Here is a 265000-nt window from a genome sequence, read left to right as displayed (position 1 = left end):
TAGTATTATTTTGATTAATTTGAGCTAGAAACAACATTTTCTGTTGAAAACTGCTAATTATATGATGAAGTGTCTTAAATAAAAAATTAAGAGATAAATGCTGTGAAGACTGAAACACGTGATCCACTGTCTCTGCCCACTAATCTATTCATGAAAGATTCACAAAACCTAAACATTCTGATTCAAATCCGTGTCCGTTAGTTGCACCTTTTACAGAACAGTTTAGCAGTCTCTCCGTTCTACAGAGAATGTTTTTAAAAGCACATTTTTTTTCCTAAATCGTCACTTTGTTAACTGCATGATTAAACATTGTTCTTTTTACTGTAGAAAATCAAATGGTGTCATCCAGTGTTTATATCCCTATATTTAGTAACCATTTATTTTATGGAAAAGTAAATTTTTTTTAAGTCAACCACCCTAAAATAAACATAGAATATGAAAAATACATAACGGGTAACATGTATAATATGGTCCTTTGTTGCATTTCGGTTTTCGGTGTGTTCTGGTGGCATTTACCAGATAAAGGTGTACAGATAGATCTAAGAGGTCGGGGATAAGAGGCTTAAAGGTTAATAAATATTTAAAATATAATATTTAAAATAAAGTACAATGAGCAAGGTTATTATATTGAAAAATAGAGACTAAAGCACTAAAGTAAGAGATATGTAAAAAAGACAAAAAAACATTTAGTTACAAAATATGGACTATCTAAAACATGATGATATAATGGTAAATACTTATCTGGATGCTATTGTAGTACTTGGTATAGTCTGTCGATATATATGATGGCAAAATTAATGATGTGACACACCTGAAACAGTCATTGCAGGCCAATATTGTACCCTTGTTTTAAACATTACATCTCTTTTGCAAAAGAAGAAAAAAAATCCTGTGTTTTTAAGACGGGTTGGTGCTTGGTCCTGCCTGCCCCCGGGATGGATTACTCAGTTTACCATAATCTGGGAAAGAATATACAATAATGGCTTCTTCACCATATAGGTATCCAACATGAAGGGCTCGCAGATGCTATGTGGGATCCAGATAGCAGATCTCCCAAAAGAGATACCTGCAAAGCTTTTGTGTCTCTAGCGAGTAGGACCCCCTTGCCCATCCAATCCTTCTTCCTTACCTCTCTCCCCCCCCCCCCCCCCCGCCCCCACCTTTTCCTTTGTCCTTTTAAAGCTAAACTACTTTTTGCTGTTGGAGAAGGTGATGCCTGGCTGGACTGATAATGCAGTCTCCTGTCGTATGGCTGTGACATCTCCCCCAGTTAAAGAGACAACTGAGCTCTCTCAGTACCCACGCTGTTGCAAGTTCAATAGGGGCGCCGGTAGTGATGAGTTACAGAAATCACAATGTTCCTGCAGAATGGACTGTGATTGCAATTGGGTAACCCTCCTTGTTTCTCAAGGGGAAGGTTAACAGCAGGATTTGGATTGTCTTTAAGGGGTTGATGAACTTACCGTGCTTCATACACTATCTATCGTGAGTATTTTGTTTGTTTACAGACCTCCAGTTGGCCTTGCGGGCTAAAGCCGGCTATCGAGGAGGCAAAGAGTAAACTTTTTGTCCACATCCGTTTTTGCGCACAGTTTAGTGGTTGTGGTCAATTCCCTAGGCTAGAAATCCTATGGCCTGCTTTAATATGGCCCAGCTGAGGTCTGGTGAAAGGAGGGTGTGCCTGGGATAACGTCTCTGTCTTTTTTCTAGCGCTGCTGGGACATCGCCCTGGGGCCCCTGAAACAGATCCCCATGAACCTATTCATCATGTACATGGCAGGCAACACCATCTCCATCTTCCCCATCATGATGGTCTGCATGATGGCCTGGAGGCCGATCCAAGCGCTCATGGCTGTGTCGGCAAGTGAGTATCCCGGCCTCTTTCTGTTTGAGTGATACAGCCCTGCAGAGTGCCGAAAACAGAGCCCTTCAACTTAACCTGTGGTAGCCAATGCTATGCTAGTGTTAGAACACGCACAGCTCTGCCAGTGCATCTGATTCCTGACATGTCCCATCATTTACTGCTCTCTTCTTGTGACATCCAGGCTGCTCTGCTGATCCACTGTACTGCTAACCTCCATCCCTCGGCTACTCCTGTACAGAGGTCTACACTCCATTGCCAAGGCACATCAACCCTGATCTACAGGTCTCCACGGTATATCAGAACTGGATCCCACACAGAGCTTGGCTGATGCACTTTAGCGCCAATGCACAGCACTCCGTTGGCAATGAAGCAAGAGGAGGCACAGCGCCAGTGGCTGTTTAAAGTATCCCAGCCATGCAGCACTCTGTGCTATTACAGCCCTTAGCTATCACAGTACCCATCTATACTGACTGCAGCCCCTCCTCCTACTCCGTTCTTTGGCTCCGACAACTCCCCTTTGTCCTCTTCTATAGCAATTCTTCCTGCTCCGTTTCTTGGCTTTGTCTGCACCTCTTTCCATCTCTTCTGCACTTTCTGCTATTCCGTTCCAGGACCCTGACAATGCTTCTCCATACTTCCTGCAGGACCACCAGCTATTCCAGCCCTGAGCTGTGACAGCCATTCCTGCTACTCTGGTTCAGGGCTCTGACAGTACCACTCAATGCCGTACTGTCCCTCGGTTTTATCCAGTTCTGGGCTCTGCTGCTACCCCTCTGTCCTTCTTTGCAGTACGTTTCCTATTTCGTTCTGAACTCTGACAGTATCCACCTGTCCTGCCCTACAGAGCCTCATACTAGCACAGTGCAGGGCTGTGAGAGTACCCGATCTTGCTCTCCAGTGCCTCCTTCTGTTCGTCCGTCCTTGATCTGTCCAGCCTTTCAGTAGTTGATCTTATTCCAATATTGGGTACATCTGGTTTAATCCAAGGCCATGACATTGTCTCTCTAGTTTCTCATTTTAGAGTTCGTTAACTCAGTTTCTCTTTTTCCAGCCTTCAAGATGCTGGAGAGTTCGAACCAGAAGTTCCTGCAGGGCCTGGTGTATCTTATTGGAAATCTCCTGGGACTGGCACTGGCTGTGTATAAGTGTCAGTCCATGGGACTGCTGCCAACACACGCCTCTGACTGGCTAGCCTTCATTGAGCCCCCTGAGGTAAGTAGGATGAGCCTCATGCTGCTATCTCTTCCCTTGTTTCTTAAACACCTGGTCTTCCATCCCCTGATCAGTGGTCACTGGCAACCTGAAGGATCTGTCTGCGTGACAGAAATGTAAGAAACCCAAAGGAGCCTCGACAGTGACGGCTCATTCCTGTTACAGAGAGTGCTGCCGGGCCATCTGTTATCTGTGCGGTCTCCTGGTAGTGGAATTCAGACAGGAATTCTCATATTGGCTTCTGTAAAATGTGCTCTAAACGTGCTAGAGCAATCTGCCTAGAAAAGAGTCTCAGATCTTCCTAGCCCGAACTGGCACAGATCCCAGAAGTTGGAAACCTAGTTAGAGGTCTTGTAAGAAAGGTTGGGAAACAGCACCCTAGCTGTTCTATACTGTTGTTACTGCTGTGAAATTCGCGAATAATTCACCTATCCGTTAAATGTGTTCAAATGTTCCTGCCTGGTAAGCTCTGATAAAATCAGCATTTTTTAATATAGCTCTATGCTTCCAGTTTGATGCTAAATGTGTAAATAGCTAACAAAAATACATACATTAGTCTAAGTCCGTTGCAAACATAATTACAGCCAAACAGTCAAAGTGATATAGTCCAAATATTTATATAAATTACACCCTCAGCAGTTAGGGGAGGATGGAAAGATGTTTGATCCATGTGGTCAGTGCTGCCTTACATAGGAGATCTGACGGCTGCAGGCATGCAGATGAGTTCAGTCATCTGTTTTGTGAGCCAGTGGCGTTGTTTACATATGGCACGTGATACATAGTGCGGCAGAAAGTTTTATAACACTTTCCATGTAATGACTCAAAATATACGACATTCCTTATCAGATGAGCTTGCGCACTTCTGTAACCTTCCACAGGAAGGTTAAAAAAGAGGAACAGTTTGAGGAAGATAGTCTGGCTGCATCTTTGCACCCTTACCAACATTCTGTGAACAAAAACACAAATGATTTTTGCCATTTCTAAATTCGTTTAAAGAAGGAAAACACTAGCTTAGTGAATAGATAGATACCTGAGACATGTACATGTGCTTCATAGCTGTCAAGTGGCCCTATGTCAAGCGTGCACCTTCAGCAAGCGCTTTTTTTAAGCCAACAGCATTTCGCATTCAGGAAGTAGTAATTTTGGCTTTAAAGTATAAAGAAGAATATTAGACGGTCCAGCTTGCAAAGTGTTATAAGCTGAAAATAAACTAGCTGAGCAATCTATTTTCAAATGACTTGGAATGACCTGGCAGTTACACCAAGCAGGCACTTAGGACAGGTAGAAGAAATAACCTTGGGCACACATTCCAGCATATGAATACGAAATACAAGGGTACAGCTACATTCTGCTGGTTCCCTCAGTTGTGGGAGATAGCAGGGATTGGAATTTAATAAATATCTGTTTGTCAAATGGACAACATGGTTTAGACATCTGCCTGTCCCATTTCGTGAGGTGACGAGCTATGGCAGCATTCCTATTATATCAGAGTGCTTCTAATAGTTCCTCTGACTATGCCAGGGCTCATATTACGTCACAGGTTGGATTCTAGCAAGGCTCCGATTATACTACCTTTCTGATTATACAGGCCACCGAACATACCAGTGACCTATTTGTGTTAAAATTTGAATATTCACAGACTTGCAGTATAGGCCAGTGTTTTGATAATGGTAGGGTCTAAATATGCCAGCATTTTCATTAAGTGGGAATTCTAATTACAGCTGAGATCTGTTTATACCATTGTTTGAATTGAACTTATTCACTCTTACTTTAGTTCTGGGGAACCGTCTTGTAAATTGCTCTTGCAAATTTACTAAGAAGCATGTACTCATTTTCACAAAATGTTACTGTAAGTAAACCCAGATCATACTGATGGTCCACCGCCTTGGATGCCAGCTGAGGATCAAAGAGTCCACCTGCAGTCTGTCCTTCTCTACACACTGAAGACAATGAAGTCAATCCACTCAGGGGCCCCCACGGACCCCTGCCCCCACCACATCTTCAACAGAGCCGCCAACACCATCGCACCCATGCTCCGCCAAATCATCAACCGCTCCCTGGCGACCGCCTCGTTCCCCGACGACTGGAAACACGCCGAGGTCAACCCCCTCCTAAAGAAATCCTCAGCGGACCCCACCGACCTCAAAAACTACAGACCCATCTCCCTGCTCCCGTTCCCAGCGAAAGTCATCGAGAAAGCCATCAACAGCCAACTCGCCACATTCATTGAAGAACACAACATCCTCGACTCCTCCCAATCCGGCTTCAGAAAAAACCACAGTACGGAAACCGCCCTCCTTGCCGCAACAGACGACATCCGCACCTTACTGGACAAAGGAGAAACAGTAGCCCTCATCCTCCTCGACCTATCAGCGGCGTTCGACACAGTCTCCCACCGCACCCTAATACGCAGACTCTACGATGCAGGAATCCAGGACAAGGCCCTCGACTGGATCTGCTCCTTCCTCTCCGGCAGGACGCAGCGGGCTCGGACCCCACACCGATCACTTGCGGAGTCCCCCAGGGCTCCTCCCTCAGCCCGACGCTCTTCAACGTCTACATGGCTCCACTTGCCCCCATCGTCAGGACCTACGGACTCAACATCGTGTCATATGCAGACGACACCCAGCTCATCCTCTCCCTATCCAACGAGCCCAACACCGCCAGACGCAACTTTCGAGAAGGCATGGAAGCCGTCGCCAAATGGATGAAAAACAGCTGCCTTCAACTAAACACCAACAAAACAGAAGTACTCATCATGGGCCCAAACCCGGACGCCTGGAGCGACACCTGGTGGCCCACCGCCCTCGGAAACCCGCCAACCCCCACAGACCACGCACGCAACCTGGGAATCATCCTGGACTCCGAGCTCAAAATGGACCGCCAGATCAACTCTGTCTCATCTTCCTGCTTCCACACCCTCCGCCTCCTTCGTAAGACCTTCAAATGGATCCCCCTCGAACACCGAAAGACAGTCACTCACGCCCTGGTCACCAGCAGACTCGACTACGGCAACGCACTCTACGCCGGAATAAACAAAAACCTCATCCGCAAGCTACAGAACATCCAGAACGCCGCCGCAAGACTGGTCCTCAACCTGCCAAAACACTGCCACATCTCCCAGCACCTGCGCACACTCCACTGGCTCCCCGTCAAGGCGAGAATCACCTTTAAGATGCTCACCCACGCACACAAGGCCCTCCACGGCACCGGACCAGCATACCTGAACAGCCAACTCAAATTCCACGCACCCCAAAGGACCCTACGATCAGCCCAGCTTTCCTACGCCGTGGTCCCCCGCACCAGAAAGACCAGATCGGGAGGCCGCTCCTTCTCCTTCCTCGCGGCCAAAGCATGGAACGCCCTTCCGCTCCACCTCAGGCAGACAACAGCGCTCCCCATCTTCGCAAGAAACCTCAAAACCTGGCTCTTTGACAGACCCCCCCCTCCTTGATGGAATGGAACCTGCACCCCTCCACCCCCCCACCCCTAGCGCCTTGAGACCCTTACGGGTGAGTAGTCGCGCTTTAACAAACTCCTGATTGATTGATTGACATTGTATAATTCTTGATCCTATCACGGTAACTCACTGTGCCTCAGTTCTCCTGTTTGCCATAACTAAGCGCAAACCAAGTGCTGTATCAATGACCGGGCATTTGCATTACACACATTAGTTAACTCTGCAAGGTTGTGTCCCACTCAAAATATTATGGGCCCAATTCTCAAAGCTATTGATGCATGCAAGTTTGGCTTCCATGAGTAAAAGTTGTTTTGATCTCATAAGAGGTTTTTCACATGAGCAAATGTGCAAATGTTTGCTAGGAGTATGCCTGGAAATTTGCAGCTGTGGCATATTGCCATTTCTATTTCTGAAAACTCATGTGAATTCTTGAAAGTTATAAATCTGCATTAACGCAAGGTCTCAGGGTTGAGTCATGTAGTGTGTTGTGATTTTCTGTAGAAATCGGGCCATTAAAGTATCTTTTTTTATGGATTGACCGTAATGCTTTTTTTTTACAAATTCTCCATCAAACGTTTTATTTAATGCTTTAGAGAAATGGTAGTAAAATTCGCCCTTAAAAATCCCTCAATAGTTTAACAAAATGGTTTCTAAACCTTTGTTGACTTTTTTTCAAGTTACAAATATTTTGTAGTACATTATATTTTGTCAAATTGCGCAATAATTTCTGCAAACCGGGCTACAACTTTTGTCCATATTGTTTTCAAGTGGCACATATGTTCGTGGCATATTTTATTTTAAAAGCAAATAATGAAAATTTTCCTCACTTTTGTGAAGAAAAGTTTTGTTTCCATTAACAGATAGATGCAAGGACTATGCTTTTTTTTTTTTTTACAATGTTTATTGGATAGAATTAAAAATGTAAAAGTATATGCACAATTTTTATAACCACAGGGTCATGTGTTTTCTGTACAGTAATTGATCCTGAAATAGCAACAGACGACCATGAACAGGCTAAAGCAACTCAATTTACCATTAGTGCTTGTTCTACCCCTCTTGTGCCCTGCCAATCCAACCAATGCACCTCAGTTACTTTATTACTACACGTAACTCCAGAACTTATCTGCCTCGTTTCCAACTTTCCATAATTTAGATGCTAAATTTAAACGTGGGCCATTAAACGCAGCCAGGAAACTAAAATGCGTTACTCTCTGCACCACTTTAAGTAGGTACGGTCACCAAAGCTCCAAAAATCTACACCACACCTCCATAAATTAAGGTGAACTGTCATTTAATTTGTATATTAAATATTGAAAGTTTACCAGTTTATGCATTTCTTCCAGCCAGTTATCATATATGTAAAGAACTCGGGACTTCCAGAGATGTATGATGCTCATTTCTAGTCACAGATATGCCCATAGCTGTCCAAATCAATTGTCACGGGTGGAAAATCCAACATGTCGTGCAGAATTGTGATCCTTCATTCAGTGATATTTGTATGTCACTTACATATTTTCTCTCGCTAGTTCCTATCCCACCTTCGTTTTATCTTTGAACATTCTTATAGTATGTGCACAATATCGCCTTCCTTTTTCATTTTTTTTCCGTATGTTATTTGAAAGCCTTTCAGTGCCACCTCTGTGGAATTTTGTAGTAAGAGAATTTCAGCCAAGCCTCTCTTAGCAGTTTATCATGATCAGTCATGAACTCTGACCAGTCTACATCGAATTGGGACTCCAGTATACCCGAGGAAATCCCTTCTTCTTCTTGGTTTATTTTTAACAACAGATAAAACAAACCATGAAATAATTAACCATACTATATTTTCCTTAACCAGTTGGGAAAACTGGTAGTTTTTAACAAACAATACTATTGTGTTACGTCCATGTAGAGCCTTCTTCACATCCTCAACTCGCTTCTTTCTTCGTGCAGCATCCACCTTACCAGCGAAATCCTCAAAATGTGTTTGTGCTTGACTCCTACACAATAATAACAACTCTTGAAATTAAAGTCCACTTAGAATGTAACAATAAAATACCAGAAAAGCATCTTAAAAAGCAGTAAGAAAATCATTAATTAACACCTTACTGTTGGAAATGGCCCTTTTTGCAGGGTTATCCCCAAACTTTTTGCTTTCTTCCTCCCTTGTTTTTCCTGACCTGTGGTTGTTGGCTATAGGACTCTGGGCCCTTTACCACTGCTGATCAGTACTAAAGTGAATATACTCCCCCTGTAAATTGGTATTGTGGTTGGTTGTCCAGGATTTGGCATATTTGTTTTGGTTATCCAGGATTGGCATATTTGTTTTACTAGTAGGTCCCTAGTAAAGTCCACTGAGTGTGCCAGTGAAGTACTGGGTTTTTCGGAATCCAGCAGTGCCAGGGAACACACCCAAAGACTTTGAGTTCCCCTGTTTCAGACTACAGAAACACAGAGTCTTCTTGGTGAAGTCAATGATCTTATTTATTGGCTGCAGCCAGTAACAGGTATCCTAGAAGTACAACACGGTGTATGTTCTCAGGAGACTGCTCAATCTTACAAAGCCAACCTTCTCTTCTTATACAAAATATTATGCTTTAGGCAAACATTCCTTATTTTACAGTTGACCATTCACATATTTTCATTACAAAGGAAAAGCAGAGTCATGATGACAAGCCCATATTTCAGTTTGTTCAACCCATAATCAATTATCCGGCAAGGCCCAGTATTTCCATCAGATATCGACGGACCCTCAATAAAAACGGGAACCTCCTCATCGTAAAGCAAGTCATAAAGAAAGAAACAGAGACAGGTGTGTGTGAGATTAGGCAAGGTTCGTGTGCGATGAAAGGTTTATGACATGATGCGCTTCGATGCTAATCTCATTCGGCCACTGGGAAAGGAACTGGCCGAACGGGTTTGGCTTCAGGCAATGGACTCAGCTCGCCCAGGTCACAGAGGAGTAAACAAAGGTATACGTGTCCTTCTGACTCGATTTCGCTTTAATTATTGAGCCTAGGTGAGGGCAATCACAAAATGGCTGCTGTTCACAAAATGGAACCCGAGGGTTCAGGACGGAAACTCTGATTTCAGGGTGACTTCGTCACTCGAATGTGACGGAAATGCTCGTACATAATATCCCAATCATTACCGGTCTTCCGATACCAAAATCGTCATAATACGACGATGTTTATAACACGGGTCCAAAATCTTCAGTACCACAGACCATCCTTTTGCCTTTCCGTAGGCAATAACCTATACTCACCCTAATCTGAGTCCAGGTCTATATTCATAAAGTCATTGAGATGTTGCTGTAGCATCATCCTATCACTTAGCTCATTTCTTGATACAGGTTTCCTTACACAAAATGTAGCACAGAGGCCACATATTGCAGGAGCACACTGGACACACTGACAGAACAGGAAAAGAATGGCTAAGATCATCCCAATGACCATCAGAATCTTCCATCCCCAGGCAGATATCAGTTCCCAGAACCACCCCATCAACGACCAATCTCCTTTCTCCATGTGGATATATTCAGAGATTTTATGCAATTTGGAAATGGCCTGGTAAACTGTCGGAGCGTTATCGGGGATGAAAATACAACAACTTGATTGGATCACTTTACATACCCCACCTCGGTCTGCAAGTATGACGTCTAACGTGACCCTATTCTGAAGAGTCATAAGGCGATCCGACTGGAGCTCAGCCGTCAAATTACTAAGGGCACCGGCAGTTTCAATCACAGTAGACCATGTATAGGCTCTATCATGGCAGATAAAATAGGTACCCTTAGCTGCTAGAAACGGAGGGGAAGTCTGAGACGCAAAAACGTATGTTTCAGTGCAGATACTTTTCCCTAACTGAGCTCTGGGATTCTTGCCATTTCCTTGCAGACATAGGTGACCCTGATGGGGTACGATCCAAATCGAGGAGGATCTCTTTACTCTCTGGTTCTCACTCAGAGTAACTCCATATTTTGTTACATTCCATCTATCGTAAGCTCGCAACTCATCTCTAGGAATCATTCTATACGAGTCAATTGTTCTGCTCATATTTGTGATTCCTACTACTAATGCCTTGTTACTCAAGTTACTTCTTGTGGAACGTGGAGGATATGGTTCGATGGCATATATGAACATCGTCTGAAACGCCCACAAAGAAACATTGTAGCTAAATGGCAAGACCAAGTATGGGATACCCTTATCTGTTGTATGTGGCATAAGACTACACACCCAACAATTAGTCGTATTCACTACTAATTGGTGTTGGTGTAAAAGCTGGATGAAGGAGTTATTGATAAACTCTAATCTTCTAGTAGACTCGTGCTCAGGCAGAGGATGAAAAGAATGCGAAAAACCAGTAGGAGGAGGTATGGGCTGTGTAGTGGGTGCAAAGGTCACTTGAAAAGAGAATAAAACATATCCTATTAAAAACATCATTACACTAAACAACATAAAAATGCATAATATCAAAAATCTCTTCTTTGTCATCAATGTACGCATTCTGGCTTTAAAGTTCAATTGTTTGGCAGGTCTCTCTATCTTGAAAAACTCCATCCTCTCTAAATTGCTGCCCGCGGCGGTAGGGTGTTCTATGCTTAAAGAATGCTTCTGTTAGTCCAGGGCAACTCCCTTAGACCAACCAGAACTGTCGACCTAACGTCTTCAGCTGCACTCCAAAGACTTTAATCAACCGCGACCCTAGCAGCGGAACCCGGATGGCGGTTCGAAAAACAAAAATAAGCAAGTTCCTCAGACGAGAGAGCTGCACATTCAAAAATAAGGAAAAAAATACATTTTTATTTGTCCATAGTTCTCGGTCTCAAAATTATAGCGGCTTCTTCCAGATACTGTCTGGTTCTGAAATAAAAGTTCAGGCTCTGTAGTGTTCAATCGAATTGATGGTGGCACAGCTTCATGCAAGATATTGTCGCTTTCTTGTTCAGAAATTGTTCCTTTTACACGTGCATCGCTAAAAGGCAGAAGACGAGGCACAGTCTCAGTTTCAGAGTCAGCGATACCCTCCTGGACCCTATGGTCATACGGAAGAGGCAGTGGGACCCTCTTACAATGTACGCTGTGGATCCAATGCTTTTTCCCTTCTACTCGAACAGCTGATCTCGTTGAGAGAAGGACAAGGTGAGGTCCGGTCCAACGGGGCTGGTCATTCTTTGTCCGCTGGAAGTTCCGGTCAGCACCCACGATCCTGGATCGATAGGATGTCCTGGAGCGTCAGAGACCGAAGGTAGGGTATCGTGAACCTGTTGGTGTAAAACACGCAATTTAGCCGTCAATTCATACAGATAATCAAGCAGTACAGGGTGTTCGAGTTCACTATATTTTCTCGGCCTTGGCACTCCCCATATGTTGGCCGGACGGCCAAACACAATTTTATAGGGACTAAGTCCCACTCTCGAGTGAACAGTCATTCTTGTTGATAGGAGTGCTAAAGGCAGAGCGTCAGGCCATTTAAGACCAGAACTCGCTTGGATCTTGGCCAACTTCAATTTTAACATGCCATTATAGCACTCTACTAGTCCAGCTGATTGGGGGTGATTTGCAGCGTGGAACTTATGTTGAATGCCTAGGCCCTCACATACTTTCTTCATCACTTGACCCACAAATTCACTCCCATTATCACTCCAGACCATCCTCGGCATTCCAAATCTAGGGAAGAATTCCTTTGACAAGGGCTTTAGCTGTAGATAAGGCAGTATTGTCTCTTAAGGGTTATGCTTCTACCCATCTTGAAAAGGCGCAAACAACAACGAGTACGTATTTTAAATTGTTGCACCTTTCCATGTGGATGAAATCTAGCTGCAAAACCTCGAACGGATACGTTGGAGGAGCAAAATGACCAGCTGGAGTTGGAGTTCCCCTACCAGGATTGAATTTCAGACACACCATACAATTCTTCACCAAGTTCTCTGCGCACTTTGGAATTCCCGCATTCTGCCAAACCGGAGCCAACTGCTTACAAATCCCTTTCACACTAATATGTGCCATTCCATGAGCCATTGTCACCACTGCAAGCACATATGCATCGGGTAACAATATCTCTGATGCTCTGACAAATCAATCCAACAACCATTCGAATCCAATCTACCCTTACTTTCTCTCCATTCATTCAACTCTTTCTCTGTAGCTTCAGCTTGAATGGTCTTCACACTCTCAATTGTATCTTCACACATTCCAACGTCACCAATCCATCTTGCAGGGCCTGCAACATACATTCGGCTCATCATATTTCTCGCAGTTTCTTTCGCAACTTCATCCGCAAACGCATTTCCGCGACCAACATCATCCGTAACCTTTTTATGGGCACTACATTTCACAATCGCTACTTGCAACGGCAGGGTAAGAGATTCAAGAAGTTCATTCACTAAATGTCCATGCTGGATCTTTGTCCCATGCGAAGTCAGGAACCCACGTTCACGCCACAAACGTCCAAAGCTATGAGCCAGTCAGTATATATATTCACTCGTTTTCCTTTCGACAACACGCACGCTCTCGTAATTGCAATCAATTCTGCTGCTTGTGCTGAATTATGTGGGATACGTTCAGTTTCAACAATCGTATACAAAGTCGTAACAGCATATGCCGCAGTCGTATCACCATTCGGCAACTTAAAGCACGAACCATCAACCCACAAAGTACCATCACATTCAGGAAGAGGAGTGTCCCTAAGATCTACTCTCCCTCTCGTCTCTTCTTCAGTTCTCAGAAAACAGTCATGCTGTTCTTCGCTATCTGTCTCTGCCGTAATTGGCAACAACGTGGCTGGATTCAACGTGTTGCATCGTTTAATGTGCACATGACTCGCTAACAACGTCAGCTCATAACCTGACAACCGAGCACTAGTTAAATGATGTGTCTTCGTACGGTTCAACAAGGTATCCACTGCATGTGGAACCATGACAACTAACGTGTTATCCATAACCAAACCAGCAGACTGTCGAATTGAAACAGCCGCTGCCGCCGTAGCTCTCAAGCAGCTCGGCAACGCTCTAGCTACAGGGTCTAAAGTCGACGAAAAATACGCACATGGACGTTGCTTATCGCCAAACTGCTGAGTCAAAACTGACAATGCACATCCTTCTTTCTCGTGAACGTACAATGTACCCAACACAGGAGCCGAACACAATGCATTGCGTAATTCAGAAAAGCTTTTCCGACATTCATCAGTCCAAGGAATAGTATTTGGAGTATCCTTAACAGTGAGAGCTATCAAAGGCTTCGCTAACAAGGAAAAATTAGGGATCCACTGTCTACAGTACGACGTAATACCCAAAAACTCACGTACTTCTCTCTGTGTCGTAGGCACACTCATTTTCGCAATAGCTTGAATTCTTTCTGGGGTCAGTTTCCTTCCCTCCTTCAATAAGAGGTGACCTAAGTAGGTTACTTCTTGTCGACAAAATTGCAACTTGGAGAGAGAAACTTTATGATGACAATCCGCAAATGACGTAGTAACGACAAAGTGGCTTCCCTACAAATCTCCTCAGTATCAGCGGCAACTTGCAAATCATCAACGTATTGAATTATGGCTGCACCATCGGGTAATATCAACAGATCAAGTTGTGTCTTCAAGGCTTCACTATAGATCGATGGACTCTCACAATAGCCTTGAGGAGCGCGTTTAAAGCGAAAACTGCGACCTCCTAAAGAGAATCCAAAAATGTCCCTACTCTCCATGGCAATCGGGATGCTGAAGAAAGCATTCTTCAAGTCAACCACCGAAAACCAGGTGGCAGTAGCCGGAATCAAAGTCAATAAAGCTGTAATGTCAGGCACAACTGGAAATTGTGGAACAACGATCTTGTTCACTTCGCGAAGATCGATGACAAACCTATACACAGGAGGCTGTGAAGAATCAGTTCTCTTCAAGACAGGCAGAACAGGGCTATTGCACACATTACCTCTCGTTTCCTCAATGACACTCTTTTCAATCAGATCATAAATAATCGCTTAAAGTGCACGCTCACCATCACTCAAGATGTGATATTGTGGAATGCGCGGTAACTTAGCATTCGCTTTCAAAGTCACGACGTATGGGGGAATGTCCAATAGACCCACATCATTCGGACCAGTAGCCCACAATGAATCTGGTAAGAGAGACAATTCAGATGGAAGACTATCTTTTGACACGTACATCGGAGAAATCACACTCTTACCCAAAGTAAGATGTACTCCTGTTGGAGAACAATACAATGTTGTATACAATCTTTTCAACAAATCCAATCCCAACAAATTCTCATTACAACCTGTAGTCAAAATGAGGGGTGCTTCAAACGTACGAGGACCAACCGAAAGAGACAACGGAGCAGAAATCGGATTCGTAACGGGGGCGCCAGAAAAACCTACAGAGACGTTATCTAAGCCAGACAAAGGTGCGACAGGGAGTTTAGAATGCATAATAGAACTCTTTGTAGCACCAGGATCCAACAGAAAAGGCTCTGACACACCTGATGCAATCACTTCAACATAAGGTCCACTCTGATCTACTGGAACTGAAACAACTCCCTCTCTTTGTCCATGGCTGTCCTAACAATCATTACCATTAGCTTTGTCACCTTCAACATAGTAATCATCCACGTAGTACTGTGCTGTCCTACCAGTCTAACTCTGCTGCTGATCAAAACTATTCATCGAGTTCTGCGGAGGCAAAGAACGTACATTCTGTCCACGACCTCTACCTCTAGGCACTTGTTTAGCACCTCTACCTCTCACACCAGAAGCACCATTCGTGCGTTGTAACAGAACCGGACAACTATTCTTGTAGTGACCCTCTACTTTGCAATACGCACACTGATTAGGCCCATACGGAAAACGCTATTGAGAAGACTCGTTTCCTTGCGAGTTCCTCGAATACTGCTGAGATTGCTGATAATCGCGCTGACTATTAGCACGGGGTGGATAAGCTTGTTGCAGAAGAACTTTAGTCTTCAATTCCTTAGTCTTCTTAGCCACTTTCTCTAACTCATCTTTGGGCCTATTTTCATAGTACTGAGTGTAGCTAAAATCTGCGCTGACGTGAAAACAGCCCAAGCACTTTCAGAATCCTTCAACTTATTGTACAATTCAGGAAGCAAATTATGCACAAATTTATCAACGAACAATCTCTGGCCACCTTCCGTAGCCATATCCTGACCACTATGATCGACAAAGGTCTCTTCGAACCTCGTGAAAAAGTCAGACACCGTTTCATCTTTCTTCTGCTTACATGCAGACAACTTGTCCCAATTGACACGCAATTCGGGCATTAAGGTCTTCATATACGTAATAATTTTATCAGGGAGTTCAGTGATCAAATCCTCAGGCTTAGCACCGCCTACTTGTCTATTGTCAGCGTCTCTAGGATTAACCCATGTCTCACCTAATTCATCTGCATGATCTGTATGACGAATCTTACTCCAGATAGGTTGTGGAACCACATTACCAAACAACATATTGATGTCTGCCAAATTCATAATACACAAACTCACAGTCTGAGTCAACTCTTTATAATACCCTGCTGGATTTTTGCATGGATCAGGCAAAGACTGCTTAATAGCTAAAACTTCAGCACGTTTCCATGGAACATGTACCCAGACACGCTGAAAATGAGCCGGTACAGGTGGCGGAACATTACCTGGACCAGCAGCCACTGCTTCTTTCCACACTGGGGGAACTTCTCTCATCGGATATTGTCGTGCCTTTCTTCCAATCGAAGAATCAGGCCCAAACAATTTTTGAGAAGGGGACTCACTCCTAAATGATAACAACGTTGCTACCGCTTTCTCAACATCAGATGGACTCACAATCGTTCCCTTCGCAAATTCGGAACGTATGCTATACAACTTGTCAGGAGCTTGTCCTACTTCCTCATCCCATTTCTCAACAAGAAAAGCACACATCGTATCGAAAACGTACTGTTGCTTCGGTGCTTCCCATTGAAGGAAAACATGCATAACACCCTCAAGATCATATCGCGTATCGTACATAATCCATTTACGCGCCATGTGATCCAAAATCGTACGCTCATCCATATTCGGCAACTGACTACGTGACTGTCTACGCTCAGTAACAGGGGACATACCCAACTGTCCCAACAAAGGAGAAAAGAAACCAGTCACTGCAGTAGTCATTCGTTGTCTAGCAGAAGGAGAAGGTGAAAGAATAAGAGAAGACGAAACAGTAGCAGAAGAATTCAAAGTCAGAATGGAGGGAACATCAAGAACAGGCATAGAAGTAGCAGACGAAGAAAAAGGCAAAGGTGGCGGCCCCTGAGGAGGCTGCGCCAAAGGAGTAGCAACCAACAGAAAAGGAGCTGGCTGTGGTGGAATCACAGGAGGCACAACAACTGGGGGTTGTGCAATAACAACTGGTGGCGGTGGTGCCGTAGCACTCTGTGCATAAGGGGGTGGCGAACTCAAGAGATGTGACATTAAAGGATCTTTCTCAAAATCTTTCCTTTCTTCCAATTCTTTACGTGGCAAAACTGGGTAGCATCTATCTACCGCTAACTTCTTCACCCTAAGCATCTGTTCGCTTTCCTGCTCTTCCTCATTATCCCTAAATGCAACAGCAGCTTGTACCATTGACATTCCTCGTTCTCGCTTGTTTTTCTTCGCTAATTTCATTTCTCTCTGTTTGGCTTCTTTGCACCATATGCGAAAAGAGTCAAACATTGCTGGCCGGGCTTTCTTCTTAAAAAGTTTAACCTCCAGATTATCCAAAACCTCAGTGTGGAAACTACCATATTGAGGCCATTTTAAAACACCATCTTTCCTGGTGTATCGGATCCATACTTCATTATATGCGATAGGGCCTACGCCATGCTTCACATAAAGTTCATAGGTTGGAGTTCCAATCGGAGGAACCGGGCACGAGTCCTCTAATCGGGAATCCTTATTACAACTAAGACAAAACAAATTTCCAAGTCTGCTAAAACCAGGCATCTTCGCTCTCTAGTCTAGCTTCAAACTTCAAAGGATTATCGAATACGATAGTCTCGTGAATACACGAGTCCCTCAGCTTTGGGACTTGCAAGTTCCAAATCTAAGCAATCCTTAAGGGACACCAAAAACTAAGAACCAAACTAAGGACTAGGAGACGCTCCACTTATACTTAACTGAGTTATCGAAGATCAATGACGTCACCAGAAGACTAGTCTATCGTTTCGCTCTACCGATCATCAAGGGTCCAAAACAGGGCGATAGTCAGGGCAGCAGTCCTTCGTAGCCATCGGGAAGCGGGGAACCTCGCAGCAAAGACTTTCGGACCACGTCGACATACAGGGGTCGATGAAGTGGCTGGCCTTCCTCCAGAATTTTCACACGAAGCTCCTCACGAACCTCTGGCTTGGACCGGTACCGCTGAAATCGCCCCACATTGGGCGCCAACTGAAGTACTGGGTTTTTCGGAACCCAGCGGTGCCAGGGAACACACCCAAAGACTTTGAGTTCCCCTGTTTCAGACTACAGAAACACAGAGTCTTCTTGGTGAAGTCAAGGATTGTATTTATTGGCTGCAGCCAGTAACAGGTATCCTAGAAGTACAACACGGTGTATGTTCTCAGGAGACTGCTCAATCTTACAAAGCCAACCTTCTCTTCCTATACAAAATATTATGCTTTAGGCAAACATTCCTTATTTTACAGTTGACCATTCACATATTTTCATTACAAAGGAAAAGCAGAGTCATGATGACAAGCCCATATTTCAGTTTGTTCAACCCATAATCAATTATCCGGCAAGGCCCAGTATTTCCATCAGATATCGACGGACCCTCAATAAAAACGGGAAACTCCTCATCGTAAAGTAAGTCATAAAGAAAGAAACAGAGACAGGTGTGTGTGAGAGATTAGGCAAGGTTCGTGATGAAAGGTTTATGACATGATGCGCTTCGATGCTAATCTCATTCGGCCACTGGGAAAGGAACTGGATTGAACAGGTTTGGCTTCAGGCAATGGACTCAGCTCGCCCAGGTCACAGAGGAGTCAACGAAGGTATACGTGTCCTTCTGACTCGATTTCGCTTTAATCATTGAGCCTAGGTGAGGGCAATCAGAAAATGGCTGCCGTTCACAAAATGGAACCCGAGGGTTCAGGACGGAAACTCTGATTTCAGGGTGACTTCGTCACTCAAATGTGACGGAAATGCTTGTACATAATATCCCAATCATTACCAGTCTGCCGATACCAAAATCGTCATAATACGACGATGTTTATAACACGGGTCCAAAATCTTCAGTGGTAATTTAAATGTTACTAGTGGGCCAGCAGCACTGATTGTGCCACCCACATTAGTAGCCCTAAAATGGTGTCTGAGGCCTGCCACTGCAGTGCCTGTGGTCTGTTGCTAACTGCCATGTTGTCCTGGCCAGTGTACACACTAGCCAGGCCTGACCCTACACTTTTCTTACACAATGGACATCCTTATGGCAGGCCCAAGGTACCCCCCTGGGCAGGGTGCAGTGTATGTGAAAGGTAGGACATGTCCTAGTGTGGGTAACATGTTCTGATAGTGAAATATTGCCAATTTCGTTTTTCATAATTGAAAGGCCATCTTGCCTATAGGATAGAATGGGGAATGCTGTGTCCCCTGTGCACCTGCATATCTCCCCATAGGAGCAAAATGGGAAGCTGAAGTCTGGTATCTCTGAACTCCGAGTTTGATAACTCATCCTTTAGGAAAGATGTTTTTTAAATTCCGTGTTTGAAAATAGCACTTTTAGAAAGTGCCTATTTTCCTGTTCAACCTTTCTGTGTGACTCTGCCTGTTTGTGTATTAACTGTCTGGTTTGTGAGTGACAGGGGCTGGGGGTCTCTCCAGGGGACTGGGTGAGTCCGCACCAGGCTGAATAGACCAATCTGCATGTAGAGTGGTGGGGAGGAGTAGCACCTGGGTCTGAATAGGGCTGTGCCTGCCTCCCACAATACTGTCTCCACCTCTTGTGGTGCGTGCGTCTGATGGCCCTGGCCCACAATCACAAAGGAAGAAGGCATGCCCTGGCAAAGGGTACCTAGAACTGGTTTGGACTGGATCCTGGACTCCTCACACATGTAAGAACAAAGACTTTTGGGGTATAAAAGTAAGAGCTGAATCCCCAGTAAAATCAGACTACTTTTTGCCAATAAGAGGAACCCCTGCCAAAGAAGATCAGCTGAAGTAACTGGAAAGGAAGACTGCCCTTGCTATGTGTTGTGGGGCTGACCTACAATTTGCTGTTACTGCTAAGGAAGGGGACAGGGGACATTACTGTGCCCCCCCCCCCCCCACCTGCTTGAAGGAAGGATTTTGCTGTGTGCTGTGTCCAGGAATAAGTGTCTCCAAGGGCCAAGAAGAGCTGACCTCCTGTTAAAACTCAGGAACACAAAAGTTTACCCAAGACTCTACTATCAAGAAGGATTCTCCACCAAAGAAGATCAGCTGAAGAAACTGTGGAAAAAGGACTGCCCTTGCTGTGTGATCTGGGGCTGACTTGCAGTTTGCTGTGACTCATAAGGAAGAGAACTGAAGAACTTTGCTGTGTTCCCCACCTGACTACAGAAAGGATGTTGTTGTGTGCTGTGTCCTACCTATCTCCAAGGGCCTGAGAAGAGCTGGCCTCCGGTTGGGAACGCAGAGATAACAAGGTTCCCAAAACGATCTTTAATAACAATCTGAGTAAGTGCTTTGGCGAACAGCCGGTCCCTGTTGCCGTTTGGTGCCTCGGTGTGCAGTCGACATACAAAGAAAACTGCCTGTGACAGGAAACACGCACTGAGGGCCAGTATCTTTTCACCACCGACTCCGATCATCAAGCGTGCTGTTTTTCCCCTTTTTAGCCTTCACTGCCGCACCTTGAGCTGAGCGCCCGAGGCCGGGTTCACTGAGGAAAAAGGAGCCGCTAGACCGGTTCACCCCTGCTGGCCCAGAGTCCGCTAACGTCATTGCCATGCCGCTCTAAGATTGGTCTCAGCCTTCAGGGATTCCCGCCTCTTCATTACTGTGCTGCGCTGATATTGGTCTCAGCCTTCAGAGATACCCGCCTCGTCATTGCCGTGCCGCACTGCTATTGGTCCCAGCCTCGAGGGCTTCCCCACGCTTGTTCCAGGAAGCCGAGCTAGCCGGGGGCCGGAGAGCATCATAAAGAAAGAACATGCCTCGCTGCAGAAACTCGCTGAACCACACAGACTACCCAACCCCGTGTCTGCCAGGCTAATAGCTCCGATCCCAGAGCGGAGCTTGCGCCCAACGCAGCCGCGTTAGGCTCTCTAGCTCAGCACTAGTTACTTACGCAGCAGAGACCACGGTAACAGGCAGCGTCCTGCTTACCTTGGAGTAAGGGGCTGTGGGGGCCATATTAAAGATCAGAATCCTGTTGTTGGTACAGAGGGCAGCATTTCAAATACCAGCTGCGTTAACAGAACACCCGTGTCTCCTTTAAAAACTGAACTGCTGAGTACCCACTTTTGGGACTAAAACAAAGACACCTTTCTATAGGTTGAGGAATTTAGGTCTGTGCATTTTTGGATGTTTTTTATCTGACCTAAGCTATATAAAGATATTTACATTTTTTTTTTTACAACCTGTGTGGTGTACACTTGTGGTGTTTCACTGTGTTACTGTGTGTGTTAGTGCAAATACTTTACACATTGCCTTGGGGATAAGCCTGTATGCTTGTGCCAAGCTACCAAGGGAGTGAGCAGGGGTTATCAACAGTGTGTACCCCCTTACCCTGACTAGAAGTAAGGGTCCCTATTTGGACGAAGGTACTTGCCTATGCCAACTAGAGACCCCCAGATCTAACACTTACTTACTCTTAACAAACTTCATGGGTGGTTATGCAGCAGGCGACATTTTTTTCAAGATTTTGGTTGATGCGATAACACCTCGCCACTATTTCCTTAATAGAATTGTAACTTTCCTTCAAAGGAGCTAGGCATTGTTTTATTCTATGTCTGGATCAGAGGGGAGGATTATGCTAGTTAAAAGCTTATTCACCACTAAAGAGGCTATTTCACCCACAGCTTAAAATATAACCTTTTAAAGAATGACCAGTCATTTGCATTCATTATATTTACCAGGCATATCTCTAGACAGAACATATTAGAACCCATAATACCTGGCCAAGTGTGCCACAACTGAAACATTGTGTATTACGCAACTTACTCACTGTGAGAAGTTGGCCTAGTATATGCTGTCCACTAATTAAAGTGGGCACCTTGCACCAGTCCAAACGACCCTTATTGATGATTAGGTCAAAGGCAACCTTGACAGAAAGCTGTCCTAGTGGTAGCTGTGGAGAGAAGCTTTCAGGCTAAGTCTCGAAATAATGTAAAGCTGCTTGTTTTACCAGATTAGGACCGCCTGAATAACCAAATCAAAGGAGAACCACACAAGAGGTATATAAAATATATGTATTTATTACTAAACACTCTCTACTAACCTCTTTATGAGATTAGAGCACAAAGCACACAATATTAAATCACTCGAACAACCGTAAATAGCACAATACACAGTGGGCCCCAGGGGAAGACCAAACCATATACTAAGAAAGTGGTATAACAGCAACGACTTAACTAGACACAGTACCTAGTGCACGTAGAACCGCTGGGACCCCAAGGAACCACCCAAGTAGTGACACAGGGAACCCATGGAGGACGAGTGCAGTGTGAGAACACATACGCGAGCTCCGTACAACTCTGAGGGAAAGTCGTAGTTGGAAAATTAGAGATCACGGACACTTCTGAGAGGACTTTAAGCAAACCGTGTGGAACATAGAAGGTTTTAAGTCCAGCACCCTTGTGAGTACCGGAGTACCCGTGTTACCTATCCCAGGGGAGCCGGGTGCATAGGTGTTAAGTGATGTCGGAAACCTTTGTCGTTTTCAATGGCGTGACTCAAAGAAGTGCTGCTGCCGGGAAGATGAAAAGTTTCGGGAGGAATCCAAGCCTGGATCCGAGGTGAGAAGAACCTGAAAGCAGAGGGGACAGAGTCTGGGCCACTTCAGGGTGACCAGGGGCTCGGTAGACGAATGCCCACCGATGTTGGGTGCTTCAGGTGAGATGACGGGGAGGTTGACTCTGCAGCCACGGGGACCAGGAGACGTCCACGGTGACCAACGTCCGGAGGTGAGCTATCCCATGAAGGATGTCGAGTGCTGAGGGGTCAGTGTCCGGATTGAACACCAACAAGCCTTGGCAAATGCAACCCACGTGGACAGAGGAAAGCGGGTCCGATGTGGACCAGCAAGGTCCAGGAGACTCTCCAAACTATGGGGAGTCAGGGCACGTCTGGAGCAACCAGGGAAACCCAATAGCAATCAAAGTTACCTTCACAGGGACCCACAGGCCAACGGACCAGGGATCGCGAAGGGACCTCGAGCAGAATCCAGCCCACGGAAAACTCGTGGAGTGTGGGCCAGAAATCTTCAGTGCAATTACTACTCGGGTCAGGTCTACAAGTAGCCCAAAGCACAGCCTCAGGGATTGCCAAAAAGCATATGCTGCTGCAAAAGTCCTGTTCTTTATACCCAAGAAAGGGGTGGGACAAACTCTGGGGACCTATCTATGGGAGGATCAGGATACCCATGTCCTTTGTCCAGTTTCTCACCAGAGCAGGAGCCAATGGCTCCTGCAACTGATTTGAACTGGACTATGCACAGGGACACCAAATGTGCCCCCAGTGCAGACTTCAAACACTCTCAGAGGGCACCCACCCAGCCCCAAAACACTAAATCATGTCTGGGAGGTGGTCACACCTCCCTGTGACAGAAAGCCTATTGTCAAGCCTTCTCCTGCTCGAGTTTGACTCAGTAGCAGGAGGGCAGACTCATGTCTGTGGCTGGCAGCATCCATTTCGTGATGGCCAGGTCGAGAAAGCTGGTACCCGGTGTACCAGTGTCGCATATGACCCTTTTGGAGGGTGGACTCATACCTCCCCGCCAGTTACTGGCTGGAGGTATGATTCCAAGGTGTTTGACACCAAACACAACATGTATCCAAGCAGCCGTTTTAAAGTTAGCATTTACCGCAAGGGTATAATGCAATTAAATATATATTGTTGGCTGCATCACAAACAACCCCGGAAAACAGCTTCCGAAGGGTGCAGAGTACCTCTGCTCATGCATGGGCACCGTCTCACAATAAACCCAACACTCTGCCATCAGGATTGATAAGGCCTGCCATAGGGGTGACTGATAGGTTTATATGTGCAGTGATTTAGGATAGCTATAGTGAACCTATATCTAAGTAAGGGGTGCATGCACCACCTTACATAGGTTTATATGTGCAGTGATTTAGGATAGATAAAGTGAACCTATATCTAAGTAAGGGGTGCATGCACCACCTTACACAGGCTGCAGTAGCAGACCTGTGGTGTCCGTTTGAATGGTCTCTCAGGGTGGCACAACACATGCTGCAGTTCCTGGGAGGCCTCTGGGGTACCCATGCTCTGGGTACATAGTATACCATATACTAGGTACTGATAAGGGTACCCCAGAGTCCAATCCTGAGTGTACCTAAAGTACATGCAATCAATTAGAGGAGGAAGCAGCTAGGCTGGGATCCTGGATAGCAGGATCCCAGCCAGTCTATGTCGAAAGCAGTTAAACATCAGCAAAAAGTGGGGGTAACTAGCAGATCATACTCTCCTACACTCACTGTACTATGGTCCATGAAGGAACTACAGAAAAGGGTTTCCTGAGTGAGGTCAAGAACTGACTGACACTAGGGGAAAAAGGTTTCTTTGTCAGGCTGTTAAATTATTTGATACATTTAACCATGCAAGGCTTGGAGTCTCTAAAGGCTGCATATGATACCACCTTAGTGTTGGTTTTTGTCCATTTGTTGATCGTGAAGGTAACTCCATCGAGGGTGAACATCCAACCGGAGATGTTCAGGGTTCCTCACATCTGATACCCATGTGCAAGACATTAATTATAATACTGGTCTATTTCCCCGATTGTTCTTTTCTGGTCAGGAATTTGTTCTTATAGTAAAACAGCAGTAAATCCAACACCCTATTTGCATCCCAATACAGAGTATCGGGGATCCAAAGGATTAAAGAGGCAGATGCCTCTCAGTAACTTGGTACCATTGTGTGCTCACCTATAGGTACTCAATCACCAGCACCTGCCCTACTGAATGGAAAGCGTGTACTAACCTGTAAGCTTGACCTTTCATGGCCCAATCTGACAAAAAAAATTAAGACCTGGACAACCTCAGACCGCTCTAGAATCTATGATTAGGTCTGGGGTCAACCTCAAGATTGCTTTTTCTTTCCACTCTACCATATAATTCAGTATAGTTAAGCCACCATTGAATTTCTTCTCTGGTGTCATCGGCTAGGGGATTCTAATGGTTACTTCTAACCACAGATTTACACCGTATGCATTTCCCCAGCCACTAGACTGAATCAGGAAAACTTTAAAGCAATGCTCCTGCGTGCTAGCAGATGACACCGTGAGACTCCTCTCTTCTTCTCTCATCAAAGAGATTGTTCTCTCCCCCCCAAAAAAAAGAAACACTCCAGTGTACAATGGACGTCTATTCCAAAAACAACAGGAGTTAAGCTTTGTGAGGACTGTTGCAAAACAATGTCTGACAGATCCCCACAAGGTGTGCCTCTGATGCTTAGGTTCTTCGCATGTGATGTAGGAACCCAGCTGAACCCTAACGCCATCCAAGAGCGTGAGGCAAAGCTCTATGTGGCCAAACACCAGAAGGCTCTGCGCCGATCCTGCTCTAGATCGAAGTCAAAAGCAAAAACCCATTCCTGTTCCCAAAGTAGTTTCTGGGGCAGTCCTCCTCCTGGTCAAAATCTTCAGGTATATCGAAGAAGCCCAAGTGGGACTCGGCTCCTGTCCACCATTCTCATTTTCCAGAGAAGGGTCGAGGCTGTCGGCGTGCCTCCAGGTACGGCTCCCGTTCCACAGAGGAGCCAGTTCCGTCCCTTGTCCTGATGCACCACAAGTTCCCAGGTCAATCGGTGAAGTTGCAGCAGCTAGAGGCCTTTCCAGAGGCATCTTTGGCACTGTTCCAGCTCTCTCTTGCGCACCATCGGGCCCCAACGATGCGCAGCAATTCCTACTCCGGTTACCAAAGGCAGGTTTGCCCTCGCCATTGTGTTGGACCCTAGAACCCTATTAGGATTCTATGCTAGTTAAAAATCTGTGCCGGTTCCTTGACCGTTGATGCTGGCGGACGACACACAAACCATTATGGTGTTCGACTCCCAGCCGGCGTCCTCACACCCTCAACCAAGGCCATATCAAGCTCTTGATGTGCTGCAGCCCCTACTGAATCCATGTGATTCAAGCATGATTCCACTGCTGCCTGCAGACAATGCACCAGCTTTGTTGGCTCGGACTCTAACCAGAACCAGCCTTATGGAGACAAAGTTTGGGATGGAGAAGAGTTTGCCTCACCCTATCATGATAACCGGCATATGGACCTACAGGATGGCAATGGGCTAAACACTTATTCTGGGTGGGTTCTCCCCTTCCCCCAACATTTGCAATAGTGATGAGAGCTGCTGAGGTCCTTGATCTAGACTTCCGTACAAGGTGTCCAACAGTTAAAAGTTTGGGAGAACAGGCGTCCACCAGTACAGTGAACTCTTAACACCTTTCCAACCACACTCCCTGAAAGGATGTCAAACATAGTAGACCCATTCAGAAAGCGCATGTTCTCCCCTGCCAGCCTCTCTGTGAGGTTGATCAACAGACTGTTTGCTAGTTCACTACACCGACGCACTGTGGGACATGGTGAGTGAGATCCTACCTGCAGTCCCAGAAGACCTGTGAGCTTTTTTTTTAGCCGAGATGGTCGGGATGTTGCCAGATATGTCATCCACTCAGCCTAGATACCACGAACTGTCTGGGTAAGGCTATAAGAACCCAGCGTGGTGCTTCGATGCAATGCCTGGAAGATGTCCACTGGCTTTTTGGGAGACATCCAAGTGGCATTGATGGATGTGGCTTCTGACTGTTTCCACATGTTTAGTGAAAAGGCGGATTCAATACTGGAGCGTTTAGAAGCAAGCAGGCCACAACACGCACAGTGGGCCTTTTAGCTCCCATTGGGCAATCCCCCCAACAATTTAGTCCTTTTCAGTGATACGAATGGGACCTGATTTATCTGCAATGTCATACCCACAATCCGCATAACAGAACTTCTCTAGAGGTAAAGGCCTTGGGCCCCATAGACCACAAGCTGGTTGTCAGGAGCAGCGCTCATTCCAAACTTCGGTTCCACCAGCCACAACCTCCCAGCCTCTTTGGCCACACTTTTTGGTGCAGAACACTCTGTAAGAGGCAGCCACTTTCTGCAGGGGTGGTAACTCGTTACATCCAACATATGGCTCATGCAGATTGTAAAGTGGGGCCACGCCTGGCATTCCTTTTCAACCCACCACACTTGCCCCCTACATCTGACCACTTATTAGAGGACAATATGTACGTTTTTTATTCCAGGAAGTGCAGGCTGTTTTGGCCAAAGGAGTCATAGAGGGGGTGTTGACCTTGGAAGCAGGGACTGGGAGCTATTCCTACTACTTCCTTGTTCCGAAGAAGGATGGAGGGCCTAGAGATGCACCCTCTCAATGCCATCTTGCGCAAGGACAAAAATAAAATGCTCACCCTGGCGAAGGTTCCCTGTGCCATTGGTCCTGGAGACTGGATGGTAGCGTAATACCCCCAGTACACTGATTTTCACATCCCCATCTGCAGGTCCAAAGACTCTCTCTGCGGTTCAAGATAGGCCACGAACACTTTCAGTTTGAGCTCACCAGTGCCCCCCAGGTTTGACAAAGGTGATGGTGGTGTTCACTGCCTATCTTTGGAGGTCCGCTGTAGCAGTCTTCCCCTACCCTTATTGACTGGCTGCTGAAGGTGGGCTTGTCACAGTTGGTCATGGACCACCTCCAGACAATGGCGAACCTCTTCACTTGGAGTCATCAATCAACCTACTGAAGTTGCAGCTGGCTCGCAGAGACTCCCCTTCATCAGAGTCCTCTTTCCTCCAGACCAACGAGTATAGGACATTCGGGCTATGAGCCAGATGTTTAAACCTCTGTTCTGAGTCTCAGTGAGGGTGGCTTTCAAGCTTCTTGACCTACAAGCTTCCTGAATCCTGCTTGCCAACCGTACCAAATGGCCCTTGCATGCTTTGCAGTGGGACCTGAAATCTCTGTGGGACCAGCACCAAGGCAACCAGTCCAATTCCAACTGGACACTGAAAAGAATCTGCAGTGGAGACTGCTTGACCTCAGTTGGACCAGCAGCCGGCCTTGGTGAAGGTCAGGGGACTCTGGTCTCTGGCAGAGACCCACCTCCAAATCAGTTTGTTGAAGTTGTGGCCAATTCTCTTGGCGTTTAAGTTATTCCTGTGCTCTATTGAGGGACAGCTGATGGAGTTTATCATGGACAACACCATTGCATTGTGGTACTACAACATGTAGGGCTGGTGCATCCTTGGACTTGTCAATCACCTAAATGGCTTGGGGATTTACCTGGCCAGTCTTTAAACACAAGGTGGACGAACTCAGCAGACCTCGCCTAGTAGATCACGTATGGCATTTACATCCAGAGGTGGCACAGGGCATCTTCTGACGGTGGGAAGAATCCTGACTCTTATCTCTTTGCTAGAGCTGAGAATGCGCAATGTCGGCACATTTGTGTGCTGAAGTTCCTCAAGAAGTCTTTCTGTCGGAGACGCATACCATCCAGAGTGGAGTATGGGACTTCTGCATACCTTCCCCCTGCTACCTGATCCCTGGAAAAAGCTTGTATTAGACCCATCCTAAAGAAGCCTTCCCTTTATCCATTCGAAGTAAAGAACTACCGTCCGATTTCTTGTCTGCCCTTAGCGGCAAAACTTTGGAAAAAGCCATTAAATCCGATCTAACAGGCTATCTTATACCAATCACTGTCTAGATTCCACCCAACATGGTTTTCGATCACGCCACTCTACGGAGTTAGCGCTAAACATGGCCTCTGAGGAAATCTGTTTGCTAATTGATGGTGGTGGCAGAGCCGTCCTTATCTTACTTGACCTATCAGACGCGTTTGATACGGTAAATCACACTGTACTTACGCAACGGCTGCCGGCAATAGAAATCAAGGACACTGTGTTAACCCTCCTCACTTCATTCCTGACAGCCAGAGAACAGAGGGTGTGCTGGGTCAACGTCAAATCTGATAGATTCTCTCTCCCTTGTGGAGTTCCCTAAGGTTCAGCACTGTCGCCAACCCTATTTAATATTTATGTGACGCCTCTGGCTAAACTAATTAGAGCCCAGGGTTTTTCGCTAGTATCGTATGCCGACGATACACAAATTGTCATTTCCATCTCCTCACACTTGGATACGGTGGCGGGTATATTTCACACTGTCTTGGGCACATCATAGAATGGATGCACAAGAACTATTTTAAAATAAATACGGATAAGACAGAGGTTATGGAATTTGGAAATGGACCTCCTATTTGCAATCAATCATGGTGGCCGGCACTGGCAGGAGCCTGTCCGGTCCCAGTGGAAAAAAGGAGGAATTTAGGATTTCTGTGTGATGTTCATGCTAAACTTCGCAAGGCAGATTAACTAGGTGACGTCTTCGTGCTTCTTTCTTATAAAAATGTTGCATAAAATCTTGCCATTTACTCCCTTAGACCTGAGGAAAACGGTTGTGGTCGCCCTAATTCTTTCTCGAATTGACTATAGCCACACTCTGTATTTAGGCATTGATAAACTTCAACTGTCAAAACTGCAATGTTTGCAAAATGCTGCAGCACGAACTTTGCCCAATATCATATTTCTAGTGTTATTAGGAATCTCCACTGGATTCCAGTTAGGCAGCGAACAGAGTTTAAGGTACTATGCCTGGTGCACAAAGCCCTCTATGGGGAGGGCCAATGGACTTTCAGAAACTATTTCAATGGTACATCCACCTCCTAAATCTCAGATCGGCCAATAAAGCTTTGGTTCGGGTACCTAAAGTCAATAAGGCAAGAGGGGGAGGCAGATGTTTCTCATATCGAGCATCGAAGCTCTGGAATGAGTTACCAGACAATATTAGTCTTCAATCCTCTAGACACCAGTTTAGGATATTGGTTAAAACTTGGCTTTTCCACTCTCAGGAATGACTAGGCGTCTCTTGGTTCACTGCTCTTCTTTGCAACTTCAGCGACAAGACGCCTCGGCATTCATGCACTCTTCAAGCTCCTTACTTACTTACCTCTACTGTCCCAAGTTCTGAAGAAGATCGAGGCCCACGTCATTCTAGTGGCTCCGGATTAGGTACAGGAACTTGAACTTCTGAGCTTGAGCAGCTATTTTCCGATCAGGTTACCACTTCAGGAGGTTCTCCTGTTTCAGCAGCAGAGTCTTGCACCCGAGCCTGTGCAAACTGCACTTCCTTGCGTGGTGATTGAGTGGCAACAGTTGATCCCCCTTTGATTTTCCGCCTATGGTCGTTGGTTTAATTTTGGTTTAAGTTTCCTTCAACTAAATCTGCTTATGCAGGGCGTTGGGACAAATTTGTGTGCAGTGTCTGCCAGTTGGACACACTGGTGTTAAGTACTCCAGATACATTCTTGCCGAAAGTGGCGATACCTTTTCATGTTGGACAAGCCATCACACATCCAACTTTGTTTGGTCTGCCTCATTCCTCAGAAGAGGAAGAAAGACTTCATCATTTAGACCCATGAGGGCATTCAGTTTTTAAAATCGCACCAAAGAACATTGAGAGGACAATCGACTTTTTGTGGGGCTCTTTGGCGCGAAGAAGGGCAAGGTGGTGCAGAAACGGACCATCCGTCAATGGATAGTCCTCTGAGTTAGAATCTACTATGCATTGCCTGGAAGCGGGCTCTAGAATGTCTACTCCACCAGTGCCAATCCTGTATATTTGCCAATTATCTAAAATATCAAGAGCAACCCATATGTCTATGCAAACTGAGTATCACATATTAACTTGTGATAAGTGTTCACATGGAACTCATTTAAGAAACCAGTTTCATATTATCGCAGACTAATTCCGTGAGATTTAGATAAGGAGAAAAAGACTCAAAGTAAAAATAACATATCTGTTGTAAATTAATGCATACACAACTTTCGTAGCCCAATTATTGTCATTAACTCAATTCAGCCGAACGGAGTAATTTGCAGCATCCTTCAGGTCTAGGTGCATCGTCTGTCCAGTCCTTCTGAAAAGGATGTTCCTTAACAAGCGATTTCCTTCGATGTTGAAATGGCAGAACCCTAGGTACTAATTGAAGTCCAGAGGCTTATCACAGGCCTTTGCTCCTGTCCTTGTTTTCCACAAGAAAAATGTTACACATGAAGCCTTTTGGATGAGCTACTGAGTGGGAGATGCATCTTTACCCTTCCAGGACCGCCAGCTCCTAATCTGTTAGTTGTGGTTGAGGGGATTAAAGCATTATTTGTCTCATGTCGCATACAAACTCTGCTAACCTCTTGCCTTCTCTTAAAAAGAAAAAAAACTATAAGGCTTACTATGGTGACTGCTAAAGAAGTTGCTTGCCTCTCTGAATACCCTCTAGTTCTGTGTGTTCTCCACACTCTTGAGGGAAACCATCTTCCAATGTGGGTCTAGTCCTGCCATTGCCCTCTTCTATAAGCTTGTCCCTTCTCTGCACCTTGGTATGTTGGGGGGCCAGTCGAACACCCTGTGTTTTGACATCCCCCTCCAGAGTCCTCATTCTACCCCTAACCCCCCAAGAACCTTGAGGCCAAAGATTGGATTAATAGAGGCTTGTGCTTTGTCTAGCAAGGTGTAAATCGATCCGAACATCCACAATTCTTACAGGAATGGCTCTCCTAAAAATGCCTCTTGGGCCACTGGCCAGCTTGAGATGTGGCAATGTACTGTAGGTTCAGTTCGACCTTGATGAGTAGAGAGACTTACACTTCTTGGTTGTGAAGCTACAGTTTGCCTTGCCCGGGTAGGTAATGGTTCTCTTGGCCCATCTTGACAGGATCTCTGGGGAGATCAGTGTCCCAAAGTCCTTGGCCTCCACGGTCATGTCCAGTTTCTTGGTCAACAAGTTTGCCTTGGCAAGAGCACTGGGAACTGACAATGCTCTTCTTCAGATACTTGACAAATTCAGCTAGAAACATCACCTGCCAATTGTCACATTTGGCCGTCATCACCACCTTTATGTTATGTTATTTTATATGTTTTTTAAAGCGCACAGCTGCCCCAGCAAAGAGGCGTCCCGGCGCTAACAGATCTAACTGGAACAAAACTCCCCAAAGGGCTCACCAGACAACAACCAGGGCTATACTGAAGGGAAGAAGAGGGTTTTAATTGCTTTCCTAAAAACGAACACGTCTTCCATTCCCTGGATATGGGCCGGCAAGGAATTCCATAACTTGGCCGTCATGTATCTAAATGAGCGGCCACCGATGCGGCTGAGTTTGACCCATGGTACCGTCACCAGATGTTGTCCAAGTGAACGTAGGTTTCGGTGAGGGATATATGGTGTCAGAAGGGTGCATAGAAGTTCTGGGCTTCCAAGTTTGACAATCTTAAACCCCAGACACAGAGCCTTAAACTGAATCTGGGCAGAAATTGGAAGCCAATGTAATCCCTTGATGGTAGATCGGGCCGAGCATCGGCGGGGGAGCCCCACCAGCATCCTAGCTGCCAGATTCTGGACTTGTTGGAGTCGTTGAGTCTCAGCTTTGTTGGCCCCTAGGAGTAACACACTAGCGTAGTCCAATCGAGACAGGATAGTAGATTGAACAATGAGCTGTGGCACTGATGGTTCAAAGAACTTCAGAAGAGGGTTAAGCCCTTTTAACAAGCCCATACATATGGCAGCCACTCGCTTAGTGTGGGTCTGAAAGCTAAGCGAAGAGTCCATCCAAACTCCTAGGTTTTTCGCTAAGGTCTTAGGTATAGGCATAGTCCCTAGGGAGTCCGGACACCAATGCGCATTCCAAAGGGTGGTATCTTTCCCAAACAGCAGGACCTCAGTCTTGGTCGCATTAAGCTGAAGACAGTTATCTGCCATCCATTGGGCCACAGCTGTCAGTCCGTCTCTGAACCTAGTAGCCGATGTAGATGGCCCCTCAGCTAGAGTGATAACAAGCTGGGTATCGTCGGCATATGATACCATCGTTAGGTCCCAGTTCTTTGCTACAGCCGACAGTGGCTGAACATATAGGTTGAACAGAGACAGGCCTAATGCAGAGCCTTGCGGAACTCCCTGGCCTATAGGATGAATTTGAGAGAGAAAAGGCGGTGCCGATACCCGAAAGGATCTGCCCCTCAGAAATGACCTAAACCATTCCAAAGCATTACCTGTCACAGCTGAGCTTGGGCATTCCCCCCTCAGGCGACCACAAACTGTTCTGTTCAGGGGCCTCCTCAGGTATCGCACAGCATAAATAGCCTTTGGGTCCAGCATGTCAGGTGGTTGCTTAGCACTGGGTTCACCTTCCAGCTTATGTGGCTAATGGTCAAGCGTTGGTCACCATGACCTACTTTCATGCATTTCTTGGTCGAAGGCCCTTTGGAAATAATCTATGCGAGTCCCATCATATGAATAAAAGGTAGTAGGGCTGATTTCAGGGCAACCTTGTAGCTGCTCAATGATGACTCTCACTGGATGTCCAGGTTTGCAAGGCAGAATTTTGGACTGTACCAGGTAGGTCTTTCTGAGCATATCGAAGGCATATCCGTTGTGCTCCTTCCATTTTCGTTTGGCTTTTGCCTTGGTGGAAGTCTGAACCTGCAGCCCCTGAGATTCTGCAGTTCCCAAACTGAGTCATATGTCTACTGAAGTGGTTTTGGGTGGTAAACTGTTGGTAACAGTAGTTGCTTTCCAGGAGCCGTTAGGACATCACTCACTACTCTCTTTACTGCCTCTGAGAGACCCTCATTCCTTGGTATGAGTTCCTCCATACCCTTCTCAGACAACATACCAGTCTCTCTCTGCATGTTGGCACAGTGTGTGTGCGCCTCTTAAATGATAATTTATTGCTGTCTTTGCTGTAGTGTGTGTATGTAATATGTATATGTCAACATGTCCAGATCATCTCTTGTTTGTGAGCCAAGAAAGTCTCCTTCCTTACTCACCGGCTTCACACATTTAAGCTTGTTTCACAAAATATTTTTAATATTATTGTTCCAGTCTCTACCATGGTGATGACAGAAGATGTGCTGGGGAGGTTCCTTGCAAATGCTTCAGTCAGTGGTGACGTCTCATGGTTTGAGTGATGTGGGCCCAAATAGATGTCATACCCACTCAGGGTAAAGCTCTGTCATTATGTCACTAACGCCTTCAATCTCGAACTCCATCCTGATGGAGAGATATTGATTTTAATGTATTGGAGTATTGTCTTAACAAACTGGGTAAAGTGAGTCCCCAGATTCCCCCTAAAGAAGCACAGCCAATCTGGCTCTGCATTTTATTGTTACGTATCAGCATTTCAACTTGAAGGCAAGAAAACTCAGCAGGCATCTCATAGCAGAGAATAAATGGGTTGTAACAGACGATGTCTTGGCAAACTCCAGATTCCGACAGGTTGACAACAGAAGGGAACACCAAATTCTGAAATGTCTTGACGATGTCTGGTGAGAAAAATAAATAGGGAAAATGCTAATAATTCACAGCTCCATAGAGCTCCATCGTACTTGTAAAACTGGGATGTAAGCAGGCTTTAGCCTGAAGAACAGTGAACAAGAAACCGCTAAGCGAATTAACACCAGAACTACTGGAGCTGATTTTTCAAGAGATTGAGTGGAAAATATTTTGGGATGCCCGTGCTTCCCACAGGGTGGTCAGTCGACCTCAGGAATATCTTGGAGAGCTAATTGTCCAAAATAGTTGTATTGACTTTTTAGAGTTTCATTTGCTTAACCTTTTTCTTTTGAAGTGTCTTGGACTAACAGAACTTTTCATCGTTTTTAGGTCGAGCATTCGAGACCTCTTGTATACTTTAGTATACCTCTTGCTTACTTGAATGTGGACACGAGTCGGACGCGCGCTTTTTCAGTGTCAGATTTGTCCTTGTGAGCGCGCTTTTGCTGCTGGCTGTTTGCTGTGAATGTCGGAATATGACGCGCGCCTTGGTATTGGGTCGCGCCCGTCAGAATCCGACTCTACCATGCTCTGTAGGTTTCAGTTTCGTTTTGACCATCTGCACGACGCGACGCGACCGGTCACATAGTTAGTACCCAGCACTTTCCTTTAGTTGCTGGCGAGGATGCAGTGTCGTGAGACTTGCCGATACTCTCTGAGAATATCGTGATTCTCTCCGCCGAAAACAGCAGGCCACACTCTGTTCCTGGAAGTTTCTTTGGGAAAACGGAGGTGCGCAGGGCCGGGAGGCTCCCTTCTAGACCTCATTCGGGACAATGCACTCCGGTAAGCGTTCCATGAGCACACACAGGCCACAGCCGCTTTTTCAGTACGGCGGGCTGTGTCTAATAATGTTGGCGGTGCAAACAAGTGGTCGGGGCATGGCCTTTGTCCTGGGGGCTGCTCCAGGAGGCGTCGGGCTCGCTTTTCCCCGCTGAAGGGAGAGAGGGGCATGCAGTGTCTTATTTAGCTCCTTCAGGACACTGCTGGCGGACGCTCCTCGCAGGGCACCGAGAGAAAGTGCACAAGTGGCGGGGTTTGCAGTTAGCAATTTTTCGGCAGCGCTTGGGGTGTCACGGGTAGGTTGCTGCGGGGGCATGTGCAGAGGGACAGCCGCAGGGCTTTACCGCTGGACGTTAAAGTCTTTGTCCGGTTGTCTTCCGCCCCGACTCCCCCTAATCGTGCTGGCAGCAGGTGTGATACAGGGTGACTCTGGCTCGCAGATAGCAGCAGGGTGGCTTGTCGACCTTGAAGTTCCCGGGGCTGCTGCTTTGCATGCGTACCGCACAGGCCTTCCTAGCGCTGCGGGCTGTACTCTGCTTTTCCGGCGCTAGATGCATAGGTGCAGAAGTGTGTTCCACATATGCCACTGCAGTAAAGATAACAATGTTTGCTACGAGCCTAATTTGCACTTTATTATCCCGTCGCTGTCTCCTTTCCCAACACTTCCAGAAACTATTCAAACTTATCATACTCGCCCAGACTGCTTGGCTCCCATCTTTTTCTGATAAAAAAAAGCGTGAATACATTACAATTAGCTTTAAGGCAATTTTACCCTTTATGATAATCTAAAACATCTTTCGACAAAATGGAGTTGCTTTGGTTTTTTTTGCTTGCTTTGGTGCATTTAATAAATGTATTTATTTTAAAAATATGTTTACAATTTGCTGTTATGGAAATTGAAGTAGAGGATGTGGCATAATAGCTAAAGCCGCTGACTTTAGTGCTGGGGAACAAAGTCCGCATTTCGGGGTCAGCTCAACATCTTGTTTTTAAATGGCTACTGCATCATGACGTACACGTCATCACACTGGTGTCACTGGAGCGTCTTGACCGATACATGCACATGTGAGATGCTAACGCCAGATACATGCGAGATGGGCATGTGCTTATTTTCTTTGTTTTTTGGGCGTTTTTTGGAAATGCCTCTCGTCATTGGAAAACAAGCACTTTTTTTATTTTTGCTCATTCACAACAACATAGGCGAAACAATTGACCTAGCTAGAGATCGAGTTGTGCCTTTGGCTAAACCTATTGCACTTGACAATTATTCATATTACTGCTGCCAAGAAGGACCACGTGAAGTGTGATAAGTTCAGCCAGTTCAGCCCTTTTTTTATACAACAGCTCTTTGCATGCTGCGATTTATTAACCTATACTTACGCTGCTAACAGTGAAACTAAAAGTCCCAGCATGCAGTGTGCTTTTGGCTGTAAAGCTAGACCTGGCTGAGACCTCATATGTGATATTGGGCAACATTGTAGCTGTGTTGACCTCAGAATCAAGGTGACGCATACAGTGTTAGTATGCAGATTACAACATATGAACACAAATTTTGCTTTATTGCCAAATTTAAGCACCCACAACTTCATCTTTGACTCTTCAATCTGGGTCACCCTCACACCCCCTCACCCTCACATCCCCTCATCCTCACCCTCACACACCCTCGCATCCCCTCATCCACCTCACCCCCTCAACCTCACACCCCCTCAACCTCACACCCCTCAACCTCTCACCCTCACACCCCCTCACCTACCCTCATCCTCAAACCCCCTCACACCCCCTCACACACACCCTCACCCTCACCCTCTCTCACCCTCACACACTCTCACCCCCTCTCACCCTCACACCCCTCGCACACCCTCTCAGCCCCCTCGCCCACTCTCTCACCCTCACTTACCCTCTCACCCTCACTTACCCTCTCACCCTCACTTACCCTCTCATCCTCACACACCCTCTCACCCTCACACCCCCTCACCTACCCTCATCCTCAAACCCCCTCACACCCCCTCACACACACCCTCACCCTCTCTCACCCTCACACACTCTCACCCCCTCTCACCCTCACACCCCTCGCACACCCCTCACCCTCACACACCCTCTCAGCCCCCTCGCCCACTCTCTCAGCCCCCTCGCCCACTCTCTCACCCTCACTTACCCTCTCACCCTCACTTACCCTCTCACCCTCACCCTCTCATCCTCACACACCCTCTCACCCTCACACACCCTCTTACCCTTACACACCCTCTTACCCTCACACACCCTCTTACCCTCACACACCCTCTTACCCTCACACACCCTCTTACCCTCACACACCCCCCTCACCCTCACACAGCCCCTCACCCTCACACATCCCCTCACACACCCAGCTCACCCTCACTTTCACCCTCACACACCCTCCTACCCTCACACACCCTCTCACCTGCACACACACCCCTCACTCTCACACACCCCCTCACCCTCACACAGCCCCTCATCCTCACCCTCACACCCCCTCAGCCTCACATCCCTTCACCTACCCTCACACCCCCTCACCCCTCTCACCCCCTCACTCACACCCCCTCACCCCCCTCACCCTCAGACCCCCACACCCTCACAGACCCCCACGCACCCCTCAGACCCCCTCACCCTCACACACCCCCCTCACCCATCCCCACAACCCACACCCCCTCACCCTCACACGCCCTCACCCTCACACCCCCTCATCCTCCCTCACACCCTCAGACCCCCTCACCCTCACACACCCCCTCACCCACCCTTTCACCCTCACCCTCACACAACCCCTCACCCTCCCCTTCACCCTCACTCTCACACACACCCTCACTCTCGCTCACACCCCTCACCCTCACACCCCCTCACCCTCACCCACTCACACCCCCTCACCCTCACCCTTGCACGCCCTCACCCTCACACGCCCTCACTCTCACCCTTGCACGCCCTCACTCGCACACCCTCGCTCTCACACACCCTCGCTCTCACACACCCTCGCTCTCACACACCCTCGCTCTCACACACCCTCGCTCTCACACACCCTCGCTCTCACACACCCTCGCTCTCACACACCCTCGCTCTCACACACCCTCGCTCTCACACACCCTCGCTCTCAAACACCCTCACTCACACACCCTCACTCACACGCACATACCTCTACCACTCTACCGCCCTCACTCTACCACTCTACCGCCCTCACTCTACCGCCCTCACTCTACCACTCTACCGCCCTCACTCACTCTACCGCCCTCACTCACTCTACCGCCCTCACTCACTCTACCGCCCTCACTCTACCGCCCTCACTCACTCGATCTATCTATCTATCGCCCTCCCTCGATCTATCGCCCTCCCTCGCTCTATCTATCGCCCTCCCTCACTCGATCTATCGCCCTCCCTCGATCTATCTATCGCCCTCCCTCGATCTATCTATCGCCCTCCCTCACTCGATCTATCTATCGCCCTCCCTCACTCGATCTATCTATCGCCCTCCCTCACTCGATCTATCTATCGCCCTCCCTCACTCGATCTATCTATCGCCCTCCCTCACTCGATCTATCGCCCTCCCTCACTCGATCTATCTATCGCCCTCCCTCTATATCGATAGTCCTCACCCCCTCTATCTATCGCCCTCACTCACTCTATCTAGCGCACCACCACAGCATCATTCAGGGATACCACAGCATCACTCAGGGGCACCACAACATCAATATGCGCTACCACAGCATCACTGAACGCCACAGCATCACTCGTCGCCACCACAGTATCAATTTGTGCAACCATTCAACATCAACTGGTTCAAATATGTTCTCTCAATGTTTCAAGCTTTATTACAAATGTCACAAAGATGTTATTATTTCACTTCTGTTCTTGGATTTTCATCACAATAAAATACACTGAACATAATCCTCACAAAAGTTATTTACAAAAGTTTAAGCTATTGCCATTATAAATTACAATAACTTTTATTTTAGTATTATGTATTTAAAAAAATTAAAAGCCATTGTTATTTGTAATAACAATGCATCTAAGTCACGTAAGTACAAAACATGGTGCATTACAAATGCTATAGGTGTCACATTTGCAAAAGATAAAAGTACTGGCATTGTAAATGACAAAGCTATTAATTTCGCTATTTTCAAAACCAACACATAAATAAAAGATTTGTCATTTACAAGACCAATAGCTCAAACTTTCATAATGCGAGACCTATTGCATTGCAAATGCTTGTTGTAGATTGGTGTAATCCTGCTTACATTCTTTGTCTTTGTCCTACGTTTATGACACTATGAAAGATGTACCTTGGAAATGTCTATGGCATGCTAATTAAAACATTTCATTGGTTGGGTGATATACCAAAACATGTTATTCACTGTGCACATTTCGAATGATGTTACTGATGAATACAATAAACAGTAAATTAAGTTTGAGGAAATAATCGATGGACGTGTTAATATCATGAAATCAAAAGTTTGGTTTAAATTCTTTTATCTTTAGCTGGGCGTCATGTACGCAGTCAATAGCTATGCCTGTATGTTCATGCATTACTACTTATAAAAGGCCATCAGCTCATTCTACCAGGGGAAGGCAGTCGTTGTGCCTCTCATCAGAAATACTGATTCCGGAGATTTGATATTAGTTCCCTAGGCGTTATGCCATAGGTTGACTCCGCAACGGGTACCTTTATAGGTCGGATAACCTTGCACAATTTACTTGCGTATTTTTCTTCTGCATGCCGGACTATGCTTCTGGTGTCTTGACTGGGAGGAGCTTGCTATTCTATTGACCTGTGTGTCATATGGACAAGAAAGAAAAGTAATTTTGAAATCTGTGTTCTGTGTGTTAGGCATTTTCTATGAATTCATAGCCTTCACAACCTCCAACATTTAGGCTAGGGTAACCACCCCACTCGAGGGGATTACAAACACGGTCTCCAGGCCTGAACGTTTGACCTACAAATCGTCGTTCAGGTGTTAGTCTAATTTTAATGGAAACAAAACACGACCTAAATACCCAGAATGCCTTAGATTGTCACTCAAAAGTCATGAACTTGAAACAGTGTCCGTAGTAGCCTGCAGGGAAGTGATCACCCTACTTTAAGCCCAGGTGCTTAAGAATGTGCAGAATATGCATTCCCATGATGTTCAACTAGGATTACAAGTTAGTAATGTTTCCTACTGGTGATTTCGTAGGGGGCCAGCTGAATGAAGTAATTTGATTTACACGAGGTGAACATTGCTCTGCCCCTCTTCAGAAGTGAATACTCGGTGTAGCATCGAGGTTGGTCCACTCGCACCCTTTAATCACTGAGATTAGCTCATTAGTGTGGAGACACTTGTCTCTGAACAACAGACTCCATGATACCTCGGCATAGGCACTGCTGTCGTGAAACATCAACATCACAGCAGTTCAGCTACCTAGTGTGACGAGCTTGAAGGCAGGCAAACTCAGCAGACATGTTAAAGGGAAGTAGTATTTTCTGACCAACCGTGTCAGGTGTCATGGTGAAACCCACCAGCCAGAAGCAATATTTGTTACTAAGGAAAAGGATGTTAACCGTTCGAACTATTCCTTGAATTAGTAACATAATGCCTTTTGATTGGGTAATTATATATGTAGATCAGGTTGCTAGTTACAGGTTAAGCATGTGGGAAGTTGAGGGATTAAAGTGAGATCATTCTGTTAAGCTACGGGGTGGAAACGTCTTTTGGAATATTTTCCTTTGCTTGAGTGTTGCAATGTGGAGGAAGGAGGTTAGGACGTTAACTGGATTGCATTTCCCAGTGATTTTGAAGTTAATGTAATCTTGTGGGAATAGGACGAAAACAATGGTTATAGGGAGTATTGAGAAGAGACTGTTGTGAGGCCTACTAATGTTCAGGGCAAGGGTGCAAGAAGGATAAGCTGATTACTTGCAGTGTTTGCTCATTTGTTAAATGGGATAGGTTTCTATTTTGGAGAGTTGGTTTAATTGTGGATGCATACACACACATGGTCTCTGTGAGTGTTAAGACTAGATAGCAGTCTGACACTAAGTGGTGGGAAGCCTTGTGGTAGACTACTTTGTACTTGATGGTGTATGTTTATTTGTCCTTCTGAATAAACACCTGTTCATCTCCACTACAAGTTTCCAATCTCCCTTAGATTGAACATTTGAGCAATAAATATGCCATTGTATCATAATGCCCAGTTACATCAGAGGGGTGTTTCACAAGTGGTTGTTGTTTGGCCAGTCAGAGGCACTGACAATTTATACAGTAGAACAGAGCTCTAAAGTTATATAGGCAAAACCCAAGGTCTCATCCTCGCGCCAGTTCCACTTGATAATGCAGATCATCATGCATTTCACTAACTGGTGTTCTCTTAATTTTGTTTCAGCGAATGGAGTACAGTGGTGGAGGAGTAATCCTGTGAACGGAGCATGTTTAAATTATGAAAACCGGTACATCATTTTCGTTCACTTGACATTGTTATTCAAAACAGAAACACTGCCCTTCTTCCCAGGTTAACCTCATTCCACTTCTGAGCTCCTATTTAATTTCGCCGCTCCAGATTATCATGGTGGAGGTCGATTGCTCTTTCTCCAAGAATGACTGTTGGACTTGCCTTCGCTGCATCGCTGTTCATCGGATTAGTAGATTTCATTTCTCTTTGAGATAAATGCCTTCAGCAAAACAAGTTGAAAATAAAGATCTGTTTGTAATATTTTATTTTGTGTGTAATTTCCTTTCCATATTTAATATTTATGCAGTGATTTTCCACAGTGCATGTGTTTAATTTGTCCAGAGAGAAAGAACCTGTGCTTTATCTAGTCTGCCTCCACCATATAGTGTCACAGACCAAGAAAAGGACGACTATTCTTACGGTTCTATCATCAATGATTGGTGTAAAATGCAAACGGAACTGATTCCTGGTCGATTGTCAGTCCTATCTACATTGTCTTAAACACTGGATTAACTTGTGGAACACGTTGTTAGTCTGTGCTATGTGATAGAAGATGCACCAGAAAAGATTTGTGGTCCATCTATTCTTATTCTTTTCCTGCTTGTGCATATTGAAAACTAACATGATCTGGGCAGGTGGGTAGAGTGGTCAAACACGTGACTGTCAATCATACTATCAAAAGATTGTGTGGTCTGCAAAATTGTAAAAGACATAAGAAGCTCATGGTGCCTCCTTGACAAGGTGTAAAAACAATAGAAGAGACTCCAGGGTCCTCCATGTTCTTCCTTTTGATACCTTGGCATGTAGTCAGGTGTAGGCTTAATGACCTACAAAACTCGTCGGTATCTGTCAAACTCTGGGAGTTCCAGATCCATTACTGCATGTAACTATGTAACCACCGAACAATAAAACGGCCAAAGGCAGGGTTCTGCTGGAGAGAAGTCTTCAGTAATAGTATTTAATTTGCCTGAAGTTAGTCAGGAAGTCGCCACTCTTCTGAGAGTTCTAACTCCCCCATGGCTAGGTGCCATGGGGCTATGACACACCTAAAAGTAGTTTGTCATGATTAGTGTGCCCCTCAAACTTTCGGGCTAACTTTGAATCTCAGTGCCTAGTTGAGTTCAGGCCAGCTGCCACAGTACTGGGAGTATGCTGAACCTTTTGCAATATATATCTTCTGGTCACATTTTACTCAGAGGTCTGCACAACTGTGTAAAGGAAAGTGAGGATCAGTATTCTTGGCTGTCTACCTTTTGAGAATTAACGGCTGTACCCCAGAACCAAGGAAAAAACTTTGCTTCTACATCTGAAGAATACTAGTTCTGCCTTCCATGTAGGAACCTCCTTATTTAAGCCAGAACCCAAGTCCAGCAATTCAGAGTGCTGCTGTGAGGCCGGAATAATGACCTGAGTGGAATCCTGCAACCCACTGCATGTGGTCTCCCTTGTTTGTGGCACCTCTGAATTTTGCAGCTTATTTTGATAACTATCAATTTGCATTAGAAGCACTGCCCTTTTCATTTCATCTGGGTCACTTTTATACCATTTGGTAGTTGATTATATTCTTAGATTTTTGCCTCCTAAGCCAGTGCTGTGCCAGTTTAAATATTTAGAGTCCATGATACAATGTTGTAGAAGGGGACAAGCAAGATCTCTGGATTAGTGCTGATAAAAGGCTAATTTCAGAAGGTGAAGACCAATATTGTAGGAGATGTAAAAATTAAACCGGCCGTAGAAATTATAACACACAAGAATATAACGCAACAAACCAAAGGAGAAAATACACAGCTGTTCATGGTTAAAGTTTAGGCCCAAATCTTGCACTAGCATGAGTAAGCTGAAAAGTTCACTTGTGGATATAATGGTATAGGTAACTTGAAAGGGTTTCAGTTAGAGGCCAACTAGTGTTTATTAAGGTTGAAAGCATTTATGATTGTGACACACAAGCCCACCGGCACGCACTTCATGCCTCCAGATCGTGGCCTGATTAGACAGTGGGTTCAGGAAAACGAATTAGCCCAGAGCACACGGAGGTCTAAGGTGCCTGATTATACCAAGGGTGCAGTAAATAGCGGCCTTTGCATTGCCAAGAAGAGGCGTGTCTCCATTTATTTTTGAGGTTTGTGTCACCCTACAACCAGCGTTTTTGTATGTTTTTTATCTAATCACTTAACCTGCTTTGCTGTAGTAGGTTTTCTCACTTAACCTGTGAAACTAAAAATGCAAATCCCAGACCAAGGGAATTTATTGATAATATACACTTTTCTAAATATTTTGTGAGTACAAGTATTTAATGATTTTGTGTTTTGAGATTCTTTGAGCTTATGTATTGGCGGATTTCAGATGATAAATCTGCAACCTTCAAAATGTCCTCAAGACGAGACCCCATAAGAAAGGCCTCAGATGCCATAGCACCTCTTGCAGAATGCGCCCCATAAACAGTAATATCTATGCCCGCTTCAGCCATCACCCATTTGACCCAACGCGCTAGAGTGGCCGCTGAGACTGTGTGAAATTGTTTATAGATAGCTAAGAGTAATGGTCCTAGAGGATCAGACCTGTGAGACAAAGTACGTTCCTCATACACTTTTAAACATTTTAACAAACACAACTTTTCATTATGAGGAAAAGCAGGATACTAAATCGAATGAGACATCGTTTTTGTCCTTCTAGAGATGATACAAGACACGCCTTGGGGAGAAAAAACTCTTTGACAAATCTAAAACATGCACATCAGACACTCTGCGACAGGAAATAAGACACAACAACATAGTGAGTTTTGCTGATAATTGTTTTACCGGCAAACCTTTATTGTCTGGCCAGGCTTCTAACAAATAAAGAACTTTAGAGACATCCCATAAAGTAGTATATCTGGGACATGGTGGCCGCGCTACTCTGATACCTTTTAACAACTTACACACCAACGGGTGTACTCCCACTGGCTTTCCATCAATGTAGTTATGTCATGCCAATAAGGCCGACCTGAAATTATTGACTGATCTGTAAGACGGACCTGACTCAGCACATTCAGACAACATTTTTTAGAATTTCCTTCAAATCAGATCTCATGGGATCCACCTGTCATTGAAGGCACCAACCCAACCATCGCTTCCATGATGCAGAATATCGCTTGCGGGTGGATGAAACCCAAGCTTGCTGTATAAACTCGGCAGCCGGCGATGAAAGGCCCTCAATTCGTTTGTGTTTCAGGAGGGCGTCCAAACCATGAGGGATAACTGATTCTGAAGGACAAGAGGATGCATGGATCTCACTGGTCCTGGAGTAGCATCGGAAACACTGGCAGGTGAAACGGCAAATCCATTGACAATTCCAATAGTGTTGGAAACCATGATTGTGTCTTCCATAACGGTGTGACTACCACAAATGATGTCTCCTGCCAACGGACTTGAGCCGGCACCCTCGGAATTCAGGCGAGGGTGGGGGGAACCCATAATTCCTATGAGACCCTCAATGCTGGAGAAACGCATGTGTTCCCACAGCTATCGGATCCGGTCTCCAGCTGTAAAAGCGGGGAATCGGAGTACTGAGCCGAGAGGCAAAGAGATCTATCATGCAAGGGCCTTGAATACCCATGATCTCTAGAAAAAGCGAGGGATGGAGCCTCCAGTAGCTGAAATCTTTCAGAAACCTGGAATTCCAGTCCGCTATCTGATTGTGCTTGCAGGGAATGAATTCTGCTATTATGCTGATCTTCTGCGCCAGGCAAAAATGCAAAAACTCTCTCGCAATATTTGCCAATAGCCGGGATTTCGTCCTTCCGAGGCGATTTATGTATCGAACCGCCGATACATTGTCCATCCTGAGGAGGATGCAACAATTGCTCTTCAGAGGGGGGATCGACTTTATGGCAAACGAGCCGGCTAACAACTCTAGACAAAAGATGTGTAACTATAGTTCTTCTGCGGACCAACGCCCGCCTGTGGCAAAGTTTCCACATCTTGCTCCCCAACCCCATTGGCTGGCGTCAGACTCTATGATAACATCAGGAGATGTTCCGAAAATGGCCATGCCATTCCACGCTTCCATATGATCTAACCACCAATGAAGCTTCTCTTGAGCATCTGAAGACTGAGGAATCATACGATCGTACGAATACCTCTTCTGAAGATACTGAATCTTGAGGCGTGGCAACGCCCTGTAATGTAGAGGTCTCGGGAAGATAGCCTGAATCGAGGAAGCCAGAAGGCCCACAATCATCACCAAGAACCTCAGAGACCCTCTGGTTTCGACAGGGTCGAACGTATCTTTTTTATGGATTTTATCTTGGTCATCGGAAGAAGTAACTGAGCGTTCACTGAATCTATTTGGAACCCCAGAAAGTCCTCCTGTTGCGATGGAATAATCATAGATTTTTTTTAGATTTATCCCAAACCCCAACTCTTGCAACAGAAAGGTTGTCCAGCGTAAAAAAGTGAGCAGAAGTTTTTGATCTTGGGCGAGAAGCAGCATGTCGTCGATATGCGATCATGCGAACGCCCATCTCTCGCAGGCGAGTGACAACAGGTTTCAGCAGTTTGGTAAACACCCAAGGGGCCGAGGACAGGCCAAAGGGAAGGGACAAGTATAATTACCATTGCCCTTTCCATGAGAACTGGAGAAACTTCTGATGGGAAGGGCAAATCGGAACTGTTAGGGAAGCGTCCTTTAGATCCAATCGGACCCTCCAATCCTTTTCCAATAATAGATCTCTAAGAAGATGGATGCCTTCCATCTTTAAGTGTCTGTACACGGCAAAAGGATTGAACTCCCTGAGTTTTAGGACTAATCTCTGCCCTTCACCCTTCTTTTGCACCAAGAAGACATTGCTGCAAAACCCACCAGGAATGATGGGTCCGACAGCAATAGCTCGCTATGCCAAAAGCTCTCAAAGTTCTGAGTCGATAAAAACTTGCACTTGTAGAGAATAAAGGAGAGGGGAGAGGGAAGAGGGGGGACTGGCTGAAAAGTGGTCTCCAATAACTATTAGATAACCCTGGACCATGTGTATTATCCACACATCCGTGGTGATCTTTGCCCAAATGTCCACAAAATGCAATGGTCTGCCCCCTAGAGGAATCATCAGAAAGATCGGAGAAATTAACTGAGGATTGGGCATCATAGTTCCTGAAGCATCTGTTGATGCCCCCGTTATACCGGCCATGGAAGCCTCGGGATCTCGAGGGGTAAAAGCCTGCTTGATCCGGTTCCTTGGTATAGCTTCTACGTTGAGGGGCGAAGCCCCGGTGAGGACTTGGATTGTTGTAGCTGCTGGCCGAGCGTCCCCCGCCACAACCGACCCTGCCAGAGAGGGGATGGGACACCCTCTTGAGTGATGATTGCGACTTGTCCAAAGATGCAAACCTGTTGACAAATTTTGCAGGTCGGTCGGGAGCAAAAGACTGGTGCAGTGGGGCCACAAAAAGGTACCAAAAGCCCTTGAAAAATAGGACTAATGGAGGGTGTGTAAACCCTGCCTGCATAGTCAAGCAAGAGGTTCCAAAAATTAGCTCCTGCTAATGCAGGTTATTAAGGGGTTAAAGTTCTGCCAAAACGCAGAGAAAACTCAATCAAAAGCTTAGCTGAGGCCTGGTACAAACTCCAAGTACTGCCTGATGCTTATTCCCACAGTTGTGCAGCCCGGGGTGAGGCGTCTTCCAGCGCGGTCGAGGAAGGACTGAAGCACGTGCACAGACGCGTGCAGGCGCCTGAGACACACGCAAACAGCCCGATCGAGCTTCAGCTTGCGCCTCGCTCCCTGAGGGGGTGCCAGTCCCAGCCAGAGACGCGCACCTACACGGGCAGAACTCTCAATGCGAGTATAAGGAAACCATGAAATAGCCACAATTTGAAAACAAGAAAACCAACAATAAAAGGCACAATTGGCAACGCAACAATCGCTGAGGGGAAAACGGCAGAAAAAACGTGCGCGGTAAACACGGCGCGGCAATGGTATGCAGATAAATACCTTCATAAACATAAAATACAGATTAATGTACCATAAGTAAATATTCGACAAACATAGGTCAAGCATGAGCAAAATAATGAGGCACTTATCTTGACTGTGGAGCAGTAAAGAAAGAGGTCAAGATGGTGCCTCGTTATTTTGTATGTTAACCTCATGTGCGATTGTTTAATGAAGGAGGCGTGGTTCAAAGCCTCATGGGATATGTAATATTTTCCAGTGTTTACGGTTTTCTCATTTGCTGATGTTTGAGTTGTAAAGAAATTGAGAAGCCTAATCTGAACCTCCGGTCCTGCCATAGAATATGCACTTTTCCCCACAGCGCAGGATGCGCCTGGATGAAGACTGGGCCCGTCTTAGCTTATCATAGACTGGAAAGGACCAGGCTGGCTTCACCCCCCCCTTCATCTACACCCTGAACATTTTGAGTATTTATAGTTTTTGTTCAAAGGCTATCATCGGGAAGAGAAAAGCCACATCAAATAGGCTGGGTAAGAAATACACTGGGACTCCAAATATTGTGTAATTTCTAACAGATGCCATGGGGGACATAATAAAAAAACAGTAATGCGGAAGTAAGATTGAAGAAGGCTAAACGACCCACCAGAAAGACTACTTTAAGGGCCTCAAGCCCCAATTTATGTGTGCTGAAGGGCTCCCTTATAATGGAGGAGGGTCTGTCCTCAGATAACAAAAGTCTTCCTCCGGCAAAAAAGCCAAAAGGCCCTACTCAGAGGTCAGACGTTAACCTAAAGTGGTCAAGTATTGTGAGCCTAGTGTTTTTACCCAAGAAATCTCCCAGAGTTGAAGCATCACTCTCTGGCTCGAGAAGTGTGGGACATAGGTAACCACACACAGGTTACATGTCCTACACCCACTGGAGCACAGGTTGAGGGAGGATGCCTGTAGTAGACCGAAGTCCCCAATATTTACATTTACCCCCCTCCCCCCTCCCCCCTCCCCCCCCCCCCCACTGCACACCCTATTTGATAATCTTGAAAAGGGTTCCCCGTTTAAACAAAGGGTCCAGATGAAGGAAGGGTTGAGTTATTAAATCAGGTGAGATATTGGCTCAGCTCCAGGGTTGGCAGGTGTCAGTATATAATAAAAGGTATCAACATGGTCAGTTGCATCCAATGGGTAGGGAAGGGTCCAAAAATAAATTGCATTGTTAACTATTGCTCAAGGTGCACAACCTACTCACATCTTCACATTAGCAAAGGGGGTACAATCTCTAGTTCCATTGGTGTTCTTTTGTAGTCTCACTGCCTGTGCCATTGCAAGAGAATGGTAATTGTATTGCCTCACAACTCATTTACTTTGCTATCCCCAGCTTCTACCCCAACACATATATAGAGAAGACTACTTATGTCACAACATGTCATTTTCTTTGTCAGCCCCTGTCTTTGCTCAAGCACAAGGTGTGAATGGTAATACCACAAACTGTTTTTCTCCCGAGTACATTAGACGGCCAGGAGTGACCGCACCCGCCCAGGGGTTAACCCGGCTTGGGTGAACCTGATTTGAAGACTGTCAAAACACACTTTTAGGGGAGAGGAAAACGCTAAATAATAAAAGAGCAAGAGGAAGGTACTATATTATTGTGTGTTTACAGCAGACACGGGGTACCTCCCCATTTCACTTAGAAGGCTATAGCACTTTATGTACCCTAGCTTAGGCATCTAAGAAGGGGAGGGCAAAGGGGGATCTGGCTATCCTCGTTTCTTCCAGTAAAAAGGGAATGTAAAATATAAGTCCCGAAAGTTAACTCACTATCAACTATTGAGTTATGAACCCAGATTGGGTGATTTGTTTTTATTCTTTCATTTTTTTAACAACATTTACGATTTATCTTCTATTTAAATGTTTTTAGAATTAGAAAGTGACCTTGACTACTATTTACATTTCTGCAGAAAGACCCCTTTGTAGGTCTCGTGCCTAGCGTTGCAGTAGGTGAATAACGGGGTTTTGAAGCTGACCTAGGAATCGCACACGCTCATGCGTGTGCTTTTCCTTTTGTAGCCCGCTATTGGCCTTTGTGTGTGTCTTTTTTAGAAAAGACAGCATGCAATTGGCCAAAGGCGGGCGCATTGCTCCGTCCACGGCCTATTAGTGTCTGTTACGAGCACCGGCCGCCACGTGCTTTCAATTATCATGCCCAGACACGGGCGCGATAATTGAAAGCACATGTCTCGCTGTGGCGCACGCGCGCACCACTCGCGGACGTATTTGTTTTACAATAGCGATCGCTTTCACTGCCGTTTGTTGTGTTGTTAATTATTTGGGCTGGAATGGCGTTCTAGAGGCCTAGTTCCCTAGAGTAAGTGTTAAGTAACAACACAAGCCCCCAATCCTCAGGGGGAAAAACTGACTAGTCTAAGGAGTCACGCATGCTCTTTGGAAACCTGGCAGCCATGACTTTCTGCACTCGTAATTACTTTTGTGAATCTACTCATGCGTGTTTATGGGGTACTAGGAGGTTTGCACTGAATGACCGTACTGAGGAATAAATGTGCTGGGTGTCTGTTCTAGGATTGATACCCAGCTATGAGTGCTAGGAGGCGCTTCACCCTTGAAGTCATAGGTACGTATATGGTGGTCAGGTTCTATAGATTCTGGTCAAGAGTTAATCATGAATAAATTTTCAAAATAATTATTTGAACGAAGATTTTCCAATATGTAGTACACAAAAGCATTTATTTCAACATTACTGTGACATTGTGATTCACACTAATGAAATGAAAACCACAAGCAATAAAGAAAAATACCAATTACTTCATTGGATCAAGTGAGGACAGCAGGACATAAGTCTCAGATATTTTCTTATAAGGCAATGTTCTTGTGGAAACAATTCTTAAGATTATAATACACGTTAAATATTTACAAAATGCGCTCGAAGTAACAAGGAAAAGGAGATAGTTAAGTGGGTTGGGTGTGATTGGGTGGAGGTGAGGACTGGGTAAAGGGTGTTGTGACCTTAATACAATCACAGTGGTTTCAAGTGCAACCTTTACAGACTAATATAGTTCATTAGTTCCGTTCTATTCTTTAACATAGGATCCGTATTACTCGGTGGGTTGCTTCCTATGTTAAGAAAGTACTGAGCAATCCGGTCTACGTTTCGACCCCCTGGGTTAAGGGTTGAGTGAAGCCTCAAGCTGGGGTCTTCTTCAGGACAAAGAGGTGCAGGAGCGCCTAAAAAATATGTTTGTAATGAGGACTATATCAAAAATGTACTTAGATAAGGTACTGTGTTACTACAAAGGGCTCAATTGGAAAGTGGGCTTCTTACTTCATGTAGGGCCGTCCAGTGGCCTATTGAAGATGGACCTGCGTCGGTTCCATAGTGTTGTAAGAAAGCCTGAAAGTGTATTAAAAATGAAAATTGAGGTACTGGGTTACTTAGGATGAAACTGTGAGCATGCGTGCTCGAAGAGATAACATCCGGGGACACTTACTAGGGCATCAAAGGTTATCCAATCAACTGGTTCATAGTCTCAGGTCTGGGTGCGTCTGGATAATATGGGTCAATCTGGAGATTAAAAGAAAATGGTTGTGTAGGTATTAACCTGTCTTAATACATGGAGGGGTAGTCTGACCGTAGTCGATATTTAAAACCCTTATTAAAAAACAATTAAACATCTTAATGTGAAAAGATGTCGTTTTTAACAGGACCTAGTTAAACTAAGACTCCCCACATATCGGCATAATAATAATGATTTGTGCGTTAAAAAACGCAAAGCACAGTCTAGTCGAATATTACACCTTTCTAAAAGAATGCAGTTCGACATACTTATTGCGGGTAAATTGTCAAAACACAGTATGGCTAAAGATACATATCGGATCGGCTTGTGTGTCAAGCAGGGTGTAATCCGAGCGTGAAAAATACCTTGTTTCAAAGTAAAGCACAACGGGTCCTCTGGACTCAATCCAACTCAGTGCTTGTCTCAGCGCTGCCCGATCGCGAGTGAACCGCGAGGTGCAGGCGCTGAATACTTCCTGGAGGCTCGGCGAAACCCACCAATCAGGTGGCAGCGAGAGCCTTCTAGCGAGGGAGTGTCTCAAAAGTTCGAGATCGGAAGGGTTGGGCGGTCTCCTTCGCATCAAGGCACCATGCCGGCGCGAGTGCGTTTTTCAGGCAGATTATATTCAGGAATTTCAACCCTTATTTGACGAAGGGGGTAAAGCGTCCAGCGCTTGTTAAATTCCTATATGTGACTACATGCCTAAGGAGTGGATGCTGTTCTCATATAAGATTACTACCCAAACATGGTTATCATTAGTCTAAGGTTGGATTAACTGAGTATGTAGTGCATATATAATCGTTAAACACTCTCTGTAACATGCAGACATGAGTTAAAAAGCTGTACAGTAGAATATAATAGACATATGATAACTCTCACACAAAAATGTTGTAACTTGAGCATTAAGTAGCTGTATGGTCTACATAGTCTCATCAGTGTATATTCAGTATTACATCATGCAGAAGCCTTAGGAGTGTTATGAGAAAACAATATACATGTTCACATAATGAATCAGGATCATATGGCTATTCACAGTCAATCAAAGCCATTTGGGAGAATGTTGCATCAGTTTCATTTAGTCCATTTCGTACAGAGTCAAATCGCTGCATCCATTTACATTCTCTTACATTTAAGACAGAGTCTAAGTCCCCACCCCTGGGTCCAAGCGTGATTTTTTCTATAACCACCCATTTGAGAGATTCAGGTGTGTGGTTTTGTGACTGAAAGTGTTCCACTAGGGGCGCCCCTACAGTTTGACATCTTATTCTGCTGCAGTGTTGTAGTATCCTGTTTTTAATCTTCTGCTTGGTTTGGCCAATGTAAATAAGGCCACATGGACACAGAATGGCATATATCACACTGTTACTATTGCAGTTCGTCAATGTTTTCAAATCAATGGTAATGTTGTTGTGGGTAATGCTCTTAGTTTCAATGCATAATGCACATGCCTTGCAGTTACTGCATTTATAATTCCCAATGATGTTGGGGAGATTCCACATTGATTGTATGGTAGGGGCTGATGGGGTGTCTAACAAAGAGCGAACCACCACGTCTCTGATACTTTTGGCCTTTTTGAATGCATGCATGGGTGGTTCTGGGACTTCAATCACGTCTGATATAATACTCCAATGGTTGTTGATTATCTTGCGGATCTGATTGCTTTTGCTACAAAAGGTTGTGACACAGATCATTCTGTTGGCTGAGGTCTGGCGATTTCTTGGTACAAGTAATGCCTCTCTATTGTTAAACCAAGCTCTTTTGCGTGCTCTTTTGACCAATCTTTTGGGGTATCCTCTTTCCAGCAATCTGCAGATCAGTTCGTCTGATTCGGCAAAATAATCCTCCTTTAAGGTGCAGTTCCGCCTGATGCGGAGGAATTGCCCAAAGGGCAAATTATCACGGAGGGCCCGAGTATGGTGGCTCGTATACCTGAGTAAGGTGTTCCTCTCGCTGGGTTTCCTGTACAGAGTGGTGTTCAGTATACCCTCTCGTTCTTTAATCGTAATGTCTAGAAAGTCAATATATTCATTACTGTACTTTGAGGTGAATTTAATGTCTTCCGATTGGGTGTTTAGCCATTGAGTGAATGCATCCAGGTCTTGATCCCGTCCCGTCCAGATCATAAAGATGTCATCTATGTATCTGTGGTATTCAGATATACTGCTGACAAAGGGATTGTTAGGTGATAAGATGGTGTGCTGTTCAAAATCACTCATATAGAGGATCGCCAGATCAGGAGCAAAGGCTGCCCCCATGGCTACCCCCTTCCTTTGCATGTAAAATTTGTTTTGAAAAATGAAAAAGTTTTTTGTCATTGCAATCTCCAGGAGGTCTACCAGGAATTCAGTGGGTACCCCCACAGGTTGAGGTCTAGTGGCTAAGGCTCTTTGTATAGTTGTTAGAGCTGGTGCCTGAGGGATACTTGTGTATAGGGACACGATATCCAGTGTTACAAGTAGTTGGTTATTTTTGTCAAAGGATTTTTGGTCAACTAGATTGATTACCTGCATGGTGTCCCTCAGGTAGGTCGGTGTCGCTTCAGCTAAGGGTTTCAGAAAACTGTCCACATATTTACAAAGAGGTTCCAGGAGGGAGCCACACCCAGATATTATGGGCCTTCCTGGTGGTTTGTTGGGGTTCTTGTGGACCTTAGGTAAAGTATAAATCGTGGGGATCCGTGGTTGATCCACATTAAGGTAAGTGTATTCTTTGTCTGTCAGGAAACCGACTTCCCTCCCTTTTTGGGTAAGCGTCCTGATTAGGTTTCTGATTTCCGGGGTGGGGTTGGTTCTAAGTGGTTGATAACTGACTCCATCATTCAGCTGGGACTCGATCTCTTGTTTGTAGTCATTGACATCCATGATGACTATGGCTGCCCCTTTGTCAGCGGGTTTGATCACTAAAGTCTTGTTCTTCTTTAGGCCATCAAGGGCGGTTCGTTCATTCTTAGTGATGTTTTGTTTCACATATTGTTTTTTCTTGCAAAGCTCGAGTACATCTTTCATAACCAGGCTTTCATAGGTTAGAATCCGATGGTTGACCATAGCGGTGTGGGGAGTGAAGGTTGATGGTGGTCGTAGATTAGTGAACGCTCTGGATGTATTTGGAGCTTTGTGTTGGAAAAAGTTTTTTAAACGGATCTTACGAAAGAACTTAGTCAGCTCAGTCTTGATGTTGAACAGATTCAAATGAGATGTCGGCACGAATGACAGACCCTTACTGAGAACCTGGATTTCATCCTTTGTCAGCATTTGGTTGGATAGATTCATGATTGGGTTGTCTCTGTTTACCAGCGGTAGGCTTTCCTTCTGGTGTTGATCTCTCCATGGTTGTCTTGCTGGAATCGTACTTGCTTGTTGGTGTAGCCTTGCTGGCGCGAGTTGTCCCAGTTCTGCGTGTTCTGTCCCCTGGTAGGTCGTCTGTTCCAGTTTCCGCCCCGTCCTCGGGGGGGTCTCCAAGTGCTGTCCTCTAAAAAAGGTTGCTGTTGTCTGTTCTGAGGGTCTTGTGGAGGTTGGTACCATTCTTCTTGATTGTGGTAGCCACCGCTTATCCCGGCTCCTTCGTTATCACTGCTACCACTGTAAGACGAATCTGAGAAGTTTGTGTATCTCCTCCCTCCTCGTTGTCCACCTCTATAGCCACCTCTGCCCCTATTGAAGAAGCGTCCCTGGTTGTCTTGCTTGAAATAGTCTTCGGCTAGGTAAGGGTATGTTCTCTTTTTATTATAGTACTGAATGTCTTTGGCCAACTTTTCAAGTTTTTTGTTTTGTGACTCTACGTCAAAATCCTTGAGGGTTTTATTCAGACGTTCTAGAGTGTCCTTTGCAGTAGAGAAAGCTGAATGGCTGGTGATCTCAGCTCTCAAATCAGTTATTTCTTTAGTCAGCTGTTCCACCTGGTCCCTTGCAGTTTCCACCCCAAGGACCATCCAGTGGCGAGAACAGTTATTCGCCACAAAACTGAATCCTTCCTTAAATTTGGGATTGTCCACGAATATCGCCGGTTTGTTCCGGACCTGTAGACCTGTTGGTATTACGTTTGCTCGCAGGTAGCCGGTTAGGAGATGGCCATGTAGTTTAGTGCGTACTAGTTTTTTCTCCAGGCGCTCAAGTTTGTTAATTTTCTCATTAAGTGAGAAATCGACTGTGGTGGTGTTAGTTGAAAGGAAAACAGACCCAGTGTCACCCCCAATGAGATCTCTAATGTGGTCTTCACTGTAAGAGAGGGTCTCTGATTCCAACATGGTATTGCCCTCAATACGAATCTAAAGCGTTAAATGCAATTACTCAAACGGAAATATACATAAAGTTATATTACAACCCTCGCAAGATAGGCTCTTGCACATAGAGTAGTGAGTTTACAATGGGGTATACCCTAAGAACTCTCTGACCTGGGTCAGTTAACATAGGTACGTATATGGTGGTCAGGTTCTATAGATTCTGGTCAAGAGTTAATCATGAATAAATTTTCAAAAGAATTATTTGAACGAAGATTTTCCAATATGTAGTACACAAAAGCATTTATTTCAACATTACTGTGACATTGTGATTCACACTAATGAAATGAAAACCACAAGCAATAAAGAAAAATACCAATTACTTCATTGGATCAAGTGAGGACAGCAGGACATAAGTCTCAGATATTTTCTTATAAGGCAATGTTCTTGTGGAAACAATTCTTAAGATTATAATACACGTTAAATATTTACAAAATGCACTCGAAGTGACAAGGAAAAGGAGATAGTTAAGTGGGTTGGGTGTGATTGGGTGGAGGTGAGGACTGGGTAAAGGGTGTTGTGACCTTAATACAATCACAGTGGTTTCAAGTGCAACCTTTACAGACTAATATAGTTCATTAGTTCCGTTCTATTCTTTAACATAGGATCCGTATTACTCGGTGGGTTGCTTCCTATGTTAAGAAAGTACTGAGCAATCCGGTCTACGTTTCGACCCCCTGGGTTAAGGGTTGAGTGAAGCCTCAAGCTGGGGTCTTCTTCAGGACAAAGAGGTGCAGGAGCGCCTAAAAAATGATATGTTTGTAATGAGGACTATATCAAAAATGTACTTAGATAAGGTACTGTGTTACTACAAAGGGCTCAATTGGAAAGTGGGCTTCTTACTTCATGTAGGGCCGTCCAGTGGCCTATTGAAGATGGACCTGCGTCGGTTCCATAGTGTTGTAAGAAAGCCTGAAAGTGTATTAAAAATGAAAATTGAGGTACTGGGTTACTTCGGATGAAACTGTGAGCATGCGTGCTCGAAGAGATAACATCCGGTGACACTTACTAGGGCATCAAAGGTTATCCAATCAACTGGTTCATAGTCTCAGGTCTGGGTGCGTCTGGATAATATGGGTCAATCTGGAGATTAAAAGAAAATGGTTGTGTAGGTATTAACCTGTCTTAATACATGGAGGGGTAGTCTGACCGTAGTCGATATTTAAAACCCTTATTAAAAAACAATTAAACATCTTAATGTGAAAAGATGTCGTTTTTAACAGGACCTAGTTAAACTAAGACTCCCCACATATCGGCATAATAATAATGATTTGTGCGTTAAAAAACGCAAAGCACAGTCTAGTCGAATACTACACCTTTCTAAAAGAATGCAGTTCGACATACTTATTGCGGGTAAATTGTCAAAACACAGTATGGCTAAAGATACATATCGGATCGGCTTGTGTGTCAAGCAGGGTGTAATCCGAGCGTGAAAAATACCTTGTTTCAAAGTAAAGCACAACGGGTCCTCTGGACTCAATCCAACTCAGTGCTTGTCTCAGCGCTGCCCGATCGCGAGTGAACCGCGAGGTGCAGGCGCTGAATACTTCCTGAAGGCTCGGCGAAACCACCAATCAGGTGGCAGCGAGAGCCTTCTAGCGAGGGAGTGTCTCAAAAGTTCGAGATCGGAAGGGTTGGGCGGTCTCCTTCGCATCAAGGCACCATGCCGGCGCGAGTGCGTTTTTCAGGCAGATTATATTCAGGAATTTCAACCCTTATTTGACGAAGGGGGTAAAGCGTCCAGCGCTTGTTAAATTCCTATATGTGACTACATGCCTAAGGAGTGGATGCTGTTCTCATATAAGATTACTACCCAAACATGGTTATCATTAGTCTAAGGTTGGATTAACTGAGTATGTAGTGCATATATAATCGTTAAACACTCTCTGTAACATGCAGACATGAGTTAAAAAGCTGTACAGTAGAATATAATAGACATATGATAACTCTCACACAAAAATTTTGTAACTTGAGCATTAAGTAGCTGTATGGTCTACATAGTCTCATCAGTGTATATTCAGTATTACATCATGCAGAAGCCTTAGGAGTGTTATGAGAAAACAATATACATGTTTACATAATGAATCAGGATCATATGGCTATTCACAGTCAATCAAAGCCATTTGGGAGAATGTTGCATCAGTTTCATTTAGTCCATTTCGTACAGAGTCAAATCGCTGCATCCTGAATATAATCTGCCTGAAAAACGCACTCGCGCCGGCATGGTGCCTTGATGCGAAGGAGACCGCCCAACCCTTCCGATCTCGAACTTTTGAGACACTCCCTCGCTAGAAGGCTCTCGCTGCCACCTGATTGGTGGGTTTCGCCGAGCCTCCAGGAAGTATTCAGCGCCTGCACCTCGCGGTTCACTCGCGATCGGGCAGCGCTGAGACGAGCACTGAGTTGGATTGAGTCCAGAGGACCCGTTGTGCTTTACTTTGAAACAAGGTATTTTTCACGCTCGGATTACACCCTGCTTGACACACAAGCCGATCCGATATGTATCTTTAGCCATACTGTGTTTTGACAATTAACCCGCTATAAGTATGTCGAACTGCATTCTTTTAGAAAGGTGTAGTATTCGACTAGACTGTGCTTTGCGTTTTTTAACACACATCATTATTATTATGCCGATATGTGGGGAGTCTTAGTTTAACTAGGTCCTGTTAAAAACGACATCTTTTCACATTAAGATGTTTAATTGTTTTTTAATAAGGGTTTTAAATATCGACTACGGTCAGACTACCCCTCCATGTATTAAGACAGGTTAATACCTACACAACCATTTTCTTTTAATCTCCAGATTGACCCATATTATCCAGACGCACCCAGACCTGAGACTATGAACCAGTTGATTGGATAACCTTTGATGCCCTAGTAAGTGTCCCCGGATGTTATCTCTTCGAGCACGCATGCTCACAGTTTCATCCTAAGTAACCCAGTACCTCAATTTTCATTTTTAATACACTTTCAGGCTTTCTTACAACACTATGGAACCGACGCAGGTCCATCTTCAATAGGCCACTGGACGGCCCTACATGAAGTAAGAAGCCCACTTTCCAATTGAGCCCTTTGTAGTAACACAGTACCTTATCTAAGTACATTTTTGATATAGTCCTCATTACAAACATATCATTTTTTAGGCGCTCCTGCACCTCTTTGTCCTGAAGAAGACCCCAGCTTGAGGCTTCACTCAACCCTTAACCCAGGGGGTCGAAACGTAGACCGGATTGCTCAGTACTTTCTTAACATAGGAAGCAACCCACCGAGTAATACGGATCCTATGTTAAAGAATAGAACGGAACTAATGAACTATATTAGTCTGTAAAGGTTGCACTTGAAACCACTGTGATTGTATTAAGGTCACAACACCCTTTACCCAGTCCTCACCTCCACCCAATCACACCCAACCCACTTAACTATCTCCTTTTCCTTGTCACTTCGAGCGCATTTTGTAAATATTTAACGTGTATTATAATCTTAAGAATTGTTTCCACAAGAACATTGCCTTATAAGAAAATATCTGAGACTTATGTCCTGCTGTCCTCACTTGATCCAATGAAGTAATTGGTATTTTTCTTTATTGCTTGTGGTTTTCATTTCATTAGTGTGAATCACAATGTCACAGTAATGTTGAAATAAATGCTTTTGTGTACTACATATTGGAAAATCTTCGTTCAAATAATTCTTTTGAAAATTTATTCATGATTAACTCTTGACCAGAATCTATAGAACCTGACCACCATATACGTACCTATGTTAACTGACCCAGGTCAGAGAGTTCTTAGGGTATACCCCATTGTAAACTCACCCTTGAAGTCGTCAGCCAGCCCAGTGTGTTCTGGAAATTGTAGTCATAGAGGCTGCCATTTAACTAAATAACTAACACACCTGCTGACTGTATAATATTAGTGGAGTGATCTAATGATGCGTGTCAAAAAAGCCCAGGGCTGGAGAAAGGTAGACTATTCCGTAGCACAGTGAGTGGGGGTCTGGGGCACACGGGGGATGCTGGGTTTGGAGACACAAAATACGAGTACTGGCTGCGGTGTGGAGACAGTAGTACTTTGGGGACAGACTGGGCGCCATAAACAAATTATAGGAGCGGGTACACCCTGTTTGGCACCAACTTCAAACCGAGCCCTACTCCCTTGTAAGTGGTTCGATAAAATTCCGATTCGTGTGGTGCGGCTGGGTGAGTCCTGCCCCGAGCAAACACCCCACCCTGTACTCTGCAGCCGGCGCATGCCACTGCCCACCTCACACAGAGGTTGCCACTGTCCCCCTTAGCCAACGTCTGCCACTGCCCACCTCATACAGAGGTTGCCACTGTCCTCCATAGCTGGCGCTTGACATTGTCGCACTAGTGCGTGATTCTGCCAACCACTGTCAGAGACCGTCCTCAAACGTCAGCATGCAGCACTGCCCTCTAGCGCCAACCGCTAACTCTGCACATCGACATGAGCACCCAACAGCACCGACCAGTGCGTCTAACTGCCCACCGGATAGAGTGGCTCGCACTCCCCTGAAGAGCTGGTCCTCGATACTGCCCACCAGCGCCTGACTCTGTCCTACCAGCCAGCACCTGATACTGCCCCCCAGCGCTTGACTGCCCTGCTATGTGAGTGCCTCCCTCTGCCTGGGGTGTAAAATGCAGGGGCTTCAGATAAGACGTAATCATAAATTGGTGACGCAGCTGCGCTGGAGCTAAACCGCTTGGGAGAACCACTCATGCGCTATTCGCATATTCCGCTCCAGGTATGGGCCGAGTAATGCTGCTTGTGACGTGGGTTAAAGTCAACATGGCAAGCACCAGAAATCACTGGCTCAAATAAGCACTGCCTAAACTACATATACATATGTGAGGAGAGTAACGCCTTTTGCACTGTGATAATGTGAGAATGTGCTCTACATAAAGTACTATTGAGCTTCCGTTATTCTCAATGGTGGTGGGCCAGCTGTGCGAGTTTGGGGCACAGGGCCTAGCCGCAGAGCAACCACTGCTGCACCCAGGTGGTTGGCATGGTTAGGTATCATAATAAAATCTCAGTTTATGTTAGAAAATCCTTAGAAATTAATTGAAAAAGAAACAAAGGTTAATGGGATGTTATGGCTGGGTATGTTAATATTATCTTACTTTATATAAAAAGCTGAAAAAAATGAAAGCAATGTTATAGTTAGGTGAAAATGTCGGTTAAAACATAACATTTTAAACTTTAAAAAAACCTGAAATTCAACAGTTATAGTGAAGTTAATTGTGATGTACTCTCTAAGCATGCAGTGATGTCATCATTGAGGTCACTTTAGTTGCCATCGGTGATGTTATCAATAATGTCATAGAACATGTCAAGAGTGTTTAAATATACATGGTTATTAAAAGACTATGATGCACCCAATTGCATGTGATAAAGAAATGATGTAGCCGTCCAACTGTAGTAGCCTTTTACAGTTGAGCTCTGATGTCACAAGTTCTGCTGCCAAAGCCAGAAACCAAGGGGAAAGGCATTGCAGGGACCTTAATTTAAAAAAAGAAACTTACTTTTTACTTCTGCTCTGTTTTTCTAGATAAATAATGTTAAGCAGAAAGGGGGTATTTTTGGCAACAGGTTTACTTTTTTATGCCTAAGGTAATTATAAGGAAGGATAAAATCACTGCATCTTTCTACACACTTTGAGCCACAGTGTTTCATTTCTTCAAATTTGACATATTAAAGTGATTCTAATATCTTTTTTCAACAAATATCTAACTGCTTTTGGTGTGTTTCATTTTGCTCTAGAGGTTCTAATTGTAGTCTTCATGTTTACACGTATCCTATCAAGGTCAAGTTCACATGAAAGAGCAACACACCAAGGAATTAAGCGTTTGATGGGAAGAGATACAGGTCTCGCATTACTGAATGTTTGAGCTATTGGTGTTGCATTATTATTAGCAATGCCAATAGCTCAAACTTTAATAATGTGAGACCTATTGCATTGCAAATGCTTGTTTTGTTTGGATTTGTGATTTCAATTTCCAATGTTGTAACTTGAAGGATAGTGTAGTGTGGGGAGCGTTTAATTTTACAGGTGAGGATTTGCCACACTTTTCCCATGCAGAGTATGGTGAGGCCCTTAACATTTTTAAATATGATTTCCTTTTTGCTTCAGACTATATGACAACCCCAGGGGCACTGTGTCCCACTTATGTTAGGACTGGATGCTGTAGTACTATTTATTTCAGTATGATTTCACATAATCTGGCTCCTTTTATAAGGGATCTTTCATCTTGCTTAAGTTATCACAACTCTCTAATAGTAGACCTTGTTTTACCTTTTGAGAAGGATGGGCCAACGTTGTTGGACCACGGGTTAAACTTAGGAAAAAAGAATAGAACCAATGTTGAATAGGATACATTTTAAGATACATATATGCATGGTTTCCCCGTTTGTGTAACACGGCGCACCGTTAAATAGGTGCGCAGTGCGTAAACAGGGAACGTGCACCCTATTGCAGTGAATGCGCTGCCCCCAGAGTAGCTCTGAATTTCTGCTGCCCTGGGAGCAGTGCATTCAAGTGAAATACAGAGTGGGCGCTTCAAAGCAGCTCAGTTTTCACTGTGTAGGTAGCAACCCACTTGCACCTCAAACAAAGATTAGAGATCCCTTTGCAGGTGGGTGCAGTGAGTGTCTACACCTGCCTGCAAAGGAATGTCTTTGCACCTGTGTCCAAAATATGGCACAGGCGCAGAGGCAAAGAGATTCCCTCATTTGGATTGCGTCACGCCCCCATGAAAATGAGGGAACACCCACTTAATATAGCACTGGTGCTACATGTGCGCCAGCCTCATCTGTATTACAGAAGGTGCTATACAAGCGCCTGCAGCCCTTTCAGTAATACCAAAGTGCCCCAGAGGCGCACAAAGCGGGTGCACACACATGCCTGTTACACTCGGGCACTTTCTGTAATACAGCCCCCGGTGTCTTAAGCAAACAGAAACCTAAGTAGATATTTGCTTAGATGAATATGCTCCTGGAAATATAGCTCTGCAGCCATTTACTACTCTGTCCTCTTCAATACAGGTAGGTTTAAAGATCCATCTAAGGCCTTCAAATAGCTCTGGATAGTTTGACAGAGCCAGTAGTAAAGTTCTCACGTTTGCTCTCAAATCCTGTCCAAATCGGGAAGGAAGTGTGGGAGGCAATATTAGTAGTTAGTAAACTATCTGATAAGGCTGCATTTTGGAAAGTTGTCAATGCTTCTTACTATTACACACAAGGCTGACAATAGAGACGGTGGTCCCCACTGAAGAATAGACCCCACACTTTGCTGCAATTTTCTCTTCGGACAGGGGTATTGGGCTACAGTATGAGGACTAAAATATGTCAAAGTCTAAAGGTTTTGAAGAGGGTGTTTTTACATTCGAGCTAAGGGAAGTCATTATACGCTCGATAGCAGTCATAAAAGTAAAGCCCCAGGATCGGATGGAGTCCCACTGGACCTCTTTTTAGATAATATTGATTCATGGGCCACATTGCTCTCTAAATGCTGTAGCAAGGGTAAGCCCTCCCAGTTCCTGGAAAAAGTCTATCATTGTGCCCATTTTTAGGTCTCGGCTAAAGACGCGCGGAAGCGCGTCTCCGCCGAGATCTTTTGTCAGGGACTGTGCTTCCCAGGAGACGGCCTCGGCCACGCGCATTGCCTCTTCAAGGAGGTGATTTCCGCTGGCCACGCGCTCGCGAACGCGCTCAGCTGCTGTCTCCTGGGAAGCAGCAACACCACACACGCATGCGCATACACACACACAAGCACCCATGCACGCACATACATACATACAGAGACACCCCCCCCTCACACACACACACACGCGCGCGTGCACACACACACAAGTGCACCGAGGCCCCCCCTCCCCCGCCGTCATCGTCGCACACATACATACACACACGAGCATACACACACACACACACGTGCACCAAGCCCCCCTCCCAGCCTTTTGGAACTTACCTGGCCAATGTCGGGGACTCTGCCCAACCTCCTGCTGGCGCGGCCCCGGGACTCTACACCGCTCACAGGAGCCCCGGGCCGCGAGACGCATCGACTCCGCCTGCCTCCTCTTCCGGTCTGGACGTGGACCCGCCCCCATCACAGGCGACCGTGCCTGACTTCCGGGGCGGCCGCGGCGGGCTTCCGGGGGGCATTTTTTTTACCATATGTCTGGGTGAGAGTTGGAGCCTGTGCATTATTAACTCAGTCACTGGATGCAGTATTGTGCATTATTGATTAGTTTTACCTTTCTTATTGATTGAGTATTTTTGGTCAAAAGTGCATGTTATCTTTGTGTTTGGTTTTAGCTCTGACGTGAAGAAGGGCACAGTGACCCGAATGGCATTCTTCACTTTCGATCACGCAAATGTACTGGAAAACCAATGGGAGGATGAATGGCATTTGTTAAAATGAGCACGACATGAATAAACATGCCACGTGAATGGCAATCATCGAGGTAGTCTACATGTATTCACAAGCAGCTGTTAAATGACTGTTGAGTTCTTTTCAACCGAGATAGAAAGATGGTGCACACATGCAGCTGTTTGCATAATCACAGGGTGACAGTGCACCGCGCTATTTATCTCTGGCTCATTTTTCAGAAAGGTACAAAGAAAGTCTTCCATCATCTAAAGGAGCATTTGTCCCTCTTGCAAAACATCTGGAGCAGCTGATCCATGTTACACTGTAATGTCCTCAAAAGAATGCCATATCTATGTTTCATAAGGATTGAAAGCACACGCTTCTGTCGTCTGGAGGGAACCTCCCATAAGATAGCATGGGATTCTGGCCTGACAAGCTTAATCTCTCGGTCATCATCTGAAGGTGACACAGTAATGCCTGGACCAAACCCATATCTGTTGAAAGAACTCGTGCTCTCAGCAATGGTGTTTTAAAGATGACACTGTACACTGAGTGCAGAGTAGTGAGTGCAGAGTAGTGAGTAGTGAGTGCAGAGTAGTGAGTGCAGAGTAGTGAGTGCAGAGTAGTGAGTGCAGAGTAGTGAGTGCAGAGTAGTGAGTAGTGAGTGCAGAGTAGTGAGTGCAGAGTAGTGAGTAGTGAGTGCAGAGTAGTGAGTAGTGAGTGCAGAGTAGTGAGTGCAGAGTAGTGAGTGCAGAGCAGTGAGTGCAGAGCAGTGAGTGCAGAGCAGTGAGTGCAGAGCAGTGAGTGCAGGTGCAGAGTGGTGTGTGCTGTTGAGTGCAGAGTGCTGTGTATTGGCAATGTAAATGACAATGCCATTTATTTATGATTTAAAGAAAAAAAAAGAAATGTCATGAGCAATGCCAATAGCTCTACCTTTAATGATGCCGAGACCATTGCATTGCAAATGCTTGTTAAGAAGGGCAACAAATCTGACCCCTCTTGTTACAGGCCAATCTCTTTATTGGACTCTACTCTCAAGGTGGCTGGAAAGGTTCTTTTAACGTGACTGAAAGAGTGAGCAGAGACCAATCAGATTGTGGGTGATGCCCAGTATGGTTTCAGGAGAGCGCATGGCACAGTTGAACATTGCTTAAATCTTGCCCTTCTCATTAGTAAGTATACCCAGGCAAACTAGCGGTCCCTTCACATGTCACTCATGGACCTCTCTTACGCATTTGACTGAGTCAGTCACTCTGCCCTGTGGGATCTCATAATTGATCTAGGAGTTGATATGTATATTATCAAGTTTTTAGGACTATTTTATACTAATACTGTGGTGTCAGTACGTTATGGACGACTTGGAGAGTATTTTAATGTAGATAGAGGTGTAAGGCAGGCTGAATATTTGTGCCCTTCCTTTTTACCCTTTATGTGAACACCATAGATAATTTTGTGGTCGACAAGGCAATCTATTTGCCCGATATAGGGACATGACCTGTTCTAATCTGATTATACGTAGATGATGCGTGCAAATGACCCGGGCAGGAACCACGTTGCAATGTCTTCTTGGTAATTTTATTTAATTCATGGAAAAAATGGGGCTAAAAGTCAATAAAGGGAAATCTTTTCTAATGGTTGTGGGCCAGGCCAAATTAAAGGCACAACCTTTTTTTAGGTCTTGTCAGAACATCGACCGGTCTCTTTGAGACATGCTGTATTGAGGATATGGGCTTTAAGTGCCGCCCATGTTTTTATTTGGCTCCATTGACTTTTTTGGAAATGCTTTTTCGTAATGACTTCTTCCTCGTAGCTCAAGTTGCAGACACAACAGCCCCTTCCCTCCCCCCCAACCGCGCTTCCCCTCTTGCCCTTTCTTCGGACTGCGGCTGTTTTCTCCTCCCTCCTGTTCCTTATTTATTTCATAAGGCCGCTGTCTTTATTTTGCTATTTATTTGCTTTTGCAGCATTCGAGGCAAGCCACGCTTTAGCTTCACATGTTTAAAGATGAAACGCACTGTGCCGCGAATGATAGAAAAAAATATAGAAAACAGAGGCGGGCGGCCGCCATGGTTAAAGGTAAAGCCGGCAAAGTTGTAAAAGTGCCCGCCTGCCTTTTTTTCTGTTTACTTGTCTATCATTTACGGCACACCTTATTTTTAAATGTGTGAAGCTAAAGTGTGGCGTGCCAGTAATGCTACAAAAGTAAATCAATAGAAAAAGGCACAGCCCATCTGCATTTGTGGCATGCGGTGCTTTATCATTAAATGTGTGAAGCTAAAACATGGGGTGATGCAAATGCTGATTAAATAAGACTAGTGCTGTATCTTTCCCAAAACAAAATTTTTTAAAGAACAAGTTACTTACCTTCGGTAACGATATATCTGTAAGAAACAGTAGTTAGTATTAGATTCCTTACCTTAGAATATCCCCAGGTGTCAGACTGGATCTGGAAATTTTTGCGTAGCAGTACCCTTACTCGTCGGTAGGCGTCGTCTGCGGCTCCGCATCCGTCGTCGGCATTGTGGGCGCCGTGATGACGTCGTCTGAGTACTTAGACGCCTCCTCAGTGTGCTGATGTCAGTTCCTATGCAATTAGAAAACAATGTCCTGAAAGGTAAAAGTCAATAGCCAATTATTCATAGCATGCACATAGCATTACTTGGGTGGACAAGAAGGAGATAACTCATAATTTTTGTCAAAAGGTACTTATTCAGCTTTATGTGGAAACATTCATTTCAATGTTAGATACATACAGTTAGAAAACAGCACTGCTTAGAATGTATTGACAACCACATGGGACTTGGTGCAACAAACGTGAATAAATAGTGCAGGTGGCGACGCCAGTGAAAGAAAACAGTGTAGTCGGCGCACTGTGCAAATGGTGCAAGCTATTTACAGTGGGTGGCTAGAATGGCGCATGTGACACTGTGATATTTCACTTGCGTCGCCACCTGCACTATTTATTCACGTTTGTTGCACCAAGTCCCATGTGGTTGTCAATACATTCTATGCAGTGCTGTTTTCTAACTGTATGTATCCGACCTTGAAATTAATGTTTCCACATAAAGCTGAATAAGTACCTTTTGACAAAAATTATGAGTTATCTCCTTCTGGTCCACCCAAGTAATGCTATGTGCATGCTATGAATAATTGGCTATTGACTTTTACCTTTCAGGACATTGTTTTCTAATTGCACCTTATCGACCCGGTCCTGACTTGGTCTATGGGTTATACTCCTGTCTTGTTTGAAAGATGTCAATTCTTAGACACAGCTTTTCCGCGCCAGAAACGCAGAGCCATGTTAAAAACCAACACTGATGCCATTGAAACTAGGGCCCTGAAAGGGGATGACCTTAATCCTAGATATCGGTTTGCAGAACGGGGATTGGGTGGGGCGGTAAGGAATCGAATACTAACTACTGTTTCTTACAGATATATCGTTACCGAAGGTAAGTAACTTGTTTATCTGAAAGAAACAGGTTAGTATTAAATTCCTTACCTTAGAATAGATACCCCAGGAATACCAACCCCGGTGGTGGGTCTGCGAACCAATATTCACACCAGTAAGTCCTGGAGGACGGAACGGCCAAAGAAGCCATCCCTCCGGACTTGGCTGTCCAGGCAGTAGTGTCTTGCAAACGTGTGCAGCGATTCCCACGTAGCTGCCTGACAGATGTCCTGCAAGGGGACTCCCCGGCCTGGGCAGTGGTAGCCGCCGTGGCCCGAGTGGAATGGGCCCTCAGCCCAACAGGAGGCTCCTTCTTTGCCAAGGAGTAACAAGCCTTGATACACAAGACGACCCACAAGAGATGGTCCGCTTGTGCACCGCCCGTCCCTTCTTAGCGCCCACGTAACCAACAAAGAGTTGGCCATCCACCCAGAACTGGCGAGTGCGATCCAGATAAAACGAGAGCGCACGTTTTGGGTCCAGGCGGTGGAGCCGCTCTTCCTCCTTTGAGGGATGCAGAGGCGGAAAGAAGGTGGGCAAGGTGATAGACTGCCCGATGTGGAAGGCCGTGACAACCTTGGGCAGGAAAGAGGGTCTAGTCCGCAACACAACCTTGTCCGGATGGACAGAAAGGAAAGGAGGTTTGGATAAAAGAGCCTGGAGCTCACTCACTCACTCTCCTAGCAGAGGTGATGGCAACCAGGAAAGCAGTCTTCAGAGTAAGAAGGCGGAGAGGACAGTTGTGAAGTGGCTCAAAGGGAGCGCACATCAGATAGGTAAGAACCAGGTTTAAGTCCCACTGAGGCATCACAAATGGAACAGGGGGGAAACGTGTGTGTGATGCCTTTCAGAAAAGGAGTTACAATAGGGGACTTGAACAAAGATGGTTTATCAGGCAGCCTTAGAAAGGGTGAAAGGGCAGAAAGGTAGCCCTTGATAGTGCCCAGAGCAGAGCCCTGCTGGGCAAGAGAAAGAAGGAAGAGAAGAACCTCAGAAAGAGGGGCAGAGAGGGGAGCCAGAGCCTTTGCTGTGCACCATGCCACAAATCTATTCCACCTGCAGGTGTATACCGACTTTGTGGAGGGATGCCTGGCTGCCAGAATGACATTACAGACTTCAGGAGGCAAGTCAAATGGCCTCAACTGTCGCCGCTCAATCTCCAAGCATGGAGGTGGAGACTGGACAGGTTCGGGTGGTGGACCGTCCACTGCTGCTGCGACAGAAGGTCCTCCTGAAGAAGCAGACAAACCGGGGGAAATCGACTGACATACCGAGTAGCTCGGGATACCAGTACCTTAGTGCCCAGTACGGAGCCACAAGGATGACTGGGGCACGGTCGCGTTTGATCTTCTTCAGCACTCTGGGCAGAACTGGTATAGGCGGAAAGGCGTACAACAGACCGCAACTCCACTCACTACGAAAAGCGTCTCCGAGCGAGTCCCGCCTTTGAAATTCCAGCGCTCAGAACTGATGACATTGCGAGTTCTCTTCTGTGGCGTATATATCTAACCAAGGCTCTCCCCACTGTAGAAAGAGACCTTGCGCCACGTCCAAATTCAGACGCCATTCGTGATCCATCATGCACCGGCGGCTGAGTTCGTCCGCCCTGGTGTTCACAGAACCTGCCTGGTGTTGAACCACCAGGGTCATGCCCTGATGCTCCAGCCACTGCCAGAGGCGCAGCGCCTCCTGGCAGAGGGTCCACGACCCCACCCCGCCCTGTTTGTTGCAGTACCACATGGCGGTGGTGTTGTCCGTGAACACCTGCACTACACTACCCTGGACAGAGGGGAGGAATGCCTTCAGTACTAGACTAATCGCCCGCAGCTCCAAAAGATTGATATGGAGCCGGGACTCGGCCGGAGACCAGAGGCCTCTGATCTCCGCCTCTCCCATGTGGCCTCCCCAGCCCTGGAGGGACGCGTCCGTCACAACTACGTGCTCCGGTTGGGGAAGGGAGAGGGATCTGCCGCTGACCCAATCGTGGTCCGTGAGCCACCACTGCAGCTGTCTCGCAGTGCCCTCCGAGATCAGGACATGGTCGGACAGGTTGACCTGATGCTGGGCCACTGAAACTTCAGGTCCCACTGCAGAGCCCGCATCTGCCATCGGGCGTGATGCACCAGAAGGATGCAGGAGGCCATCAGCCCCAGAAGCCGCAACGTCAACCTGACCGAGATTCGGGATAAAGGCTGAAAGATCGGAATCAGAGCCTGAATATCCCGAACCATCTGTTCGGGAGGATTGACCAGAAACTGCGCCGAGTCGAGAACTGCTCGGATGAAGAGGAGCTTCTTGGAGGGGCACAGGTGTGACTTCAGCACATTGATGGAGAAACCCAGCAGGCGCTGGTGGTCTGCCTTCTTCTGGAGGTGGCTGATGACTGTCTGGGGCGAGCCCGCCTTCAACAACCAGTCGTCGAGGTAGGGGAATACTGAAATGCCTAACCTGCGCAGATGAGCTGCGACCACCGCCATCATCTTCCTGAACACCCGTGGGGCGCTGGTAAAGCCAAAGGGGAGCAGGGTAAACTAAAAGTGCTTGTGGCCTACCGTGAACCGCAGGTAGCGCCGGTGGGCCGGCAGGACAGGGATGTGGAAATAAGCGTCCTGCAAGTCCAACGCTACCATCCAGTCTCAAGGGTCCAGGGCAGCTAAGACCTGAGCCAAAGTCAGCATTTTGAACTTCTCCTTCAGGAGGAAGCCGTTGACGTTCCGATCCAAGAAAGGGCGTAGGCCCCCTTTGCCCTTCTTGGGTATCAGAAAGTAGTGGGAGTAGCAACCACACCCTACTTCTGGCCCAGGAACGAGCTCGATGGCCCCTTGGCCAAGAGGGCCGTAACTTCCTCCTGCAGAAGTCGCAAGTGATCCCCCCCGACACGCAGTGGTATTGCGGTGGCATGGCTGGAGGGGTCGCCTCGAAGGGAAGGGAGTAGCCCCTTCGGACAATTTGCAGCACCCACGTGTCCGATGTGACAGTGTGCCAGTGGAGGAGGTGATGGCGAACCCTACCCCCCACTGGCGTCACATGGGCCTGAAAGCACGGACTAGGAGGGTTTTGAGGCGGATGCAGCAGGAGTAGGTGTGGACTGGCCTCGCCGTTGTCCCAGACTGCTGCCACTGCAGTTTCCAAGGCCGCCACCGCATTGGAAATTAGTCTGCGGTGCATGGCTGGCAGCACGTGTGGGGGCACCCCTTCCTTGGCCACGAAAGGAGCGAAAGGCACCCGTTTGCTGGCGTGGGGCCGAGAGGCCCAAGGACTTGGCCGTAGCCCTGGAACCCTTAAAGCGCTCAAGCGTATGGTCTGCCTTGTCGCCAAAAAGGCGACGGCCATCAAACGGCATGTCCATGAGAGTATTCTGGAAATCGGCCGAAAAGTTGTCGGACCTCAACCAGGCGTGGCGACGAATTGCCACCGTTGTTGCTATCGCTCTGCCCAGTGAGTCGGTGGTATCCAGCCCTCACCGGATGGAAAAGCGTGCTGCATCTCGACCCTCCGCAAGGGCTTGGGTGAGTTTAGCCTTGACCTCCGCCGGGCAGTGTGGCAGCACGTTCGCTACCGTGTCCCACAGAGAGTGGGTGTAGCGGCCCAAGAGGCATGCAGTGTTGGAAGACCGCTGTCCCAAACTCAGGGAGGAGAATACCTTCTTGCCGTATTGCTCATACCTCTTGGATTCCCGATCGGGTGGAGCCGACGGGAATGCAGTCTGGGAGTTGGAGGCCTAGATGACCAGGCTCTCTGGGTGGGATGGGTGGACAGGAAACAAGGGTCCCCCGGGGCCTGGCGGTGGCGTCTTGCCACGTTCCTATCTACAGGCGGACCTGTAGCGGACCTGGACCAAGTGCCCAAAAGAACGTCAGACAAGGCCTCATTAAACGGCAGCAGAGGCTCGGCCGAGCTTGACTGCGGTTTAAGGACCTCAGTGAGGAGGTTAGTCCTCACAGCCGCGACAGGGAGCTCAAGGCCCTGGCCGCCCGCGTCATCACCACACTGTAGGTTGCCCCCTCCTCCGTAGCCACGGTAGGGGGTAAGACAAAACCAGTGTCTGGCGAAGTGTCCAGACCACTGGCATCCCCAAGTTCACCTGTCCAGTCCTGCTGGGACTGACACTCACGTGTCAGAGGGTCCTCAGACCCCTCCCAATACTCCTCATCACCCAAGTCCTGAAAATCAGGGTTGTCAAAGGATGGGGCTGGTTCATTGAAGTAAAACTCTCCAAGCGGCGCCGTTCTGACGTCTGAACCGGATCGAGGGAGGCATCGGGGACAGCGTCGCCCGAAGGCGGCGCTGGAGGTGACACCCTAGGGACCGGCGCCGGTGACGTCGTTAGGTCAACCGGCGACGACCCGGAAGCGGAGCCAGCGGGGCCATGCGGCACCGGGCCCGAAGGTGTCGGCGGCAAAGCACCCGACCCGCTAGGGCCCCCAGACGGGTCAGCTGGGCCCGAAGGCACCGCGGAGCCTGTCAGAGGAGAGAGGGACCTCATAGCTATGAGGAAGCGCTCGATCTCCTCCGGCGTCGCTTGCTGCCCAGGGACCGGAGGTTATGGGGCAGGCCGCGACTCCGATGGAGCCGCGTCGGCGGTGTCACCCGAACCCCGGGCCGCGTCAGACGAGCGTCGGGGGGAGTCGGAAGAGCGATGACGTCTCTTCGACTTCTTGTGCTTACCTGACGACTTTGAGCCTGAAGAGTGGTGTAGACTCCCGGAGCTATGATGGCTCCGACCCCGCGACCGGTCCTTCGACCTCCGTCCGGACCGGGATCTCTCGCGGCGCGGGGCCAACTGCCGGAGCGTGAGCCTCTTGCGGGACCGCTCCCGCCTAGCTTTCGAGTCAGGGCTCGGCAGTCAGGGCAGGCCTTGTCGTCGTGGTCAACGCTGAGACAGTGAAGGCACCGGCAGCGAGGGTCGGTTACCGACATCAGTCAGTCGCAGTCCTCACAGGGCTTAAAACCTAGCATCCCTACCGGCACCGTTCGGAGCCGAAGACCCGAAAATGATCAAAAGGGATCGTAAAAAAATGTAGTCAAAAAGTGACTAAGGAACCTCTTTTTCCGGATCTGCGCTGCTGGCGCGGAAAAAAAGAAGAACTGACGTCAGCACGCGGAGGCGGCGTCGTTGTACTCCGATGACGTCATCACGGCGCCGACGACTGACGCGGAGCCGCAGACGACGCCTACCGACGCGCAAGGGTACTGCTACGCAAACATTTCCGGATCCAGTCTGACGCCTGGGGATATTCTAAGGTAAGGAATCTAATGCTAACCTTCTTTCAGATAAAACAATTTTCCCTTTCTGTGATTACTGTCTGCCTGTGGTTATTACAGTTTAAAATTTTAGTTTTAGCCTGCCTTTGATTGCATATTTTATCACCTGTTTGTGCATTAAACTTGTGGTTTTCCCTGCCCATGATTGCTTCCATTTAACGTGTTGAATTGTGGGATTTGCAGACCAAACTCTGTAGTTTATCCCTCTCATTCCTGGTGACAGTTCAGTTTTCCTTCCAAATTTCTCCTTTGCTCTGTGCGAAGACCTGTATGTTAAAACAGTGCACCCCCAGTCACCATTTTGTGTTCACAAGCCAGTGAAACCAGCCGCCCCCCGGCCCACTTCCCCCCCACCAACAGGGATATTCTACATCAGAGGGTGCTTCTGTGAGCTCTTTAAACTGTGTGTACTAGGGATGGTGCACTTCGTTTTTTGGCCAGGAGAGGGAGTAAAGTTTTATTCTAACAGTATTGTTAGATTTCAAGTTAGTGAGGCCTTTACCTGCATAAGTCCAAAGTGTGGATTGAGCCTGTCTGTCTCCTAGGAGATTCTGAACAGGAGAAGCAGCTTCCAACTCCCTGGCCAGCAAACCTTGTCTGAGGTCGCTAGGACCTTATATGGTCTGCTAGTGGTTGGTACATATGTACACTGATTGGTGGTTGTATCTGGTGTTTCTATTGGATTGGGGTTAGTGTCCTCATTGTTCAGGTATTTGAGGGTTCTGATTGGTTTCTGGATCTGTGATTCAATCAATGTAGGGTTGCGACTAGGGCTAGGGTTAGGATGTCTATTGGAAGTAGGGACTAGGGGCCTCCTGTGCCATTGGTTGCTTGGACTTGAGTTGGGACTACTGGTAGAGCTAGGGCCTCTATTGGACGTAGAGATCAGGGGTTTTTTTTAACTGATTGGGTGCTTGGACTAGGGCTAAGATTGGCTGTAATGTCCTGGTCTCCTATTGGTTCTAAATTTTAGGGCTAGTGTTGTGATTGGATAGTGTTAGAGCTAGGGTTCCCATAGGCTGAAGGGGGTCACCTGATTACTAGGGCTATAAAAGGTCAGGGTTAGGGCGTCTCAGCCCGGGCGGAGAGGACAAGGGCTGTTGCCTGTTTGAGCCTGTTAAGGGCGGAGAGGACAAGGGCTGTTCCCTGATGAGCCTGTTAGAGACTGGCTAGGGCCAGAAATGATGCCCATTAACCCATTCAGCAATACCCAGCCCACGCCATCCACAAACTTATGGATCTATATATTTATCACTTTCTTCTAATTTAGCATTTCCAATGCACTAGCCTATACTTTGCTCAATATATCTTCTAGCCCAACCTCCTGACTCATCTCAAACATCTTTCTACTACTCTTTCCAATGCACTACCCTATCTCTCATCCTATATATCTATCAATATATCCTCTACATCCACTCTCATCCCAAACCCCATACCACTACTATGATCCACAAAAGAACCCTTTCTAGACACTCTACTCTACCCCTCCTTGCATCATCTGACACCTCTTTACTATACCGATCCCCTATAACAAACCTTTCTAAACTCTTCCCTCTGACTCCTCCCCTCCAAAACTCCTTTTTACTCCTCCAAAAGCCTCCTCCACTGCAAAAGAAACAAACCTCTTTCACTCTTTTATCCCTCCACTATCCTTTTCAATCAAAATTAACAGACTAACATGTTCACTTCTCAAATTCCATATTCAACTATAATAATTCACCAATAATCCTTTATGGGTTCCGGAGTGGCGTGCTACTAGCCAGAAAAGCACTTTAACACCCATCAAGGGTAACAAGTGCTAGATGAATGCAAACCTTTTGTCCCCTTTTATACCTCCGCTATCCTTCTCACTCCAAATAACTGACTAATATCCACCACTGAAATTACTTCATATTTCACCATATTAATTCACCACTAATCCTTTATGGGCGTCCTGAATAGTGTGCGTCAACACCCCATCAGGGGTAACCAGCACTATATAAATACAAACCTTTTTTCGTCTTCTATCTTTCTGCTATCATTCCAAATCCAAATAACTGACTAACCTATCCACCACTTAAAATGTACTTGCATGTTTCACTATACTAATTCAACACTAATCCTCTATGGGTCCCGGAGTAGCGTTCTACTCGCAGAAATAGTGCTTTGACGCCTCATCAGGGGTAGTAAGTGCTATATAAATGCAATTACAATACAATACAATTCAATTTGTGGCACGCTGCCCTATAGCTTCACACGTTTAAAGCTTAAGTCCGGTGTGCCGCAAATGCTACAAAAATAAATAAATAGACCAGAAATGCGGGCAGGTGCTGCTTTTCTTTTCGATAATTTTTTACTTTTGTTGAATTTACGGCACGCTGAGCTTTAACTTTGTATGTTTAAAGCTAAAGCGTGCCATGCTGTGAAAGCTAGAAAAGCAAATAGAAAACAAATCCAGGTGGCCGCCATGTTTGACCACACCCACAGCACCTGCTATGTGTGTTAAACTACAGCATCCTGTACAATGCACACGGCCACAGCATCTAGCATCTGTGTTAAACTACAGCATTCTGCACAATGAATACAGCCACAGCACCAGGTATGTGTGTAAAACGACAGCGTGAGTTAAGCTCAGTCTCATTTTAAATAACTTCCGCTTCTTGGACTTCTATGATAAGGTGTCCAAGGTCTCAATGATGAGTGTAGTACCACAGGCTGTTACTAGGTGTCCCTGTGGAGTTGCAAAGGGACCTTTATTAGCCACATAAGGTACTAGACGCTTAATGCAATCATAAAGAGAAAAATTGCAGTTGAGCATATTTTTCCATTTGTATTTATTGGAAGTGAGATTTGTGTTAGCTTATGTTTTAACAAGCATTTGCAATGCAATAGGTCTCGCATTAGGAAAGTTTGAGCTATTGGTATTGTAAATGACACATTTTTTATTTATGTGTTCGTTTTGAAAATAGCGAAATTAATTGCTTTGTAATTTACAATGCCAATAGTTTTAATTTTCGCAAATGTGACACCTATAGCATTTGTAATGCAATATGTTGTATTTAAGTGACTTGGATGCATTGATATTACAAAGCAATGGCTTTTTAAAAATAATTAATACTTAAATAAAAGTTATCGTAATTTATAATGGCAATAGCTTAAACGTTTGTAAGTAAATTTTGTGAAGATTATGTTCAGTGTATTTTATTGTGACGATAATCCAAGAACAGAAGTGAAATATTAACATCTTTTTGTGACATTTCAAAGTCAAAAACCACTTATTTCGATTTTTTTAAAATCATAAAAGCATGCTACAATCAAAAAGGGCATTTCAATTACATAAAAAATTCATACAATAAAATGTCATGATTTGTATAAAGATTAAAAATATATAAATATTAATAAAAGGAATTAATCATATCTAAAAAACAGTTTGTCGCCCACACAGATCCCAATGCAACATTTTCAATCTCCTCCTCCTAATCCTGACAGCTGCAACAAAGTAATTAGCCACACTAAACATAACCAAGGGAGATTCTAGCATTTGAAGATACAAAAGAGCTGGTTTTGCCTGTAAAAAAGCTTTACCTTTAAGCAAAGGGACAAATACTTCGTTCTTGGAGAATTGTAAAATGGACAAAACAACGTAAGGTGCATATTGTCTTGTAATGAAAATTTATCACATTTGCACACAGGTGCATCCTCAGGCTTATACCAACCATTGCTATCCCAGAGGACCGTGTAAATTTGGTTAAATCGAAATTTAACCAGGAGCCACCTGTGAAAAGGGATGTTTACTACAGAAAGGTACGGTTGAATAGCTAAACAGGTGATCGTCATGTAATGGGCTCTGACCGAGGGCTTGATTAGTTGGTTTGACTCCCGATCCAAACCCTTCAGTTTAGGGAAGTTATGCTTGACCCAATCTAGATCTACTTTTTTTTAGTCCCGAGGGGCATGAAAATATCTCAGGGCGCCCTAGTTCTATTGAGCACTTGTTAATATATGACAGCCAGTCAATATCTTTAAATTTATCAAGTTTTAAACAATCCATCAATATTTTATGGTTCAGGCTTAGGTTATTATTATTCCAAACCCTAATCCATAAAAGAATAGGTGCCATGGACAGGATATCAGTAATGTACCCCAATACAAGCTCCTGATGGACTGAAAAAGTGGCTGTCGATTGAGGGAGCCCTAACATAGACCGGAGAAACTTATTTTCCTACCTTTGTATGGTATCACTTTTAGCATAACCCCACAGGCCCGCTCCATACCTTGCTATTGCAAGTGTTTTTGCCTCATACAAGGCTATTAATGCACCGCTCGGTTTCCCTCCAAGTCTCCTCGCAAAGCTTAAATTTGCATTTGCCGAGCTCCTCACTGCTTTAGTTTTGGCTATTATTTGTGGAGTCCAACTCCCCTTGTTATCAAATATTACTCCAAGATATGTAAAAACTTTGACGTTCGTGATTGCTTTACCGTTACAAAAAAAGGGTTTAGTATTATTTTTAACAGCCCCAATTGTCATAACGTGTGATTTTGAGTTATTCACCACTAGGTCAAGTGAGGACATAAAATCACTAAATGTGTTTAATAGTCTTTGGAGACCTAAATGTGTCCGGGCTATTAATGCAGCGTCGTCCGCATACAGGAGAACAGGAATAGGAGTATCTCCTGCACGCGGGATGTCCAAGGATGCAGTTAAAAGTTTTTTCTCCAGAGAATTTATATATAAAGTGAACAGCATGGGGGCAAGGCTGCAGCCTTGGCGCACACCCCTGCCAGATTTAAACCATGTTGTTCGATTACCTTCTTGATTCATTCAAATAGATGCCTTTAGATCTTTGTGGAGTTCAGCTAGAAAATGGACAAGAGGTGGGTCAAGGCCCCATTTTAACAGCATGGACCATAGCCGAGACCTGTTAACCAGGTCAAACGCTGTAGATAGGTCCATGAAGGCCACAAAAATTGACCCCTTAGAGGCCCTTGTATATTTCGAAATAATCAAGTGTAAATTTAAACATTGATCCTCCGTGCCTCTTCCTGATCGAAACCCATACTGGGCATTGGACAAGATATCATTGTCCAGCGTCCACTTATTAATTCTAGCAAGCAGCACTTTGCCCAGGACCTTCATAGAAGAATCCAACAAGGATATAGGGCGGTAGCATTTGGGGTCACACCTTTGCCCTTTTTTAAAAATAGGCACAAGGATTGAGCATAGCCAGGTTTTAGGGAAACCCCATACAAGTACACAATTAAAAACATTCGCAAGTATTATTGCCCACATCTTTGAATATGATTTATAAAGATCCAGTGGCACCCCATCTGGACCCGGGGCTTTATTCCCAGCAGAACCTTTTATCGCTACCTCAACTTCAGATACACTAAACTCTATTTTGGGTAGCATATCAGTGGGGCAAGGCATATGAAATGTCTCAAATACCTCATTACTCCCATAGATAACAGAAAAGTGTTTAAGCCAGTGTGCTTCAGGGATATTTACTTCAAGATCTGTATTTCGTGTTTGGGCAAATAAAGGGTTATTAATTATTGACCAGAATTTAGAACTTTGTTTGAGAGTGGCAGATTCCATTAATGAGTCCCAGGCTTCCTCTTTTATAACCTTTTTCCGTAATTTCACCACCTCAGCATAGTTCTTCCTAAATTGGACAACCAGTGACTTGCCTCTAGGAATGTGTTTGAGCGCTCTCAGCAATGCAGAATGAGCTTTAGAACATGCATGATCAAACCAACCATGGACTGGGGCCGGTCCCCTCCTTGGGCTAACTGTGAGCTCATCAGCCACTCTAGAGCAGATAGCCTCAAAGGTGGCAACTACCCCCCCCCCCCCAAACCTCTGCTCCCCCCCCCCCAACCTCTGTGCCCCCCCCCCCCCCCTGTCTGGATCCCTGCATGTATCAAGTTCTACTGCCAATTCATGTTCAATCAAACCTAGAAAGTCCTCAGGGCTCACTCTACACCATTTTAGTCGCCTCCCTTGAGGAGACAAAGAGACCCATCCAAAACAAGCGTCACCGGGTTATGATCACTAAACCCACTTAATATGGCATTGTAAAAAATTACATAATGAAGAAGACCTGGGGACATAAATATAAAATCAATGATGGACTCACTTCCCCTTGCATTATATGTGACCACACGCTCACTTGGGTCAGAAAACCCTGCTTCGTATAAATCATTGGAGGATAACAAATCTTCCATAGCTGAACCCTTTATACTGTGCTCAAAATGTGGCAGAGTCGTGTGATCAGGACAATCAACATCCTCAATCTGGCAATTTAACCCACACAAATGAACTTTAAAATCTCCCATTAATATGAATTGTACAAAAGTGGTTTGCTTTGACACATAATCAATTAAAAAAGAAGATAACCCTTCTAGAACAATATTTGGAGCACCCCCCTGCATTGAGTTATAACAATTTATAATTACCATCTTGTTTTTATCTGGTAGGAGGATTTCCAACAAATGAAAATAGTGTGAAGACCTGGGGATTTCCTTAACACTACCAGCTACATTTACAGACACTAGGAGCATCAGACCCCCTTTATCCCTTCCCACCAGGGAACTCTGGGCTTTAACAAAGAATGATGTGTAGCCATCCAGCCAAAAAGTGTTGTCCCTGGACCAAGTTTCTTGTAAGGCCACTATATCGTACTCTTTAAGCGTTTTTAATCAAATAGGGTCTTACTGCTTCGAACGTAAGCCCGCAATATTCCAGGACAATAGCTTATGGTTTTCCCGGCCAATTTCTGTTGGGCCATCACAAACTATAGATGATATGTTAGAAGGGGACATAGTAATAGCATTATCGTGGTCATAAACTTTTTGTCTCATTTTAGCATGCACTAGTCAGTCCGTGTCTACTTGATTAGCGAGTGCCGCAAATCTATTAGACAAAATTAAGTCATCTCTGGGCATGAACCTAGGAGTATTAACTATACCGCCTCCACCCCTACATTGCTGGGTAACCCATTGATAAGTTTGTAGAGGGGGATTTGCCCTACCTTCTTCCCATGAGTTTTTATTATGAAACAGCCTAGTTTTATCGCCACCAAATAACATGTGTACAGGCGGATAAAAAAATCCCAGGGGCATGGCGCGAAAGCCCCTACCTACTGGGTCCAGGGGGGGAGGCATCCCAGAAGAGGCGGTTGGTTGTATTACGTGATTTAAAGTTGACTATTACACAGTCGCCTATCACACATTTCTTTGTATGACCCACCCAATTAACCCTTCTGCCCGTCAGTATATTATCTGCAATATTACCTTCGCCCGAACAGTTAGCATTGCACCATTTTTTTATGTTACTAAGCAAGGTTTCATGTGATTCTACCTCCCCGTCAGCTAACTTAGGCACATTTACCAGTATTGCTACAAAAGGTGTTGCCTCTGGTGGTAAATTAACTGGGGGTACCGACCGCCCCCCCTGTAAGCCTTGGGCCCTTTCTGATGATGTAGAACTAGGCATAGTTTGCAAAATAGGTGTGGGTATACTCTTATCAACTTTTCCTTTATTAGGCGCAAGGTTACCAGTGACCGTGTTAGCCAAGGGACCGCCAGCCTTAGGTGCAGGTACCTGTAAAGTTGGTGTACACATCACAGTTTGTATGGGAGGCATAGGGACCTGTGAAGTTAAAAAGTCATTTATACGATCACATTTTGCCAAAAGGCCCTTAACACAGTCCTTCAAAGTCTCAGTTATGTCTTTGGCAATCTGAATTAGAGCGGATTCCAGTCTGTCAGAAAAAAGTTTTTCTAGTAATGATGAAATGCCCTCCTCTGTGATGTAAGTGGCAGGTTGACCCCCAATCTGGCCAGACGTATCAGGCAAAATGGGTTTCTTGGCTGGCCTCTTTCCATATTTTTTAGATGGTTTAGTAAGTGCTTTCCTTGATATACTCTCCTTAACACCAGAAACAATAGGTGTGGGAGGTATCACCGTTTCTGGCAGTTCCGGGATAGGAAGTACAGTAGGGGTCTGCGGCATGGTTGGTCTACATGTCTCAATAATGACCCTCGGTTCCAACGGGATACAATTGATGGGAGAATTATTAGTTGTGCCTAGGCCCTCTTGAGTACCTTCAAGGCCCAGCTCCCGCTCAGTGACCGCAATCTGAGAAGAGAGTTCATCCACTTTCGTGGTCAGAAATGTTATAATACTGGTAGTATATTTTGGAACTTTAGCTTTCACTTCCCCCACCGCAGACGTGTGACATTTGTAATGAAGCTTGAAACATTGAGAGAACATATTTGAACCAGTTGTTGTTGAATGTTTGCACAGATTGATGCTGTGGTGGTGACGAGTGATACTGTGGTGAGGGCGATAGAGTGAGTGAGGGCGAGTGAGGGCGATAGATAGATAGATAGTGGGGACACGGCCAGTCTGAGGATGAAGTGTGAAGGGGTTATGAGGAAAAGGGGGACACGTCAGGGGAAAGGGAAATGGAAAAATAGGAATGACCAGCAGGATAGAGGAGGGATGATGAAGAGGCAAAAATGGATGAGACAGCCTGAAAGGAGAAGGAAACCAGCCTGACCTAGAAAGGGCCAGATTAAAATAAATGTCCAACAGCGTTCCATATTCTTCAGATCCCTTCAGCATTTTGAGCCCCAGTTTAGCATCATATGAATACTGCAACACATTTCACAGATGTACCCGTTTCCAGAAGAAACCGGACCACTAGGGGTGAGTTCTCTGTACCATGCATGCTACAGATCAGGGCTAAACACCCAGCACATGTGTACAAATTGACGGTTACATACTCACTTTCAACATATTTATTCTTGTATTTTATTCATGACTATCAAAAAAACACCCTGTCGCCTCGAACGGTAGCAGGGGTTCTGTGCACTAAAACTCCAGCAGTTGTACGAAAAAGCGTTACATTTGACCACAAATTAAAGTGCAATAAAATTATAATCAAAAGATTAGAAGCAAAATGCAATACAAAAGCCCTAAAAATATTGCTTCGAAAATGTTTGACAAATAGTTGTTACCGGTTAACAAAATTTGAGATGTTCTAGGTCGGAGATTAACAGATAAGGAGAAATACACTGCTAGAAGCCTAGGTCTGGGGATTTCTAATTTAGGCAGCGTCTGACTGCGAGCCAACCTAGACGGATCCTTTGGACAGGTAGTTTTGGGGATAAACAAGCAAGTGGTTTTTGTGGGTAAGCACCTTTATGTTATCCATGTACATTTAAATTGGGAAAGGAAGTGCAAAGGCAATGGCGAACAATAATTAAAAAAGAGTGTTGAGATTAAATCTGTGGAGAGCAACAGGGTAAAAAACGGTTTCTGAGGCTAGAGGGGGGAGACAAAAGGGCCTACAAAAAGTGCATTGGGATTTTTCTAGCTAAGAAATAACTGCAGCTGAGACAGCATAAAGTTATTTGTGAAAAGAAAAGGCGCGATACTTGCAGTGTTCTGCAGTTCCCAAGTTCAGATCCCGCCAAGGGGGCCGCAGGCCTCCATCCTTCCAGGGTCGGTAAATTGAATACCATTGTAGTGAGTAAAAGTAGCACCTGTCTTAAACAGCGCATCGAAACGACCGAAGTGTCTAACAAAGCACTATCTAACAAAACAAGGATGGGATTGTTTTTACTACAGAAAAATGTGCAAGTGAAGAGGCAGGAATGTGAGAGTAGAAGCATGGGAAGAGGGGTGAGAGAACAGAGGCAGCAGTAAAAAAGAACTAGCCATGTCTTCATCTTCTTGTTCTTGTTCTGCATGAAATTAAAACTACAATCTCAGTACAAGGGAGAGGGGGGGAGAGGGAGGACGGGGGCAAGGCCAGGATGGCTAAAAATATCAGACGCCATTTGAACGAGCTCCGACTGAGCCTCATAAAGCCATAAATATCCTGCTGTGAACTCAAGCCTAAAATGACTGCCTCCCCATACTGTGTTTGAGGCAAAGCTGTGGCGGCTCCCTGGGGTTCGAGGGTGGCTAGGAGTACGAAAAGTGGCAAATGACGGAGACTATGAAATGTGGGCCTACCTGTGTTCCTGTGCTCGAACGGCTGCCTTTCCTGAGGCGACCTGGCCAGGGAAGCGACAACGGCGACAGCTGGCGGACATGCTAGGGCCCTGTTGGCATATTTCGGTGGAGTTGCTGTGCTCGCCTCCTGGAGTTGCTGACGCAGAGGTATGTGGCCCCTGCCCGAGAATCCTGAAGGTGAGACATGGCGTTTCCTCCTGACCCATGGCAAGACGACGGATGACTGAGGTGGCGCTGACCGGAGACTGTGCGGCCGATCCCCCTTGCGGGGGTTGTGCCTCTGATAGAATCCACCCCTCCCAGCCCCCCCCCCCCGGCGGGTGCACGACAGAGAGCAGCAGACGCCGGCTCTGCAACGCTGCTGGCCTGCGGAAAGACTCAGCGGCTGCCTTCCGGCGATAGAAGGTGGTGCACCTGGCCCAGGAGACATGAGGTGAGCGGGGAAGACCGCAAGTGCTGGACTTTACACTGGGCCCGACCGGTGTGGGTGCAGCGGGGTCACCACACTCTGAGGCACGCCGGAGAGCTAGAAAAAAAATGTGCTTTACAAAGAAGGACTGACTTTCAGGGATTTTAATCATTTATATCAATTATGAAGCTATCTTGCAATTGAGTTACAGATGGTCCGTGCCGAGACTGTCCTTCTTTAAACGAGCCAGCGCTGAAGGGTGCTCAGCCAATGGCGCGCTAGCAGGGCAGAGCCCTGGAGGCTGACGAAGGGCAGGGGCTACGAATTCTGCGCAGCCGCCGTCCTGCCCTGCCCGTGCACCGCAGCTGCCGTTCCCGCAGAAAGTTACCAGGCTGCAAGTTGTCAGCCTGTCCCTGGTCTGGAGCCCCTGGCCGCGTCGCCCCCCCATCCATCGGGAGCAGAGGACCCGGAGCTCCATGAATCATTGTCCCCAACAGCAGCGGTGAGGAGCGTGTGTGTGCCTGCGCGCGTGAGTGTGTGTGCATGCGGAGTGTGCCTGCATGCGTGAGTGTGCCTGTTGCACCCATGCATGTGTGCATGTGTGTGTGTGTGTGTGTAAGCGTGAGTGTGGCTGTGTGTGTGTGTGTGTCCATTTACTTGCCGATTAGTACAAAAAGACAAGGGTAAGCATTTCATTTCTAATTCAGCGCGTTGAGCGAAAGCGAAAGCACGCCCACACAGCAACCAGCCAGCGCGCTCCCGAGGACAAATCCGAGTCGGAAAAAGCACGCGTCCGACTTGTGTCCACATTCCCAAAACAGGGCGACTATAGTTGTCGAGCTAGAAAGCAGTGCTTCGCACTGCTTTTGTCTAGGCTCGACCTAAAAATGTACCATTATTGTTTATTTAGCTTTATTTCACAAACAAAAATGTATAAACAACAATGGTGCAATTTTAAAATGCAAGCTAACAAAAATCTCCCTTTCAATAAATACAAATGCAAACGTATGCTCAGTTGCAATCTTTCTCTTTATGATTGGATTATGTGGGAAGTACCTTATGTGACTAATATAGGCCCCTTTACAACTTCACAGAGACACCTAGTAACAGCTTGTAGTACTGCACCCTTTCCTTGCTTTGTCAAATTTCTTTTATTACTTATGCTACTGCTGGGATATTTTTTAACATAGAAAAATATAACAAACATTAGCATTTGCAACACCAATAACTCTAAGTTTCACTAATGTGAGACCTATTGCAATGCAAATGGTTCTCTTAGAGAATGTGAAATTCAACAGGACAAATGTTTTTTCCTGTTATGTTATGTTATGTTATGTATCGCGCACTGTCACCAAAGGTTTCCTGGCGCTCTTTATAACAGGATGGAAAATGAAGAGTTGAAACTGACCAGGTTAGCCTAGGGAGGGGAAGAGGAATGTCTTAAGCAGTTTTCTGAAGATAGAAAGGGAAGTGCTTGACTTGATGAAAAGAGGGAGGGAATTCCAAAGGCTAGGGGCCAAATGAGAGAAGCGGCGGCCGCCTTACTTCTTGGTTTTAACTTTGGGAGCAACAAGCATGTGAAGGTGAGCGGAACGGAGGTTACGTGACGGGCGATGTGAAGTAATTAAAGATTGCAAAAATGCAGGACTGGTGCAGTGCTGGGCTTTGTAAGTGAGACAGGCTACCTTAAAGGCTGTCCTTGGTCCCATCGGCAACCAGTGAAGTCGATGCAGCAGGGGTTTTGCCGATTGCCATTTAGGGATTTTATAAATGAGACGGGCCGCCTGGTTCTGAACCACCTGGAGACGATACAGCAGGGACTCAGGGAGGCCATAGTAGATGGAATTGGAAAAGTCCAGGCGGGAGAGAACCAAAGAGATGACAACCTGAGTTAGAGCAGGAGGTGGTAAAAGATGGCTAACTTTGCGGATCTTTCTCAGCTGATACATACAGGACGAGATGACAGCGCCCACTTGGGCTTTCAAGGAGAGCTCTGCATCAATGATCACACCCAGACTTTTCACTGATTTGACCGAAGGTGGCCAAATTCAGTGGGCCAGAACTGTGGACCCCAGGGAGCAGAACTGGAGCCGGGAAGGAGCAGCTCGGTTTTTCCTGGATTCAACTTTGATTCTCATTCATCCAATGTAGGATGTGAATCATAGCGGTGCGAAAGGTGTTGACAGCATTGGAAGAGTTGAGGGGAAAAATTATCTGCAGATCATCTGCATAATTATATACCGTGATGTCCCAGTTCTTAAGTGAATGGATAAGTGGGCGAAGGTAGAGATTAAATAATAATGGCGAGATGGAAGAGCCTTGGGGTACTCCACAAGACGTGGAGGTTTTTGCTGCGGTGTACGGGCCCAGGCGCACAGCCTGAGTACGTCCAGTTAGGAATGACGCGATCCATTTGAGGGCAGTACCCTGGATGCCTGCCTGGCCGACACGGTGGAGAAGGATGTTGTGGTCCACCGTGTCGCATGCGGCAGACAAATCCAGGAGTACGAGGACTTGAGGGATGCCCGCATCTGCATTTCTCCTCAGTGTATCCAAGACCGCGAGGATAACAGCCTCAGTTGAATGGGCGGGTCTAAAGCCGGCCTGGTTGGGCTCCAGGTAGCCAGACGTCTCAATGAAATTAGAGAGACAACGAGTGACATATGCTTCTGTAAGTTTAGAAAAGTAGGGAAGGAGAGAAATGGGGCGAAAATTCGAGAGATCGCCGGGATCAGCTCCAGGTTTCTTGAGAAGGGGCACTAAGATGGCATTTTTAAAAGAGTTAGGAACAATGCCGCTCCCCAGAGAACCATTCAGTAGGGAAAGAATGTCATCCGGTAATTTAAGGCAGATATCCCGCAGTACTGATAGCGGACAGCAGTCGTTGGGGGAACCCGACTGGACCCGGGTAGCGAGGCCCGCTAAGGAAGTAGGATCAAGGGCGGGAAAGGTCGTGAAGGTCAGGGGATTATCGGAGGAAGGTTCCTAGATGTATGACTGAGGACAGGAAGGGATAGAGTTTTTTATTTTTATAATCTTTTCAACAAAAAAGTGGTTTAGAGCGTCGCATGTCTCTTGGGAGGGGGTCTGAGCTGGGAGGGTTCTGTCATCCGTGGTAAGTTCATTCATGACCCTAAAGACTTCCTTGGATTTATTGACCGCTGACGAGAGTCTGTTGGAAAAGTGGTCTGACTTAGCTAAGATGATGGCAGCTTTGTATTCTCTCCGCACCAAGATATAGAGCAGCCTAGCTGAATCGGAATAGGTGCGCCTCCAGATCCGTTCCTGCTGGCGCACTTTCAATTTGAGTTGCTTAAGATCATTTGTGAACCATCTATGAGACGAATGATGCCGTGTGCAGGGAAATTTCGTAAGTGGAGCGAATTGATCACTGGCCAACTTTAACCAGGTGCTAATGTCTCTATCCAGTGAGTTAATGTCAGAAGGGTCAGTGAGGTTCGTATGTGGACGGGTATCAGCCAAAGCCGTAAGGAACCCCTGGGAGTCAAGTGCGCTCCACTTCCGGGCGAGGCCACCAGCCATAAGAGGGGCGGGGGTTGTGCCAGCGACTGTGATGATGGTATCGACTAGAAAGTGGTCCGACCAGACACAAGGGGAGACGACTGGCTCGGACAGTGTTATGTTGTAGGTCCAGATCTGGTCGAGAATATGACCCTTGATGTGGGTAGGGTGAGATACCTGTTGAATCAGGTTCAAACTGTGGAGTGAATCAAAGAACTCCGTAGCAGAGGAACCGGCCTTAGGATCGTTGTACCAGTAATTGAAGTCACCGAAAAGGGCGAGGCTGGCATGGTGTGTCAATAGGGCAGACAAATGTTCACTCAGAAAAGTGGAAAAAGATGTCATAGGGTGTAGTGGACGATATAGAAGCAGGAGCGTGAGGGCACCCATGTTGGTTTCGAGATTGAGGAGCAGGTTATCCACCTCAGGTATAGGAAGGGAAGATGAAGAAAAAGAGTAGAGACGTTTGGAAATGATAGCCGCTACCCCACCCCCAGGACGATCTCCCGGGCGGTCAGCGTGGAGGATGTAATAGTCGGGAGGGAGGGCCGCCAAAATGTCTGGGAGAGACTCGGAGGTGAGCCAGGTTTCTGTTAACAGAAGTATATCTGGTTTATTGGTAGACAGAAGAATAAAAAGCTCATCATGATGCCTTACTAAAGAGCGTGTATTCAGATATGTTACCTTGATGGTCTGGTTGCTCGTAATGGAGGGAGCAGGCACGTTACAATTGCTGAGGTCAGGGGTAGCTGAGCGTTTAAGACACAGAGAATCTATACGCCTAACGGCAATGGGACATAATGGAAGGGGGGAATATTGTAACTGTCTTAGTGATTGTGGCGTATATGTGATAGAATGGGCAGCGCGACTGGCCCCTGGGCCCGGTCTAGCGCGGACGGGCGCAGACGGGCTGGTCTTAGGCGCGTCTTCGGCGCGCGTCCGCTGCGCATCCTGGCAGGTGAGGGCTAAATAGTCTCTAACCCGGAAGTCGGGGAGAGCTAGAGTGCGTCCCCAACCAGCCCTAAGATGGCGGCTGCAGCTGGTGGGCGGCTAGAGTACCCTGTTTCCCTCTGCACTAACGGAACATCCCGCGGCGGATAGGGAATAGGGGAAAGAGTGAGTGCAAGTGTCAGCAGGTAACAATCCTAAAATCACAATTTAGCTATACACTTTTAAAAAACGTCAAGTCACGAGAATAAAACAGAACAAATGTGACAGAGCGTAAATGGTGTGCGCTACAATTTTAAAATAAATAAAGTCCTCTGTGCTGAGCTAACTGGTGCAGATCTTCAATACAAGTGTTATCCCCGAGCCGAGGGCTCGTTCTGCCTAAATAGCCTCTAACCCGGAAGTCGGGGAGAGCTAGAGCGCGTCCCCAACCAGCCCTAAGATGTCGGCTGCAGCTGGTGGGCGGCTAGAGTACCCTGTTTCCCTCTGCACTAACGGAACATCCCGCGGCGGATAGGGAATAGGGGAAAGAGTGAGTGCAAGTGTCAGCAGGTAACAATCCTAAAATCACAATTTAGCTATACACTTTTAAAAAACGTCAAGTCACGAGAATAAAACAGAACAAATGTGACAGAGCGTAAATGGTGTGCGCTACAATTTTAAAATAAATAAAGTCCTCTGTGCTGAGCTAACTGGTGCAGATCTTCAATACAAGGTGTTTTATTTAACTCCTCCAACAACTGGATTAGCTAGGCTACTAACAAGGCTCTATGTTTTGAAAAATCTTTGGCAGCGAAATTTAGATTCGTGACCAAATTAGGCAGCAAGCCCGTCAGAGAAATGCTTGACATCTACAGGAGCAAGCACTGGTCAGGTGTGTGGGAATTGGACTGCTTCAGAGAGTTGAAAATATGTTTCTGAAAAACGTGCTAGCAGTCCTGAAGAGTTGTGTAATCCCTCAACTGGATTACAACTCCTATAGCGCGGGGATGCCCTTGGGTCACCAGGCGCTTTACAAATCGTTATTAAATTAAATTGAGTTGGGGTTGCCCTTTATCGAGGTTCTGATTTCTATTGCTCATTTAGCATGCAGTGTGGACTAAGCCAGCAGCCAAGTTAAATAGAGAATTAATTCGGGAATGTTTAAAGCTGGATGGGGTGAAGTATATTTCATGGTTGACCCACATCAAGGATATTCGTATCAAGCGAGGCAGGGGGCAATTCTTTCATGACCCATCAACATTGTCTAGTATATGCAGAAAGGATTTTTAAAAAGTTATTTTTGGAGTCATGCGTGGCTGACCGTGCCACTGCTGAATCTAAGAAACAGTGTTAGAGTACAATTGTATTTTGACCTAACAAGGTTGGCAGCCATATTGAAGCCAAGTAACCAACACATACCATCACTTTCTCGTGACCAGATTTCGATTCAAAACAGTTCACTTGTTGGGGCCTTTAGGGCCCATGACGGTAAAATGTTACATACACCAACATGCCCACATGCTGATTTTTCTGAGCACTGTACCCTACACCTGTTGTTTATCTGCAGATTTGATATGCCCCCAGAAGACATTTTATAGTTCCCCTATAAAAAGATTTGAACTTTAAACTATACCATATCCCATACAACTGCACTCACATTTTATGTGCTTTTCTATAGCCAACTTTTTAATTCAGGTGTTAAAGTTAAAGAAATGTTTGTCCCAGGAGATTCTCAATATATAAAAATGTCCCATCTTTAAATGGATCACATTATTTATATAAAGTTGTGTAATTGGCTCATTCTGTTTCTTAACCAGATACATCACATTTCTGCACTAACAGCTGTGAAGGGGTAAACATGTTTAAATAGATGGTTTATAAGTACTCCGACTTCAACGTATAACCAAAGTTTAATTATATAGATCTGAATAGGGGGTCTCCAGTTTCGGCATAGAGTGTAGCGGACCGATTTTTAAGTTTTTGCTCTAGACAGAGACTGAGGTGGTACCTATCTCTAGTCACTTGAATATGGCCTTTCTATGTGCCCCAGTGATACAGGATTGCGTTTCCTCCTTACAAACAATTGAGACTAACCTTCTGTATTATGCACTTTATATAGGCAGTCACATTTAGTCTCCTATTGCTATACGAAATTGTGTCTACATGATTATCGTTTTTAGATTTAATTCTGTGTTAACTTGCATTTTCAAAATGTTTTTGAACATTTTTAATTGTAGTAAGGCACTTGTTTGTGACTTTTGGGCTTGGATGTTTGTTTTATTTATGTGCTTTTACAACCTGCCATTACAACCATACATTAACATAGTTCAGTCCTTTTGCCTGTGTTTCATATCTAAGAATTAGTCATTACAGATTACAGAGTATTCATACATTTCAGAGATATATAACACCTAGTCTTATCGCCACTGTCTAGTCTACCTCTGTGTAGGCATTACTCCCCCCCCCCCTCCCAACGTGCATCCAACAACCTCCCCTCCCCCACGCTGCTGCTGCCTATATTATCACATTACATCTTTCTGGCTTGCACTGTGGTCCCGTATCATCATACTAGCCTAATGACATCTCTAAAATGAACCGAAGTATCTGACTCAATCTGGAACAGAATCCAGGCAATATAATTCACTTGATGTTCACTCCACTCCAATCCCATCTAATTCCTCCAGTTTTACACCCTCCCTGTCAGGCTGTCAACATGCCTCACTACTCTGGGCCACATGCACTCCTCAGAGTGTACACAACCCCTTAATGTATTCATTACACACCTACTCATTTGAAACAAAGACATTGGACACAGGTACTCTCTGATGCCAAAAAGTGCATTCAAATATATGAGTGGCACACACCAACATTAAATAAATCTCCGGTCTGTTCACTGCCAACATGAATTTATACACACATAAATAAAAGGACATTTTGTGCCAGAGGGCATGTGCAAAGTAGATATCAAATGAATAAATGACAATTTTTAAAAATACAATATTTCTCACACATACACATATTCACTGAAGAAAAACAGGTTAAAGTAACGTTATAGTTAGGTGTAATAAAAAGAAGTTTATAAAAAAAACAATATATAGAGATTTTCTGAAAAAAAAGGTTAAAGTAACGTTATAATTAGGTGAAATTTCTCTTCTCTCTTGTTCTAGATACAGGATAGAAGAGAAATCCACCTCTGGCCCTTTCTTCTGCCTGGTGTTCTCCTGAGTTTGGGCTCACCTCCCGTGTGTTAGCAGAGGTCAGCGGGGTTAACGTCTGTTGAGCGGTAGCCACCGACAGGGCCCAGTCCTCAGAAGTCCCTGGAGGACCCTTTCTCTTCCATGGTGCCTCCCTGCACCACTAGTCCTCAAGAGGTGAATCAACTATCAAGTACCCCAGACAGGGTTTGAGTCTTTGTCAGGATCCTGCAGAGTTTTTTAAGTGAACTGGAAGGTTCCAAAAGGCAGGCACCTCTGTCCAATCTGAAGATACAACATCATCAATTCACCTCTGTCTCAACCCTCCTGTACAGAACATTGGGAAATTCCAAAATGCCGACTTGAAGCGGTCTCTCGAAAGAACTCTCTGACAGCCCCAACCATGCCCCTCACTGCCACAGCTCTCTGGTCCCTCCCCTCCAAAATGTCATAGGACAGCTCCTAGGAGATCTGGCTACCGTATCAGGATGAGCCCTCCAAGGCCTAGCGCAGTATGAAACGTTCATCAGCATTCTGCCATTACCCCTGTCTTTACAATGCCTTCTACCAGGCCCAGGCCTAATCCTAACAAATCACCCTTCCGTGTGGAGCAGCGTCATTAACTTGGACCAGCAGGGGAATTAAAAATCAGAACTCTAATTAGGGAGTTGGCTTAGAGAGTTATGAAAAACCTATAGTTCCAGATATGATGGAAACAATATCACATTTACATTTCTGATGCTTGTTCACCCAAATATTGGTCCATTGCACTATCTCTAGGAATCCGAGGGGAAAGCGTACTTTAGTGCAATTTCACCCATAATGTATAATGCAGTAAGCACTCAGTATTTGTAAGCACCTCAGCCTTACACTATGAATGCTCATTCGAATTTTAAGGCCAACACCAGGTCAGCACCAATCCTTGAAGGCTCCCCCCGCCTCAGGCTACTTGTGTGCAGATACCAGGGTGAGCTAGTCAGTAGTCCCACTTGCTGACATGCAGTCATCCCAGTGTCTCATTCTCCTGCTAAGCAGCAGTCTTGTTTTAAAAGGCATACAGTGTCGGCTAGCACTCTCAGTCCATTTTAAGAGAGTTTACAGAGTCTTGATTTCCAGTATTTGGACTCTTAGTAAAGGTCCAAATACAGGATAATTTACATGCAAAAGTACTCCGGTTTTTAAATAGGTCAGAACCCCTTTTCCTACAGCACCCATGTGTTATTCAGACTCCTGATGACAATTTAGTTTACAGACACACATATTAACTCTCTACTTACTCTGGGCAACAATGTGCCATACATACTTACACGCACTGTATGCAATTATTTACCTGCCTGTCACTCTAGTTCTCCAACATTGGTATCTTTTATATAGTCACATGCTTGAATCATTCAGTCATTAGGCTGGGAAGACCCAGTACCTTAAAATAGTGTTAAACAGTGTGAAAACATATATAGCATACAGCAGTGCTGCCCAAACTGCGGGTGGTGACCCACTGGTGGCCTGTGAGTCAATTTTTGGTGGGTCACGAAAGTCCATGCAATAAATAAAGAGGCTGTTAAATTTTGTATTTATCATGTTCCGTTTGCTGCGCTTCAAAGACAGAGGTCAAATGTAGACTATGATTTCTGCTACTAATTTTTTAACACAGAGACTAGTGTTTACGCACCCCCATCACTTCGCAGTCAGAGAAACGAAAATAAAGTGAATTATGGGACAATCCTGATGGCGTATGTGAACAGTGAAAGAAAAAATGAAGGATGTCCATATTTCCTAACACAACAAAGTGTAAAAAAAAAACTGTAACTGAACTGTACACACATAGCAGTTACGAAAGCACAATGAAGCACTTGTGTTGTAATTCTGAAGTGTGATGGATTTAAGCAGGATCAGAACAAATCAACACACTTTACATGATGATGCAAATACATATTCACCAAAAAAAGGATTTCTACGGATTATCATTTGTGTGCAATATCGTTTTACCTATAAAACTGTATGTCTGTGCAATTTAGAGAATATTTCAATGGAAAATATGCAGTCTGCAAATACCAATGTGCTACCACACAATTCCACATAGCCTGCCTCATGATCAATAAAGCTAGGTGGGTCGCGAAAGTTTGTCGTACTAAAAAGTAGGTTGTAGTTTTAAAATGTCTGGGAACCATTGGTATACAGTGTGAAATGGCCATAGGGCTGGAAAAAAAACAGTCCGTTTAAAAGCACCCCCCCCCCCCCACCCCCCTCATTTGAAAGAATCTAAACTTCTGTTGTGCTAAGGCAAAGCGTCCACTACAAAGAAGACTGAGGACTCCTTCTACTGAGAGCATGGCATCTAATGCGGCACTCTACTCTAGGGCATTTGTGTAACCACATGAATTATAATAATCCATGTACCATCCATACACCTCTGTACTCCCAGTTTGCAGAGGAAACAGCCTTTACAATGAGATTTTTACCACATTGTGCCTTTACCACACATGTATTTACCATGTATATCAATGTAAATAGTTAAGGCATCAATGTTGATAATCAACAAAAGGATACATGACAATCAATCAACTAGGACCAAAAAATTAATTGAATGCAAAAAACTATTATGTTTTATTAATAGTCAATTCAATAATAAAGAAATTCAATCATACAGTTCTAGTCATGTATATGCCTTTTCCAAGCATTTAAAGTAAGTTGGGAATCTCACACCACAAATATTTTTTTTAATAGGTATATATATATATATATATATATATATATATATATATATATATATATATATATATATATATATATATATATATATATATATATATATATATATAATGCACAGTAATGGCATTCATTGTAAAAGCATAGGCGTTCTAAAAAAATGCGGGGTAAAATGTGTTGTAAAGGCTTGTAAAGTATTTCCCTGCGTTGTTCCATCATATAACCGTTTGTAGATGCCTTTCATAAAAATTCCCAGTATCCCCGCCTTCTGCATGCGAATTAAAGCACACACTTCGCCACTGCTTTCCAGACGCAATCCTTGATGAGCTGTCTGTCACATGCACAGGGCCGTTTTCTGCACCGGTCAGTGGAGGATGCTTCTTTCAAATAACTCAATGACCAATGTTTTAATAAAAACGATTTATTAATTTTCCAGTTACACAATGACGTTGATGTACACAAAGAATATTGCTGGTCTGTAAAAATATCACAGTCCTAAAATAAATAACCCACCTGAATAAACTGGGAGGGAAAAGCATCATTGTTTTAGTCATATTTAAAATGCGTTCCCTTCCGTATCAATGTTTTTACAACATTTTTCCCATCACAGTCCCACCTGACCCCCAATAAACAAACTTAAACAGGGACGCAGAAATATTAGCATATGCCCCTATCGAGAAGAAATGATCCCTCGAACATGATAGCAAATATTGTACACACACAAACATTCAGACACCTAACGAAAATGTTCAGTGTTCCTTCTGCAAACCATGGGTAGCGGGTACCCTTCAACTGCCATATCACAGGGTTCATCAGCTGGGTGATTTAATATAAAGGAACCATCTGATAAAATACCTCTTCAGCGGGCACAAGGCTTTGTCCTTACAGAACAAAGGACACCTTTCCAGAGGAATAAAACATTTAAAGCCTGAAGGCCTTATCTTCAGAAGTTAAAATGCAGGGTTTTCTAAGGATGTAAGGCTTCGTATGCAAAGCGCAGAAGAGCTACCGGTCACAGTCTAAAACCCCTATCTTGCCAGGTAAAAGGCCAGTTCATTCGGAGGGCAGATAGCCTGGTCTTCAGAAGCTAAATGGTTTAGCCTACAAGGGCAGAAGGCCTTGCCATCAGGAGACAAAAGATCTCATCATCAAAAGACTCTTCTTTTTAGAGGACAGCAAATTTGGTCTTCAGAAGAAAGAAAGCCTGTTCTTTAAAATGCATCAGGATTTCAAGACTAATGTTCAGATCAATGCCTCACTTTCAGAAAACCAGTTAGGCAAAAAATCTAAATGTGGTACTTGCATTGCATAATGCCTTACATACAGCAGAGAGAATGCCGGTGAAAAGAGATAGTCTTCAAGAGATCATGACCTTGTCACCAGTTGGCATGGTCAACAGTGGATGAAAGCCTAGAAAGCAAAAGGTCCTTTTCTTTAAAGGAGAAAATACATGATCTTCAGAGGAGACTACATACTGGCCTTCAGAGGACTGAAAGCTTGTCCTTCAGAGGGCACGCAGTATATTGTTTAGAGGACAGAGGTCCTAGAAAATACAGAATATACCCATCAATTTTACAAGGTTAGGGCTGACTAAAAAGAACTACAAAAAAAGTGTACTGAATGGGACAACTACAAAGGTCGCAACCCCCACTGTTAAGTTACACAAAACAACTCAATTGTTTTTATTAAAAATTTTAATTGACATCTAGTTTGCTGAAATTGCTCTAAAAGGATATTACAATTGTTCAAAAGAACATTACAGGGCAATATTAAAAGAAGCTCAGAGCATTTGGTTTGAGCATGGTCTTTGTTTACAAAGGGCTTATTTAAGGCAGGTAGTGGGAAAAGGAGAAAGGACCTGGGTGGTGTTTCCTTTTTAATTTTCCCCATGCATCTGTGCAAATGAGGAAGATCCTAAAGGGAGGCACCACAGTGTGAAATTAGATGAGAGAGCCTAAGAACCTTGAAGTGTGAAAGTAAGAATCCAAAGTAAAGAAATCATTTTGAAAGTAGCAGAAATGTTAAGAAAGTAAATGAGGCATTAATTTAGCATAGATGTACAGGAAAATAAACACTAACAGAGACTAAGGAATTGAAAGGAACTTGGAAAGTATGAGAAGTAAAATAAGAAATGACTGATATGCAAAATTAAAAATTACAGAAAGAAATAAAATGTGAAATAATTTAACAAAGAAAAATCAAATCCAAATGAAAGCTATAAGTTAAAAATTAGCCAAGTGATTCCAAAGTGAAGGAATAAAATATAAGACAAATAAGAATCTCATAGGAACAGACACATACTTGACTTTGAACTCACTGATAAGTTTTAAAATCTCTTGGCTTAATTTTCTTTCACTAAGAAATATGTTGATATTCATAGTTTCCTATAATTCTTAGGTGACACTAAATAGAGGAATTGAATTTCTGTTCCAGTCAGATGAACTTCAGTTCACACTCACTCTGAAGCACAATGAATCAACTTGGATAGTGGGAGCAAGATCTTGTACTGATATCCTCTGTGCTCCATAATGGACATTAGCTCACAGTAACAGAGTGTCAAAGAAATCTAGAACATCTGCCCCTGTAGAATATCCATTAGCCTGATGGCTACCTCTTACAAGGGGGATGCACATCTTGGTCTTGACACCTAGTATGCCTCATGGAATGGATATGCTAATCATCTGCCATCTTGAGCCATGGCATAGAAATTTTTCAAGGATCTCTGTTCGCCTATGGACTGGACATCAACCTACACACCTGCTGACTACAAATAACAGAGACTTCCTAGACAAATCTGCCATGGCTCTCTGGAATGAGCAGCGGGTCATGCTTCTTGCCCTGTGGTTATGAGGGATACATTCTAAGCATCTTACATGCATATACATACATACATACAAACATACATCTCACATTCGACTATAGGGATCCTAAAGTGGTAGATGGTGGAAAGCCAGACTAATCCTCACAGCTTTCAGCAAGTCATTAACAATGAACACCAGCTGAGGTCCAGTCTACAATGCACAACCATGATGGAATTTCACTGCAGATATAGAGGCACAGCAAAACACTGAATTGGTTATTTCATAATAAGATCGCCAGATCCATTTGATGGTGTCCTCCAAGATGGAGTTAGTGGTCTCACATCAGTACAAAGTTGGCATATCCTACCACATCATTACAAAGTTGGCATATCCTACCACATCATTACAAAGTTGGCATATCCTACCACATCATTACAAAGTTGGCAGATCCTACAGGCAATCATAAAAACTAAGGTTCTATTTTTACAGACTCTAGATAATGCCCGATAGGGGTTTCCCACAAGACGGTAGTGCTGATAGAATGAATTGCTCTCCCAGTATACACTTCCTCGGACAGGTAAAGGAAACCAAATATCGCTCTTCTAAACACTGAAATGGCAAAATGGTTTAGGAATGTTTTTCATCTTCAGTGCCCTTATTGCACCTTTATCATACTATGTTTTTGGTGCCAGGCAGCTTTAGGGATGAGGAAAAAGTCCATCATCAGAGGGGAAACACATATGTTTATCAAACTGTGCAAATTAAAATATATATGTATATATTTGTTAAGGGACTGTAAGGTAACCTTCAGGGCGATAACCTGGTACTTTGTTTCAATTATTATAATCCTCTTGAGAAAACACCCTACCTACTTCAGCAGCATGTTGGGCTCAAAGCTCCACACTCACCTTTCAAAGACATGCCTTTTAAACTACAAACGTTGGCAGCTAAAAGATAGCGGTATAGGGCATGTAGATTTCTTTATCAAACTATCCAGAAATAAATACATTTTTATTGAATAGTGATACTTGTGCAGCAAAGAACAATGGCCACAAGTGTTGCTATTAGGCTCTTCCTAAACACCGTCAGCCCCTGTGTCTTCAGTCAATTCAGCAAAGGCCATTGAACTTTATTACTCTTAAGTTCTCAGGTTGAATATTACTGATCTTAAGGTGCAGTTTTCCACAACGTCCATGTTTTGTTTTCTTCTCCCCCAAGCAGTTCCCTCCCATTGCTAGTAGAAAAGTCAAAGAACCTGCCATCCCCCAACAAACAGGTAGCATTCAAATAAAAATGTAAAATTACAAATTTATACCCAGGAGAATCATAACCAATGTTCACAAGACTTTGAATTCAGGTTTGGGAGGTATCAATGACCCCAATCAGCTGAATGTCTTTCCCTTTGTAACAATGACCTCATCTGCTCTCGAGTTGTAGGTTGCTGATCAATGGGTCTGGGTAACCCAGCAGTGCATCCGGAGGAAGTACAGCTTCCATTGTGGAAACAAATAGCCACTCATCAGCAAAAAAAGGTAAAAAATAAAAATGATAAAGGCGATACTGTCCTTCATCAGCAAAACGGTCCTAAAACTATGTTTTCCATTGGCGATGAGGGCTATTCTCCATAACATAAAATTGTCTCTATGGCCCCAATTCAGTCGCACCACAGAAGTTTGATGTAACTGGTAAGAGCTGGTATTTCATTTGATGAAAGTAGAGAAACATCAAAGGGGAGACGCGCCTGTTGGCTGGTGTGCAGTGACCAACATGCAGGTCCCCAGAAAATGTATTCCTGGAAGTGAACATCTTTCTTATTAGCAGTTTGTAAGGCGTTTGCACTGAGAGCGCACATAAGTCTAACAGCAGCAGAGAATGGCCTCTGTAATCCTCCTGGCATTTTGATGTCCAGTTATGGGGATCTTTGATGATAAACAACTGAAATAGGAAATACTAGATTATGAGTAAATAGTTATGACCTCTGTGCCACCCCCGCGGACCAAAAGGACTCTCTCCAGACCTTCCGTAAGAACCTCCAAGAACTCCATATCTGACAAAGTAGGTGGTTAAGGATAAAAAGTAGATGCAGTAAGTACATTTGTGCCTAATGTAACATTTGCAAGTGCTGTTTATAATGGAACTAACATTCTCAATTACTCACCCTTCCACCACTCCAAACCCCACATTATCAGGCAGCGCAGCTTACAAAAAAAAAGAAAAAAAGTACTGTAGTGATGACAGCGTGTTAGACCTGACATCCTTGGCGTGGTTTTTCCCCCATCTTTTTGCCTCTGACTCATGTATTTTTGATGCTGTGCTGTATTTCGTTTTTGCTGGTTTAGATGCTTTGGACCCTCTGCCACTGCTGATCAGTGTCAGAGAGGGTAAGTGCTCCCTCTGTAAATTGTCATATTGATTGGGTATACCTGATTGGCATATTTGTATCACCATGAAGTCCCTAGTAAAGTGCACTGTGTGTGCCAGGGCTGGTGATGACAGATGCTACTAGTGGGCCTGCAGCGCAGATTGCGCCACCCACATGAGTAGCCCTAAAAAGATGTCTCAGGCCTGCCAGCGCAGGGCCTGTGTGCAGTCAGTGGACTGCCATGTCCGCCTGGCCAGTGTCCCCACTGGCTGGGCCTAACCCTTCCCTGTCTGTGCACACCAGTCACCCCTATGGAAGGCTCAAGGTACCCCCCTGGGCAGGGTGCAGTGCATGGATAAGGTAGAGTATGTACTAGTGCAGGTAACATGCTCTGGTAGTGAGCAGCAGCCATTTTGTGTGCTCACTGCTGTAAGGCTATCTTGCTTTATAGAGTAACATGGGGGAGGCTGGTCCCATTGGATCCCAGCCTATCTTCCCATAGGAACAAGATGGGACATAAGTGAATGATATCCCTGAACTCAGAATTTAATAACACATCTTTTAGTAAAGGTTGTTTTTAAATTCTGTGTTTGAGAATGGTACTTTTAGAAAGTGGCTGTTCTCTTGTCTAAACCTTTCTGTGTGCCTGGGACTGTTTGTGGATTGACTGTCTGGGTTGAGGATGACAGGGTCTGCAGAGCCCCCAGGGGGTTATCTGAGCCAGCCCGTGGATGAAAGGCAGCATCTGCTGCCAGGGAAGTGGGAGGAGATAGCATCTGATAGTGAAGGGCTGTGCATGCCTAACCTCAAAGCTGGCTCCACCTCCTGCTGGGCGACTGTCACCTCTGTCCCTGGGAATGGGAGGAAGAAGGAAACCAGAAACACCCCAGACCCCCAGCAACCCCCAGAACTGGTTTGGACCGGGCCCCCTTTGCACAAAGACTTCAAAAGACTTCAAAGGACTTCAAAGCCTTTTTGGGGTATAAGAGAAGGACCCCGGACTACAGAAAAGCAGATTCTACAATCAAGAGGAACCTCTGCCAGAAGAAGGACTGCTGAAGGAGCTGATGGAAGATTGCCTTGCTGTGTGCTTTAAGGGCTGACCTATCCTGCTATCCAACTGAAGGAGAGGAGAAGAAAGGGACTTTGCTGTGAGCTGTGACCCTGCCTGCATGAAACTGCTAAGACTTTGCTGTGTGCTGTGTCTGCAACCTGAATCTCCAAGGGCCTGAGAAGAGCTGGCTCCCTGTCTGCAACCCAGGAACATAAAGGTTGCCCCAGGCTACAAAAATCTGCTGTGCCCCCCTGAAGCTGCTGTGTGGCGAAGAGATCGTGAAACCGTGTGGTTTGCCTGCTTAGCGCACTGGCTGCTCTCTACTGCTTGAGAGTGCCGCGCTGACCCAGCCTGCTACGTGGCCAAGATCGACGTGTTCATCGACACGTGTGTGGGGCAGAACGGAGACCTGTGAGCCTCTCCAGCGCAAGGAGCGCTGTAAAACAATTGCTGGCCGTGTCACCGTCGCAGCCCGGGGTCAGTAACCCCCGTGGAAGTGCCCCGCATCTCTCCGGCGTTTGCGTGTGGAAAAACGAGCCCGCCGCGCTCTGATTGGGCGAGAGAGCCGAGCCCCCTCACCAGAGTCGCGACGGGATTGGCTGTTGCAGCGGAGCGTCATCAGCGAGGCCGCGCTGCTATTGGTTGGTGGCCTCGCGCTCAGAGGGGCTCGTCGTAAACGCCGCGACGGGATTGGCTGCCTCGACTGAAGCTGCCGAGGAGCCGAGGAAGCGCTGAGATCACCGCTGGGACCGGGGAAGATTGACCTGACCTCGCCGAGGGATTATTCTGCGTGCTCCAGCCCCCGGCCTGTCGTCTCTGCTCCCCGCTGCTCCTTGAAGGACGGAGAGCGGGCGGAGAGCATCCGGACACCGGCCGGGCTGGAGCGCGAGTGAGCGCTCGCCCGCGAGGTACGCCTGGGCGCCTGGAAGGATACCGACCACGAGGAAGGGAGTCCCCCTCCCAACGGCATTCCGGTGAAGCGCGCTGGAAGCGCGCAGGGTCCTTGACGCTAGGGGCCGGGTCCTGTGGCATTTTACAATGCTGGCATTGTTTTGACTGCTCGTTTTAAGAGCGTTTTAATCGTAAATCAGTGGCATATCTTTTTGCCAATTGAAGAGACTGAAAACATTTGTTTACATGAGAACTTCCTGAAATTAAGTACCACCAATTAAGATTAAGTGCATCATTTCTATACTAAAGTGATTATCCTGCAACTGCCTTATTTACATTGCTGCAACCAGATAAAGTTATATATATTTTTATAAAATATACTTACCTGTGTGGTCTCAGTTTGTGGTGGATTGGGGATTATTGTTGTGTTAAGTGCAAATATTATACACATTGCCTTGGGGATAAGCCTGCCTGCTCGCGCCAAGCTACCTAGAGGAGAGCGGAGGTTATCTACTGTGTGTATTCCTTCACCCTGACTAGTAGCAAGGGTCCCTACGTGGTCTAAGGTACTTATCTCTGCCAACTAGAGACCCCCAGATCTAACACAGCGCATATCCAAAATTGAAGGTCTCCTCCAATACAACACATACAACTTAAGTCTTTATACTCCAAGATGTAAATGGAAAGTCACCCATGAGGCTTCAGTAGTGAAAAATATCATTTACTTTCCTCTTAGTCTTCACTCTCCAGTTTTGTGTTACAGGTAGGTTTGACATATAAAATAAGCATTGCGAACAGGGGTGGAAGCCATGGAGTAATGAATGCTGACATGCAATGTTATCACTGACGTTGACGTCATGATGTCTCCGTTCCGTCCATTCCCCTGCCAATAACCGCCATAACAAAACTTCAACCCAATAGCCATCGGAGAACCACTCATGTGCGTGCCTTGCTTTCAAGTCGAGATATTGATGTTTGGAAAACGCGTATTGGCCTCCAAGACCGGATTACCTCTTAAAGCCTGGTTGTTGGCCCTTACTTGGCAATAAATTTGCCCCAAAACATACAGACATCTTTTATGTCGGTTCGCAACTGAGTGTAATCACAAGATATCTGATGTAATTTGCATTCTGAGTGTTTTTCTTTCTTTACCCTTCAAGAAACCAACAAAAAGAGGTATGTTAGCCTTTGGATTTCTCTACCAGGTAGCAGAGAGCCTGCCTCTGGTCAAATCTGTGACACTTTTCCTCCTCCATCACAGTGTGAGGTGGAGTAAAAAGGCTGCCAACAACCTCAATACGTGAAAGTGTGAAACAGCTTTAGGCAAGAACTTAGATCAGACGTATTACATCATCTTATATGGTAGAACCAGATTAAAGGGTTGATTTTAAGACATCACCTGCAACTCACATATTCTCCAGGAAAATGCAATAATTCACCAGAGTTCAAAGGAATACAATTCTATAGAGATCTCCCTTTTACACAGAATAAACAAAGGAGACTGATGCGAGCAGGAACCGGAGCGACGCCAAGCCCCAATAAAATTCCAGAAGAAAATGTGAACCTAAATCAAGGTCTAACGGAAGCCGTCTAAATTTGAAAGAGGAATCTTTGCAAAAGCACAATGAATGTCCTTTAATTTAAAAAAGAACAAGAATTATAACCAGTCAGGGTCCTGAGGAGAATCCAAAAGGAAAAAGAGGCTCGAAACGCATCGAAGGACAAACTTGGGGATTGTCTTCATTGTGTTTAAGTTGTACAGTAGACATGCAAAAAAGACTAAGTCTACTGTAACACAACTGGCTTAGAACACCCAAGGAATACTAGTAGCAAGAGGGTTTTCATAAATAATCATATCAACTACTACCTCTGCATTTTGTTCATTATCAAACTGGTCACATGAGTATGTGTCAATACATGTCACTATGGTATAAGTAATGTCAGAGTTTTGCAAAGTGTTGTATAGTGTAAAAAAGTGTATTTTTGAAAATCTCAATGTGGTTTAACAGATATGTTTAGATGTAAAAAAATTGCATAAAGGATCACAAAATAAGTTGTGAATAAACACACAGGTCAAGAAATGCATTTACTAGTCTGGGAGCAAAGTGTTCTTTGAATAATTACATCTAGGGTAATCTTTTTACTATGTGTTTTAAGGAGGCCCAACCCAGATGTTCCATTGGGCCCAATCCCCAGATATGTAACATGAATAAAGAAAAAACAATATATTACAGACAATATACGGAACTCATAATAGGTTGATGGGAAGAAAGAGGTAGCTCACTTTTACGGAAAAGATGTCTTAGAACCACTTGCCTACTGCTACATCGCCTTGAGGAATTGAATCCAGGCAGTAGTGTTGCGTAAAGGTATGCATATTCTTCCAGGTAGCTGTTCTGCAAATATCCTGGTTCCCTATATAATAATTGCTGAACAGCCTTTGACAGCGGAGTCCAAGCACTATGTCTGACGCCCGGGGGAGCTGCTTAATTCTGCTATTGAGGAGATCGGCCATGGTTCTTCCTTGACCGTCACCTACCCAGCTGGACTTTCCCGCCCCGTTTCCTTGTCTCGCCCCCCCCCCCCATCATATTTCTGTAATCCTGCTTTTTCCTTGCCTCATCATATTTCTGTAATTTCTGATTTTTCCTAGTCTCCTTTCGATCCATCTGTTCCCACTTAGCACTCTTTCTTTCTTTGGTCTTACTTCCTTGGCTCCTATCCCCTCTCACCTGAATCTTTCCCCTTGCCCGCTAGACCGCCTAGCCCCTATCCCTTTGTGCCCTTTGACTAAGCACTCATTCTCCCCTTGTTAGGGAGAGATCCAATATTTACACTCTGGAGTCTCAGCGAACCCGCTGAGAGAGTCCATAGCACCTTGGGAGCCACTCACAGTTGAGGTATGGTATGGCATCCCTTGCCAAAGCACTCCATCTCCCCTTTTTGCGGAAAGATCCAGTATGTAGGCCTTGGAGTCTCAGAGACCCCTCAGAGAGACCACTGCATTTAGGGAGCCTCTCGCTACAGAGATGGGGAAATGATACCACTTCCCCTAGGATCACAGCTTCCTGGACTTTGGACGCAGCTCTGAATGGTTTGTGACCACGTCACCCTCCCCCTCCTCTTTCCATGCTATGTCTCTCACCCTCCCCTCCTCCATTCTCTGTCTACTTCCCCTGTTCTCACCTTCCCCCTCCCCCAAATCTCTTCCCTGGCCTGTTATGTCCTTTTAGTCGGTTGCGACTTTATTTGTCACTATGTTGCCAGGCTCAAATAACTGAATAATCTTTGTAACGATGTAACCTGCAATTATGATCTGTTACTCATGTAACCTCAAAGAAGAACAAGGAGAACCCTACTCACATAGGAACCAGGGCATTAAATTATATCATGAAACAACAGCTCCTGTGGTATGGTACTATATAATATATTATTCAATGTATAGCTTAATAGCAGATTCTAAAGACACAAGAGGGCTGGCAGGGATGTCAAAAAGAAATACACCAACAATTTGAGACAATTCTCAATACTCAATAATATTAATAATCAATTATTTTAAGAGACCCGTATTCCTGAGGGTCGAAACGCCGTTGACGCCGCAAGGAATTGAACCAACAATTAGTGCCTAGGATTATGTATAGACACTAAAATAATTGATTATTAATATTTTGGTAATTTTCCTTCTTATTTGTTATTCTATGAGAAACCATTGTTCCTGTATTTAATGTATGTTGTTTGTATAGTTATTTTTTGGTTTCACATGTACACTTGGGACACTGTGCACCTCCTTTTTCTTGTGTTCGCATGATTATGTGACAAACTGAATACATTTGCATAATTTTGCAACTAATGTTTTGAAGTATATAAACAGTATTGAGAATTGTCTTAAATTGTTGGTGTATTTCTTTTGTCATCCCTGCCAGCCCTCTTGTGTCTTTAGAATCTGCTATTAAGCTATACATTGAATAATATATTATATAGTACCATACCACAGCAGCCGTTGTTTCATGATATAACTGTTACTCATGTAAAGCGCTCTGATACCTCTGGGTGTAGCCAGCACTATATAAAACCTTTTAGATAAATAAATACAATCCTGGAGAGCCGGCAGACCTGTAAACAGCGCCGTTGAGGTTGAAATAGTCCTTGTAGAGTGAGCATGCACAGAAGTATGTAACAGTTGTCCTGCTGCTTGGTGACAGAAGAGAAATGCATCAGATATCCATCTAGCTATGCACTGTTTGGAAAAAGGTTGCCCCTTTCGTGGTGCACTGTAAGCGACAATTGGTTAGACTTAAAAAAGCTCTGGTTCCTGTCTATGTAGAACTTGATGAACCTCTTGATGTCCAAGAGTGAAAAGCCCTTTCAATCGGTGTTAAAGGGTTTGGAAAGAAAGTCTTCAAAATCAGCGGCTCATTGAGGAGGAAGTCCGAAGGGACTTTAGGTATAAACAATGGGGTTGTACGTAGGATTATCCTGTCCGCTCTAAATTGTAGAAAGGGTTCTTGAATAGTGAGGGCTTGGATCTCACTGTGTTGTATGGCGTTCTAGGATCCGAGCAAATTTTCCCCGATTTATGCCCTTATATAGGCACAATTCACATTGCCCTAATATAGGCATATACATTATACCCATATTTAGACATAGCCCATGCAGTCCAAATACAGGCATGGCTACTTCTACCCGTACCAAAACGTCACAACAATTTCTTGGAAAATCGGCCTAAGCAGTCAGGGACCTCCCCTTGCTTGAATAGTGATTTGTTCAAGAACTCATGGAGTTTACAAAGAACTACCATTCCCTTGGGGTTCTTTACTGACGTTATTATACCCAACTTTACGTCAAACTAGGTACCTTCAAGGTATAAATATGCCTCCACTTGCTCTAGCAAGACACGGTGGTTCAGAGCAGTTCGACTATCTACTTGCCCGACGCAGCTCGCTACAGCAAGTGCCGAAGGAAGCCGACCCTCCAGCTGACCCACTGATCGAGAAGCTGTCCTTTCTCTCACTGAGAATCCAGCTCCAGTGTTTCCAAGCGCCCCTCACGGGGGTTTGGGAAATTGAGTTCTGAGACAGAGATGCCAGACCTCCTTCATTCTAAACTAAGGTATGGAGCTGATTAGACCCTAAGAGAAATCTTGGATAGATTCTTGGCAAAGAAACTAAACCTATGCTACACCACACTTACTTCTTCCCTAGTTTTAAGACTTAGGTTAGGTACGTTGTGGTAGGCGTATTTTAGAAGCACCAGTTGAGTACTTTTAGCCTTCGTTATTTATGTATTTATTTATCTATGGTTTAGAAACCATACAATGCTTTTACAGTATTATTTTATAATACTCTTCTCGCTGTACGCATTATACTTTGCAGCCTGCATTACGATTGTAGCAGTTCACTTTACTTGTATGAGAAAGAAGACTGCTCAATAAATCTTTTTAATGAAAACGCCTGCCTCTCTATTTTCTCTGCACCTCTGATGAAATGAAGCATGCACGATTGACTGAGTAAAATATCTATCTATTGTTTCCACGACTCTGAAGATACGTTTATTCTGGGGGAAACAAAGTTGTCATGTTTATGTGGTTGTCAGAAACTAATCCCTTCTTGTGTATTCGAGAACGTTTCTAGTGACCTCTGAGCTAGCTGGCCCCCACAATTAAGTTTAATATATTCGATAGAGACCTTGTCGACATAAGTCCTACGTCACATCTATAGGATATATTATTCCAATGCGCAGAGCCTGTTGGGAATATAGGAACTACACTACAACTGACCCATCTGGCAGACATCCGGGCCTTAAGGAGGGCAACCTTCCAGGACAGATAGTTTAAACTCGCTCTGTGAATGGGCTCATGAGCTGTGATAAAACCGTGTTTAGATGCCAAGATGACTGGAGGCAAGATCCTAAATAAGCCTTTGAGAAACTGTTTGATTATTCTGGAGGATGATAATAATAAAGGTGACCTGGGTGATCGTTTGAATTGAGAAATGGCCGCGCGGTGAACTCTGGTGGATGCATGAGCTAAACCTGAATGTGCCAATTATAATAAGTATGGTTACATCTGTTCAGGTGACTAGGACAGTGGGTGTATCCTCTCCTGTTGACACTATAAACAAAATCGCTTCCACTTGTGAAAATAAGTTTTGTTAATACTGTCTGCTATGGCCGTGGAAAGTATCTCAATACATTCTGGATGGATGGTCAGATGGGCGAATTCATTGTGCTCCGGAGCCATGCCGATAAGTGAAGAGACTCAGGATCTGGTTGCAGGACTTGACCCTCGCTTATTGTTGGGAGATAAGGTGAGACTCTCAATCGGATGTGAGATTTCTCCAACAGCAGGAGGAGTTCTGCAGCTCCAATGTGGCGAGGCCACATTGGGGCTATCAGTATCAACATGCAAAGTTCTATCTTCATCTTTGTGAGAACCTTTGGAATCAGGGGAATGGGCGAAAAGGTGCAAGCAAAGATTCTAGACCGTGCCATAGAAAATGCATTCCCCCACAATTCCGGATGGTGAAGCCAGCTTGCAAAGAATCAGCATTTGGTGTTCTGTGGGTTCGAGAAGCGGTTGAGACTGGGTTTTCCCCACTGTGAGAATATGTGGTTGACTTCTTCTTGATCTAGTTCCCACTCATGGCAAGATGACCTCAATCTGCTGAGAGTGCCTGCCATCTCATTTGCTTTCCTGGGATATGCTCTGCTCTTTCAGATGGCCCAATTCCAGATGACTTGTGACTTTTGAGAGAGGAGAAGTGATCTCACACCCCCTTGTTTGTTTATGTAGTGTATTGTATTGTTGTTGTATTGTCCGTTCTTATGAGAACTTATGTTTTCTTTATCTTGGGGAGGAAAGCTTGCAAGGCCAGATGTACTGCCTTGAGCTCGAGCAGACTGATGTGAAAACGCTGATGAGGCTTCTGCCACTTGCTGCTGACCTATAGGTCTTGAAAGTATGCTCCGGTCCCTTCAAGGAAGCACCGGTGGTAATGACCAACAGAGAGGATTGAGCTAGGAATGAAAAACCGTCTGAGAGTTGTCTGCTGTGCCCACCAAGCTAGGGCTTTGGCCATGGCTTGAATGACTTTGATAAGATTGTCTAACAAACCTGTCGCTTGTACCCATTGGAGGTCTAGTTTTTCCAGGAGGGGTTGCATCCTTAGCCGGCAGAACGGAACTAGAGGAATGCCTGATGACATCATCCCTAATATTGACTTGTAGACGAGTACTGAAAGAGACTCTTTTTTTCTGAATGGACTTTGCTAATGTTGTTAGCTTTACATTTGTTTCTTATGTGGGGCAGGCTTTTTTGGTTACAGCCTTAATGTTGATCCCAATAAGTTTATAGTTCTTGATGGTTGTGGGCTTGACTTTGTCCAATTCAGAGTGAGACTTAGCTCGATGAACAGACCTATGCAAGCATTTGTTGATTTGTGTGCTGCTTGACTGGAATGGGCATTGAAGAGCCAGTCATCCAAATATGGGAACACCTGGTGTTTGTGTTTCCTTAGGAAAGCTGCTACCGGAGTGAGCCACTGTAAATATACTGGGGGCTGATTTCAGACCAAAAGGAAAAACCTTAAACTGGTAGTGGCTGACAGCTACTGTGAACCTTCGGAATTTACTGTGGGAAAGAAGGATGGAGACGTGAAAATATGCATCCTGCAGGTCGAGAGTTGTTTAGAGGTAAGAGAATGTTTTGTTATGTTACCATGCAGAATGATTGTTTTTTGAGATATTCTTAACACGTTTTGCGAATCAGGAAGAAACAGGAATAGAATCCCTTACCTAGTTGGGAAAGAGACCACCTCTATTGCTCCCTTCCGAAAGATGGTCTTGACCTCCAATTTAAGCAGTTGTAGATGTTTGGGAATGGAAGAGTGCAGTGGTTTCTGAACGAATTCTAGGGTGTGACCGAATTGTACAAGGTCTAGGATCCATTGGTCCGATGTTACCTCTTGACAATGTTGGATGACCTGGGATATTCTTCTAGTCTGAATACTGAGGAGATAGGAATAGCCGGAGCCTGTGACAGGTCATTGGGGGAGGCCAGCGTCCTTTACCTGACGTGTTGCTATTCCTCTAGGTGCAGGTCTGCTGTAGGACGCTTGAGGTGGTTGTCTGTGGGAATAAAGCAGTGGAAACTGCTGGGAGGTAGATGTGTAGGAGGAATATCAGTATTGGTGATAACCAATGTTCCCTCTAATTGTTTTCCTCTGTGTGCGGCAGTTTAGGGTCTCTGTGCGCTGCAGCCATGGCTATGTGCGCCAGAAACCAGACTACGCGTGTGTGCAGCGCCAAATATCCCTCCAAACTTTTGTTGAAAATACTGTGCTTTTCAACACCCACGGCGCCACATTAAGGGTCTTAAGACAGATTTGCAATTTGGATACACAGAGGCTTATGCTTGTTTAAATCCGCTGAGTGACGTTAACCATGGTTATGGAATGAGGCTATGTCATCTAGAAGTGCGTTCACACTTTGGTTTTCTTTCGAGGCAGCTATCATTTTGCCCGGCTGTTGCTCCGCTGCTTTTATACGTCGGTTACGTCTTTCTGGGTCCCTTGATTTCTGACCGTGCACCGGCGCTGAAATGTTGCTCATGCACATTCGGTATAGCTGCGGTTTCTCTCCGTTGTCGCCTCCTTTGAAACAACAGCTGTCGCCAAAGCAGGGATGAGAAATCCCAGCCTGTGGTTGGCTAGGGCGGTGGGTGGCGCATGAAGTGAAGGCCGAGAGAGAGGAGTTACAGTGTCACTGGTCCGATCACAAGGAGCTGGTGTTGGTGGATATCTATGGCCTGCCAGCTGCTGTGAGGCATACTGTGGGAGGGGTGGCACCATGCCACCAGAGCTCAGCTACTACTGACAACGGCGCAGTTCCTCTTCGTCCCACCTTCACCCTCCACCCTCGGTTCTCTTTTTGGCACTTAATCCCTAATCGGCCTGCCTCCGCCCTGGCTTCTGTCTCATGGTCACCTGTCCCACAATTCTCTCTGATGCCCAACCTCTTCTGGTGTGCTAATAATAATAGCAGGAACAATAATGTGTTTTTGTATAGCCCTTTATATACCACGCCTCATTTATAAGGACTGGAAATAGGAAGCAATATTATACAATCATATAAACTCCAAATGCATGTGGCTGTGGGCAGTGAGCATTTTTTTTAACTTCGGGGTGATGCATGGCTACATTGTTCCAGGCCCTCCGTGCCCCATCATCACAGCTATTCCAAGATATCAGCATACTCTTTCTTTCACATAAAGAAAACTCTGACATTCTAAAAGTATTACTTCTTGTAGGTGTGCAAATTTCTGAATATTAAAACAGATATTATATACAGTATTTTATATCAGAGAGACCCCCCTGGGGCCAAATTCTGAAACATTTTCAGGCCCACAGGAGTACAGGGGCCGCATTGACTCCCGCAAGACTCCAGCAGGATGGGAAAAACATTATAAAACAAGAATTTGCAGTGCAATAGGTCACACATTTACGACGAGTTTGAGCTACTGGTATTGTAAATGACAATGCCTTTTATTTATGTGTTGACTTTTTCTTCAGGCATTTGCCAGTTGTCTGGTGCTCATTGGATGCTCTCTATCTATTCTCTTACTGAATACCAGGTCAGCGGTCAAGCACCATCATGAGCTCTTTGTCTTGCTCGATTCTGAGAAGCCTGACCTACTGCTCCTGACCGAAACCTGGTTCTGCGACTCTTCCCTTCCCGTTCTCTTGGCTACCCTCCCCTCTTCCTACGTGGCCTTACGCGCCGATCGTCCGGCAGGTAGGGTTGGCGGTGGAGTGGTGATGATCGCTCGGTCGGAACTAAATTTTCAAACCATCCCCTCTCCCCCCATTCCTTCCACCGAATTCCTTACAGTTCGCTCCCTCGCCTTCTCCCCCCCCATTACCTGTCTCCTAATGTACCGTCCTCCCCAGTCTTTGCCTCTGTTCTTGCCGGCTTTCCAAGACCTACTGGCCAACATGGTGGTCAACTACGCATCAGTCCTGGTACTTGGGGATTTCAATTACTGGCCCTCGGACCCATCTGAGTGCACAGCCTCAAAAGAATTCACTGAGTCCCTCTCATCTTTAAATTTTATGTCGCACATCTCTGTCCCCACTCACTCTCATGGTCACATACTTGACCAGGTCTGGTCCCTTAATCTCTCAGTCTCCCCGGTGACGGTTTCCCCCTGCCCTTGGTCCGATCACGCCCTTATTTCTTTCTCCATCTCTCTCTACCAGGTACCCAAAGTCCCCCACGCCAAAAATACCTGGGCGCGGAATTGGAACAGAGTCGACTTTCCCACCCTGACGTCTCACCTGCAGAACTCTTCCCCGTCCCTTTCCGGCCTTCCGTCCGACTCTCAAGCCAACACTATTAACACCTGGCTGGCTAGAGGTTGCGACTCAGTGGCTCCCCTGCGTCGCATCTCCGTTCGGCGACCCAAGGAATCTAATAGGTGGTTTAATGACCACCTAAAAGAACTAAAATTGGCCACCCGACAGGCAGAAAGGCACTGGAGGAAAAATTACTGTCCCTCACTAAAAACTCTCTACCTGTCATCACTCGCCGACTACAAGACCGCAATCCTCGCCGCCAAATCCTCTTACTTCTCAACAAAAATAATGTCTGCCGAAAATAAACCTAGGGAGATCTTCGGCATCGTGCAGGACTTGGCCTACTCCGATAGGGCTTCACCTCAGATCCCCCCATCTCAGCCTCTTTGCAACCAACTAAATACCTACTTTCTTGACAAGATCACTACCATCAAGGCCAACATCCCCCCCCCTCGTCTGCCTTTGTTGACCCTTCTCCTCCTGCTATTCAAAACCTTCTCACCGCCATCCCTCCCCTCACTGAAGAAGCATTTCTGGAGATGATCCCCAGAGTGAAATCAGGTTCTCCGGCAGATATCTGTCCAGCGCGTATCCTCCAACAAATTTACTCCTCTTGTCCTGAACCCCCTATTGCCTTCCTTAACAGCTCCCTAGCGCAGAGAGTAGTGACCCCTATGCTCAAATCAGCCACCATAGTGCCCATTCTAAAGAAGCCTGGCGCTGACCCATCCATCTCAGCCAACTACCGCCCCATTTCCCTGCTGCCCTACCTGGGCAAGGTGCTGGAGCGCCATGTCACCGCAGTTCTCAGCACCCACGTAGAGGCCAATGGGGCACTGGCTTCCCGCCAGGCAGGCTTTCGACCGAGGCACTCGACAGAATCAGTCGTGGTATCAGTCCTGGACAACCTCAGGAAGGGTATGGATCACAACAAACACCAGGCGCTGGTACTCCTCGATCTCTCCGCCGCATTTGACACGGTAGACCATACCATCCTATTGTCCCGTGTCAAGGCGGCTGGAATTGAGGGTTCCGCCCTGGTGTGGCTTTCCTCCTTCCTGAGGGACCGCACCCAGGCGGTCCGGCTAGGTGACTTCACAACCACCCCACTCCCCATCACGTGCGGTGTCCCCCAGGGTTCTTCCTTGTCTCCCCTACTATTTAATCTTTACATCTTTCCCCTCATCTTCGCTCTTCAGCAGCTGGAGGTCACCGTGTTTAACTACGCAGATGACCTCCAGCTCATCTTTGATCTATCCTCTTCCCCCCTCTCTGTCTCCAGTTTTCAGCACACCATGACATTCATCAGGGACTGGATGAACCACAACCATCTTAAGTTGAACCCGGACAAGACCGAGTTGGTTCTTACCGGTGGTTCTTCCAGTCCCTGGAACTCCCTCTTCTGGCCCCAAACCCTCGGTCCCGCCCCCACCCCCTCAACCACGGTGAAAACACTGGGGGTTAAAATGAATAATCAGCTCACCCTTCACTCTCAAATCAGCTCTGTAGTTTCCTCCTGCTTCCTTACCCTTCGAACCATCCGCACTGTCGCCCGTTTCTTCACCCCCCAGGCACTCAAAATGATCATGGCCGCTCTCGTGATATCACGGCTGGACTATGCCAACGCCGTCTATAATGGCATACCAGCATACAGCCTAAGGAGGCTACAGCTGGTTCAAAACCAAGCTGCCCGGCTGGTTTTTGGTCTCCCACGCTTTCACCATTCCACACCCCTCCTCAGGGAGCTTCATTGGCTACCTGTCAAGGAACGTTCTCGGTTCAAAACCGCCTGTATGGTTTTCCAGGCCCGTCAAGGCACCGCCCCTGCCTTCATCTCTTCACTTATAAAAGAATACGTTCCCCCAAGAGAACTTCGATCCTCCACCAAGTCCCTTCTTCAAATCCCACGCTTCAGACGCAAAAAGTGGGGTGGGTCCAACTTTTCCACCTTGGCCCCCACTCTCTGGAACTCCCTCCCTGACCACCTTCGTGCTTCCACCCATTACGTATCCTTCCGCAAGGAATTGAAAACGTTTCTTTTTAAACAGGCTTTCCCTGTGTAACCCTCCCTTCCCGGCTCTATTACCGGCTCTCACTTTTGTCTCTGGAGCCAATACCCTCCACTAGCGCCAAGAAACCGTCAGGTGCACGCCGCGCTCTACAAATGTTTTAAATTAGAAATTAGAAATTAGGTGTGTATTCAAGCTGGTATGCTAATAAGAAAGATAACACGGGCATCTGGGTACTGGAAGGTGTCCCGCTAATTGCACAGTGTGTGATATGGCTTCTGTCTCAGTGATCGCGGCAAGGCTATGGCTACCTGTGAGTGGGGGAACTCACTGTCCATCCTTAAAAACAATGGAGGCGGGCTGGGGCCACCGGGCGGTAAACTCATATTCCAGTGGCCCACAGTGGTTCGTGCCCTGATCTTGCCAGTGCCTGCAGCCTCCTGGGTGGCCTTGGCAGAGTCTGTATCGCTGCCGCCAATGGCAATGGATAGGCATAACCACCGCAATCGGACTCCCATCTGCAGCTGAAATATGTTAAATTTACCAGCCTGTGTCTCGCACCACGCGATCAGGTGCTAGCTGGTAGTAATGCTCAGGTGTAATAGGTGGCCGGACCGGCGCCGTGTGAGGTATCTAACTGCATGTTTCATGTTGTAGGGCCTCTCTGACATAGGTTCCCTCTTGGGCCGGGTCACTCACGTGACATCAGAGAGAGTCCCAGACCCTATGTTTTCCTGATTTTTATGGGAAGGAGGGGCCCACGACAAAGGCTGGCAATCTGTGTTTGGCAAAGGCTGGTAGCAAAAGCCTCCAAACAACAGTACAACCAAAAAAAACAGCTCCTAGGCTAATGTACAGAGTCTTGATTTAATATATTGCAAATGAGATTTCTGATATTGGTATGACTCCAAGTGTATGACTTAGACATGAGTAGCACGCAGTCTTTGAAAGTAGGCGCTTGGGTACCCCACATTGGGGGGGTGAGGGTGACTACGTGCTATACAAATACTACAGTGCAATGCGAAATCCCATATGCAAATGGCATAATTATTTTTAGAATTTAACATCTTCTGATTGCATGCTCTCAAAAGGCCTCCTCTGTATTCCTAAAACTATGCATCCCTATAGCTTTTACCGAGGGGCAGCGGTAGTATGTCACATCCTGCTGGCTGACACTGCCAGAGCGGGTGGTTTGGTTGCGAGAATCATGCTGCAGCTCGGTCTACAATGCTACTGTTTCCATATGACCAGCCTGTCCACCAGTGCTCTCCTTTATTTATGATCAGCGGCATTCAATTATAATTTCCGAGCCGGCAGAGGACAGCCAGCAACCTGGACCAAAGTCTAAGACCAAGGCAGATTTCCGCAGGGTGTGTGGCTTGCGGCCTGAGTACACAGCTGCATTGTTGCAGTGTGACTCGCTGACGGGCCAATCTGACTAAAGATCCGTAAGTAGACAGTGTTTTTACCAGTTGCCAGCCCTGAGTTTTTGTAATTGTTAATACAAATGTACTGAGAGGGCAGTGTCTGGAATCTGAGGTCCTTGTGCTGGTGCTGGGTCCCTTACCATCATCTTTGCCTGCAGTGTCGGCCCGGATCCAACAGCAGCTCCAGAGCTGAGCCGGAGGTCACTGTCAGAAGCGCCTGTAGCTCAGTGTCAGGCTGCCTGCAGCAGCTGATGTGATCTGGTGCCTGCTGCTGGGCAGGTAGGGGCACCGCTCACCGATTGGGGTCGGCCACCCAGCTCAGGTAATGATGTTTATTGGGATTGAGGCTCCTAAACTAGTCTTTACATAATGAAATACAGCCCTTTATCTGTGCGTGCCTCAGCCTCACTCTCCTTTGTAATTTCTAATATTTTAATGTTTCCCCGTGTCTTCATTGCTTGATTTTCCTCACGAGAAATTGTCAGTCATAGTCCTTGAAATGTCACTCATAATTGCACTGAAATTATGAAACTGTCACACATGGGAATCTTAAACCTTGGCAGCTATGCCCCTCCCGCTCCGGCCTCTCTTCCCCTGCTCGGATCCGCCGCCCTCTTCCTCTCCGAGCCTCTGTCTGACAGGCGCCTGCTCCCTTTCTCTTCAGCGTCTGTATTCATATTAATTGCAGCGCACACGGAATGCAATTAATATGAATACTACCTCAATGGCCCTCAATCAGCCCCGCATCTGTGCACTGTTAAGAAAAGAAAAAACAGTGTTGAACATCGCGTGTGCTAAAGCACACGTCGTGTTTGAAACTCAGTTTTTCTTTTCTTAACAGTGCACAGATGCGGGGCTGATTGAGGGCCATTGAGGTAGTATTCATATTAATTGCATTCCGTGTGCGCTGCAATTAATATGAACACTAACTCAATGGCCCTCAATCAGCCCCGCAGCGGTGCACTGACAGGAAAGGAATCGTGCAAGTGCTAGGGCCATTTGCACGTGAACGCGAACAGAAAATGACGGGTTTTCGCGCCGCTCGCACGTTAATAGCGGCGGCGCGAACAGTCTCAGAATGTGCGCGCTAAATAATGAGCACTGCGTGCTTGGGGTGCCTTCAATGCGCGCGAGCGCAGGCGCGCAGGTTATTGGGAACAGTGGTGATAACCTACGCTATATGATGCCATACCTCTTCCTCTGGCCCCACGAAAGAGCATCTTGAACTCAAGAGTCCTCTGCAATTTAGCCGTCTCTGTGTCAGTCTTTATTACGTGGAGGGGGAAACAACCTTTACAATGCTGTCATTACATCGCAACATCCTTTACATCGCATGTCATTACAACGCAGCCTTTACATTGCATGTCACTACAACGCATGTCATTACAATGCATGTTACAACACAGGCATTACATCACAAGTCATTACAACGCATACCATTACAACGCATAGTACCCTAACACTAACCGACACTTATCCTACTGTTGCAGTCTGCCCTCCTTGTACAGAGGCGCTGAGATCGGAATTGAGGAGTTCTTTGATCTTCGTTGGGCTGCCTGTGTAATTACTGAGACTGGCTTTGGATGGCCAGTTAGACAAGCCAGGGCATCCTCTTGGGCTTTATATTTCTTGTCAATGCGTGGAAGAACCGCCATGACTGTGGCTGGATTTTTCATTATTTCTAAGCCCTCTTCCCAAATATAGCTGGCAATAGAAAGGCTCCTTCAAATCATACAAAATTGGCCGTCTGCTTGTTGGGAATAGGGAGTGCGAATCTTTTAGCTGTCCCTTTTTAACACATTATGAAAACTCCCAATATTTTCAGCTGGCGAGCCCATTCAGGTGGGTGATGGAGATGATGGCATAGGGATAAGGTACTCATCCCATTCTGTGTGGGCGTTGCAAAGCTCTACTTCCTCTCGCTCATCTTCAGCGGTATCTAGATCATGGAGTATGGCTGTCTGTGCTGTATGCTTTACTGAGATAGGCAATGTTGTAGTTCTTTGTACTGGAGTGGATGGTTGAGCAGCGCGTGATCTGGTAGGGGTGGATGCCTGTGGCATATTAGTTGTTGTATTTGGAAATAGCTTCTTATAGTCTGAAAGTAAGAACTTCAAGTCAGAAACCAGAGAGCCAGGTAGAAAAACCATGTCCTCCTGGAAGGCTGCTGATACTGGTCATGGGAAGAAAAATAGTGCTGTTTATATCCTTCATCGCAGGCCTCCTGTTCTTCTTGGCATTTTACATGCAACTCAGAGGGACTGCTTGTGACCCCATAGGGCCAGTCATCATCCGAGTTTCCAGCCTCCAAGAGATGAGCTTTAATTAGAATTGTGACTTTCCTTGGAGAGATGTTTTCTGGGGTTAAAACCTGGTTCTTTGATGTTTTGCCATTTTTTCTATTGTTGGTGGTGTCACTAACATCTTATTTGCTGTTGGCGGTGAAGTCATCGCTGGTATCACAGTCATCGGCAGGGTTATCATAGTTGGCAGAGGAGCTGTGTACAGTGTCGTCGACAATGAGATCAGGGAAATCTTCAGCATGGACAGTCTAATCATACATAGATGCAGTCGACAACAATGTCGTCATCAAGAAGGAGAAAGTGGTGGACAACGTAGTTATTGTAGTTGTCGCCGTCAATGATGATACTGGTTTAGTCATCAGCGTTTAATCCGCGAGCCCCAATTCTGCAATGCTATCATAGACACAGTGTACCCTAGTTCTAAAGAGTTCGGATTGTTATTGGCAAGGATAGCTACAAGTAACCATCAAGTCTAACGTTGAGAGCTCACGCCCGATCTTCAGTACAGACCACAGACCATCTCTCATGGACACATGCTTTATACCCATATATCTCCCCACATCAGCGATGTAGCCTACTGAACTGACAGATAGGATGTACACTGGGATGTGGCTATAACTGTCGCAATGACATGCCACCAGCATGATGTTTAATTCCTGTGATTGCTGATTTATGTGTACTGTATTTTTACAATCAAATGCTAATAAAAAAGGTTTTTCAAAAAAATATGTTTTAGTCGTCAGCGCTTGCTGAAGATCTGCCGGAAGGCAGAGCTGAAAAAGGCTTTTTGAATGAGTGACTGGTCCTAGGAGGTGGACTAGGCGGCTCGGAGGATGACCTTTTGACCTTTTCCGAAAAGGCAGAAGGTTCTTTTCTCTCCTTTTTGAAGACAACTTAGATTTGTGAGGAGATTTTGAAGGACTGTGGCCTTTGCAAGACCCATGAGCAGTCTTTTTTGAGGAGGGTCGGGAATGGGGTGATCTCGCCTTCAATCTTCAAGAGGACGAAGAGTCCTCACTAGCAGATTCCGAAACTGCCTCTTTTCTCGTTTATATATATATATATATAGTGTGACCCTTGGGTCATCTCTTGAAAGGCGTCCGTTCCATAACCTTGAGAGAGTCGTCATTTTCTGAAGGGAGGCTGGAGCATGCAGTGGCCCAAAGTGCCCAGAGGGCCCTGAGGCCTAGACACTGGTGGATGAAGGAACGGCAGATGGAATAGATGTGCAAGTAGAGAATGAGCATCAAGGATGGAAGTCAGCAGACTTAAGGCAATGATAGGAACCAACAAACTCGTTGAGACCGGCAGCTCACTGGACCACGTTCAAATCAGATGGCGGACAAAAGCAATCTAACAATGGAGTAGGTGACTGATGTTAAAAGTGCACGTGGCCCTATTTGTTTGCTCCAATGATACCCTAACAGCAAGTCATCTGGATTTACTTTGGCACTACTTTGTGCCCACTGCATGGAGAAAGGTTTGCAGGCACATTTTGATATTTCAGTAAGCAGTAAGCAGAGAATCTGTGTGAAGGGTAACAATCAAAACCGGTCATTTCAGTATGGGTGGTGGAATTCTGGAAATTTTCCTGTGTATCTAGCACTCCAATTTGTTTTCTTATGAGTTTACTTTGTTCTAGAAAGTAAAACAAACCATTATGGATTTTACTGGGGCGACTGGCAGACAGAATCCAAAAGAAATAAAGTGAATGAAAGAATTAACTAATCTGAAAACTGGAATAAAAACCTGAAAAAGGATACAATTCTCATCACCGTCGGGGTTCTTGGGAGGCCCAGGCATATTCAGCAGGACCAGTTTGGCGTCGTGCGACTTATTGACAATAACTTCATTCAATTTGACCGCAGTGTGCATGCGCCTCACATTTGACTGGTCTCTGAACACGAGACGGAGAAATAAAGGACAGGTTAGGTTATACAACTTGAAATATACATTACCACATCTGTGCAAATTCACTTGTACAATGAATTTGATGAATTTCATTCTTTGCTACTGCATCAAGACCCTACTGTAACAGAATAATTTTTTGTGGGGCACAACAGAGCCTGCTCTAACTCTCCATTTTAGCTTCACCTTTTAGCATGACATCTTTTTCTGATGGTGACTTTTTACATGTTTTACACTTATACTATAATGTACTGAGAAGCTATTCTACATTTAGTTTGTGGTGTACTAAGCATTATTATCATGTTGTTCGTACACTCTGCCAAGGCTAGGCACATGGAACGTGATGCCCTTGTATTTGTTTTGCGGGTTGGAGACAGCTCTAACGAACAAGTTACTTACCTTCGGTAACGCTTTTTCTGGTAGATACAGTATCTACCTGTGGATTCCTCACCTTGTGAATATCCCCCTGCGTCAGCAAACGTTCGGAAAACTCTTTTGTAGCACGCCGGCGTGGACAAGTCACAGGAGCACGGCATCGCGCGCGACTCCGGCTGACGTCACAGACTCCTTATTAGACCTACGTCGGCGTGATGACATCAGTTCCGCCCTTTTTTCTGTGCCTTCGAGGCACCCGGACGGACCAATGACAGCAGATATACATACATACAGTGTACATACAATTCAAAACTGCACACACAGTGCGTAGCAAAGGTATTAAAAACCCAATATATACATCAAAATACATAAACTCAGGTATAACAGAGTGGACAACGGGGAGGCGGGTGGGTCAGTGAGGAATCCACAGGCAGATACTGTATCAATCAGAAAAAGCGTTACCGAAGGTAAGTAACTTGTTCTTCTGATAGATACATCTGCCAGTGGATTCCTCACCTTGTGAATAGAGTCCCACAGCAGTCCCCAAGCCCGGAGGAGGGTGTCCACTCTCTTATACCAAGAAATCTTGAAGGACAGAGCGCGCAAAGTGGCCGTCCCGCCTCACCTCGGTATCCAAGCAGTAATGCTTTGCGAAAGTGTGGAGGGAGCCCCAAGTTGCGACTCTGCAAATATCCTCAACAGGTACACCCCTAGATAAAGCAGAAGTAGCAGACTTTGCTCTAGTAGAGTGAGCTCCTATACCCTCAGGAGGGTCCTTACACGCCAGGGAGTAGCAGATCTTGATGCATAATATTATCCATCTTGATAGAGTGCGCTTGTGCACAGATCTTCCTTTCCTGCAGCCAGCAAATCCAACGAACAGCTGGTCATCCAACCTGAACTCCCTTGTCCTGTCCAGGTAGAAGCTCACCGCCCTCTTAGGGTCCAAGCGATGAAGCCTCTCCTCCTCCTTGGAACGGTGAGGGGGAGGATAAATGGTAGGGGGGGTAATGGACTGTCCTAAATTGAACAGAGTAATCACCTTAGGCAGAAAAGCAGCCCTGGTCCTAAGAACCATTCTATCAGCATGAATGGTCAAGAACGGGGGCTTTGAGCTAAGAGCTTGAAGCTCACTTACCCTCCTTGCCGAGGTAATTGCGACTAGGAAGACCGTTTTAAAAGATAACAGTCTCCACGGACATGAGTGTAAAAGTTCAAAAGGAGAACCCATCAAGAATTTAAGAACAAGATTCAAGTCCCATTGAGGTACAATAAAAGGTGTAGGAGGAAATTTATTGGTAAGGCCCTTAATGAAACGTAAAACAATTGGAGATTTAAACAAAGAGGGCTGGTCCGGCAAATAAAGGAAAGCCGATAAGGCTGACAAATAACCTTTAATAGTTGCCACTGCAAAACCCTGCTGGGCCACGAAAAGTGCAAATTGTAGAATATTGGACAAACGAGCCCTTAAAGGGTCAACGGACTTCTCCCCACACCAATCAACAAATTTAGACCACTTATAAGAATAGATGGACTTGGTGGAATCACGCCTGGCTGATAAGATGACATCCACCACATCGTGAGGAAGAGAAAATGAACTCAGGTTGCCCCGTTCAATCTCCAGGCATGAAGGTGTAAGGTCTGGAGGTGGGGGTGCCCCTCCATCTGGGAGAGGAGGTCTGCCCTGTGAGGGAGACGGAGCGGTGAGCATGAGGAGAGGTGGAGAAGATCTGTGTACCACACCCTTCTTGGCTAATCCGGGGCGATCAATATAACTTGGGCCCGGTCTTGGCGAATTTTCCTCAGAACCCGAGGAATTAAGGGTATGGGAGGAAACGCGTAAAGGAGTTGCGAGTACTACTCAACTGAAACGCGTCACCCAGAGCTCCTTGCATCGGAAACTGGAGGCTGCAGAATGACGGCCGGGGAGCATTCTCGTGAGTGGCAAACAGGTCCACCTGAGGAGTGGTCGGCCGAGAACTGCCGACTGAGACTGTCTGCACGTACGTTCAGAACCCCGGCCAGATGACTTGCCATCAGACAAATCTGATGATCCTGAACCCAGGACCAGAGACGCAGAGCCTCTCTGCAGAGACACCACGACCCTACTCCTCCTTGCTTGTTGACATACCACATCGCGGTGGTGTTGTCCGTCAGGACTTGAACCGACCAACCGCGAAGGGAAGGGAGGAAGGCCTTGAGTGCCAAACGTATGGCCCGCAATTCCAGAAGGTTGATGTGAAGCAACCTTTCCTCTGGAGACCAAAGACCCTTGACCTCCAGGTCCCCCAGATGAGCTCCCCACCCTAGAGTGGATGCATCCGTTATCACTGTGGCCACCGCTGGAGGAAGTTGGAAAGGCTTTCCTTGAGACAGATTGCCTTCCACGCCCCACCAGGACAGATCCGCCGCAGTCTCTCTGGAGATCCTCACTGACTCCCTGAGATCTCCGTTGTGCTGATACCACTGCCTGCGGAGGCACCACTGGAGTGCCCTCATGTGCCAGCGTGCATGGTTGACCAACAGAATGCAAGAAGCCATCAGACCGAGCAGACGAAGGACCTTCAGGCCTGGAACAACCGCTCCATAGTGAAATAAAGGTATCATTTCCTGTATGTCGCGAATCCTTTGAGGAGGAGGGAATGCACAACACACAGTAGTGTCCAGTACCGCACCTATGAACAGGTTGCACTGGGAGGGCAACAGGTGAGATTTGGGTACATTTATCGAAAAACCCAACCAGTGCAACAACTGAGTTGTCTCTTGCAAATGATGGAGCACCTTCTCCGGCGACTCTGCTTTGATCAGCCAGTCGTCCAGATAGGGGAACACTGGAATCCCCGACCTTCTGAGATGCGCTGCCACCACAGCCATCACCTTGGTGAAGACTCGAGGAGCAGTAGTAAGTCCAAACAGAAGGACCGCAAACTGGTAATGCTGCGATCCCACCGGTAAACGGAGATACTTCCTGTGCAACTTCAGGATCGGAATGTGAAAATACGCATCCTGCAAGTCGATCGACACCATCCAGTCTTCTTCCATCAGCGCCTGAAGAACCTGCGCAAGAGTGAGCATCTTGAACCTCTCCTGTTTGAGATAGAGGTTCAAAACCCTGAGGTCCAGGAGTCTGCCATCCTTCTTGGGGATCAGGAAATACCGGGAGTAGCATCCCTGACCCCTTTCCTGCTACGGAACCACCTCTATCGCACCCTTTCTGAAAAGTGCCAGGACTTCTTCCTGCAAGAGAAGCAGGTGGTCCTCCGAAAAATAACCCTGGCAAGGAGGGTAATTGGGGGGAAATTCCCGAAAGTGAAGAGCATACCCATTCTCTACGAGATTGAGAACCCAAAGATCTGATGTAACCGATTCCCAATCTCGTAGAAAATTGGTAAGCGGACCCCCTACAGGACCCGCATGATGGTGGATCTAGGGCTGCTTTGCTGTTGTAGGTGGGGGGTGGGTATTAGAGGAGGAAGCTGAGGAAGAGGAGGTTTGACGACCACGGGCACGACCACTTTGTCTACCTCTATAGGACTTGTACAAAAGATTCTGCTGCTGTTGGCTCTGCTTATAGGCACGAAAAGTGGACCTTCCAAAACCCCAGCATTTATTGGTGGAAGAGCCTCTAATCTGTAAGCCCAAAGACCTTGCAGTCGCCCTGCTATCTTTGAACCTTTCTAAGGCAGAGTCGGCCTTCTTTCCAAAAAGGCCAGTGCCATCAAAAGGCAAATCCAAAAGAGCAGCCTGGACATCAGCTGAGAGATCTCGGACGATTTTAACCAAGCGGCCCTTCTAGTGGCGACTGAAGAACCCATTATCCTAGCCACATAGTCCGCCATATCCATGCCACTCTGAATCACCTGGCGAGCCGCAGCCTGAGTGTCAGAAACCACCTCATTGAAGTGCTTTCTATCCTCCTCCGGAAGCTTAGATGATAACTGCTTTACTGTGTCCATCAAAGCATGTACATATCTGCCCAGCAGACAAGTAGCATTTGTCGATTTCAGGGCCATGCTACTTGATGAGAACATCTTCTTTGCATTCTCATCCAACCTCTGAGTCCTTATCCCCTGGAACCGGGGGAAAGGCACCTGGCGACCTCTTTGAACAAGCCGCCTGAAAAAACAGACTCTCTGGCGAAGGATGAGATGTCAAGAACTCAGTTTCACCAGGTGCCACCCTATAATGTCTCCCCACTGTTCTAGACACCGCAGGAGCAGTCAGAGGCTTTTTCAAAGCTTCCAATATTGGCTCAGTAAGAGGCTCAGTGAACGGAAGAGTCGGCTCAACAACAGATGAAGGTGAATGTAGAACCTTAGTAAGGATGTTAGATTTAAACTCTACCGAAGGCAAAGTTAAGTTCAACAGATCTGCAGCCTTTTTAATAACAACGGTGTAAGGAGCCGCATTTTTAGAGGGTGCATCAGAAACTGCAGGCAATCCCCATTCAGGAGAAAATTCCAAATCACTTGCACTATGCAGATCCTCAAAATAATCTTCCTGATCCTGAAGTTCGCCTTCTTCTACTTCTAGATCCTTATATTCCTTCTCTTCCATGAGACGCTGAGCTTTACGTCTCGACCACTCCAACCAAACCGAAGTCGTCTGATCCGGTAACGACTCCGATGGCGCGAGGGCCGGCGTCTAGTGAGGAGCTGGACCAGCCTGAGGATGGGAAGCTGGAACCAGCGTCTAATCTCGATTCCGATCCCGAGATCGCTCCGGAGCTGGCGAAGCCGTGTGCGGAGTCGATGACCTCGGCGGCGCCGAACCAAGCCAAGGTGGATATGGCGTCGGCATAAATGGCAGGAAAGGTGCCGGAGCATAAGCTTGAGGGACACCCAAGTTGTACGACAATAGACCCATGGGACCAGCCGGCGCACCAGTGGGGTACATTGCTCTCGCATATACGCCATACAAAGCGTTCAGGAAATGCGAGGGGTCCTGTCCAGGTCCAGGAAACGGAGGGTACGTACCCACTGGCTGCTCCAGAGGAGGCTGCACTGGAATCGTATCTTCATGACCCTCCTGTTCCTCTGGATGATGCACCGGAGTCGCCGAAGCCTAAGGATCCTCAGTCTTCTTCCTCATGCTCAGAAGACTGACACGGATCCAGAGACTGATTTGGTTCCAGAGATGGCCCTCGGAACTGAAAGGGCGAGTCTTCACCTTCAGGCTCACGAGATGGTGATGGAGACAAAAAGTCTTTATGATGCTTACGAGATGAAGACCTCGTCTACGAATCTGACTCCTTGCCGGAAAGATGTCTCGAGCTATGCTTCTTCCTCTTATGTTTTTTCTTTGAGGAACCCGAAGCATGACCCGAAGCCGACTTCGACGCCGACTCCGATCGGGACCTCGACCTTGAGCATCTGGATCTTGACCTCGATGACCTCTTGGCATCCTTTCCCTTTACCTTGACCAGAAGAAGTTTAGCCTCTCGTTCACGCAGAGCCTTCGGGTTCATTTTGGAACAGGATCGACAGCCTCCGACATCATGGTCCGAGCCCAGACACCACAAGCAATCACTATGAGGATCGGTTATAGACATCGTATGGCACACGATCCGCACTGCTTAAAGCCTGTCTTCTTCGACGACATCTCCGGCGAAGAACAACAGCTCGAAAAGGATAGGGAAACACACAAATAGCGACAAAGTTACTATCCGCAACTCAAGAGATCCCAAGAAACTGTTAGCGCGACGACTGGGGAAAAAAGGGAACTGATGACATCACGCCGACGTAGGTCTAATAAAGAGTCGGTGATGTCAGCCGGAGTCGCGCATGAAGCTGTGCTCCTGTGACGTCGTCCACGCCGGCGTGCTACAAAAGAATTTTCCGAACGTTTGCTGACACGGGGATATTCACAAGGTGAGGAATCCACTGGCAGATGTATCTATCAGAAACTCCATACACAGAATCGTATCAGCTCTGCCCCTTTGACACAGTGAAATTCGAACAGTGACTATAATATGTAAAACAGCTTCTGTAGCACATTTTGCAGAGCAGCACCTCTGCTGAGATTGTCCTGGAAAGCGACGCACTGTGGCTGAGATGCAGTCCTGCTGGCCCTGGCCTCTATTCTGCAAAGGACAAAATTATGTTCTACATAGGCTTAGTTGGCTACCTGATGCATCACACTAGAGAATGGGGGCTAGGCTATCCCAAGGGATCTGGCTGCGGGCACTCTCGCTATGCTCCAGTTAGTATAGGCAGTGTTAGGTAGGAGTATAATCTTATAATCATATCATCACATGATAATGTTATCATGGTTGAACTGTTGATTTTTTTCACTATTCTTGTATTGCTGCTTACAATGCTTTGCTTCTCCTGCCTAATAATTGTAGCACACTCTTTTTATACAAGAATACGATATTTCAATAAATGGTTGAAAAGCCAATTCGTATGTTTTGAAAAAAAAAATGTTTTTTTCTTAAATTGCATAACAGTCCAGGATTATATGAGACATTATACAGACGTATACAAATCGACTAAGAATACTGTGCGTATCTGCGATGTGTTACAGGAGTATAATTACAATACACGGTAATGCATACATGCACCAATTCGTATCTTTCTTGTGTTTACCTTGGGCATGCAAAAGTAAACAACGAAAAGGTAGAACTGTTTTGACAATTTCCCTGGGGAATAAGGAGTAGTCATGTTTGAGGTTGCTGATACCATCTGGTACCCTAGTACGGTTAGGTGTTCAGATAGCTAAGAATTAATCAAACATTTCCTATGTGTGAAGCGAATATCCATATTCTGATGTTCAGGTTGTTCAGATACACAATCTTATTTAATTAAAAGGAACTGTACAACAAATTGCACTGTTGTGTACTATGTGTAGCTCGCTGTGTCCACACATCACCCCAAGTCTCTCTACTTTGTATACGCAAACTATGCTTCTTCTATCTCTTCCCTATGTCTCAAAGAGTAGTATACCTGGCAAGGGCTATTAGTTTTCGGTTAACACAGCAATACAGGAAATTGTCTACCTCGAAATGGATTGGTCCATAATTGACAAAGCTGTTTGGACTTTCTATAGTTTGTGTTCTTGAATTAAAGAACAAGTTACTTACTGTCTGTAATGCCTTAGCTGCAGATTCCTCACCTTTGCATTTTCCCCATGCGTCAAACTGGACCTTGAAAATGTTCTTACACAGTACTCCTATCACTGATTAGCAGCGCACGGTGTCCGCACGAAAAGTCACTTGTGCAATACCCATATAGGTGCCCACCCCAGCACGCTAAAATCAGTTCCTTTTTGCGACTTTTAACGCCAGAAACGCAAAGCCACGAAGAACACTGACCAATGGTGTGGAAAACAAGGGATTTGAAAGGGGAATAATCCTGACCCTAGAATCAGCTCACAGACTGGGGAGGATGGGTGGGGCTACAAAGAAAGTGTGGCTAGATGTAGAGTCTACCAGATAAGGCGTTACCGAAGTTAAGTAACTTGTTCATCTGATCGAGACTTCTAGCAGCAGATTCCTCACTTGGAATAGGTGCCCAAGCAATACCACCCCAGAGGTGGGTTTGTGAAATAGATTTTAGATTTAAAAGTTTTGATGACCGAACGGGCAAGGTGCCCATCCGGACGGACCCGATTGTCCAGGCAGTAGTGTTTGATGGACATGTACAACGAGGTCCACGTTGCTGCCTGGCAGATGTACAGGACTGGAACTCCACATGTTAACTTAGTGGTTGTAGCTTTTGCTCTAGTGCAATGAGCTTGCAACCCCTCAGGGGGTTGAGTTTTAGCCAATGTGTTGCAGAGCTTAATGCCGAACATGACTCAACGAGATATGGTCCATTTCTGCATGTCCATTTCCTTCTTCGCTCTGACATATCCCAACAAAGAGTTGGTCATCCACCTGGACATCTTTTGTGCGTTCAAGATAGAAAAACAACGCTCTTTTTGGGTCCAGATGGTGAAGTGGCTCCTCTTCTTTGGAGGGATGTGGAGAGGGTAAAAAAGTAGGCAAGGTGATGGATTGGTTTAAATGAAATAGATTTTTTTTAAAAATATTTTTGAGAGAGACCCCTTAAAACCAGGGGAATAGGGTACTGTTACACAGTGTAGTCACGTTTTCCCTTGGCTAAGTTCAATAGATACTGAAGCCCAAATACTAGTCTTGGACACAAGCAAGTAGGAGTTCAATCATAAGCATGGCAACATTCTTTGTATAAAAGTATATAGTATTTATATTAAACAATGATCAATTCAGGGCCACATGGACAAACACTTCATAAAAATAGAGTTAAAGAGGACTCTATGCATAAATTATAAAAACATCACCACATAATTGTATTAAAAATCATGAATGAAACATGTATGAACAACATTAATCAAACAATTTATCAAAGGAAGACCTGCTCAAGTTCAATAAAGACATAAAGAAAAGATATTTGGGGGAGAGAAACAAAACAAACACAGACATTCACAATTTGTCATTTAATATTGCACATTAAATGTCCGCATTTGACTCAAACCCAGACCCGGCTTGTTCTCGATGTTCTTGGGGCAAGTTCGGTAGTTTAATTGTGCACTAGTATGCGTCGACGCGTTTCGATGGTCTTTTTAGATGAATGCCATCTTTATCAAGACTTGTAAATCTTGTTTATTGCTCTCCTACAATGGCACTGGATGGTTGCCTTTGTACATAGATCCTTAAATCATATTTCTTGTGAGTTTTGCAGCTTTTAGCATCTTATTTTGATGGATAGTACTGGTAGATGGACTTGGTCTGAAAATTATATCTCCTTCGATATTTATCGACAGCCAAATATTCTTGGTCTTGAATCAGGAGATATGGAGGCATAAATACGGTAACACCTCAATTGTTGTTGTCCTAAGCTTGGTACTTCCGTTCCTCTCTGCTTGCTGTTCGCTGTATCGTAGGGTTCCCCCTCTTACTTAATGTCCTATTTGTAACAGGTAAAGAGTCTTGGGATCGGGTGGTTTTAACAGTGAAGGGCGCCGTGTTCCCTCGCCGGGTTTCACGGACGTTCCTGTCGCTCTGTTTCTCCTTGCGTCCCACCCGTCCGTATCACGTCCGTCCTGCTCGCAGTCTTCCGAGAAAGTACTGATTTTAAATGAAATAGAGTAACTACTTTCAGTAGAAAAAAGGCCCTAGTGCGCAGAACAGGTTTGTTTGGATAGATGCTCAGATATGGAGGCTTTGATGGTAAAGCCTGAAATTCACTGACCCTCCGGGCTGATGTTATTGCCACAAGGAAGGTCATTTTGATGGTAGGAAGTGTGACTGTGAGGGGACAATTATTTAGCGCGCACATGAGAAAAGTGAGCACAAGGTTACGGTCAGACTGAGGAATGATGAAGGGTGAAGGAGGAAACATGTGTTGTAACCCTTTCAAGAATCTGTTAACAACAGGGAATTTGAAGAGGGTTGGCTGATCAGGCAGCAACGGGAAGGCTGAAATAGCAGAGAGATAGCCCTTAAGAGTGCCCAGAGCAGAGCCTTGATGGGCGAGAGAGAGAGAGAATAAAGAGTAGGACCTGCGCGAGGGGAGCAGAAAGGGTATCAATCTGTTTCTCTGCACACCATGCCACAAATATGTTCCAACTGCAGGTGTATACAGTCTTGGCAGAGGGACACCTGGCTTCCAAGATAAAGTTACAGACTTCAGGTGTACGGTCCAAAGCTGTCAAATGTTGCCGCTCAATCTTCACGCATTCAGGCGGAGCGCTGGCAGGTTCAGGTGGAGAACCCTCCCCTGCTGATACGACACAAGATCCTCCCAATGGGGCAGCCTGATCGGAGGACTGATGGCCATGCACCACAGCTCAGGATACTGCACTCTCCTAGCCCAGTCCGAAGCTACAAGGATGACATGGGCGGTGTTGTTTCCATCTTCTAGAGAACTCTGCAGTGGTATGTGCGGAAAAGCGTACAGGAGGCCTGAGCTTCATTTGAGACAAAAAGGCATCTCCGAGCAAGAGGCGCCTTGGAAACTCGAGTGCGCCGAACTGCAGACATTGCACGTTATCTGCGGTGGCAAACTGATCTAACTAAGGCTCTCCCCACTGCTGAAATAGACCTTGCACCACCTCTGAATGGAGACACCATTCGTGATCCACTAGGCATCTTTGGCTGAATTTATCTGCGTTCAGAGAACCCCGCAGGTGTTGAATCACCAGGGCCTCTTGATAAAGGGTCCACGCCCCACCGCTTTTATTGTTGGAGTACCACATGGAGGTGGTGTTGTCCGTGCACACCTGTACTAGCCTTCCCATGATGGAGGGTAAAAAGGCTTTCAATGCCAGCCGGATTGCCTGACGCTCCAGAAGGTTGATGTGGAGCTCGGATTCCACCGGGGACCAGAGGCATCTGATCTCCACCTCTTCCAGATGGCTGCCCCATCCTAGGACTGTCACTACTGTTAGATCTAGTTCGGGAAGGGAGACCCAATCATTGTTTGTTACTCACCACTGAAGGTCTTTTGCAGTTCCCTTCGAGATCTGGACCATTTTGGAGATATTCCCCTGCTGCTGCTCCCACTGGGACTTCAGGTTCCACTGTAGAGCTGGCATGTGCCAGCAGGCATATGTCACAAGCAGGATACAGTTGGCCATGAGGTCCAGCAGCCTCAAAGTCTGTCTCACCAAAATCCAGCATAGGGGTTGAAACATTGGTATCATAGCCTGAATATCCTCTACTTGTCATTTGGGAGGATAAGCCCAAACTGCTCTGTGTCTACAACATCTCTGATGAAAGGGAGCGTCTGAGAGGGAGCCAGGTGTGACTTCAGCATGTTGATAGTGAACTCCAGCAAGTGCAGGAGGTCAGCTGTAGCCTGGAGGTGGGAGACAACAGCCTGGGGCAAGCCTGCCTTCAACAGCCAGTCGTCGAGCTAGGAGAAGACTAGCACCCCTGCTTTCTGGAGATGAGCTGCAACCACCGCCATCACCTTGGTGATCATCAGAAGGGGGCTGGTAAGGCCATAGGGAAGCACCGTAAACTGGAAGTTCGCATGGCCTACAGTGAACCGCAGGTAACGTCTGTTGGCAGACAGGATGGGAATGTGGAAGTAAGCATTCTGCAGGTCCAATGCTACCATGCAGTCTCCCGGGTCCAGGGCAGACTGGACTTGAACGACCGTGAGCATTTTGAATTTCTCCTTCTTGAGGAAGAGGGTGAGAGGGCGCAGATCTAGTAAATTTAAGGAAAACAAAGGTCCTAAGCATAAAGGAAATTTTGCAATAATATTATATAGACCACAATAGGCTACTATATATTTCTCTCCCTTGTCCAGCCAGACAGGGAATTTAGTAATCAAATGAATTATTAAGGGTTAAGATACGATTAGCAACAAGGCATTTCATTACAGTAAGGAACAGTCCTGTACCGTACAGAAAAAGAATAGGAAAGAAGGTAGTAGAGGGTAAAGTGTTTCAGGCAAGGGAAGTGAGCAATAAGGACACTGTTTCAAATCAAAATTATCAGTGTTTCCTGGAGTAACACATACATACAGTAATGTACATTGGGTAAACGTATGTCTACTCAAAGGAGTCGACGTTTCAATCCCGTGCTCAAGTTATATAGGGATCATCTTCAGGACTTTAAGAATTATTTTGCCTGATTTAAAAATTATATACGCCTGTTGGGAAGGAAACAGGAGAGAAGAAAAAGACAACAGCATTTAGGTCAATTTCCGAAAAAGTAATGAGGGACATCAGCTTAGCCGTCTTTAGCATTGTATAAACAATCTTTCGGAACCGCAGTGGTGAAGTGTTGCCTGCTGGCGTGGACATTAAATAAAATAAAATAAAAACATTTAAATAGCATTGGTGTTCGGTGCACTGGTGGTAATGAAGTGACTAGCTGGCTCCTCTGTGAATGTGGCGAGGAGACCAGTGTGCACGTGTACCGGGAGTGGGACAAGATTCAATGAGAGTTAAACCTCCAGCGGATCCAGAACACCTCAGCAAGACTCATCCTCGACATCCCCCGACATAGCCACATCTCCGGACACCTGAGAGACCTGCACTGGCTCCCGGTCAACAAGAGAATCACCTTCCGTCTCCTCACCCAGGCACACAAAGCCCTACACAACCAAGGCCCAAGATACCTCAACAGCCGCCTCAACTTCTACACTCCCACACGTCAGCTTCGATCGACCAGCCATGCCCTCGCCGCCGACCCCCGCATCCGAAGAGTCAACACAGGAGGAAGGGCCTTCTCCTACCTGGCCGCCAAGACTTGGAACTCCCTCCCGACCCACCTCCGCCTGACCCAAGACCACCTCGCCTTCAGGAAGCAACTCAAGACCGGGCTGTTCGAGCAGTAGCGGATCCCCCCTCCCCAAGCGCCTTGAGACCCTCCGAGTGAGTAGTGCGCTATATAAATGCCTGATTGATTGATTGATAAACCATGCAGCCATGGTGTAACATTTTCCTTCGAATTACAGGCTTAAGGAGCACGGGATGTCGTAGGGTTGCGCGTTTGGGAGTGGGTATTGCCAAGTGCATACTGTCTGTGGCTTTCCTCCGCTGAGGGTGATAAGGAGTAACTGAAGAGAGGATATGCGCTAATTGATGAATTCCAGTTGGAACTTGTGGGCACAGACCTTAGGGCGCGGATGTTGTGGATGAAAAATGGGGTTGTAATACTTGTGCAGGGAAGCTATTAAGAGGGTGATTTGGAGAAGCGAAACATACCGTGGGCTTAGCGAGGTGAAAGCCTTTCGGCGATTTATAGGCTCGGGTGTCGGGACAACCAGGAGCTATTCATCTGTTGGTGTGTCCATTGTGAGTTGCAGACTCGGTTGAGTCTTGGCGCGCGGGATTTGTGGATGCTGTGAGGGAGGAAGCAAGGGTTGATTACAGTGCGGGGACGCTTTTGTGGTGGAGGCTAATAAGGCGCAGGAAATTACCGTGGGCTCAATAGATGTGAGGCGCATTCAGGATGTCCGTTGTGGCTTAGAATGGGATCAATGTGGGCTGGATGGCCGTCGTTGCAACGCGGTCGGTTCAATCCCGGATCCGCGGAGGAAAGGGTTGAACGGTGATTAAAATAGAACATAGGGGAACGTCCATCCGGCAAACCAGTGAATTGGGAACTTACGGAGGTTTGAGAGATGTCTGGATGCAGTCGGGCGGCTGTGCCTGTCTGATTGCGAGCATCGATGGGAATGACAGACATCTTGATAAGGAAACCAAGAGGTCACATGACATGAGCCTCGGTGGGGCCCAGTGTGACTTCAGTCTAGTATAGCCGCCATCTTAGAACGGTGCACAGATAATCTTGCCGTGTAGATACAGAAGTGACACAATAGTGATTTTAAAAAACACATTAGGCGCAAGTGTTAGTGATATTAACATTACTAGCATTTGGGTGCAGATGCCTTTTGGTTTTTGAACCTAATGAATTGGATTGAGAAGGTGTGGTTCCCTGTTGGTGTAAGTGGCAACCGTAGTCACATAACTGGTGAGGGGGTGCTCAGGGCGTCGCAGGTGACAAGGAAAACGTGTGAGATTACATTAGAGACATTTCAGATGTTATAATGACTGAGTCCATTTGTTCGTTGTACTGTTCAGGGGCGCTTTAGTTCAGATTAACCAGTGTCTTTCAGAGGTATCCTGCTACAGAAGTGTTGTCCAGTCCTCACTTCTGTTCAGCCCTGTGTGGATAGTATTAAATTGAATTATGGTCTTCAATTCCTCTCGATTCAGGAGTTGGCCCAGGTTGCCTCCTCTTTGTGGCAGCTTGACCACTTTTAGAATTGTCTATTTGATGTCATCAGCGGTATGGTTCAGTTCTGAGAAATGTTCAACAAGGGGAGCATTTGGCGTCCCGCATCTGATGCGACTCCTGTGTTGGCATATGCGGGTCTTTGCTGTTTGAGTGGTTTGGCCCACATACATTTTAGGGCAAGGGCAAAGTATTGCGCAAATGACATTACTCCTGTTACAGTTGGTAAAGCTTTTCATTTCAACAGTGACACCATTGTGACAAAAATTGCGAGCCTCAATCGTGAAATCACATACATTACAGCAGCCAAACTTAACGTGCTCCAAGATTGGTGGTAGTCCCCAGTTGGATTCGATGGTTGCCTTTGCAGAGGGGATAGGTAGGGCTGCTCTGACCAAGTGGTCGTTTAGGTTCTTGCTTTTCCGGAAAGCAAAAAGCGGTCTTTCTAAGTTTATTGGACCTGCGTTTATCGTTGGCCAATGCTTGAGGATAGATTTTCGAATTTTATTCGACACAGGGAAGAAGGTGGTTACACAGGCTATCCTCTCTGTCTTGTCACGTGTCTTTGGTGTAAGGAGAACCTCGCGTGGGCAGTACCAGGCTCTTTTGGATGCATTTTTTACTAGTCTTCTAGGGTAGCCACATGTTTTAGTTTATTAGCCATGATGTTAGCTTCCCTGAAGTAGTCTGCCTTGGATGAGCAATTACGCCTTATCCTCAGAAATTGGGAGTATGGCAGTGAGTCTTTCAAAGCCCTGGGGTGGTTGCCATCATAGCTTAGAAGAGTGTTTCGTTCTGTGGGCTTCCTATATAGGCGTGTTAGCAGTTCACCTTCATTATGAAAGATCGTCAAGTCCAGGAAGGCTATTTGTATTTTATCATGGGCAAGGGAGAAGTTGAGGTCTGCGCAGTTGTTATTTAACCAGTGGAGAAACAAATGCAGTGTAGCAATATTGAGGTTCCAGATCAGGAAAATGTTGTCTATATAGCGACGCCAAAGTGCTATCCCTGGAAGGAATAAATTGCCATCCGACAGGATAGAGCCAGTTTCAAGTGCATCCATGAACAGGATAGCCAGGTTGGGAGCAAAAATTGCCCCCATGGAAGTGCCCTTTATTTGTTGGTAATATACATTATCAAAAATGAAGTCGTTTCTAGAGAGACATAGCTCAAGCAACTGGAGGATGAAGAGTGTTGGGACCCTATGAGGACGGGGACGTGAGTCAAGGGTTTTCTAGATAACCAGAAGAGCCGCTGTCTGGGGGATGTTTGTGTAGAGCGACTCTACGTCCATGGTGCAGAGTGTGTTAACTGCAGGGTCATAGGGATAGTGTTCTACCAAGTTAATCATTGCCATGCTGTCCCTTATGTAGCAGGCTGTAGATGGTACGAAGTCTTTTATGAAGAAATCCACATAGGCTCCAAGTGGTTCTAGAATTGAGCCACAGGCGGAGACTATAGGTCTCCCCGGGGGTTTGTCAATATTCTTATGAACCTTCGGGAGGGTGTATATGACTGGAAGGCAGGGACTTTTTACATTGAGGAAGCAATGTTCCTTTTTGCTCAAGTAGCCCTCGGCGCGAGCATCCGTTGTTAGTTTAAGTATGATATCTTGGATATCTTTAGTAGGATTGCCGGGTAATCTTTGGTAATGATCCGTATTACCAAGTTGGCGTTGAATTTCTCTTTTATAGGAATTGATGTCCTGGAGGACAATCCCACTACCCTTGTCTGCACTCTTTATTACAAGTAAACGGTTCGTTTTTAACGTGCTTATGGCATCTTTCTCATCACGTGAGATGTTGTAAGGAATGTATAGTTTCTTCTTCTTTAAGTCGCATAGATCTTTTTGGACTAGTTTTTCAAATGTTATGATTTCAGATGGAATCATGCTGGCAGTTGGGAGAAATGTGGACGGGGGCGAAATGGTGTGTTTGAATTAATTGAGGTGGATGGATGCAGTTGGAAGAAGGCCTTGAGGCGGATTAGTCTGAAGAATCTTAATAGTTCAGTCTGCAACTCCATATAGTTCAGACGGACGGTGGGTACAAAGGATAAGCCTTTTTTGAGGAGTTCTACTTCTGAGTCCTGCAGTATGTGCTTGGATAAGTTGAAAATTGGAATTATTTTAGATGGGGGTATTCCAATTTTCAACTTATCCAAGCACATACTGCAGGACTCAGAAGTAGAACTCCTCAAAAAAGGCTTATCCTTTGTACCCACCGTCCGTCCGAACTACATGGAGTTGCAGACTGAACTATTAAGATTCTTCAGACTAATCCGCCTCAAGGCCTTCTTTCAACTGCATCCACCCACCTCAATTAATTCCAACACACCATTTCGCCCCCGTCCACATTTCTCCCAACTGCCAGCATGATTCCATCTGAAATCATAACATTTGAAAACTAGTCCAAAAAGATCTATGCGACTTAGAGAAGAAGAAACTATACATTTCTTACAACATCTCACGTGATGAGAAAGATGCCATAAGCACGTTAAAAACTAACCCTTCACTTGTAATAAAGAGTGCAGACAAGGGCGGTGGGATTGTCCTCCAGGACATCAATTCCTATAAAAGTGAAATTCAATGCCAACTTGGTAATACGGATCATTACCAAAGATTACCCGGAAATCCTACTAAAGGTATCCAAGATATCATACTTAAACTAACAACGGATGTTCGTGCCGAGGGCTACTTGAGCAAAAAGGAACATTGCTTCCTCAATGTAAAAAGCCCACGCCTTCCAGTCATATACACCCTCCCGAAGGTTCATAAGAATATTGACAAACACCCGGGGAGACCTATAGTCTCCGCCTGTGGCTCAATTCTAGAACCACTTGGAGCCTATGTGGATTTCTTCATAAAAGACTTCGTACCATCTACAGCCTGCTACGTAAGGGATAGCATGGCAATGATTAACTTGGTAGAACACTATCCCTATGACCCTGCAGTTAACACACTCTGCACCATGGACGTAGAGTCGCTCTACACAAACATCCCCCAGACAGCGGCTCTTCTGGTTATCCAGAAAACCCTTGACTCACGTCCCCGTCCTCATAGGGTCCCAACACTCTTCATCCTCCAGTTGCTTGAGCTATGTCTCTCTAGAAACTACTTCATTTTTGATAATGTATATTACCAACAAATAAAGGGCACTTCCATGGGGGCAATTTTTGCTCCCAACCTGGCTATCCTGTTCATGGATGCACTTGAAACTGGCTCTATTCTGTCGGATGGCAATCCATTCCTTCCAGGGATAGCACTTTGGCGTCGCTATATAGACTACATTTTCCTGATCTGGAACCTCGATATTGCTACACTGCATTTGTTTATCCACTGGTTAAATAACAACTGCGCAGACCTCAACTTCACCCTTGCCCATGATAAAATACAAATAGCCTTCCTGGACTTGACGATCTTTCATAATGAAGGTGAACTGCTAACACGCCTATATAGGAAGCCCACAGAACGAAACACTCTTCTAAGCTATGATAGCAACCACCCCAGGGCTTTGAAAGACTCACTGCCATAATCCCAATTTCTGAGGATAAGGCGTAATTGCTCATCCAAGGCAGACTACTTCAGGGAAGCTAACAGCCTGGCCAATAAATTAAAAACACGCGGCTACCCTAGAAGACTAGTAAAAAATGCATCCAAAAGAGCCTGGTACTGCCCACACGAGGTTCTCCTTACACCAAAGACACTTAACAAGACAGAGGATAGCCTGTGTAACCACCTTCTCCCCTGTGTCGAATACAATTCGAAAATCTATCCTCAAGGATTGGCCAACGATAAACGCAGGTCCAATAAACTTAGAAAGACCGCTTTTTGCTTTCAGGAAAAGCAAGAACCTAAAAGACCACTTGGTCAGAGCAGCCCTACCTATCCCCTCTGCAAAGGCAACCATCGAATCCAACTGGGGACTACCACCAATCTTGGGGCACGTTAAATGTGGCTGCTGAAATGTATGTGATTTCACGATTGAGGCTCGCAATTTTTGTCACAATGGTGTCACTGTTTGTTAGAACTGGCTATTTCTGGTAGGCTAAGGCTGACACCAAAGCCAGGCAGAAACCACCATTCTAGTCAGGGCAAGGGAGTCACACACCAAGATAACCCCTGCTCACCCCCTGGTAGCTTGGCACGAGCAGTAAGGCTAAACTCGGAGGCAATGTGTAAAGCATTTGCGCCAGCACACAACAGCAACAACATACTAGGCACACCACAAAAGGAACTCCACACAAGGTTATTATAAAATAACTTTTGTATTGTAAAAACACATCAGATAAAATCACACACAATACATGGTGCCAACTGGCACGGGCAATATTCACAAGGGATTATGTACAGGACAGGGCCAAATGAGCCACTGTCAGAATCAGAAATAGCACTTTTAGAATAAAAAAATAATAAAGAATAAAAATCATAGTAGCACAAATTAGCAACTATGGCACACAACCAGTAACCACTGGTAACAGGAACCAGGACCTCACTAGGACCGCATGTACTAAAAAGAACAACCACTTAAGTATAAAATACATTTAGGGGTATAAACAAGAACACATTACCCATGATGCATGAAACGCATTCAGAGGAGTAATAAAGGAAAACACATGATGCCTAAAAACATTCAGAGGTGTACAGACAAGGGAAATACATGATGCATAAACCTACACATTCAGCGGTGTTAAGAACAAAGGACATGATGCATCACAAACACATTCAGAGGTGCAGCGCTAGGAGACACATGACGCCTAAAACCTTCAGAGGTGCAGCGCAGGGAAAGAAAGACACATGATGCATAAAAACATTCAGAGGTGTCCCAACACAACTCAATAGCGCAAAAAACACACAGTAGGCAATTACCATCCTAAACATAGCAGGTAACCACATTGCGCAAAACTCACATTAGCAATTACTATTAAAAACATAGAAATCACATTGCGCAGAAATCACATACCAGCCCCCATCTAATAAAGGGACTAAAAGAGCCCTGTGTCCAGAATGTCAGGGGGCGCTGCCATGCAGCGCCAGTCAGGGGTGCGCCACTGGCGCAAAACCTAAACGTAGCAGGTGCCCACTACTTGCTGGGCACATGGGAACAATCACAAGGTCCTAAACGTTGCAGCTGGCACTGATTGCTGCGCAGCTGTAGCAGGCCTGGCACCACTGTGCCACCTCTGTCCCACACAGGGACTCTCTCTCCAATTACGCCTAAACGGTGCAGCTGCCCACTAATTGCTGGGCAGCTGGAAATCAACAAAAACTGCGACTGGGGCTGTCACTAGCCCCTAGAACCAGAGCTGCGCCAACTGGGAGCCACACAGGCTCTGGACACCACACAGGTCCCAAACGTTGGAGCCACACAGGCTCTTAAAACACTCGTGTCCCCTAAGGCCACGGACTCTGTGCAACGCTGGGGCGGTCCACTGCCTGCCGGGACCGCCCTGTCTCCCACCAACATCTTGGGGCTTCGCACTGGCTCAGCTCCTCAGGGAGCCCTTGAGGCTCTGAAAGTACCTCCTGAGCCCTTCGTGGGCTAAACATAGCCAACTGCCCCCACGAGCCTCAGAGACTCGTCAACGTGGTGGGGCGGCCCACTACCATCCGGGGCAGCCCTGATTCAGCGCCTCCAAGCCGGCACCAAAACAATCCACAGGCTCCCTCGTGAAGCCGAACAGCACTGCCCCCCGCACTACCCGGCCCAGCCCTAACTTACCGGGCCTTGGGCGGGGCTTCTCCCCATCGAGGGACTCCTCAGGGGCAGCATGCGGGGCTCCTCTTCCTTCACAGGAGCCTCGCTGGGACATCGCCGCACTGCCTCTTCTGCCAGCGGCGGTAGCGCATGGCGGGGCTCTCCCTCCTCATGGGAGCCCCGCCTTCACAAAAGCGCCCGCGTCGCCGTTCACCCGGTCCCCCATCTTGGGACCGGGACTCAAGGTGGAGCCTTCGTGGCTCCGAGGCAGCTTGTCTCCTCTCTCGCTGCAGGGCTCCCTCTGGAAAACACGGGAGCCCTGTTCACCGTCCGCCATGCTTCTTCTTCCCCCGGGCTGCGGGGCGGGACTTCCGGCCGGTCGCGCCAGGATTGGCCGGCCGGCCGGCCAACCACTCCCAGGTCGCTGCGGGCAGCGCAGCGGCCCCGCTTAGGCAGGCAGGGGGGGAATCACTTCACCGAGGGTTGGGCTCCCTCGAGGTGAATTTAGAAAGTTAAGACTAGCAGCATGGCTGCGGGCCAAATGCCGGGTGGGCACCGGCTTCAACGAATAAAAGCGCTCCCCAAGCACTTAAAGGAAATTTAAAGCGCTCCATGCGCTAAAATAGCAAGTCAAGCGCTTCTGCAGGAAAATGCAGCTTCTCCATACTGCAAAGGTCCCAGAGATTCACAGGGGGCAAAGCAAAGTCCCCCCATCAGCCCAGGCAAGGCAGAGGGGTCCCCCAGGAGTCCTCCAGGCATCCAGGAGCTGGGCAGGGCCCAGGGATTCCCCTGGGCCCAAGCAGCAGCACGCCCCTGGTAAGATTCAAGTCCCAAAAACAAGAACAAATTGGAAGGGGACACAGCCCCTTCTTATACAGAGAAAAGTCTTTGAAGTCTTTGTGCAGGCAGTGTGAGAACCAGCTAGAATTGGTTATAGGGAACTCTCTTCAGTGTCAGGGACAGAGGTGAGAGTCGCCCAGCGGGAGGTGGAGCCAGCATTGCGGTCACTCAGGCAGGCACAGCCCTGGTCACTCCCAGGTGCCATCTCCTCCCACTTCCCTGACAGCAGATGCAGCCTTTCATCCACGGGCTGACTCAGACAACCTCCTGGGGCTCCCCAGCCCCTGTCACCCTCAAACCAGACAGTTAATCCACAAGCAGGCCCAGGCACTCCTGGACCAGGCTCACCAGCCAATCACACGCCAGACACAAATTACACAAATATGCCAACTTCTAAAAGTGGCACTTCTAGACTAGACACAATCATGCCGCATATACAATTATGCAGCATTCAATCTCACAAGTTCGCACATATCAAACTCGCCCCTGCACTCCCCACACATCAGGAACTACCATGGGCATACATATTCCCCATTCATTCCTATGGGAGGGCAGGTCACTCACCACACATACACAGAGAGCTCAAGCACTTTACACAGTACCACAGTGAAAAAGTGCGCAGAGGCCTAAAATCACCAACACCAGGTCACAGAAACAGGCTAGGAAAAAGCAAAAAGTCTCGGGGTGAACCTGCCTAAAGGGCCGGGTTCAACACTGTTGAATTGAAAAGCTTTGCCAACTGTAACAGCAGTAATGTCATTTACGCAATACTTTGCCCTTGCCCTAAAATGTATGTGGGCCAAACCACTCAAAAAGCAAACACCCGCATTTGCCAACACAGGAGTCACATCAGATACGGGACGCCAAATGCTCCCCTTGTTAAACATTTCTCAGAACTGAACCATACCGCTGATGACATCAAATGGACAAACCTAAAAGCGGTCAAGCTGCCACAAAGAGGAGGCAACCTGGGCCAACTCCTGAATCGAGAGGAATTGAAGACCATAATTCAATTTAATACCATCCACACAGGACTGAACAGAAGTGAGGACTGGACAACACTTCTGTAGCAGGATACCTCTGAAAGACACTGGTTAATCTGAACTAAAGCGCCCCTGAACAGTACAACGAACAAATGGACTCGGAGTCATTATAACATCTGAAATGTCTCTAATGTAATCTTACACGTTTTTCCTTGTCACCTGCGACGCCCTGAGCACCCCCTCACAAGTTATGTGACTACGGTTGCCGCTTACACCGACAGGGAACCACACCTTCTCAATCCAATTCATTAGGTTCAAAAACCAAAAAGGACCTGCACCCAAATGCCAGTAATGTTAATATCACCAACACTTGCGCCGAATGTTTTTTTAAAATCACTATTGTGTCACTTCTGTATCTGCACAGCAAGATTATCTGCGCACCGTTCTAAGATGGCGGCTATACTAGACTGAAGTCACACTGGGCCCCACCGCGGCTCATGTCATGTGACCTCTTAGTTTCCTTATAAAGATGTCTGCCATTCCCATCGATGCTCTCAATCGGACAGGCACAGCCGCCCGCCCGCATCCAGACATCTCTCAAACCTCCGGTAAGTTCCCAATTCACTGGAATGCCGGATGGACGTTCCCCTATGTTCTATTTTAATCACAGTTCAACCCTTTCCTCAGCGGATCCGTGATTGAATCGACCGCGTTGCAACGACGGCCATCCAGCCCACGTTGATCCCATTCTAAGCCACAACGGACATCCTGAATGCGCCTCAATTTTTTGAGCCCACAGTAATTTCCAACGCCTTATTAGCCTCCACCACAAAAGCGTCCCCGCACTGTAATTAGCCCTTGCTTCCTCCCCCACAGCATCCGCAAATCCCGCGTGCCAAGACTCAACCGAGTCTGCAACTCACAATGGACACACCAACAGATGCATAGCTCCTGGTTGTCCTGACACCCGAGCCTATAAATCGCCGAAAGGCTTTCACCTCGCTACGCCCCCGGTATGTTTCGCTTCTCCAAATCACCCTCTTAATAGCTTCCCTGCACAAGTATTACAACCCCATTTTTCATCCGCAGCATCCGCGCCCTAAGGTCTGTGCCCACAAGTTCCAACTGGAATCCATCAATTAACGCATATCCTCTCTTCAGTTACGCCTTATCACCCTCAGCGGAGGTAAGCCACCGACAGTATGCACTTGGCAATTCCCACTCCCAAACGCGCAACCCTACGCCATCTCAAGCTCCTTAAGCCTGTAATTCGAAGGAAAATGTTACACCATGGCTGCACGGTTTAACTCATTGAACCTTGTCTCACTCCCGGTACACGTGCACACTGGTCTCCTCGCCCCATTCACAGAGGAGCCAGCTAGTCACTTAATTACCACCAGTGCACCGAACACCAATGCTATTTAAATGTTTTTATTTTATTTTATTTAATGTCCACGCCAGCAGGCAACACTTCACCATTGCGGTTCCGAAAGATGCTATTTAAATGTTTTTATTTTATTTAATGTCCACGCCAGCAGGCAACACTTCACCACTGTGGTTCCGAAAGATTGTTTATACAATCCTAAAGACGGCTAAGCTGATGTCCCTCATTACTTTTTCGGAAATTGACCTAAATACTGTTATCTTTTTCTTCTCCCCCGTTTCCTTCCCAACAGGTGTATATAATTTTTAAATCAGGCAAAATAATTCTTAAAGTCCTGAAGATGATCCCTATATAACTTGAGCACGGGATCGAAACGTCGACTCCTTTGAGTAGACATACGTTTAACCAATGTACATTACTGTATGTATGTGTTACTCCAGGAAACACTGATAATTTTGATTTGAAACAGTGCCCTGATTGCTCACTTCCCTTGCCTGAAACACTTTTCCCTCTACTACCTTCTTTCCTATTCTTTTTCTGTACGGTACAGGACTGTGCCTTACTGTAATGAAATGCCTTGTTGCTAATTGTAATTAAACCTTTAATAATTAATTTGATTAATAAATTCCCTGTCCGGCTGGACAAGGGAGAGAAATATATAGTAGCCTATTGTGTGCCAGGCTGTTGGAAGAAAACATTTTCTTTCCCAAGGTATCCAGCCTCTTGGATTCCCTATCCAGTGGGGTGATAGGAAAGAATCACCCCACTGTCAGTCCTTTTGGAACATACATGTGGGAAGTACCTGGAGGTAAAGCAAAAATGTTACAAATGGCCTGAGCAGGTGCGGCGTGACATGGAAAGGAAAGGGGTTTGAAGGAACACATGTCATTCACAGGTGAAAAGAAAAGAAAAGACACAGCTATAGGTAAAATGCATAGGCATGTGCCAGGTGACCATCTCAAGTACCTTGTGGTCATTAATAATACGTTAAACTGTACATCATAAAAGACTGATGAAGACAAGACAAGAAACAATGTAACATTTTCGCTTTACCTCTAGGTACTTCCCACATGTATGTTCCAAACGGACTGACAGTATTCTAAATGACATACCAATGTCACTAACACACATAATTGTCCCATCACCAATCCGTTTTTAACTTTCCTTTTACACCTACCTCCTTTATTTTAATTTTTTTAAATTTTCTTTCTTAAAAAAAATTATTTTCTGCTTTTCATTATCGCTTTCTTTTTTAAAAAAATGACGCATTCTTTACGTAGTTGCCCTATATGCTTACACCATCTAATATAGGGTCTTCACTGGTACTTGATGTTTCTTTTTACACTACGTGACTTTATTAGTTCAGACAAGCATATCTCGTGTTTCATAGCCTCTAGGAGGCAGGGGTGTTTGCCGATACTATATATCAACGGCAACGTGAATATACATTACTAAGTATCCATTGCAGTGTAAATTGCCGTCTGCATAATAGACATGTCTGTATCTCTTCCATATGTAAATCGACCATCATGTGCAAGGGTACATGTTAACATTAATTATATCTGTTTGTTTTATATCATTGCCCAGCCTTTAGTATCAAGTTTTCTGAACCACGCCGGTGAAATCCAATACCAGCATCAATTACTTTTTAATTGGTAAAATCATAAAAACTCTTTTCTCTTACTGAGTCTCCATCCATAGTTCTCCACTAATGCAATGAGTTATAGTTGCGTTTCAACATATGATTCGCCATGCGCAATGATTTAAACCATTGAAATCTATATATTATATTTTCGACATGTATATATAAAAAAGTCAGTATGTATATAATGATACAGAATATATGTTGTTAATATTAGGTGTAATGTGATTAGGTTTGGACCTTTAGTAATTGTGTATTATAACCTTCTTTATTTTTTCCTTTGATATTGTTTGCTGGGGGTATGAATGTGTGTTTTCTCTCTGTTATATATTCTTTATATATATATAAAAAACATGTAAAAAGATGACATTTTCAATAGTTAAGCAATCTTCAAGAATAAATGTAAATATATGATATGTGGTCTGGCGACTTAGCACAGAGTAATAAGGAATTCTAAAACTGGCACTTTAAATTGCAACTTATAAGTTCATGTTGCGACTATCTCTGAAGTATATATTTGTTACATGTAACCACCGAAAAATAATCAAACAATGATTTATTAATTTGATTGTATGTTTATTTTAGTGCAATAGACGGCTACCTGGTGAAGGCATGTATGCCGAAACGCACGTAGTTGACACCTGCCGCACTGCCTCCATCATCTTAACATCTATCATTTAATATGGATATACAACTAGATTGCTGTAAATGAATTATATATAAAGAAGAATGAAAGTTAAAAGATAAGCTATATACAGAACAATAAAATGCAAAGTTTTTGATATATATATGCGAGTATATATATATATATATATATATATATATATATATATATATATATATATATATATATATATATATATGGAAAATATATATATCTATATATATATATATATATATGTGCATAGCCATTCTTTTGTCGTAATATGGTGGTTTGCCTGTTCTAAGCCTATTTCACTTCAGAGATATATAATATTGATTTTTTGTTGAATTAATGTCTAGTTAAATTTTTCCCTACAGATTGAAAAACATGACAGTGTGCAGAAACTATCATTTAACCTAATTATCCCCTAAAAATCTGCCTCACAGAATGGGGAGGAGGGAGGTGAGGAATCTGTGGTTAGATAGAATATCCACCAGAAAGAGAGTTACCAAATGTAGGGAACTTGTTCTACTGATGGACAACATCTAACCACAGATTCCTCGCCTTTTGAATAGATACCAAAGTTGGTGGGTCTAAGGGATGGGCATTACATGAAGAAATCCTGCAGGACCAAGTGGGCGAAATAACTCTCCCTGATGACTGAAAATTTGATACAGTGGTACTTGGTGAAGATGTGGATGGGCATGTTTTGGACAGTGGTCTCCTTTACAATGAGTGGGTACCACGAGTGCAGATTACCCCTCCTATTAATGAATATAGGAATGGGTCAGCTTGACTATATGATCTTTGTAGAAAGAGGCCTTGAATTCCGGACCAATTCTACACGTGGCCCACTGAGCAATGTGAAGGTGCAGATGCCTGTGGGTTATCAATGATAATATTAATAAGAATGCCCCACTGATATGCACATTGGCCTGACTGATTTAGCTTTCAGACGAGTTTGAGAACAAGACATAGGGAGTAAGAAAAACTAGAGTGGGAATGTGGAGAAACTGGATGCCCTTCAAACTATGGCAAATGCCTCCTTTTTCATAAATCAACTCTCCACTCTCAACTCTCTAATTTTGTCAAAACTAATAAGCTCCTTCACCCATCACAATCAGGCTTCAGAGCTGGTTTCTCTACAGAAACAACGTTACTAACGGTAACGGAACGGCTGCGGCGTCATCTGGACGCTGGAGATACGGTCGCCCTCATTTTACTAGACCTGAGCGCGGCATTTGACACAGTATCTCACCCCATACTGGTAAAAACTTTAAGATCTCTAGGCATTGGTGGCTCAGCCTTGAACTGACTGGTTTCTTTTCTTGCCAACCGCACTTTTGAAATTTTTTCCCCAACATCCTGCTCTGACATCCATCCCTCACCTTACGGGGTACCCCAGGGCTCCATCCTTAGCCTCCTACTCTTTAACCTACACATGAGACCCTTAGCCGACGTTTCATAAGAGGCTGGACTGTCCTGTTTTCCCTACGCGGACGACTCCCAAATCATCTTTTCTCTCTCTATGGAGAGCACGGCCGGGCCATCTCCCCTCCAACTTGGCCTGGGTAAAATTGCATCATGGATGCAGACTAACTACCTTAAGCTCAACGGAGAGAAGACTAAGGTCTTGGTCCTTGGCAAAAACAAAGACCTCTGGGGCCCACAACACCGGCCCGGTGAAATGGGAGCACTTTCTCGGCCCTCTAGTCAAGTCCGCAACCTAGGTGTCATCATCGACGACTCGCTTACTATGCACCATTAGGCAGTCAAGGTGACCTCCACTTGCTTTACCATCTTGAAGTGGCTAAAAAGATCATCTGGATGTTGCCCGAGTCTATTCAAAGAATAGTAGTCCAGGCTCTTATCACCTCGAGACTGGACTACGGCAACGTTCTCTACCTCGGATCCAACAAGGAAGTGACTCGCAGACTGCAAATGGTGCAGAACTCTGTGGCAAGATTATTCTGCAGGGTCCCTTGAGCAAGTCATCTGCGGGACCTTCATTGGCTCAGGGTGGAGAACAGAATCAAGTTCAAAGAACAAAGCTACATATTCAAAATCAAAACTGGAGCTGCCCCTCAATATCTGCAGTCTCTAGTCAGCCCCTACGTGCCTTCCCGGTGCCTTCGCTCATCCACTCAAGAGAAATTCTCTGTGCCAAGAATCAAATTATCTCAGATGGGAGGCAAATTGTTTGCACACCTCGGTCCCTCACTTTGGAATACACTTCCCACAGCCATCCGAACAAAACAGTCTACACACTTTTTCGCAAATCCCTCAAGACTTGGCTTTTCAACCAGTAACCTAATAAGCTGCTATACATTCATCTGATCTGCTCCGGCGCCGGGGAACCCTTTATGGTAAGCTGTTGCGCCTTACAAATTTAATAAATATTCTCCAACATGATTTAAAAACTAAGCCACACGCTGAGGGGTGGCTAAATATTTGTGCTCCGGTTGTTGGGCACACAGTGATAGTGGTAACAATTTGCAGAAATGTATTGACTGACTGCGGTAACAAAGATTATCCAGGAGAGCTTGTATGGCTGTCTTGGACTACATTTCGCAGGTGGCAAAGCTAGGCGCTCGGTCAGACGTCACAGACTGGGCTCCTAATTTCTCCTTAGAACGTGGACGCGGCGCAATTACGGTAGCGTCGGGAGGAGGACAGGCAATACACCGTAGGTGATTCAGCAAGGGTGATCTTTGATGAAGTAAGTCAGTAAGGATACAGACCCTTTCTCTCCCAACTATGTGATCGCCCCTCCCACTAACTATGTATTTCTTAACCATGTATGCATGTTTGATTTTTAACCATGTATGCATAGGATACAGACCCTTTCTCTCCCAACTATGTGATCGCCCCTCCCACTATGTATTTCTTAACCATGTATGCATGTTTGATTTTTAACCATGTATGCATATTTGCTTTACTACCCACATCGATGTAGAGTGTGACTATAATACTCCCTCTCCTCTGTGAGGGGAAAGATCCCCAAAAGTAGGGTAAAGATATTTTAAGCGGTATGAGTGTTGCATGTGCCTCACTGAGCTAAAAATTACGAGTGTGTTTTTTGGCACGTAACAAGTGGAATATGATTCAGATGTTGGGCCTGCACATGCACGGGGCTGATAATAATGTGAGCAATATTAACACGCTTTTATATGATGCAACTACAGTGGCAAAATCAAGTAGTTTCGCATGCAAACTTTAGTCATATAAAGACTCTAGCTACTGCCCACCTATGTCACTGTATAAGTGTATGTACGTGTTGCATGTATTGTTGGTAACTGACACGTTTGTTTTCATTGTATATGTTTTTATGTTCTCTCCTAGGAGTAACTTCCTAGAACAGAAGGACCCGGATTGAACAGAGTAGCAATCTGGTATTGTATGCATAGAATTAGAAAGCATGTGTAATATATGTAGGGAAGTATTGTAGGGTCAAATAGGGTCCAACCTAGTCTTGAAAAAAGCCCTGGACCCCGTTGGGGCCAACGAAGGGCTGAAACATGTCAATTAAGGACTATTAGTGGACACTAGCACCATAACAAGGCTCTGACTGTCCCCCCCCCCTTTCTTCGTTTTTAGTCATCCCTCTGCCACCAAAGAATAAAGACTAGAGAGTTTTGGACGGTAGGCGGTAGGTATTTTTATTGGACTCTTCTTCCTTTTTTCCCCTTGGTTTTCTTCTAAAGACTGATTTACAGCCCTGAATGAGGGTCTCGCTCGCCATTAGAGGATGCTTTGGCGAACGCAGGATGGCCAATTTGAATCATGGCCTCACACACCTAGGGGTGTGTCAGGCCATCCCAATGAATTTTTACACCGCTTTTGTAAAATCCATAGAACCGGATGAGTAGTGCGGCCAGCCAGTTGATGCACACTTGTGATTAGACAATTCCTACACGATAAGGTTTGAAAGTCTAGTGGTAGGGCTTGACCAACAGGGGCGCGTTTGTTTTTTGTGGTCGTTGTACTTTCAGGGGAGAGCACAAACAATCGTTCCCGAAAAACTTCTTCCCTTCCCTCAGACCCAGCACCTGTGGTTAACACGTTTTGGACAGCCCTTCCAAACTTCACACTGGCAAATCCAATGAAGATTTGATCGTCCACCACGTGGTCCCTAGTCCGACTGAAATAGAAGCAAAGGGCTCTCCTGGTATCCAACTAGTGAAGCCTCTCCAACTCTTCCGAGCAACATAGCGGAGAGAAGAAAGTAAAGAGTGTGCTGGACTACTCTACATGGAAGGGCAACACTACGTTCTAAAGAAAGGATGCTGTAGCTCTGAGCAACAACTTGTCTGGGAAGAAGGTGATATAAGGCAGCTTGACTAATAGCTGCTGCAACTCACTGACTCTGTGCACTGAAGTGATTGCTATGAGCAAAACAGTGTTAAAGGTCAGCAATCTCAAAGAAAAACTGTGAAAGGGATAAATAAGCAGAAATCAATCACTATATTAAGGACAAACTGTGGCATAATAAAGGGCTCAGGAGGGAAAATGCAAGTAAGCCATAAAAAATAAATGCATAACAATTGGTGATTTGAAGAAAGAGATCAGGTAAATGCATGAAGGCCAAAGGACCAACAAGTACCATTTGACTGCTCAAGGCAAAACCACGGCAAGTTAAAAACAGAACATATAGAAGTAGGAAAGTGTGGCCAGAAATATATTGACCCACCAGTCTTCTTGCACAAGGCAACAGCACTCGCTCAGAAGCAACAATAAATAGCTCGCCTTTGTTAATGGGCAGCGAGCAGCCAGCATCACGTCAACCACTTCCCCAGTAGGTCAAAGCTACTTAGTTGGTTCCACACAATCTCCATGCTTGAGGGTGTTGGTCGTGGAGCTTTGGGTACGGAGGCCTGTCCTGTTGTTGGGATAGCAGGCCCTCCTAGAAAAGTAGACAAAATGGTGAAGGGGCGGGAGGCAGTGCCGTGGATTTAGCAACCCCATGTTCAAACTCAGCAGCTTGAGTACCAGACTTTATAAGCCCTGTCCGGGGCCATCAGGTTTAGCTCAGCATAGTCCCTACAGACACTGTTCAAAACTCTAGGAAGTAGCAGCAGGGACAGAAAAATGTAAATGAGCCTTGAGTCCTATGGAAGGCGGATTGCGTCTCCCAGAGAATACGGAGATGGAAATAATAGAGAGCAAAAAAGTTTGTCGGCATTCATGGAGTAGGTGAAAAGATCTACCCAAGTAGTGCAACCCTGGGTGTACGCACATTGAGCTCTGTACAGTTGGGGGAACCAACATCTATATAAATAGATTTTTAGATCCAAAAATCCTCATTGCACACATTAATTTATTTAATGCATACAAAACATACCTACATGTTACAATTCGTTCTCATGTGGCAGGATCAAATAATCTTATTGAGTTTCAAGTTAAAAGTGCAGTTCATAATGTTCTCCTTTTAGTCCATGTAACTTTCCTTTTGTATAGGCGCTTTGCTTCTGTGTTCCTTATTAAAACATGAACATCCATAATGGGTGTTCTCGTTTGAATTCCCTCACCTATTACAAAAGGTTAATGGTAGAAAGTCACATGCACTTGATTACAACCAATATGTGTTTGTCAGTATGATACCGCTTCTTCAGGGCTGTAAAATACGATATTAGAATCACAACCGATAGCTAGTTGAACGGCTAATATCCTAAAAATGACTAACATTTGTAATTATAATTGTATTCATTATATCGTTCTTTCATGACAGCAGATAAGATGAAAATGTTCGTTTATTGGCTTATTCATCAACGGTTGCCAATCAATATGGGGGAAATTATTCTGTCACAATTAGCAGATAGTCCTTTAAATGTAATTTGACATATTTTCCTAATTATTATTCCTGCATATTGCTGCCAAAAGTCATGGTAATATGAAACCTCAACAATAGGTAGAAACTCGGTTGAGCACATCAGAAAGTGGAAATTCTGCATCATTTAGATCACACTAACATTCCTATGCTCATTTACAAATAACCGTGAGGTCCTTATATTCAGCCCACACTGATTCTGTATATATAATTACCAACTAAAATTCTATTTCTCAACCAATAATATAGGTATCTAAATTCATACTTAAAACGAACAGGTAATAGTCATGCACACCTACAGCAGTTTTGAAAGAAAATAAAGTTATATATGATAGGCAGCAGTGATAAATTTTGTAGAAAATCTGTTATAGCTGATTAGAATTATTCAAAAGTTCCATTGATATACATAATAAAATACATTAAATTATTTAGAGTCTTCACCTGGATGCTGGATTTGTCTGTCACATGTCCTAGCTGCGCTTACCAATTACATCTTCATTCTTCATCTGATTTTAGTATCTAGGCACACGAGTAATGTGGTTCCAACGTCTACTTGCACACCAGCTACATGTTAGCAACTATACCCAATTGTCCTTGGAAAAATTTACTCCATTTCATCTAGAATTTGTCGATATAATATGTAAATAAATAATTTTCACCTAAATAAAACTAAGACTTCACTGTGACCTATGATCGAGTTTATAAATAGTCTGCTAACTTTGACACCATCAAACTGCAATCATAAAACAGCAGCAGATGTGAAAAACCTATAATTAATAAAACAATTCAAATAGTGAGGCAGATGAAAACTAGGGTACAGTTGTAAAGACCCAGCACTAGTGTATACAATAAAGAGAATTCACAAATCTGGCAACCACTGTGACCACTGCAACCAGAATTCTTTCCAAACTCTTAGAAGGATATCCCCGTTTGGCTGTTAGTAGCATATGCTCCATGAAACACTCGTAATAAACCATTCTAATCTGTTTATTCTATCTGTATATACACCATAAGAAATCCTAATTAGCATGTCAAAATCTTATCAAATGTTTTATTAATCCCTTTCTCATTCTTAGCACAACCAATGTTAGATTTATTCCGAGCCAATATTTACTACCACGAGCAATCTATGATGTTCGCCTTCCTCATCAAGCAAACCTGTATTATTGAAAAAAGGTTCCTAAATAAGCCAGGATCAAGTTTGGCAACCAACATCACGAGCAAGACAATAAACCACGAAAGTTTAATTGAATAGTTAGTTAAAAATGGGTTGTTTCAACACAAAGAAGACGTATAAGCACCAGACTTAAGGCTGATTGCCTACATTCTTCTCTATTTCTAGAGGAGAGTTATAAAAAAACAAAAAAAACAGACGTAAACACCTAAATTAATCCAAGAAAAAGAAAAATCCACAGAACTTGTAGTTAATCTTGAACACTGATCTAACAGCGCCTTGATACCCTCACTGGTGATAACCCTTCATTGCCACACGCACGCCACACCTGCACGGGGGACGCCATCCCCAAACTCGTGCCAGGAGACACCAACATGGTTTCCCCACGCCTGGAGGCGCATCAAGACAGCTCGGGGCTCCCGCTGCAAGGGACGCGCGCCGGCATGCCTGGGCCGTGCCGACAGAGCCCAGAGGAGGCTGGGTTGGGCCACCCCCCTGATATTTGCACTACTGCTCACGCCCTTACAATTGTTTGGCTGTTCTCCAGAGGACTATGGTACTGTTCGATCATTCTTCTTGTTTATATAGTGGTAACCTTGTTATACCATCTGGTTGGGCCTTTCCACAAGCAACATCCCCGAACACTGTGTACTAGTCCTACAATGGGAAAGCGCAAGGCTAATGAGGATGGCCCGAAGGCTGCAAAAGAAAAGATGGTGAAGAATAGCAAAACGGCCACGAACATTATTGAGGGTCAGGTGATTAAAATGGGGGACGAGGGTACTGGACCGCATCGATAAGTCTCCTGTCTGAATGCGAAGGCCTCCTTGAACCCAATACATCTTGCACCCCAACACACAGTATACAGACCTCTGGAAGTCCTATATAAAGTATTTTTAATGGCTGCAACTCATTATCTTCCAGCAGAGCGAAAGATCGGAAACCCCGAACTGCCGCCCCAATCACGGTTGGGGTTGAAAATATAGTTCCAGAGGGACATCGCCTGTAGTAGACCTTTCTGTCTTCCAGTGCAGTAATAGCTATGCCCCACTCTCAGAAAACCTCTCAGACAATGCAGACAACACAGATGCATTAGATAAGCCTTCTGAAGTAAGAAGTGAGGTGCTAAAAGGGGGTAAAAAGGCGAAAAGACGACAAAAGAAAGGGATATCCACTTACAAGCCCTGTCCCTCGCACTAGGAAAAACAGCAGACTATCTCAGTGAAACACAAACCCCACATGTAGTGAGAAGCCAGCTCCGAGATCGTTAATAGCTTAAATCATGAATTTAACAGAATAAATCAAAGCACTCAAGGCAGTAGTGGGTCGTCTCTCTGAATCCTTTGTAAGGTACATAACGATGTCCAATTACTAAAGGATAATTTAGGATTGAAGTCCATTTCCATGGTATATGACTTGGGTGGGTCAGATAAAAAGCAACCATTGTCAGGGGGACCTCAGGCCCCAGTGGCAGTTGTGGCAGCAGTACAAACCAAGGGAGTCCATCATGATCCAAGTAGTTTGAGGGGGCACAAACCTAATAGGGCAGTCAATCACAATTTTCCAGTACCCTTAACAGGTGCAGGTCCCCCAAAAATGCATCATATTCCCTCTATTCAATAGGCATTTTCCTCTTCAAGGCAGTGGCACCACCTCAGCGCAGAAGCAGGCAATATACCTGACCAAAGTACCCAAGTCCGAACCCAGACTATACATTGAAGATGAGGCGTCCCTGATTAACAAATCTATTCACTGGATCCGTCAGGTGAGGGGAAGCTGATCCATAATAAGGGATGATATAGTTGGGGCTAGAAGGCACTCTACCTTGGGGATTGACACAGATGCTATTGCCCTTACCCTAACACACCAAGACTTGGTCGAGAATCTGGTAGCTTATGATCTAAGGACTCAACATCTTTTTAAAACCAATATTTGCCTCAAATATAGTCCCCCTGGCGGGACCAGAGGTTTACTTTTAAAAGTCCTGCTGCTTCTCAACTGTGTCCACACTTAGTGAGATAGATTGATGGTTCTCCCCCCCACGCCCCCTCCCAAGGTATAGCATGCTGGCAGCTCCGATAGATCATACCAGTGAGCATTACACCCCAATTACAACAGGGAATCCTTTAATAAAGATAAGATCCCCGCTAGCACCTGGAGCCAGCCAGATCAGGCATCAGGACCTATATCCCATAGTGTGGCGCCGAATACAAACATACACAAAAAGTCATGCACTATTTCAATACTATCTTGGAGTATTGCGGTGCTGAGGAACAGGGGTGATATTCCCGACTGAAATTATTTTAAAGGAACATTTGATATATGTGCCTTTCAGGATACATGGTCCATAGAGCCGCTTTTCCTCCTTGGTTACCTAAATTATCACAACCCAGCAACCCAGGGTGCTAAGGGCCGCCCGCTGGGGGACTCATAATCTGGGTAAGATTGGACATAGGTCTCAAGATCAGGGCACTACCCTCAGAGTGCAGTGACATCCTTGCAATTCATTTGAAAAACAACACACCTGCCTATGCTGAGCAGCTTTCCTTGAAACAATACTTTGATAATTGTGCATGAACAATAAACATGAACAATGGCTTTTGAAATTGCAACGTTTCTTTTAATTCTTTTGCAGACTATTTTGCTTTTTAGTCTTTTGCTTGTTTTTTCTGGCATGAGAATACAAAAAATTGTGTAGGAAAAAACTATACATTTACATACAAACAAGAAAAAACACACTTTGGTATGTACATAATTCACTCAAACTAGCATTCAACACATTCTTGGCCATCCAGACATACAAAAAACATTCATACAGGTCCCATCATCACAATACAGTTTGTAATAATGCAAGAATAATAACAGTTGTAAATTTCAAACGAAAGTGAAACTTTTTTTCAGTTCTTTAGAAGGAATAATAATCCATCACTCGAATGACACAACCATAACAACAATGATGATATGGGACCGGGTCAGGTCGACGCGTTTCGAACCCTATCCTTAGCGGGTTCTCATCAGGACCACAGTGTTACTAAAGGGGAAGAGGAAAGCAACAATCACTATACTGAACCTGGGAGATCACCATCTCAACCGATGTCCCACTGCACTCAGCCTACCTTAATATGTGGGTCAAAGCTCCTCAAATAGTAAATGAAAGCCGGTGTATTCCCATCGTAGGGGAGCGAAGAGGTGCTGTGAGAAAAGAATACATGCGTTCAGTCATGCCGACTCACAACATGCTAACTGTGTCTGCACTAGAGCGGGGCTGGAAGGTTACGTGTGCTCACCTTGCAGCGCGTGTGCGCTCACTAATGCTTGTAGGATGGCGCTCGGTCCGCAATTTCTGGATCCGGCGCCTCTGGGGATAAAATATGACGGTAAACATTTGAATTCGGCAGGCGGGAGAGAGCGCATCGTCAGCCGCTTAAAGGTCGCGCTGAAGCGTTCCGATGTCCGCTTACCTGAAAAACCACTTTAACACTCTCAAAACAGTATTTCGAACGTCCTCGCTCCTCACTCAGCAATCACTTGCAGATTACTGAAGCCGTGATGTTGAATGACTGAAGGTGGAGGTCGCCTCCCAAAGCATGAAGGGAGTTGTAGTTTCATCAAGGAGAATTCTGGGAGATGAAGTCCTGTGGGCTAAATCATGGAAAAGTTTTGTAGATTTCCGAAATTTCGTTCAATTCACTGACTGCTGTATCATACTTCATTATCAAAAGTGCCTCTCTTTGGTTTAATCTTAATTCTGAATTCCCTCCTCTTGGATCTTTTTCGATTTTGGACAGGACGGTCCATTTGAGGATATCTTTAGCGGACATCGGAACGCTTCAGCGCGACCTTTAAGCGGCTGACGATGCGCTCTCTCCCGCCTGCCGAATTCAAATGTTTACCGTCATATTTTATCCCCAGAGGCGCCGGATCCAGAAATTGCGGACCGAGCGCCATCCTACAAGCATTAGTGAGCGCACACGCGCTGCAAGGTGAGCACACGTAACCTTCCAGCCCCGCTCTAGTGCAGACACAGTTAGCATGTTGTGAGTCGGCATGACTGAACGCATGTATTCTTTTCTCACAGCACCTCTTCGCTCCCCTACGATGGGAATACACCGGCTTTCATTTACTATTTGAGGAGCTTTGACCCACATATTAAGGTAGGCTGAGTGCAGTGGGACATCGGTTGAGATGGTGATCTCCCAGGTTCAGTATAGTGATTGTTGCTTTCCTCTTCCCCTTTAGTAACACTGTGGTCCTGATGAGAACCCGCTAAGGATAGGGTTCGAAACGCGTCGACCTGACCCGGTCCCATATCATCATTGTTGTTATGGTTGTGTCATTCGAGTGATGGATTATTATTCCTTCTAAAGAACTGAAAAAAAGTTTCACTTTCGTTTGAAATTTACAACTGTTATTATTCTTGCATTATTACAAACTGTATTGTGATGATGGGACCTGTATGAATGTTTTTTGTATGTCTGGATGGCCAAGAATGTGTTGAATGCTAGTTTGAGTGAATTATGTACATACCAAAGTGTGTTTTTTCTTGTTTGTATGTAAATGTATAGTTTTTTCCTACACAATTTTTTGTATTCTCATGCCAGAAAAAACAAGCAAAAGACTAAAAAGCAAAATAGTCTGCAAAAGAATTAAAAGAAACGTTGCAATTTCAAAAGCCATTGTTCATGTTTATTGTTCATGCACAATTATCAAAGTATTGTTTCAAGGAAAGCTGCTCAGCATAGGCAGGTGTGTTGTTTTTCAAGTTATTATTGGCTCAGCCTTGCTGATTTTTGAGTCAAACCCTTTACTGTTTTTCATACTGTTTAGCGGGCGCATGCTCGCGAGGTTCTGGTGGGCAGAGAAGGAGCTGCCACAGGACTAATCCTGTTGGAATAGTTTGTTCGCTTTGTGTTTGCGGTGTGGGGTGTAGTCTTTCTTTAATCTTTCCGTCTCATTTTTCTTCACATCCTTTCCTAAACCCCCTCTTTTGCACATGTGTTCAGTGTGGGTATGGCTGAACAGGACACGGTAGCTTACACAGAGGAACATATCCAAAACCTGATGAGAGATCCGCCTCCCTTTGCCTCTGCAACCCTCAGTGTCGCGGCCAACACTGTCAACGAATCCGATAAACTTATACGTCTACGAAAAAAACAAATTAGGACGGATCTCCATGGTCATTTTTTACTCCAGCATTTAAGATCAGGCACAATCCCCGCAGGACTTCAAATTCGCAACATTCCGGTCGTGTTCACGGACGACCCTGAATACAAAAAAGGATTCAGTGGGGTCGAAACAAAGTGCAGTAGGGACCTGATGGTCCTTACTATTGAGACCGCACACAGAATTTCAGTTAAAGAACTCGCTGAAATTGAAAAACTTGAAAAAGAAATTCAAGACAATCAACTCATAGCTGATTCAAAAGGACTCCTGGAGAAGGTTGAAAAGGAGATCGGCGAATTTAAGGACTTTACGGTTGCCCAAAAAAACAATAAGTTTGAGCTGGACAAGAAAAATTTCTCTTTGGAATCCGTATACCCCTACCTGAGAAAAGACTTTTACTCTAATTCTGAATCACGACGGTTCCTCCAGGATAACCAAGGCCGTTCTCGACGTGCCTTCGTTTCATTCTCGGATACATCTTCGTCTGGAAGTGATTCTAATAACGCTAATAGATCCTATCAAAATAGGCAAGGAAACCAACAAGACCAGGGACAACGTCAACAACAAAACCAGGCACCTTTTTTAGGACAAGGCCCGCAGAAACCGAGAGGTCGGTCACGTCCCGTCCAGCCATGGGAAATGAGGACACGATCCCGGTTCTACAAGAGTTAGACCTTCCATCCATCTTTAACTTATCTGACAGGATTTTAAATGAAGCTGAAACATCTATCTTGACGAAGGGCCTTGGATTTGTCCCGTCGAGACATACAGACTTCACTAAGATGAAGTTAGAAACTCTGGAATTTTGTCGTAAGCTAAGATTAAAGACATTCTTCTCTGATATATGCGAGGAATATCAAACAGAAGTGACGGGACTAAGGAAGAAATCCACCTTTTGCCCAGCCGGCTCAAAAATTCCTAAAGAGATACTCACGTTTGAACGCACAGTTCTTTCAGGTATATCAGCACTTGAAAAGAAGAGGAATTTTGTCAAATGTAATCTCGCCAAAGCAGAGAGAGAGGCTTTGACCACCTTGAAAAATGATAAAAACATAGTAGTCAAACAGGCAGACAAGGGGGGAGCAGTAGTTATATGGGACATCAATAAATATAAAACGGAAGCACTTCGACAATTGGATGACAATTCATGCTACAGACGCATCACAAAGAATCCTACACTCGAAATCCAGAGTGAACTATTTTCAGTAATTCAGAAAGGATTTGATCTAGGATTCATTGGACCGAAGGAATTCAATTTTTTACAGAACAAAAATCCACGAACTCCAGTTTTTTATTTATTACCTAAGATCCACAAGGATGAATTAAACCCACCAGGACGACCCATAGTTTCTGGGTGTGAGTCCTTACTTGAACCGGTGGCCAAGTATATCGAATTTTTCCTGAAACCCTTCATTGAAGAGATTCCAGCACATCTTCAAGACACCACGGCTTTCCTCCAAAGAATTGGTACAGTCCCCTTTGAACAAGGTTCCCAGCTTTTAGTAACGCTAGACGTCGTGTCTTTGTACACGCAGATTCCCCAGGATCAGGCTCTAGAGACACTAGCTTGGTTCTTGGAGACACGTGTCAGACCTTGCCAAGTACCTTCTGATTTCATTGTACAGCTGGCATCCTTCGCATTGAGAAAGAATTTTTTCACTTTTGATTCCGACTACTTCCTTCAGGTGAAGGGAGTAGCCATGGGATGTCCTTTTGCCCCGGAACTAGCAATCATGTTTATGGGCCTTTATGAGAAGAAATTTATTTACAACGACAATCCCTACAGTCATCAGATTTCGCATTATATGCGGTACATAGATGATATCTTTTTCATCTGGACTGGGACTACAGAAACCCTTGATGGGTTTGTTGAGTGGCTCAATGGGCGCTCAAGCGACATTAAATTTAATTGCACATCGTCCAGCCAATCTATCACATTTTTGGACGTGAAAGTTGTCCCTGATAACGGAAACCTGGCAACAACTTTATTCAGAAAAACAACCGATAGGAACAAGGCTTTGCTGTTTACCAGCAACCACCCCCGGAGTTTGAGACAGAACTTACCCTTTGGACAATTCCTGAGGATCCGCAGGAATTGTTCAGGCAAAGAAGATTATTTCTACCATGCCAATTCACTCATGGAGAGGCTTCTCCTTAGAGGTTACCCGAGAAAACTCCTAAAGCAATCTCTTAAGCGAGCATGGTGGACGCCCCGCGAAACACTAATGGTTAAGAAAGCCAGGGTCGAGCAAAATCGAATGGTTTGTGTATCAACCTTTTGCCCTGCTGCCAATCAACTTAAAAGGCTGATAAATCTTAATTGGCATCTAGTTAAAAACCTACATGAGGACTTGAGAAATTTACCATTATTTGCATTTAAGAAGGAGAAGAGCGTGGCGAACCATGTTGTAAGGGCAGCCTTACCTAGTAAACAATCACCAACTCTAATAAGCCTTTTTGGCTTCCCCCAGACAAAAGGACACCACAAATGTGGCACTTGCATCTGTTGTCATGACACCATGGAAGAAACAGTATTTTCCTTTAACAACATCCACTGGAAGCATGAATCATTCACCAACTGCAAAACCAGGAATGTAGTTTACGCGATCGTCTGCCCCTGCCCCAAACTATACATCGGGAAAACATCCCAGGAGGTAAGACAACGTATCACGCAGCATAAATCGAGAGAAGTGGAGAATGCGCCATTGGTACACCACTGGTTGACGAATAAGCATGATAAAGATATCCTCAAATGGACCGTCCTGTCCAAAATCGAAAAAGATCCAAGAGGAGGGAATTCAGAATTAAGATTAAACCAAAGAGAGGCACTTTTGATAATGAAGTATGATACAGCAGTCAGTGGATTGAACGAAATTTCGGAAATCTACAAAACTTTTCCATGATTTAGCCCACAGGACTTCATCTCCCAGAATTCTCCTTGATGAAACTACAACTCCCTTCATGCTTTGGGAGGCGACCTCCACCTTCAGTCATTCAACATCACGGCTTCAGTAATCTGCAAGTGATTGCTGAGTGAGGAGCGAGGACGTTCGAAATACTGTTTTGAGAGTGTTAAAGTGGTTTTTCAGGTAAGCGGACATCGGAACGCTTCAGCGCGACCTTTAAGCGGCTGACGATGCGCTCTCTCCCGCCTGCCGAATTCAAATGTTTACCGTCATATTTTATCCCCAGAGGCGCCGGATCCAGAAATTGCGGACCGAGCGCCATCCTACAAGCATTAGTGAGCGCACACGCGCTGCAAGGTGAGCACACGTAACCTTCCAGCCCCGCTCTAGTGCAGACACAGTTAGCATGGTGTGAGTCGGCATGACTGAACGCATGTATTCTTTTCTCACAGCACCTCTTCGCTCCCCTACGATGGGAATACACCGGCTTTCATTTACTATTTGAGGAGCTTTGACCCACATATTAAGGTAGGCTGAGTGCAGTGGGACATCGGTTGAGATGGTGATCTCCCAGGTTCAGTATAGTGATTGTTGCTTTCCTCTTCCCCTTTAGTAACACTGTGGTCCTGATGAGAACCCGCTAAGGATAGGGTTCGAAACGCGTCGACCTGACCCGGTCCCATATCATCATTGTTGTTATGGTTGTGTCATTCGAGTGATGGATTATTATTCCTTCTAAAGAACTGAAAAAAAGTTTCACTTTCGTTTGAAATTTACAACTGTTATTATTCTTGCATTATTACAAACTGTATTGTGATGATGGGACCTGTATGAATGTTTTTTGTATGTCTGGATGGCCAAGAATGTGTTGAATGCTAGTTTGAGTGAATTATGTACATACCAAAGTGTGTTTTTTCTTGTTTGTATGTAAATGTATAGTTTTTTCCTACACAATTTTTTGTATTCTCATGCCAGAAAAAACAAGCAAAAGACTAAAAAGCAAAATAGTCTGCAAAAGAATTAAAAGAAACGTTGCAATTTCAAAAGCCATTGTTCATGTTTATTGTTCATGCACAATTATCAAAGTATTGTTTCAAGGAAAGCTGCTCAGCATAGGCAGGTGTGTTGTTTTTCAAGTTATTATTGGCTCAGCCTTGCTGAGTTTTGAGTCAAACCCTTTACTGTTTTTCATCCTTGCAATTCAGGCAGCACTTGGCCATATGGAACTAGTGTCATCCTAAATGTATACGCCAGAGGCCTGAGTGAGGGGCAGAGATCCGAAACTATTGATGCCTTAGGAGGGCTTTTAGACACCCTCTCAGGGGTAGCCGGAGTGGTGTATTTGGGGATCTAAATACAACATTTGAATCTCTTGATAGTGACGATAACAACCTAGTGAGGGAGGAGGATGAGTACTGAGGTGTTCCACTTCTGGAATTACACCCTATCAAACGCTGGACTGAGGCTGCCATTCAACTAAAAGCTCTCTGCTTGGAGCATGGTTTAAGGGCTGCCAACGGCCGATCCACCTCCAACAGACAAGAGTCTAATAATAGCTACCATTCTAGCCGTATTGATTACCTCCTAGTCAGTTAGAACATATGGCACACCCTTGAGGATATGGCCGTACAGGCACGCATGTAGAGCGATCATGATCCACTCTGTTCAAGGTTCATATTTAGGGACCTAAGTGCACCTGCACAACCGGCCACTTTATTTATTTTTTATTTATTTACATCATTTATAAAGCGCCTGAATCACCCCAAATGGTGTATCTCTGCGCTGAGGACAGTTGTTGGGGTGGGTAACAAAATTAAAAGAGTAGCGTTTTGAGTTTCTTTCTGAAAACCTAAGTAATTAGTAGTGAGACGAATCTCAAGGGGCAGTTGGTTTCACAGTTTGGGAGCCAGGTGAGAGAAGGATTTTCCTCCCAACCTGGCTTGCCTTATGCGCGGGACCACAAGTAGGCCCTTCCCTTCGGAACGAAGGGGGTGAGGTGGTATGTATTTAGTTAGTTAATCTGCCAGATATGCAGGGGCCATCTGGTTTATGACTTTAAAAAAAAATACAACAGATTTTAAAATGCATTCTTTTGCGAATAGGCAGCCAGTGAAGCTTGTGCAGTAGGGGAAGTGAAGGGGCCTGGTAGGGAGCACTAGTTACCAGGCATGCGGCTGTATTCTGAACAACCTGAAGGCCTTGCAATGCTGATTCCTTGGCGGCGATCAGCAGAGCGTTGCTGAAATCCAGGCGGCTGAGCACCAGAGCATGAAGTAAGGTTTTGCGTGTGGGTGCGGGTAGGAAATGAAAAACCTTGCGAAGGAGGCTAAGTGCATAGAAGCAGGCTCTTTTTGTTGCAGCTATGTTTTCATCCATGTTAAGATCTTTGTCAATTAGCACCCCTAAGTTTTTGACAACTATCTCTGGCAGAGGCGAAACCTATCACTAGTGATCTTTTGGTCTCAAACAATATGCGCTGAGTTAAATGGCCCATGATTCTAGCATGTCCAGAAACACTATCTACCATTAGTAGTAAGTTGGACACCACAGTTAGAGTGATGTAGACATGCACCTTAGCACTTGCATAACCCTCTTGTCACGAATTTAGTCCTGAAGAAAGCCTAGCATTGTCGTTAAAAGGCTGAAACATGTAGACCGTGTCTTGTCTCACAATTTTCACTGCCCAGATGCCCTAGGTCAATCTAACCTACCCATGTGTCTCATCTTGTCTTTTAATCTTGTCTTATTGTTCCATATTTAAATGTAGGGGACAATAAAGACAATTTTAACTCACTTTTCCATTCACGCATTTGCACTTTTGTCACCAAATAAGCTGCTCTAATGTAATCAGGCGTCAAAGCACACCCGAGTGGCATTCGGCTGGTGGGGTGGGAACCCGATGATGAAGCATGTCACCAACCAGGTTGATGAGTGAGAGTTCTTCTAAAAAAGGAATACCTTTTTACTCTTTCTTCTCCTTTCTTTCGTATCTCGTTTTTCCCTTGCTTTGGGGTAACTCCCTAATTTAATTATTGATTAATCTCGCAGGGGACTGTGAGTATTCCCCTAATAAAAACCCTTGCACTCTTGTTGATGATTGACATGCCTCCTTAACTATGAACCCGTCAAAGAATTTACAGTTACACAACTTACTTTTTTTTTTAAATGCGTGGGTACTTCCAAAAATCGAGTAAGGCTAGGGCGAAAGATATATGCCAAAACATCACTGGTACAACCATGAATGTAGATGTGCCCGTAAAGCCCTTGTTGAAGCAATTAAGTCGGTGTTGTGGCTAGAGTGCGATCTGCCAGGTCTACCTATAAGAATGTTATCCACTGTGCCAAAAAAGCCTGGGATGAGGATAGATGGCAGGAATTAAAATGTGCTTGTGACAGTAACAACTCCAAGTGGTTCTGGATCATGGTTAAATGGGGCAGTGGAGTAGTACCATAGTGAGGGCGGTGGGTGACATTTGAAAGTGGTGGGGCGCAAAGTGATTTGCATACAGCACCGTAGCGAGCGAGCGAGCCCGAATCCCAAAAGGGTGGTTTGGGGGGGAAAATTTTGAAAAAAAAGAAGAAAAATCATGCATTTTCAAGCAAATTTGAGAAAGCAGGAAGGTTAATAAAGCAATTGTGAAAGTGCAGTTATTACATTAATAGATGGCATAACATAGGTAGCTGCTTATTCAGTATAACCACAGAGCTTCATACATTCCGTCCGACCTATTATGCTCAGGTGCTGAATTCAGACTATAAGACTTTAAATAAATACCAACTTGAAATACCATGTTTTATGCTGTCCTGAACAGTGCCGTCCTGCCGTCCTTAGCAGTGCCCACCACATATAGTGCCCAGTAACCACCTAATGTCCCAGGTCCAAAAGAAAAGGTCTCACTATCTACTACCACCGTGTTCAAGTTGTATTGAAATATGTAGGCCGCTTCAAAATCAATATTGGTAGCATGCGCTATTAAAAAAATAAAACACTTTCACAAAATACCTAAGAAGGTGTACAATTCACAGGGACTGGGCAGACACAATCACTATGCATGGCAATTTGGGTATATTTTTGTTGTCACTATTGTACAGTTATAAAATATGTTAGTGGGTCAGTGGGACTTTCTGTGAACACAAGTAGCCCTCATACAGAAAAACTTGGAGACCCTTCATCTAGAAGCTCTCATATCATGGGAATAGCTGTGTATAAAGGTAAGATTCAAAAGGCAAGGAAAGTTTACTTCTCTGAATGTGCTCCCTCTGACCCCAGTCCATCGAAAGAACTGTTAGATATTATCACAGAACTAGCCCCATTGATCCAAGCACCTCGATTCCACCTTGTCGCCAGTCAATTTTAAGGGAAAGATCATAACAATTTGCAACAACTTTTTAAAGGAAAAAATCTCATTATCCATAAAATGGCAGTTTAGATCCATGAAAATGATTTAACAGCCTTGACCCTTTGACCTAATTACGAAAACTCAGTTAATAGACATCTTTTTAACAAAGTTGTCCCTCTGGTTCCTCTAATGACCTATGACCTGCAGGCTGCATGAAACTGCTTTGGTGTTACATGAAAGAAGAGCTATTGTCTCTTTCTAATCGTGCACTCGGTCAGGTTTGTCTCAGATGCCTGGGAACAGGCCCTGGTGAAAGCCTGCCTTGCCCCAAGGGTTTCAGTAATGTTCAACCTTGCGCCTCTCTTTTACCGTAATTAGGTAAATACTTTACCGTAAAGTGCTAGAAAAAGTTAGTAACCGAGATTTACAACCAGGACTCACTCATCAAACTCACACGTGGTTGTGGAAAGGTCACACACCACAAGGCCCTACAGCCCACTGCCCCCTGTACTGTAACAAGTGTCAACGAGGAAACAGGAGACAGCCTATTGGTAAACTCATCTGTGACAATTGCAGGTGGCGAATGCGGTGTTACACAAACCAAATAATATGCCTCCTAAAAAACAATTTAGCTTCAATGGTTGAGTGACCGAGATCTATCTCTCCTACATAGGCGACTGTATGGGTTTGCCGCGCCTAATACAAAAGTCCGTTTCCCACCCACACATTTGCACGCTCCACATGTTTGGGGATATCGGCGTCTTTTTGAAGTCTCAGTTCTGCGTTGCTGGAAAGTCACACACACCGTATGAAGCCTAAACGCTGTGCAGACTCCACCAGAGAGCGCAAAACAGGTTAGTAAGAGGCTTCCTAGTGACACTGTTTGTGCATTCCTTCTCGAGTCTCTAGCAGGCAAACTGCATTGCAATGCTTGTCGATTTAACAGAAAACACTTCCTGCTGGCAGCGAGTGCACAGGACAGCAGGCTCGGCGAAGCTCCATGAGGCGAGGGCAGAGCAGCTACAGCGTCCTCGAAAACATGCTAAAACAATCAGAAATGAGGAAACCCCTTCCAAGGCTCCCGATTCTCAAGAGGGAGATGGCAAATATAAGTGGGGCGCGCGCGAGAGAATACCTCCTGAAGGAGTTTGTTCAACATCTTTTCCCGTCATCATTAAAATCACAGAGGAGGGGTTACCTTGGGAAACAGGACAGCATCAGCAACAGCACGGTAAATGCTAGTGTGTGTGGCCACGACACCGGGGCTCTTGCCGAGGTCTGCTTGCTAGTTGCTTCTCCTCCTGCCCGGGGTCTCGCGCCACTCTGCCCCCTCCCACCCACCCACCCGCGGCAGCCAATCCTGGTGCTGCATGCAGCACCAGGATGGGCTAGGGGGCACACTCTGTACTCGCCTGGGCAGCCTTTCAAACCCGGCCGACTGAAGCCGCACTCCTGGCCCCTTCTCTATGTCTCAAGTATTTTGCTGGCATCGGCGCATGCGCGGGCAAGTCTCAGCCCGGCAATCTCATGCGCGCAGTGCTGGCCTGCTGCAGACTGTCACTCAAGCAGCTGCAGCAGCCCAGCAGCCCCGCCCCCCTCCCCCCACCTCCTGCGCACTCCGACCGTCCGCACCTTTACATTGACGTCGCATGATGATCCGTGTAACTCCCGCTGTTGAAGAGAATTACTGAATTAGTGGTAGCTTTAACTTAAGCTTAGCTGCAGTGCCACGGTGCGTCCAGAGCTTAGTGGGGCTACGCCCCTACGCCCCAATGGACGCACCACGGCTGCCATAGTCCCCAGAAAATCACGTTGACTCTGATGTGTGTGTTACCAACTTTGCCACCCAATATCCTGATGACGAATCAGAAGATAGTTTACCATTTCCGCTCTATTCCTACCGTGCTGGCAGGGTATTTGATGAGGCAGACGTTAGTGATGCGCTCAGCGCACTAGCAGGAGGTAGATCCCTGGGGATAGACTGTGTCCCTACTAATATTTTCCTGCATGATATACCGAAATGGACCAACTATATACTATTACTCGCTAATGCCATAGCCCAAGGAGCACCTATCCCGGCCACTTGACTTGGGGGTGGAGATAATTCCTATATATAAAAAAGGAGATAAAGCCATACCTGTAACTATAGGCCAATAAGCCTTATAGATTCGATACAGAAAGTCATAGCCAGGCTTGTTTTAGCCAAGGTCAAGGCCTGGATTGGTGCTAATACCATTCTTACGCTCCTCCAGGCAAGCTTCAGGGCTCATGTTAGCACAATCAACCAGGTCTTTCGGTTTGTTCTTATATACTGGTGGATAATCATTCTCAGCAAGGATAGCATGTATGCTACCTTTGCCGAACTCAAATCCGCTTTCGACGTGGTTGAACAAATTGTGGGCGGTCTTGAAGGAGATGGGGATGCCACTAAACTTACTTTCCTTGATTGCCCGCCTCCATGAGGAAAACTATGCACAAATACGTTGGGGGCAGTAGGAAATAAGACAGATCCCTTCCCCGTGCAAATGAGTGTCCGTCAAGGATGTGTGCTGGCTCCCACATTGTTCTCTCTCTTCATGAGTGGAGTCACAACCTTCCTTGATGCCTCCCACACTGATGCTCCTGTTTTAGCTGGAAGAACAATGCCCATCCTAATGTTTGCAGGTTACAAGCTGATAATCTCCAAAACTCCGAGAGGATTGCAGCGTGCACTCCATCATTACAAAGAGTTCTGTCTTTTCTCCCCAACACTAAGTATTTTATAAGAAATCAACCATGGTTTGCTGGCATAGAGGGTAGGAGCAGCACCTGAGCTTTATTACTGGGGAATCCAATATACTTTGACACTCCAAACTATCTCTCGGAGCAGAAATCACTCGTGGCCGACCAAATTGCATCTGCTGAGCTTATCCGCCCTGCATTTAGGGATCCTATGAGGTGGTAAACAGTCAAAGATATAGCCCAAAGGTACAGACAGTGCCACAACGTTGGCACATCACTTGACCCTACACAACCCTCTTTGCTGTAGTACCACGTGGAGGCGGTGTTGTCAGTCAGAACTAATACAGGGCTGTTCCTGATGGAAGGCAGAAAAGCCTTGAGATCTAGCCAGATGGAGCATAGCTCCATAAGACTGCTGGACCAGAGGCATCACACCAGAGACCAGGGGCCTCTAATCACCACTACAAGCTCTGGATGAAAAGCGAGAAAGTGGTATTCATCCACCACTGAAGCCCTTGAATCGCCTTTTCCAACACCTGGATACTGTCTGAGAGGCATCCCCACTGCTGAGCACATTGAAGGCTGAGGGTCCATGGCAGAACCCAACAGGATACACAATGCAGCAGACCATGACGCCTCACAACTATCCGGGCTGGAACATAGGATTGAGTCCAAAATATCAGGATCATATTCTGAACGTTACAGACTCGCTGCAGGGGTAGAAATCTTTGAATGCCACTGTTTTCAGAACATGTCCTATAATGGGATTCCCCTGCCTTAGTGGAAGGTGGGATTTTGGCTAGTTGATAGAGCACTCCAGGAAGGACAGTAGCCAGATGGTCATCCCCATGGGGTCCATGGCAGACTGTGATGAATCTACCTTCAATGGCCAGTTGTCAAGGTACAGGAATACATGCAACCCAAAACCTGAGAAAATGGCCAGCAACCACCACCATCACGTTTGTAAATACTCGGAAACTGATGTGCTGTTGAGGGCAAGGGCGTTTAACGGGAGATGCTCCTTTGCCACAACAGAGCTTAGAAAACACCTTCAGGACTGCAGAATAGCTACATGAAAGTATGCGACCTGTAGTCCTAAGGATACCATCCACTCCTCAGGAGCTAGGGGTGGAAGGACAGAGGCTAAAGTAAGTATCTTGAACTTTCTTTCTGCAGGAAGGTGAGTAAGAACCAAAGATCTAAACCGCTTAACTCCGGCGGCCTTCCCGCCGCGGTGCGGCGATTTGATTAGGTGGGCGGAGCCGCGTCGGCCAACAGATGTGCGCAGCACTCGGGAAGGACGTTGATCGACAGGCGCATGGGAGGGGTTAAATCGGCAAGGGTCCCCTGAATTTTATGGGTACCAAGGTGTAACAGGAGTAGCACCCTTTATTTCACTCCATCTCTGGGACTCTTTCTCTTCACTATTTGGCAAGCAATGACTAAACTGCTTTGGTAATTATTGAGACATGTTCTGCTGAAGTCTGAGTGAAAATAGGAGGAACTGGGCGCATGATGGAGGGTTTGTCAATAAGGAAACAGTGTAACCTGCAAGACTCATTGGTCTTCTTGATAGCCTTGTCCTCATGACGCCCCCTGGCACCACAAAAGAAGGGGAACAGGCTTGCTGAATAGGATGTTAAATCGGCCGTCTCGGACGGTAAGCCAGGCTCTGGGAGTGACCCTTGCGTTTACGGTATTGTTTATGGAACTGGCAGTCTGGGACAGTGAGCCAAAAGAGTAAGCCATAGCAGGACAATCCTTTAAATGGTCTAAATTAGAATCCGCACTGTTGCCACACAGCCTGGAACCATCACAATTCATATCTATAATTTAAGCTTGCATATACACAGAGAAACATACAGTGTTCATCCAGGTATGATTACGAATCACCACACTAGTGTTGTGTAGTGTCCAGACCGGCCCATAAAATGTACTTAACTGCATCCTGTCCGTTATGGATGCCCTAGGGAAAAGGCACTTTGCAACTCCTCGTGGTGGGCAGGCAATATTTCACTCACATGTTCCAGAGGGCATGAGTGTGTCTCCTAAGAAGCAGACAGCTGTGAGAAGCTGCAGAGACGGACTAGTAGACCAGATCTCGCTCTTGTTAAGCATATTTGTGCTCCTTGATTCTTTGTCATGTGACACATATGGTAGGCATTTGGGTTCACACTTTTCTGGCTGAAGTCTGTACTATGAGTCTTTCTGGTGTGTGGGGAGCTATGTTAAAAAGGCCAGATCAGTCAGAGCTGGCATATGGCACCTACCAAAGGGGCGACTTACTGGCATGGTTGCCACTATGCTTCCTTCTTTCGGGGCTTCTATGAAAGGTAGCAAAGGCTCTGAAGTTGAACTGCAAGGTTGCAAGATTTCTATAAATTTTAGTTTCCACTTAGCAACTGTAGTTCCAACACCTCTATACCTCTATAAACCACCAACACAAAGGTGGTGCTTTGCTATGTGAGGGACTCCAATAGGGAGTCCATCAGTCACTCGGGTAAAGTATCAAGGCCACTAGCAATCTGACGGTCTACAAATAGGCCAGCTTCAGTACAGCCTCCTCATCATGTGGAAAATTCTGAAGGTGCTGAATTGCATCCAAGTTTGAACTGAACAAGGCCTCAAGATAACTAAAATATTGGTGCCTTGCCAGAGGCACAGCTTGAGAATCTTCTAACAATAATAGGCTGTGCTTTAATAATCTTATAATGAGACACTGGCTGAAATTTAGCTGAACTCAGCTCTGGATCAGAGACTGGCCTTTGGGTCGGATCACGATTTACGGAGCCAGGGCGGGTGCCAAACCTTCTGGAATGAACATGGCCTTGGGCAAAAGAGTAGAAGCGTGGCCTGGAACTGGCAAGGGCTGGGAAGAGACCTAACAATGCCAATCTGTACCAAGGAAGGCACTGATGGCAGAAGTCTGTCAGAGTCCTGGTGTTCCAGGGGGACCTGGAATCATTTGAAAAAGCTGCAGCATTGCCTTTTGAAGGTGTTTGCCTGCTGCAGACAAACATGGCCCAGAGAATTTGAAGCGCATCAGCTTCATCTCTGGAATGAGGCTGGATCTGCATGACTGGTGCAGAGTAAGCCCTTTTGCTTGATGACTGCGCAATGTCCCCATAGAGTGGCAGCAGTGAAGGGGGAGCAGCCTCTTGTGTAGACTTCTTGTGCTTGTAATGAGATTTGTCCTTCCACTTTGTAATGGTCTTACACAAAAATGGAGAAAGAGATTTGGAGTTGGGGCAGTCCCACTCCCCGATGGCTTTTGAATGAATCAGGAAGAATTTGATCCATGACTTCGAATCATGCGTGGATCTGAGAAACCAAAAACAGACACCATGCAGGTCCATAACTGATATTTAGCTCATCCAGCCTGTAGTCTTTAGAAGAGATCTATCCCTACCACATTGTCACTTGAAACAAACAAAAAAAAGTTCAGGAGTGTAGCTTTGGATACATATCATATGCTGTGGAAAAAAGGAACTATGCCAGCGCCTAGGTGGTGGCGCCAATAAACATCCCTGCATTGTCAATTTTGAGGCAAGATGATGCATAGGAGCACTTGCTGTAGACGTTTCTGGATCCAGTCTGGCACATGGGGGTATTCAAATAGTGCGGAATATGTAGTTGGAAGTAGCCAAGAGACATATACCTCTTTATACTCCTAACATTTCATTGCTTTACCCACACATCCCCTTACTTTATGTACTCCCACCATCAATCCGCAATACCCACACATTTCCATTTGCTATAGGTGCCCACAAACTTTCCTGCAACACACAAAATCACCTTCATGCTAAATGAAAACCTACATTTCTTTGCCAACCCATACTTCTTTGCAGAGTCAATGCCTTCATTGTGCTATGTACATCTTTTCTTCATTATATGCTCACTACTCCCACTCTATCTATACCCACATCCAATACCGGAAGTAATCACAAGCCCATTTACAATCCGGATACTCACATTCAAAGCAAACACCTTCTACCTGTTTTCCTAACATCTCCTTCCAACTATGCTTACTGTGTCACTACCATTTACAATCCTGCTGAGTCTACACTCTGCTCTTAAGTGTTAATAAACAACAATGATTTTAAATTCACACGCATGCGCACTCACGGTCGTATGTTAAGTAGATCCTGGAAGCCTTCCAGTGTCTTTGCCCGGCTCTGTGCACGTGCAGCCAGGTACTTTTCCTTTGTCCAGGTCATGTGTACTTTTTCTTGGGTAGTTTCTGTCTCATCTTCCTCATCTGAGCCGATGCTCGTCAAGCGCAACATTGAATTTCTGTCCTTCACAAGCTGAGCCTGAATAGTAGAAAAAAGAACTTCAGTTATCATGAATATCATTTACTGTAATGCAGTCATTACTCATAGTTGAGAACCTTTAAGGGTCTCATTCTGGAAACCTTCACATTTGACAATACCTCATATGTTTGACTGCAAAAACGACTTTAAGTAACCCGCTGTAAAGCAGTACAGTTCGCATTTAATATTCACCCTTTAGATGAAAGAGTTTTGAATCTGCCCCGTTAAGGAATCAGTGTGCTTCAGGGTCTCAGCAAATACAGTGATGTGAGGTCGTTCATTTTTCCAGTCTGCAAAGCAGATATTTCTGTAGTGTATGCTAGTTTTCACGATTTTTTAGGTGATGTCTTCTGATTTATTCAATATTAATTATCAAATTCCGTCTTCTGCGCGATAGGAGCTCTATTGTTGTATTCCAAGTCTCTCCAGGTGTAGTCACTGCCCTACTCTTCTTACAGACATAATGAGGTCTCCTCTATATAAATATCTCACGAGTGGTGAAAATAAATCTTGTAAGGACAACTCAGCAGTTGTGCACCCCTCCAGACTTTCACACCACTGGAGTGACATACGTCAAGTGATGCCTAAAGGCCAAAGTAAGCCTTATGGGGAAGATAAAAGAACAGTCTACCTAAAGGTTTAACTTCGGGAAGGGGCTAAGGAAGGCCTGCACTTGGGATGTGCAAACACATCCTGAAATGATCCCACAGACATATGGTAGAAAAGCGGTCATTTCTGCTTCTGGACATCTCCAAGTGTTTGATGTCAAGTTATTTAACATCTAGAACACTATCTGCAACACATTCAATGAGGCAATACTTTTCACCTTTGGAGTTTCCCTTGACATTGAGAAATGAATGTTGATTTAGACTTGTCTAGCAAGTGCCTTAACATTCAGACATCCTTGATCATGAGGATCTCGCTCTCCATCAGCTGCCTCGACATCCAGACCATTTAAGTCAGAATGCGCAGAAAAGGAATAAAGAATAACACTAGCTCATCATCATCTCAGCATGATGACCTACATGCAGAGGTCTCGGATGCAAAAACCACTGCCCGGTCGGAAGGATGACACACCTGCACATCAGAATAAGGTGCCTTGCCAAAGCAACACCCCATAGAGGCTATCTTCCAAAAATGTCATCCTAGTGCAGTGTCCCCAATTCCTTAATATATTTTCTTTAATTGGCAGTTATCCAGCAATGCTGCATTTCAAGGATTACATTGTTGGAATATTCACAGTTGGTAAACATGGTAACAACCTTGGGGCAGGAATATCACACTGAAGCTACTCTGGATTTATGCCTTGCTTTTTTCAGACAGAAATGCCTTAATTTTCATGCAGAGGAGATCCCAAAACATGTAAACTAAAGTGGGGATCCCGAAATGTGGCTGGACTAATTCTAACAAAAGTCTACCATAGGATTCCACATAAACAATCATAAATCAACAACTAGACCATGTCATTCAGTACTTTAGAGAAGTTCTGAGAGATGACTTCAGCTTGTCTAAATGAGACAGTAATCAGTCAAAGTTTATTTTGGAAAATAAATTCAATAAAACTTACAATCGATAAAACAATCATTAATATACAGTTTTTCAGAATTATTATGGCCAGGTAAAAATCTCTTCCAGCCTATTCCACTGCATCGTAAAATCACTTTAAAAAGAATAAAAACAATTTATGTAACACAGCAAGAAGTAAAAATGCATTCATGTGCCAAATAGCAACGAGTGGCATCCCACTAATTTCTTCTGGTCTAAAATTTAAGACGATTAATTTTGTTTATAAGCCCTACCATGAATAAGAACTTGCTTACAGCAAAAACAGTAGAATTGGATGTGTCGCCCTTCAAGATTCTCAATGCCTCCAAATACCTCCGAAATGCAATGATACTTGCACAGTGGACGTATCCATTTCCCACTAGGCCTCGCATATTATGGACAGACAAAAAGCACAAAACAGCTCTGTTTGCTACCAGAGACCACAGAGTACATACAGACAAGTGGGCAGTGCTCCCGTCAGGGCTGTCAATTACCCCAATTCGAGTGTATCATAACGAAATTTCAGGTGTAAAGATGTGTGCCATGTCGACTCTCTGTTTAGTTCTGTACTTAGACACTCAGCCTGCAAAGGCAGTGTGTGGGTGTCAGGGTACAGGGCCCCTAAGGGTGGCACAATCAGTGCTGCAGCTCTTAGGGGTCTTCTCTGGTCACCATGCCCTGAGTACCTAGGGTACCATTTACTAGGGGTTTGTAGGTGGCCGGAGAGGCCAATGGGGTTTTGTTTCAACACAGCTTTAGGGAAGGAACACAGGCCCTGGGTACCTGGTTGGCAGGAGCCCAGGGCACACTCAGTCAAAGCACACCAGCAGTTCAGCAAAAAGTGGGGGCATACCAATGCAAGAAAGATGGCACTTTCTCACATTTCTTTCCTCCCTTAGATCTATTTAGAAATCTTCCAGCATACTTCACATAGAGGCCTTAATTATGATATTGATTTAAGAGAGTAGGCGCCCTTCCTAAAGGTGGGGGCTCCTTGCTTATCAGATAGAAACCTGCCACAAGATCAGTCAGTTTGCCAGTATGAATCAAACAACTTGTAATGCAGCCACTAAGGTAGAGGCTAGCAGCTTAGAATTAAGGGATGATATGCCCCAAATCTCATCTTTTTCTAGAATCATTTCATAGCCGTTGATGGGTTCAAAATGTATACTTAGGTCACTCCCTGAAACAATCTGATCATTAAGATCTGTTAGGCGAACAGACTTGCAAGATGGCTATGGTTGGTGAGTCTGTACTCCTGCTTCTAGGTCTGCAGTACACATTATATAAAAACAAGCAACTTTCCTCAGGAAAACACATTTTAAACCCAAAACATCTGGTGAGGCACTATGTAGAGACTAAATATGTAAATTTAAGTCTATTTTTTATCCAAATCACTAGTTCCCTATAAGCCCTTTCATGAGCATAGGGTAAGGCATTGACATAATATGGGGTGTACACAGTTTATGGAAGGGTTCATTAGACCAGGTTTCTTGGAACATGCAAATATCAAAGTCTTCCATATATTCCATCCAATGTGGTGCTACCAGGTTGGATTTGATGCCTGCAATGTTCCATGAAATAATATTAATTAGTCTAGTAGGAGTGTTAGTAGGGCCAGTAGGGGGAGAGTCCATTAGCAAATCCACTGAAGGCCAGGAAGTCATTGTAGGAAGGTCCAAAGTACATTTTTGGTCACCAGGCCTCGGAGGTTGGCCAAATACGCCAATCACTAGGTTATCCGGGGAGTGAGCAACAGGCTGAAAATTACACCCCCCCTTTGTTGTACTACAAGTTCGGCCACTGGTTGATCTCCTTTGGCCATAGTTTTTATAAGCAGTCCAGCACCATTGGGAGCTGTGTGATGCCACTGTCAATCTTGCATTAGCGAAAGGGGGTAGAGGTTCAATGGAGTTGTGTGTTGAAATGTTAACATTTCTTTAACCAGGGTTGACAAAGGAACCATCAGAGTGGTGTACGGCCTTGTCAGTAAGTGGGTAAAATCAATTATAAGCTGAAATTGTGTAAACTTTCCTTTCTGTTACTCAAGGGAGGAAGTTGGGACCAAGCCTTGCCTGGTCTCTTCAAAACATTTTGGGTGGTAAAAATAGTCTACTGGTACGATGGTAACTGGGTAGGAAGGCCTTTTGGGTCGGTGCTGCTGCCTGAATTGATCAGGTGACACACCAGCTCAGGGATTTGGCAGTTCAATACTACACAGTCACCTTCCATTGATTTGCAAGAGGGAACTACCCATCCCACTCTCCTCAACATGGTCATGTCTTTGTATTCATTAATAGAAAAGGCAGTATTTCTAGTAAGCCAATGGCAAGCTTTGTTTTTAGGTTCATAAAGTTCTCCTCTCTATAGTCTGGAGGCAGAGTCACTTCTAATATGGCATTATATGGCAGCAAGCTGACAGGAGAGATAAGGACTTATACTACAACGGAAGGTTGTAGCACGGGCACAGTGTTCCTCTTCAATCTCTCGATCAGCTGTTAGTCTGTCAAGAATGGGGGTGTCAGCAGTTGTAAGTACATCTTTAAATTGTGCCATGCCCCCCCCCCACCCCAAACACACAATTTAAATCCTTCAGAGTCAAATCAGAAAACGCAGCAAGAGCTGCAGATAGCGGATTGCTAGAATCAGGCATTTTCCAGTTACAATTAGTTTTTTTTGTATTAGCTACAGCAGGACCTATCTTTCTCTTCTTTTTCCTTTTAGCCACGTGCTCGCACAGAATGAAGCTTGTAAAGAGGTCAGTCGCAGCTACTGGACCCAGGCCAGACCCCCTTTCCACTGCACCAAGGTCAAGAGGGTTAGTCTCCTGGGGGGTTGTAGCCACGGATACTAAATCAAAGTGGGAAGGTTAACATGTGTGTTGAGTCAAGTTGTGTGGAATTTAGTTGCAGAGTGATAAAACTTGGCTGTTCCCCCATGTCCAAAGACAACCGCCTCTTAGGTAGCTCTATCTCTTTTGGAACCACGCTGACAGCCCGGGTCAGAAAGGCGTCCAAGTTAGCATTGGCAGGGGCACTAGAAGGGAGGTTAACTGGACCCATCTCCTTGTCCTTCGTCTTCACTTTCTCCACCATTAGTTTGCGCTGTACCATGACCCTAGAGTAAGTGTCAGCAAGGGAAGAGGAAACAGGGTGTCGGTCGGATTTAGGGCACAATAGGGCAAGATTGCAATACTTAAGTCAAGGAGCAGTGGTAACAAAGTCAAACGAATACTCAGAACACTCGGGGATGCAATTATGTGACTATGCGGTAGACCCAGGCAGCTCCCACAGTCATGGCACAGCACAGTGCAGCAGGTGCCCACTTACCTCCTCCCCCTGGTCTTGCTGGTGTCGCCTCCTCCACTACACAAAGAATGGTTGTAAGAAAACACAAAGGCAGTAGCTGAAACTGCCGTCCCTAGCCTCAGGCAACCAAAGTCCCTTTAGAGCTGCAGGGCCTTTCCCCGCAGAAGGATTGCTCCAGCCAGCCATGAATGCCCCCCTAACAACCAAACATGGCTCAGCACCAACAGTCACAACGCGTTGCCTGGCTGCCCTGCTGTACACCCAAACCTGCCGGCCTCTACGAGTGGACCGGGTACAGTGATGGAGAAGCAGACACAGCAACAATAGGGGTGCCAGTGGCGTTAAAGGCTCACCAAAGACCGTGAGCCAAGGGGTGAAACACTGAGACCCGTAGCAGCAGGGCTGTAAGGACAGCTCCAGGAGGGTCCTCAGTCAGCAGTAATACGTTCCTCCTCCCTCGGGGCTCTCTCTCCACATGTGAGGCGTGTGGGCAGGCACGAGCACGGAATCAGGGGGTGGGGCTGATGCAGGCAGAAACATTTTGTAAATCATTTCAAAGAGAAGTACACCCTCAAAGGTCCGTGGAGCCAACACTGAAATCTGGCATGTTCCCTCATCCACACCTGATCTCCACAAAAATGTTCAATTAACATGGCTGAGAACAATACACTGCCTTTATATTAGGTGGTGTTACTCCTAGTCCATAGGCCGCCTAATGCCAACTTCGGTTCTAATTAAGAGTAGCCTGGGAAATGGGCTAGATTTTTCCCACCCGAAGTTACAGATCACGGGGTATAGTAGTAACTCTGTGGTGGTGGAAAATCCAACTAATTATGAGTTGGAACCTGGGAGTCCACCAAAAATTGAGGAATTATTGGGGAATTGGTAATTCGCCACCATGCACAGGACTTTTAGCTCCCAAACAATCCAGGGTAAAAAAAAGTGTTATGCAATAGGACCGATAAGTGCTGCTACCAGTCATATCAGAAGTAATTAACAAGAGCCTTAGTAGCAGGCCAAGAAATGGCTTCCATACTTTGAAAACAGAGTCTTGTACAACTGGTAGGATTTGTGAGTCATAAGAGGAGCCACTCGATTTTATGGGGTTTTATTAGTTGATATCTGAGACGCAACACTGATCTAGGTAAAAGATTAAAAGCAGTTCTCCAGCGTTGGTATCTTCCATGGATTCACTTCTTTCAATCATTCCCGGTCGTCGAGGTGGGAGCCTCTGGTTTCATAATTTAGCAGTACACAACATCAACATGTCATAGAAACAACATAAACCCATTATATTAGTATCTTATCCCCCCTCATTGGAAAGGACCTTAACGTTAACCAATGAGGTAGAAGTGTTCTGAACTCTACTCTCCAGGAGGACACTGTAGTTTAGATTTCAAGGCACTTACAGGAGCAGGATTAAACGGTCAGCGATCCTCTATGCGAGAAGGAGGGAGGACCACATGTGAATCCATGAAAGATAGCCATGATAAGGAACATCAGTTACAGGTAAGTAACGTATTTTTTCTCCAGCATTGGATCTTTTGTGACCTCCCATGCTTGAATTAGAGTAGAAAAAAGTACAAATAATAAGAAATACCAGAGGAGAGAGAAGACTCACCTTACTGGAAAAGCTGCGCAAAACTGCTTGTCAAACTGCTGACTCCTTCCCCGATTCTCTGTTTAATCAGTAGTGCTTGGTGAATGTGAGGCAGCTTTTCCAGGTTTCTGCTCTACAGTTGCCAATCAGTCCGAGTCTCTGCATACTTGGCTGCTTTTGCTACAACATCGTATGTGGAATGTTCTTATCCATGTAGACAAGGGTCTGTTGGCCTTCATGTGACCAAAACAGAAATCCATGTAGCTATACTCTGTTTGGAAACGAGATTGTCCCTATAAAGATGTCCATAAAAACATACATAGTTGCCGGATTGTCTGATGGACAAGTTCCTCCTATATGTAATCTACGATATCCTCTAATGTCCAAAGAGTAATATTCTTTCCACTGAATCAGTTGCGAAAGAAATACTTAAGGATAACAGGTTAATTCAGATGAAAGTCTAATGGGACTTTGGAATAAAGTTTGTAAAATTACTTTTCCTTTGTAAATTTCGCTGATACGATTCCTTTATTGTGAGTGCATGTTGTTCACTAATCCTTCTGGCTGATCTGAAGGCTAAATGTATAGCCACTTTCATGAAATATACTTTAAATCTGCTTTATATATGGTCTCAAATGTGTTCTTCATCAATTCCGAGAAAACTGTATTTAGATTCCAATGAACTAGAATCTTTATTACTGGTGGAAATACAGTGACGAGGACTTTCAGAAACTCCTTGATTAATCTAGTAGATAAAAGTGATGGTGTAAAAGGGGATAAGTGATGTCTGGTATGACCAACTAATTTTATCTAAGACTGAAGTTCAGAATTCAGGAAGGAGAGGCTTCCGAGTGTGGGCTCAGGTGGCGTGCAGCAAGCTGGGCGGTGGTGGAGAAAAGGGGAGAACGTGTGCTTGGTCGTGAATTCCCAATGTGGATTCCCAATTTGGATAAGGGTGCTTTTTAGATTTCCATTGAGGGAGCCTGTGGGTGAGTGAGTGTAACATTAGTTCTGCCTCAGCTGTTGTAAGAGCTACCAGACCCAGGCAGCACGGACGGCAGCAGTCAATGGTGGAGAGCACAGAGCGAATGGTTCCGGCCACAGTTTAATTCAATTTGGGAAGGTGACTGTTAGTCAGAACACCGCTTGCTTGTGCTCAACCTTGGATGCTTTGTTGAGCTTTCCCGCCCCTGACCCATGGTTGGCATTGTTGACTGTCCTTCATTTTCTCTCCCACTTTGGCCTGCCTCTTGGGACCTGTGCGTAGCAGTTCCCTTAGTGAAAGCAAGGAGGACTCAAAAGAGGGAGTTTGGGGGGGAAGTCTACAGTTGGCTTTTTGCTGCTTGGTTGGCTTGGCTGGTAAATTGACTTTGCAGTTTGGACTCCAACTCCCAGCAGTTTTGAGCTTGGCCATGCCTCCTCCACGCTGGGACGTGTGCGGGCTGAGTGTCAACGACTATCAAAGCCCAGAAGAGGCTGGGCGGGGCAACTCCCCTAACGTTGACAGCTTGACCCCCACAACCAGCCCATTATGGGGAAAAGAAAAACATAGAAGCGGACGCAGGAGGAGAGATCACCACAACAGTTGATTCATTTATGGTAAGGGCAGCTAACATGTTTACTAAAAAGATAGAATTGACAGAACGCAGACTGTCGTTTGGAGAACCCAAAAGTGGGGGTACCATTAGTGAGAGCCCCTCGAACATTATCTCCATTGACTCTTCGAACCACATTTGTCCTGATGCACCAAGTACTCAGTCTAGTCCAAACTATATTATGTCTCCAAAGGAACCACCGGTGTAAAGGAAAAGAGGAGGGACACAGATTTATTAGTACATTTACCTGTTGCACCATCAATCGGAACACAGCCATAGGCCCTACCACTAGGTTTCTTTTACAAACCTTATTATGTCTGTAAGACCCAGATGGGGGTAAGAAATAATCTTATATGTCCCACAGAGAGGTTCTCGTCTCGAGTAGATCTAATAAAGTATTCAGTAATAACAGATCTGCTCCACTAGAGGGTCTAGAGGAATGTGATTGACTGCAGAGCCAGGCTAACATAAGAGCTAGCGAGAAAAAAGACAAGGCACCTAGGGAATCTGAGAAAGGTAAGGAGGAGCAGAAGTTAAGAAAGCTAATTTCCTAGAATATTGCAGGGTTTGCCCGCATGAGGAATGATCAAGAATGGCATATTGAAATAAATAAATATGATATTGTGTGCCTACACTAAACGTGGGAGTTAGCGCCCATATCTATGGATGGTTTTAGAGCATATCAATCTTTGGCGGTCTAATCCAGAGCAGGTAGACCAAAAGTGGCATGGTGACACTGGTGGCAAAACGCCTAATATTAGAATACTGAGTTATTTAAGGACTCAATATATTTTTACTATTTATTAGTTGAGGGCCTGGCAGATTGGGATATATTGATAATCAATTTCTATAATAATAAATTTGAGGGGATGATGGAGACTGCAATGCTTTTGGAAAAGGATATGGAAGAAATCACCTGGCAAACACCCCAAAATAGAAAGAATCACTTGGATGGGTGGTTTTAATATTAGTCTTTGCTATTTATTGGAAATTGCTGTGTGTGGGGTAACAGACTGTCATGGGGACCCGATTATACATTTGAAGCATGGTACTTATGGCAAGTCTCTGAATAGGATGTTAGTCATATGGGACATGGGGATTGAAAATATTGCTGATCTGGTAGCAACAGTCATTAACAAGATGTACGAATCCCCGGATCTTGGTTCAACAATTGATTTTATTATTTGTTCTGAACCCCTAAAATAAAGAATTAGCAGTAAAAGAGTTGATTTTACAGTGTTCGGTGACCATGCTTTCCTGGCTTACGGTCTGAGATGGGAGTTCAAGTCCTATATGCAGGTAGACCTGGTACCAAAACCCTTCCTTTCCAGAAATAATTGTCATAGATTTGAAATGGGATAGGGAGGAGGGACAATCCATCCTTCACACTTTGACAGATGACAATTATAGATAGATCATGATCTGCCTAGACAATAGTGCCTCTCCAGATCTGGCGATAATAGCGTTTGAAGTAGTGTTGAAGGGGATTAGAGCCCAAATAACGCAACCACTTAAGAAAAGAAATGAAGGCTAAACACTCATGGTTTGACCGCAACTGCTCTAAAGGTGCGAATAGCCTGCATACTGCCTTACGTGCAGTACAGCGTGGCCCAGGCCATATAGGAGCCCAATGAGTAAGTTATAAAAAGGCAAGATGGGCTAGACTTATGGATCTAAAGCCAAAATATAGGAAGATTTGAGACTGGCATTACTGAGCAAGGATAGCCGGGAAGGTGATGAAGGCCCCTTTTTAACAGGAAGAAGGAGCCCCCTCTTTAGATACACATATAGAGGAGAATGGATGGGTCTAATACTTTCAAAGTACATTTAAAAATCCCACGCTGAGTGTAAGCAAGACTGCTAGTATAATAGATCAGTCTCTTACATATCTAATTTTTGATTTGGAAGAAATAGATTGTGCATTGGCCCAGACTAATCCTCTGAAGGCTTACACAACTATGCTCTCGCAACTACAATAAAGTGTCACAAAATTAAGTACAATGACAAAAGTAATCCAATAAACAGAAGCAGATTCTTTAGTGTGTTTCTTGTCCCAGCAAGATGATGATTTATTGTATCCAGACTTGAGGAATATCACAATAGGCCGACACGTGTTTCGACGTGTGCCGTTGAGTCAACACGACAGGGACCCGGCAAATGTATTTTTAGAAACTAAGGCACTGTGGAGTCCTGCCTTGATGAATGTTTTTAATGCTGTATCCAAACGGGTCCCGCCAAGCTCTTGGAAACAAGCCGTAATTGTCCCAATCTACAAAAAGGGAGATAGGGCAGAGCAAAAAGTTATAGACCCATCTCTTTAATTGACAGTCCATCTAGATTAATTGGTAGAGTGCTTTTAAATGGATTAGAGGAGCGGGCAAGAGAAAAAAGAATGCTGGCAGAGCCTCAGAATGGTTTTAGAAACGGGATGGGCACAATTGACCAGTGCCTAAATTTAACGATGACCATCTCAAATTATACCATAGGCAAAGAGAGGCAACTATGAATGGCATTTATTTATTTGACAGCAATCTTTGATGGTGTGGGCAATTTTGGAGGAAATGAGAGTGGCCCCCCTAATCAATGGGTTTATTCTGCAGTTATATACAGCAAGTGCCCGTTATAGAAGAGCTGGAGAATGCACAAGGGTTTTTAATTTAGTGAGAGGGGTGAGGCAGGGATGTGTGCTTGTCCCCTTCTTTATTTCTCTTTATACTAATGAGTTGGAGGCAATATTGGGCCAGATATCGAAAGACGTTCTCTATGCGGAGGGCCTGTACCCATACTTCACTTTGCGGAATATGCAGCCTTTTGGCAAGGATGCCGGTGGTGCAGCAAAAGGGCATAGAGGATTATAAGAGATTTATGGCTAGTTTAGATCTACGAGTGAATGTCTCTAAATCTTTTGTTTTAATTGCAGGAACGTGCCCAAAAAAATCTTACAACTTCCATATAGCGGAGAGAAGGGTGGAAGTGGTAGACGCTTTTTCTTATCCGAGGGTACTATTCGACAAGATTTTATCCTGGAAAAATATGGTATTAAAAAGAAAGAGCCTCTTAGAAAATGGTATTATGGCCCTTGCAAAGCTCTAAAAAAAAAAACTGGGATCCAAATCGATCACAGAAACATTAATCATTTACCGTGTGAAAGCGAGGGCTTATGCAATTTATGGGGCAACAATTTGGGGCACAATAGACTTAAGGCCACTTCAATATGAAGAGGACGATTTTTGTAAAAATATCCTGTCGCTCCCCCGTTCTTGTGCAAAATATTCTGCACATATGGAGTTGGATTTACCATATCTTGAGGATGAAATTAGATTAGCCCCTTTATTACTATGGTTAACAATACGGAAAAGAGAGTGTGTACCACTAAACCAGGCAATCCTGAGGTACTGTTTAAACTTGGATCATGCCCAAAGGATTTCTTGGATAAAGTATGTAGAGGATACTTTCTCTGCCTTGGGAATTTGTGGTCCGTTTGACACTCCAAGTGTATGTGCTAATTTCCCAAAAACGAAATCAAATATGATCTTTTTAGTAAAAGCCGCAGGGGACAGATGGGAAAAGAATAAAACAAAAAGCATAGTAATTGCTTATAACTTGCTCCCGCTAGTAATAGATGTACTACAATTGTATTTGTCATTTGTACAAAGCTCTCAGCACTAATATATCTTGATCAGGTTTCGTTTCAAATATATCCCTCTAATGTTTGGCTTCCTGGGTAATATCTACTCGGTGAATGACTTTCCGACACGTCCCTGTGACAGAAGAGCAGCTCAATCAATTAAACATATTTTATTCTTCTGTACATTTTACGGTCCTCAAAGGAAAACTTTAGTCCCTATGCTTAGTAAATATAAATTTGCCCATTGTAGAACTGCACTGCACTTTATTCAACAGTTGGCATGTTTTGTATGTTATGCTTTAGCATATTTTTTTGTAACCACACGTCGTTCTATAGTTTAAGAAGTCTCGATCGATGTTAATAAAGATTCTTCAACAGACGAACCAGAGGGGCTTTTTGGTCTAAACTATAGAACGACATTGTGTGGTTACGTCTGGCAACAGAATATAGGTAGATATTTTAAAAACACATTCTTTTAGCATGCCACCTGATTGAGTTATATCCCTCAAATGCCCACGTCATCTCATTTTTCATCATGTGCAATCCTCACACTCTGCTTTTTTTTAACTGCACAATCAACCTTTGCAGTTGTAGTACCATTATCCACTTGCCCTTTACGAGTAGTCACTCACTTTCCATGTTGGGGTACTACATGTCGCTTGGTTTCACACCCCCCTCAGCACTAGATAACTGGACAACTCTCAATGTGTTGAAAGAGGAGCCATTAAATTCCTTGGCAAGTGTGTAAAACGCAAAGATTAGGGCGTTTCCCTTTTTTATCATGTACTGTTTGTGCTAAAGGAAATTTACCGTCCTCTATATATGCTCCCAGGTATTTAAAGCAGTTAACCTGCTCCAGTATCCTCTTGTCCAGTCTGGTCTTAACCGGCGGCCCAGGTTGGTTCCCAATGGTCATTGTTTTAGTTTTTATTGTATTAATTTAAAGTTTATTAGCAATTAAATTGTGTTTCAGTTTAACTGGCGTTTGCAATCCAACTTTTGTTCAACTAAACAATACAACATAATCCGCATAGGATAGGTGTGATAGGCTTAGGGGGCCCAGGCATGGTAGAATGCGAATTTACCTGGTCTAACCTCCGTGATAGATCCGCCATGAATATGGTGAAAAGAAGTAGCGCCAACACGCACCCCTGCTTCAGGCCTTTTCTCGTAGCAGTCTTCCTCTAAAGCCTTGTGCCACATCCCAACTTGACTTGAATCCAGGTTTGCGAGTACAGTCACTCAATAGCTCCTAGCATCTTAGCTGGGATGTTCGACTCACTTAGTTTTCTCCACAAGATCACACGATCTACACGGTTGTATGCTGCTTTGAGATCCCTAAAACAAAGCTGTAACTTTTTCACATCCACTTGCATTTATCTTCTATCTAGGAAACTACCAAGATGATTGTGATTGTACCAAACCCACTTCTAAATCATGTCTGGTTGACTGGGACCATGTAGTTCTTATTGGACAACTCGATAATGTCTGCTAGGATTACAAAAGCATAGTACTTAACTTCTGAGTCTATTAGTGCTATGAGCCTGTAGTTGGCTAGATTAGATAGATCCCCACCTTTGAAAACCAGATTATTGAACCTCGCCAGCTCGTCAGGATAGAGCCTGTTAGTTAGACCTCTTTATATAAAGATGATAATACAATTGCCTAGTATGAGGGTCCTGTTTAAAGATGGCCTGTTGGAGACCGTTTGGCCCAGGCGCACCATCTTGCTGCCCCTCTAATATAACTTTTTTGACCTCATTGGGAGATCAGGATTGCTGTTCGTACGCAGGCATACCTATATGCATTTCCAATGATGTATTGAACTCACTGTTTACGGTGCCTTTTGTATTACTTATTTCATTTTTTACGGTTTTTCCGTCTTTTTGACTACTCCCATAATACACCAGCGCTTCAGAGTTTTTGTGCTAATCAGTTCCATACATTACAGGGTTCTTGTGCTTATCAGTTCCATGTATTACAATGGTACAACCCATTTTGTTGAATTGAAGTCTTGTGTGTTCTTCTATCACAGATACCTTAGAACAGGGACCACCGACTAACCTATCCGCCAGGTACATGGCTCATGCTTCCTCAGGCACATCTGAGTTATTTATTACGTTAACAGGTCTATGAAGCCCGTTAATTATCTCACAGAATAAGCTGGAGTTAATCCATTTCTAATTAAAAATTAGCTTTGCCCAGAACACGTCTGTCTTTGATTTCAGATTTCCCTGAACTGCTATTTATATTGTTTTCTCAATATTTTTACTTTTTCTCATGGAGTAGATTGGGTGATCTTTTTCAACTTTCTGACTGAATTTATAATTTCCATTTTAAGATTTGTCACTTGAAAGAAAGACCTGTAGACTGCTTACCTAATTGCTAAATATTGTTTTTAACTGGGGCTGCGTGCGATATAAAGCTAGCTGTAAATTACTTCCATTTAATTGCTTGCAGTCTTAATGCTTGCTTCCAATAGTTCTTTTGCTAAGTAGGACAGGCTAATTAACCCTTTCGATGCTGATGACGAGCTCAGCTCGTCATGATGCACAGTTGAGCTGTGCTGATGACGAGCTGAGCTCGTCATGAATACATACTAGGAGCAATTTCCAGCACAGGGGGGGAAAACACCTAGCAGCCAAGGTGTTAAAGAGTTATATTAGCTGTCGAAATCCCACATGGAATACATCCAAGGCAGTGTTGTTGATCGCAATAGATGCATCTTTTCAGCTTGAAAAATAGCCTTGACTTCTTCCTTTTTTCTGGTATGATTTCTAGATTTAGAGCTATGTCATTCCACATCTGCTGCTCATATCTATGCAAGATGGAACTAGGAAGTAGCAGTGTGGGTGGAATTAGCTGCAAGTGAGGAGTTTCATGCAATGATCTCCCCTGTCAGGAGTCCGTGTACAAGGTGTTGATTAACAGTAAGCTCTGTGCAGCTTGAGTCACAACATAATCTGCTTTTGAGTGACTGGTTAAACAAAGTGTAGGTACAATCACTGATCCAGAAACCAAGTTTTGCATGCATTTCTTCCCTTCAAAAGGGATATGGTCAACAATTGCAATGGCCTTGAATGCCTTTCAAGGTAGATCTCTAAACCCAAATATGAAGTGATCTTCTAGTTGGACCTTACAACAGGAGCACTAATCTCCTCGTAGCCCATTATGAAGTGTAAAACTTGGCATTGTCATCTAGCAGGGAATCGGCTAGAGGAGGTTCCACATCTTCTGGAAGTATGAAAAATAATCATTTAATTATTGTCCTCAGTAGGAGAATTTTGTTGAAAGCCTCTTCTTCTTCACCTTGTACATCATCATCTCCAGAAGAATCTGGATAATGAGGTGGTGGATCCAGGGTAAGAGGAGGCAACAGAGGTGGTGGCTGTTTGGGAAAAGCAGGTGGCTCATATAGCTGTGTTTGTGGAGCTACCAATTGAGGGGGTACTGGTTGCTGTGGTAATTTAGGATGAAGTATTGACGGTAACCTGGTGTACTAATGGATTGAGTTCATGCAGTATATCTTTTGGCGCTTGCATTGTAGGTGGTTCATTGCATCTGCTACCATTGTACTTCTGTTCATAATATGGGTCATCGGAGTTCTGGAGACAGTATCCTCATGCGTGACTTGTATCCGTACCATGATATTCACATGAATTGGCCTGTGGTGAGTATTAACTATCTGGATCCAGATTACGGTCAGCATCCTGCCATTTGACAATGAGTTTTACTGGGCTGCATGCTGGTCCAAAAGGGCCATCATAGTCTGATCCCTCATTACACCCCTTTAATGTCAGTTTCAATTTTTTCTTTGCAGACTGGGTCAGTGACATGTGAGCTGATAAAGCTTGAATGGTAAGTTCAAATCAAACAGGTGATGCCACTACTGTCTTTATCAATGATGTGAGATAGTATTCTCTGTCACTGGAGTAACACAGCTTTCAGGTTGATAAGACACAGGCCTACCTCTGGAGGGAGAAGGGCGCTTTGATGTTGTGTCCACTTTTACGCACCTTCGAGGTGCGTTCTTCTGGGGCACAGTTGTCCGTAGCTAAGACTGTTAGAGAAATCTTTCCCTTTTCTGCACCTGACGTTTTGTGCCTTTTTTTGAGAAAGATGGTGAAGAGCCAAGAAACAGCCGCTATAATGCAGGTGTTTCCATGCAATGCATTTACAACGCCACCCTTACCACGCACCTAATATTACCATGCATAGCCTTTACCATGCGTGATTTCACAACTGGCATGCCTTCACAGCGAATTACATTGTAAAGGTATGAACAGTAAAGGAACAGGCGTGCTAAAGGAATATGCATGGCATAAGAAAGCATTTGTACCTCAAAATGGAGACCCGCTGAAGAAAGACGTCACGTCAATCTACAGAGCCACATTTCAGTCTTTTCTCTAAGTTTCATTTTTCCACGTTCGTAAAAAAAAAAAAAAAAAGACCTATGTGTTGGAGGAACATAATACGTCCTTGTGCCCCCTTTAGAAGCCAACGGTAAACATTGAGTTTTAGGGCTGGTGCCACACAGGGTCTGGCATTAGGGCTAGTGTCGGGGTTGTTTATAGGGGGAGAGTACCAGATTATAGGACTCAGGGCTGGGGGCAGGATGGCTTACAGGACTGAGGGGAGGAGTGGTGTTTGAGGCTTAGGGAGACTGAATCTGGAGGCTCGGGAGGGGCTGCAGTGGGTGCCGGTATTAGGTTTCAGGGCTGGGATCGGATTGCTTTAAGTGTTCGGAGTGTCAGTGGGGACGCGCGGGGTACCGTTGCCACCCATAACCTTAACCACACATATGCCTTTACAATGAAATTCATTGTAAAGGCATGCGTGGTAAAGACATATATTTGTTATAAAAATATGTGTGGTAAGGTTTATGCATGGTAAATGCATTTGCATTGTAACACATTCGTGGTAAAGGCATGCGTTGCACCGGAATACGTTGTTTAGTCATACAACCTGTAGAACCCTGAAGAGAATTTTTGCCAAATGGTTCAGCCTGTGCAAAATTCCTGTTCTGGAGGTTTTTTACCCAAGAATTTGTAACAAAGTTTGTACTCCAGAGGCTTATGATGTGGGTGCTGGCAATGTATGTAATTCTACGTCAGAATGGGAGGCGAGGATTATGCTCCTCTTTATCGAATAGCAGCACTTACAGTAACATAACACACTACTTTTCCAATGAGGCCCAGGGAAAAAAAATTGTTTGGTAACAACCAAAGGCAGTCTTTATCCACATATGCATTTGCTACCGACTAGCCTCTGCTCCTCTTTCTTCTTGCGAATTGAACATCCACATTCTCTTTGAACTCATTCCAGTTTTCATGTTATTTGATAACTGAACATTATGTCCTAGCAAATTTAAGCATCACAGTATATTATAAGACATAGCACATATATATATATTCTAGAATGACAGTTACATAACAACATAGGTATTTGTAAAGCGTATGTTGGCGCTGAACAGCAGATGTTTATTGTTACCCAACTCAATGGTACTCATTTTGTCAACCTCAGAAGGTGAAAGGATGAGTGGACCCACCAGGATTTGAACCTGTGACCATGAGGTTAAACACAGGCCCCTAAGGTGCAAGCATCAGTCCACTAAGCCACCAGACCTGGCGTTCATACAGAGACAATCCATCCCCTATTAGACAAACTTTTTGCTTACTCCTTAATCTTCGTAGAATTGGGTCAACAAAACAGATACACCTCTTACCATGTCTGCCGGGTGGGATAAACCTTGGTTTTGTGTCCTTGATAGAATTTTGAACATTATTTTAAGTTTGCTAGGAAAATGTATATTCTATGTCACAAGTAGCAAGGATTATGCTAATTTAAAGTGTACATATTACCAGCAAAACCACTTCTTCCGACGGATTGAAGTAGAAATGTTTGAAAATAGAAGCAGATGAACAGTCAGCTGTCTTCATAATAACCTTCAGTCGAGACCCCAAAGAGAATACCTTGGATGCCATAGCACCCTCCAATGAGTGTGAATCAAATCACGAAGTGTCAACACCCGCTTCTTGCATCACACACTTAACTCATCTGGCTATGGTCGGGGAATACAGGTTTAAAAGGCTTTTTAAAAAGGCAATATGTAATTGAATCTGAGGGCTTTTACTGACTAAAATGAGAATAAAGTAAGGAATGAGAGCATAATCCTCGCCTCAGTATCAGCAATAGAATTATATCGTTTCCTTTACATTACCTAGGAAATTTATATTATTGTGCAGAGCACTTAATGAAATAACTAGGTGATGGATGGAATGCTTGAATTAATCTCAGCCACTGGAAATCGCTTGGGCCGAATCCCATTCTATTGTTTTTCGCTCCCCTTCACACCTCAGTTTGGATCCAGCCACATGCAAATCAGCCTTTTGCCCTACTCCTCATGGGAGCAGTCCTGCACGAACTGCCAAGCCAGGATCTTCCTGAACCAGAATAGAAGAATACTAGGAGGTTTCATTTTGATAAGGGCTCATCAGCCAGGTATAGGTTGACTCCAGTGGAACAGTGAGCACAAGACCAATGTCCGGCCATTCCTGTCACACTTATGGTGTCAACTGCAGCAACAAGGTAATGCTTGAATTAATCTTAGTGACTGGCAATCACTTTCGGCCACATCCCATTCTATCATTTTCTGCCTAACATGACACCTTAGTTTGGACCCAGCCATATGCAAATCAGCATTGCCCTGTTCCTCATGGAACAGTCCAGCCTGAACTGCCAAGCCAGGTCATCCCTGAACTGAAATATAAGCAAACTAGGACCGGTTTCATTCAGATAAGGGCTCCTCAGCAAGGTGTAGCTTGATTCGGGTGGCACAGTGATGGAAGGCAATTTTTACCACAAAACCTGAAGTGAGCCTTTTCAGATGTTTCAGTCATGTTGAAAAACGGCACTGTTTTGGCGGCGGCAAGCCAGCGTACAGTGCGTGCAGGTGAGAATTATGTTATCTTCCGAGCGCCCCGCTTCTGCTCCTTTGTGTCGACGACCCTAACACAGATGTCCAGGGCAGAGATGGCAGTGGGGAGAAAAAGTCCCCACGAGCAGATTCCACCGTTAAAAGGGAGGAATGTGAAAGGTCGAGCAGATGGCCCGCGATGCACAACTCCATGGTGAAGGTCCTTGGCACGTGCAGGAACGCGCCTTTAGGGCAGCACATTTTACTCGAGATGGCTCTGATTAAACTCCGGGAAAGCAGGCCGCGCAAACCTCCCAGCAGGCTGAGCAAAATGAATAGTCAGGTGTATTTAGACAGGTGTCAACAGTCCGTTCTAATGCCAAGGCCGCAGAGAAGCATTCTGTTACTGTCACTATAAGTGTGATTGTTTTTCAACTTTATACCTAGCAAACCCATGAAATTTAATCATAAAGATAATAGTACAGTGTTCTGTTTTCTCAAAACATAACACCTCTGAGTCGTCTTACACAATAGAAAAACGATAAACCTATATGCTGTAAAACATACAGTACAGGGTTTTCCTCCCATGAATATATTTATCCCCAACTCTGTTCAACCTAGTCATGGAACCACTCACCACCTTGCTACAAGCATCCAATGTACACTTTCACATGTACGCCGATGACACCCAACTTTATCTCAAATTACAATCTCCCAGTGACATCCTGCTCCTGAACGCAACAATCGGATGCACCCAATCCTGGCTTGCCGATAATCACCTCAAACTCAATGCCCTGAAAACAGAGTTCCTTCTGATCTCACCTCCAGCTAAGAGCTCCACTGCTCAAACCTGGCTTAAACACCTAACTGCACTCAATGTCCAACCCACCATCGTGGACTCAGCAAAATCTTTAGGCATTACACTTGACACCAATCTCAACATGCAGCAACACATCAGCAAGGCAACTAAGGGCGCGAACTTCCAGATCAATACTCTGAGAAAACTTAAACCCTTCCTCCCAGCCAAAGACTTCCAAACCGCAGTACAAGCTATAGTCATCCCCCGAATTGAATATGGCAGCACCGCACTAGTCGGACTCCCCCTAACCACAACAGCACCCCTAAGAGCCTCCCTAAACGCTGCAGCGAGACTCATCACTGGGTCAAAAAAGCACTCCCACATTACCCCTGACCTGAGAGCCCTGAATTGGCTGCCATTTGAAGCCAGAATACACCTGAAAATCGCCAGCATGACACACAAGGCGGTTCACCTTAAATCACCCGGTTACCTCGCCCAGAAATTGACAATATCTGGCGGAACCAGAAACACTAGAGGCACAAATAATCTTCTGCTGAAACCGCGAAAATTCCGGAAGGAAAAAACATATAAGCGCTCCTTCTCTGGAATGGCACCTAGGATCTGGAACTCTCTCCCTCCAGAAACAAGGCTTATCCCATCCACTACACTCTTTAAAAAAGAAGTAAAAGCTATCCTCATGGCTAAATACACTTGAACTAGTATCTAGAACTCTGTTAACACTGTACTACATGCTTCTACCTGCTTGACCCCTTTGCCTACTTGTATGAGTAGTCTCCCTCACATACCCCGTATGTAACCTAGTTGTACTGTTTGATTTATTGATTTATTTGTATGATTACGCCCCCATCATGTACCCCTCTAGGTAACCTAATTGTACTGTTTTGATTTATTGATTTATTGGTATGAGTACGCCACCATCTATGTAAAGCGCTCTGATATCTGCAAAGATCTTGTCCGCGCTATATAAAACTTTTAAAATAAATAAATAAATAAATATTTTCCCTTATTATCCTTGTGTTGGCTGTTGAAATAGAAAACGTCCCCTGCATGGCTCCGAAGAGCGGGCACAGCCGGCTCAAACTCCCTGTAGTGAGTTTGTGTTGGTCTTGGATAATTTTACCTCAGCTGAGACTTGATTGTTCCTCTTAACTACATCTCGTCACAAGCAGCCAAATGTGTAGTGACTTCAGCAGATGGAACTAAACTCCAGTAAGACTTTACCTTAAAAATAAATTCCTTTGTTCCAAATTAGATCTTCACAGTGACCTCGTGAATCAGTATATGGCGAACAAAGTGGTACCAAAGGGGGTGGTGATTGACGGAGCATCTGAACCAATCAATTACTCACACCCAGTGAACAGGTCCTTGGAAGCTTGTTTCCGGTCCAGGGAAGGCATGGCTTGGCAGTTCGGGCTGGTCTGTTCCCATGAGGCACAGGGTCAGACTGATTTGCATATGGCCATGTCTGAACTGGGGTGGCAGAGTGGACTAAAGAACGGTGATGGATTAAACCCAGATCAGTTGACTGAGGGTGAGTGCTTGTATTGTCAACGCTCCGTCCATCATTTCCTTTGGTTTTTCTTTGTTCGCCATAAGTTGGCAGGGTATGCTCAGACGGGAGCCCCTTGCTCACTTTGCCACAGGATTCAAGCAAGCCTGGCTGGAATGCTAGGAACCAGTCCTAGGAAGCTTGTTTTCAGTCCAGGGAAGGCATGGCTTGGGAGTTCAGGCTGGACTGTTCCCATGAGGCACAGGGTCTGACTGATTCGCATATGGCCATGTCTGAACTGGGGTGGCAGAGTGGGCTAAAGAACGGTGATGGATTAAACCCAGATCTGTTGACTGGGTGTGAGTGTTTGATTGGTTCAGATGCTCCGTCCATCACCGCCCCCTTCTGTACCTCGTGAATCAATAGCCATTTTTTTTATTTCTGCGAGGCCAGCAGGCTGTAGAGGAATGTTTGGGGTAATGAGGAGCAATATATGTCAGCAAAATATTTACATGCAAGTAAAATGTATCCTTCTCGTTTTATTCACTTCCAAACTAATGCTTGAAATGATGTGAACATTTAGCATGACATATAAAGAATGTAGAAATCGTATTCCTGTTCCCTCGTGTAGGTATTGAAAGGACAAACATTGAATGACCATGAAAGAGCGCTCATTCAATGAAACTTCATGGGAGTCACTTGAGCAAATGGACCATTGTGATCAATCATTCTTAGCATCAAATAAATTATGATATTAATTGCACCAGGCATAAAACTGTAAGTGCCCTGTATAAGAAATGACCCTGATGGTCATTTTAAAGTATTGGTATTTTAATGATCATGTTCAGGAGTCAGTACGAGTGACGGTATGTTTTAAAGCAAACATTTCTGTGCAGTGCCATATGTATTTTTTAGACTACCATATGTATTTTTAGACTATTTTTACAGCCTGCTGAACAACACGCACTAGTGCAAGTACTCTTAGATAGCGCAGGCTTTTTAAGGCTCATTCTCTCAAAAAGTATACATATTTGAAGTAAAACTGCCTAAAGCCGAGTTGTGACCCCTAGGCTATGTGTACTTTAATCAATCTTTTCTCCTGAGGCTTGCATGCACCCCCATTCTTAATTGTGTCTCAATGTTAATTGCTTAGACTTGCAATGCACCGTAGCTTCAGCCTCAGGTTGTTAATAAAGAACGGGTGGCGCCGCACACCCTGCTGCTATGAGCGAATTAATTTTTATCAAATTGCTCAATGTGTCTTTTTGAGATAAATTACAGAGAGTTTGTGACCTCTACGCTATGCGTGTACCCTTCCATTTTCAGTACTTTGGTGCCGTTTTGAAATTTTCTTACAGTTCTCTTTGCTCAAATGGGTGTAATTTCTGATATTTATGTTTCCGTTGTTTTTATTGCTTGATTTTCCTTGTGAAAAAAGTGTCACACTTAGCAATCTGAAACCTTGCCAGCTGTGCTTCCCTTATGTCCGGCCTGCTGTTACCTGTAGTTCCGGTGCCAGCTGCGCCTCTCCGCGTGCACAAACCATGAGCTGAACATTGCAGGCATTGCCCTGCAACTGCAGAAACGTAGACATGGCCGCCGGTTGTACAGTGGGGTGTCGGAGAACATTCCATAAAGTATAGAACCGTGTGAATGCTGGTAATTTCTACGTTTTTAGTTCTTTATTTGAAATTTTATACCACACGTAGATGACGTTAAAGTACTCTACAGTTATTTTTTAACAAATAAATGTGAGAAATGATGCCAAATAATAAACATACATATTTACAAAGTAATGTTCAGGATGACGTCAGAGCATTTTGCAATTTGTAGATACATATTCTGAGAAATGCATCCAAGTCATACAAATCCATGTTAGCAAAGATGTGCTGTCTTCTAGTGAACGTTAAGTAGTCAGTTTGTTCTTCACGCTACAATATTTGATTTAAGAATTGCACTGCATATGTGGCGGTGCAGGTGCTGAAGAGAGCTGCAATTAAATGTCACAAATGTAAGTGTTAGTATGGTGGCAGTCTGTGTGTTCTCCTTTGTACTGCCGGTCACTGGTGTATTTAACTGTGTAACCTTTGATCGTCACATGTATGTGCATGTAACTTGCATGATCAAGGTAACTATTAGCGGCGATACTACGTGTCTCTCGGTCCTTTTTCCCCCGCCCCTTCCCCTCCTCCCCACGGGCGGCAAGCGGAGGGATAGCCCCGGGCGGCACAAGCTCCAGCTACGCCTCTGATTAAGTAATAACATGAAGACAAAGTGTGTGCTTGGTTCTGAGGTGTGGTTGGATGACACAGACAGCTCGAGATCCGACTACTTCCAACATACTTGATCACGTCTGATTTGCCTATCATCAACTCCAACTTACCTGGGAAGGAAGATGGGGAGAGGGGGATTTATTTTCAGGAGAATCTTGAAGTCAGCATGTATAAGAGGGTGGACATGGTACTGGCTGGAACCCAGAGTCACTGCAGCTGAAAGTATGTAAGCATGTTTGAGACTGTTTTGTGAAGTGCTGCCCCCCTAAGCACTGTAGCAGAGAAAGTGCTGTGTGTCACTTACTTTATGGTCTTGTGCAAACCAGGAAGACTTCAAGCATAAATAGAGGGCAGGAGCCTTGCACAATCAGTCATTAAGAGTGAAAGGATCAAATTCTGAGCCACACTAAAGGGCAGGGTGCGTAGAAGGCATTTACACTCATGTAGTGACACACACATATACAAACAATCCTATACTTTTGTCTTAACAGCTATAAAAGCGGTTTCTGATGTTGTCAGTAGGAGGCTGCTACCCACAAGTTGGAAATTGGAAAGATCTAGGATTTGGGAGCATTTACAGTCACTCAAGCAGAGTCGAAAAAAGCCACAGTCAAAACAAGACTACACCTGCTTCCAGAAAGAGATCTAAAGTAAAGCTGTATTGATATGGATATTTTGCTATCGATTCTATATGTGTAACATTCTGGTTAGGTAAAACAAACTAGGGACTGCCGGTCATTAGGAACTGTAACCAGCTGGTTTTTAGTTTGGCTAGGGGTGAGTTGCCAGTAGACTTATTATGGTTCTTTGTTAGAACTGTGAAAAACGTGATGTAATCCACTGATACTGTAAAGAGTGAGGTGGCTCAATCACAAGGTGAACTGACAATGGCTAATTTTGGGTTTGGTTTCGGGCTCAATCTCACAGAGCTGCATTGGAATGCAAGGGCTAAAGCTTGTAGCAATTGTCAAGACGGAGATGTGTCATCTGAAGCCAGAGAAACACATTTCTATTAAGGGAGTTAAGGGTTGTCACTGACAAATCTTTATTTACAAAATTTGTTCCACATGACTGGTGACATGCATTCTTAAATCTAATAAAGGTTTGTAAGGCACAGCCAGCTAGCTGTTATAGAAGTTTGAGTTCACACGTGATATAAGTAGGAACAATTTGATATGAATTTCTTTCCCTTGACTAAGGTGTGTTTTCAGCCTCTCTCCTTGATGAAGAAAATCGTGGAAGTTTATGGCTTTGTCCCTTTGGGTGTTTAACACCTACTTGCTTATCAGGATGTTCATATTCTGAACTTAATCTAGGAGAAAAGTTCTGAAACCCTTAGCAAAATTTCGGGTGTGAAACCTTAAAGTCTCATCTTGTATTCCTCCAGCACAATATCTAGGACACTGTTGTGATGTTACATGCAGCTAAAATTGTTTTTTGTTGGAGTTGCCTCTGCTAATAGTGTGCATCAACCTACTGGTGTCGGACTGTGCTGTACCTTGTGAACTGAACCTTCCATAAGTCTTACCTCTACTACCGAATTACAGACTTGATGGTGTAAACTTCAGCTTTCATTTTTGTATTTCATAATCTGTGGGGGCTTAAAGAGGGATGGGCCTACAAATGGTAAACAAAGTATTTTTTGTTGTCTATGTGTAAAAGTGGTATAAGGTGCAGTAGGGAAGTGTGTCTGGAGGCAAAATTGCCAATGTACTTGGCTGATGTTATCCGAAGTGATCATGCTTATTTTCGTGATTTCGGGAAATTCGTCTCTCTTCTATAATGAAATATGCTTAATGAATTGTTCCAAAGGGTCTTAAAATGCATGTTCGTAATTAACTAAATGGGCTGAGGTAGTAGCTGTTCTCAAAACGATAGTTGATGCCTGGCAAAGATTCTTACTCAATAAATTAATTCTGCTCCCCATCGTTGGTGAGAGCCACATATATAGATTGAAAAATATTTTTTTCTAGGAGGTGAGGTCAGGCTGGCCTATATTTCATAGCAAGTTTTCTCTTCACTGGACACACACGCAGGAGGGCATAATGTTGGTGTTCAATATGTGTTCAAGAAGACCAAGAAACATAAGTTACAAAAGGTTTTACTTACTGTTTGGTTTTCAGAGTTTCAAAAATAATGGATATCTGAACTACAGGAATGAAAGCAGTAATACAGAGATTTTTGCAAACCATGGGGCAGATTAGGGTGGCGGACGGATCGCCACCGCCATGCAGGCGGTGGCGATCCATCCGCCATCCGTGCCCGTTTGCCATCTATTCCCCCCCGCCATATTACAATGGCGGGGAGGACCGCGGCGGACGGGAAGACCGTCCGCCGCTTTTCCTCCGCGGTCGCCTTAAAGACCTGGTTAAATATGCGACAGCCCAACGCACAACCTGGGTGCTACACTGGACATGGACAGGACAAACTCCATCAAACTTGAATCAATCGTCCCATCTGACTGGACGGACCACCACTGTATCACCTTCCTTACCACCTAACCAACGAAGACACAAACCCCAGCTTAAGAAACCCAATTAATGGAAAAGGAAAACTCGCAACATCGAACCTCAATGATTTGACATCCCTCAGCAACAACGTACTACCGCCGCCAGTGGACATGACAGATGTCCATGACCTCACAACCCACTATAACAACTCGATGACTAGCATTCTTGATGCAGTTATGCCTTTATCAGCTGAAAAGACTGTCCTCTAAAGACTCCAAACCATGGTAGAATGGGAGCCTAAATGAACAAAGACGCAACCTGATACTAGCTGAATGGGCATGGAGATCCTCATCGTCCCTAGAGCACCTTAAGCAACTGAGATCACGAAGGAGCACATACAACAAACACATCAGAATCTCAAAAGCAAATTTCTTCAAAGTTCAACTAACCAATGCCAGAAATTGCCCAAGAAAATTGATCGAAAATATTAAACAACAACCCTCTCAACAACCCAACGCCTCCTCATTAGGTCCCAACTTGCAACAAAACTGCAACATATTTGCCTCCTACCTCCTTGAAAAATCTAAAAAAATAGAAAATGAAAACCAAACAGCAAAGGAACACCTCACAATGATACCGCCATTTATCCCCCCACTCGCAGTGGTCTGTACAAACCCCTAACCAACTCGGACTTACCGTAAAAAACAAAGCGTCTTGGAACACTTTAAAAACTTTTGACGAAAATGCCATTCTCAAGTTCTTAACAAACCGTAAACCTTCAAATCACTTCTAAGACCCTCTTCCAGCCAACATCTTCAGCGAGATCAAAACTTCTCTAATAACCCTCTGGACAAAGATAGCAAATGCCTCGCTACTGCCAGGAACCCTTCCGAACAACCTAAAAGCAGATCAGGTAACCCCCATTCTTAAAAAAACCCTCATCGGACCAAACAATCCCAGATAACTACTGTCCAATATCCACTATTCCCACTCTAGCATAAATACTGGAGAAATGGGTCCATTCCCAACTATGCAGCAACATAGCTCAATTCCACCTCATTGAACAGTTCCAATCAAGCTTCCGTCGGGAGCATAGCACGGAAACAGCCCTGACACACATTGTCCCTGACGTGCTCACAATACTAAACCAAAACAAATCCTGCTTCCTAATCCTCCTAGACCTATCCTTAGCCTTCGATACGGTCAAACATAACAATCTCCTGGACTAACTTGAACACAGAATGAGTTTATCAGGGGCTGTCCTAAAATGGTTTGTCTCTTTCTTAGACAGCCGAAATCAAAGAATCCAGATTAGCCAATCGCTGTCGACTACAACAGCGGCGACCCTGGGAGTTCCTCAAGGTTCCTCCTTATCAACTACCCTCTTCAATCTACTCATGGAGAACTTAACCGAAATTCTGAAACTCGCCAATGTTCATTACCACATTTATGTGGATGATCCCAAACTACACCTTAAAAATGTGATCCCCAGATGATATCTGTTTACTCAATATAAGTCTGCAAAAAACCCACAACCCGCTGGCAAGAAACCACCTCAAACTTAATGCGCTGAAAACCGAATTCCTCCCCAATTACCCCACCACGAGGACACGAAGACATTGAAGATTGGATGAAATACTTAACAGCCTTCAACTGCACACCACACATCATAGATTCCACAAGATCACAGAGTAACACTTGACAAGAATCTCACCATGCAGGAAAACATCAGCACAGCCACCAGAAGAGCAAACTTTCATAAGAGCATTATTCGAAAACTAAAACCTTTCCTCCCCGCCGACGACCTCAAATCAGCAGTGCAAGGTCTAGTGATACCCAGAATAGACTATGGGAATACAACCATATGTGGTCTGCTGAGATCATGACTGGCTCCACTATGAGCCTCCTTCAACGCGGCCGCAAGACTTGTCACCGGCTCCAAAAAGAATAACCACATCACCCCTGATCTTAAGACACTAAACAGGCCCTCTTATGAGGCGAGAACATAGCAAAAAATTGCCTGCATGACACACAAAGCCTTGCACTTCAACACAAGGTATCTAGCCGATGAACTGGAATAATCAGGCGGTGGCAGAACATCGAGAGGCACCTTGCTATTGAAACCTCTAAAATTTAGAAAAAACAAACAAACAACCGTACTTTCTCCAAACTAGCACCTAGGATCTAGAACGCCCTGCCCCTGGTAATCAGAAACAACCCTTCAAGCACTCCCCGCATGAAGGAAGTTTAACTGCTTTTAATGAACAAAACTTTATTCTGATCCCAACACTGGATTTAGTTCATCAACCAGCATCTGCAATTGATTCTAAGGACGAAGGGCTAATACACTCTTGAGTACCTTCTGGATCTACAACTAGTATTGACATAATTTATGCTTTCCCGGCTATCTACACATATATATATACATATATATACATATATATACATATATACACATATACATATATATACATATACATATATACATATACATATACATATACATACATATATACATATATATATACACATATATATACATATATACATATATATACATATATACATATATATACATATATATACATATACATATATACACATATACATATATACATATATATACATATATATACATATATACATATACACATATATACATATATATACATATATACATATATACATATATACATATATATATATATACACATATATACATATATATATATACATATATATATTTTTTTTAAACTTTATTTTTGGTTATGCAATAAAGAACACAAACATTCCCCCCCAACTGCGGCATCATACAAGAACGATGACCTCATTAAGGCACATTAGGGAGACAAATATCACTGGGCAAAAATCGGACATTGGGACTATAAGAAGAACCACGCATTACAATCAGGACATATCAAGAGTGAACATGAGGTAGCAGCCGAGTGCAAACGACAACCCAGATCTACTCGTCCCCATTACCCTTCCCCTCCCCGTCAGTTCCGGACCCCTCAGGTGTGAACAGTTCTGCACTAGTCCCCTCAGAATCACTCAAGGACAGACCAGCAGTGCACATTACTCTCCATGCCAACAGGTCTTCCTGCAGTCTTCCATCCCTACACGTGCATTGCATACGAGTCTCCTCCGCCGAAGACCACTCTGGAACATCCCTCAGCCATGCAGAAATCTCCGGGGCCCTCCGCCCCATCCAGGTAATGGCCACTCTACGCCGCGCCAGAACCAACATAAGCTGTAATAGTTTATAGGCGATTTTCTCTTTCCTAGGCCGGGGAACCAGAGCCAGCAGACAGTGGAGTGGTGTTAAGTCTATCTCAACGCCGGTAGCAGCGGCTAAACGTCCCACCACCTCTGTCCAGAAACTTTGCACCAAGGCGCAATCCCAGGCCAAGTGTAAGAACCGAGCCCTCTCAGCTCCACACCTGGGACAAGTGTCCTCCCTATCTGGTGAGAAGCGCTGCAAGGAGACCTGTGCCATACAAGTGCGATGCATGAAATTAAAGTATGTAAGCTTAAATCATGCATTACATGACACTTTACGTGTAAGACCCCCTATACGCTTGCGCTGCCCGGCCTCCAGGGTCTCCCAGAGATCCGTTTCCCAAGCGCTCCACGCAGGCTGGACCGGCAGCTCTGTGTCCTGACGCAGTGCTGAGTAAAGCAAAGAAATCAACCTACGGCCCCTATCACATGAGAGAATGATGTTCAATAAATGAGAAGTCTGAGGCGTCTCTGGGAACTGAGGCCACGACTCCCTCGCCACCTCCTGGATGCCGCGATAATGTATAAATTGTCCCCCCCCCCCCACCCAAAGGCCCCCGCAGCCTCCTCATAGGAGACAAACAAGTTGCCCGGATAGAGGTCAGCCAAGGTATCGCAGCCCCCAGCTCTCCAGTTCCTAAAGGACATGTGCTCCTCCATAGCCACAATGGGCGCCAAGATCCAGACCAGCAACTCCCTTGAAAGGGGGCCGTCGCAGGACTCGTTCCACACACCTCTGCCAGATTGCAGCCGTGTGGCGCACCACATATGGTAGGGTCGCATCCGGTCCCCTCCCCCTTATTAATGCCACCTGCAATGTCCGTTCAGTGGCACTTCCAGCCAAAAGGTGCATCTCCCACCCTTCCGCATCCGCAACCACCTCGCTGCCGGCAGCAGTTGCGCTGCATAATAATATAAATCAAACCTCGGAGCCTCCAGGCCACCTTCCTCCCAGCTCCGAACCAACTCATATATTTGATGTAATATTTGTAAGGCTCTGATACCGTTCCAGAGTATAGTTTGCACTATATAATACTATTTTAATATTTTTTTTATTAAAATGACCCACTCACAGCTGCAGAGGGGGCCCATGCCTTATTTTATTACGAATTATAAGAGCCAGATGTACTGGTCGTTCCCTGAAATGAAACCTGCTGGGTAATGGGCATAAATCAGTGTCATAGTCAATATATATCTAGCCTGCTCCTTGAAAAACCCAGATGCTCAATATCCCTGGTACATAGTATAGGAAGTCATGTCTGTACAACATATGAAGAAATCGCCTATAATTATCAGACTTCTGCAGGCCATCGGTAAAAATTATTATTAAATTACTCCCAAGTGACATTGCTCCCTGCAGACAATCTTTGGTGTGGTGGGAGCCCTAAGAGACTTTTCATGATTAGGGTCTCGTAAATAATTAGGGGAGTATGGTCTCACCCCCACCAGGTGATACCATCTACTTCCAAAGTAAGCCATTGCCTTAACACCCAGTCCTTTGAACCCACTTCGTCAAGATGCTCATCGTTTTTTCTTCACCTATCCAATACTCTGCTCCCAGGTTCAGTCCCCTCAAGGCTAAATTGTTGATGGAAAAGCTTCACTCGGGAGCCAACTCCCAGATTTATTGCTCATTAGTTATTAATGCCCCAGGCTGCGACGGAAGTAGGAGGCCTGGGTGGAGGAGCGTGGGGATGCGGAATGGCACGAGGCTAGATTGCCCGTCTCCCTGTGATTTGGCTATTTCCACGCATCTCCAGCTGGTCTAGCTCACTTATCTACACATTAACCACATGACGCAGCGCCCTCTCATCCACTGTAGCTCCATCGAGCTGGCAGGACCACCTAAGCCAACTGCACCAGACGTTCTCTGCCAGATGCAGATTTCTTTCACAAAGTTTGTTCCTGCCCGGGGCTTGTTCCCTTCTGGGAGGGAGGTTTCTGCAGTTTTGGAACACATGCATGTCCTTACCCTTTGTTGTGGTTACTGGGGGACGTGGGTGGGTAGAGGATGGAGCACATTTTATTGGGGTGGCAACGTTGGTTTTCAAGCGAGATAGTACCCATAAATAGGTCTCCCACTCAGCTCCGATGGCACAGTGGCGGAGCAGGGTGGACTAGTGTGCTCAGCAGTAACATCCTATATACGAAGCCCAGGGATGACCCATAAGCTTGAGAAGATCTGGAGCAGGTGGAGGGCATACCATGGACTGGATGCGAGAAATGACTGTCATTAGTGCTTTGAATAATATTGTGGAGGCTTAATGGGCGGTGGTCTTGTTTTGTTGTGTGGTATGCAAATCAAAGTTGGTTATACATGTTTTTTAAATAAAACAAAACCCACCTAACCGTTCATGGATCAATTCAATGTTAATATGCCTGGATGAATTACTTCGAGAATATATACAACAATACTGAAATGTGCACAGTCTTCTGTCCTAATGAGGAATATTGAAGCGTTAATTTGATATACATGTTATATAGATGTTCATGTGCTGGAGACGATAAATCAAAAATGATAGTGTATAAGTAGTGTACATGATAAAGCAATTGAAGTTGAGGGAAAAAGGAAGAGGAAAATCATGGAACCCATTATTCTCGCCTAGAAAAGTATATAATTCACATTAACATAGAACTTTTATGTCATTGTCCTTAGGGTCAACACCGAGACCGCTAAAGACATTTTCCAAGCATAAACAAAACAAATCAGATCAGAATTATCTGTTACCAATGGGGGAACTCATTAAGTGACACACAACTATATGTATTTTAAAATAAGGGAATAATTAACCATTTATAAAAACATACCTTTATTTCAGTAGATAGCTAAATCCTCATAGGCTGGAAACCCCTCCTTTGATTCCTACAAAAAACTGTTTTCATCCAGAAAAATATCCTTTTAAGCCCTAACAGAGGCTATGTTAGGAAAGAAACACAAAGAATAGTCTGGACTGGCTGGGGTAATAAGCCAACCCGGTCTCTGCGAAAAAACGTTCTAGGAGGAAATCTATTGTCCAATCATGCTAAGTAGAATCCCTTTTTATTTAGCACCACAAAAACTTTGTAAACAGGCCTATGTTCATCACGAAAATGCCATTCAATCTAAAAGATGGCACGGGAAAAATTAGCTAAGCACAATACACTTGTTCAGAAATTATGTAATAAAATAGCAGCAAGCGATATTTAAAATATTCTAATATTTACATTGAAAGAAAAAAATGTTTGAATACCAAAGTGGGTTTATTCAGTTTTTCAAATTATTAATGAAGGCCGTAATAACAACTGTTGTGGTTATTATTTTTGGTAAAATGAAGAATGTTTTGATTACATTTTTTTAAAACTATAACAAAGGTTGAAAAGTTCATGTTTTTACTTTACTATGTATCACCACTTGATAGGTATCACAATTTTGAATCCTGGATGAAAGAATAATTCAAAGAGAACTGCTGTTGACTTAACCCTAGATAAGGCACATCAAATGAAGAAAGGGCATTCTTACCTCTCTTTCCCGGTCGGACTTGGACAGGCGCATCTGTCTCAGCATCTGAGACCTCTGCTCCATCATTAAAGTACGCTCATAGGTGTACGCTGAGATGTCACTGTCGTGCTGTAGGAAGTACACAGATGGGTGGGGAGGAGTTTAGTAAACTGACAAATAACAGAAATGTCACAGGACAGTCATATCCAACCTAACATAAAATCAGATTAGGAAGTGCCTACTTACCTGTGGCACTAATTGTGTAGTCCGATTTTTGGTAGATTATATCATCATTTAGAACCTGGATCATCAGGCTGTTGAACCTCACATTCCTTTCTTTATAAACTACTGCATTCTAGAGCACCACTTCTATGTATTCAAAAACCCACATTCGAACATCTTTGTAAAGGAAATGGCTACATATGCTAGTTTTTTTTTCCGGGATTGGGAGAAAGCAAAGGAACTAGTTCCATCCTACAGGATGGAAAATGGTGTGCAACTATAAATCTATCGAAGATGTACATGCGTGTTTATTTTTTTATTGATTTTTGTCCTCATTTCACCTCAAAAGAGCACAATTTCATGAGTGTATCTGTTCCAGGTGCTCCATCATCAGTTCAGCGGCAGTCAGTAATATAAATTACAGTTCTGTGTGGTACCTCCAGGCACCAGAACTACAGAGAAAATGTACATCATCCAATGAGAGTGCTCTGTGGAGACATTTAAGAAGCTATCAAAGGATTATAAGGCAAATCACTTTTTTTTATGTTCGGAAAGATTTTATTAAGTTTTAAGACAAAATGAAAAAGAACAAGTACAATACAAAAAAGAAGAAGGAAGTTACAAGCGTAAGTGATCAAATAATCAATAAGAAATGCATTAAACCAAAATACGCAATAGTGATATATAGTAATAAAAAGAAAATCGCAAGTAAAGAGGAAGGGGAAGGGGGAAAGATGCTTCTTCTCTTTCAGTCCATGCTTGGTGGTCATGGATCACCTTTACGAGGAGAGGTGCACAGCTATCTCTTAAAGGCGTCACTCATAATTCACAATCATTTCAGTCGTTTTGGTCTCCTATTGATTCATGTGTTCTGCAATGATATTGTTATATATTTTCTTATGTTCTCTTTTTACATTACATTTTCACTGTAACTCTGTCTTTTATGAATTTATGATCCTAAGGCAAATCACCTTTAACATGGGCTTTTGAAAAGACCATGGTCAAGTGGAGAGCACAATCTGGAACAATCTATTTGCATCGTTGGGGCTTTATTATGGTAGCAGGTACACAGTCCCGCATTGCACAGGTTCAAGTACAAAGGGGACTGCTGGATCATGCATGTACACAATGCCCAAAGTATGCACAGGGTCATCCACTGCTGTGTGAGCATGTTTGGAATAAATTATTCTTCACCCTTTTCACATGCACGTATTCAGGAGAATTTCTAGGACCCTACCCCTCATCATGGGTAGGGGACATTCAGCATGTCTATCACAGGCCAATTAGCTCCTGCCTTTGCTATCAAAATAGGCAGATACACGAGGAGGCAGGGAATTCCCTCATTAATATTGGGTATACTTTTAACAGTGCCACTGCAAGTCCTTACTGGGCCTATGAAAGAAAAAATGGCAAGGAACCTGCAACAGATCCGTATTTCGGAAGTCACACGCTTATCCCAGCTTCCGGCATGAACAAACGTTATCCAAGGACACCTGGCTGCTAGGATGATATCCAAAACGTTGGAAGGAAAATCAAATACAGTCACCTGCCACCACTGAATCTCCACTCACAGATGTGTAGAACGTACAGGCCCAGATGAACGACCCTACACTGTTGCTGTGACAGATGAGCCTCCTGAAGCTGCAGCCTGATCGGAGGAGAGATGTTCAAGTCCAGAAGTTCAGGGTACCACAATTTCTCAGCGCAATCAGGGGCCACTAGAATGACTTGGGCCAGGTCGTTCTTGAACTTCTTTAGAACTATGGGCAGGTGAGGTAGCGGAAGGCAGAGGGAAGTCCTATCCTCCACTCTAGAAGGAATGAGTCTCCTAGCAAGAGCGTTCCTGGGAACTCTGGTGTACAAAAGTGTTGGCATGGTACATTCTTGGCAGTGGCAAAGAGATTGGGTAGAGCTCTCCCGATTGCAGGAAGATGTCCTGTGGCACCTTTGGTGCACCTGCCACTCATGATCAGATAGGCAGTGCCAACTGTGTTCGTTCACCCTGGTGTTTAAAAATACCACAAGGTGATGTGTGATCAAGGAAATGTCTTGACAATTCATCCAGTTCCAGAGGTGCAGCGCCTCCTGGCAGAGGGCCCAGGACCCACTTTGCCATGTTTGTTGTAATGCCACATGGCAGTGGTATTTTTTATGAGAAACTGCACCAGTGTTCCCTTTATGGACGGCAGGAAGGCCTTCAAAACCAAGCGAATTGCTGTGGTGCAGTTAGCTTAGGTGGTGAAGCGTGAGCCTGAAACTCCAAGAGGTTGATGTGGAGAAGGGTCTCCACAAGATACGAGAGTCATCTGATCTCCACCTTTCCCAGATGACCCCCTCAAACTAGTAGCAATGGATTTGTCACCACATCAGTTCTGGGTGAGGTAGTAAAAGGGGCCTGCTGATGGCCCAACTACGATCAAGCAGCCACTACTGCAGATTTTAAGCAGTTTCCAAACCTGGATGGAATCTAATAGGTTCTCTTTGTGCTGGGCACAATGAGACCTTAGATCCCACGGAAGACCCACATATGACATCTGGTATGGTCGACAAGCACGATGCAGGAGGCCAAGAGTCCAATAAACCTCAAAACCACCTTCACTGAGACCCAGGACTGAGGCCGAAACACCAGGAACGTAGGGTGAATGCCCTGGACGCTCCGATCCAGAGGAAAGGCCTGGTAGCACATCATATCCAGAATGTCTTAGATTAAAGGGAGCCTCTGTAAAGGAGTCAGGTGTCACTTCAGCACACTGATAGTAAACCCCAACAATGGGAGGAGGTTCGCAGTCATCTGGAGATGATCTACGACTGACTGTGGCAAACCCACCTTCAACAGCCAGTCGTCTGTGTAAGCAAAGCCAGGCACACCAGACCTTTTAAGGTAGGCTGGAACCATCGACATCACCTCCGTTAACACCCGAGGGGCACTGGAGATGCTGATCGAGATAGCTCACCTTGAACCACATGTAGCGAGTCTGTGGGCCTGCAGGACAGAAACATAGAATTAGGCCTCCTGCAGGTCCAAAGCTACCATCAAGTCTCCTGGAACCAGAACAAATGCAAACTGTCCCATGGTGAGCATTATAATCTGTCCCTCTGCAGCAAGAAAGTGAGAAATCAGAGATCTAAAATAGTTCAATTTCCCAAGATTGGGTCTTCCTAGGGCTCCAAAATGCTTGAACGTCCTGGAGCAAAATGGGCAAGCCCTCCTGCAAAAAACGTTCTAATGTGGGCGGAAGATACGGTGTGTCAGAAAGAAATTACAGAACGTAATTGTTTTTGAAATTATATGTGGGGCCCAGTTGTTGGATGCTATGGCCTGCAACCCACTGTGAAAATGGCAGATTCTGCCCCCCTTAGGGTGGGTGTGCGCCCTTATGGACAAACTAAATCAGCTTGGCGGCTGTTGCCATGTAGGTAGGTAACTGAGGTTCACTGTTCTTGTAGGCCTAGACTATGTCTGCTGAATCTCGTACCCTAACTCTGAAAGGACTGATGTACCTGCTGATGGCATAAAGGGCCTTAATTTTGCCTATATGCGGAGCCACTGGCAATGCCTCGAAAGGCGAGGAATTGTCAAGAATACTGTCTTGAGGGTGTTGAGAGGCTGAGGGAGCGCACTGTGGTTCTGCTTTCTTTAAAGCGCTCTAGGGTGGAACTGGCCATCTCCCCAAACAGGCTAAAATCATAAAATGAAATTTCCGTGAGTGACACCTGGATGTCACCCAAGAAGCGCGTGGAATCCAGACCACCACACCAATCCTGATTGGTCTGCCTAAACAGTTGGTCATATACAGATCTGACCATATGACATATTTTGCTGCATCCTGCGATCCTTAATGGTCTGTGCCAAGCTGGTGTGGAATTCCGCTGGACCTGCCGGCAAGATTTCGATTTGATTTGATTTGATTTTGATTGATTTGATTTGTGCATTTGTAAAGCGCGCAATTGCCCATAGGCGTCTTGGCGCTGTGATTCGACTCTGACTCTTGAGGTGTTAATTTAGGGATATGCAGAGAACAGCCACTTTTTTACTTGCTTTCTGAATGATTTCAGTGATGGACTTGTTTTTATATCTAGCGGTAGTTGGTTCCAGATTCTCGCTGTATGTACCAGGAAGCTTCTTCCGCCCCAGTTTGCTCTCTTGAATCTTGGTACCGCGATTATTTTCTTTTGGCCAGATCTGAGGGTTCTATTTGGCTCATATAGTTTTAGATGAGTTTTTAAAAATTGGGATCCAGTTCCATTGGTTGCTTTATATGCTAAGCACAGTGTTTTGAATTGTATTCTTTTTTCGATTGGTAGCCAGTGTAGGTCTCTAAGTTTGTGGCTGATTCTTTCAAATTTTGGTATCCCTAATATCAGCCTGGCTGCTGCATTCTGCAGACGTTGGAGTTTGATTAGAATTTTCTTCCTGGCTCCAGCATATAGGCCGTTCCCATAGTCCAGTCTGGACAAGGCTAATGCTGTCACCACTGTCTTTCGTGAGTCAAGTGGTAGGTAGGGTAGAATTTTCTTGATCATTTTTAGAATGTACCACAGCGATGATGCCAGTTTATTCGCTTGGGCGTCAAAGGAGAGATTAGTGTCTAGAGTGATTCCCAGATTTTTTACCTTTTCCGTTGGTTCAGGACATCCTCCTAGTTCTTTTAGCCACCATGAATGGGACCAGATTTTTTTGTCCCCTCCTAGGATCATGACCTCACTTTTGTCTCCATTTAGTTTTAGACAATTTATTCTCATCCATTGGCTGATTTTTTTCATGCAGATTTGAAATTTTTCTGCTGTGTTCTCTACGTCTTCATTTATTGACACCACAATTTGGGTGTCGTCAGCGTAGGATATTGGGGTGAATCCACAGTTCCTTATTAGTTGTGCGAGGGGGGTGACATATAAGTTAAAAAGAGTGGGGCTAATCGAGGAGCCCTGCGGGACTCCACATGGTAGGTTGAATTGATTAGATTTTGCTTCTCCTGATTCTATTGAGAACGTTCTGTTCTCTAGATAGGAGGTGATGAGTGCACATGCTGATTCAGGCAATTGTGCTGTTTTCAGGCGTGTTATGAGGATCTCATGGCTAACCGCATCGAAGGCCGCCGATAGATCAAGTAATATCAAGGCGGCCTTCGATCCGTTGTCCAGTACTTGTCTAAGCTCCTCCACCGCTGTAATAAGGGCGGTTTCTGTTCCATGCCCTTCGCGGAAACCGAACTAAGAATGGTCCAACCAGTTGCCATCCAGTAAGTACCGGGATAATTGTTTATTTAATAGTTTTTCTAGAATTTTGGCGGCGAAAGGGATCCTAGCTATTGGCCTATAGTTGTTCGGGCTTTCGCAGTCCAGGTTGGGCTTTTTTAAAAGTGGCCTGATCGATATCATTTTCCAGTCATCGGGAAAGATGTTGGTTTTAATGATTTGGGAAAAAAGTTTCTCTAGTACTATGCTCAGTTGTTCGGAGCAAACATGCATTATTTTGGATGGACATGGGTCCATTGGGCTGCCTAAGTTGATGGTGTGGATCTCTTTTTGGATCTGTTCCGCTGTTGGAGGAGTCAATTGGAAGAAGGTGGTAGGATCTGAGTCCTTGCTCACTGGGATTGTTGTCTGTGAATTATCCTTTATGGATATTTCAGTGCTATGATTTTTAAAGGAGTCATATACTAGTGATACTTTGCTGACAAAAAATTCTCCTAACATGTTGCAGAAGTCTGAGGATAGCGTTTCTGAGTTGTTGTTCTCAAATTTTGATAGTTTTTTGACAGTGTCGAATAGGGTTTTGCTTGAGTTTTTTGACTCATTGATTTTATGGATAAAGTATTTACTTTTTCCGTTATAATTAGTTTTTTATAACATGCTAAGGTAGCTTTGTATTCTTGTTTGAGATCGGTGTCATATTTAGTTCTCCACTTTTTTTCCGCTCTTCTACATGTCTGTTTCTGGGTTCTTAGTGCTTCCGAGAACCATGGCTGTGAGGGGGTTTTTCTCTTTAGAGTGGCTTTTTTTCGTGGGACTGTTTGCTCTACTGCATTCTCCAGCCATTCATCAAATTGTTTGCAGGCTGTATTGCAGTTTTCTTGAAGTGCAGGGTAAGATGATTGCAGTATATCAATGAATGTCTGGTTATCCAACTTAGACCATTCTAGATATGTTGTTTGCTTAATATTCTCCATAGGTCTTCCTGTGTCCTCTTTAATTTCTAAAGTGGAACTGATTAGTTTGTGGTCCGTCCACGGGATAGGAATGGTATCTGTTTTTGTTAGATTTTCACAAGAGGTGAAAATACCGTCCAATGTGTGGCCTGCCTCATGGGTATCCACGTGTACTTTTTGTTTTAGATCAAAGTTTGACATTGTATCAATGAATGAGGCTACCTTCGGGTCGGAGGTTTTTTCTAAATGTAGATTAAAGTCTCCTAAAACTGTGTAGTCCGGACTAATCACGCTAGATTCGAGAAACGGACTTAACAGTTCGATCAACGGCGTTTTTGCACTAGGTGGTCTGTATATAAGTAGTCCATTGAACGTGTAGTTGTTCGTGACTTTTATTTGAAATGTTAAAGTTTCACAGTCTGGGGTGCTTCCTTTATCTGATGTTTTAATTTTGTAGTCATTCTTTGCTATAATTGCCAATCCTCCTCCACGTTTTATTTTTCTATCCGCTCTGGAGAAGGAGTAACCCTCTGGAATAGCCAGGGTCAGGTCGGCGTCTGATGCTTCATCCGCCCAAGTTTCGGTAACAAATAGTATGTCAATATTATGATTATCTATTAATCCCGCTGTTTGTATATTGTGTTTGACTAAAGATCTAACATTGAGCAACGCAATTTTCAGATGGTGCTTTCGGTATTTTGGTATTGTTGTATTGGTCAGGCTTTTAATGGGGGAAAAGTGAAAAGTTTGTGAGCATGTAGGACAGTTTTTACCTTCTTTGTTTGGATCTATCCGGGCACATGCAGCTCGTGGTTTCAATCTTTGAAGTTCTTGACTGGAGTATCTCTGTATTCTTTTCTCTATATTGTTTTGGACAGGGGGTATGGCCCTGGGCCCGGTCTTGGCACGGACGGGCGCAGACGGGCTTGCCTTAGGCGCGCCTTAGGCGCGCCTTCGGCGCGCAGGCGGTGCGCCCGCTGCGCGCGTCCGCTGCGCGTTTGTGGGGGGCACATTTTATAGTGATGTGGAGGGGGGCGTGGCCAGCGTCAGTGGGCGTGGCTTGTGCTCGCTCCGATTCTGGCGCCAAGAACTCTGACCCGCCGCAGCCCTGAAATCGGCAGCGCGGATTTCTACAACCATGACTCGTAAAGCATGGGAGTACCTACCTAACAAGCAGCTGGCATTGACTGTCAGAAGGGCACAGCTAGCTGAGGAGAACACATGTTTCCCTAAAGCCTCAAATCTCTTTGACTCTCTATCTTGCAGGTGGTAGGTGTCCGAGGAGGGGACATAGGAAACAAATTTGGATTAATCCTGTAAGTGGAAACCTGAACTGCCAGGCTTTTTGGAGTAGGATGTTACATAAAAAAAACAAAAAAGAAAAAGGTTGTGGGGGAATAGGTAATGAGTTTGAATAAATTCCCCAAGCCAGAATTACCAGGCTTTCCAGAGTAGGGTGTTGCTTCAAAAAAAGCAAGGTTACTCGGAGCAGGTCTGTGGGGTTGTGCAACCTATCTAATTAAAGGTGGGCAGGACCAAGTTTTAGCCCAAGTGCCTATGAAATTGTCGGTCATGGCTTTGTTGAATGAGGTCTCGGAAACGTCAGTGAGGACATTGGTTTTTACCTCTGCAGAAAGTTACTCTTAAGTCCAAGGCTTCAGATGCCTATCTGATGACCACGGAAAATAAAGCGGTCTCTGCCGTCGAACGACCTAGAGGAGAATCCAGGCCCATGTCTTAGCCCGTGTCAAATCCACTATCCCCTTGTAGGTCCAAGTAGAAAGTATCATCATTATCTTGGAGGAAGCAATTCATCCCCATCATCAGGGGAGGGGAATTCATCACCAAAGGCTGGTTGGCTCTAGTCCAAATCCGATCCCAAGAATTGTTTTAGTGATGAAGGAGTGACGCAAAGGTGTAGTTTTGTGTGAAGCAGAGTGAACTAAAGGTGGTTGTGTTGGGCATGTTGCAGGTCCGACCTCTGTTGAAGTTGTGACTAATTTGGATCACAGTCAGACACGACAATGGGGTCGACGACCTCTGGCTTTGATTTGGCAGGAACTGATGTGAATTGTGGTGCAGGATATCTAGTCGAATTTGGAGTCAGCTCCGAAGTCTAAGCTGGACCCGAAATGGGTTTGAGAGGTGCAGAGGATGAATCTGTCGGTAGTAACCCAACTGGATGCCTCCGCAAATCCATGGGCCGGAAGGTGTGCCAGAGGTAGCTAGAATGGTGGCATAGATGCGCAAACTGGTTTCCATGAAAGCCTTAATCTGTTGTGACATCGCCAATGGCGCTTTGAAATTCAAGGTCAACTGGAATCAGCTGCAGGATTGGCTTCTTGGCGAGGGAGAAGAACTAGGGGCACCTTGACATCCTCGCAACTTCTCAGCGGGAGAGTGGGAAAAGCCCTGGTTGGCCTTCTTATTTTTCTTTTTGTAGTTTGACTTACCCACAGACTTGGACAGCAGTTGGTCCGCACTCTTGACTTAGAGCGGGAACATGGCGTACAAGATTACCTGACGGGTTTAGTGATATACAGCTTGGCTTTGCGATAACTTACCTTTGGGTGCATTACGGCGCACTCCTCGCACAAGTTGAAGTCATGGCCCAACCAAAACATCAAAGACAGACCTCATAGTGATCGGTCACAGACATCTGTTTGTGACAGATCCTATGATGCTTAAACCCTATAATTTTAGGAAAGGACACTTTCCCTTGCATACCGAAAATGTATTTGAGAAAAAACGTGTCCATTAAAAAGTTAGAAGCAAGCTCCATATCTGCGTACAGAAAGAAAGGAATTGAAGTCTGAGCATTTAGGTGGCACTTATAAATGGCTCAAGCCATCTCTTCTGTTGTGGAATGGGATTCATACAGAGCCTCACAACACTACCTCCTTGCACTCAGGTGAATACCTGGGGATATTCTAAAAGTGAGGAATTTGCAGTTAGATGTATCCATCAGAAAATACACACAGTAATGGAGTTCAGCCGTAGGGTTCTACAACAATGGAGGCTAAAACCATTCTTATGGTTCTCCACCACCACCATAGTGTCTTAGCTCATTTGTGGCAGTTCCTACCCCAACTCAGCAGGCTAGCACAGCCGCTGAAGTGCGATACTACTACAGGGACCTCGTAGTTCAGGAAAATATCGGGCAAGAATTGACTTAGGTGCAAGTTGACTGTTTGTTTTATGTAAGCAATTGCTAAATGCGGGAGCCCATGGGTCAGTTTATATTTTGCCATAGCACTCATTACTCTTTTCAAGATGCAGTTCTAGTGCAAGATACAGTCTCTCAACACTGCCTTGTGTTTTACCTTTCTGTGTGAACATATTTTTGTCCTGCGGTGGTTGCAGTGCATGCTTTGCGATCAAACTAGGAAGTCAGCATTGAAGAAAGCACCATAGCAAGCCTGGGTAAGTGGTCATCTGTCCTTGGAAGCTGCAGTTTCCAAGGTCTCTGGCAGGTGCGGGGCTCACTCCAGTATGTCGATGATGACATCTCTGTCCCAGCATGTCAGCAGTGACCTCTCCTCCTGTAGGCCAAGCACTCTTCTCCTCTGTGCGAGCAGGAATGCAGGCTTCTAGGTGCTAGGCCGATCCACTGCTTCTCCAGAAAGTGGCGCTGACATCAATTTGATGTCCCCCTCATCTGTGGGAGACTCGCTGTCATACACTCCCCATCCTGGAGCACAGCAGCTCTTTTGAGTATTCGACAAAAAACTACCTCTTTTGGTCAAGAAGAACTTGTAAACTGGAATAAGTGCAATGGTTTAGATTCCATTTTGATACTTTTTTTTATCCAGCAGGGGGTTGTTAAGCCACTGTTTAAAAATCTGAAACTGGTTTCAGGTGGTTCCTTTTCAAATGTACTTTCTGGCTGCAGAATATTGTGCAAGGTGATGGCTCTCACAAAAGGCAGCGATCATACTGACTTCAAGCAGGGGTATCCAAAACATAGGTACAATGAAGTGTGAAGACTCACCCTCTCTCCCCTACCCCCCCCCCCCCCCCACCAAATGGCTGTCTTCAAGAAAGACCAATCAGCAATCACTTGTAAAAAGGTCCTCATAGAATTTCAAAGGGTAGCCTTGTCTCTATTCCCCGCCACTTTAGTGTCTGGATCTCCTCCCTTCAGCTCCAGAAATGCAGGCATTCCATTGTCAGTGGAAGATATAAGTCAAACAAGGGGCATCAAAAATGGATCTTGCTGATCCTAGCAACCATACTCTCACCACAACACAGTTGTGTCAACTTCCATACTTTACACACTCGCACTCGACATGCACACGGGATGTCACATCCAAGCTGAAATTTACATGAGAGGGGATGGTAGGCTGCACACTTGAAACTGAAAAGAGGTCTGCTCTGTACTATCAATCCACCCCTCCAAACCTCATTATGGTCATCCTTGAAAGCCTGGTCTGTGGCAGACTTTGGCAATGTCCTCCACTTCCTTGAAGCCACTTCTTATGAAGATGCGGTCTTACCATTGACTTTCTTCAAAGACTTCTTCAGAGAAGCTCTTTCACCCCTAACCTTGGCGAGATTCTTCCCTTCCTGAAGAAGCCCACACAAGAAACCGATGACCTGGCCAATTACTGGCCTATCGCTCACCTAACCATCATCAGCAAGATCACTGAAAAGCAGTCTAAAAACAAATCCAATATCTTGAACGAAGGGGGGCTAGATGAATGGTCCGGAGAGGAGCCACAGGAGGTGGTCTGAAACCTTGGAGTGCGGCCTATAGGTGGTTTTTTGGCTGCTGGAGGAACCTTGGGCTTTATTAGTCCAAATGAATACAAAGTTCTTGCAGTGGAAGAACCAGACACCTGCATAGAGCAACAGCAAGGAGTAGTTCCTTACCTGTAACTCCAGTTTTGTAGTAGGGGTATCTCTGTTATAGTAATAATCTAGTGAATAGTCCCGCCTATGTGCGTGGACCCCGGAGCAATCAAAAATAATCTCTTAAACTGTCTTCAGTGCAGTCCTGCATAGACACTTAAGAGAAAGTTAAAGACAATAATGCAGCCTATATTCACAAGGCTACACTGTCCAGTACTTAAACTAGAAATGCAAAGGATATTCCACCAATATCACATTTAACACAGTCTGCTAAGTTTCACCAATAGAGAAACTTCCCCTTCACAAAATCCTTGGAATGATAGAGAAGAAGGGATGGACAGACAAGCCCCATAGGCTGCCATTATGTGTCTGGAAAAGGGATACCGTGCCTTTAAAGAACTCTCCAGAGACCCTCGGTATCACAGGATGCACAGCAATAGTCCTTTTACTTTCAGTTCTTTTTGAAGGTGCATAAAGCAAGGCCTGTAGCATACATTACAGTACTATTTTCTCCACCGGGGAGGAGGGCAGGCGCTTATGACTATAACAGAGACACCCCTACTACAGAACTGGAGTTACAGGTAAGAAACTACTCCTTCTCTAGTAGTGGATCTCTGTGTATAGTCAATCTAGTGAATAGAATGGCAAGCCTATCCCCACAAACAACCCGGCGGTGGAGGAAAAAGACAACACCACTACTGTTCAAACAGATTTCTCAACGGAGCCTGCCCAACCTGAGCATCTGCCCTGGCATCAGAGTCCAGACAGTAGTGCTTAGCAAAGGTATGGACCGACTTCCAAGTGGAAGCCCTGAAGATCTCTGCAATGGAAACATTTTGAAGCAAAGCTGTTGTAGCTGCTTTGCCCCTGGTAGAATGAGCCTTAGGCTTACCCCTAAGGCCTTGTTCGCTTTCTGATAACATAGCTGGATACATGACACAATCCACCTAGAGATGGACTGTTTAGAGGTAGCCAGACCAGTCCTGACCGACCCATAGTTAACAAACAATTGGTCGGACCTACGAATCTCCTTGGTATTATCCAGGTAGAATTTCAACACCCTTCTGACATTCAGGGAATGAAGAGACCGTTCCGCTGGAGTGGAAGAGTTCTGAAAAAACGTTGGTAAAGTTATAGTCTGATTAACATGAAAATCAGAGATCACCTTAGGAAGGAACTTAGGGTGAGTACGCATGACAACCTTAGCAGCATGAAATACAGTATAAGGTTCCTGGCAACACAATGCCTGAATTTAACTCACCCTGCGGGCAAATGTAACGGCCACGAGGAACGCCACCTTCCACGACAGGTGCTGCAGTGAAGCCTTGTGAATAGGCTCGAAAGGTTCCTTCATTAATCTGGAAAGCACCACATTCAGCTCCCAAGAAGGCGAAGGAAGCCGAACAGGAGGGAACACCTTCTTCTATCCTTCCAAAAAATCCTTTATCACAGGAATCTGGAAGAAGGATGTTTGCGAAGGGCATTTCCTGTATGCAGTCAATGCAGCGAGGTGACCCTTAATGGAATGGAAATTAAGGCTAGACTGAGCTAGATGCAGAAGGTATGGAAGGATGACATCCTCCTTGCAGGTCGTCTGATCATAGTTCTTAGACGTGCACCAGATGCAGAATCTCTTCCACTTGTAAGCGTAAGAAGTCCTAGTGGAAGGCCTCTTAGCCTCCTCCAATATGTCCATGCAATCCTCAGGAAGATTCAAGTGGCCATATTGCACTATCTCAGGAGCCATGCCGCCAAACTAAACGATGAGAGGTTGGGGTGCACCATCCGCCCCCCGAACTTCGTGAGAAGGTCCAGCCAACACGGCAGCTGCCGGTGAGGTAGGAGCGACCGGTGAAGCAGGTCCGTGAACCACCACTGTCTGGGCCATTCCGGAGAGATGAGGATCATTCGCGCCCTGGACAGGGACAGCTTGATGAACACCGCCGGAATCAGGGGAATGGGTGGAAAAGCGTAGAGAAAGCTGTTCGACCAGCTGATCCATAACGCGCTCCCCAGAGTCCCCGGCTGGTAATACCTCGAGGCGAAGTCGCAGCATTTTCTGTTTTCGACGGTAGTGAACATATCTACGTCTGGAGTGCCCCACATGGAGAAAATGTCGTCGAGCACCTCGTCGTTTGGGACCCACTCGTGGTTTTCTTGGATCAACCTGCTGAGGGTGTCCGCCTGAACATTCTGCACACCTGGCAGATGAGTCGCCATTATCGTCAATCCTCTGGCTAGCAGCCAGTGCCAGATCGCCTGCGCTTCTTGTGACAGGGTGCGCGATCTTGAGCCCCCCTGCTTGTTGAGGTAATACATAGTGGTTGTATTGTCCGTCTGCACAAGCAAGGATTTGGTCTGGAATGACAGATGAAAAGCCTTCAGTGCCAAGTGAACAGCTCTGAGTTCCAGGAAATTGATGTGATACATGGACTCCGCCGGAGACCACGTTCCCTGGATCTGTAGATGGTCTGAATGCACTCCCCATCCCTGGAGAGACGCATCCGTCACGATAGTCTGAGTGGGAATGTCCTTGTGGAAAGGAACTCTGAAGAGATTCTCCGCTGAGCACTCAGTGACTGTCGGGCGTGAAGCGACAACCGGACCCTGTCGTCCCAGCACCCTCTGTTCTGGTCCCACTGATCCTCCAAACATTTCTCCAGCGGCATCATGTGTAGACGCGCATGTGGAGTGTGGAAGTTGCAAGAGGCCATCAACCCCAGTAGAGAAGACACAGTCCTCACTGTTGTAGATGGAGCAGCTATGAGAGTCTGAGCCTTCCGAAGGATCGATAAGCGTCTCTCCTCCGAAGGAGACACGCTTGCTGACAGCGTATCGATGGAGGCTCCAAAGTACTGGAGGCACTGGACAGGAATCGGGACAGACTTGGACATATTTATGTGCAACCCCAGCTGGTTCAGCAATACGGCCGTCCTGTTGAAGTGCAATTGTGCTTCCTGGAAGGTGGAGGCCTTGATCAACCAGTCGTCCAGGTAAGGGTAGACAAACACTTTGGTCTTGCGCAGGTGAGCTGCCACCACAGCCATGCATTTCGAAAAAGTCCTGGGTGCAGACTTCAGTCCAAACGGTACTACGGTGTACGGATAGTGGTTGGTGCCGACGAGGAAGCGCAGGAACATCCGGTGTTTCTGTGCAATGGGCACATGGAAGTACGCATCTTGCAGATCAATCGCGCAAAGCCAGTAGCCGAGGATAGATCTGGTGCAAAGACAGCATGCAAAACTTTTCCCTGCAATCCATTTGTTTGCTTGTCGCAAATCCAGAATGGGCCTGAACTCGTTCTTATCCTTTTCTGCACTAGGAATAAACATGAGTAAAGACCCTTTCCCCTTTGAGACAAAGGGACGTCTTCTATCGCCCTTTTTCTTAACAGGATATCGGCCTCGGCCTAAGCTCGCGCAGTTGGAACTGCGAGCAAACCAGTGGAATTGCTGGAGGAGGGGTGGTGAAACGAAGACTGTATTCATTGTAAAACAATATTCAGCACCCACTTGTCCTGAGTAATTTTTCTCCACTCTGCCAGGTATTGTTGGATGCTTCCCCCCCCACCAGAGCGGGTAACGGATGAGGAGGAAGTAGCACCTCAGGGCCTAGACCCAGCCGGGCCTTTGGGCGTCGAGGAGGACTGCTGGCCACCTCAGCCCCTCTGTCGCTTCTGGAAAGGCCGCCTCAGGTACTGCTGCTGCTGATGTTGCTGCTGGCCAGTTTGACAACCCTGCCCCCTGCCCTGTGCACCAAAACGCCTCTGGAAGGGGCGGAAAGTCTTCTTCTGCTGCTTCAGCTTCTCTAACCAGACGGCCGTCAGGGTTTCAGCCTCCGCCTTCATGCGGGCCATCTCCTCATCAGCGTGTTTTCCAAACAATGTCGCCCCAGAGAACGGCAGGTTGGCTACCTTCTGCTGGGTCTCAGGTTTCAGGGACATCAGGCGCAACCAGGCATGACGTCTCAAATTTATCCCATGGCAGGAGCCATGGGCAGCCAAGAGCGAGAAATCCGCTGCCGCGCTGATCAACTGATTGGACACCAACATGCCCTCGTTGATGATCTACTGAAAATCCTCCCTCTTGTCCCTAGGGAGATGCTGCAGAAACTGCTCTAGGGAGTCCCACAACGACCGGTCGTATCGTCCTAGGAGAGCCATAGCACTAGCGGCTTTCATGGACGTAGCTGCCGTACTGCAGACCTTACGACCCGCAGAATCCATCTGCCTACTCTCTTTATCAGGGGTACCGTGGATGATGGAGTAGTAGCGTGTTGTTTCCTGGCTGCCGTGACGATCACCGAATCTGGTACCGGGTCTGATCTGAGGAAGGCCAGATCGGAGTCAGGTGGTCTATATTTCTTTTGCAACCGTGAGGGGGCGGATCTTGTTGATGCCGGCGTTAGAAACAATTCCATCGCCGGTTCTTCCAGCCCCGGCACCAAGGGCAACAGTGGTCAAGACAGTTGCCGCTTATGTAGGGTCTCGAAGATCACTGACGTAGAAGGTGTGGGCACCGTCAGGGTAATACCCAGCTTCGCTGCTCCTCCGAATAACACTTCGTGAAATGACACAATGTCGTCCACTGGCGAAACTCTCGTGTGGGGGGAGTCTGACAGAGTGGGAGAATACTCCCGAGCACTGGACGAATCCGTTTGACGGGATCTCGACCTGCCTCTTCTGTGACGACGCCGGGACCGTGTAGATGAACGACGGCCACTCCTAGAGCGGTGTCCCCGCCCGGAACGTGATCTGGAGCGTGATCTGGACCTCCGAGGCCTTGGACGCTCCACCGGCCTGGCGGGAGTGGCTGCTGCGGAGGCAGAACCGGACGCTTCGGCTGTGGCGTCCCCTTAGGTGGTGAAGGGAAGCGCGGCATCGAGACAGACCTCGGACCTCGGAGGAGGCCGTGGCGGAAGAGACGGAGGACCATGAGGAGGTGGTGGAGGCAGAGGAGTAGTAGTCTTCGGAAGAGGAGGAAGATGAGTCCTCGGAAGTGGAGGAAGAGGTGGAAGAGTGGGATTCTCCTGCGGCAACAGAGGCGTAGGCGACCTTGGCCGAGGAGGTGAGTAAATTTGAGAGTACTTTGAGTCGGAAGATCTAACCACTCTCTTCTTCTTTGCAGGTCTTCGCGATGAAGTCCTAGAGGAAGACCTTCTACTAGACGAGCGCCGGCGCCACCGCGACCGGGGGCTCGTAGAAGCAGAGGACAGGCTGACCACTGAGCCCGGGGACGCCATCCTTGCCCTGGATCACCTCCTGGAGGTCGACTTCTCCTTTCTGGACGTCAACTTCTTCCTCAACGTCAAAGGAATCAACACCGATACATCCCTCAACGCCGACCTCCTTTTCCTCGCTTGCTCCTAGACGTCGAACGGTGAGACGACCTCGACGGCGAACGGCGGTGTCGCCTCGACGGCGAGCGCCGGCGCCTAGACCCATCACAACGCCGATGACTCCTCGACATTGATGTAGTTCTTGACATCGACCTCGTCCGAGGTCTCGACGTCAGCCCCCTCGACGTCGAACGGCGACGCCGCTTCGACCCAGAGCCCTGGGTCAACGAGGAGCACATGGTGGTCAACAATCTCGAGACCGTCGACGGAGATCTGTGCCGTTTTCTGGCCTTCTCTTGACTGGGGAGCCCCCCAGAGGCTACAGCACGGGCAGAGGCCTCAGATCCTGTCCTCCCATGCCCAGACCCACCTTGATCCTGAAGTTTCCTCAGATCCAGGCCTTGGAGCAGGATCCTCTCTCTGTCCCTCAGGGTCCTCTTGGAAAAGGACTGACAGATCTCGCAATCTTCAGGGACATGGGATGAAGGGAGACAGAGGATACACACTCTGTGGACGTCCGATTTGGCCTTCTTCCAGGCACATTCAGGGCACCTGTCGAACAATGCAGGCATTTTCGACAGAAAAATGGCACTAAACTGGCAAAAAACCCCAGCAAATGGAAGAAGCAGTAGGCAGACGTCGAGTGAACACCCTAAAAACTTGAAAAGTGTCAAAAAATTCGAATTAAACCCAAAAAGGGAGAGCTCAATGTTCCAGGGTCCTGCTAGCAGGAGCCGGAAAAAAGAACTGAAAGTAAAAGTACTATTGCTGTGCATCCTGGGATACCGAGGGTCTCTGGAGAGTTTTTTAAAGGCACGGTATCCCTTTTCCAGACACATAATGGGAGCCTATGGGGCTTGTCTGTCCATCCCTTCCTCTCTATCATTCCAAGGATTTTGTGAAGGGGAAGTTTCTCTATTGGTGAAACTTAGCAGACTGTGTTAAATGTGATATCGGTGGAATATCCTTTGCATTTCTAGTTGAAGTACTGGACAGTGTAGCCTTGTGAATATAGGCTGCAATATTGTCTTTAACTTTCTCTTAAATGTCTATGCAGGACTGCACTTAAGACAGTTTAAGAGATTATTTTTGATTGTTCCGGGGTCCACGAACATGGGCGGGACTATTCACTAGATTAGGACTATACACAGAGATCCCCTACTACAGAAGTTATGTTGGCAACAGGAGAGTCTCCCCCCAGGGGATAAGACCCCACTCAGTGGAAGACTTTTGCCAAATACAGAGTCTACTATCGGCTTAGAAGTTACGCAAACTTCCACAACAGAGGCAGGGACAGGTCATTCGGTTGGGGCTTTGATTCAGGCCCGTACTTTAGAGATTAGGAGCATTTTTGAAATCTCTGAACTGAATTAAAAAAAAAAGTTTTTGGTAGCATGTGACAATCTAGACGACCTAGCAAATTGAACTGCCATTTTGGAGGGTACAGTTAAGGAGCTAAAATCCTTAGTAGAGACCAATAAGGATGATATCCGTTTTCTAAAAGTAAAAGAAGAAGGACACCAAGAGAAATTCCTTGGAAAATAATCAGAGGAGAAATAGTTCCTAAATCTGAAAGTGCCAGAAGGAGTAGAGAGAGACAATGAAATATTTGTGGCTAGATTGTTCAAAGCAGAGACGCAAATTGAGGATTCAGAACAAGACATTATCAAGGATATTCCAAGGGTACAGAGGGACACCTGCAGAATGACCCCCAATAGAAGTAAGCTGTGGAAGATTCTAGTCAATGTCCACACTTTCAGCACAAAAGAGTGCACGAGGAGGATGGATTAACTTTTGAAATAAGGTCAGACTTTTCACAGATTACTTCAAATAAGCAGTGGGAATTGGGGAATAGGATAGATTCATTAAAGAAGTTGGGGGCCACAGCTCAGTTGAAATTTACTGCCAGTCTTAGAGTGATGTATAATAAGATGCACAGCTTTAGGTGCTATAAAGAAGTTTATGGTTATATAAAAACTATTACGGGTACCAGTAGTAGTTTGGCCTAGAAGTAATGGTTATAAGTAGCTGAATTTGAGGGCATCCTTTAACTTCCGACCCTTCTCTTTACTCTCCTTTTTCTTTTTTCATGTTGGCTGGTTATTCTATACTTTCCTTTGTTTTTTTCCGTCACTAGAGTGCATTTCTGTGGTTGAGCTCCCCAAGGCTATAGGTCATGAGGAAGAATTGGTTGGCTCTCCAGGGGTGGAGGGAGGGGGTTAGAAGTAGGGTCATTGGGTGGGGACCATTTAGGGGAAAAAATAAAAAAAATAACCTTAGACGCTTTTTTTAGACACTTTTACTGCTTTACATCTCTCCCATGGGCATTCCCTTTTCTAGTCAAGCGAGGATTGCTGGGGATATGATAGTCCATATACATTTTTTAATCCTCGAACATGAATGGTCTGCGGGTGAAAGGGAGAAGAAAAAAACTATTGCAATATTTAAAAGACACCCATGTACACATCATTATTTTGCAAGAGACCCACTTAACTGAGAGAGAGTAGATTTATTTAGATCAAGTAAATGGGTACAGCAATTGGTGTGCACAAGTCATTACACCAACATGAAGGGGGTAGCTAGCAAGAAATGTTATCAAATAAATAAAATGCAATAACGCTGGGATACCGTTAGGAGATAATTAGGATATAGAGAAGGCATTTCAACATTTCTTTGAAGAGCTATATTATGAAGATTTAATGGGGGTGAAGACCTGGCTGAAACACAAAGATCTAGTCATTTTAAGGATAATAATGTATACCTTAATAGTTATATAAGTCCCCTGAAGATTAGGTAAGCAATTAAATCTGGTAAACTAGGTAAGGCAACAGGCCCCAATAGCTTACCACATGAGGTATATAAAGCTTTGTCTGATACTTTGTTGCCGATTTTGACAAATTTATTCGGGGAGTTATTTGAAAAAGGGTCTGCAATACCTTCATTTAAATTATTTTTAAACCTGGGAAATGCCCAAGGAGCTGCGATTCATACAGGCCAATATTACTCCTAAACTGCGATTATAAGATTCTCACTAAGATATTAGAGGAGAGGCTTGAGTGAGTTGGGGGGCTCCTACATGAGGTTCAGAAGGGCTTTCTAAAGAGGGGGGGGGCACTGCATGAGTTGACTAATAGATTAATTGGTGCAATAGATCTTGCCACCGTATATAAGGTACTCCTAGGTGCAATAACTTTAGATGCCACCTGGTAAATTGGGTTTACCAGGTAAATTGGGTTTACTTGCAATCCACTCTAATGTTCTATAACTTAGGCAAAACTTTTGCAGGATGCTGGCATTGATCTATCAAAACACTTTTTTTTTTAACACATTTTATTATTGAAGTTTTATATCGAGTTCAAATAATAAAGAAAAATGCATATATTATATTGAAACAATTCAAAATCAGATTACATAATACAGCTTCCAAAATGACTCAAAAAAAGATTTCCAAATTTTATCAAATTTCCTTATCCCCCCAATTCGCTTAGCATAACAAAATTCGCTTGTTCTGACATTTCTCATTTTCTGAAACCAAATATTAAACAGAGGAGCTTGAATTGATTATCAATTCTGCAGAACCAACGACCTTGCAACTGCCATCACAATAAATAATAATTTAACCGACTGTCCACACAATTCGAGTTCACTGTCATATCCATAAAGTATCAACTTAACATTATAATCAGTTTGAATTCCACAAAACTTTTGTAAGTATTCGAATATCTCAGTCCAAAAAGGAACGATTTTAGTACAGTGAGCTGCAATGTGGGACCAATTAGCAGGGCTGTGTTGCTTACATCTAAAACAGACAGCACTAGCGTTGGTATACATTTTTGAGATGACAGCGGGAGTTCGATAAAGAAGCCATTTAGTAAAAAAAATCATTCTCCTCCAATTAGATCCGCGGAGAACACTGAAATTCAATTTATTTATACAGTTCCAAGTATTCATAGTAAGAACATGATTTTCTTGTTCTTGCCATTTTTTAATGCATCTTACGCTAAGGTCCAAATCAGTATATTGAACTAAATATCGTTTCCACGCTCCTGGTTTCTTATTCTGGGAAATGAGAAATAAATCATCCCACAACTGACAAGGAGAATCAATCATTCTTACTTCCACTTGCCCTAGAACTTTAAAAATCGAAGCATATGAGTTAAGTAACATAAACTTCCCTGGGATTAATTGTTGCATTTCTCCTGGCGACAACCAAGCCCCATGTCTTATAAAGTCAAATAAAGTGGTGAACCCAACTTGCTCCCATTGATAAACAATATCTGATCCGATATTAATTCTCATAAAAATTAAAGAGTTCCTTAAAGGAGTTCTAGAATTAAACTGCGGAAGGGAATATTTTTTTAGAAGAGCATCTCGACGTTTAAAAAACCAATACATTATCTTGTATCGAGTCAGTTTGGGTGATTTAGGAATGTGCAAAGGAACAGGGGTTTGAGCCTCTTGGCTAATTTTATCCAAAAAAAAATTAATAAATAAACTTGGATTCTGCTTTTCTGATTTAAATCGTTCTAAATACTGAGCAAAATATGCACTGTAATAATCTCTAAGATTAGGAAGAGATAGACCTCCTAGCTCAGTATCTACATAGAGTATCTTAATTGCTATCCTAGGGCGTTTTTTAGCCCATATGAAATTCGAAAATAGGGATTCTACTTTGGAGAAAAGACTACCGGGTAGAAAACATGGGACTGCTGAAAATAAAAAATTGAATAGAGGTAAAACAGACATCTTTATCAGTGCCACCCGTCCCATAATAGAGAGTGGTAGTGAGCCCCATCTAGTAAATAAAGATTGGACTTTTCGGACAAGTGGATCAAAATTCAACGTATATAACTCAGAAACCAAGGTAGAAAACATAACCCCTAAGTATCGTTTTGGTCTTGAATTGATACAACCAGCTAAATCCGCGTGTAAAACTACCTCCCCTCCTCCACATACTAAAATTTCAGTTTTTTTTTATTAATTCGGTATCCTCCTAGAGCCTCAAATTCTTCGAAGAGCTGCAAAGCAGCAGTTTGAGAATGGATATCGGTCTTGATTATCAACATAATGTCGTCAGCATAGAGTTTAATTTTTGCCATCGATGTAATAGGTGGAGGGATATTTACAGATTCGCGGATAGTCGGTATTGAGTAGTGTAATAGGTCGGTATGAGTTAGGGTCTTTTGGATCTTTACCTTTTTTAGGAAAACTAACAACGGTCCCCTCCCCAAAAGAATCTGGAACTTGACCACCCATTAACATATAGTTGAGTAATTGCAATAATAAATCAGAGAGCGGAGAAAATAAACTCTTAAAAAATTCGGCCGGGAAACCATCCGGGCCACAAGCTTTACCAATTGGTAGGTTTTTAACCACTAGTTCTACTTCCGATTTAGTAAATAACTGTTGCATTGAATCACTATCTATCTGAGCTAGAGAGGGCATATTATGCTTGGTTAAAAAAATGTTAAGCCTAGAGTGATCTATAATTTGCTGCTGACTATATATCTGTTTATAGTGAGACAGCATAATGGTTCCAATAGCGTCCGTCTGTGAAACTTCAGTTTGAGTAACAGGACATTTTAAAGAATGGATTAATTTTGCGGCGGCTTGCTCTTTTGCTTGCCAGGCCAGGAGCTTCCCGGAAAAATTACTCTCCTCATAAACCCTCTGAGAATTAATTAAGAATTGCTGTTCACTCTGAGAAAAAAGGAGCGTATTTAGTTCCCGTTTAACCTCGTTTAGTTCTTTTTGCACATCGCTCGAAGGGTTCACTTGACGCCGAAGAGTAAGTGAGTGGATTTTTTGATAAAGTAAGGTTTTAGTTTGTTTAAGAATACACCATTCTTCTGCATCCTTACTAATTATGATCCCACGAATAAATGCTTTTAGTGAATCCCAAACAATATGGAGTGGAGCTGTCTGTAGATTGCGAGCTATAAACTCAGAGATTTCTAATTCTAAAGAAGAAACCCAATTACTATCCTGTAAATGCGTTTTATTAAATATCCATCTTTTTAATGATTTCATCTCTTCACCTACTTCAAATTCAATTAGCAGCATTGCGTGGTCTGAAAAACCATTATGAAGACATTTTTGATAGGAAAATGTTAATAACCTTGAAGCTAGAAAAAAATCTAATCGCGATGATGATTTATGTCTCCCAGACCAACACGTAAATTCTCTTTTAAGTGGAAATTTAAGACGCCACGGGTCACAGAGATCCAATAAAGCTATATTTTGCATAATGGATCTTCTTGATTTTGGTTTCGATTGTTTTCTTGGCCTACTGGTGGAATCTAATTTTAAATCTATAAGGATATTAAAATCACCACCTATCACTATGTCCCCCCTAACTAATAATAAGGATTGAAATAACTCATCATAAATTGGGGCGCGATCTTCCACTGGTGCGTAAAAACTAACAAATGTAAATGGTCTTTTCCTGCCTTTTATTAGGCATGTAACCCAGCACCACCGTCCAGTCCCCCCATCTTCATACTGTACAATTTCTGCATCTAAATTCTGATTAAGAAAGATAGCAACCCCGCTTTTAGACTCTTGGGAACATGAAAAACCTCTATAACCCGACCAAGTTTTAAACATAGAAAAAGAGTTAATTTTAGCCGCAGCTATATGAGTCTCTTGGAGCAATACGACAGCTGGTCGTTCTAACTTGACCCAGTGCTCAATTGCTCGCATTTTTTTTTTATTGTTCAGCCCATTGACGTTAAAAGAGATCACTCTAAGCCCCCCAATAGACATATATATAATTCAATGATAACTCAAAAAAACATGCATTCTTCCAACTTATTTTTCCATCAAAATCCAACAAAAACTTCAATTTTTTTTCTTTTTTTTCCCCACCCACCCCACAACCCTTCTCAGGTGCTCCCCTCCAGCACCATGTCCTGTGGCCTTGCCCAGCACCTTCACCCCACGCTGGCCACCTGACACTCACCCCTTCCATGGAGGCGCCTTGTTGTTGCGCCTCTAACTCTGCGACCTCCCTGTTCCTCCCCTTCCCTCCCCCCCGCCTTTACATTAACTCTGCAGTTGATTAAGCATCTCACGTGCCTCATCCACGTCCGTAAACAAATAGAATTTGCCTTTTATCAGGACTTTTAGCTTTGCCTGTTGTGCCATTGATGCCTGGACACCCTTTTCTTTAAATAATTGTAAAATTTTTACAAAGTCTTTTCTCCGTCTTGCTGCGGCCGCTGACATATCGGAGAAAATCCGGCATTTTGTAGTAGGATTTGCATGGAACTGTCTCTGCTTAAAGGCTTGCGATAGAATAGATTCTTTGACCCTTACATCAGCAAAGTTCACGATAATTGTCCGAGGAAAAGAAGAATTAAGGAATGGACGAGCTGGAACTCGATGTGCACGAGTAATTGTTAAATCTCCCTTAAAGTCCGGGATTACCTCTCGCATAAAGAAGGAAGAAATCCATTGCACCATATCGGATCCTTCGATATTTTCCGGCACACCTACCACTCGAAGGTTTGACCTTCTATTATAGTTCTCCAACTCATCCAGTTTGATTTCAAAGGCCTTGGAGGATTTAGAGATAGTAAATACCTCTTTTTGGATCGTAGTCATATTATCCTCCAGCCCTGAAATTCTAGATTCGGACTCTTGAAATCTATTTGTGAAAGAAGTCATTGAGTCTTCAATTTTATCCAAACGATTACTGATTACTTCCAGCTCTGTCTTTTGAAATTGCTTCATTTCTCTTATTTCTCCTAGAATCATATTTAACATGTCTTTCACCGAGAACTGCGAGTCATCAGTAATCTTAGTGTCCATCTTCAAAATCGGACTCTGAGCCACTTCATATGCTATCGCATCCTCCCTTAAATCTTCCTTTAAATCTGATCTGGATTGTGACTTAATTGACAAACCAGCGGAAGGGACAGTCGTGGTTGAAGCTCCACTTTTATTCAAGAAAACAGTTTTTGCCTCTGTGGATGAAGAGTCTATTGAATTAACCACATTACTAACAGATGTCGCAAAGTCTCTTGAATTGAGCGAGGTTGGAGTTAGGGCCTCTGTTGGAAATGCCCCAATCTCAACTATATTCGTATTTGCATTATTAACTTGTCCTGTGCCCTTTCGCTCGAATAACGGAAATTGTTTAGAAACTTTACAGACTTTAGGGGTAGAAATTACCAAAGCATCTTTAGCAGTAGAAATCACCAGGGCATCTTTGGAAGCCAGCGGATCACATAAAAATATAGATTGCGCCTCTTGCACCAGTCCTGGCTTAACCGCTGAGCTTAAAAGGGCTGTATCTGCCCTGACCACAGGTAACTCTGAGACCTCCATCAGCTCTTTCCCCTGCTTCCCTTCACTGGTAGCACAGGTACCGAGATCTTGCTGTTGAGCCTCTGTTATATTCACACTTAGAAGATTATTTTCACCTTCTCCAGCGCTCTCCGAATTTTCAGCTGAAGAGTTCTCCCTCTCTGCCGCTGATCCTGCCAGTTTAGCTTTCTCAGATTTCAATTGTTGACGCTTTTTCAACGCCCTGGTCCTAGCCGTCAATTGTTTGCCCATAATCAGATTACAAGGCGAAGTACTCTCTCCTCAAAGTCAGTAATCTCCAGTCTTTTAATTGAGCAAACTCGTAGTCTTAGTAGGCTGAAAGAACCTGAGTGTCTAAAATTATAAGGCAGTATATCTCGATATCTCTTGCTGTCCGCGGAGCCCACTTATTTATTGCCTTGACCCAGCACTGCTTTCACCAGAAAGCAATAAAAAAGGCAAAAAATGTTTCCAAAAAAAAAAAAAAAAGGGGGTCCAGTACACTCTAGGGCGCTAAGAATGCTGGGACCTGTGGTTTTATCTTCTTCGCCACGTTTTTATAATCAGCTGCGAGTAAATCCACAGTCCTATCAATCTTTTACCAGCAATAGAAAAACCACAGTCTTATCTGTCTTCACCCCTTGTTTCCTTGTTTCCGAGTGTTCAAATTCTCACCCAGTGTACCCCTTAAAGAACATTTGAACGTGCTGCCGTTTATTACACCACTGGAACCAGGTTCAAGTCTAGCAGCTGTGCTGTGCTCAGAGTTCTCTCGAAATTCTCAGAGTTCAACTAAGAGTGCAAACTTGCGTAGCTGTTTGTCTGCTGTGCACCATAAGAAACCGAGAAGCCAAAAGCCAAAAGTCAAAGGGATTACAGGAGCTTAAAGTTCCACCCAGTCTGCAGGTTATCCGAACTGCAGAAATACAAATTTTGTATAATATTGCACAGTTGTTTGAATCAGCAACGGGGTAATTGTAATTGTCAATGTGCCAATTTTAACAGTTCAGGCATTACAGTGAAGAAAGCGTAGCGCTGCAGATAAGCAAGTATGCAGTCAGCCAAATTCCGTGTGCACCAGCTGGTAGTACATTCAATCTCAGTGTTACTATCAGAGACTGTTAGAGATGAAGAAGGTAGTATTTCTCTGATCCTGCCTGAGACAATGTATCCGTGCAAAATTCGTCTCAAAAGCATAGAGCTTCTCACCTCACCTCACCTCACCTCCCCCGTGAGACAGTCTCAAACCCAGGCTCAGTGCAGGCTCCGCGGCAGCCAATCTCTGCAGCTGTCAGCAATGAAAATGATGGAGGATTTCAGTGCCGTTTCAAACAACTCCGCACCCGGCAGCTAGCAGCAAGCAGCCCGACCCTCATGAAACTCCGCCGTAGCTGCCAAACGCCGTAGCTGGCAAACCCGTCACCAGTCACTCGCAGCCAGTCACTGCAGCAGGCATCGTAGCAATCAATCTCCACGGCCGCCGGTAATGAGGATAACAGAAACTCCAGCGCCGCCTCAGAAACACCACATCCAGCAGTGAGCAGCACGCCAAACAACGGTGATCGCCATCAGACTCGTGGTCAGGGGGAGGAGCCAGGAACAGGGAATCCTAGCTACGTGGAGGCGTGGAACTCCACCATAGCTCCTGCTGACCATCTATCAAAACACTTGTGCCAAAGTTTTAGTAAATGGAAATCTTACTTCCCTGTTTAAAATACCTAGAGGGACGAGACCAGGGTGTCCGTTGTCTCGGCTACTGTTTAATTTATATACTGAACCATTAGCAAGCAAAATAGAAAGGAAAAAGATATATCCCCCTTTAGGTGTAATTGTTGGGAAAAAAAGGTTGCCCTCAATGTGGATGATCTTATGGTCTTCACATCCGAGCTTCAGGCTGCATTGCCAATAATCGGGAGACTGACTTGTAAATTTGGTCAGGTGGCTTAATATTCCATCAACAATCTTAAGACAGAAATTATAGCCTGGAATATGATGGGGAATAGTAACTTAGTTAAGAAAGAAATTAGATACTTAGGGGTAAGAATTACACAGGATATTAAGAAACTCCCTAGGTGTAATGCAAGAGGCATGCAACTTGATGATGAGCTGGGCTCATCTACCTCTATCCATATATGGGAGAGTAAATTTAATCAAGATAATGAAATACAATGATCCAGCACTCCCCACAAAAAAAGTCAATGGCAAACAAGTATAACAACATTTGGAATCTGTTCAGCAGGTCTTTTTTAAATGTTGTTTATTCTTATTCTTCAAAAGATCATTTGAAGAATAAGAATAAAGAACATTTAAAAAAGACCTGCTGAACGGATTCCAAATTTTGTTATACTTGTTTGCCATTGATTTTTTTGTGGGGAGTGCTGGATCATTATATTTCATTGTCAATTTTGGGTATATTCCCTTGGAAGCTTAGGGGTATTGGGCTTCAGGTCCTTAGCACCCAGACTCTATGATTACATAGGCTACATCATTGATAGGTGCAGTAATTATTGCCCTATACCCTGTATTTTCCGTTGTTGTTGCTCTGTAAATTTAATCAAGATGCCTATTTTGCCAAACTGTTCTTTTTTGCAAGACAATCCCTTTATATTTTAAGACTGAATGGTTAGCTAGACCGCAAGGTAGGACAAACCGCTTCATATGGGCCTCAAAAAGGGCATGGATAGCCTGGAAGAAATTCTCCCCCAGTCAAAAGATCTGGGTTAAATTCATCGTTCTTTTGCCCACTACGCCACCCCAGATTGGACCTAGCCATATGCAAATCAGTCTCGACCCTATGCCCACGGCACCAGTCCAGACAGAACGATGGATTTAACCCTGTTCCCATGGGGCACAGGGTCAAGACGGATTTGCATAAGGCTGGGTCCAAACTGGGGTGGTGTAGTGGGCAAAAGAAAAATGGATTTAACCTAGATCTTTTGACGGGGAGAATGTTTGCATTGTCAGCATTCCGTCCATCATTTGTTTGCTGTAACACTTTCGCCCTAAGTGGGATGGGTATACCCAGACTGGGGTCTCTTGCTCACTGTGCTAGCCTGGCTGATGGAGAGTGACATACCCGGAAACCGGTCCCAGGATTCTTGTTTGTGGTCCAGGGAGGACCTGGCCTGATAGTTCGGTCTGGACTGTTGCCATGGAGCACAGGGTCAAGACTCTTTTGCATATGGCTGGGTCCAAACTGGGGTGGCGTAGTGGGCAAAAGAATGATGGATTTAACCAAGATCTTTTGACTGGGGGAGAATGTTTGCATTGTCAGCATTCCACCCATCATTTGTTTGCTGTAACACTTTTCACCCTAAGTGGGATGGGTATGCCCAGACGTGGGTCCCTTGCTCACTGTGCCACTGGATTCAAGCTAGCCTGGCTGATAAAGGGTGACATACCCTGAAACCTGCCCCAGGATGCTTGTTTACAGTCCAGGGAGGACCTGGCCTGGCAGATCGGTCTGGACTGTTCCCATGGGGCACAGGGTCAAGACTGATTTGCATACTGCTGGGTCCAACTGGGGGGGGGGCTAGTGAGCAAAAGAAACATGGATTTAACCTAGATCTTTTGACTGGGGGAGAATGTTTGCATTGTCAGCATTCTGTCCATCATTTGTTTGCTGTAACAATATTGAATTTAGGGGCATTAAGGGATACTTACCCTTGGGGTCACTACACCACCTATATGACCACTTACTGTGCAGAGGCGTTTTAAGGCATGGGCAAAGTGGGCTTTGGCCCAAGGCCCTCTACTTTCAGGAGGCCCCCTGATAGAGCCAGCTTTGCTTTGCAGAAAGTCTTGTCTTTGTGACCTTGAATACTTTTTAAACTGATTGTTATAAATAATATTTTCTTTTATTTATTTTTAATGTGGGCGTTGTGTGAGTCTGTTACAAACATTTTGCAGAGAAATCTTGTGTTTAGGTTTAATACAACATCCTTAAAAAAGGAAAAAAGGTTTATTTTAGATCAAAATAGGACCTCACAAATGAGAAATAGGAGAGTGTCACAGAGATTATTTACAGCAATATTACACGTCACAATCCCTGAATAATAGATGTAAACACATTTAAAATTTGGATGAGTGTGTGCCTGTGCACAGCCAGTGACCTGGCCAAAGAGTCCATGAAAGAGCTGAAATTAGATCATAAATTCAAAGCTATTCCGAGCAGGGTCCCCCAAAATACGTTTGGCCCAGGGCCAAACAAATCCTTAAGATGTTCCTGTTACTGTGGTGAGTGGGCATAACCCTGTACCAGAGTTCCTAATTCCATCAAAAATAAGATGGTGGAATCCATCATTCGTGGAGCATATCAGGTAGCCCACCTTATGGGTGTGACTAGCCTGGTGGTGCAAACCGTCTACTGTATTGCTAATTTCGTATCTGTCCTTGTGCCAAACAAGCCTCAGGGAAGGGGGTGAAATCTCATAGGTCTGTGGGAAGCCTGGGTTGCATATCAAAGGTGGCAGGGGCTTTGAAGCCCCTCTCCTTGATATGCTAAATCACTAGCCATTCTGATTGAGGAGTTGTAAACACATTCCTCGGGAACAGGCATTGTTTCTGGCCTCAGAGAGCATTGGCTCTCACATGAAGGGGGTCAGACACTTGTCTGTGATGGCAGTCTGAACAATATCAGTCAGCCAGCACATAGAGGACTAGTAAGTTTCTGGGGGCATCTCTAAGGTGCCCTCTAGGTGTAGGTCATAATACATCCAATACTGATATCAGTAGGGATTTATTAAGACATGATGTTTGATACCAAACACATATGCTTCAGTGAGGCCATCTGTAGCTGGGGAACTTGTAATGACTAGTGCCAAGTAAATATACTTCGGATGGGTTCCCTGTTCACTTGTACCACCAAGAAATTGAAGTAGACAGCACAGGGGGATATCTGCACATGCAGATATGTCCTCACATGTAAGATATTGCACCCTGCCTTAGGGCTACAAGGCCTGCTGTAGGGGTGACTTACATATATCACGTGCAGTGACTTTGGCATGGCACAAAGTGAGTGTGCCACATTGTGTTTTCACTCATGGTTTGCACTATGACACGGATTCTGCAATGGCAGGCTGCTGGCATAATACACGCTGCAGCCCTTATGGACTGTCTTTAGTGCCCATGCTCTTATAATACAATAGAATACAATACAACAGTGGCAGCTGCCCCCTTGCAAATTTGTATTGATTAAAATAATTCTGGATCCAGTTTGAAGAGTAGTAAAATATCCAAGTTGAGTAATCTAAAATATCTAAATTGAGAAATCTCAAAGGATTTAGTATCTATTCGAAATTAAGTATACAATTAAATGTCCTGAGGCCCTCAATCATGCAAGGTGATATTCAAATTGCCATGATAAAGGTGGCAGCATGAGTATGTAATTTAATAGTGAAACTATACACTAGCAACAACAAACAAGCAACGAAAGGAGACATCAGAAAGTGGAGGAGGCGACAAGGAAGACAAGAAAGTAGAATTCCGAATTCCATGAAAAATTATAACCAAGATAAAGAAGCTGGTATATAATGGGTAAGTGAGAAGGTAAAAGAAGGACAACTATATAGCATGTCTGTTACATTGTGTAAGCATATAAAGACTTCTCAAAGCGTCCTCACCATTTCTACTACTTCGACATCCGCCTCGATACGTAAATGATATAGAAAAGTGGCCAGGTCCTTTTTCATCTGGATGCTGTTATCTTCCATCTGAGCCACAGTGAAGATTCGAATTTTGCACTTACGCCAAACCTTAGACATTTGGGGAGAGGATATTACTTCAAATAAAAGACAGATTATTCCACAGTTCTAGTGAACCAGTCTTTGAAAAGAGCAATACATCACTGTTTATTAGTAAAAGCACATATCTGGGAAGCTCCGTAACCATGAGGCATAGAGACAGCAAAAGTAAGTGACAATGTTAAAAAGGAGCACATGAAAAAAAGGTGTATTTCTTAGATTTAAACCTTCATCCTCACTAAGTCCTAGGAATAGTGACAGCAAACTATCATTACACAACAAAGAGGATGTGGATCTCATAGTGCTCAGCCTAGAGAATGGCTCAAAAAACACTGCTAATGTAGTTACAATGGAGTTGCTGTTGTCATCATGCTCCTCCTTGAATAGCATAAGTAAATTGACAAAACAGTAAATCTTTAGAAACTCATAGTGCTATCAGGTTATTATAGAGCCTGATCTTCCAAGGGAGAAGAGAAGGGCAATGTCACTCATTTTCACCACAAACTGATTCTTTCTCCACGCAACCCTCAATGCATTGGGTAGGACAGCAACATTAAACAGTGACTCGAGTAGTCCAAAAGCATGTGTGCTCACCTTGTGCTGCTTAATCAAGAAGGGAAGCAGCATCAACATGCCACCATCATGCACAATCCACCATACATCTATGTTTCCTTCAGCGAATGGATCTGAATTACAAGGGAAGAATGAGGTATTCTTGGCCACCAGTAGGGCAAGACGTGCTGCTGTTGTCACTCGCACAGTACCTGTAAAGCACAACAAGGTTACAATCTGCACACAAAAGAAAGAGATGAATATTTTACCTTTGGTAATGCTCTTTCCTGTGGACACTATCTGCCTGCAGATTCCTCACCTTTTGAATTCCTCCCAGATGCCAAAGAATGTCTGGAACTTTCAAAGAAAATGTTCCCGGACACAGATGGGTGGCACCACTGGCTCCATGGTAAGCCTGTGGCATTCAATGAAAAGATGACAATAGCCATATAATTTTGCCACCTTTGTGCACGCTTCCATGTCCTTAGACACAGGTCAACTGTTCAAGACTGCAGTGTGACAGTGTTTAAAATCTAGGTTGTGACTTTTATAGAGCCTTAAAAGTCCATTCTTCAGAACGTGGAGGAGAAAGGGCAGGGAGGAATTTGCAGTTAGAATAACCACCAGAAAAAATATCACCAAAGGCAACTAACTTGTTATCCTGATGGATATTTCTAACTGAACAATTGTCATCTTTTGAACAGGTACCAAAATAATACTTCCCTAAGGTGAGAAAGGCGAATCTGAGGAATGGAATTATACCAGGACGTCCTGCACGACTGAGATGTACTGGGCCACTCCATGGACTTGGTTGTCGACACAGTAATGCCTGATGAAAGTGAGAATGGATGCCAATTTCGCAGCCTGCTAGATGCCCAATCCCGGAAAACCGCTTGCTAATGGAGGAGTGGCGGCCCTGGTGCTGGTTGAATGAGCCTGAAGGCCTTAGAGGCTCCATTTCAGCCTGAATGTAGCATGTTTTAAAAAAATGCACAAGAGTCTCCCCTCTACCAATACAACTTTCAAAGTCAGGCTTAGGACCGGGGGCGGGGTGCAACAAAATGAATAGAAGAGTGGTCCTACAATCCTGATTTACTTGTCACACAGGGAAAAATCACACAGTGAACATATCCAGATCAATTTTGAAAATGTATTTCATAAAATTCTAATTTAAAAAAAATGTTTTACCAAACATTTATATCATCATTTTTTCTTAACATTATTTGTATACATAATGTAAACAACATTCATTTGTTTAAAAACAAAGACCATATCACTACACAATTCAACAACATGCCCCCATGAGCTCGCCTGTACCATACTCCCGTCTTACATACCATGCATTCCATCATACATCAGTCCAGAAAGATTGCCTCCACCATACACAAGTAGGATTTAATGTCTTTTCTCCTTCTGGTGTATAGGCCCAGACTGGACACATCAGCAGTTTTATTTTTCCTGTGGCAAGTAATTCAGGGTAGTTGGACAGCTCTTCTATTCGTTTTTTCATTTTGTAGCATGTTTTAATACACAGGATGATCCACCTGATTTAAGTCTGCTTCTGGACAATCTTCCCTAATAAACACTTCCAATAAACACGGGAGCATCTATTGGGTGCTCCTTTATGCACTTGATGTAAAAGCTAATAGCTTTTCTATGGTCCAGCCTGTGAAGCCTTTCCTCCTCAGAGGTGTGAGATAGGTGTAGGAAAAAAGGGAGAAAATGGTGGACTCTCCAATGTGGAAGGTTGATACCACATATCGCAGATAAGAGGTGCGAGTTCACAGAATCAATTTATCCAGAAAGAAGGTGTCATGAGTTTCCAATTAACAGCACCTGCAGCTCATTGACAAGGTGTGCAGAAGTAACCAATGAGTAATACCATCATAATGGTCAGCAATCTTAGTGAGCAATTGTGCATATGCTCGAGGGTGTGCACCTCATCAACACAAGGACCAAGTTAATATCTCATTGTGCCATAATACTGGGTGCAGGAGGAAACATGTGTGTAAGCCCCTTTAAAAATCGCATCACAACTGTTGACTTGAATAATGAAGGTTGGTTAGGCAAACGTACATAGGTCTGATAAGAATCATTTAACACTGGCCACAAAACCTTGCTGGGCCAAAGACAAAACAAACCTCAAACATCAGCCAGTTTTGCCTGTAGACGGTCAACATAATGGTCTCTGCATCAGGCCACGAAATTTGCCCAACAACCAGTGGATGGGTGCCTAGACATGAGAATACCATCTACTACTTCAGCGGGCAGACCAAACCCATTTAGTTGGTTCCGCTCAAGCTCCACACATGGAATTTCAAGGTGTGGGGATTTACATGGAGGACCCTGCCCTGTTGCTGAGATGTGGCATTCTCCAGAAGAAGTAGAAGAAACAGAGGGCAGATACTCAGGCTCTGAAGATCAGAGTACAACTCTCTTCTAGGTCAGTCTGGGGCAGAATAGCAGAATCTGCTGATACAAGTCTATTCTAACCAACCTCACAACGTTGGGAAACAGAGGTAGGGGTGAAAAGGCGTAAAGTAGACTGGAGTTCCACTTCAGACGGAAAGTGTTTCCTAGGCATTCTCTTGGTGGAAACTCCAACGCACAGTAGTTGTGACACTGTGTTCCCATGGTAGTGAAAATATTCAGCCAGGGTATGCCCCATCGGGTGAAGTCTTGAACCATCTGCATATGAGATCCCATTCGCGACCCACCATATGAGATTGTCCGCCCTGTCATTCAGAGAACTTTCCAAATGGTTGACCTCCTGAGAGCTCCCCTAGTACTTCAACCATTTATTAAGCAGCAGTGCCTCCTGCAACCCTATAATGCCCTACATGGGGGTCGGGTTGTCCATCGACCCCTGAATTGGCTTTCCTCTTGTGGAGGAAAGAAAGGCCTTCAGAGCCAATCAAAAGTCATAAAGCTCCAGAGGTTTGATGTGTGTCTTTGCTCTACTAGGGACCAGAGACCCTCAATCTCTATCTCTCCCAGATGAATGCCCTAAAACCAGGACAATGCATCCATCACTACTGTGAGCTCTAGGTGAGGTCGGTAGGAAAGTTTGCCGCAAGTCAGGTCGGTCTGCGACAACCACCATTGAAGGTCCCATTACTACCTCTTCCGAAATATGGATGTTGTCCAACAGGCAGCCCTAGCTTTTAGCTTACTCCACACATAGGTTCTACTGCAGGGTCAGCATGTGACACACCAGGCCGAAACGACCATCAGGATACATGAAGCCAAGAAGGGACAGCTCCACAGCTTCTTGGCTTCATGTACTCCCAACCCAGTTGCGAGCCTGAAACATAGGATTCCCGGGCATGTTGCAGGGTCAGAAAAGCTTTGCATGACTATGTTCAGGGCGGCCCCTGCAAATGGGATCCTCGTGTACACTGCAGGTGGAATTTTGGCACATTGCTGGAGAAGGTGGTCCACAAATGACTGCAGCTAATCCTCGATGTACAAGAATAGATGCATCCCAGACCTGAAAACTTAGACCACAACCACAATCTTCACCTTCGTAAACACCACAGAGCCTGAGGTGAGGTCAAAGGGCAGGATTGTGAACAATTTTAGCTGTTTAAACTTGAACAAAAACATTATTGAAATACATGCCTATTGCAAGTTCAAATACACCATACAGTCTCCTGGATCCAGGGTGAAAAGAAAATCTGAACCAGAATCAACATTTTGAACATGTCTTACAGAATGAATGTTCAGAAGTCAAAGTCCTGTAATTTGACTGCGACCTAGTCTTTCTTAAGGAACATGTTTCTTACCTTCGGTAAAGCATTATCTGGTAGAGTCAATATATAACTGCAGATTCCTTACCTTTGAATTTCCCAGGCATTAGATTGGATCCGGAATATTTTGAGTGAGCAATACCCCAGCGCGCCGTTGAGCGGCTTAGTTTGGCTTCAGTTGGACATACGTTGGATTTGATGTTGCGATCACCTATATAGGTGCCACTTCAGCATGCAGACATCAGTTACTTTTCACACATTTTGCTTGCCAGAAGTGCAGAGCCATGAAGTGAACAGCCTAGTAAGTGTCCAATCTAGGGCCCTGAGAAGGGAGCAACCATTGCCCTATAAATGTGTCCGCAGAGAGGGGAGGCATGGGTGGGTTCGTAAGGAATCTGCAACTAGATATTGTCTCTACCACATAATGATTTACAGAAGGTAAGTAACTTGTCCTTCTGATAGACACTTCTAGCTGCAGATTTTTTTACCATTGAATAGATACCCAAGCCATAGCATCCAGGCAGGGGGCTGCGGACAGATTGATTAAACTAAGAAGTCATGCTGGACCGAACAGGTGAAATGAATATCCCTGCAGACCTGACTATCCAGGCAGTAGTATTGGACAAACGTGTGCAGAGATGCCCACGTTGCTGCCTGGAAGATGTACAGGACTGGAACACCATGAGCCAACGCCATGGTTGCATATTTTCCCCTGGTAGAATGGGCACGTACGCCCTCAGCAGGCTGCTTTTTAGCCAAGACGTAGCAGATCTTGATACAGTGAACACCACTGCTCCAAATAGTTAGTTTCTGACTGCACCACGTTTTGTAGCCAATACATAGCCCACAAAAAGTTGGTCATCCACTCTTTTGTGCTGTCAAGGTAGAATGACAACTCTGATTTCGGGTCCAGACGGTCAAGTTGTTTCTCCTCTTTAGAGTAGTGTGGAGGAGCATAAAAGGTGGACAGGATAAAAGATTGTCCCAAATGGAATGGGATCACCACCTTAGGTAGGAAAGAGGCCCGAGGGCGAAGCACCACCTTGTCCAGGAATATCATCAAATAGGGAGGTTTGGATGATAAAGCCTGCAGCTCACTGACCCTCCAGGCAGATGTTATCACCACTAGAAAGCCTGTCTTGAAGGTAAGCAGCCGGAGGGGACAACTGTGTAACGGCTCAAAGGGAGCACACATAAGGAAAGTGGGAACCAGGTTCAGATCCCACGAGGCATGATGAAGGGTGAAGGGGGAAGCATATGTACAAGGCCTTTCAGAAACCTATTTACAATAGGGAACGTAAATAAAGAGGGTTGGTCAGGCAACTGCAGGAAAGCAGACAGAGCAGAATGAAAACCCCTGAAAGTATCAAGAGCTGAGCCCAGCTGGGCAAGGATTTAGAAGGATTTAGAACAGAGTAGAATATCTGAAAAAGAGGCAGAGAGGGAGTCTATTGACGTTTCTGTATAATATTTTAATGCTAGTCAGATCACCTGGAGCTCCAACAGGTTGAGTCCGGATTCCGCTGGAGACCAGAGTCCTCTGATCTCCACCTTTCCCAGATGGCCACCCATCCCAGGAGTGACAGATCTGTCACTACTGTGAAATTTGGTTGGGGAAGGAATAGGGATCTGCCTTTGACCCAATTGTGGTTCGTTAGCCTACAATACAGGTCCTTTACAGTTCCCTCCGAGATTTGGACCACATGAAAGAGATTTGCTCTGAAGCTGTGCCCACTGGGACTTCAGTTCCCAGAACCTGCATATGATATCTGGCATGATTTACTAACAGGATGCAGGAGGCCATGAGGCCCAGCAGCTTCAGAGTCATTCTCACCAAAATCCAGGATAGTGGCTGAAACATCTGTATCATAACCTCAATATCCTGGACTCACTGCTGGGAGAATCAACCGGAAACTGGATTGTGTCCAGAACATCTCTGATGAAAAGGAGCATCCAAGAAGGAATCAGGTGTGATTCAGCCCATTTATAGTGAACCCCAGCGAATGAAGAAGGTCCGCCATAGTCAGGAAGTGGAAAACGACAGTCCTCGGTGAGGCCCCCTGCAACAGTCAGTCGTCGAGGTAGAGGAAGACTGACACTCCTCACCTTCTCAGATGAGCTGCCGCCACTGCCATTACCTGGTGAACACCCAAAGGGCACTGGTAAGGTCAAAGGTGAGCACCGTGAACTGAAAGTGCTTGTGGCCTACCTTGAACCACAGTTAACACCTGTGGGCTGGCAAGATGGCGATGTAAATAGACATCTCAAAGTCCAATGCTACCAGCAAGTCATCTTGGTCTAGGGCAGACAACACCCCAGCCAATGTGAGCATCTTGTGCTTGGCCTTTTTGAGGAAGAAATTGACAGTTTAGAGGTCTAGAATAGGATGAAGACAGTTGTCCTTCTTGGGTATCAGAAAGTAGCGGGAACAACCACCACCGCCTACTTCTGATATCGGAACCCCTTCTATAGCCCCATTGGCCAGAAGAGCTGTAACTTCCTCTTGAAGCAAGAAAAGAAGATCTATCAGCCATTCATGAAATGAAAGTACAGAGAGAGGGAAAGGTTGGAAAGGGAGTGAGTAACCCTGCCAAATGATCTGCAAGACCTATTTGTCTGATGCAATGGACTGCCAGTGGAGAAGATGAAGTTGGATTCTCCCTCCAACTGGACTCCCATGGTCTTCCATAACCAAACTAGGAAGAGCGTTGAGGCTGCAGTGGAGTTGGTGGCGGATGACTTCTGGCTACCATTCCCACGTCATTGGATTGCACCGCATCCACGTTCTCGCACAACTTGGGAAGCCTGAGTAGGACGGTGGATTGAGTATGGCTGGCGCAGTTGAAAGCACCTTCCATAGCCTCGAAAGGGGCAAAAGGCAGACTAGAAGCGTGATGTCACTGAGAGGCCCAAGGACATGGCTGTAGCTCGCGAGTCCTTAAAGAAATCCAGCACTGAGTCTACCTTCGCTCTGAAGAGATGAGCCTCATTGAAGCACATGTCCATGAGGTTGGCCTGGACATCCCCCGAAAAGCTAGATGTTCTCAGACAGACATGGTGCCGCAAGGCCACCGTCAACAAAACCGCTCTGCCCAGTGAGTCAGTCGTATCCAGACCACACCGAATGGTGAACTTTGCTGCATTCCTACCGTCTTTCACTACTTGGGAGAGGATGACCGCGGGGTCATCTGGGACCTGTGGCAGCAATTCCACAACCATCTCCCATAGTGTAAGGAGGAAATGGCCCAAAAGGTATGCTGTATTCACTGACCGCAATGCCAGGCTGGTGGAAGAAAACATTTTTTTCTTAAGTGTGTCCAGCCTCTTGGATTCCCTGTCCGGAGGAGCGGCAGGGAACGTGCCATGAGATGTTGAGGCTTGGACCGCCAAGCTCTCAGGGGTGGGGTGCTGGCTGAATAAACTAGGATCATCCAAAGTTGGGCGATGGCAGCGTGCTATTGTTCGATTTACAGGAGCCCCTGTGCTAGGCTTGGACCAAGTGCCTAGAAGGATATCCGACAGTGCTTCAATGACGGGCAAAAGGGGTTCAGATGAGGAAGCACCAGGCTGTAGCACTTCGGTTAAGAGGGTAGTCTTGACCTGCACTGAGGACAGCTCCAGGACCTCTGCTGCCCTCTTCGCGACCTTTGCATAAGATGCTCCCTCCTCCATGGCCACAGTAGGTGTAGAGAGCATACTAGTTTCTGGAGAGGTATCCAGCCCATTGGCCTCTGCTTGTCCCTTATACCAGTCCAAATTCTCACCAGGGATGTATAAATAGTGTTCTAACTGGTCCAGTGACCCTCTCAGTCCTTCCCCCATGCCCGATTGATGCAGTTCTGACTCCAAGTTGCATTCAATTCTGCCTTCATCACTGGGGCGCACAGCAGTGGTGTGTCAGCAGTGTTGTGCCAGCAGCGAAGTGCACAGCAGGGGTGTGTCAGCAGCAGTGGTGTGTCAGCAGCAGTGGTGTGTCAGCAGCAGTGGTGTGTCAGCAGCAGTGGTGTGTCAGCAGCAGTGGTGTGTCAGCAGTGAAATGCACAGCAGTGGTGTATCAGCAGTAAAGTGCACAGCAGAGACGTGTCAGCAGTGAGGTGCACAATAGTGGCATGTCAGCAGTGGGGTGCACAGAATGGGTCAGCAGTGATGTGCCAGCAGCGGCGTGCCAGCAGCAGCGTGTCAGCAGCGGCCTGTCAGCAGCGGCCTGTCAGCAGCGGCCTGTCAGCAGCAGCGGCCTGTCAGCAGCAGCGGCCTGTCAGCAGCAGCGGCCTGTCAGCAGCAGCGGCCTGTCAGCAGCAGCGGCCTGTCAGCAGCAGCGGCCTGTCAGCAGCAGCGGCCTGTCAGCAGCAGCGGCCTGTCAGCAGCAGCGGCCTGTCAGCAGCAGCGGCCTGTCAGCAGCAGAGGCCTGTCAGCAGCAGAGGCCTGTCAGCAGCAGCGGCCGGTCAGCAGCAGCGGCCGGTCAGCAGCAGCGGCCGGTCAGCAGCAGCGGCCGGTCAGCAGCAGCGGCCGGTCAGCAGCAGCGGTCTGTCAGCAGCAGCGGTCTGTCAGCAGCAGCGGTCTGTCAGCAGCAGCGGTCTGTCAGCAGCGGTCTGTCAGCAGCGGTCTGTCAGCAGCGGTCTGTCAGCAGCGGTCTGTCAGCAGAGGCCTGTCAGCAGCGGTCTGTCAGCAGCGGCCTGTCAGCAGCGGCCTGTCAGCAGCGGCCTGTCAGCAGCGGCCTGTCAGCAGCGGAATGTCAGCAGCGGCCTGTCAGCAGCGGCATGTCAGCAGTGGTCTGTCAGCAGCGGCCTGCCAGCAGCGGCCTGTCAGCAGCAGCATGTCAGCAGTGGTATGTCAGCAGCGGCATGTCAGCAGCAGCTTGTCAGGAGTAGCGGCATGTCAGCAGCGGCAATTACGCAGCGGCGTGTCAGCAGTGGGTTGTCAGAAGCTGTATGCCAGCAGCGGTGCGTCAGCAGCTCCGGGTCAGCAGCTGTGTGTCAGCAGCGATGTGTCAGCAGTGGTGTGTCAGCCGCGGCGTGTTAACAGTGGCGTGTCAGCAGCGGCGTGAAGCAGTGGCATGTCAGCAGCGGAGTGTCAGCAGCTGCATCGTCAGTGATGCATCAGCATTAGTGTGTCAGCAGCGGCGTCAGCAGCGATTCCAAGAAGCCCTCACATGGCGAGAGTAGAGCATGCGCCCTGCTAACGCCAGGCGAGACCTATAAAAGAAACAATGGCCCTGTGCGCGCCGCTGCTCAGATGGCTCGGCGGGGTGTATGTGGTGGACAAGGTCGGACTGATGGCCACAGCCCGTACAGTAGCGGGGACCAGGGCACTGACGCTGGCAGCAAGCTTGAGCTGCTTTGCATTTAGAGCCCAGACGCGCCAGTCACACTGCCTCCTAGCTCTCAGATCAGAACACAGTGAGACAGTAGGTGTAATAAGCACTCAGCCACTACGGTTACTTCCTATAATCGCATAACGATGATCAAATTGCATTTGGGAGAGCGCATGATCTCGTAATTTATGGAAGACGATCCAGTGCCACACAGAACTTAAGCCGTCAGCCATACCACAGAGACTTGTGATGGGTTTCCTACAGAGAAAGCATGGTGTGTGTCAGAATGGTTAAATGGAGAGCAGCTTGTCACATAGACACAGCGAGTGAGTTTTCATCCGGCTGGTGTGCAGTGCATGATGAGGAACTGTCCTGCACGCGTGCAGCGCTTTATCTCATTCCCCCGGCAGTGCCTGCTAGCATGTCCAGCCCATGTCGATTGTAGTGTCTGGGAGTCTGCAGTGCACAGATGCAGGCTTGTAGAGGAGTCTTTCTGCACCTGTGCAACGCATGACGAGAAACTGCCATGCACGCGTGTAATGCCTGTTAATGAGCTGAACATACATAGACAGCGAGTGAAAAAGCACACAAAAAAAGTAAGTTAAGAACACTGATAGAAAAAAAAGAATAAAAGTGAAAGCTCATTTTAAAAAAAAGCACAAACACTAAAGTTAGTTAAAGCGCACGACCGTGAAATCTCATTAAAAAAACAAAAAAAACAGATGGCCCAAGTTAGTTAAAGCACATGACAGGGAAAGCTCTTTAAAAAACAAGACGCGCCAAAGAAATGAAAGGCACATCAGCCTTTGTTGAAGATAAACGCGGTAATACCAAAAAAAAGTGCTTATGGCTAATTAAGAGACACTTTCTCCCATCGCAAGTAAAAGATCCAATGCCGGTGGGCGGGACCAAAAGCGGACAGGGTGGCAACCCTCAGTGAAATGATTGCCTCCGGTGCAATCATTACACTGTGTTGTGCATAATCCATGACCGAAAAAACGACGCGCATGAATCAAAATTGCTGGCGAAGAGGAGACAGAACTTCTGGAATCGTATGGATTCCAAGAAGCCCTCGCATGGCAAGAGCAGCGTATGCGCTGCTAATGCCAGGGGAGACCTAATAACAAACTGGAAAAACTGGCACAGTTCGTGAAAGTACCAAAAAGTTAGCACCAAATATTTATCTTAAGATTTGCTGCATCAAATTTCATACTATACAAGTATCAGCAATACTAATCTGTGTGAACCCATGCTAACAGGTAAACGTCCGAACCAATATTGAAAATAATAGTCAAGCATTAGTAAAAACATAACCATGTGCAGTAGTTTCATTTCTCACAAAACACAAATTGTTCATACAGTACTGAAAAACGTGTGTGCTCGATTGGCCTCACGCTAGGAAAGACAACAAGTAAGTGCTTATCGAGAGAAAAACAACAAGCCTGCTCAATTCCAAAACATGTTGCGTTCCACTCATTACCTAAATACCTAGATTTCTCTTCTAAAAAGACATGTGTTAAAACTGTGCTCCAAAATCAGCGCCACATCGGGAACGTTTTTTTTACCGCTATCCCATGACCGGTTTTGAAAAATGCTTTCATAAACGTGTTATGTAGAACGAAAGAAATATATGATTACTCCAAGAATCAGAATACCCTCAAACTAACAGCTATCCTTCACTACTAAAAAGCTTTTTGGTTCTCTTTTCACAACAACTCAAACAAGACAACCGTTAAGATTGTGCATCAAAATCGGTGACATCTTAAAAAGGTCCATTTCACCCGTCTCCTATGAATTCTGATATTTGAAAGACTTCTTGGAAGTGTTATGAGAAACAAAATCAATGTCTATGTAGGTACTGGGTGATCAGTGTATGCAAAACTACGCATCCGGCAGCTAATATTCTACACATACCTAAACAAATGAATAGACCCAAACAAACAAGTAGAATAAAGTATGGTAAAATAAAACAATGCCCACACCTTCATTGTGATAATAAATAAATGTAACCCCACCCTCTGGCCAATATCGCAAATAACAAAACATTTTCGGCCTTTCACATAGTCCCAAGGGCTGTAAGGGTTCAATAATTTGATCCATACTATCTCCCTTTTGAGAAGTCTTTTGTTATTGTCAACTTCCAACAACAAAGTAACCAATTCCGAATCCTGGAACTTTAGTTGAGAAATACTATGATTCCATTCTTGCCAATGAGTAGCCACACTTGATTTTTTGTTGAGATTTTGAATATTACTGTTGTATTCTGTAATTTGAGTTTTTATTTTCCGCTCAGTTTTTCCGACGCAAAGTAAACCATAAGGACATTTCAAGCAATAAATGAAGTTCATGCTATCACAGGTGGCTGAATGTTGTAAGACAATCTTATGACCTTTTTGAGGGTGTACTACTGTACTTCCTGTAATTACATTATAGCCATGTATGCGACAGTTGCATCTGACTGTTCCACTGTGTTTGGTAATTTATTATTACAATCCGAGAGAGTATCCTTGATATTTTTAAACTCTTTGGTAAGCAAACATCAGTTTCTCACTGAATAATTTAACAAAATCTTGTTCTGAATGCAAAATTTCCCATTGTTTATAATTCTTTTAATGTCAAAATTCCTTGTAGGGAATTTAGACAGGAATGAGAATCTGGTTTTAGCAGTGTTGCTTGTTCTTTTTTAACAAGTAAATTCAATATTCGGAGCCCTTTCCACTGATTTATTTACAATGCTTTCTCGGGGTACTCCGGCTCTGAATCTGACCTTGTATTCCTCCTGTATATTCAGATATTGTTCAGACGCTGAAGAAATCCTCTTCAGACATAAACTGAGAGTGAAGGGGATGTATTTTTAAGGAGTCTGGGTGGAAAGTTGAGTAGTGCAAGCCCTTATTTCTACCAGTTGATTTTCTGAAGATACTGGTTGAAAATGTTGCCTCATTAATGCTTACTAAAACATCTAGAAATGCAATTTGGCGATTGTCAAGATCTACAGAATAAAACTATGGCATAAGGAAGATGTTGAGTGAGGGCTAACCCTTGGAAAAAATACTTTTTCAGTCAAAATATAAGGTTTAAAAATTGGTGCGTTGCAGAATCATTCTTTTAGAAGCTGGAAACATAAGTGGTGCTTTAAGCCTCCTGCCAGTACATGGCATGATGTAACTGTTAAACTCCTTAAGGGAGCATTGCCTTAATTGTTAGCCAGAGCACAGAGTTCAGTCTATCGGTCTGTTTTTGGCTTGAATCAGATATTTTATTTTTCAGGGCTCACAGGGCAGTAGTTACTCTGCAAGTTCATGTTATGCATTAATGTTTTCAATTAGACCTCATTATAAAATATTAGAACATTGGAATGTTGGGAGCTCCATTGAAAACAATGGAGTGCTCCGGGCTTATAATGACTGGTATAAGTCTGGAGCTCCAACATCCCAATGTTTCTTTGTTCACAGCTCTGGCTGTGAACGAAGGCTTCAGGGAACCTGAGGGGATTCCAATCCCCTCACGCTCCCAAAAGGCTTTGTTTTTTTTGTTAGAACATTCTGTCCTCTAGTGACAGAATGTTCTAATAGCCTTATAGCCCTTCGTAGATGGGCTATACAGCTATTAAAGTCCCTCTCCCTTGTTAAAGGCCCACGCCTTCGGCTCGGGGCCTTTAACGCTGGAGAGGGCCTTTAATAGCTGGTATAGCCCTCTACGGCGTGCTATAAGGCTATAATAAAACACCAGAATTGGGTAAAAACATCTTGGATAGGCAGCAGTACATGGTTATGCGCTTACATTTATACAGTTTTTACCATTTATTTTGATTCTTATATTTTTGGTAGAAAGTGTTCTAGTATTAGACAGGTGGGTGGGATAATTCTTTTGTTTATAGCTATCAAAGAAGATCCTACAATGCAGAATATCAGCTTGTTCTGCCATGGACCACAGTGCTTGATTAGGTCTAACTGCTCAAGATCAGCAGGAGAGCTCACAAGAGTCGTGATATAGGTCTAAAGTCATTCAGTGTTATACACACCAATGTCAATATGGAAGAATACCTACTGATAAAGGTTTTGTAGGCTCTGGCATCCTCGCTCTGTCTCCATGCATTGGGCCAGCCCATGAGCACTGTATTGTGCTTCATACCGCCCAGACCGCAGGACTGGATGAGATGCGAAAGGCCTTCTCGCAACTTCTGTGCAACTACCAGCTGGCAGAAGCCCTTTGTTTTTTCCTTCTCCATAACATGCTTGATTGTCTGAAACAAATCATAAAGGATAAAACACGTTAGGGAAGCCTGAAAGGAATTGGCTACTTGTAACTCCAGTTTTCCTGCATTGCTTGGATCATTCCTCGTTGTCAGCCTGGGAATCCCTAGTAACTTTAAATAGCGACAGTGTTAAAATGGCCATAGGCCTCAACATAGTGTTTGTTTAGTACTGCATCCACTTTATTTAAAACAACCTGAACTGCAGCCAAAGAGCTGAAACTGTGGAGCTCTCCTGCTTCCTCCAGAGACCACTATGGCTCAGATTTTGTGAGGAGTACATACCATAATATTGAGCCTCAAACTAAGTAGGAGGGACGGTTACATTTGAAGATATATAATACGAGCAGCCCGCCCCAGTGAGGCCTGGGGGCAATGAGGCTTCAGGGCCAACCGCCCGCCCAGGCCCCCGCCCGCCCCGACATTGTCCGTGCATGCCCATGCACGGACACGGACCAGGCCTTCCTCCCGCCCAGACTCCCTCCCGCCCCACTCCCGCCCGACTCACTCCCGCCCTCCTCCCGCCCCGACTCACTCCCGCTCCTACAGTTTCCTTTACTGCTGCTTTACTGCTGCCTCTTCCAGCTAATAGCACTGCGAAGGTCCTTCTTGCCTCCCCCTGCATCACACAGTCTCGCACTGAACTTTCCCTTGCCTTACACCTGTGCCGCCGCTCGTCACTGCACAGCCGCTCGTCACTACACCGCCGCTCCTCCTGGGTCCCGGCCGTCGCTACTTTCAGGGGACTACTTTGTTTTCAAACTTAATTTTTTTAATTTACTTTTTTTAAAATTTATATAGCCTATGTCCATCTACACACCCTGACATTTTCATAGATGTATCGGGTGTGTAGATTGGCGCTGTGGTTCCCGAGTTTACCTGGCCAAAAGGTGCAAGTTCTCTCTTTATAATAGTAGTATAGATATAGATATCAACGCTGGAAAACTGTAGTTACAGGTGAGCATTGGATCTTTCATATATTCATATGCTTTGTCCTGATGCACAGACAAGAAGGGAGGTTTGCAAGATAGAGCCTGGAGCTCACTCACCCTTCTGGCAGAGGTGATGACAACCAGGAAAGCTGTCTTCAAGGTGAGAAGACGGAGAGGACAAGAGTGAAGTGGCTCAAAGGGAGCGCACATCAGGAAAGTAAGAACTAGGTTCAAGTCCCACTGAGGCATCACAAAAGGGACAGGTGGAAACATATGCGTGATGCCCTCCAGAAAACGAGTTACTATAGGGGACTTAAACAAAGAAGGTTGATCAGGGAGCCTTAGGAAGGCCGAAAGGTAGCCCTTGAGAGTGCCCAGAGCAGAGCCCTGCTGGGCAAGAGAAAGAAGGAAGAGAAGAACTTCAGAAAGAGGGGCAGAAAGGGGATCCACAGCCTTTGCTGTGCACCATGCCACAAATTTGTTCCACCGGCAGGCGTATACCGACTTAGTGGAGGGACGCCTGGCTGCCAGAATAACATTACAAACTTCAGGAGGCAAGTCAAATGGCCTCAACTGCCGCCGCTCAATCTCCAAGCATGGAGGTGGAGACTGGACAGGTTCGGGTGGAGGACTTTCCCCTGCTGCTGCGACAGAAGGTCCTCCTGAAGAGGCAGATGGATCGGGGGACCGACTGACATGTTGAGTGGCTCGGGATACCAGAACCTTCGAGCCCAGTCCGGAGCCACAAGGATGACCTGGGCCCGGTCGCGCCTGATCTTCAGCACTCTGGGCAGAAGTTGTATAGGCGGAAAGGCGTATAACAGACCGCAACTCCACTTGCGACGAAATGCGTCGCCGAGCGAGTGCCGCCTTGGAAATTCCAACGCGCAGAACTGATGACATTGCGCGTTCTCTTCGGTGGCGAATAGATCTAACCAAGCCTCTCCCCACTGCAGAAAGATGCCTTGCGCCACATCCGAGTTCAGACGCCATTCGTGATCCATCGAGCACCGTCGGCTGAGTTCGTCCGCCCTGGCTTTCAGAGAACCCGCCAGGTGGTGAACCACCAGGGTCACGTTCTGATGTTCCAGCCACGGCCAGAGTCGCAGAGCCTCTTGACAGAGGGTCCAGGACCCCACACCGCCCTGTTTGTTGCAGTACCATATGGCGGTGGTGTTGTCCATGAACACCTGCACCACACTCCCCCGGACAGAGGGGAGGAATGCCTTCAGTGCTAGAAGAATTGCCCTCAGCTCCAGAAGGTTGATATTGAGCTGGGACTCCGCCGGAGACCAGAGGCCTCTGATCTCCGCCTCTCCCATGTGGCCTCCCCAGCCCTGGAGGGACACGTCCGTCACAACTACGTGCTCCGGTTGGGGAAGGGAGAGGGATCTGCCGTTGACCCAATCGCGGTCCGTGAGCCACCACTGCAACTGTCTTGCAACGCCCTCCGAGATCAGGACATGGTCGGACAGGTTGCCCTGATGCTGGGCCCACTGAAACTTCAGGTCCCACTGCAGAGCCCGCATCCGCCACCGGGTGCGATGCACCAGAAGGATGCAGGAAGCCATCAACCCCAGGAGCCGCAGCGTCAACCTGACCGAAACCCGGGATAACGGCCGGAAGATGGGAATCAAAGCCTGAATATCCCGGACTCGCTGCTCGGGAGGATAAACCTGAAACTGCGCCGAGTCCAGAACAGCTCCGATGAAGAGGAGCTTTTGGTAGGGGCACAGGTGTGATTTCGGCACGTTGATGGAAAACCCCAGCAGATGCAGGAGATCCGCCGTAATCTGGAGGTGGTTGACGACTGTTTGGGGCGAGCCCGCCTTCAACAACCAGTCGTCGAGGTAGGGGAAGACTGAAACCCCTAACCTGCGCAGATGAGCTGCGACCACCGCCTTCACTTTTGTGAACACCCGTGGGGCTCTGGTAAGGCCAAAGGGGAGCACAGTGAACTGAAAATGCTCGAGGCCTACCGTGAACTGCAGGTAACGTCGGTGGGCCGGCAGGACGGGGATGTGAAAGTAGGCGTCCTGCAAGTCCAACGCCACCATCCAGTCTTGCGGGTCCAGGGCAGCCAAGACTTGAGCTAAAGTCAACATTTTGAACTTCTCCTTCCGGAGGAAGCCGTTGACGCTCCGTAGGTCCAAGATAGGGCGGAGGCCCCCTTTGCCCTTCTTGGGTACCAGAAAGTAGTGGGAGTAGCAACCACACCCTACTTCTGGCCCAGGAACGCGCTCGAGGGCCCCCTTGGCCAAGAGGGCCGTAACTTCCTCCTGCAGAAGTTGCAAGTGGTCCCCCAACACGCGGTGGTACTGCGGTGGCATGGCTGGAGGGGTCGACTTGAAGGGGAGGGAGTAGCCACTTCGGACGATTTGCAGCACCCACCTGTCCGATGTGACAGTGCGCCAGTGGAAGAGGTGATGGCGGACCCTGTCCCCCACTGGCGTCACATGGGCCTGAAAACTCGGACTAGGAAGGTTTTGAGGCGGGAAGTCGGCGCCGGTGGTGACACCTTTGGGGGCGGTGCCGGTGAGGTCGTAAGGTCGACCGGCGTCGATCCGGATCTGGTCGGGGCCTGCGGCGCCGAGGCCGAATCCGTCTGCGGCGTCGATGCCGAAACACGCGACCCCACCAGGCCCCGGAGCCGGACCCACTGGGCCCGAAGGCGCCGTGAGGTCCGGTGGAGAAGAGAGCAACCTCATGGCCATGAGGTACCGCTCGATCTCCTCCGGCATCGCACCCTGTTCAGGGACCAGAAGGTGTGGGGCAGGATGCGGCGCTAGCGACTGCTGCGGAGCCGCATGGGTGGTGCCACCCAAAACCCTGGCTGCGTCGGGCGAGCGTCGGGGGCGGTCGGAGGAGCGATGACGCCACTCCGACCTCTCATGCCTCTTAGCTGAGGAGGAACCAGAAGACCGATGCCGACTTCCGGAGCTGCGAGGGCTCCGTCCCCGTGACCGATCCCTCGACCTCCCATGGGACCGGGACCTCGAATGGCGCGGGGCCGACTACCGGAGCTCGAGCCGCTTGCGGGACCGCTCCCGCCTAGCCTTCGACGTCAGAGCTCGACAGTCGGAGCAGGAACGGTCGTCGTGGTCGAGGGCTAGGCACTGCAGACACCGGCGATGGGGATCGGTACTCGACATAAGTCGACTACACTTCGAGCAGGGTTTGAACCCGGGCATCCCTACCGGCACCTGAAGAGTCGAGAGCGACTCGAAGAAGATCAAAAATGATCAAAAACGTTTTAGTCAGAAAGTGACTAAGGGGTAGAGCTTCTCCGGATCTGCGCTAGCTGGCGCGGAAAAAAGAAGAACTGACGTCAGCGCGCATGGGGGGCGTCTAAGTACTCCGACGACGTCATTCCGACGCGGACGACGGACGCGGAGCCAGAGACGACGCCTAACGACGTGCAGGGGTATTGCTACGCAAAAAATTTCCGGATCCAGTCTGACGCCTGGGGATATTCTAAGGTAAGGAATCTAATACTAACGTGTTTCTTTCAGATTTCATTATCATGTCCATCATCATCCAGAACAGATCTCACATGCAATATGAGACAGATGTGTTTTGTTCCCCTATGTCCCTAGGTTTCGGTGGAATGGGGCCTAGAAATGGATCTGGCCCCATGGGAAGAGGCAGGGGCAATGAAAGAGAGTTTACTGGCTGCAGAGAAGATGGGGTGTTGGCATTCAGGGAGGAGGGGTGGTGGCACAGAGTTATTAAGTAATGATGCTGTCTGTGGTTGAGAATAAGGCTGCGGTGGTGGTAACCTCTGGACTAGGCCAATCGTCTGTAGCAACATAGCCATGAATGGCAAAGGTAACTGTGTATTAATTGCGTTACCTCAGCTACGTCATTTGTAAAGCTGATCATAACCGCTTGAGTGGCCTGCAAAGATCTGAGGGTGATAGTGATACTTGTAATCACAAAGGTCCACCTCCGAGAAGGTTATTGTGCATCCTGTTGGTGTTGGAATACACTTGATGTGTTAAAATACCCCTCACACACACCAAAAGGGCCCTTGGTGTCATGCTTCATCATCGGGGTCTTCCCGCTCGGCTGCCGAACGGGGCAGTGCTGCAACAAGCGACTACGCCGGAGCACCTTTTAAGTGAAGGTGCTATGTGAGTGAGTGGGAGTGAGTGTCAGTAGGGTCAGGGGTGATATAGTGATGTTAAAAAATACCTGGCCTAGTGTAAAGAAAAAATTATTTATTAGGCACTGGCTGGTATTATTAAAATAGGTGATGTCGGAAAGGTTAAGCTAGTTAATGGGCTAACTTTCCTGTGCGGGTCAACATGTTTCGGGGCTCCATGCCCCTTCGTCAGGACCGGGGTCAGATCCCCCTGTCACTCACTAAATGTTGTGCCACAGTGCGTGTATGTACCCTAAACTGTAAGGTACTTACTCCTATCAATGTGTATTTTATTTTATTTGTTATATAAATACACAGCCCTTGCTAGTACTGGTATACTTGGTTGTATGCTAGGCAGGGGGGGGACAGTGCCCCATGAGCCAAAACTGAACAGACGGGTAATTGGAGTTCCAATAAACCTCCAGCCTCGTGGTGCTTCCTCCTCTGTCCGTGGCTTCCGTGATAGTGATACTCCTGTTGGCATTCTTCCTCATATGGTTTCTACTAAAAGTCAGGTATGTAGATACAGCTAACAGCCTAACAATGTAGGCTAAGTCTGATGTCAGTTAATGATTTCCAGGCTCTGAGTGCAATGGAGGGTGTGTAGAAATCTTCAAAAGCAAGAAAGTTAAGGGCTGAAAGGGAATGGCAGTCGTTTACGGGGTTGCTGTCAACTAAGTGGTTACTTCCATCAACAGTAGATACATAGTCGATGTAGAAGGGGTCGCCGATGGTGGTGTTGACAATATCATCATCAATGAGGGGCCTGTCATTGATGGCAGCTACTTGCTCAGTGTTAACCTGTTATACGGTTCCTACTAATTTGTGAGGCCTGTGTATTTAGAACAATACTTCATAATACAGAAACTGAGTCTTTTTATATAATAAGTAAATGTATGACTACATATTCCCATGATGCTGAGCCCACTGGAACCTTAGGTACCACTGCAGAGCCTGCATATGCCAGCGGGCATGTGTCATGAGCAGGATGCAGGTGGCAATGAGGTCCAGCAGCCTCACAGTCAGTGTCACCGAAATTCAGTATAGAGGCTGAAACATCAGTCTCATAGCCTGGATATATTGGACTCACCGTTCAGGAAGATAAGTTCGGAAACTGCACCATGTCCCGAACAGCTCAAATGAAAGGGGGCATCTGAGAGGTAGTCAGGTGAGACTTCTGCACGTTGATAGTGAGCCCCAGTGAATGCAGGAGGTCTACAGTAGTCTGGAGGTGGGAGACGAAAGCCTGGGGCAAGCTCGCCTTCATCAGCCACTCGCCAAAGACAGGGGAAGACTGGCACCCCTGATCTCCGCAGAGGAGTTGCAACCACCTCCATCCCCTGGGTGAACATCCAAGGGGGGTAAGGCCATAAGGAAGCACAGCGAGCTGAAAGTGCTTGTGGCCCACCGTGAACATCAAGCAAGACCTATGGGCAGACAGAGCAGGAATGTGGAAATATGCAAATATGCAAATATGCATCCTGGAAGTCCAACGCTACCATCCAGTCTCCTAGTTCCAGGGCAGATGGGACTTGAGCAAGTATGTGCATTGTGAACTTCTCCTTCTTGAGGAAGAAATTGAGAGGGTGCAGGTCTAGGATAGGACAAAGGCCTCAATCCTTCCGGGGCACCAGAAAGTAGCAGGAATAGCAACCAAGACCTACTTCTGGCGTCTGCACCCTTTTGATGGTTCCATTGAACAAGAGAGCCATCTCTTCCTAGTGAAGCAAGGAGAGATGGTCCTTTGTCAGCCTGTCGTAAGCAGCTGGCATTAGTGGAGGGGTAGAGATGAAGGGGAGGGAGTATCCTCCCTCGAAAATTTGGCGAACCCCTCGGTCTGATATTATAGACCTCCAGTGGAGCAGGTGATAGCATATTCTGCACCCCACTGCATGCCCATAATCGTAAGAGGGCGGACTATAAGGGTTTGGAGGCACCTGAGGGGGGTGACTGAATGACCCAACCTCTGGCTGCCCGACCCATGGGGGTCTGTAGGTATCACGTCCTTGGCCACACAGATGCAGGGAAAGCTAACGCGCCATGGTGGGTAGACGCGGCTGGAAGTTCCTTCCATGGGCACAAAAGGAGCGAAAGGCGAATTGGGGGTGGCAAGAGGCAATGGATAGGTCCAAGGACCCTACTGTAGCCCTGCTGTCCTTACAGCGTTCCAGCACTGAATCCAGCTTGTCTCCGAAGAGGCAGGAGCCAACAAAGGGCTTGTTTATAAGTGATGGTTGGGTATCCGGTGAAAAGCCAGGGGTAGTGCTGTAAGGCCAACATTGATGAAACCGCTCTGCCCAGCGAGTCAGTGGTATCCAATTAACATCTGAGCAACAACTTAGCTGCGTTTCTCGCATCAGCAACAGCCTGGAAGAATATGGCCTGGGCCTCTTCCGGGATCATGGGCAATGCCTGCGCAACCGAATCCCATAGAGCATGGGAGGAGCGGTCCAAAAGGCACACAGTGTTCACGGACCGCAGGACAAGGCTGGTGGAAGAAAACATCTTCTTCTCTAAGGTGTTCAACCTCTTGGATTCCTTATCTGGTGGGGTGGTAGGGAATCAACAAGGATTTACATGGAAAGTACAGGTTTGGACCACCAACCTCTCCGAGGTAGGGTGTTGAGTGAGGAAATTGGCATCCCCTAGGGTGGGGCGGTAGTGCCGGGCAATAGGCCTGTTCACAGGAGGCCCTTAGCTGGGCTTGAACCAAGCTGGTTATCTGTAAGATGTCTAAGGTATTAATTGAATGGGAGAAGCAGTTCTAATGGGGTCACTTCCAGCTTAAGAACCACTGTCAAGACGTTAGTCTTGGCTGTCACAGAGGGAAGGCTCAGGCCCAGGACCTCTGTTGCCCTTCTCCCCATCATTGGTAAGGATGCTCCTTACTCTGTAGCCAATGTGGGGGGGGGGGGGGGGGGGGGGGAGCCAGTATCTGGAGAAGTAGCCAGTCCTCTGGCTTCCACCAAGTCCACTGGCGTCCACCAAGTCCTCAAACCATTCCATGTTTGGGTCAAAAAGCTGGTATTCTTCACGGTCCAGAGACCCCCCCCCAATACTCCCTGTGTCCCAGGCCATAGAGTAGAGCACAGGCTCTGGCCTGGAAGGCATGGCTCCAGTCGGCACCAGAGTCTGCATTGGAGGACGTCCCTCTGTCTCTGTTTCGGAGTTGGGTATCAGAATGGCGGCAGTGCCGCAGGTGAACATCTGCATCGGCAAAGAGGAAGGTATGATTGGCATCAGTCTAGATCCATCTGTGGATCCAAAGGGCTCAAACAGTGAAGGGGGGGGAGGTGCCGGCATTGATCCTGCAAGGACTCCTTCCAAACCAGCGGGCCCAAAGGCGCACCAGCAGTAGTGGGCCACTCAACCATGGCCTTATAAAACTCCTGAATGTGAGCGGGGGTAGCTACGGCTTCCAGAAACTCGAGGACGGGCGTAGCCAGCTCAGCACTGGCTCAACTGCAGAGCTAGACCTCGAATGTCGACTCTCCTTCATCTCGTCAGACAAGATGAAGTCAAAGATCTCTTCAACTTCTTACTCTTTTTCTTGCAGTGGGACTTACCAGAGTGACCAGATGACTGAGTGCAATGAAGATATTGGGCTCTGCAACCAAACCAGAGACCTTCCTCTCAGCCGGGATCAAGACTATAGGGCATCACACGATGAACCACCAGGAGATTGAGGGACTTGTCCATCAGGACCTCTGATTAATTGTGCAACAGTCAAAGCAGGTCTTCATGTCATGGTTGAGTTTGCGGAACCTGCAGCAAACAAGGTGGAGTTCCATCACAGACATGATCAGTGACAGGCGCTGCAGTACTTGAAGTCGGAATTCCAAGTTGACATCCATGTCACACCAGGAGAAGATTCTTTCAAAAGAGTTTGACAAAAGTTAAAAAAGGCTAGTCAAAAAGTGACTGAGGGGGTAGATCTATTTGTAACTGCGCTGACTAGGGCAGAAAGAAAAGAACTGACATCAGCGCGCTGGGGTGTCGCTTATATAAGCACCGCCCATGTCCCTTTCGGTGCACACGACGCCGATGATGCCACAAGGAGCCGATCACTGCCACCTACCAGCAGACAGAGGTATTGTGCACCAAAATTTTCCAGAACCAGACTCAGGCCCTGGGATAATTCCAAGGTGAGGAATCTGAGGCTAGAAGTCTTTATCAGATAACATCTCACAGTCTGATGACAGCATAAATGACAGAAGAAATCTGATTATGGTGGCCTCTAGTGAGAGAGTGAAACATCAGCACTTCCAACTCATTGGCCAAGTTCAGGTGGGTCAAATGATGTGGATAAGCTACTAAAAACACTGTTGATGAGGCTGAAGGCTGTTTTAACACTGTTTGCTGCTATTTATTATCACTGGGGATTCCCATCCTGACTATGGGGAATGATTCAAGCATGTAAAAATGCATGAAAGATCCAGTACTGGAGAAATATAAGGTATTTATATTAAGAACAACACACCCACAGGTGAACATAGTAAAGCTATTAAGCGTCAGTGAAGTAGTGTTGCACTGTACTAGTAAGAAGAATCAATGCCACGTATTAAACCATTAACTAGCGGTTGAGGGAGTGATTTTCCACTCACATGTATAGATGGGGAATAAAACTCTATTCTGTGCACTTCCCTCCTGGATGTAACCAAGAAATCCTCTAAACTGACGCTGTCACAAACTAAAACCCATCACATATTTTTCAAAACACTTTTTACATGTTCACTTCTCTTCCGCTATGGTAATTTCTTTCACCTCTCCTTAAAGATCCCTCCTTCTTTACTATTAGTCTACAATCCGTTTAATGAACTTGCTGTTTCCACCCTCCAAGTTACACCATGCTCTTTTCCAGTACGTCTGCCCTTAAACACAGAATGCTGGTTCTGTTGTTGGAAGCTAACTCATGAGGCAAATGTGTGCCCCTCTCAATACATCTTCCCTGTTGATGAGGAGCCAAGCGCTGCATATCTTATTCAATTATTGTAGCAATTCACTAGTATGATCTCAACCGTTGCCTCTTTCTATCCTTATTGACCACCATCATAGAAGACAGCGAGACAAAGTTGGTGCCTAACAAGATGTCACATCCACTCAATTTTAAAAGAACTTTAAGTACCACTAATATTGTTGCTTCTTTTGGATATCGCACCCGATACAAAATAACTTCATAGGAGACATGGGGTCCCCGTGACAACTGACCTGCTCAGCTGCCAGGAACTCTCCATAGTTCTCCAGGAAGTTGCCTACAAGTACAGAGGCGACAATAGTGAGCCCTTTTCCTGCCTTGAGCTGAGAGGCAAAAGTCAGCAGACGAGGATGCTTCACGTGGAGGTCCTCATCCAGCTTCAGCATCACCAGGAGCTGCGGCCTGCAGAGGTAAAGCAGAGTTAGGCAAAGTAGAGATGGGTTGATACAGAACTGATGTAGATAGCTCCTGAAGGTATAAACACATTAAGGAAATGTTGATATGTTGTGCAGATAAATAAATCCCACTAATCACCCGTTTTTCATTGAAAGGTTCACAGCTATAGGAAGGATCTTTAGATCTAAAGCAAGCACCACAAATAAAGCTACTCAAACAGATTATATAGTTCTTGCAATTGACCTGCAAGTGGTCACAAGTGATGATATAATTGTGAGCATGTACATTCAGAGTTTTCTGTCGGCTCCCATCACCCGCCCACTTCAAGGCCAGCTACATCATAATAGTCAATGATGGTACACCATCCTACCTGGAATCCGAATACAAGACATCTAGAGAACACCACAAAACATGCAGCACCAGCATCAGTCGATTAAGTAGCAGCAAATGCAGTAAAAAGTAGTATGTCATGCCTCCTTGCACCACACCCAAGGGGTACAAAATGACCTCCTAGTTAAGTATGCCAAGACCCATCCATTCTCTGCTGCAGAAAACAGCTGAAGATCCTTCTCTTTCTAGCATTCCTGAACAATAAGTTCTTGATCGCCAAAGTCTCTGAAGAACTGCCCATCCTGGCTCCCTCCCCTATGCCTGCCCACTACTCAACGGACCCCTGCTAATGAAGGTTCTCACCGACCCACACCACAGCTATAGTTAGCTTTATGCTCACTAAATTCCCATACATATACAAAGTGCATTTAACTTTACTGAATATTCTCTGCACATAAGTGGGGGGAAGGGGCTACCTTTGTGAACAATTCTTTGATACCTGCAGTGGACCCTCATTTTATAAAATTATAATTTGTAATGGCACCTATAGATCAAACCATTGCAGTTCTATGTGAGATCTCTTTCCCTACTATCAATATATCATTTTTTCCTGTAGCAATGCAGGCTGCCCACTGCAAACAGAAGTAAAGGAGGGGCATATAATTGCCCCACGACCCAAAACAATTTATAAAAAGAACATTATATTTCACTGCTTCAATATGCATTCATAGGCATGATCTTAACATGTGAAATGGATGTTCTCAGAATAGGAATATGTCCAAGGTCAAATTTGATATGATGTCAACTTTCCTTTTGTGGATGTACACCTAGCTGGCCCAACCCACCATGTTTACACGCACTTGTTCTAATGTATTCTCCTCATACCATTTCCCAATTATCCTCATTCATCATCTAGTATGCGCTTTTTTTCTCCGTTTTTTTTAGTCTTACTTGTTCATGCTCAACATACAGCCGGCACAAACACAGACGGCTGTCTAGGATCCACTAATGGATGCGGATTATAAGGTAAAGCATCCAAAGCGACAATACCCTGCCCTTGGGTCACTGCTTCTCTTTCTCACCCACTGAAGGGGTTGAAGAAAACGTTATTTGCCTTCACTAAAACCCTTTCTGGTGGATAAATATTTATATGTATTACTTTTCAGGCATTTACCTCACCAGTAGTTCTAACCACATATACCTGATGATGCCACCTAACGGTATACAAAGGTACTTCTGAAAAGTCACCAGATCCCTCTGATGCCTGGGAAATATTCACAAGATAAGTAATCTGTGGTTAGAAGTATCCATCAGAAGTTATATTTATACCCTCTTCTTGTGCAGATCCCGTTGTCAATGACGACCCTCCTGCCACTGTGTGTGCAGTCTCCTTCCTCTCCCCAGTTGCGGCGCCTGTTTCCCATCTTAACTGCATAGATGCTTTATTCCTAGTGTCTACGAACACTTTTACCTCCCGGCAGAGCTGCCAGTAACTGTATCCAGGCCTTCCAGCTGTCATCTAAGTGTCTGTGCTTCAGTCTCACTGTCTTCATACTGGCGTTTAACTCTCATATGAAAACCGCTACTTATTGGTCATTCGCTACAGTACAAATCATCTTTGCAATCCACCACATTTTACAGAACAAAAGGTGATCTGCATATCCAAAGAAAAGGTTTCCTTTTTCTTCTGCTTTAGACCACCCCTTCATGCCTTATGTCTCCAATTTATTTTCACCTTAACTGCTGCAGTTGGTTCATCGTACTCAGTAGGAATTTCACAATCACTTCTGCTCAAGTTTTTCTCTCACATTTCATTTACAGGTAGATAATTGTTGTTTATTTAGGGCATAACTTTTAAGGTTGGTAGCATTTTGGTGCCCTTACGTAATTATTTATTTCAAAGCGTTAGTGTATAAAAAAGCAGTTTTACCCCAACGTGGTAAGAGCCAACATTGGAAAATTTCGTTTTGCTTCAAGTTATTTTCAGTAAACATTACTGTTTAATCAGCCCACATTTCTGTGGCAGTTAGCTGGGCTTCTTTAACGCTTTTACTTCAATTATTTTTTAATAATATTTCACATATTTAGTTTTTTCCTCACATAGAATTTTATCATACGTACTTGTATTTTGTTGACGTAAAGACTGCCGTTATTTCTAACTAATGGTGCTACCCAGCATATAAATACTGATTAGATTAATAAATAACTGCAAACAGTTATCATATTTTATCAAATTTGTCTTTTCCTGTAAGAGTTTGCGTGTGCGTTTTTGATTTATAATATTTCTCATATTTTAAAGACTTATTTTAGGTTGGTCAGTATGTTGCTCAAAAAATATGTTCACACATCTTGGGTAGTAGCCCCTGTATGCATTTCAGTTTAAATTTAATGTAAAAGGTTTCCTTCTGCTACTTTACTAGCTAGTGGTGCTAATATTAATTTATAAGTTAGACATAACTTAAGTAAAGAACATGGTATAATTTAAGTGTTTTTGCTCGTCTTGCCACTATATTTCAACATAAACAATAAGCTATGTTTATTTAAGGCAGTGATTTGCTCGTGTACATATTTTATTCTACTTTCTTTCATAATAGTCAATGTATGTGACACCACATGACTTTTAAAACTCTGATGCTCAGGATGTATTAAGACTTGACAGTTAAGCTTACTTTTAAAGGTTGGTTGTTTGGGTGGAAACACAGACACAGTAAACACTTAGGGCCTCATTACAATGTCGGTCGGAAAGGTTCCAAACGGCAGTCGGAATCTCCTCATCCGTGTCGGCACCTATGTTTCCGACCAACTCGGAAACATTTCCGACCGACCAATTATGATGGAAAGGTAACTGTTCGGTCAGTCCGAATCACTTCCGACCGGCGTTTGGAGACTCTAAGTCGGTCGGAGCCGAATCATACAGCTCTACAGACAGCATTTCCGACTGACGTATTACGATGTTGGATTCGGACAGCCTTTCCAGATCGGTCTGTCCGACACAGAACGGCTGTCAGAAGCTTGACTTTGGGGGCCCATAGCAGACCACCCTTCACCCTGAGGCATCTGGTTGGGGCCCGTGGGGGTCCCCAAGGGTCGCCCCTTTAACCCCTCCCATGCTCGTGACGGAACCGTTCCGTCACGAGCCTCGGGTGGGCTGTGCTGGTGACGGAACGGTTCCGTCACGGCCCGCTCGCCGCGCCTGCGCGGTGCGAATTTCGCGCCTGCGCTGGACGTTCTGAAGAGCGGGCGGGGCCGTGACGGAACCGTTCCGTCACAAGCACAGCTCACCCGCGGGCCGTGACGGAGCGGTTCCGTCACGAGCACGGGACCGCCACGCGGCCCCGCCTCCCCATTAGCGCTGCAGCGGAATAGCCACCGCAGCGAAGGGGTTGCACTTTGGGGAGCCTGCGAAAGGGTGCAAGGTTTTCCGCAAGCACCCCTTTTTCTCCTATGGGAGCCTGTGTTGTCGGTCGGAACCAAATCTTCCACTTAAGTTAATGGGAGACTTTCCGAATGGTGTTAGGAACTATCGTTATCGGTCGGTTGGATTCCCAGAACGCGAGCCGGTCGGAATCTTTTCCGATGAGGAGTCGGTCAGATTGCTTTCCGACCGACATCATAATGAGGCCCTCAAATAATAAACAATACATTCAGTTTTAGATGTTTATTCATTGAAGTTCAGTTGCTCAGCCAGTATCAATTGGTTAGTAGGTAATATAAAAAGCTACCCAGTGTAGGGGCGTACTGACTTTCTCAAACATAAACCCCACTTTGCAGGGGCAAATTAGAAGAGGAAAAAACAAGCATTTGCAATGCAATAAGTCTCGCATTTATGAGAGTTTGAGCTATTTGCATCGTAAATGACAATGCCTGTAATGTACGTGTTGTTTTTAAAAAAGCGAAATAAATGGCAGTCATTTACAATGCCAATAGCTTAAACCCTCACAAATGCGGTACCTATTGCATTGCAAAGGTGTTCGGGCCCCTACTATAAAAATAAAATACAAAAAGAGTTAGGAGAGAGCGTGTCCTGCTTAAAACAGCAAGCAGGACAAAGCTATTTGAGAAAATAGTGCTCACATGTAGTAATTAAAGCCTACCAAGTAACAACACAAGTAACAGGGGGTGTCCTCATGGGAGGTTAAAAAAAATACAAATAAAATACAAAAAGAGTTAGGAGAGAGCGTGTCCTGCTTAAAACAGCAAGCAGGACAAAGCTATTTGAGAAAATAGTGCTCACATGTAGTAATTAAAGCCTACCAAGTAACAACACAAGTAACAGGGGGTGTCCTCATGGGAGGTTAAAAAATGAGAAAAGGCGGAACTAAGGATGAACTACTAAGCCTATTGACCAATGAAAAGCCACAGTTTACAGTAGTCAATGACAGAAGCCAATGAAAAATATAGGAGGAGAGTGGCTGAGCTTCAAGTCCATACCTGAATTCAGCAAGCCTCGCAGAGCAGCGCAAGCGTTGCCAAGGCTCGACCTAAAAATGAATGTGTTTGTCTGTAATGCAACTGGTGCTCATGCAAGCCGCTCTGACACCTTGGGGTAGGGTGTGTGCTATAGAAAACTACAAAAAAAAGATATTCATCAGAATGAAAGATGACTTTATTATTTGGCTGGCTGGCTCAACTGGAGAGGTATTTCCATTTGAAGGCTCCACAACTCAGCCACATTCCTTGCCAGTTATTTCTATGTCACTGTGTTCAACCTATTGCCAGTTTCACTGAGCAAAAGTGGGTTCAAAGACATGCCAAACTGCAACAGGCTGTGGCCCAATCAACTGAAGAGAGCAACAACAAAATAAGGCTGTCCATAAACATTTCATTTTTACCCCAATATTTGTTTGTGGCAATATGAGTAGGTGAGGTATTTCCATATGAAAAGGTCACTTGTAGTCCCTATACCATGTATTCATTCTCAGGGAATGAGGTGTGCACTTGGAACAGGCAGACAAACGTTTATTCTTTCTCACATTACATCGAATATATTGCATGCATAGCAGGCTAGTTGGTTTGGGATATACAACAGGAAATCATTTTTGCATTACTACTGTCTTTTTGGAGATGGGACGCCCTGTCCTTGAATATCATCAAAGTCTCCACACTCCGACCCTAGTGAAGCTCCTTTCTGATTTCACACTTAATCGAGGCTCCTAATGGATGGCCATTGATTGCGCAGACACCATCATGCGCATAATTGACAGGCTGCACAAGAGGAGCTCATCAATTAAAAGGTTCTGGGATCACTTTTTCCGTTCAGTATTTAGAATGGGTTCTCGATGGTTTTCGATGACAAGCTCTGAAATGTTAAAAGTGAGTGCCTATTTTCTGATATTTTGTTAACTTGTATATGTGTGAAGCCGGACAGAGTGCAATGGTTGAGGACTGTAGGAAGAAAAGAAAAAAAGACGCAAGAATGGAACTATGACAAATAAGAAATTCAGTGTTGTGGTAAGGGACTGAAGATGTTTTGAGATTATTTTCATTTTAAAGGCAAGCCTTCATCAGTATTTTTACGGGTAATTTTAAGCATACCACACATTTCAGACTTTATTGTTGTTGACAAAATTCCCAGTGATTTTCCACTGCCCGCTCTTTGTGGAACTTGCATTTCCCCACCTTTCTCAAACTTGACGTTCACTGCTGACCAACTTGTAGGTTTTTACCCGATTCGGCTTCTACAACTCAGGATATGCTATTTGCAGTCACTGATGAAAATTATCTTCATGTAGGCATAATTTACGTTTGCAAGATAATTGTTTGTATTATCAACACATCCCATGGGCGACTCTGGCTCAATCGGAATGTATATTATGTAATGTTATGTTGTGCTATTTTATGTTACCTGTATTTGTAGAGCACACGTCTGCCATTATTAGCATGGCCCCTTACAGCGTTCAGGCCCAGATTTACTGTGCGCGTGCAGTGCAAATCAATACAATCGCCACCACCAATTCTGTGTACAAAAGCTGTTTTCCGCCAAAAGTGGACTTGCGAGCAACACGAAAATCTCTTTGCGTCCTGTAGCATCAAGCCAGTTCAACCAATGCAAAGGGATTTTAACAGACAGAAACAGCAAAATGAATTCTAGGATTCCAAGCAAAGCCAGATCTAATCAAAAGACAATCTGACGTTGTGTGAACTCCTAGTACCAAATGCAAACACAGGGCAAGCGCAATGTCATGCCAAATTCTTATGCTTGATTGTCAGATTTCTACAAAATTACACATTCTACACAATGTAATCTTGGGCACTCGTCATCATGCTAAAAAAAATGTACACTAAAGAGTGTACCTCGAAGCCAAGTGTCCTACTTGGCTCAGCTGGCTTTCCTGTGCACCATAACACAATGCTTTAGCATTAAACTCTAACATCATTTTTTGCCACAAACATGTCACACAACTCGCTGTAAATATGATACGGTACAATTTGCAGATTTTATTGCAAATGCATTATTGGGACAGAAATGATATGCGAACTATATACCGTAGGTTGTGTGTTGTGTGCATATTTGGAGGCCAGGCCAGCTCATGCTAATCATTGACCCCCCAAATGACAGAAGCAGCTGGCACAATATTTACGGCACACTCAGAGTAAATTAAATTAGTTTATCCAAAGAAACTAAATTCACATTTGAATGCGTACAGTCTATTTGGAAAGAAACATGCTGAAGATCAGAAGGTGGATGAGTAATAAAAAAAATCCTTTTTTTATCTTCTTACTTTTGTTGCACATTCAAAGACCGATGTTAAATGTCAGGCTATATGTTCTGAAAAATTGCTGCTACTTCTTTTAAGTGGCGATGCGGTTTACTTGGATTTTGCAAACTTCATTATGTACCTAGGGCACGAGCAGGGCCATTTGAATTATGTGGCAGGAAGGCCAGAGTTGTGCGGCATGGTTGAAAAAATTATGCGGCAAGGAAACACAAGTTCTGAAGCTTAACCCCTTGCGTGCACGCGTCGGCCAACGTCCGTCGCAAGCACTACCTCGGTATTGCTGCGCACGTCCTTTGGCCGACACGGCCCGCCCACTAAATAAAAATCCTGCACTGGGGGAGGAGCTACGCGGGCGTCCAAGATGGTCGCGTAAGCAGAGGGCTCCCGAGACCCACGCCGCCCTTTCGCGACTATCCTCAAAATATCCTGGTTATTATTATGGGCTTTTGAAGATCTACTCTTGCGGACTCTACTATCCTTTCAGAATTTGAATTTGGACGTCGGGAGCCGATTCTACGTCAACTTCATCTTTCTGGCCCACCCCGATCGAGACTGAGGACTCTGCTGCTTCGGTGGGCCGGGGAGTAAGTCAACAACAACGGCCGGAGGGACATCTCCCCAGTCGGCCTCATTGTCGCTTTCGGTTTCGATTTCTCCTCAGCCCCTTGAGTGACTATTCTACAAGCGGATCGGCTCCCAAGTCGGTGCAGCTCCGACCCGCTGTGATGTCCGCCACATCTCTCTATCCTTGACTTATCCCTCGATTTGCATTCTACCGTTTTGGCCCTAAAAATTCTGATTCTGTATCCCACCAGCACCTGCCATTTTCACCAGGTCCAGAGGGCCCCTTCGGGGCACAGATTCCAATATGGCCTCCAAACTTGAGTTC

General features: G+C 45.2%; 2 protein-coding genes across 3 annotated transcripts in view; one reads left to right on the top strand and one right to left on the bottom strand.

Moving 5' to 3' along the window:
• Positions 1-41571, top strand: part of LOC147665774 (ER membrane protein complex subunit 4-like) — a 162898-nt gene extending 121327 nt beyond the window's left edge. For both annotated transcript variants that reach the window (XM_086949491.1, XM_086949492.1), the window contains exons 4-6: positions 1711-1864; positions 2916-3076; positions 41240-41571. In XM_086949491.1, the coding sequence (XP_086805617.1) occupies positions 1711-1864; positions 2916-3076; positions 41240-41275 (351 nt within the window). In that variant the 3' untranslated portion in view covers positions 41276-41571. The remainder of the gene's footprint in view (positions 1-1710; positions 1865-2915; positions 3077-41239) is intronic.
• Positions 41572-93334: 51763 nt separating this feature from the next.
• On the bottom strand, positions 93335-257846 carry LOC147665773 (solute carrier family 12 member 6-like). Its single transcript, XM_086949490.1, has 8 exons — positions 256900-257846; positions 246411-246606; positions 233343-233512; positions 232629-232760; positions 202160-202267; positions 169570-169757; positions 117889-118022; positions 93335-97777 (listed from the first exon to the last, which is right to left on the bottom strand). The coding sequence occupies exons 1-8, from the start codon at positions 257050-257052 to the stop codon at positions 97686-97688; spliced, it is 1173 nt and encodes a 390-aa protein (XP_086805616.1). The 5' UTR covers positions 257053-257846; the 3' UTR covers positions 93335-97685.
• Between the last annotated feature and the right edge of the window lie 7154 nt (positions 257847-265000).

The sequence above is a fragment of the Lissotriton vulgaris genome, unplaced genomic scaffold (assembly GCF_964263255.1).
Source record: "Lissotriton vulgaris unplaced genomic scaffold, aLisVul1.2 SCAFFOLD_622, whole genome shotgun sequence".
NCBI classification, from domain to species: Eukaryota; Metazoa; Chordata; class Amphibia; order Caudata; family Salamandridae; genus Lissotriton; species Lissotriton vulgaris.
Note: the sequence above shows the minus strand (reverse complement) of the source record. Positions and strands in the feature narration are given on the sequence as shown.

Excerpts from the sequence above, each read along its gene's own strand:
- LOC147665773 (XM_086949490.1), bottom strand. The coding sequence starts at position 257,052 with ATGCTGAAGCTGGATGAGGACCTCCACGTGAAGCATCCTCGTCTGCTG. Across the intron at positions 202,268-232,628 it reads ATGTCGAAGTAGTAGAAATG|CACGACAGTGACATCTCAGC; the intron begins GTGAGGACGCTT and ends TACTTCCTACAG. Across the intron at positions 118,023-169,569 it reads GATCTACTTAACATACGACC|AGACCAGTCAAATGTGAGGC; the intron begins GTGAGTGCGCAT and ends TCTCGTGTTCAG.